At 43.3% G+C, this 281,608-nt stretch overlaps 6 protein-coding genes across 7 annotated transcripts; 3 read left to right on the plus strand and 3 right to left on the minus strand.

The window, feature by feature from the left end:
- The first annotated feature begins 759 nt into the window (after positions 1-759).
- Positions 760-163,735, plus strand: BTBD11 (BTB domain containing 11). 2 transcript variants are annotated; one of them, XM_041481697.1, is made up of 18 exons: positions 760-1,967; positions 93,614-93,763; positions 106,860-107,064; positions 117,558-117,710; positions 129,672-129,837; positions 133,164-133,253; positions 136,433-136,534; positions 137,630-137,723; positions 137,836-137,971; positions 139,603-139,823; positions 141,228-141,406; positions 147,714-147,785; positions 152,981-153,086; positions 153,866-153,968; positions 155,743-155,824; positions 156,780-156,848; positions 159,734-159,847; positions 162,326-163,704. In XM_041481697.1, the coding sequence occupies exons 1-18, from the start codon at positions 1,010-1,012 to the stop codon at positions 162,533-162,535; spliced, it is 3,210 nt and encodes a 1,069-aa protein (XP_041337631.1). In that variant the 5' UTR covers positions 760-1,009; the 3' UTR covers positions 162,536-163,704. The 2 variants fall into 2 exon arrangements, with proteins under 2 accessions (XP_041337631.1, XP_041337632.1); XM_041481698.1 differs by lacking the exon at positions 147,714-147,785 and having other exon boundaries at positions 162,326-163,735.
- Positions 163,736-180,519: 16,784 nt separating this feature from the next.
- On the plus strand, positions 180,520-198,111 carry PWP1 (PWP1 homolog, endonuclein). Its single transcript, XM_041481473.1, has 15 exons — positions 180,520-180,606; positions 180,686-180,744; positions 182,857-183,014; positions 183,454-183,539; positions 185,048-185,144; positions 186,702-186,812; positions 187,557-187,687; positions 188,256-188,326; positions 190,456-190,552; positions 191,444-191,505; positions 193,237-193,348; positions 194,616-194,706; positions 195,076-195,197; positions 195,626-195,731; positions 196,459-198,111. The coding sequence occupies exons 1-15, from the start codon at positions 180,541-180,543 to the stop codon at positions 196,572-196,574; spliced, it is 1,485 nt and encodes a 494-aa protein (XP_041337407.1). The 5' UTR covers positions 180,520-180,540; the 3' UTR covers positions 196,575-198,111.
- Positions 198,112-198,650: 539 nt separating this feature from the next.
- Positions 198,651-214,828, minus strand: PRDM4 (PR/SET domain 4). Its single transcript, XM_041481472.1, has 11 exons — positions 214,728-214,828; positions 213,068-213,201; positions 212,240-212,425; positions 209,457-210,251; positions 206,207-206,356; positions 204,909-205,027; positions 204,083-204,168; positions 203,018-203,145; positions 202,162-202,476; positions 200,849-201,017; positions 198,651-199,800 (listed from the first exon to the last, which is right to left on the minus strand). The coding sequence occupies exons 1-11, from the start codon at positions 214,736-214,738 to the stop codon at positions 199,491-199,493; spliced, it is 2,403 nt and encodes an 800-aa protein (XP_041337406.1). The 5' UTR covers positions 214,739-214,828; the 3' UTR covers positions 198,651-199,490.
- A 6,280-nt stretch (positions 214,829-221,108) lies between these two features.
- On the plus strand, positions 221,109-221,675 carry ASCL4 (achaete-scute family bHLH transcription factor 4). Its single transcript, XM_041481696.1, has one exon. The coding sequence runs from the start codon at positions 221,109-221,111 to the stop codon at positions 221,673-221,675; it is 567 nt and encodes a 188-aa protein (XP_041337630.1).
- A 12,932-nt stretch (positions 221,676-234,607) lies between these two features.
- RTCB (RNA 2',3'-cyclic phosphate and 5'-OH ligase) lies at positions 234,608-244,952 on the minus strand. The gene is made up of 12 exons (XM_041481605.1): positions 244,791-244,952; positions 244,614-244,692; positions 243,774-243,841; positions 242,511-242,610; positions 241,282-241,438; positions 240,514-240,670; positions 239,257-239,416; positions 238,758-238,933; positions 238,110-238,298; positions 237,524-237,634; positions 236,717-236,836; positions 234,608-235,668 (listed from the first exon to the last, which is right to left on the minus strand). The coding sequence occupies exons 1-12, from the start codon at positions 244,881-244,883 to the stop codon at positions 235,561-235,563; spliced, it is 1,518 nt and encodes a 505-aa protein (XP_041337539.1). The 5' UTR covers positions 244,884-244,952; the 3' UTR covers positions 234,608-235,560.
- A 1,373-nt stretch (positions 244,953-246,325) lies between these two features.
- Positions 246,326-260,177, minus strand: BPIFC (BPI fold containing family C). Its single transcript, XM_041481693.1, has 15 exons — positions 260,063-260,177; positions 259,579-259,690; positions 259,325-259,453; positions 258,446-258,601; positions 257,629-257,692; positions 256,715-256,775; positions 255,672-255,763; positions 253,817-253,990; positions 253,077-253,130; positions 251,614-251,784; positions 251,019-251,086; positions 249,700-249,742; positions 248,846-248,909; positions 247,996-248,072; positions 246,326-246,367 (listed from the first exon to the last, which is right to left on the minus strand). The coding sequence occupies exons 1-15, from the start codon at positions 260,175-260,177 to the stop codon at positions 246,326-246,328; spliced, it is 1,422 nt and encodes a 473-aa protein (XP_041337627.1).
- Positions 260,178-281,608: the final 21,431 nt, after the last annotated feature.

A 281,608-nucleotide genomic window follows, 5' to 3' on the forward strand; every position in this document is an offset into this window, starting at 1 on the left:
GCACAAAAACCATCTTACTATGCATAGGAAATGTGCCCTAAGCCCAGTACAATTCTTACTTGTCAAAGCCTTCACGATACTTAATGGGTTAACGTCAAGAATATCAAAGGGTTTTATTGTACTTGTTTTAATTATTTGGAAATTGCTCTTCCTGACTCGAGTGATCCTGGGATTCTTACGTGGCAGTTTCTGCTTGATTTCAAAACATCTTGTCTGTCTGATGAGATGTGTGAGTGCTTGCGCTCCCTGTCATTTGCTTATAGCAACATCAGAGAACTGCTGGTGTGAAAACCCAGTGCGGGCCGGAGCGGGACTCTAGCTCGCACGCCTGGGGAACGGCGTAGATGCACGTAGCAGAGCCGTGCCGCTCCCAGCCGCGGGGACAGAGGACACGGATGGTCGCACACTCCCGGCTGCCGGCGGGCCCAGACCCGCATTAACATATTTTTGCTTTGCAGCGCACAGTCCCAGCCCTTGAGGTGCTGCCTGCGCGGAGGTCGCAGCGCCGGCGGGCTCCGCGGACGGGCCCGGGACGCGGCGGGGTCGCCGGCGCCGCACATGCCGCGCCCCCTCCCGGTCCGCGCTGCGCGGCGCCGAGCGGCCCCGGGGAGCGAAGGGAGGCGCGGCCGCCGCAGGGCGCCGTCCCATTGGCCGCCGGGCGCACTGCTTTGCATGTCTCCGCCTTCTAGCCGTCCCATTGGCTGCGAGCCGGCGGTGCTTTGCATAGCCCCGCCCTCCGCGCCCGCTGGCCGGTGCTGCGCTGCGGTGCGGTGTCGGGCCGGCGGTGCGGCGCAGTGCAGGAGCCGGAGCCGGGCCGGCAGCGGGGCTCAGCCGGCGGCGGCAGCAGGAGCAGGGCGCAGGTAGCACCGCCGCTTCGCTGCCGTCTGGCGGAGCGGTGAGAAGCGGAGCGACCGGCTGGTCGCGCCGTGCCCGCTCGCTGCTCTCTCCCCCCGCGTTCCCGTGAGCCGCTCCCCGCCCGGGTCCCTCGGGTGCAGCATGAAGTGCGGCGATGGCCCGGAGAGGTAAGACGGCGGTGAGGACGCTGGAAGACCTGACGCTGGACTCCGGGTATGGTGGTGCGGCGGACTCTGTGCGCTCCTCCAACTTGTCGCTGTGCTGCTCGGATTCGCACCCCGCGTACCCCTATGGAGGAAGCTGCTGGCCGCACCTAACTGACTCCATGCACAGTCGGCACAACAGCTTCGACACCGTCAACACCGTCCTAGCGGAAGACTCCGAGGTGCTGGACTGCGCGGGGCAGCAGTGCTCCCGGCTCCTGCCCGACCTTGAGGAGGTCCCCTGGAGCCTGGAGGAGGTGGAGGCACTGCTGCTGCCGCCGCCGCCGCGCCGGGAGCCGCGGGCGCCGGGTGCCGCCAGCCCCGGGAGCCGGGATGCGGCGGCGCGGCTCTCGACCCTGGTGAGCCGGGCGCTGGTTCGCATCGCTCGGGAGGCACAGCGACTGAGCCTCCGCTTCGCCAAGTGCACCAAGCACGAGGTGCGGAGCGCCATGGAGATCGTCCTGGGCTGGACGCTGGCGGCCCGCTGCACGGCAGCTGCCCTCGGCGCCCTCTCCCTCTACAACATGAGCAGCAGTGGCGGCGACCGCTTCAGCCGCGGCAAGTCGGCCCGGTGCGGACTGGCCTTCTCTGTGGGCAAGTTCTACCGCTGGATGGTGGACAGCCGCGTGGCCCTGCGCATCCACGAGCACGCCGCCATCTACCTCACCGCCGGCACCGAGAGCCTCTTCCGCGACATCCACGCGCGGGTGCTGGCCGGTCCCGCCGCCCCGCTCCCGCCGCCCGGCCGCTCCCCGGCCGCCGCCGCCGCCCCGGCCGAGAAGGAGAAGGAGGGCGGCGAGGCGCCCCGCTTCACCCTGGAGGCGCTGGAGCAGACGGTCAACAACGACCCCGAGCTCTGGGGCTTGCTGCAGCCCTACCAGCACCTCATCTGCGGAAAGAACGCCAGCGGTAAGTGCGGCCGCCGGGCGGGACCGGGCGCCACCGACCACCTGTTGCGCCGGGCGGGCCCCCGTCCGCCCCCCCGGGCGCTGGGCGGGCCGCCGCCGCCGCCGCACCTGCCGCCGGGGCCGGGGGCTGGGGAGGGAGGAGCGGCGCGGCTGCCCCTGCACGGCGGTGCCCGGCCCGGGCAGGGCTGGAGGGGAGCTGCCGAGCATCCCCCGCACGGCTCTGCCGGGGCTCCGCGCCCGCCTGCCGCGGCGTGATGGGCGTGAATTCAGGGGCAGCTGGCTGGGTGTCGGCGAGGGCTGGCTGAGAGACAGTGGTTCAGAGCTTCAGTTTTCCACAGGAAATGGCAGAAGCGCAGCTGAGCGCTTGCAGGCGAGATCAAACTTTTGTTACATATGCAGTGGTTTGGCCAGCGATTGCGTGGTTGGCGCTGAAATGCAGTCTTTCTGGACAGATTTCATTCGTGTTGCTGCATGTTTACTCAGAGCTTGACACAAATGCAACACCGTGATGCATCAGCTTCCTGGGCATTTTTTCCCTTCGTTTTTTAAACGACGAATCTAATATTTTTAATAAGTTATCCTTCGGTAGAGTGGCATTCCAAAGTTGATGTTCCTTATTTCAGCTCCCTCTGTTTGTCAGGGAAGGGAAAATGGAACGAGACGTGTTTCAGGGAGGCAGAGTTAAAATAGGGTGTTTTTTTCATACCTTCTCCTAAGCGTGCACAGACACATGCAAACACTTTTATTAAGCTTAAATTCAAAATACCTGTCAAGCTGAGATGCAAATATTTGGGGAGGGGGGGTGTGGAAGAGGAAGGGAACTGGGAGAACAAGGGTAACTGGAAGCCTAGATCACGTCTCCAGATAAGCCTTGTTAAGTTGTTAAAGCCACAGAGGATGCATTACAGCTAATTATCTATTGTCTTAAGGCACCTGCTTTCCCATAAGAGACCCAAAGGAGAATGCCAAGTGGGAGCAAAAGAAAGGAGCAGATATTCCTCTCTGCTGTAAATAGATGTTGCTTAGTTCTGTTCCTCTGGTGGTTTTACTCCAGCAGTGGACCTCCTCCCCAGAGGCTTCGCTGAACCACCCCTCAGAATGCATCTGACCTCGGGGGCTTGTGTTGCAGGACCCCGGTGTGTTATTCCAGTGCTGGTGCAGGCAGGCATGGCTTCCCCAGGAGTGCCACCGTTGTTTTTTTCCCTGAGTCCTGCTGTGGTGCCTGTAGGTTTCAGATGGCACTGTGTTGCGTTTCTGACATTGCAGCACTGGCTGTGCAGGCTCCTGCCGAGCCTTTCATTTTGTTTTGCGGCTCTCTCTAACTCCCTCTGTATCAGCTCATTGGATTTAAATGAACTTCATTCTGACCCTCATTTATCTCCCTTCTAGGGGCACAAAACAGAGTTTTCATCTCCATTTTATTGTAGTTTTAGCTGCCACAAATCTCCTTGGTAGCTCAGTCCTGAGTTGAGCAAATAGCATTTTTCTAAGATGTTTGAATCAGACCCTAGCAAGTTATCCATTTTGTGTTGCCTCTCTCCCTGTGCCTACCTGCTTTCTATGCAAATGTCTATAATGTTGTTTTGCTTTTTAGCATCTTATAATACATAGTTTGGCATGTTAAATATATTTTTTTGAGTTACAGGTGCAAGCAAGAGCCAGGCCTTCTTACAGTAAAAGCCATTTTTTACTGCTGTAAATGTTTATTTACTTTCAATCCAAGGGTGTGTTGCCTGCTCTTAAGTACTTTCAAGGTAACTAAACCAGGCATTATACACCATTAAACAGATCAGTCTGTTTCTTCACCAGTGAGGTGTGCGTCTGTTTATATAGTCCTCACCATTTTGATGTCTTGAATGATCCATGTTTGCACATGTTTCCTTCTCAGGCACTTAAAACAGGTGGGGAAGTCTGGTCTAAGAGATTTTTTGACCAGCTTGAAACTGTTGGGGCCATCTGTGGCAGAAGGCTTGGATTGCTGGAAGCTGCATTTCTGTTTGGTGGCCTTACCACAAGTTCATCTTTCTTCTGGCCTCAGTACTTGAAACACCACGATAGCACAACTTAACAGGTAGCAGGCTTCTCACATCTCTTTGCACCTCTCCAGGAGAAGAGACAGGTCTTGTACTCTTGAGGTTCTATAAGTTGGGGTGTCGTTTCCCAGCTGGGTTGCATGTGAACACACAAGCACTGGAATCAGTGGATTTGGTCCATCAGGTGTGGACAAGAAGCAGTGGTGGGGTCCTTTCTGGAGGTACCATGGCCAGTGTGATTTGAATGAAGGCAGGGGATGGAAAGCAGTGCAAAAGCAGACTCTGTAGCAGTACCTTATCTGCAGGCATGTTTTTGTGGGAGAGGTACCTCTCATTGGGAGGCAAATGTCAAACCCTTGAAAAATTTCCAGGTGAAATTCAACACCTTAAAGTTCATCCAGACTGTGAAACAGGTAACCCATGAAGATCATGGGATGCAAGTATGTAAAGAACGTGAGTTTGTGCATGATGCAGTCCAAGATGGCTCTAACAGAGTTTGTGAACACGAGTGTTGGGGAAGATGGTCTGAGGATCTGCAAGACGCAAACCAGCCTTTCAGGGCTTCCCTTTAAGTTGTTCAGAGTGTTTAGTGGTTTCAGCTGAGATTTTTTAGCCTGATGTCATACTCAGTCATCTTGAAAGCTGCTGAATAAAATCAGTATTACAAGATAACCTTCTCCTTCCTATAAATGACGGTCATGTGCCTTCGGACAAAGATGTTTGAGCCGGTTCTTTCTATGGGCCCTTGAGCCTGCTGGGCTCCTTTTGTGTGTGTTTGGCCTGAGCTTGGACAACTGCCTCAATGGGAGCCCCACTCTCCAACAGGAGCCTGCTTGTTGCTCTTGCACGGTCAAAAGCCTGTGGATGAAGGTAGTGGCACTCCTTCATGTGTTGCAGGCAGCAGGCCATGTGTCCTGTGATAAGCCCTTTGATAACCTTACCTGTGGGACAGGGCAGGGATGACAAAGGCAAAGCAGGCGATGCCATCGGCAGCGAGCCTCTGGAGTATGGCAGCAACTGCTGGCATATTGACGGAGCTTATCTTTCTGATTACTATATCAGAAAAAATAGACCTTAAAAGCACTCTGAGATAGTAGTTTCCACTCTCCCCCCAGAATTTTAACTTCATGGCTGAATGAAAATGAAAAACTTTACGTTTGGGATTTCACTGATGCTTAAATGTTTCAATTACGAGCTTTGTCTGAACAGCACAGTGCACGTTTTACATCCTATAACAGTTGCATGGAGTGTTATTTCCCTTGGAACAGGGGAAGAAAAATACTGTGTGCTCAGTGAAAGGCAGTAAAAGCTGGCACCTCTGTGGTTTAAGCCATATTATTTTAGTTTCTTTATTGCTCATCAAACCCTTACTTTTATGCCAGATCTGAGAAATGCTTTGAGATGAATGTGCAGTTTCCCCAGGTATTGGATCCAATGCAAATCATTGGCGTAAATCCATGGATGTTGTTTTGTGAAAATTAATTTTTCCTGTTTCACTCTTTGGGGGTCACCATGTCTTTGTGACAGAACTTTTGGTGGGAGGTATGCAGCCAGGGAGCTGGGGGATCACAGGGTGGAGTTTTCTGTGGAGGAGTCAGCATGCACAACTCTGCCCTGTCTGTTTGTGTACAGCTTCTAAAAACAGTGATTTGGAAGCTACCTGCATCCCTGTGGTTTCTTCCTCTTCTTAATATTATTTAGAGAAGATCAAACTAGTTAGAAACCCAGGATTAGGTCAGGCTTGGCTGACACGTGTCAGCTAACCTCAGTGTAACCTCAGCCTCTTCTCCTAATTCAGGCGAACTAGGAGGACTCTGAGCAAATGAGCAGTACGAATATATTAGCACAGCTTAACCAAATCAATAAATTCTTTTCAATTTTGATTCATATGTATACATACATGTGTGCACACAGAGACCATACCCTCCTTTTACTGGCAAGCATACTGTTATCTGTTACTTCTCTTCTTTTTGCTGTAATTGAACCATTCAGGATGCCGTTATGGCCTTAGGGGCAGCGTAAAAATCAATCTAAAACTTATTTCAGCTAAGATGATAGGGGAATATTTGGGCACAAAATGGAATTTTATGCTATTTTCTTGGCCTTATTTTAAACTGTAATTCCAAGAATATCCTTCCCCCTCCACCCCCCATTATGTTTCCATTGTATTTTTTGCTGCTTAAGAAAAAAGGAATATAGTTGAAGTTTCTTATATGTGCCAGTATATTATTCTTAGAGGTCTTTGCTGTTTTGTTTTTCCATCTATTCCAGGGCACTTGAGGTTGACATGAGTGGTGGTGCAAAAAATAATATGTAGTTTTGCTTGATTCTCTTACCTGACAGCCTCCCAGGCAAACTTCCACACCCTCTTTGAACAAGTTGTGAATTTGTCTCCTCTCCATTCTGGGTGGGGAGAGGGGGTCAGATCCCCAAAGGGCAGAAGGTTTTGACTGTTTGTGGTTTGTGGCCAGTGATGCTGGTGGGAGCTGGGATGGCAGTGTAGAAACTAGGCTCCTTCTCCGTATTGGGGTGGATTGCTTTGACACCTGGTGTTGGCAGGAGTGGAACAGAAGGATCATCAGTGTGTGTGTGTGTGTGCTTCTTGAAAACCTCTGCTGCCTTGAGAGGACACCTTGAAAAGGGAGCAATGGTAGGACTGGGAAATAGAGACCCATTGGGAGGTTGAGGTTTGACTCACTGGGTGATGAAGGTTTGTTTCCCCTCTGGATGTTTTGATTCATGTAATTTGTTTCAGTTATGAGTCTAGCATTAAAAAAAAACCAAAAAAAACCAAAAAAAACCAAAACAAAACAAAAAAAAACCAAAAAACCCAGAAATGGTTATACTGGAGGCACCCAGGATAATCATAAAGCTTATGTTTGCCAATGTGATTATTCCTTTTGTCATGTTGGAAAGTACTTTAATAGCATTTATAGCCTTGGCCACACTAGGGAGTTTTCAGGCTGCATCTACATTACTTAGTTTCTGATGTAAATGAGGCTTTGGAATGATGATTGGAAATGTGATTGTGTACACAAGGAGCATGTTAGGGGAACATCAGTATAGTTTGAGCAGTATATTGGGTTCCTGGGTTTTTTTGCTGAGTGCTGACAGGCTTCATGTCGTTTTTCAGCCATCCTGTGAACTGATGACATAAGGTGCAGATGAACATTAGGGACAACTTTGCGCCTTTTCCTAGTGCTGCTGCAAATTCTCTCTCTTCCGCTGCTCAAAGTTAATAAAAATGAAAAAGACACCACTCTTGGTGTGTTGGTGTTTCTGCAGTGTGTGTCATACCAAGCAGTTGGTTGTCAGTCACAAACACAAACCTTCCACATTGTCCAGAGTAAATACATGGTAATGCAGTGGCTGGGAGCATCTACAGCCTGAACCCTTTCTCCCTTGCCTGGTTAGGGGTTGAGTTCTCCTGTCTCAGAAGTTAGAAAAAAAGCTTTATGGTCTTTCCCTCAGCTTCCCCCTAATGCAGGTGTGAAAGAAGAAAGCCCTGCTCTGTGAGATGACACCAAAGGAGGAGAGAGCTGTTTCCTGTAGCACATGGGCGTTGGGAATTACGTCCTCTGCCTGGAATAATTTCCTCTGGCCAATGTGTAGTGCAGAAAGAGTGGGGGGCTCCTTTCAGGTGGTTTGCTGAAATTAGCAGCTTTCATGCAAAGTACTTCTGTTGCTGGCCCAGCAAAAGATGTACAGGAAAAGCAAGGAGGGGATGGATGAGGGAGTTCATCACCAGGCTGTGTTTTCTTGCAGTGAGTGTGATGAGCAGCAGCACTGCCACGTCCGTGTCCCTGAGCAGGGTGGCATTCTGTGTACGTGTGGGGGCTAAAGTGGATGCTTGGTGGATGGTGAATCACATCAGTGCCTGTTCATTTTTCCTGTCTCCTCCCACTTTCAAGATTCCTGCTGCCTCAGTTTCCCAGGCTGGGCCATCATGTCCAGCTCTGGCAGTGATGCCTTCCTGCCAGTCCCTTTGTGCCAGCACTCCTGCCCATGGCTCTGTCTGCAGGCTGGTTTTCTTTGCCCAGGGTATAGGAGGCTTTAGCAAGGTATAAGAAATAAGTAGGGGCTATTTTCTTTCTTTGCTCTTGTCCTTGTATACTTGCTGACCAAAAGCAACATACTGCACCATCTCTGTAGAAATCTGTAGTTGTTATGTACCTGATAAGTGTTTTAAAGATTTCAAAAGACATTAAGTGGAAATGACCCCAGAGCTTGCGGGCCAGCCTAATAACCTCTGGTTACTTTGCTAGAAGTGTTCAGTTAGGCAGCCTGAAAAAAACACAGGCATTGTGACGGACTGTGCTAGCCAAATGGTCACATGTGGCTGGTTCTTGGTCTGCCCTTGCTTTCAGGGGTTTCCTACAACAAAGAGTTTCCATCAGTGGTCGCATTTGTCTGGCAATGCATAAGCTTCCCATTTTCCCAGAAGGTAACATAGTTATCCTAAGGGTGTGAGGAGATAAAATCTGATGTCAAGTCACTCCTTTTGCTTTCCATAGGGCTGCATTTCTCTCTTGCAAAAACAGAAGAGAGGAGGGCACTGATCAGGTGAAATGAGTCTGTGAGAAGGCTCATTCTGTTGGCTTGTTCTGACAGCAGGAGTGAGGGGCTTGTTCCTGGGAGCAGCTGAAGAAGGAGCCAGTGTTCATGTGGATCAGTACAGCAGCATGGATGGGGCACAGACACGCTGACACCTTGCTGAGGCTTGTCTCGGTTATTTAATTTAACCTGATGTGCTGATACTCTTGCATCATCACACTTCCTTACTCTGGCAGTTTGTGGGTAAGGAGAAAATTCTGCAGCATGGCTTATGGGACATGACCATTTTCTTGGGCTCCACTGAAGAGGTGCCTGTCATCTTGATGGTATTTTATCCTCTTTCTTGATTCTTAGGCTGAGTTCATAGGAAGCATAGGACCCTTTTTTGGTATAATTGTTCCTGAAAACAATCCAAGAGATTTTATAGTATGGTGAGAGAGTGTCCAGTGGTAAATATGTGGACCAGCTTGGAGGCTGAAAAGGTGCTCAAGAGACTCAAAGTTTCCCACAGGGATTCTCTTGGCTCATCACTGATAAGGAGAAGAATTTGTCTTTGATTTGGTTTAAACAATACTGGATGAATAATAAGGAACAGAACAAAAATTAGACCCTGTGTACCAAGAGACCTCAGGACAGGTGATAGCATGCCTGATGAATCAAGCTGACAGAGGTGAATAAGGGAAGAAGGACTTGTTCACCCCAGCTGGTTGCAGGTCACTTAAGAGCGTGGTGTTAGACCTGGTGTAAGTCCCTGTGGGCAGTGGTGTGTGCTGCCTGATGTTGGTGCTTGGTGGGAACTTGGCTGGCATGGCCCTTGGGACTGGGCTCTTCCTGCCATGGTGCTTCAGATGTTGATACTGGGATCTTCCGAATGATACGTGGGGGCACAGGAGGCAGATAAAGCTCTTTCTGTGGGGGTTTAAGGCAGCTGAAAGCGAAAGTGCAGGGAGGGATCAGTGCTGCAGGGTGTGTGGGAGGCGGCGGGATGCTCGCCAGGAGATAGGAGAGCACGAAGGCGTCGCAGCTGAGCCGCGAGGGACTGGTGATACTTCTGGGTCAGCAAATTCACAGCCTTACGTGGCTTTTCCAGAGCTCTTACGTGCATAGACCTTGCTCATGTGAACAGCACATGGACTCCACACAGCCATAGAGGTCTTGGGACAGGCTGGTGAGTGAGCAGGAGAACAGAAACCCCTGAAAAGATTAGAGAAGAGGCCTCTTCAAGGACCGGATTTCTGTCCTCAAGTTCTGTGGAGTAGCACCTGGACCTGCAAGAGTCTGAGGCTTTAAAATTCATAAAACCACCCTGTTTTTAAATTGCACTGCTATGAAATATTGCTCCCAGGTGGGGGAAGTGAGCGGGGCTGGGGTTGCAGCAGAGGTATGTTGAATGTATTTGCATTTTTGGGGCAGTTAAATAATGGAAGGAGACTTTGCATCCTGCAGTGTTTTGCAGTTTCTCTGGCCCTGTGGTAGTTTTGGATAAACACTGTTGGGCTGTAGTGCCTTTGCTAATGTGTTATGTTTGGCTGTGATCGAGTTGCTAGTCAGGGAAGGTTGGCTTTTTCTTGCAAAGAGCTAAGCAAGTCTTGCAAGCCTCTCTCTGGGATGTTACCCAGCAGGGGTTTGGAAAAACAGAGGTTGTGGTGCTGTGGGCCATATGTACTCCCCAGACTCCCCAGTCCTTTGCTCCAGATGAAGCATCTTCAGTTCTCTGTCACCTCTAAGAAGTGAATGTGGCCGGCAGCAAGGCAAGCTGCCACTGGGGAGGTGGGCCAGGTGCCTGGGGATGGATGCTGGACTCTAAGGCCTTCAGTGGGAAGTGCTGCCAGCAGAAATGAGAGAGATTTCAGAGGTCAGAGTCTACCCACTGAGATGCTTTTTTTTGTGGAGAATACTAAGAAGATTTTTTTTTTTTTTGTGTGTAATACAGGGGCATTTCTTTGCATGCCAGCATATCACAGAAATCGGTTTCATGAAATCATTCACTGTAAGTGTGAGTAGGTGTATCATTTTACTCCGGGTTTCCATATAGCAGAGACAGCTGCTAGGAGCTAGGTGCAGGTACCTCTGCTATTTCCCTAGGTGCTTATAAAATAAGGGTCACAGAACTCAGTACTTCAGAAAAAGTATCCCTGTGCTACTTGTGTTATTTAACTCCTCTAGTGCATGTCTTGTGCAGGGTGCTGTGTGATACAAGCTGTTCCAAAGGTAGTGCTAAACCCAGTCCTGTAGTCCTTGTTTGGACAACATTCCCACTGATTTTGGTGCCAAGGACAGCTGTCAAACACCAAGATCGGCTCTTGCATTTGGTAACAAATTAAAGAATTAACAATTAAGCTCCTGAGTCAAAGCTCTAGGCCCAGGCTTAGTTTTGCTTAAGATGAGCTTTTCCAAAACTGAAGATGAGTATCAGTACCTCACTGCAGATACTTATTCCTAATTTGAAAGGATTTTTTTTTCCATTGTTTCACTGATTAATGGTGTTCAGCTTGAAGATTGCACAGGCCTTGTGCTACCTGGCTCTAGCCTATTTCCACTGGCCCACATAAGAAAAATTCTAAAAATAGTCCAGCAGGGTAGGTTTACAAAAGTAAATTAGATTTTAAAAATAAGTGGTTCAGTTTAATTATCTGGCATACTCTCAGTGAGGAGGAGGAGGAGGAGTTTCAAAATATGCGATTTTTCTAACCTGGAAAAAACCCCCACCCCAAGCATAGCTGTCCCTCAGTAGTTAGGAGCTGCTGTTGCTTTGCTGTTGTGCTTTACTTATTAACTAGTTCTTCATTATACCAATATGTTCAGAAGAGAATTGCTTTGTGCATAAACTGTTTCTGGAGAATGAAGACAGTTTTGCAAGCTGAGTGCAGGGACAGACACTAGCAAGGTGCAGAGTCTTTTTAATGGAAAATACCTGCCTTTGGGAATGCATATGATGCCTTGCTTCCATCTTAAAGAGCGTGTTTGGTAGAGGATGGGTAAGACAAGGAGGAGTAGTTTGAAATATTCCACAGGATTAAATGTAGGAATGGCATAAACACCTGTGTAATGCAAAGGATGAGCTTAGGCAGCAATGTTCTTGCAGCAGAATGCTGGGAGCCAAGATAACTAAGTTGGTGACGTTGTCTGTCTGACACGCATCAGTGGTTAGACTGTGGTGGCTGGAGGCTTCTAAAGCAAGATTAAATACAGCAAGAGAAAAACACCCTAGCCAAAACTCATTCCTTCTTAAGTGTACAGATAGTCTAACTGATCTTCAGGAAGGATATATGGGGCTGTCACCTCTTTTCAGCACACAGAAACTGCCTATGCGTGGGATAATTGGCAGGTTTTATAAGGAGACCTGTGGTGATGAGAGCCTTCAAACCACCAGAGCAGATGAGGATGCTGATGTCTGCTGACTCTGCCTCCTCTGACCAGGGATGTCATGGGGAGGGAAAGGCAGGAGATGGACCTTGAGGTTGTGGAGGGACTCGAGTTACCAGGTGGGTGGGAGAACACTGCCTTATCAGGGCTGGTGATGTTCTGATTACAGGCTGTGTGAGGTGTGAGGCAGGACCTGGTGAGTCACAAAGTGTTTTCTGAGGTGTGTGGCTCGATGCTCAGGTGTCAGCCACTATTGCAGGTGACTTCTTTCACTGACTGATGAGACAAGGCAAGGTTTTCCTCTGGATGGGACCCTGTCCGCCACCTTTGTCAACCTGAGATCAGATGGCTCCGATTTGCCCAACCTAGGGCTATGTTTTGAGACTCCCTGGAAGTTTACCTGGAACCAGGCTGCGGCTGCCTGCTTAATAGGTGCTTCTCATGCAAACAGTGCAGACACAACTGCAAAACTGGCTACAAAGGTGGCTGCTGAGCAGATTTAAACCTGTAGCATTGACTGCTTGTGCAATCCATGTTGCATATTTCTGACAGTGCTGGTAAGACATTCCTGTCTGGAGTGAGAGGGTGGAGTGCAGACACTGGGGTCTTTAGCATTGGGATTTACACATTTTCTGGTCTGGTAGAGTCTGAGTTGGGTGAGTCTCTGGGAAACATCCTTTTTTTGGGGCAAGGACAGCACTTAGACAGAAGAGGTGTTAAGAAAATGAGGACTTGTTAGTTTACTTCTCCCCTTGACGGTGACTTGAGAAGCATATTTTGGGTGAGTTCTGTTCCTTCTTCCTTTAGAGGTTTGCAGTGCTGTTGGCATTGCACTGATATGCAGAAAAAGCTGTTGGTATTTAAACACAAATGTTGGCCACAGCATAAGGAAAAATTAAAACAATTCAGCACACCGCACAAAACATCCTCTGAGCCTGGAGTAATTAGTTCAGTTTCATAGCCTGATTTCCAGAAAGAGAAAGAACAGAACAAACAGCAGAAAAGATAATGAAATTTGGTGGGGGGGGGGCCCATGGGGGTTGTTTCTGTACAGTGATAGTCAACCATGGTGGTGTTACTTGGTTCAGAAAGAAGGCATTTGAGGATTCTGTGATTGCACCACGCAAGGGACTGAGTGGCAAAGTGGGAACTTGAGCAACTGCTGATTTTTTTGCATAGAGCCAAGATGCAAGACTGAAAGAGTAAATTTGAAGTTACTCTAAAGAGCCCTCTCCTTTTCCCAGCGTAGCAGGGGTTTGTGGAACTGTATAATTGCAAAGGAGTGGCTGGGAAACAATGTGCTTGGGTTATGCACATGGACTATTTCTAAAGATTATATTAATCCTATATTAATAATTGCAGAGGAAGTACTGGTTTGTGTTTTAGCCAAAGCTTTGCTTGGACAGCCTTTGTAGGCATTGCACAAGATGTGCAATGTGGGTGTTGCTGCCCTTTGTGCTGCAGAGCCATTCTCTGCTGATGGGCACTGCAAACTGAGGCTGCTTCCTGCAGTATCACAGGAATAACCTTTATTGCTTTCAGTAATCCTGTGAATGAGTAAGAGCCTCAGGACTGAGTGTTCTACTGTTCTGAGCTCTTTTCATGATCACTTCTCTAGGTTTTCTTTTGCCATTTTGACATGGGCAACTCCTCCTTCCCTGTGTTTCATACGTGCTCTCTTCATTAGGAGTGGTGACCTTCTGGATACTGCTCCTTTGCTTTCCCCTTAAGTTCAGAGAAGTTCAGTATTTACATAAGCAGCTTGCTTGCTATTTTACTGCTTTCTGGCATAATCTCTCTCGAATGCCTTTCTGAAAATAGTCTGTCCAAGTAAAAATATGAGGTAAAAATATTCACTGTTGAAGCGGAGTATTTAGAAATAGCTGTAATTTTGAGTTGTATCATATAAAAACCCAAGCCTTTGCAGTTGATTAGGGACAGGTGTTTTAACATCTTCTGCAGCTGTTTTTTAAGTTGCTAACTGGAATTTTTGACCTACTGGAAAAAAAAAACCAAAAACAACCCTTACTAAATTTGGTATCAGGGCTATAGCCCTGTGAACTTAGTGTAAAGCAGAAAAAAGGATGCAAAGCACCACTTCATTACACTGGATTGTTGCATCAATAATGTAGTAATGTAATTTCTTGGAGGGAAAAATAATGGGCTCTAATGATGTGACCAGTGTGTTTACTGATACTGTAGCACAATTAATTGTGGCTTTCTTGCAATTAAGTGCTGCAAACAATTTCTGTTAAAACTGGATGTAGGGCATTTGAGCTCAACTTCCTCTATCCAAGGAGTTTGTCCCTGCTTGTTTGGGATTATCCACAGAAAAATAAAAAAAATGTGTCTCATGGTGGGAGTGGGTTTCTGTGTTCATCATGTAGTAGTGTGCCAGAGGCTGTTGCTCTGCTTTCTGACACCTGTGTTTTGTGACAGCTGTGGGGACTGACCTGAGGGAAAAGTGCCATGGAGGGGCTGTGGACTTCAAGGCTTTGCCTGCATATGTTTCCCCATGGGATTGTGGAAAACAGGAGTGAGGTCTAGGTGGAGGTCTGTCATCTTTCTGACATCACTGATGGATTTGTCTGAGAGGCTGGTGGTGCTTGGCTGAGTGCTGTACCCTCAGGTAAAGGTTTGATCTCACTGAGAAAAGCAGCTGGTGGCCCCTTTTGTGGTATGACGGGCTGCTCAGACCCCATATCAGGATGGGCTGCTCAGACAGTGAGTAGTCTCTATATTTTATTCAATTGTGGCCAAAACGCAGAGGTGGGGATTGGCTCCATGTTTGGGTTGGGTTGATGAATGCTGTTTCTATCTTTGTGTCATTCAATGCAGTCCTGTGTTGCTTCTCCAATGCCTGACAAAAGTTCAGCTTGCTGCCAGCCTTCCCTTCCATGGGGGAAAATGATGTAATCTCTCCTAAATCTCTAGTTTCCACAACACTTGGAGTTGTCAGTGGCCATCCCTAGTGCTGTAGTTGTTGTCCAGATGGGGTGCAAATCTGCCCCTGAGCTGCAAGATTACTGGGGGATGGTGGAGGAACAGGCAGGCATGTGCCACCATGTAAAACTCATTTTCTTAGAAACGAGGTAAGAAATGCAACTTCTCATTTTCCAAGGGTTTTGATAAATGGGTCTGCCTGCCCTCATTCATATTTCTTGTAAACTCCCTGAACAGTCAGGCTTGTGTCAAGTATAGAAGACAGAGGCTTACAGGAACTGCAGCTCTGGCTCCTGACAGGGTGGGTTATAGGCGCTGCCAAGGATCCTGGTATCTTTGGCAGGCAAAACTCTGGCTGGTTTTGTATTGGTGGATTCCAAGGTGTTTTCCCACTTTCTTTGCTATGTACTATGGATGGGAGCAGGGACAGAGAAAGGAGGCAATAAATTTCTCAAAGTACTTTATAATGCACTTTTGCCCCCCACTTTGAAACTGAATACAATGTTTATGAAGAGAATTTAAGTGACAATTTTCTGTTGGAAGATTTATTCAGTGATATGAAATGAAAGAATTTGTCAGTCTCATCTTTTAATTTGTTACAAAAGAGCCAAAAATGATACATTTAATCATTTTCTAACCACACACTTTCAAAACTCTGTTTATCTGATCTTTTTACCACAGAGGATAATTGGCTTACACAAAACTAAGTATTTTTCTGGTAGCCGGTTACTTGCTTTTAAATATGTATGTAGCAGCTTTTCTTTAAAAAGGGCTGTGCCAGGGAGAGGTCATACTTCAGGTCATACAAGTGACAGCGAGCATTTAAAAAATGGGATACTGCAAGTAGCAGAGAGAAACAGTTGTGGCTCTCTGTGTGCTGTGAGCTTGGGACTGGCACTAACTGGGAAGATTTCCCATTTATTTACCTGAAAAGAGGAATTCAGCCTTTCACGGGGATTTGCAGGAGTTTTGCTGGTAGCGCTTTCTGTTACTAAACACTTGGCTCTACCTGGAGGTGCTATGTACAGACAGACATTTAGTGTGCTGTAGACTACCTGCAGATATACGTCCCCTGGGGAATGGCAAACTAATGGTGATGGTGAAGCTTCCTCCCTGGGAACAAGGGGAATCTTCTTATGTGCCTGGGCCATGGGCCAGGCTTATTTTTTCTTGGATTTGCTACATGAATTTGGTGTCAGCTTTCTTCCAAAGAGTACAGAATTGTAATTTATTTTATTTATAGAGTTGTGTGATTTATACCCTGAGATATGTCTCAGTGGTTTCAAATTACAGAGAAGGATGGAAATACTGGCTGATTTTTTCCCTTACCCTCTCTATAGACTTTGAGCAGCAGGTCCAAGCCTAAAACTCCACAGCTGGTAATGAGAGCACAATTTCGTTTCATGGCCTCAAGTATTACTGTAAACCTTCCCGAAATTTCTGCTTTTAATATCTGGTGGTGTGCTACAATGACCTTTCTTAGTCTTATCATTAGCGTCAGAGAGAGTGTCTTCAGTTTCGTGTAGGTAAATACATCATCAGGCTGATCTAGTGGTTGAAGAGTGGGAAAAATCCATTGAAAAAATGAAAGAGAAAAGAACTCATCCACCAAATAAGTCTGTAACCTGGTATCTGCTTGAGTTATTGAGAGCTGGCCTAGATGTATGTACTTGTATTAATCACTGTGTTTTACTGTGGTTTCTGCTCCTGAAGTGTGCTTATTGAGAAAAGCATCTTATATTTGAACTTTTGTACAGTACTTCCCTCCTTAGACAATTTTCAGTGATACCAGCCCTTGTGTCTGAAGCACTGCTGTTAATGGAAGCTCTTGACAGAAGCTGCCAATGGAGGCTGTCAATAATACTTTAAGTAGTGGCTGGTGGGGACATTAGGAGATAGCATATCACTGCTTTGGCATGTCACCCATTTTTAGGGGCAGCTTAAGGATGGTATCCAGATACAGCAAATACTCTCCAGTCCGTTTCCATCAGGTTGCCCAATGCCTTCTCCTGGTGAATGCAAGTGATTTTCTGACAGGGAGTCATTTGAGGCAGTCCTGCTGCCTCAGGGTGCTGGATAAGCTGTCAGCTAGTGCCAATTTGCCTCTGTTTTACATGTGTAAGTGTAGTGTTGGGAAACACCACCTCCCTGGAGTGTGTATCAACCAACCTTGTACTTGTGCAGCTATTTCAGTCTGGGGATGTTGAGGCTTGCTGTCACCTCACTGCTCACACAGGAGAGCACCAGTGGCAAGTGCAGCTGTAGCCATCTAGGGAAGGAGTTTGATGCCTCTCATTTTGGTGCAGCAAGAGCTGCCTAACTGTGGGAGCTTTTTCCCTGACTCTTGGGAAGCTGGAAGGGATGTAAAGTAGGGGTAGGTGCTGCGTTTGCATATGGAAATGGTACATCTCCTGGCATGCTCAGCCTGGCTCACTGCCCTGCACCAGCCCTGGGCTCTTCCAGGTGAAAACCATGCAGAGATTCTTGGGAGTTGGGGTCTCTGTGCTCTCCTTTTTCTTAGCTGTGAGTCTGGGATGTCAGTGGGCTGGTAACGAGATGCTCTGTTGCTTTCTAGCTCTCTCTCTCTCTGTGAGCAGGATGCCTGGCTTTGATCTTTTCAAACATGGTATCATGGAAGTCTAGTAGAAACTGAAAGCTTAAGTGCTTTGACATTTTGATCTCTATTGCAGAGCCAGACCACTCCTTTTAGCCCTGTGCACTGTGTAGACCGTCAGTTCTGAAGCCTGTTTCCAAAGACTTGGGGCCAGGAGGAGGGTCTTTGGAAGTCCCTCTGCTCAGAGGTGACCTTTGCTGCCAGCACCATGTCCCCCAGCTCGGCAGTGCCGGGAGGCTGGCACCATCCCATGGGAGGTTCTTAGGAGGTCTGTGAACTCTGGATGTTTTCCAAGACTGTAGCAGGGCCTCTGTGCAGCAGCTGGTCACATTCGGAAACTCTGCACCTTTTTATGGCAGCAGCGGGAACCAGAAGGCTTAACAAGTCCTGTTGGCTCCTCCAGAGAAGGAAGGAGGGATTTATGGTCTTTAAATAAAAGTAATAAAAAGCCAAATACGTGTTCTGACTTGTGTGAAGCGAGTGCCTAAACTTGGAGGAATCTGAGGGGAGATATATGCACCTTATGTTGTCCTGCATGTGAGTGACTGCTTGAGAGAAAGTAAGAGTTAGGGGAAGTGGCAAAGAAGGGTGGATCCCTGCAGGAACAGCAATTACCATACTGTGGGAACACAGGACACTGCCCCTTCTGTTCTTGCACATGTGCACTGAACCTCAAAAGACATCTGGAATCTGAACAACATTTCAGGCCAAGACATCTATCCAGAAAAAAAAGATACATGGAGAAGGGAAATAACCTTGCTTTACTGAGATGCTGCCATTTAGGTGTCAGGATCAATACCTGAAGCAGCACAGGCAGACTCTTACCTTGCAATGTATCATTTTTCCTTTCTGGAAAGTGCATGTGCTGGATGAAGGGTATGTACCCTTTGTATGTTTGCATTGCAAGGATCCAAATTTGACTGAAATTTAAATGTCCACATTTGTATTTGCTTGCTGCCTGCTAGCCAGCAGCACTGTGGAAATGAAGAGATCTGTTTGACCAACTAAATTGAATTTCAGTTTTGGTTGCTCAGGAACACTGCTGTGAGTGGCTTTCATACTGACTCAGCACCCCCCCAAAATGTGGGTAGCAGATGTCTTAGATCACTTCTTCAGTGGGGCCAGCTGTTGATGTGCCTCAAAGGAAAATACGCAGTTGTTCATTGCATGGGTTTGGCAAATGATACTGTGCTGCCCACATTTGAAAACCTGGCTCAGCATCCGCCTCCATGGTTGGTGTGCAAGGTGTTGATGGTACCTGAGGCGGTGCTGCTCCACCGCCTTGCAGGGTGTGAGCTGGTACAGAGTCAGGCCTGTAGAAGGTACAATTGTCAGCAGGCAGTGAGGGTGCACTGTGAATCTGGAATAGTTCTGTCCTTGCAGTATTTCAGTGACGTCCCCATAATTGCTTCTTTAGTTGTTGTAGATGTTGGGTTTGTGTTCTGTAACAAAAGACAAGGGAAGCAGGAAAGAATGAGTAATGTTCCTGTGACAAAAGCACTGGCAGAATTCCTGTGTGTGGAGTGAGTTCTGGAGGCTCCTTACAGTCCTTCTCTTCTGTCATCCTGCACCAACTGAACTCCATGGGAATTATTTTCCCTCTCTGTCTTGCTCTTCCTCAAGTCTGGCCGCATCTTGAGTCAAATAGTCCCGTGATTCGTGACAGGATGGTGCTGGGCTGGCCACAAGTCTCTGCAGTTGCAGTTACAGCAGGTGATACGACATTAGGTGCTGCCCTCTGCCACGTTTACTCCTCCCTTTCCTTGTCCGTAAGTCAGGGCTAGGTTGAGTTTGAGACTGAAACACAGAACGGGGGGGATAAAACCCTTCCACCGATAGGTAATGTATCTGGGGAGCAGTGTAGTCAAACCCCACATTGTATCTGCTGCATGGCTCTCCTCCCACTCCTTTAAGGGTGCCTGGAGGGAAGGATCAGCTTTGCACGGTGCCCAGGAAGGTTGCAGCAGATCCATTTGGTGTTACAGAGCTTCAACAGTTTTCGAGGCCGATTGCTTATTTTTTACCCATGTATGTGCTGCAAGAAAGGAAAAAGGTTGGCTTCTGAAAGGCAGACATTTATTTCTGCTGGTGAATTGTCTTCCCAGCACCTCTCTCTTGCTTCAGAGTGTAAACAGTGGAGGCAAGAGCAGTGTCAGAAAGCTTTCAGTGGGTGCAGAAAACATGTCCGAGTGCCTCCCGCCGTACTTGGCGGTAACGGGAGCTGCCGTGTTTGACTGGAAGTGATAGCGGCAGCTGCCTCTCCTGGTGCTCCCGTGGCCATGTCCCTGCTGCAGTCATTCCTACAAGGCACTCTGTGACACGGCCTTTTGCCTGCAGCACTGCTGTGCACCTTCCTAGTGACTCCCAGGCTCTCCCAGGGAGTGGCCTCTTCACAGGGCTTCTGCTTCACTTCTGATTTTGGATTGTGTAGTTTCATTTAAAATCCACAGGCTTTTTCCACAGGCGTGGAAAGTAGTGGGGCTGATTTGGGATTTTTGCCTGAGGCGCAACATCCAGCCTGAATGTTCCTTGACTGTTGCTGTGATGTATCCTTCGAATAAATTTCTTAAGCTGAAACTTTTTGTTGTGTTGGGAAGTCTAACCTTGTGCCTGCTTCACCAAACAGGAGGTTGCTGGAGTGACAGCGTAACTCACATACCATGCATGGTGCAGCGTGTCACTAATTATTGTATATTGTACATTTCATATATTCTGACTTGCATTTGTTGCTGATTAGGAGTTACTGTACTGCTGGTGGTCTCTGGTGTTCCCTGTGTATCATCCATAGGGCAAACATCTGCCAGAAGGTGCTGTTTTTCCCAAAGAAGATCTAACAATTCATCTCCCCCAACCACCCTGCAATTCCCCCAAAGTTTCCTGGCTTCACTGTGAAATGCCTGCAGGCATAGCTGTGAAGAGTTACAGGCAGCCAGTGTTGCTGTGGATCATGACCTATTGCAAAGGAAAGTTGGGAGTGCTAGGTGGTGCAGTCCAATCTTATCAAGAATTAAAAGAGGTTTTGAGAATAGAAAGTGGGTGTGGGTTTCAATGGTGAATTCTATGTGACCTGTAAAGTGCTGTAAAAATGGAGCTGTCCCTTTAACACTGTGCAGGCAGCAACAGGAAAGGGAGCATTTAGCCATGTACTTAATTTCTTTCTTTAAACCTCTGAAGCTGTTGGAAGCAGCAGCAGTGGGCTGTCCTCACTGTACTGTGGTGTCCTGGGATGCCCTGATGTCCCTGGTACCCTGCTGGGTGATTGATCTATCCCATACAGGTCCTGTGTGGTGGTGATAGTGTATTATGAGGTGGCACAGCCTAACATGGGCTATGATAATGCTATTTCATATCCTTTTGAGGTAATATATATATAAATGTTTTTAGAAATTGTGTTGCTCTTTTAGAAAAAGTGTTGCTCTTTCTAAGCAGTATTTTTCCATCCTTTCCAAATCCATCATTTTTCCAGTGTGTGGAGAGGTAAACTGAGTGGAGATAGTTGCTGTAGCCATATGGGCCCCCAAACCAAGCGGATGCACTCCATAGTCTGGTTTTCCAATTTTTGGATGTGTATCAGTGCTGCTGAAAATAGTTTTCTTTAGATGCTCTTGCTTCTGCTCCTTTAGGATGACAAAAAATGTGTCCATAGCATTTAGTAGCTTTTAACTTTTGCAGTTTGGCTTCTGATGGTTGAGTTGCCTTAATTTTCTCTTGATATCCTATCTTGTACTTCAGATAGGATGAAACTTGAGGTGTGCAGGGATGGGAGGGAGTTGCAAAAGTTTATTCCTAACTGTGGCCACAAAGCTTCTGATTACTTAGATCTGCTAAGTATGGTCTTAGGGGTTAAACATAAACTTTTAACATGTCTAACATCTGACTAGGCTTGGGATGGGGAGGGAAAAAGCAGATCACCACTACAGCACCAGTGGAGGGGATGAAAATAGGATAAGTGGGTTTTGGCTCTACTTTTACTTACTTTTGTGCTTCATAAATGGTTGCTGAATATATGTTGTGCATGATGTTACCTCAGAACCTCAGGACAGCATGCAGCTGGGTAAAAGAGCACAGTGACCATCCTGAGAGTCCGTGTGCTGTCACTGGAAGATACATGCTGATACAGGCTCAAAGTTATTAAAACCGTATTTCCAAACACTTTCCCTTCCTCTTAGTGCTCTGCTTTCCCAGCCCTGCAAGAGCCCCTGGTGCTCGCCAGAGCATTGGAAATTTGCAAAGATACAGGACTATAGGATATAGGTCAAGGCTGATGGGGTGGGGTACCCTCCTCCTGCAGCTCCATTGGCGCTGTGACTGGTAGGACAGCCAGTGCCGAGGCTCCCTGTCACCAAAGGACCTGGATTTTGGCATCACAGTGAAGGGATTTCTTCCTAGCATGTGGTCAGTGTCTTGTGCATCACCTGGCATTGTTTCTAGGCCTGCATCGTCCAGTGACCTGGGAAAAACCCTTGATGGTTGCTCTTGGAGAAGCAGGAGTTCCAGGGACTTCACTGACAACGGAGAAAGGCAGCTAAAAAGAGATGTGGGGAACAGCCCAGCTTTTGATAATCCCTAATTAAGCCACTTGGCACCAGGCTGATACCCAGAACTGCTGATACCCAGAGCAGTTGGGAATAGCCTCTCAGGAAGGCCTGGGACTTCCCAAGGAGTCACATTAAGGATAGACATGCTGCAAATCCCCCCACCCCCAGCTGTCAGAGTGGGAATGCCTGTCACCTCTGAGCGCCGGCGTGAGGGATGGAGGGATTTTCATGAGGGCGTGAACTCCATAAAGAGTGGGTGAGCCTGAATAAACTTGTTTTCCTGATCCTGCCTCTACAAGGTAATCTACCTTTTAAAAACACTAAGTACACGACGGGCACTTGTAGTTACTTTTCCGAGGAGCAGAAATGACTGTGTTGTGGGCCCTTTGATCAGACCTGCTGTGGCAGCCCTGGCTAGGCTTTGAAATCCCCTGGAACTTACCAGAGCTATTGAGCAGGTCATGCATTAGCTCTGGGAAATGCCAGGCGTTGGTCTTGCTGTCAGTGTGTCCCTTCAAAGCCAAGGGTGGGGTGGTGTGCAGGACCAGTGTGTGTGTTAAGTCCCACTTATGAGGCAAAAGGATGTGCTGGGTGTGATGGGGAGTTTTCTGAAGTGAGCAGCTCTTAATTATAGAATTATAGGATGATATGGGTTGGAAGGGACCTTAAAGAACATCTGTTTTGACTGCCTTGCCATGGGCAGGGATAATAATGATGTTGCAGGGAGCTCTTGCTTGCTGGTGTGTTATTAGGGATGGTTTATTTACAAAGTACCTCTGCAGGCAGTGCAGACAATGTCAAATAAAAAGCAATTTTGAGGTAGGGTGCCAACAGAGGAGCTGTTTGGTTAAGTACCAGGAAGTCTGCACCCTGGCAGCTTGGTCTGATACTATTTTACCATAACCTGTAGAAATCTTTATTTGAAGCTGTTCAGGACTTTTCATCTATTGTGTTTTATCCCCCGCTTCCCACCTTGTTGCTAAATATTGCTATTTTTCAATTATGCATTAATTGTCTTCACATCCTCTTCTCTCCCTGAACTATAAACAGATTTCCCCACAGCCCCTGTGCTTCCTGAACTTGCTGATCCTCTTGGTGGCATCTCCCCACTTGTGCCTGTCTTCCTCCTCCCATCCCCCCTATCCCCCTAAACCTGCAATATTTGACACAAAAATTTTGCTTTTGGGAGGTGTACATGTCAGCCTTGGCTTCCGGCTCCACGGAGCTAAATCCATAGCAGCAGGTTATCCAGGTTTACACTGGTGTAGGTGAGCAGAGACTTCCCCATTCCCTCTGTTTTTGTGGGGTTTTTGTTGAAATCTGTCTATTCTTCCATGTATGTTTCTAATCCCATAAGAGTAAGTAGTAAGGATTGCTTAGTTAAGCTAGGATTCATTCCCTCCAATACATCTTCATGTTTGGAAGACATTCAGGTTTTTTTGGGCAGAATCTTTCTTTATTGAACTTCGCTTTTACTAATTGTGCTGGTTTATCTTGTGAATAGTATTTCTTCTAATAAAGCAGTTGATTGGAATTTCCTAACTGTGTCTTAGCCCATCCCTGTGTCGTACCTCTTTCCTGCAAAGTGTTTATGTCCAGACTACTTGTATCTTGCTGGTTCTGCATGAGCTCCAAGACTGCTCAACAGCAGTTTTATGGCCTTGGTGTATATTTGTTTTCTTTAGATCCCTTCTGTGCATGTGATTTGGTCTTACTGAGTTGTAAAGTGGTAGGCTAAATTTATCCCTGAAGTCCATTGGCTTCAGTAGATGTTTGCTATAGAAGGAATTTGGCACATTGATTAAATGGATATACTTTCAAATTTCTTCTTTTTTTTTTATTTTTCCAGGCTTCTCTAAATAATAAATTTTATCTCTTGTTAAATACATTTGTGTCCTTCGTAGAGAACATATAGGGAAATAACTATTGAGTGCTTCATCCATCTGGATTCTTGTTATGTGATCCCCCTGCCTTGTTGAACAATAGACCCATTCTCTCCCCTATATTTTCTTAAGTTATATTTATAAAAACATATACCTGTTTCCCATTACTCTTTCAAGCTAAAAGCAAAACAAAAACCCTACTGTTTGTTCCCTTAACATTATACCATATAATGTTTTACCTCCAGAATATATTCAGACTTTTAACTTCTTTCCTCTCTCCTTTCTTTTCTCATTTGAGAAATGAGCTTGCTTCATGCCAAGAGCTAGGGAAGCCATTTATTTTGACCCACTTGTTTCTCTCTAGCAATGGAATTGCTTTCACATGTATTTCTTCAGGTTAGCCTTCAGGATATCCCATCCTCTCCATTTTGAAACGCAGGTCACTGTTTTCTCAGTTTTTTTAGTTGAAGATAAATCTGTTTTCCTGAAGAGAGATTGCAAGTCCTTTCCTTAGTACTCGGTTCACGTAGAAGGGTCACCAAGATTTCTCCTCTGGATTTTTAGTAAACACTTTCCTTCTAGAACCAAATTTAGCATCACCTCATGTCTCATTGCATTTCCCATTGAAATGTGTTATCGTTACCTTCACAGTTCACAACGTCCTCTGACCTATATATTACAGAATGGCAGGTCTTTCCCAAGAGCTAGCTCAGCAATTAAAATTTCCCACTGGCACAGATGTTTAAGATAATAGGACATAATATATTTATATATAGAGAAAGTGAGAGAGGAGAGAGAATACTCCTGCGTTTTTCAAAGCAGTGTACAAACATTAGCTAATTAACCCTAATAACAGCTCTGCAAGGAAATTAAAAGTGCTTATTCCCACTTTATAGATGGATAAACTCAAGAAAGTAAACTAAGTGACATGCCAGAGGCCAGTACAAAATGTCATTAGTGGTGGGCGGGATGAGATTTGAGGACTGAGAGCTAACCCGAGAAGGCCTGTGTTCAGTACAGCAGATTGCTGAATGCCAGGTGAGATCTTTCCTGAAATCCAGCTGCTTGATACCTTTTGTATGGTTTCAAATAGTCCCTGGTGTGCTCATTTATTTATGAGTTAAAATTATTATTTTCAAAACTTGTCCTTTGCATGGCTTGCATTCGTCATCACCCTGAAGCCAGAAGAGGTGCTTGGTGCTGGAAGTTTATTTTCTGTCCATGTTTTTTGGTGATGAAAACAAGCACATTTGTATTGTAGCTGCACTGAGGAGTCCATCTGGTTTCAGTGCAGGGATCTTCAACACCATTTTCTACTCGTGGCCACTCTTGGAGTTGAAATGCAATGTTGTTGGAGGCTTCAACCTCCTGGAAAAAAAAGTAGTTGAGTACTCACTTTTTTTTGGTAATCTTGTCCACTTCACCCATGTGGAGGGGTGTGTGTCCCAGTCTCATGGATTTGGTCTATATAATGAAATAAAATGTGTAATCCAGTATCACTTTTTAAATCTTTCCTTAACTTGCCTGTGAGTTTTGCTGTGTGAGAACTGGACAGAAATGTTGCATTGTGTTGTCAGCTGCTCTTTTTAACCTCTGCAAGCAGCCCTGTAGGTAGCCTGTCACTTGCAACCATCCTGGAATGTCTGTCTTTGAAATAACCTTCATCTCGAGAAGCATATGCAAAATCAGATGCAGAGATCACAAGCATTTTGGGAAAAGATGGTGGAGTTTTGAATGTTGGTTGCTTTTTAATTTTAGGTAAGCATCTGGCTGAACACCTAAAAGTGGGATAATACAGTGTTTACCCTCTTGTTATCAATCTCCAGTAACGGTGATAGTGAAACTTCTCCTTGGGGAGTTGTCCTGGTGAGGACACAGCAGGATCATTTGAATTAGAAATGGTTGTGCTAGCTGAAATTTTCTGTGCATAATGGAGCTACAGCAGGGAGCTGGAGGAATAAAAATCAACCCACCTTTCTTTCTCTGCAATGCCACTGTCATAACTTATAATGCCCAGTTTATCCCTTTTTGGCCTTCCACCCAGAAAACAGGGAAGTAGTGCAAAGCTGTGCTGGGTGATGAAGTGCTCTTACTCACCATCCCACCCTCTGTGCAACAGAAATGTGTTCTCAGCAGCAGGCATCTGCAAAACCCCACATCCCTCCTAAAATGAGCGCTGCTCCCATGCCTGGGAGCTGGACCTGTGTGTGGCCACCTATGCCTGGGACATGTCCAAGGGCTTCCCCTTGGCCCTTGCTGCTGGGGAAAACCTGTCTTGTTCTTGCCATTGCTCTGAGTGAGCAGGTGAAGCTTTATTATTCCTGTGCTTTAGAAGGAGGGGAATGTTTCTGGGAGTCTGGGGGAGTAGGACATTTGGTGAATGCCCTGGGAGACTGTGCTCACTGTGAGCTTGGGAGAGGGGCTGAAACTCCTGCCTGGGGGAACTGCCTGGAGCCCAGAACTGCTTGCCCAGGCCCTGGGGGGCTGCAGCCGACCAGGGAGGAGGCAGAAAGCAGACAGCTGGTGAACGTCAGGATTTTGTGCCACAAACCCAAGCCAAGCAGATGTGAGGATGCACTGCTGTCTCCCCTGGGCAACCATAGCCTCATCACCCCGTGGGTGCTGGCAGGGAGGAGGACCCTGCTGGGGGTGCTGCCATCCTACAGCAGTGGCCTCTGCCTCCATCCACCCTGGGCTTACTGCCTCTGAGAGGAAGCTCCAGGTTGTGTTAATTATCCTTGGTTTGTGCCCAGCTCTATTGTTTGAATAGGGTATTTGGCATAGGTGTGGAATTGGACTTGATAAGGCTGAACATGGATTTGATTTGTGAAGGAGCTTAAATCCAACAGTGCTGCTTTTGGAGGAACCTCTTTTTGGAAAGAGATTTCATTACATCTGACTGGTTTAGCTTTTTTGGTTTATTATTTCCCAAAACTCAGCATCTGTGAAGTTACTTGGATGCATTAGGGACTACATGTTTGCTGGTTGGTGTCAAGGTCCTAGGGTGATGTTACCCCTCTAGGTGGGCTGGACCTATGAGATGGGTACATCACCTGAGCCAAGGTTTTCCATTGTTTCCTAAGAGCAGTGTCATGTGCTGCTGCCCCAAATTCCTGCTTTACCCGTGGTTTTGGTATGCTTCCTATGTGCCTGACCCTTGGGGAGCTGAGCATCTGACTGGGATTGTTTCAGTGTGCTGCAGCAAATGGATGAGCAAAGGCTGTGAAAAAGCAACGCGCTATGAAGCGGCATCACAAGAATATGTGGGATTTGAAGTGGTCTCTGGAGTTGCTGCTTATATGCAGAGTTAAATTAAGGTTTCTGAAATTTGGAGTCAGGAGAGAAAGAAAGGGGTTTACTGGAAGGTGTAGCTCACAAGAGCTCATTACAGAAGCCTGGGTAAAAAGGCTCTAAGGAATCTGGCAGAGTGGTTTCATGAAATATTGAGGAAAACCAGACTCTGTTCCAAATTTTGCTCTTAAATATGCTCCTGTCTTCATTAAAGCCAGCAGCAACCTTGGATATACATCTGAGGTCAGGGTTTTGCATATTAAAAGAAGCAGGCTTAGGGTGTTTATTGTTGGTGTCCAGAATTGGCTCTGCCGGGGATAAATGCAGGTTACTTTCCTCTGGTCTAACATAAGAATGCTTCAAGTAATTGCATGTACTAGCAGGGGCTTAAAGCAAAATCTGAAAAAATACTCACATACTTAAAAAATTAAAGTACAAATAATAATTTTATTTCAACGTTACCGTTATATTTTTCATTCTGCAGAAAATTAAGATTAAAAAATTGCTTTTTGTATGAGACTAATGGATTGGTTATATAATTTGAGCAGATTTATACTCAAGCTGTGAAAAATCTTGAGACGTGGCTGTACTGTGTGAAAGAATATTGACAGTGTCTCTTTGGAGTTTTCTATGCATTAACAAGCAGCCTGGCTGAAGCAAGAGTAAGGTGTATAATACTCAGTTATCTGAAGATGGCAAACTGGGCATCCTTTTCACGTGGCAGCAGCAACTGTGAGATGGAAAGTGTAGGAAGACCAGGACAGCGAAGAAGAATGGGCAGCTCCTTGCAGTGCTGGAATTAGCATAGGTGTGTGGAGATACTAATACACTTGGGGTGAAAATAACTATCAGACAGAAATTAAAAAGAGATTATTAAAATGCAGAGGAGCAGAGAAAGCCTGAGGATACCTCCCATAACTAGCTAATCAAATGTGAGTATTCAGTTTGATGTGCTGCAGAAAGCAAATGTTATTTGCCTTCCAGGACTACAAGAGAATATGACCAAGAGCAAATAATGCATTCTTAAGTGGACCTGCTTAGCATTCCTGTGTGCTGTGGTAAAATAAGATGGTTTGTACTTGAGGCAGCATGAGAAAGGACCTGGATTTCTTTCTTGATGTTGGTTATGCCAGTGGGAGCAGCTTTGGCTGGAAGTCACTCTTAAACTTATTGTAGGTTCTTCTGTCATGAAAGAAGCTTAAAACTGAAATCACTTTGGCAGTGGTATTTTTCTTAATTATCTGTCATGTTTTGAAGCACCTGGGAAAGCAGAAGAGGAAGTGATGTTCAATATCTACCTGTAACACTGTTGCTTTGTTAGTTTGCAGTTATCCAATTATTCCAGCAAATCCATTGACTGTAAGGAGGTTTTTGACTCAAAGAGCAGTTTGATGAATGTATAAATAAGGGAGATGTCATCAGCTAGTTGACTTGTATCCTTCTCTGTTATCAGCCCGTTTTGCCAGAATTGCCCTGTGTGAGCACTAGTCAGCCTGTTGGCAGTGAGACCAGGGAATTTGCTGGTGCACAGGAACAAGAGGGACCATTGCTTTCTCCCTGGTACTACCAAGGGGTGTAACCTTCAACTGTGTGAGGCAACCAGCTACTGTGAGAGTGTCTTTTTGCTTAGTTTCTTTTAACAGTCCAAACCCCCCCCAAAAAACAAATAAACAGAAGCCATCATCAACAGCACCCAAAGTTCTTCAAATCAGCTGTGGGTTTTTCTTCTGCTGCAAGATGGACTTTATTGCTGGGCAGCTTTTGTCCTGCACCTTGAGACTCTTTTAGGTTGACCTGCTGCTTGGGACTGGCTCCTTCAGCCAGTCTCCACACTACATTGCTCTCCAACATTTTCTGCGATTGCCATGAGTATTTCTGTTACCGTCTTTCTAAGCTCCTTGATCTTATCTTTGAGCAAAGCATAGGACTGCCATCCCAGTTAGACTGAAGGTTTTTGTAGGACAACTTGAAGATTTTCCTGGGATACCAAGGCCTGATGCAGTCACAGAGCACTCTTAATGTTTTGAGCCACAGAGAGCAGGCTTGGGGGACTACATCTTGCAGGACATTGTGGTGATGGAGCACCTACTTGAGTTCCTCAGGGATCAAACAGCGTCCACTGGAAATGACATTTTATTTTCCTTGTGGTGGGGTGCCCTTCTCCTTCATCCTGAGTTTAAATCCTGCCCTTGGAGCCTACTGCAGTGGCAACAGCTGAAACATAGTGAAATAATATTTATTCATTCAGGGAGCCTTTCAGGGACATAGAAAAACATTTGAGGTGACTCCCTTCCTTTTCAATAATTACGTGTGAGTGTTTTCACGTATATTGAGGAATGCTCTCTGCAAGAAGCTGAAACCACTGCTGACAGCTCTATCCTCTGCATTCTGATGCAGTGCTCAGATAACTCCCTCTACTTCGAACCAGATTGCATCCCGAGAGAAAATCTCTCTTGGAATGAAATTGGGCAGCTTGACTGTATCATTTTATATTGTCATTTGAAAGAATAATTTCTCTGCAGCTGGGACTGTTCCTCTGAAAGTAGTGACGGTTATAATTTACTTAGCTCCAGCAGGGCAGGGGATGCTGCTCAGCAACATGCACAGTCTTATTGTTTTCTCAGCACTGAGCAGCACCATCTTCTCAGACTTGGAGCCTAGGGTTTAATACAGCTTATGAGAAATGGCAGCTTTGGCAAGAAAATAGAATAAAAGTGTTAATATGCAATGCCTTTTTAATTCCCACATGAAGTGAAAATTAGCCTTCTTCCACTTCACAGGAAAAAATTCACCAACTGCAGATCTGAAGAAAAGATTGTTTCATTTTTACTTAATATGCTGTATTGCATTTACCTCCTTGTTATCAATAACTGGAACTGAACCTCAGTTGTCAAAACAGGCAAAGCCTGTTTTGGATATTTGTGGAAGGGGGTCTCTGTGATCCTGGCTGGTCATCACTGACCTATCAAATGTCCACCTTCTCTTCCAGCCTCTAGGGATGGCATTTGTGGTCACCTGTGGTCCGAGCCAGCTCCCAAGTATGTCAGTGGAAATGCTCCTGTGGACTTACTTTGCAGCTGGCTGGAGTTCCACACTTCAGGATGCTGCAGGGTTACTTGCGTGTGGGGAGGGATGGGACCCAATACTCCACCCTGAAATGAGCTATTTTAGCTTGACATCCAGCTCCGTGCTGCACGCCTTGTTCTTGAGGGTGATGGGAAGTATTCTCTCACCGGCAGTGCTGGGGCCAGGGAAACATTCCTGCCCTTCCTGCAACAACTGGCAGGGGAAAGCACCTGCTGGGGGATCCCATTGCCTGGTGTGCTGTCACTTGTGCTTTAGCCTGTCAGCTGTTGTGACAGAAGTTACAATTACTGGCTGTTGATGCTGTGGGATAGGATCAGATTGCTCCTTATGGGTTGGAAGACTTGAATGCATTAGTGGATGGTCCCATGTATAGTGTGCTCTCTGCTTGATACGTAAGTGTCCCAGCAAGCTTACCAAAATAGTGCAGGAGTGGAAGGTACACAGCCAACTGCTCTCTCTGTCCCAGGATGGAATATGATGGTTCTGGAGATGAATGCAGCCACGCCCAGCTGGAAAAGTCAGAGGTCAAGAGAGAAGGGCTCTGGTATGGAGAGCTGAGAATGTATGCTGAGCTGAAGCTCTGCAGAAAAGGCCTCTGGGCCAGTGAAGTGGTTTTTGATGGACCCATGGAGAGGATGTGGCTTGGCAGAAGTCGGGCAATGAATCAGATGAACCCCAGAGGTCTAAGCTCCGAGGAGTGTTCTGTGGCCATTGGCAAACTCCTTCTCTTTGCAGAACCAAGGACAACCAATAGATCAAGAACTACTGCAGGAGCCAGATAATACTTTGAGTTCCAAAAAATGGATTTTATACAGACTCGCATTCAACAGGCTGATACACTTGGAATATGATTCAGTGCAAAAAAAATTGTTTGCAAAGATGAAATTGTTGGGATGTGATTTTTCTTTTTTTTTTTTTTTTTTTCCTATTTGGCAGAAGTTGGTTTTTGTAGGAAATGACTGGGGGCATTGCAAGGGTTACAGCTATGGGTGGTCATAAGCATTCCTAATGTTCTTATAATAAAAATACAGTAAACACACGTGCATGCATTAAAATGTGTATAGCAACACGTGTATTTTATGCCAATTTAGCAAACTGTGACAGTAAATTCTTTGCATTATTAAATAGAAAAAAAAAGCACATGTTGTTTCCACTTCCAGCTGGCTAAATGTGGGTTTATTTTTTTCTGGCTAGACTGCTCTGGAAACTTAAGTCCAATATTTGCACACACTGCTCATGCTAGAAGTGATATAATCCTATTTCAGAGCAGTTTAGTCATTTATACCAGTGTAGGTTCACAGAGGTTAGATGATGTGAACATAAATCAGCAGAAGCAGGGTTCCAGTGAGAGTTTAAGTTTTCAGAGCCCTGGAAGGCACTGGCAGTCATCTTAATGTGGAAAACTAACGCACAGACCATAAATATGCTGAGTGCAGTGCTTTTTGTGGCCATGAGCAAAGCATGTATTTATTTCATTTTTAGAAAAGAGCTATTTGTATATGTTTGTGCAGCATTTTATGTTGTCACTGCCAATCTAACTTCCCTCTGTCCTCATTCTAAGCTGTTATAAATACATTCACCTCTCTGCTCCCGCATCCCCCCACTTACTCTTTTGGGGGGATGCAAATATCATCGTACTGTGCTTAGTGGAGGTACATACCTATTTCAAAACAAAGCTGCAGCTCAGGAGATGTGTCATGTCATTCTGCTGTAGCTTCTATGATGCGCTCACATGCTCTTGTAGGCATGGCTTTGGCCCACTTCTCCAGCTGGCTTTCTGTGCAGCCTTCCTGTCCTCCAGCAGATCAACACTCCTGTGCAAGTCAGAGGGTGTCTGTAAACTTAACCTTAGCGGTAGGTCTGTGCTGCCTGAGCCATTGTCTTTGTTTGGTTCCACTTGCAGAGCCTCACATCTCTTGTGTCAGGACAGCTTGGAAATTAGGGTAGTCACAGAGGAGATGTGCCTGTTGTGTTGGGCAGATAACTGTAGTTGCATCCTATCCCTTAAGCCCCTATATCCACATGTTCGTCCTTGCCTTCTAGTGTTTTCTTTTTCCTGTTCCAAAGACTTGTTTGGATGGATCCTGACTGCTGCTCCTGTATGGGACTATGAGGGTCCGTCTGTTTTGGTGCTCACCATGGTACTTTATGTCCTATCTGTCTTTAATTTATCTTTAATTCAGGACTAAAATCATTGCATTCATCAGGCTTAGCCATTGGCTACTGAAGCAGCAGATCCCTATGTTAAAAAATGGAAAGGAGAAGTACAGGTATGGAACTGTAATGCTGTGATGTGCTTACGCCCCATGTCACTCCCAAGGAAATCAGTGTAAGAGCACAGAAACTGGGGGTCTATGTCACAGATAGGTGTTTTGGAGACAAGGTGGTAAGGTGGGCAACATGATCCTTCTCTCTCCCCTGGTTTGTCTGTTTTGTGGTTTGTTTTTTGTTTTGTTTTTTTTTTTTTTTTGTTTTTTTTTTTTTTCCTGAAAAGTTGTTAAAGTAGCAGTATGTTTGTAGGGGTTTTAAAATGCCGGTACTTGTGAGCCAAGAGAAAACATGATGTGGTGTGCTTCAGTAATAAGTAGCTCCAACAGAAGGATGTAATTGTGCTGCTGCTTCTGGTGACCTCTTGAACCACATGAGTGGGCTTGGGCTGGCTTCTCACTACATGCCACAGATGGGAGGTGCTTCAATTGCACAGTTGTATTTGAAAATTACACCAAGAGTACTTTGATCGCTTCAGCTCAGTTTCTGTGTTTCTTACTTGCAGCTGTCTCAAATCCTCCCCTTGTTCCATCCAAGGGAGATTTTGAAAGTGTGCTGTATTTCAGTATCAGTATGCTGTAGGTCTTCAGCTACCGTCTTTTCTGTCATGATGGATCCTCTTGGGTTCCTCACCAAGCTCCCTGTCTGGTGTCCCTATGCTTCCAGTTAAATGCCTTTCCACTGCTCACCCCCTCTGGCAGCTCCTGCCCGTGCTTTGACCTTCAGCCTTCCTTAACTGAAAGTGCTAATTTTTGTTCTCACTGGGCACTTGTGAACATACTTGTGCAAAATATGGTACTACCTAGCGGTGCAAATTGCCCAGTCTGTGTTCAGTGATGACTTTGCAAAATCCAGCCTGTGGTGCAGCAGTACTAGTGCATTCCTGATGTTGTGTCGCAGCACGCAGACGCTGGGGACGTGCCGCTCTTGGTGCTCTACGTGGAGGGGAGGCCGTGAGCCGCGGGTGCCCGTAAGGACACGGGGCTGTCCCTGTCCTGTCGCAGGGAGATCTGCTTGTTTCAGAGCGGCTGTTGAGGTGCCATTGCAACTCAAAACAGGGTGGCATCTCAGATGCAGGAAACACCTGGGAAAACACTGCAGCTGAAATTGGAGGTCTTCATCTGTACGAGTTCCAGGACAGCAGTGGGGTTGGTTGGTGACACCCTGCAGCGGTTTGTGGCTTCATGTCCTTTCCTTCAGTAGCTTTTCTTCCTGCCCACCCATCCTCCTCCTCCAACCCCAAGGCCTTGTTTCCATCCCAAATTGCTGCAGAGAGGGCCAAAAGGGAAAGAGCCCTCTTTGTGTGCTCAGGGCACTTGGCTGTCAGGCTGTTGCTGCTGGGAGTGTTTCCACCACTCTACACCCTCTGCCAGCATTCTTTGACACTTTGATCTTGTGAGTGACAACTAAGATTAGTTTCCTTCTTTGACTCTTGCGGGAGAGCCAATGAATGGCTGCAATTGAGAGAAAAAGAGACTATGGCACGAGGCTGCACAACAGCTCTAATCAATAGGATCCCTTTCTTTGGCTACTAGGTGCCAGAAATGTGGATTTATGCTCTTCTTGCATAGCAAGACTCTGCTGTTACCTGCAGATGGGGGTGGGTTGGGGTAGCTTGGCTGGAAGTGGTCCCATGCATGGCACTTACCCAGGGCCAGGCTTGGGCTGGTGGGCTCCTGTGTGAGATTTCCACCAAGGTCAGTGGGATTGTTTGGGTGCCCAGGTGGTGACCCAACCCTACCCCAGGTTATATATGGTTAACCAAAAGTGTGACTTCAAACCAGTTAAATTTTCATGTGAGTGTTGCTGGGCTGCCTGGGCCAGGAGATTTGCGTCAGCTGAGATAGGGTGGTTCCTTTTGCTGGTTTCCTTGAATTGGGACACAAATGATGTATAAGTCTAGTGATGGGAATGCACATGGGGGATTGTGGTCCAGGGTGTCAATTTCCATGGGACTTGCACCAAGTTCAGTTCACTGAACAGTAGGTTGGGCACAGCTTTTGTGTAGTACTTAACAGAGCTGATAGCACTGATTGCCTTCACTTTTTGGGAAAGAGTGCCTATTTAGAGGGAGGTATAGCAACTGTGAGCTGGTTCATATTGCTTGATGAATAGCAAATACTGGTCCGCATACAATCTGTGCTTTGTTCCTTGGTTCAAAATTTCCATTTTTTTCTTGGGGGCTCACTGATTTGTAATGTGAGGTGTGACCCTTACTGTAAGCTGCCTCCCTGTCAGGAAAAAGCCCTGATAAGCAGATGCCTGCGTCTCTCAGCTCCACCAGCTGTTGTGCAGACTGACAGCTAAGGCTGTGTTTTGCATCTTCCATGGGGAGCACTGCATATTAGGGAGTAATTAGCATTAATAATAATTAAAGTTGGATAAAGATTATAAGTCTACAATGCATTTATTTTGAGAGTCTCGAAATGCATGTAGTTGTGGGCTAGCAACCTGGAATAAATCTTGATTCAGCTGGAGTTGATGGCTTTAACCCCACTACTGCCTAATAAAAGGTGTGTGAAAGCTGGAAATGAGAGCTTGGCAATTTTGCTTCTCAGCAACAGCAAGTTGTGGGTAGCACGCCTTCCACCCACACAAGGCTGCTTGTTGTGGATCTGGCTTGATATCTATTATAGTAGCTCTTGCACGGGTCAGCAGAGATCCATTGCTATTCCCGCCGAGCACAGCTCGGGCAGGACGTGCTCGCTGCCCCAGGCAGCCCCAGTGCCCAGCAGCAGCAGCAGCATGAGGCTGCCCTGGTGTGCACCCCTGGCACCCGCCTGGGAACGCCCGCGGGCTGCCCACAGAACTTGGGGGCTCTTCGGTGGGGTAGCAGTGGGAGGGGTGGAGGCAAGTGGGCGCCATGGTGGGGCTGCTCAGGAAGGGGACAGTGGAGGTGGTGCCAAAGTTGGGACAAAGCTGGTGTGCTCAGCCTCGTCCTGCCGTGAGCTGTGGATTGTGAGCTTGTGGAGAGTACCCGGAGCAGAGCTCTCAACAGCCTCATTTTATTTAATGAGCAAAGCCTTGGGAAGGCAAAGATTCTTTTATTGGATCTCTTCCCTGTGTTTTTTTTCCTAGCGCTTAGCTGTGCTTTACGTGTTACTTGGAAGGCTGAAAAGCAGGATCACGTCTATTTATTAATCTTTGCCTAATAAAGATGACTACCAGATATGTTCTTTGGCCTTAACAAAGAGGTATAATTAGTGATGAGATTAGACATGACCCGAGAGGAGGTGCTTTGCTTAGGAAAATATTCAGCGATGGCATATAATACAGTCTGTCTGAGGCACCACATCCTCCCTGGGGGCCGTGTCTCGAGCTGAGCAGTGACCCTTCCCAGCACTTTGGTGCCGCAGGAAACACAGGAAGAATATTAATGATAAGGGGATACACAAAGCAAGCTTTGCCTCATTCAAACAGCACACCGCCAACCTAAAATTATTCAGCAGAAGTTAGTTGGCAAAGTTAATAATTTATGGCTCTGGCTGATAGCACCCCATGCAATAGCCGTGTGTTCAGCAGCCCCAGACCTGATTAAATATGCATGGACTCATTGGATGCAATTTCAGTGCAATTAGTGTATGAAGGAAGAAGCAGCTCTATCATTTCTGGAATTGTACTAAAAGGCCCTGGTAGTTCTTTCATTATAACATTTTACAGGTTAGTAGTTGTTCCACATCAGCTGTGTTTAAGTACAGTGGTTTAAGGAGTGGCTGCCTGCCGTGTTATGTGCCATATGAGAAGACAAGTGTGTCTGTGTGTCACTAGGCACAGGGACTGGGAATCCTAAACTAGTTCAGGACTAGAGAAAGCTTGTTGCAGTTGATCTTGGAGCTTCGGGTGAAGCAATTTGTGTGTGCTGGCACTGAGGAGCCCAGCCGAGGAAAGGTTGGATCAGAAAAGATCATCCATGTAATTTCTTTTTCCTTTCTTTGCTTTAAAAACTTGTGTATTGTGCTCATCACAGGCTTCTGAATGCAGGTACTTAAATACTTGCAGTAACTGTTAAATGAGAAAAGGCAGAAAATGGCGCTGGATGTTCCACAGTCAGCACTGTCAGCATCTGGGTGTGTGTGCTGACAAAAGCAGGTGCCCCAGCAGCTTTCCTTCCTAGAGCCACATCGCCAGTAGCTGAGTTTCACCCATGCCCAGCACGGCCAGCTCTGCAGATGGAGACATGTCTGACCAGTTTGCACCAGTTGCCAATCTGGCTTATTCTGTTGAGTGACCAGGGAAAATCCTCACTCTTCTCCACTGCTTCCTTCATTCCTTTCCTTCTCTCTCCTTCTGGCTTGTTGGTGTTCCCCCTTGTCAGCACTGGCTCTGTTTGCCTTCCTTCTAGCTGAATGCTCTTCAGTTCGTTGCCTGCTTGTGAGCCATGTTGCCTGAAGCTATTCCAGCTTCCTGTGTTTGTGGCCCATGTCCTGTTATCTCCAAAATACATAATTTTACTGGCTTTTCACCTGGTGGGGGTTTAAGACAAACCTCAGAAGGGCTGGCTTGCCTTCAGATGTGGTTCCCCCCATGCAGAGTCACCTGCACGAGTAGTTCCCTGTAGTGGGTTAAAGGGGGTCAAGACCAGAAAGGAGCCAGAAGGGAGGTGTGGGCTATGGAGATTTGCATGGTTTGTAGCGCTGCACTCCGAGCCTTGCAAATCACCAGTGCCAGAAGTGCTCCAATGCCATGGTGGAGAGAGCCAGAGAAGGACTGGGGCTTGAACAGACTGCTGGAGAGCATCTAGTCCAGCACCTGGCTCGAGGCAATACCAACTTCAAATTTAGGTCACTTTGCTCAAGGGCTGTCCAGTCAACTGTGTTAAATTGAAAGAGCAAGAAAAAGAACCTGTGTTCCTCCTCTGCAAATAAATATGTAATTCAACTGTTTTGGCCAGCACAGATGAATTGTTCAGGCTATGGGAAGAGCTTTCATATTTTTGCTTTGGTTAAAATTCTGAAGATGTGCAACCTGTATTTACTGGTATGAGTTCAGACAGGTGTCTGCTCGCCTGCTTGTTTGATCTTGGTGCCTTGTTGTGTCTGTCCAGCAGAGGCCTGGGTTTGTGTTATTTTTTGCAGGTTGATGGTGTGGAGAGGGGACAGCTGTTTGGTCCTGAGCACAAGGCTGAGACTGGGGGCTGCTCATTCCAAAGTGTGATCCTTGGATCCCCCTTTGTCTACATACACACATACCTGGGAATTTGGTGTAGCTGAATGCTGCCCTTAGTGTCTTTCAGTCCCCTTGAATATTCCAGACTCCAGGTCCATCCCTTGGCATCCCAGTCGGTAATTTGGGGATAACAGAGGTGTCTGCTTCTCAGAAGTGGTGGCAGGATTAATGGGTGAGTGTTTGGGCAGCACTTTGAAGAGGAATGCATGTGTGTGCTGCTGGTGTTGCAGGGTGACAGCTGGTATTTGCTCTGCATGTGCAGAGGGGAGGCTGACTTGAGCCAGCTATAGCAAAACTGCAGTTCCACTAATGTTTTTAGCATGTACAAATATTTTGTGCCACCTCAAATAAGTATGTGCCCCGTTTTCCACACCTGTTAGTGGCCTTGCAGATGCAAACACAGCTCTGCTCACACAAGTTGCTTCTCTGCCTGTGATGGTCTTCTAATGGGTTGCAGGCACCAAGAATGGGTTCAGGAATGGTATGTTTGCCAAACTGGGGCTCAGTCTAGTTTTTGGAGCCCAGGAAAGGTAGTGCCTGAGCTGGAGTTTAAGTGTCTAAGTTGGCTGTAAGACCTGCAAGACACCCAGAAGTCACTGTGTTTCTGGTGCTTTGGGGAAAGATCATGCAAATAGCTTGCTCACCATGGGCACAGTGACTTTGGCCTTCATCAAGGATTTAGTGCTTTTCATCATAGAAGATGTTATTCTCAGCTGCGGAACAGCCCTTGGAAGGAGGGAGGTGTTGTTAGGAAGATGCAGAGCTGAGGCACCAACCGGTCCATCAGGAATTGCACGGAAAAACCTGCAGGTGGGCAGTGCTTGAAGATAATCCAATGTGTCTGCCTGCTGGGCTCATCTTCGTTTCTCCCTTTATCCCTGGACTCTGTTCAGAGACAGAAGACTGAGTGATAACTTGAGTGTGTCCCGTATGCCTGTTGATTTTTGAGGTACAATGATGGATTTATGGGTGGCGTCTGGAGCACAGAAAAGGGGGCAGGCAAGGAAAGGCAAAAAGGACCAGGGAATGATGGTGCAGGCCTGAATGGCTTTTTGCTCATTTATATCGAAGTCACCCTTAAAAATCCATGTGGCAGGATGTTGGCTGCCACTTGCACATTAGCTCTGTGAGGGGAGTCTTAAGCAAGAAAGCAGAAGGAAAAGCATGGCCTGATGTGGAGAAAGACTAAGAATTTGTCAGCACAAAAAATTTTAAAAAGCACATCTTAAAAGTTTGGGCTAGAACATTTGTAGCTCACAGAAATTTTCATTTATGCATCTAAGCTTAAAAAAAAAATCTAATAATTTGCTTTTGCTATCTTTAAAAATGTCATTTTTATTCATCTACATTTTCTACTATGCATATATCTTGTTTACAATCTGAAAAACAATTTAAAACCATATATTATGAAAAAAACAACTAATTCAGCTTTGCATGTGACTGTGAATTATTTATTTTTTCTCTTCCCCTAGGAAAGGAATTCCCATACTTAATTTTTTCATGCTGCTACTTCTAGAGGATCTGATCTTTTCAGAGAATTAGCTTTTGCACATCTGGCTGTCAGTAGTACTTGTGTGGTTGTTGGGTTCTTCCCCAACAAAGGAATCTCCTTACATAGCAATTGAATGAAAACAATGTGAGTTTTGTGATCCTGAGTAGTCTTTTGGTTGCTTTCCCTCTAAAACAGTACTTTAGATATTATATTTCCAGAGACGTCCTTCCTTGTGGGAAAAATCATAAATAACAAGGTTTTCATGGATGTTGAATGGACAGAGACTCTTGAAGTATGGGAAAGCCCTTATGGAATTCTCTCCTTTTCCTCCTGTAGGAATAGGTTGCTTTCTTTTGCATGAAGGATGTGGAGGGTACAGAAATAGATTGCCCAAAAGGATGGGCAGGGAGTTAGCTGTTCCATTGCTTTACAGGGCATTTAATAGCAATTTTTAAAGCCGAACAATTCTCTTTGCAGCATTTTTATGTGGTAAAATTGTCTGGTTTAAAAATAGCCTGAGAGTTTTCCTGAACATTTTTATAAAAATTAATTATTGCGATTATTCACTAGGCAAGGCATTCAATAACAGAATGAAGTGTGTATGCAAGGAACAGATTATTGCCTTTAAGGTAAAGATACATTCACATTAAGTCTTGCATAAACATAAATTGATATATAATCAAATAGACCAGTTCTGTTGAACTGTTCAACGGCTCTGAAAGAGACGCTGGTTCATATCTTCCATCAGTTTTCAACAATGGAAGCATGTCAATCATTTTCCCATGAAAATTAAAATTAGAGTTGCAACATTATTAATCTGGTTACTTAAAACAACTTTTCTTGAAAGCAAGGATAAACCAAGGAGCTATTACTTAAATACTAGCCTGAAAATCAAACCAAAACAAAAAGCAGAATTTTTCAGTGGAAAGCATTGATAAGTTGGGACTATGGGAACTGTTTATTTAATGATGTAACTTTTAATACAGCGGCGGTTTAAAAGCATTGTGTAGGAAGGATTTAAATACTTTTTTCATTTCTAGAATATCAGCTGGTAACGTGAGTATAAACAAGAAAATCCAAGTTCTTCAGCCACCATTTGGGGTTACTGTGGATGGCAAGCAGGAATGCTAGACTCCAAAAAAAAAAAAAAAAAATCAGTTAGTGTTTTTTTATCCCAAACCACAGGGTGTTTTTGATTAACCAGTTATTCCTGGCCTCTCAAGGGAGATCTTGGAAATTCAGAGTAAGAAGAAGTAGCTAAACAGATGGAAGAGATTGACATTGTTCTGTTTCACGTCAGCTTGAATGGTGTTGGGGACGGAACTGGTGTGATTGAAAATGTGACCACAAAGTCTGTCTTTGACTGTGGCTTTTAAACCTGCTTCCTTTTCTGTCAGAAGAAGCATTGAAAACATGCTGCTGTTGGTATATAACCTGCAGGGATTTTTCTTTTTCAATGGTGTTTGGTGATGATGATTCTCGATCACCAGTTCACTGAGGTGGTGCCTGTGACCGTGTTGAATAGTGACACTGTTGCCAGCTTCTGTGATTTTATTGCTGTGTTTGGGGGCTGATGCTTACTTTCTCTGAAGTCCCAACTGCTGCTCAGAGATTTCAGAAGAATTCCTGTGCTTATTTAATTTTCTTCCTTTTCTAAAAATCCACCCCCACCACACACATGAGTTTTTAACTTGCTGTGGCTGTGCAAGAGATTTTAAAAATATGAAGCATGTGTGCTCCAGAGGCTCAGAAAGCTGACAGCAAATAAAAAGAATTATGGTTTGAAAATATATACACGGGGCTTTTTCAGCCAGTTGCACATTAGGGGGGAAAAGGGTGGCTGGCAGATGAAATAAAAAACTTTGTGGTTGGCTGATCTGAGCCCCTGACCCCATGTACTGGTTATGATGTCAAAGAAGTTTTAGCCAGGGAGGCACAGCACATTGGGAAAAGTGTTGGAGAACATGTTAAACGTGAATGCATTTCTCATTTTGTTATAAATGAAGTTTAAACAGTCTTTTATTTAAATAATTAACCTTAGTGTCCTAATGCTGTTGTCACAGTTCCTCTAAGACATGAGCTTTGCCCAAAGAGTACCACGGATCCAAGATGTACTGGAGTGTCACCCAGTTTATTCGAGTGAGTCCTCTAGGTCACAGAGAAAATACATGGGGGATGTGGCAGGACTTCTCTGCCCATGCTGTATCTGCTGAGTGGATTTTATATTGGTCTCAGGCTGGAGAGGCTGTCTTGGACCAGCCCTGTGCAGAAGCTTTCTTTTACCACATCAGCCAAAGATGTGGGTGTCCGTGGACACATTTTCCCCCCTTATGTCTAGTGCTAAATTCATGCAGGTGGAGACAGCTGACAGAAGGATTCATGTGCTGTTTAAACTCTTATTTGAAATACCAAAACAGAGCTTGATCTTCTTGATTTATATGGTTGCAGTTGTTACTGACTCCCTTTTTCTCCTGAATTCTTATTAAGGGAGAAACAGTAGTACCTGGTAATCAAAGACATGAAATACATTTATTATTCTAAGACTAGCAACTGGGTGTACAAACCCGTGTCTTGGTCCTAAAAGAGGGGAGGCTTGAACCTCCGTCTCCAACTGTGAGACGTCTGCTTAAAATAACCAGATGGTTTTTTTGTTTTATTGCCTTTATTTCTGAAGTGATCCTTGATACTGGGTACTTTTTTTTTGAGTAAAAAAACCCCTGTGCTTCTGGGAGGTGACAAATTATGCTTTTTGAAAGCCAGACCTCTCCCAGTTCCCTTGGAATTGGCATCCAAAGTCACTGGTCTCTAGTGAGTAGGAGGCATGTCTGATGCAAAGTAGGATAATTTATTATGCTTTTCTTCCAGTGCTGCTTCCTGTGCTGTATTAACTTTTGGGTACCATTGTTAATCTAAATGGATATTCTAGAAAATAGTCAGAGGGGATCAACAAAAGAAACCGTAAAAATATTTGGACCCAGAAAACTTGTAATAAAAAAGGCTGAGGATGAGCTCTGTGCAAAGATTTGACTGAGAAGACACAATATCTACAAGTACATAAAGAACAGTTTCAGAGCAGGCAGGGATCAATTATTTCCAGTCTGTTGGGATATAAATAGTGATGAATGAAGCAGCAGGGGGGAAAAATAGGTGGAATGAATGGGAAAAAGATGAAGATTGCTTCAGGAGGGGCCACAGAGCCTCTACTGTAGATGCTGCAGGCTTCTGGAGGCAGGGATTGCCTGTTGTGGGGCACAGCTAGTGGGTACCACCATGGGTGGCCCAGGGGCTAGAAATTAATTTAAACCCAGATCCTGGTATTTAGGAAACACTTGAGCACCTGCTGGATTTGAGGTGCATGCTGGAGTCCTGCCAGTTCCTGGCAGCAGGAACTCATACCTGCTTTCCTGAGTCATGGCCCAGGTGACATTTGTTCAGAAATGTAACTCTTCAGTTTTCGTAAGTTGAGATAATTTCAAAGTGAGTTTTTAAATGGTAAAATGAACCCAGAGCACTGAAGATGTTTCCAGTGGCAGCTGGAGCTTGCAGCATTGGTTCCAGGTCAGACAGGAGCTGTATATTTAAAGCCCCTCAAGCTGGAATGACCTGGTAGTCAGCAGAAGAAGTGTGAGTGGTTTGCAAGAGGTGGAAGTTATTTCTGATGTCTCTGGAATGAATCCTTGGGTGCCATGGGTATAAATAGGTACTGAGATGTTAACTTGGTCGATGGTGAGGAAGATGCTAGTGACAGAGAGAAATTAATGGTTCCATTCTTGAGCATTTCTTTTTTTCTCTAAGTGTAGCTCCACACGCTTGCTGTCATCTGAATGAGCTGCAGAGGTCTCCCATGGGCCTGGGACCGGATGATGGCTTCACTTGAAGCTGGGTGTGCTAAGCTCTGGTGAGACCAGGCCTTTGGTAAGGATAATTTCGAGTAGACATCTGACTTGAAAAGGTGTTTGCTATTATCCTAAATATGTGTTTGCTTGTTGGGGTAGGCTTTATTTTGTTGGTACCATGCTATAAAAGCCCATTTTAGTTGTGGAAGAGTTGTGAACTTTTCCAGTGCTGTGGGGTCAGTGAGGGACGTGTCTTTAGGGCTGTGTCTGAACAAACCAGGCCTGTTTAGACAAAGGTGTTCCTCTGCATGCTGCTCCTTCTGGAAAGAGAACCAGTGGGTGAGAGATGGCAGTAATTCAGCTTCAGCAAACATAGGAGGAGAGCACCTTGTGTCAGAAACCATATAGATTGGTGTGTTTATCACTATTGACCCGGTGTGCTCACAGCTGCACCTGTGACTTCATACCTGTGGCAATGACCATCCATCTTTCCTTTCTCTTCAGTTTCGTTGTAAGCTGCAAAGAACCAAGACTCAATTACCCAATCACTGCTGTAGAAGGCGTGCTCTTAATCTTTAGCATTTCTCATCCAAATGCAGTTATTTTGATTGCTACATTGCAAGCCTTTCTACAGATGTTAACCCTCTCCTACCATCTCTTTTATTCCTCCTCTGCAGCGCTTTTAAATCCCCATCTGCTGCTGTGGCTCATGGTCCTATGGTGGTTCGTTGGTTTTGAATTTTTCCCATCAAAAGAAAGCCCTGGTGAAGGTCTTTCAGAGGCTGTTCACACTTATGTGCCTTTGTCCCATTGAGTTCAGTATAGCATAAAATCATGTTTTGACACCCAGGAAGACCCAGTCCTTCCTTTTGTGAGGCATAAGTCTGGAGATGACAGAGCTCAGGAAAATGGAAATTACAGCACCCATGCTGCTTTTTATTCCTTTTCTTCTGTATCTATTTTCCTTGGCACTTAAAATATACAATACTTCATTGTCTTGGAAACAAAAATAAAACAACCTTTCTTTATTCATGAACTGATGTATGTTTTGAAATCTCATCAGGATGGGAGGAGAAGGAAAAAAAAAACAGACCCATCAGTTCCTTTATTTTCTTACTGGGTTGTTTTTCACCACTGGGTGCTGCTGGTAGAAATCGTGCAATAGGCATTGTAAGGGAAAACACATTTTGTGAGACTTCCCAATTTAGCACTGTGATTCAGCAGGATCCTAGAGAAGAAGCCTTGGTGCGTGGTGGAATTATGAGCTAAAATCAGGCAGAGGGGGAAAAAAAACCCAGCAGAGCCTCAGATGGAAAACAAGTAATTTTTGATTAGCTCTTAAAAGCAACTTTCTCAATGAATTTGTGCGTGCCTGTGTTACCCAAGCACAGAAATCCTAAATCTTTCCTTGACAAGCCCCCCATGTCCCCTATTTGTCCCTGTGTTCCCAGGCTCCATCCAGACCTCTCCTGTCCCCTGTGCTGCAGGCAGACAAGAGGCAGTGAGCCCGCTGGCTGCTTCTGACCCTGTGTCTCATTGTCAATTTTCATTCATTTCGGAGAGTCTCGACATTTTGGAAACCTTGTTCTCTCCTTCAGACAGGAGTGAGGGTGGTCATGGGCTGAGAAGGGACTCCAGGGGAGCCAGGAGGCATGAGACTCCCTGCCCTGCTCTTGAAGGGCACAGTGGGGAAAAACATTGGAGGGAAATTTCTGTATGGATGGAGAGGCAATGACTGAGCTAATGCTGTCAGCTAACTATATTATATTTATGAGAAAAAAGTGGAAAATTAAAAACATGAGCTTTTCTGGAGGAAATAATGTGTGTTGAAATGTGGTACAGATTTATAAACAATAATGTTTCACATTAGGTGGGAGATTTGGTTTATCAATGCTGTTATTTTTTTCATTTTCTATTCTCCTGAAACTATAACATTTTAATTACCTTTATATAATAACATTTTAATTACCTTTTCAGTATTGTTCTTTATCATAATGGTTTTACTGTTTGGGACCATTCTGTATTTTCCAGTTAAAAATTAATCTTTTCCTTAAGCTTCCTCTCTCCTTTCATGTTTACTAGGTGCTGTCGAGCAAAGCATCAAAACTACTTATTTATTTATTTATGTATGTATTTATAGAGCTTACGTAATTTTATGTCAGATACTCTGTTATTCATATGAAAATAGAACAAAACAAGTTTTATCCTTCAGGCCACAGCTGCTTGTCTGGTTTGTCGCATTGCACAGTGGCCTGGGTGCCTTGGTCCTGCAAATGGCCAGGGAAGCTTGAACATCCTTGGGTGCCCTGTGAAGGCTGGCAACACTTTACAGGATTGCCCAGGACCTGGCAGCTCAGGAGCCTGAGACTGTGCCCTTTTGCTGTAAACATCAAGTATTTCTCACTGCTGGAGGCAGAAATATCAACCCAGTGACCTGCTGTGTTAAAGTGAAGCACAAACCTCTCTTTATCCACTAGATACTTCCTACATATTCCACAGTGGGGATCCTGTCTCTGCCTCTGTAATTTCAAGATGGACTATGCAATGCAGGTAGCAAACTCTGCAAAGACTTTTGACCGACTTCTTGTACTTTGGGACTTAATAATCTGTTTGTGAGTTGCCAAATTGTAAATCTCTGCACTGAAACTTCCCAAGAAGGTCAGCCAAAGCAGTGCTTTTGCGTATTTTATTTATTTTGGAATGGGAGGGAATTACATCCAAAATAGCCTAGATATTTCCAAGAGTGAGATTAAGAGAAATGAGTTGCCTGGCCCAGGTGAGATATTTGTGAGAGTAAGGATTTGGAGTCTGGCAGAGAAGCTGCCTGATGGCAGGCACACCTCCTCCTTGTCCTCCCTGTCCTCCCAAGGATCTGTACAAAGGAGGTGAAGTTGCAAATCCTTGGAAAAATGCCATGCTGGGATTAGACCAGATTTGGCTGCTAGTGTCTCCTTTTCCTCCATCCTGCTGGGCAGTGGCCATCCCTGCTGGGGCAGCCCTTGCTGCTGGACTCCTGGCGCAGGCAGGTGCCCTCGCCTTGCTCCCTCAGCTCCCGAAGTCCCTGTTACAGCATTGCCTGAGTGGTGTCACGGCTGTGCTGGAGCTGCCCCTGATGGTGTTACCTGGCTGCTCCATGGTGCTCCCATTCTCCCTGAACTCTCCTGGGTTTAACAGATGTATGAAGTAACACACAGATGTTGCATGCCTCTTTGAGACAAATGAGTCCTTGCTTGGATAATCTGGGAAAGACATAGTTTATATCCCCAACCCCTTCATGCATTTCCCGGCTTCAGTGTATGTCTCAGTTCAGAGCTTTTATTGGGCTCAGGTGCCTGGGGTTCCCTGCTGGCTGTTGCAGTCATGGCCAGTGGGTCTGGGAGCTTCTCATCCTGTTCCTGAGCAGCTCGCTTTGCCTGTGGCTGGGCTCACAATCAAACAGCAGTTCTGCCTGCTAAGAAGGGATGTTTTCTATTTGCAGCCTCCTTGTGCAGCCTGCTCTCATAGCTGCCCTATAGTCTCTGAGCAGAGTGTGATCAGCAAATTGCTCAGCCCCTTGCCAGGGCTGTGCTGTTCCCAGTTACCACAGATCCCAACACAGTGGTGGCTCTGCTGGATTAGCTTTCTTCCTTCAAGAGAGGTTTTTGATAGGTGTCTGCTGCTATTTCACGGTCCTGTTCTCTTGTGCTTCAGTTCAGAAGTGCAGTTGTTCTGCTTCTGCACTTTTCCAATAACTGCGCAACAGTTTATGTTTGCTCTGCAATAAATTTAATTTTCAGTGTATTGGCCTAGTTACATAAGTGATCCGAACCCCTCTGGATCTCTCTTGTACTTGCTTTGTATTTACTACTTCCTTCAGTTTCATGTCATCAGCAATTTAGCAATTTTACAGTTGGTTTCTCCAAGTAATTTATAGACTCTATCAAGGGTGGAATAGATAGTGAAAATTTGCTGCAAAGGTCCCACTCTAAGTGTACTACTTTTGCAGGAGCAAGAGTTGTTGACGGGGAGGTGATGGCAAATACTCCCATCTCAGGCAACATGTACATGCTGGTAATTGGGAGGTAGTCCAGCCATAAATTTTAGCGCCAGCACTGGGGAGTTTGGTATTGATGCCTCTTGACTGTTTCCAGCTGGGTACCTATGCTGGTAGATATAAGCTCTTGCAGCTGTGTTAACTGTAGACACCACTGTCAGCATCACCTTGCAGGATGCTTGCAGTGAGACACTCAGTTACTCTAAGTCCTTCCCTTGGGAGATAGAAGCATTTTTTTCTGCTTCTTCTTTGAAAGGAGTGCTTAAGGCAAGGATGCTTTGTCTCTGTGTTCTCCACAAAATAACAAAAGGAACAGAGATCCTAAGAACCACCACGTAGCTGAAAGTCTTCAGTTTGGCAGCATGAGGAGTTAAAAAAGAAGTAGGGGGACGTTTGTACCGAACTGCTTGGACGTGTCTCCTGTAGCCACAGATGTGGAGCAGAAACTGCTGAGACTGAGCTGTTCTTCCCTTACAGAGGGTGCATAGCTGCTGCCCCCTTAGTGGGTATGACAGGAACAGGCTCAGCCCCCCAGGAAACTCCAACCCTGAGGTGACTGGCATCACTGTGTGTAAAACCCACGACATTGCTGACCTCAGGGCTGCGATGGCAGATGTGAAACTGGGAAGATGACTCACTCCAGCTGGTAATTCAGGCTGAAAGATGGGGTTTCCTAACCTTTCTTTGATATTTAAGAGGTTTCCCCTTCCTCTCTGAAGAAAAGTTAAATCCAGAATGCCCCAGCCAGGTTCACTATTGCTATGTTGTGTCAAGGACGTTCTTTATAACCTCAGGCACTGAGGGATGAATTAAAACAGTAAAATTAAAGCTGATGGCTGAAAACAGTGGGGAGGGCAGGTCCCTGCCCAGTTGGCTCACTCTTCTTCATGGGGGGGGACACCTGTGCTTAGAGAGATTTTACTGCAAACATTTATTCCGAAGGGCAGCAAAACAGATCCGTTCTTGTGCAGAATATTAAATGTTGACATTAAGTAATAATTTAATGGATGTTTAAAGTTTTTTAGTGAATAATACATGGGCTTCCCCAGTGAGCCTCAGATTATCTAGGGAAAAACCTCTCTCACGTCTTCTCTAGGTGAGAGCAGGATGCATCATGAGTGCTGCATGCGTCAGTAGAAGCCATTGAGTAATGCTGGTGGAGAGCAGCCTGCCCTCTGGTTCCAGTGGGAAAGCGTTACAAGCATCAGAAGAATGAGTTTTGAAAATTGGCAAAATTTGCACCCATTTCAAAAGAAAAAAAAAAATCAAACAAACTAGCCCTTTGAAAGTAGTGGGGATATTAGATAGTTCTAATTGCTTTTCTCTGCAGTTTGAGAACAGTGCCCTCCCTGACAAACATACCTCTTATCATTGGTATTTTCTTTTTGCTTATCTGTGCATAACTGTGCCATGTTTTCCTGGTGACATTTCATACTTAGTTTTGAGACTGTTTTGCTGCTTATGCTTTGCTTCTCAAAAGGGAATGAGAAAATTCAACCTTTCAAGGTACAAATAAGCCTCTTAGCATCACAGTATCAAAAGAGTGATTAAAGGAGAATTTCAGGTCCTTTTTGTGGTTGATTTTCAGGTGATATTCCAGTTTTCCATTTGCCGAAGTAATTCCTTGATCCCAGAGTTAACTTTCTTGATTTCTCAATTGATTGGAGCATTGCTGAAACAAAGAGCAAGACTGGCAAAATGGGTCTGTGAAAAAGCACCTCGGTAATTTAATATACAGCACAAACTGGGTGTTATTTAAAACCCAGCACATATTCAGTTCCTTATAGACTTCCAACAGCTGTATCAGTGGTAGTTTCTGCCATTTAGTCAGGGAAATCAGGCATGTGTAAGCCAATGGTAGCAGTGAGGAAAATGTCTACAAAAGTATAAAAAGACATTTATATACTGGTCCCAGTACTATTAAGCCAACAATTGTCTAATTTCTGAGGTTTCCCTTCGAAGTGCAGGCTCAGTAGCCTGCCTTGTCAGGTGTGTGTGGTTTCCTTTGTCCTGTATTCATTACTGCATCCTGCCAGTTGTTAATGGGTCGACTTGGAGGTGCTGGAATGTCCTGCCTGAAGACCATTAGTGAGGAACACAGACGGCTCTCAGCCCCACACCTGCTTCTGCCCAAAGCCTGCCCTGCAACAGTGCTGCCCACACCCATCAGACATCAGGCATTAATGTGGGACTTGTATAGAAACCCTGCACCTCTTGTAGGCTTCCCCCCCACCTCGCTGCTCCCCCCTTAGTTGTACATGACCTGGGGGAGGCTGAATGCAGACAGGACTAGACCTGCCAAGGGTCAAAGAAATGAGGCAATAAAGAAGGCAGACTTCTCCCAAGGGGGTTGGACTTGCTGGCTGACAGCCGGGATAATGAAACTGCTGGGGAGAAATGTCAGCTTAAATGAGAATGTGTAAAAAGCCAGTTATTGCAGCAGGACTAGTGGTCCATGGCCCTTTGCAGGACAGCACGCTGGTTTGGTCTCGCCGGTGGTTAGTTTGTAATGGTTACAAGGATGATTGCTTGCCAATGTAAATAGTTGGATAAACAAACGTATAGGAGTGTGACTCGTGGGTGTGAAAACCCCGCTCTTTATTTAGAGGATGTGAGAAAATGTGTAGCTTTAATCACATTTGTTGGGGAAATGACTGCGGGGGAGATCCGGGTGTGATGAGGAAATGGCAGTGTTTGCCTGGAGAAGAGCAGCTGAGCACTGTGGCATGGGAGCCGGAGAACTGCCAGAGGGTGGGTAATGCCTTGATCCATGGGGCCAAAGGGCTTTGGGGCAGTTTTAACCGTGTCACTTCCAGGTCTGAGGCTGTGAGAGCAGAGCAGTGATTTTTGTGGCTGCAGGCAGCCCTGGGGACCCAGCTGGTGAATGAGGGGAGGGAGTGGTTTTGTTTTTTTTTCCTTTCCTTCCCCCAGCAGCCTGGGCAGCCTTTGCGCTGAGCCGCGGGGATTGTGTGGAACCTCCTGCTATTGCCTTTCCCTCCACTCGCCCACAAGGCTGGTGTGAGGTGAAGCATCCTTTCCCCTTCGGGTTGGGATGCTTCTCTGCAAGACTGGTTGAAAATCGAGGGCTCAGCCAAAAACTTAGCAGTTGTGTGCTAAATTTGTAACCACCAGGAGTAAGGGTGCTTTAATTGAATGAGTCATTGCTTGTTCTTATTAAAGAGTCTGTGGGGACAGCTTTTCTGGCATACGTGGCAGGGTTGAGGTGCAAAGGGGAGCTGTTATGGTCTATAGCCAAAGAACTGATCCCAAAGGCATAAAACTTGCTGGAGGAGCTTGTAACGGCATTTTCTCTCAAGAGGACATTGGTAGCCCAGGATCAGACAGGGGAGAACTGGTCAGGAGCGATGCTGTCGCTTCAGGAAGGTCCTATCTGCAGGCTGGAACAGAGCCATCCTGCCTGGGCACCCTGTGGGGCAGGAACTGGGGTGCCCCAGCTATGGAATGTGGGAACAGGGACAGGATGGAAGTGCTGATGGCTGTGTGTTTTTCTCCTTCATTTTCCTGTGTTTAAACAGGAAAATACAGGTTTTTAAATCAGAACATACTTTCAGTCATCTTTTTTTTTTTTTCCTGCCCCCCCACTGTGGCAAGCAGAAGCTGGTAATTTACTTTCTAGAGTTGATCCCCAAGTGTGTATAAATAGATGATGTCCGAAGGGAAGAGCTTTAGAGAATGGTGATGTTAGGCTGTGCTTTTTGAGAATTCAGCTACTGTTCAAGTACCTGCATTACCTTACTGCAATTGAAGGTTTTGAGGATGGGTAGTGCTCTCCAGACTGCAGAATTAGCACTAAGATATGCCCTGGATCATGTTGCCAGTCTCTTGTTGGTAGTGGTTTAGTGTGTGACATTGCAGAGAAACCCTGTTAAAGTTGAGGCGCAATTTCGTAATTGCAATACTCAACAGACCTTCTACAAGCAGCTTCTGCTGTTGATCTAATAAATTAATGGTTCTCTTCTGGCCTGTTCTTAGCTTTGTAGCTTCTTAATATAAGACCCATTGCATTGCTTTGTTTTTTTAGGGTCTGGGATTTTGTTGTCTATGTTGGTGGTATTTTCTGTTTTAAGAAGGTAGCCAAGAAAATCACTGAGAAAAGCCTGTGAAAAAGCCTGGTGTCATCTCATTCTAGCCTGTACATTGATTGACCTGCTTTGGGTCTATAGGTTTGGTAGGAGATCTTTTCAAATGAACATTTAACATAAATAGTTGCATTCAAAAGAAGCAAAGATGTGGCTGAGCACTGCGTAAATCCATGTTAGATGAGTGAAAAGCAACGTGCAGTGCTTGGCAAGACAATAAAAAGGCATTCATAAAGCTATCTTTTTATCCAGTAACATTTTACATGACAATTAATTATATGTAAATACATAAAAAGCTAAACTGATACTCACCTAATCTTCATTGCTAATTGGTACTCCAAATAGCTGTATTATGTTTGATAACAGATTGATTGACCTGAGCAAAGCTTGTGTATCTCTAGGATAGTGACAATTGAATTGTCATTCAGAAAAATGCCATGGTGATAATATCATATCCTGTAGTTCAGAGATGCTTTCTTCGGTATATTGCCTTTAGTTTTCAGTAGGTAGCAGTGGGCTTGGAATTAATATTGCCATAGTTAAAATACAGCCTTTATGCGGCTGTGGGAATAGATTCGGGAGTCACCACATTCTGTACTGCAAGTCAGACTTGAAGACCTGATCCACTCCATCAGAGTGGATGATGAAAACTTTTACTTAAATTAGCTGTCAGCATATTTTCTCTTTTTCATGTTGGGTGGTTATCTAAAACTGGTGCATGTAACAGCAGCATCCTTAAGAAGATGAGTAAGAAAGATGGAAAACACAAATGTGTACATAAATTTCTTGGATTCAGTGTATGCTTGCAACTGAGAGGCAGCAAAAAGCCACAGGGCACAAAGTGCCACATCCTTGTAGGTGGTCCAGAGCTTCAGTGTTCAGACAGGCACATAGGTGTTTTTTGTTACTCATTTTCCCGTAGAAAAGTTTTAAGATTTCAGGTACGTGGAGTGCAGAGCTCTGGAAAATCCTCAGCAAAGGCAGCAGCAAGAGGATAATAGAACTGAGTCTAATTGGAATATTTTTGGCACTTCTCTAAATAATTAATGATGCTTAAGCTGAGCCATTTTGCTGAGATGTTTTTGTCTCCAGAGCATTATATTAAATTCTGAGATTCAGGATGCCTCCCCCATTATCTACCCCCCCATTACTTCCAAGGAGGTGGTAAGAGGTGTATTGGGGTGAGGAAGGAAGAGAAAGGGGAGAGAAATAGAAAGTCTGTTGTGTCCCAAGTTGTTTCCCTGCTACTAGTTGTGCCTGTAAAGCTTCCAAATTACCAGGCACACAGAGATCCCAAAGAGGTGAACTAAATCTAATTCTCAGCTTGAGAAAGTATTTTTCCTGGGGAAAAAAAAATAAGTTCTAACGAGCAGCTGCTCCTTCTTAGGCAGCTTGGAAACTTTGGGACCTGCCCTGAGGATAGTATTGGCGTATCCGTATTCAGTGGTTTGACAGGAAAATGTCTTTTACCATGTGAGCAGGAGTGATCCCTTGGGTGAGAAGAAGAAATCTAAGAGAAATCCTTATTTTGTGGATATTTTGTATCATACTAAATGCAGCACATAGTAAAATCTTACTAGACCAGAGAAGGTTTTAGATAAATATTTTGTCAAATAACTCCAGCAGCTAAAACAGATAGGAAAATAACAGCTCTGTGGGCCATCTAGCAATTGAAATGTATCAAAGATGTCCTCAGATGGCTAATCTGAAGATCTAATGGGCATGCTTATAAATAAAGACATCAGAGGCTAACTGAGCCTTCAGGGATTAAAAGCGGGGCAGAAATCTGTCCTCATTTGAGAGCCTACTGCTGAGAGGTGGTGCTGAGGAGTGAAATGCCAGCCTGAAAGCTGGTTGCCTAGAAGGGTGGTGGTCAGGTTGCATGTACATGGGACTTGGGTGGATTGGCTGAATGAGAGCTTGTTGGTGGGTGGCAGGACCCCAAGAACCAGAATCCTGCCAAAATCTGTGTTCGGCACGGTGTAGGAAAGTGGTACCCAGTGTAAGTGATGTTTCCCAGAAAAAGCCCTGAGCTGAGCATCATTGCACAAGGCGTGCACTGCATGCTGCCAAGCCCATCTCCCTTTGACAAACCTAATGCACTGGTTCTGTTTCTTCAGCACAGTGTACATAAAGCTTCTCCTGACAAGGCTCCTACCTTGGATCGTCTGAAAAGTTCTCATTAAGCAGGAAGCCACATATGGCAGTGAGTGTCCTTGGCTGCTTATGATGGTGGGCTTTTTTCAGGTGTTGCTGGTATGCAAGGAGTGATTTTTGCTTTTTTTAGTCGAACATATTTCATAAACTTGGGAATGAGACCCCAAGGACAAATTTATTTTTGACTGCTGTCAAGGAGTTTCAATAGTTTATCACATCTGTACCAGCTCTTCAGAGAGCCTGAGAAATTATGGTTTGGGATGTTATCTCTTTTCCCAAGCCTCTGTTTGCACTGAAGCAGTATTGTCTTGTTCCCTGGGGACAAGAGTGCTAGCAAGTGCTTGGAGCAGGTGCTACTGTAAAGGTGACTGTGCTGTCATTCCTTTCACCTGGACGTGTACTTGTGATTTTAGGATTACAATTGGGTGAAATGTTACTTTATGTTTGTAAATACACCTACACGCCAAATTTTTTTTTTTTTTTAATGTCCTCTAATACAAAGCAGAGGACATACAGAGGTAGCTGAAGATTGCTCATATTATCTTGTGGTCAAAAAGAAGTATCCTCAGATTCCATGTTCATCAATGATGGCTTTCTAGCCTTCTAAACAACCATTTTTAGTGGAAAAAACAGACAGACATATGTATCTGGAAACTAATGCAGTTCCAGGGCCTGCTGAGCTCCTGGCAGCCACCTCTGTCAGATAATTTCAGATCAACGCTTTCCCCCAATGAGTTATTTCTCAATCCTCTGGAGTCCTTGTCATTCTTCAGTTTAGGTAAAATGCTCTGTGACCTCAGGTAGTCATTAAGAAGTCAGTGGGTTTATATCAGCTGGAAATCTCATGGCAATTAAAATGATGCTGGGAGAATGGGAAAATCATGAGCACTTTGTCTGGGGTGTCTGTACCTCCCATCACCATGACCCGACTGGAGATGGAAAGCCAGGCTCTGTCTGCCTCACCTCTCTGTGTAAAGTGGGGATGTCACTGCCCTGAGTAGGGGCCTGGTTGATGTGCTTTGGGTCCTGACACATGAGGATTTTCGAGTTGTTGTCTGTGTGTTTGATAAAACCTTGTTTGTATTTTTTCACAGTGATGTATCTGTGTTTAGCACTAAACAAGCAGTGCATATATATTATGGGCTAACCATTTATGTGATAACAGAGCCATTACTTCACCATTTTGAGCTTAAGCAAAAACAGGAGGAACTTTTCTGTTCTTGGTAGTGACATTTACCATTTCCCAGCCCAGGAATCTGTCATACACTCATAAGAATAGCTTGAGGAATTATTTCAGGAGTCTACCTCCTTACACCCGCTAGACTATCTTTGCCATGTTTGGCAGAATTTGCATGTTCAGTTTGTTAAAGTCTAACATGGGAAATTCCCCAGGCTCTCTCAGCAAACCTGCCCAGGGTTATCTTTACCATTGGAAAAAAGCCTTCCCTAACGCCTAAATTAGATCTTCCTTGCTGCAGTTTGAGTCCATAAGTTCCTGTTCTGCACAGTGTCATTGTGGAGAACAGATTGTTTTTTTTCTATTTGTGCCAACCTTTGATGTGATTGCTGACCTCAGAGCAAATCTGATCACTCATCTCTCACAGGTCTAAACCTTCGATTATTCTCCTCCTCATCAAAGTGTTTCCTTTAGTTAGCTGATCTTTTGTTCCAAGTGCATGTGGCACAGATTTGGGGTTTTTTTTGGTAACACTGGATTTTTAGATACGTATGAGTTCTGTTTGGTTGACTGAAGTAGCTCTTGAGTTTTGAAAACTGTCTTTTATAGACTTGGTGCTATCAGTCAAGTTGCCATTCTATTAATTTCTCATGTCCTTATTTCACAGTCTTGCTGCCCTAAGAAATCAAGCTCTTACTTTTGAAGGTCAAGGCTTCTAGGAATATTCTGATCACTTGTTTCCTTTTGAGATAAATGCTGTGTTTTCTTTACAGATGACAGCAGTTTATTAGCAAGTGCATCACAGTATTTGTGCATAAAAATCTTGGGCAAGTCAAGGGGAAAACAGTCTAAACAATAAAATATCACATGGTCCAGTAAACTCTGGATTCTCCTTCAAAGTCTGTGGTAGTAGTCAGGTGTTACCTGACCTGTTCCCTGTAATATTTGCTTGAATGGTTGCTTTGCTTCCCAGCCCATTTGCACAGTAATTTCTGACCTCTCTTTGGCACTTTATAGTGTATTACTAGTGAGGTCTCTGCAAATTCTCGTTGTCATCTGAACCATGAATCTATGGTGCAGCTAGAAAGTTCTTAGGAAATGAAGAGTTTAAAACCACCCTTCTCAATGCTCCAAAAATCCTTTCCTTTTCTAAAGTAAATAAATGCTGTTCATATTCTGTAGCTCTAGGCCCCTTTCCTCCTGAAGCACTTCTCTTCATCCTCAGTTTCATCAGGAAAAAAACAGTTTTAGATATTTTGATTGTGATGTGCCAGTTGGGGTGACTACTATTATTTAAATTCTTTGATGTTCAAAACAAACAACATCTGATAACTTTGTTGTTAGTTATTCATTAAATGGAGTAGTAAAGCTCAGAGTATTTTGTGGGATAAGAATTTTTTTCTAAAGTGAATATAGCCATAATTACAAATTTTCCCTATATTTTTTCTCTTTTGAGTGGAGGATGTTTTACAATAAGCATACATTCAAGAATAATACCATGTGAAGAACACTGATATGTGTGTGGAGTTGCACTTAAATCATTTACCAGACTATACAGGTTATAAATGACTCCGTGTCACTCTGAAAAGCTGCTTTTCTACATTCTACAATAAAATTATTCACAAGGTCACAGAACATTTGCAAATACTCACAGGGTACCATTCATACAGAATGGCAGGTGAAGAAGGAGTAATAAATAATTGCAGGGTCTTTTCTTTGCCTTGGTAAGTTTGGGATTGGGACACAGCAGCTACCTGGCAAATATAAACTGAGCTAAAAATACTTGCATAAACAATTTGTTTAATGGCCATGCATGCTGAACACACTGGGAACCTGTGCAGCATCTTTGAAGATCATGTGAAGCGTATAAGGGTAAATATTTAGGTAAATAATGTACAGCCAGCAACTGGACAAGATTTAGGTTTGCTGCTTGCTAAGAGGCAGGTGCTTAAGTGTCCTTGAAAGGTGCAGATGAAAAATCTCACCTTATTTATTGTAAAAATTTTAAAAGAAGTGAGAAGGTTTGCTGAGCCTTTGGAATGCCTTGTAAATCTCCTGTAATAGGGGGCTTGCCTCGACACTGAAAAAAGACAGAAGCATGTTCAGGTGCTTTTGTAAGGAGTGAATTCTCCCTTGGCAGAAATGAGGGGAAATTTACCTGGGCAGAGGAGGCATAGTGGTCTTATTGTCTCCCTGTCAAGACAGACAGAACTGATGTCAGAAGTGACAACACAGTGAGCTTGAGGGTGTTCAAAACTCATTTGCATTCTCTGAATTTGCTTGCCTAATTTGGCTACAGGTAGTGGTATTTTGATGCTAACACAGGAGAGATGGGGCCTCCCAGACAAGTGTAGGTTCCCACTCCATCCTTGGGGGTACAGCTGAATTTTAAGTGTGATGGAAGCCCCAGGGCCTGGCTTTCCTTGCATATGGAGTGGGGGTAAGTTGGAAGGAGGTCCACACACATAGTGACACTCAAAACCAGAAGCTGCTGATTGGCAGGCAGCATTTATTGCAAACCTTCTCTGTTATTTATCCTGATTTTTTTTTTTTTTAATTTAAAATCCAGCTCTGAGAAGCTGGTGGCTTTCAAGAGCAGTCAATAACAGATGCATTGGTTAGAAGGGTGTTTGATGTTTTTTAGGTGTGATGAGGATAAATAGATGAATATGAAGAAAGTTGACTGTGGAGAAACTTCAAAGTTTTCCTTTGTCGGAAGAAAATCTAAAAGCTGGTACTGGAATTAATCAGTGTTTTTTTTTTTTTTTAAATTTTTACAGTTCTCATAAGCAGACTGTCTCTGGCATGCAAGAATGACTTGGGTATTCTTTTGGGATGCTGTTTTTGTTGTTGTTTGGGAATTAAAGTTTCGGTACCTGTAACTCACTTCTAAATGTGTAATTTCAAAGAATACCATAAATTTCTTTGCCTGTTGATATTGCAGGATTGAAGAAGGATTCAACATGAAGTTTTATTAACTGGAGCCCTAGCAATTTCAGAGATACCAGTTGTGCCAGAAGCTTTTCTGACAGGTCTTATTCATAATGGCCTGAATGTGTCCAAGACAGTGTGATCTATAGCTTTTAATCAGCTAATGGATTGAACATCACAGTGAAACTTGGCTATATTCAGGCAGTTTAGAACAGAAAGGATTTTGCAATTTCACAGTTTTCAGTCAGGGGAAGCAGCAGCATCATTTCTGGCCATTGATGAATGACAAAGCAATGATATAACGCAGCATAAAAGGTTGTGTTTAGCTCAGCTTCACCAGAGCAATTGTAGTGGCCTTTGCCCTTGTCCTGGTTTAGGATTTTGGATCTTTATATGGTTGTGTTTTGGTCTGGCTATGGGTAAGAGCAAGTAAGGCAGAGCAGAGGGAGATTACCACAATTAAGGGATAGATTTCTACTGTAAAGCTTTATAATCTGTGCTTTTCTCCTGGACTGAAAGTTCAAACAAGTGAGAAAAAAAATGCTCTATGGAGAAATAGACAGTGACTGGGGTTGCCACATTTTGTCCTGGTGCTGCAGCGCCAGAGAAAATGTGCTGTCAGGGAAGTCCAGCTGTGGGAGATGAGGGAATGCGGGAGCCGTGGCCAGCAATGGCACCTTGATGTTCATGTGGAGTGTGGGCCCCCTGAGACCGCTCAGGCAGATACACAAATACACAGGATGTCTGAAGCAATACACTGGAGTCTGTACAAGTCCCCTTGTCAGAACTTCTTCATGTCTGGGAGCTCTTCATGTTGATTAGCGAGGTTGCATGTTTCCATATTTAGTCTTTCTGTCAACTCTCTCCTTTTGTCTTTTCATCAAACTTCCAAGACCAGGGAAAAGAAAAAATTTTAAAAAAGCAAAGAAAAAGAAAAATCAGGTTGATTTAGGTCTTGGGGAGTAGGAGTTGCTAAGCGGTAGAGAGGAGGAGTCATTCTGCTTTGAGCAGAGTCAGAAGATGAAAGTTGTCCTGTAAATATGAATTCACTGACTTTAACATGTGTGTGATGGAGGTCCCAAGCTCTGTGCCAGTAGTCACAAGGTAAGATGAACCTTTCTCTTTTTCCTCTTGCTGCTCTCCCCTTCTTTTGAAAAAATAAGTAGTGTATTGACCTCAGTATTGGCCAGCTCTAGTGCAGGTGATGCCCTGGGTACAGGTGATGCTCTTTGCAGCAACACTTGGGTGTAGATTGAAGCTGGCTTGCCCATCCTTCCCAATTCTGTGCCTGTAGGGTAAAACCTTCCCTTTAAACAGTCTCAGATTTCTTAAATGTTAAGTGTGATACTTAAACCAGACATTGCACAATGTTTTGTGTGTTGGTTTGTTTGTTTGTTAAAAAATGCAAGACAGAAGAAGTTGTATTCCTTGATAATACCTTTTTTTTTAGATTGGATGTTTTAGGGTTTTTTTGAGGAGAAGTTCATTAGGCCCTGCAGAATGGGGTACTGAGATGATTGTTACAAACTGTGCCTGTCAGTCACCCTGGTATCCCGGGTCATGGAAATGGTGTGGTGTTGCTGATGGTCCTAGGAGCATCCCAACTGCCTCCCCTTTCTGCCAGGAGCAAGGTGGCTTGTGCAGGAGTCTTTGTGGGGATGTCCCTCTCCCAGCCCACAACCATGTGCAAAGCAGGACTGAAGGTGCTGGAGAGCTGTGGAAGAGGAATGGCTTCTCAGGGTCTCCCCTCTACTTGGGCGGGCTGTGGCAGCACAGGACAGTCCCTGGCATGAAACAACTTCGGGGACAGGGCTGACCCACTCTGAGCTCTGCCCCTCACAGCCCTCCATTTTGTCAGGGTGATGCAGGAGAAGAGCTTGGTGCGGAGCTGCAGTGGTGCAGAACCTCCTTGTCCATGTCCCACTGTTGCACCGGGATGGGTACGTGAGCAGGTGTTATACGGGATTATTTTACAAGCTGTTACTGTGCAAGCTGGAACATGCTTGAGCCCTTAATTAAAACGCCCTTGTTAGGGGCTGTCTGCATAGAAGCAGTCCTGTTTTCCCACATAAGAAAGGTTCATACTTGAGCTTTCAGGGAGCCACCCAGAAAGACGGATTTTAAAGTGTCGTGGAGGAACCCGTCTTCACAGCACATCATCTGTGGGCCAAGGTAATCTGTGCTTCAAGACTGGCCCTGCCAGCAGCAGGGCTGTACTGAGCCTCCTGTGCTATATGGAGAGGCTTTTTGAAATGATGGGAGGAGAAGGAAAAAGAGCAGGAATGAAGTCTTGTTCCACATGGGGCAGGAGTGAGTCACAGCCCACTTTTGCTGCTGTGACTGAGCATTTGCCTGGCCCAGGAGGTATGCGACAGTGAAGTCACTGCATCTGAGCTACAGATAAAATGGGAAGGGAAAGAGGGTGGTGGGGGGAAGGTGCTATTTCATGGTGTTGCAAATGGGACACCCATGACCAGTGAGAGTACCAGTATCACACTCAAAGTCTGCAGCAGATCTGACATGAACCCCCTCTGCTTTCTGCAAAATCTGTCTGTAGAGGAGAAGCAGTGCTTGATGAAGCGGCTCTTCCCTTTTAAATGAGAGTGAGCAAGAGTCTTTCATGGACTAATTAAAAAATGTCCGATATCAAATTCTCTTGAGCGGAAAGGATGTATCGCTCATTTTGATGCGCTTCCATGGGAATGAAGTCTATTGCTGTTGGTGGAATTAGTGATCAGTACTGATCTGCAACTTGATACGGCACAGGGTGAAGTGTGTAGCAAGCTGAATTGCTGCTAGTATAATCCAGGGTAAAGAAGCAAAAAAGACCTTTGCATAATATGCACAGGTGTTCTATTCAGCCGCGCGGTGAGATGATCAGGTCCCCGTCCCCACACACAGAGGGTCTGGGTTTCTGTCTGCCAAGGGGCCTGGGGGTGAACTTGGTCTCAGGGCAGTACAAAGATGAGGGCCAATCAGGGAATAGGGAGGAATGGCTCAAGAACACAGGAACAGACATAGGAACAAGGGAAGCAGCCAATGGGGTCTAACAGCTTTTTGAGGGAAGCTTCTTGTGTCTCCCAAAACCAGGGAATGCCTCCCCAGGGCTTCCACAGAAGTGATCTGTTCACATCCTTTCTTGTGGGACAACTACTTTGCCTGGGCTGTCTAGCCACTGTTTTCGTAGTAGACCATATGTGGAAAAGGTTCTGAATATGTTTTGATTGTAGCTTATTATTGTTTGTCTCAGGAGACTGTGCATCAGAAGCTCTGCAGAGTTTGGTGGTGGTGGAATTAGGTTGTGCCTGGGGAACCTCTGCTCACAGGGGGTAGCTGAGGACCAGCTCACACCTTGGGTACAAGGAATGCTGGTGTCCCCCCAGTGAGGGGATGCCAGGGGTGGGACCAAGCACAGCCACAGGCTGGGCCCAGTGTCCTGTGGGTTATAGGGCAGCAGGTTTGGGTGGAGCGAGCCTGCTAAAATCCCACGGTGTGAGCTGCTGGAGCTGCTGCACTCACACCACCTCAGAGTGAAGGCCTGTCTGGGCACCCAGCTGCTCTCAGCATGCAGGCTCCAGCTCCTTGTCTGTAATTAGGAGGTTTTCCAACACCCCCTTGCCCGATTCTTCTCAGCTCTATGTGCTTCTTGGGGAGGAAGTAACTTTCCCAGAGAACCGAGGAACAACCTTGTACTGGAGCAGAGCGGGATGGAGGGCTGCAAAAAGCTGCATGGGTGCAGGCTGAGCCCATCAAATGTGTTCCTGGCCCTTTGGCAGCGTGTTAAAAGCCTGATGATCCATCAGGAGCAGGAGGGTGGGTGTCATCTGCAGGCACTGAGGCTGTTGCATAGCGGGGTGCTTGTGCTGCCTGTCTGTCATCTCTGTGCTGCAGGCAGACAGATGGACAGTGAACTCTTATCTCTCAGGTGTAGCACTTCTCTCTGTGCACACCACCTATGAGAGATCACACTGGCAGGCAGATAAATCTTGAATATTCGTCCTTTGTGGAGGAGACTGGTCTGGAAAGTTTGTGTGTGCAGGGAGGTGACAGAAAATCCAGTACTGTGGGAAGTTATCAGGGGTGGGATTTGTGCCAGGGTCAAGGGATAGCTGGATTTTTCTTTACTACTCATTTAACTGAAACTCAATTAACACCAGGTGCTTTCCCTCATCAAGATAAATGAGCTCTAGATGTATCTTTCCTAGCTCTATTTTTTGCATTTGGAGGCCTCATTATTATCCTTGAGCAGCTGTGGGTCTGTCTTTATGTGCATGTGGTTTGCTGACCATCTGCCAGCATGGCTGGGTTTGGGGGCACGAGGGAGGGGTTTTAAGTGGGTTTTTTTGATAGATTCAGGTCACAGGTGTGTAACCCGCCCAGCATTTTTAATGGGAAGATGGTGTCTAAAATATCTGCAAGGAAAGTGAGTTGCAGGATCACGGAGTGCTGGGGAAATCTCCAGGGAGTCCCAGGAAAGCACCATGGGTGGTGAGCAGAGTTGTATGGCCTGTCCCTTTGGGTAAGGGTAGGGCTGGGCTTGAGTAGATGGTTGTGGGGTGATCCAAGACTGCCTGTTCAATGTTCAGCACAAACACCAGGATTTGTCCCATTTAAGTTCAGGCACTTGATCACAGCTTTGGAAGGAGGAAGTGAATTTTCTATCACCAGCTCTGTGAGAAGCAGCAGGGTTCAAGCCTGTATCTGGAAATGGTTTTATCCAGCCTTTGTGCTGCCACAGAGAGTCTCTTCCTCAGAAGAAGATGCTCTCCAGGGAGACCACGGCTGTGGTGGAGCAGGTGCCTTGGGCTCTACCCTGCAGATGGCAGAGGGACTGTGGTGTATGTGTTTTCAGGTTGCTCCCCTCCCTCAGAGCTTGGGAGGAAGGCAGAAGCTTGAGCCTGGCAGAGGTAGGAGAAGCAATTATTACAGTTAATCTTTCTTTAATTAGAAGACATGCTAAATTAAAAGGCCCAGGAGTGATCTCACAGATGTTGGCTTACTGAGAGATAGTAATTGGTGTGAGAATCATGTTTTGCTAAGCTTTGGATCTGTGTTTGATAGCATTGTTATGCTTTTATGTACTTAGCTTAAACTGAGAGAAAATTGACCCAAATAGAGAGCTCAGTCGTTGTGTTCTGTCTTCTTCAGGACTCGTTGGATAGGTTTACTTAAACATTAATGATAAAGTGATCATAACAAGAAGAAGTGTCATGATCATCTGTTGTCTCTATGCTTGGAGAAAATAGCAACTAGCTTTAGAAGTCTCTGGAGAATAAATCGCTCTTATGGCAACTGTGGGCTTAAACTTTTGACAGCAGCATTTCTGTGTAAATTTCCAGCAGGATAAATCCAGGCTGTGAGAGGCAGGATGTTGTTTGCACAGAGCAGACAGCCCCTTGCTTTGGGCATGAAATAGCAGAGACGCCCCAGCTCTGCTCAGCAGCAGTCAGGAAAATCTGCCATCTCCTTTTAAAAGTACATCAAGAAGTTTTTCACATTTTATTCTGGGGTGGTTTAGAAAATTCCTTTGCTGCTTTGGAGGGGTGGACTGGCTGTTAAACCCAGGCTTTGTCAGTTCTGCAGGACAAGTTGCTGTTGGAGTCCTTTTCCACACTCCTTGCTGCAGGACCCCAGGGTATCTCTGAGCTTATCAGAATGTGGTGTGGGGCATCACCCTTCATGAGCACACAGCAAGAGGCAAGCACTGGATCCTGGTTGGAGATTTTCCTTTTATAAATAAAATTTTAAGCCACCAATTTTTTTGCAGTGTGGCGTGGGACCTGGTCTTCCCTTATAGTTAGTAGGGAACATCCACTCTTGCTTTATAGGATGTCAGTGTTGGTGAGGCTGTGCCTTAATCAGAAAAAAAATCCTCTTTCATGCATAGAAGAGATTCTCTGGCTATCCTTAGAGAAAATAGGAGGAGCACTTCCATTTCTGTTGAGGGAGAAGCACAAAATTGGAGAGGATGATGGTGTTCATGTATGAAGATCGCTCAGCGTGCTGGATGTGCCTTCAGCCTGGGTGTTCTGCAGAAGTAGAACTTGTGGCACGTGAGAAGGAAGCTTGTGGATTTTTATAGGCCTTTGAATTTTGACTTGAGACTACTTTCTGTTACAGTCTGAACCTGAGCAATGGCGTTAGAATGAACAAAGATAATCATAGAAATTTTATTGACGGTAGACATAGTTACAAGGAAGTAAGGACTCTTCTTTTGAAATCAACTTTTCAGTGTAGTAAGTCATTTAACCCAGTGCTTTTCTGACTTAAACAAGTTTTATACTAATGTTTACATCAACTGTGATGGAATTATTCCCAGTTTACTTTGATAAGTGAGAGGAAAATCAATTGCAGTGTATCGACCTTGAAATGCGCTAATTACTCGCTGTCTTGAGCTGGGTGTAGTGAAGGTTCCCACAGAACTTGCTTCTTTACCCCTCCTTCTTGCAGCAGCCGTGGATATTGGTTGTTTAGCTGCTGAACCAAAAGTGTTCCTGCCCTTTCACATGAAAGATCTTGACCCAGAGCTTTTCGTTTGGCAGTTGGCATTGTGACAAAGGGCAGTTGCTGTTTTGACAGGAATTGACATGGCCCGGTCCCACATCCAAGGGAAAAGAAAAGCCTGGGAGATGCTGTTGGCATCTTGCATTTGCTGTGCGGCCCCCAAGAGGAGAGTCCTGGCAGAACCTTGAGCCGGGGCAGGAGATGGGTGAGTGGGGCTTGACTGGTCCCACAGCTGCCACAAAGTGGAACTGGGAAACTGTGAGGTTCCCAGAGCCTTGTCCCGACCTCAGAAACACCAGCCAGTTGTTCAGCTCTGGCCAGCACATGCAGGTCCCTTGCCTTCCCGCCACTCCACCTTTTTAGTTTTTTCCAGGGAGAGGGAGGATATCTGACAGTTTCGGTTTTATTTATTTTGGAGGTGCTCTTAATCTCACGCAAGTGTGAAGTGAAACTTGAAGTTGTATCCGATGTTACATAGTTAACCTTTCTCTCACATGCCTTGTCTTCTGTGTGTTATGTCTTCAGGTCACAAAAGGGTGTTTTTTCTCTCCATGTTTAGGGTCTTATGGTCTGGCTCAGACATAGGATTAGATACAAGTATAATGAGATCAAAACGTCAATCCAGTAAAGTATTTATATTTAATCCTGTGCCTCCCCTTGACAATAACAACAACAATTCTTGTACTGTGGCTAATATCAGTGTTTACTATCTGAAATGTAAATGCATACTTGTGTGCTTGGCTGAATCAGTGCCCAATTTTATAGGTATGTAGTGGAAGGGAAGAGCACTGCTGGCCAAAGAGCAAATATTGCAGATGCTCTTTTATCTCGTCTGTGTGCTCACACGGTTACATCCGTGCAGTCCGGCAGTTCTGACAGCAGCACAGGACCCTGCTAAGGGTCAGGGTGGTTTGGGGATGCTCTGCTGGCTGGTGGGAACCACGCACCTCGCCAGGTGCAGAACGGGTGGGCATTTGTTTTTGCATTGGCCCGTGCTGTGGGGACTGATCTGAGGTGCCTCGTAAAACTATTGCAACTAATAAATGGCAGCTTCTTCCAAAAAGCCTTCAAGAAAAACTGTGACTGGTAACAGCACAGCCTTTAGAATAAGAACCACATTCACCTTTACAGCAAAGGCTGCTTAGCTGTCTGTGTGCTAACGTGTGTCTTCCCTTTTCATCTCAAACACAAGGAAGTCCTTTTTGTGTGTCAGTTGAGAAAGAAAACCACAGAAGTTTCCTCTTCTTTCAATGTACTCTGCCCAAAACACGCTTTCAGGAAGTGCTTGTTCCTGCCTGAGAAGTGCTGGAAGCTCTGCAGTTTGTAGCACAAAACACATGAGGATAGATCATTTTGCAAGCTGTCTTAATGCAACCCTCAGTAGTCCTAAAATGGGGCTAAATAGTGCCAAGTAGCTGACAATAGTAATTTAAAGAAGACATGCCAATAAGCAAGTTTTTCATCAAAACTCATTAAGCTCATTAAATATTGTTACTCCTGCTACTTTTAGATATGACAGCTTGCAACTTCTGGCTACCTATGTAATTTGTACAGCCTTGTTGTATCAATTTAAAACATTTGTTATCTACATTTATGTTTACAGCTTTTTCTTTGTATTTCCTTGGGAGGACAGTGCAGGCTTTGAAGAAAAGAATTAGCTGGTCAACCAATCTATTTTCTCTAGTGGTCAAAAACCATTTATCTGACTTTTGACTAGAGCTCTGACTCTCCATTAGTTTTATTTTAACGACTTTCAGCATTTTTCATTCAGTGAGAAGTCTTGTATTAAGTAACATAAACCAGACATCTCCTTTTGCAGTCAGCCATGGACTCCGATTGATTGTTTGTGTAAAGTTTTGTGCAAATGTCAACATAACGATTTGCTTGTCCATGACTGATGATGATTGATGTGTTTTGGCACACTGTATTTGTTCATAATTCATGAACTTGCTTTTCTGCCTGGGTTCATAAGTGGCCAGAGTTTACAGCTGTGTAAATCAAGGTGGCACTTGAGCAGTCGCAATCCCTGTTGACCTGAGACTCCTTTTGCTGAAGACAAGTTAAGATTGTCTCATCTCATTTACAGATGTGGCGTTTACATTGCTGTGGGGCAGGGAAAGGTGCTTGTGGTGGAGATGTGGGTTGTGATTGCTCATCTCCTTGGGTTTGAATTTGTACCCAGTTCAAGTGGCAGAGCAGTTGAAGCTGGGGTTGGATGTGAATGCTAACAGGCAGCGTTCTGCCAGCCTCTACTTTCCAACAGATCTGCAGTGTGTTTTGTACACAGGCTATACACAGGGAGGCTCAACAGTGAAAGAAAGAAATGTTTTGCATTACACACCCTATTTCTGCTCTTGTTTTCATTGCTAATGGAAATGCTGATGGTAAGCTCTGATTTTTGCAGGGTTTTCTTGCTTTTAACCCAGCTAGTGACCTTCAGAGGGCCCTAATCCACACAGTATGGTCTCTGGACAATATTCTGGCCAAATTAGTCATCACGGCTACAGTCCCCAAAAGGCTTTAAATGATGCATTAAGCAATGCAGTAGCATCTGCCACATGTGGTTCCTCCTCTCGGGGATGTTTGCGTACGGACAGCTCTGTGTTTTGCTTTGTGCTCTGGAGGGATGGGGACGAGTGTGTGCCTGTGAGTGAGAGAGACGTGCACATCACCCGTGTGCACGTGGCCGGTCATAAAGAGGTGCACCGTGTGTCAGAGCTGCAGCCTTGACCTGGCAAAGACTTCAAACTTGCATGGTACGAACAGCAACGGGCGCTTCAAGGAGCACCATTAGTGTCGCCCTGGATGACAGCCTGATTACTGAGCACCTACTGGGTCAGAGCCCAGGAGACGAGATTGTGGGTGCTGAAAGTGGTGGAGGTGAAGAGGTTTCTTGTGCAGCACCTGGCAAGCAGGATACATGACAGAGTCAGCGGACATTTGGAGCAAGGGCTCCATTCTGTAGAAGTTTAATGCTGTGGGCAGCCCTGCAGGAGCCTGTTGGGTGGTACCAGAGCAAGAGGAATCACCGGCGTGGAGGGGAGAGCACAGCCCCACTTGCCTGTGCACCTGGCCATGCAGCATGAGTCCCATGTTTGATGTGTGACAGAGCTGGGAAGAAAAAAAGCTGCTGAAACCATCCCAGCTTTTACTCTCGTCACATGTAGGAAAGTTGATGTGACAGTGACAGCATGAATTACCCTCCTGGTTCACCTCCAGGGTGACCTCTCTGTGACATTGTGAAGGCTGCCCTGCCATTGCCATGACCACGTGAAGGGCTGCCCAACGCCCGGGGAGATGCGAGCGCTTGTGCCGTGCATGGAACAGCTACACCTCTGTGTAGACAACTTGCTATAAATACATAGTCTTGTCTGCAAACACCTCTTGAAGCACTGTTATCTTAATCTGCAAGGAGGTTAATAGCACTGAAAATACTTGGCCTGGAAGAAAAGGAAGGTGCAGTCTTTCGTACATCAGTAAATTCATGCCAGAATTACTGCAGAATTTAAATATGTCTTTAGTGACAGAGAGATATTTGTGAGGATTAACACTTGCCTTAGCAAATTCACACCCAGAGCACGAGTGGGTTTTACTTGAACCGTATGTGTTTGTGATGCTGGGTTAAATAGCTGGGGTTTCGACCTGTAACTGGGGAGTCACAGAATGGTTTGGGTTGGAAGGGACCTTGAAGATCATCTAGTTCTGACACACCTACCAGGGCAGGGACACCTTTCACTAGACCAGGTTGCCCAGAGCCCTGTCCAGCCTGGCCTTGAACACATTCAGGGATGGGGCATCGACATTTCCTCTGCTCAGCCTGTTCCAGTGTCTCACCAATACCACTGAAAACAGTCTGTGTACAACTGGGCCTTGGGGGTAGTGTGGCTATCACTGATTTTATTATATTATCCAGAAGGTTCTGCTGCTGCTGGTTGCATTATGGTAGGAGCATTTCTTGCATTCAGAAAGACTGTCTCCTTTCTTTGCAAGCCCAGTATCTTGTGGGCAGATGTGGGGTGGGAGAAGATTGGAGGTTGGATACTGTCACAGCTGCTTTGTCTCAGGCCCCTTGAGGAGTTGGTAGAAGTGCTTTCCCATTTCAGGCTAATGCCTGAATACTGAGGTGACATTTATTAATGACAAAGCAAAATGTAATAGTTCAGGGGAAAGCATGACATCTCTAACACTGACAGGTGCATTGTAGTAGTTTTTGGAATCTAGGGCTTGGTATTTCCTTCAGTATAAAGAACCTGAGTTGATTCCTTGCTGAGATTAACACCTCAAAATCAAACCTGTGGACAACAGGAAAAATAGATTGCCAATTATTTTTGCTAAGATTAACACCTCCAAATCAACTTGGTGTAGAGCAGGAAAAAGATACAGATATCCAATTATTCTAGAATGGAAACAATATTTCAAAATCTGTTGGGATTTGGAACAGCATCGAAATAATCAGTGGGGTGTTTCTGTGTCTGTGCAAACCCCCCTGAAGAGCAAGGAACAGCAAAACAGCCCTGTGTCAAGGTTTAAGGTGGTGCAAACCTCTGGGTCAGTAGGTTTGACTGGCAGAAACGAGATGAGCCCCAGCTGCAGTAGCTGCAGTCCCAGCAGCAGTGGATATTGAGAAAGACCTGTAAGGGGCTGCAGTGCAGAAATGTCTAGCGGGAGGGTATAAAAAAGAGCTATATTTCTTGGTTTTTTTAGCTAAGGGAGATGGAAATACTTTTACAAGGTTATAACATGCTCCCCAGGATTCAAGCTTCAGAAAATCATTAACCTCTTGAAAGAAAACTCAAGGTAGCTCCATGAAGAGCTGGAAGAGAAAAGACCAAAGAAAATATTTAACTCTATGTAGAAGTGCAATTTTTTCTGCAAGGGCCATCAGGATGAGCTGTCTCCCTCCTTTATCTTGGTGAGGCGGCTTTTTTGAGTGCAGGTGGCATAACTGCTGAACTGCCTCCTCAGTATGTGTTTGTTTGTATTATCATAATCTTGAAAAAGGTGAGGATGATAAAGCAAAACATGCTGGCAAACCCAGACACAGTTAATGCAGTACCGTGGATTTTGTGTCAACAAGCTGAGTGATTCTGAGGTTATATTGTTGTCTGTTGTGGAGATATTTAAAACCCCATTGGTGTTTTAAATATCTCCAGTGCTGGGAGAAATAAAGGGTTTAAAAAACAGAATGTAGCTTCATTTGGCAAAGAGTAGGTGTGAGCCATATGGAGTCCAGATGTTCTCGATGCCTTCTGAAAAAGTAACAATTCCAGAGTTGCTGAAGGAGGAATTTCAGACTAAACAAATGAGAAAAATATGTGGCTGAACACAACAGAGCTTTTGAGCACAGCAGTCTCTCCTGCCTCTCTCACCTCTTTGCTATCGCCCTGTTTCAGTGCCTTCTGTGGGAATTTTTTAATATAATGTAGAGAAAAGCACATCTTGATAGGCAGAATAATGTCTCAGCATCTGTCTGCTGTCTGAAGTTGGCAAAGGTGCTCCATTTTGAGGGATAACAAAGAGAAAAATGTTTAAGAGGAGGAAATAAATAGAAAATATAAAAGATTTTAAAAATTCTCTAATTTTCAAACTCCTTTCTTTCAGTATAGGCATTCTCTCTTTATGTCCTGATGCTGAATGGTAACTTTTTATTAATAATACATTATTTGCATTTTCAGCACATCACCTCATTTACATTTTACTTGTCAAGCAACTTGAATACAAGGAGGTAGAGGCCTCAGCTCTGCAAACATCTATATGTATGAATAACAGTTCAATTAAGCAAAGATATACATATGCATGTGTTTTCAGGGTGGAATACTCTGTGCTGCTCGTGAGGTTGATTTTGGAAGTTTAGGGTTTATTCAAGTTGAGAATAGAGTCCATGTCTCTTGATAGGCAGAATACTCTGAAAGCCATTCTTCGCTGAATATGTGAACCTGCCTTGTGTTTGCACGGAAAACAGGTTTCCTGATGATTCAAGTTACTTTTCCGTACATGAAGAAAAAAGAAAGGCTGATGGCAATGTGTGTGACAGGTAGTGTTTAGGAATTCGGGACCATATTCCTTAAAAGCCTGCAACACAATTTCTTAGTCTTGCATCAGCTGCATTTTTCTGCTAAACTTACCAGATCCTTACACTTTGTGTTACCTTCGGCTGAGATACCAGATACCTGTGCCAGTAGAAGTCCCATGCCTAACTGCAGACATAAAGGTAAATTATGGCTGTTGTCAGATTAATTATTTTGGTTTGGGTGTACAAGAGGAAGAAAAGAGAGGCTGAAATGTAAAATTGTTCTCTAGTTGACTGAAATTTTGTAAGTGTTAGGAAACGTCCATTTCTGTAAGCTGTGTGCTAGGAAGATGCATCCCTACTCTTGGAGCGTGTCAGGTGTGGGATTGTGCTTTGTAGTATATCTTGCCTTTCCATGACCTCCTTCTAAGGGATGAGTAAACCGAATCTGCTGGAAAATGAGTGATGTCTACTGAAGTAGACTCCATGTAGGAGTAGCAGTCCCAGGTTTGAAGCCAGCAGACTCCACCTGCCCTAAGCTTGTATGCACAACAGACTAAGTATAACTGCAATATCTTCTTGTCAGGTTCACCTTGTCCAAATTAAGCTAGGAAATTGGTTTTCTTGAGGCATGCTCCCAGCATTTACTCTCATTAAGACTTCCTGCTAATGCTCAGCAGTATTTTGCCTTTGCAGATTACAAAGCTAATGGGTGAAGGCTGGAGCTAATGAATGGCCTCCTCAGTGTTCTGCGGGCTGAGAAAAACACCTCTCAACTTGGAGGATTTGGCCTGACTTGTAACATTTCTCACTTCAGAACAGCTCATGACGCACAGGTACCATGGGCCAGCTGTTCCCCTGGGGTCGTGCCAGGTCCAATCAGGAGAAAATTACCTTGGACCCCTAAATGCAGGTGGTCACAGCCGACATGGTGGCTATCTGCTAAGAGGCAGAAGTCCCTTCCCTGTGCCAGCTGCCCTGGCACTTTCACAGCACCTTCCCAAAAATGCCAGCACTCTGCAGAGCTGTTGATGGCCCGGCTGACCTGCCTGCTCCCCAGCCCATAATGGTTCCACAGCCTGGCTGTTTGTGTGGATGGGAGACTGTCTCCATCCCTGTCCAGGAGCCCCCATGACAGATAGAGAAATGCTGGTTGGATTACTGAGGACACATCTGGAGCCAGGAGAGGACATGGTTTCTGAGGGAGGGAGGGGTGGAGAACATCTGGGATATTCACTCCTGTGTGCTGTTGAGGTGCAAAAAGACCATTGATGTAGGTGGTTCTCTCCAAGTCTGAGCCACTCATGTTCCTCTCTGAATGAAATAGAAAACAGCAAAACAAAGTGGGGTGGCATAAGACATGAGGGTCAAAGTACATGTTCTAGAAAACAAAATAAAGATTTTTTGAAAGGGGCGTTTTCTAAGGTTTAGGACATCTTGCTTTTACATGTACGCGTGCTGCTTGATTAAGGTGCTTTGAATCTCAAGCTGGAGTTTTTAAGTTGTGCTTCCTTGTTTACTTAAGCAAGGTGTTGTTTTGTTCCTGCTTTCAAAGCTGTTGATATCAGGTTTGGTTTTTTTGATGTCCTGAAGCACGTGTGCCAGCATTGTGGCAGCATCCAGCTGCTGTTTCACGGGGAAACTGTGAACTCCAGGATCTTCTTTTTATTTCAGAACTTATATCAACATTTGTCTGACACTTGGGGCTGTTTGTTTACTATGTGTATGCTCTATATACATCCATAAAGGTCTGTTGTGGTGTAAGCAGTCTTGAAACCCCCTTTTGGTCTGGAAGCATATACTGTCTGAAGGTTATGATGCCCTAAATGTTCACTTGCTCTGTTGTCAATATTAGCTGAGAGTTCCTGAGCTTGGGAGTTCAATGGAAATATGTGGAAGGTGATCAGAAGGGCACTTTAATGTCTGTTGCCTTTGGAGCTACAAGGAGGGTCCTGTTTTCTGTGTTAGTGGCGCTCAGGGAGAGAAATGCCATTAGGACATTTTGTTTTCTTGTCTTGCACCTTGGCAGATTTTCTCGATTTATTCAGTAGCTGTTCTAGCAAAGTGAAGTTCATGTGAGTGATCACGTGGGAAGGTCAGAGAGGATCATTAAATGACCAAAGAATTACCATTGAGAGCACAAATGTCAGTCTAGATTCAGTCACCCCTGCTTCTGACCTCAAATAAATGTGAGATTTAGGATGTATGGACACACAGCGGTCCTTCAGGTGTTAAAAAAAATTATGGCTGCACTGCTGTAATGCTCATCATCCTGTTTTGTTGGTGAACCTCACCCTTGAAACACGTGTTCTCTGTGCTATGTAAAGCTTCTCTTAAATAACTTAGTAATACAAACATTTTTACCATGAATTAGAAGGAGTCAGCAAGCTCCTTCGGAGGATTTTAGCAGTAGAGCTGTGAGAGATGATTCAAGGAACTGAAATCATAGTCACCAGGAAGTGCTAATGATGCTGATAGTGAAAGACAGAGCTTCCCCTTGGCGATTTAATGATGGAGAGAACAAACTGAAGGCTCCCAACCTCTTGGTGTCAGAGTCCTTAGAGACAGCAGACAAATCTTTGCTCAGTGCAGCAAAGAAAAAGCTCTTGGACATCAGCGGTCCCTGAATTCTCCGGGGTTTTGTGCTGCCTGTTAGAGCAGAGAACCTGCACAATGACCCAGATGGGCTGTTTAATGAGATGGTTCTCTAATGAGGGGATATCGTTTTAAAGCTGAGCAAATAAAGTGTGAGGTGTAGTTTCAGATGCTTCCTTTTTTTTGGGTTTTACTGTGTGCTTGACTGTCCTACAGCTGAACAGGAAAAAAAATAAGGTGAACAAAAACTCTGGCATTGCAAAGCAGTATTTCACAAAAGCAGATTTGTCCTGTGTTTCCATATTGCCTGAAATATTACCTGTTACAGATGGAAAATTTATTATGGTTTTTTATTTTTTGTCCCAGGAGAAGGTACCATTGTAGCTGTTCAGCCACAGAAAGGGTGGCTAAGTGTACATTGCAAACACATCGATGTGAAGCCATCTATCTCGGTGACAGGAGGACAAAGAAACACAGCGGGTGTTTTGGTTACTTTTTCTTTCTTTGTTATTGTTTTTCTCTAGAATGAGGGACTTATCACTGTAATCTCCTGTTATTTCTGCTTTTCTTCCAACTTTATAGTAGTTTTTGCAGGTCTCTCTCAGTTTTGTGGAAAAGCCCCAAAAACAACAAAACCAAAACCTGGCAGTGGAATAAAACCATGTGTGGCAGGGCGCATGCACAAGAGAAAAAAATTATGATTGCAGTAGTAGATTTAATCTGGCAGCTCTTAGTTCTGAAATAAATGACTTTGAGACTTTAATTTTTCTTTGGTGTGGTTTGGACATACAGTAACTAACTTATTTCTGTGTTATGGTTTCTGATTGAGCTGTGTGTGGAATTTCCTGTAACTTTTGTGAATTATCAGCCAAGAAGGATTGATTTGTTTCTTTATTTTGTTACCTATATATTGATGAGTACAATAATTTTCCTCTGTGTGTGTGGCTTTTCCCAAGTTTTAAGGATTCTTTGGTTTGTATTTAGTGCATATCTTAAAATATGTGCAATTTTTGTCAGCCATGTAATATTGGGCTGTGAAGTTTAATTTTAGTCCAAGTTATGCTCACTGCTCACTCAAGTCATGCTGGTGAATTAAACACTAGTGGATTGTTAGTAAAGGCACTATATTATAAGGTATAGATTTCTTTTGCCATTTATGGGGATGTATATTGCTGTAAAAAAAAAAAATCAGTCTTTTTAAAAAACAAGTCTTCATATTTTACAACCTTACAACAAAGATAGTATTTGTGCGCAAAGTATTTAGAGAAACATAAAGGTTGTAAGAACAGAAAAGAAGGAATACAAGGAATATCTTCACATCACGTCTCATTTCTAGTTGGTAAGTGCCTCATCGCTTCTGCAGATCTATAAAACCTTTCTCTTTGAGTGAAGATCAGTTACATGGGAGGACAGATTTATTGCCATTGCCCCACATACTTGATTGTGGGCAGTTTTTGATGAGTGTTGTTTCCAAGGGTTGTATTTTCACACATGGGATGGTGCAGTGGTTGCTGTGCATGGGCATAGGGCAGTGCTGGTGGTGCCAATTCCTGCTGGTGCGGCTATCAGCTGGCAAAGCCTGACCAGCATAAAGCCCCAAAGGTAGATTCCATTACATGAGTAAAATTGCAGCTTTTTGGTATTTCTGTATCGCTGTGGCCGGGATCTAATGATGCAGCTTTTTATCTGCTTGTGTAGCTGAAGATTAGAAGGAATTACTCCAAAGAACCACCTGTGCTTGCAGAACTTCCAGTGTAATTTCCACTTTCTCCAGGTCCCCCCTGCCTCCTTCTGCTTAATCCCCACTGCACTTGCCAAATGTTTCCATCCTCTTTCCTGTAACCCTACAGATAAGAGACAACCTTAGGCGTAACTCCTTGTACCTTCTTATCAATTCATTTAATGCTATACTCAGGTTTTTCAGATGCATTTGCTTCTAACAGCATTGATCTGTCTGTACCATTCATGGATTTACAGCTTCCTTCTGTATATCAAAGCAGGAATAACATTTTGAATTGAAAACTTGTAGTCTTCAAGAGTTTGAGGTATAGATAATTTTTTTAAATTAGTGAATCTCATTTAAGATGCTAAGCAGAAATGCCCTCTTCTCAGTTGGTGAAATTATCCCAGTTGACTGTGAATCACACACAGTTACTATATAAACGGGATCACTTCTGAGGTGGAAGTTGTGTTCTAATTACACTTTTCCCTCTGCAGCAGCCTGCTGACTTCACCACCCTCCAGTGCTGGAGCCAGCTGTTGGCCTTTATCAGCATTGCGTGTACGCTAGGGTACGCTTGGAGGACTTGAGGACAGCTGCAGTGGCCAGATTTTAAAGAGGACTGTTGTTAAACCTTATATTGTTACACTTATGCTTGTTTTCCTAATACAGTCAGTTGCTGTGCCCAGCTATAGAAGTGTGTGATTTCTTGCTGATCTGACACCAGCCTTTGTGTTGAATCCTGTACTTAAATCTCCAAGTTTTCAAGCTGCAGCTTGGTACAAAGGCTTGATGATGTAATTATTTTTGTTGGCAAGCCTAACACTTCAAGATGTTCCAGAGTGAATAGTGATGGAGTCTGTCAAATGATTTCTTGAAATCTCTGAAGTTTATGATGAGTGAATTTTGCCATTCGGTGCTTTCCTCAGTGATTAGCCTTACATTGCAAATCTGGTCAACACATGAGCTTTCAGGTCAAACTGTTCACTCCCTTCCTCTTTCAGATTTTCATGGATATTTTTCTTTCGTGTTTTTTCTTAAAATCAGTTCTTTGAGTTCACTAAATAAAAGTTTACAGAACTTGATGCAAAGTTTACATAAAATGACAGAGAAAAACATGAAAAAAAATATTACCAGCAAACTACATTAAATCTTGCCAGCCTTTTGTGAGTACCCATCGCTGAGGCTGGGTATGGCTGCCAAATGTTGTTTCCAGCAAAGACTGACAAACCCCCGATAAATTTTAGGTTAAATTGCTTGTAAATACTTGTCTTTTGCATGTGTTTTCAGCTAAAGTGGTTAAACAAAGGCTTTGCAGAGGTGTGTTCTGCCTCTTGTTTGGATGGGTTGCACACCTTCTGGGTGGCTCTCCTGGCATCCACTACTTCCCATTGGGATTTTGGAAGGAAATTATTAGCAAGCTGCTGATGAGATCTAGTTATACCCAAAAAAGAAAGAGGGGACCAGATTTTCCCAAGTGTTTTCTCAGTGGTCATCTCAGTGACTCTGTTGCTATTGCTTCTCCTTTATCACTGTAGTGATGAAGAACTTGAACTGGTATATTATTTTTATGGTAGGATTTTAAAAGGCCAAAAAGCAGGTGAGTTGATGAATAAAAACGTCCCACCATCCCTAATCTTTATTGTGCTGATGATAAAATCAGTATTTGTTTTGCCTTGTCTGAAAGCTGTTTCCTGCAGGCTTCATCTGGTGTACAATATTCTGCTGAATCCATGGTTGTGTTAAAGTCATTTATCACTGTCTCTTGGGGTTTTTATTAGACTTCTCTTAAGAATGAAAAGGTGATGCATTTGTGTTTATAGGAATAGCTGAAAACAAGGAACTGCTGTGACATCCAAGCCAAAATTTTCAAATTGTATTATACTTAAAATCACCATGGTTTATACATTTACTAATTTCTAGTAAATCCTTTGTGGTCTATTTGCATTCAAAGCATGACATAGGTGGGTTCTGCACTTGGGCTCTCCAGTCCCACCAAGCAGCTCCAGCAGGGAGAGATGTTGGGACCCTGCTCTGGCATTTGGCCCCCAGGTTCTGCCTCTGTCTCCAAACCTGCAGGGCTCTTTTCTGTTTTCATATTGCTAAAGCTCGAAATGTTGGAGTGATTTAAGAAATAATGGTAAGGTAATGAAAAAACTTGCGAGAAATAATATCTTGGTTTGGGACTTTTGCATGAATTATATGTGTATTACTCCATATTTTTATAAACTCTGTCAATACAGATTCCTTTCTGTAGCAATGAATTATTTTCACTCTTCTCTTTCCTTAGCAGACAACATAAGTTTTTCTTTGCCATTCTTTTTTATCTTCCCCTCCCCCACGCCTCAAAAAGATGAAAGAAAAGCAGAAGGCTTTGATAGATTTATTGCCTGTAAATCTTTGAAAGGTGCTACTAAAAATCTCAGACTGAATGGCTGGGATACCAGTGAGGATCCAGTTAAGAACCATGTCTGATGTGGTCAGTGAAGTTCTCTGCCTCTTTGATAGTTTCTGTAAGGCTGCAGGTCTTGGATTCCTGGGTTTTCTTGAGAACTTTTGCTCTGACATGCAAGAGAATGTGTTTTCTGTTTTTCTTTTTTGAAGAGATAAGTTTGACAACATGGCTAGAACAGATTGAGTGCTGAAAACTGTGGAAATAAAACAGCAAATGAAAGAACTCCAGTTTTACTCATTAAAAAAATTCTTTATTTTTAGGCCAATTTTGGGGCTTTTTAACATTTGGTTTTCCCAGTAATGAAATGTTTTAAAGTATCTTTGAGACTGTTAAATAGTTCAACTAAGCTACTTCCTAACATTTTACTGCCCTTGAATATTTGTTCTGTATGATTTGAAATGTCTGTACTTTGGTTTTGGGGTTTTCCCCCCTTTCACTCTCCCGGGTAGGCTGTACAGTTTGTTTAGCTCTTTAATGAATATAAAGTGTGCTTTTGTCCTTTTTTTTTTTTTTTTTACAAGGCGCAGTTTAAGAATTGAAATATTATACATCTGGATTTATTAAAGTCACAGTGCTGGGTGAGGGGAGCATTTTATTTTAAGAACACTTCATTTTCACTTCTGGATAGCCAAGTAATCTTTGAAATGCTCCCAAGGAGAAGAGCTTGTGCCCTTCTGCTACTGAGGCCAAGTCATCTGCCCATGTTTAAATGAGCCACCATGATGCTTCCATTTTCAGAGTTTTCTTTTGACAATTGGTTTGTTGATAAAACCTACTGAGGGAGCTGCTTATGTGGCATAGTGCTTCTCAAGGTGCTTTCTAAATGTCACTGAAACAAGCTTCTGTGGCATCACTAGTTTTACACAGGGATAAACATGAGTGTGCATTGGTGTTTTTGGAGGCCAGGCAGGTTTGGGCTTGTGGGTTAAGTCCTCTGAGCTGTGGTTTTGTTGCAGGTACTGATACATCTGCTCCTGTTCAAGGCAGCAGATTGGAAGTAGTACACCACAGAGGTCTAACCATACCCACCGGAGTCATGGAGGCCTGAGGAAAATGAATGCTCTAATATTAGTTAATTGCTTTGAAGATATATATTGAAAATAAGAGTTCTAAGTATCTTGGTAAATATTGTTTCCTTTATTACGGCAATGTATCTCATTTTATGGGAGTCATTTGCAGTAGCACTCAGTTTGTGGCGCTAAAGCAAACCCATCAATGTGCTTTACGAACTGGAGGGCTGCTTTGTGCTGGTGGCTCCCCTAAGCCAGAGGATGCTCACCCACACGTGCAGCTGCACGAGCTGGAAACAGAGCCCATTTCCGTGCCTGCCTGCAGCCACAGCCCGCAAACCACACGGCACCTGCGGATGTCACGTACGTCCCTCGGGGGGACATGTCGTTCTCACTGGCTGCAAAGCCCTCCTGCAGCAATGAGGAGCCGGCCCAGCTCAGGGCAGTGCTGCTTTCCCTCCTCTTGGGCTGGCAGTGCTGTGGCTGTGTCATCAGCCTCCCTGCTGTTCCCTGGCCACCCTTGCAGGATTCCCGGCTGTAGGCTGTGGTGTGTGGAGATTTGGTCAGCAGCCAAAAAAAACTAATGGAGGGAATTGAATAAAGAGCGGGTGTTGGCACAGGCACAGCCGCACCGATGGGGAGCTGTCACTGGAACAGGGCTTCCATAGGCAGCCAGTTCACTGGTGTTTGTCACCAGCCGAGTTCCAGCACGGCAGACAGCTTGCAGGCCTGTGGGAGTCACCTTCCACATTCCAAACTCTGGGGTCTGCCCAGCTTAGCGGCAGTTGTGTCCTGTGTGAATCTGCATTCAATATCAAAACAGGGTACCTGTTTTTTTTGTACAGGCCTAACAATTTAGTTGTTACTAGTCAAGTATCTTGCACCTGGACTGCAAGGTGGGACACCATGGGGCTCTTCAGTTCAGGGGGAAATGTGGTGGCTTAGGTGCTTGCAGGGGTTTGTGTGGCTGAGATGATGGGCTGCACAAGCTGGGGCTTGGCGGGGTCTGAAGGCTTCATGGTCAGTAGATAAACTGCCATTATCCCGCTAAAAGTTGACAAAAACATTTTTCCACCCAGTCTAGATTCATAGAATCACAGAATGGTTTAAGCTGGAAGGGACCTTTAAAGGCCGTATATTCATACCCCCTGCAATGAACAGAGACATCTTAAACTCAATCAGAATCCTTTGAGCCCCATCCAGTCTGACCCCGAGTGTTTCCAGGGATGGGACATCCACCATCTCTCTGGGAAACCTGTGCCAGTGTTTTACCTCCCTCATTATAAACAAATTTTATCCTTATATTTAACCTAAATCAACTCTCCTTGTCTCACCAGAGCCTTCTCTTCTGCAGGTTGTAGAACACCAACTCTCTCTCTGATTTCTTAGAAGTGTTCCACCCCTCTTATCATCTGTGACCTCCTCTGGACCCGTTTCTACAGGTCCATGTCTTTCATGTGTTGAGGACCCCAGAGCTGGATGCAGTACATCTCTATTAATGTATTTCTGGTCTTTGGATGAGACATTTCCATAGCTGCTGTCCTTAATGTTGCCTTTATCCGAAGAAGGTCTACATGTTCTGGCTGCCTCCAGGATGCATAATCTGTCTCTGCGGTAGTATTACATATTTGAATCTCTCTCCTTGCTTGCTTCAGACTGATTTCTTGGTCAATCTGCTTTTGAAGTACTTGAATTAAGGTGTGCTGCACAGTTAAAATGAAATGCAAACTGGTGTTTGTTCAACAGAGCTGTCCTTACATGTTGCTGCCACACACCCCAGTAGGTTGGTGTTAACTCATGAAAGGTATGAGGAATGGTAGATCACGTGAAAGTTATCGCACACTCAGCTGTCAGTTTGTTCCCCAAAAGCATGCAGAGTGGGTTAGTGTAAGGATTATTTCCCATAATTTATGGTTTTATTGTTTTCCTTCTCTACTGCTGCTTGCATTAATCTTTTATGTCCTATCAGTAAACCAGAGTTCACAAGCTCCTTATCTCTCTTTTCTACACTATATTGGTCTGTGCTGACTCTTGAGTTATGTGCCTAAGGACATTTTAATCATACTTTAATGGCACATGAAAGCTATAGCTTCATCCTGCCTATTTCCCATGATTCTGAAGTCATCACAAGAATATTTTCCTCGTTTTCTTCTGAGATCTTCAAGCACTGTCTGTAGCAGTCATATTTTACTTCACCCCCTGTCGTGATGTGCCAACCCCAGAATGTATTGTTTGTTGTATGAACAATTCAGATTGTGAAGATCACGAAAAACGAGTTCAGGGCAGTTGGTGTCTACATCTGCATCTTGTTTCCCTATCTCAGAGTGTGCAGGGGAAAGCCATGCTGCTGGACTTGCCCTTTCTGAGTCAGATCTCTTCTGAACACTTTTAGCTTAAGAACTTCAGTGGTGGGTGGCACCTTTAAAATCAATCCCCAGCCAAATACAAAGGACAGATCCTCAGTTCCTCTTTCTGGCTGTCTCTGAAGGAGAAGAACTTGGCTCAAAAGTTCCAGTTGTTCGCATTGTGATCAGGGCAAAGTCAGGGTTTCTTGGGGATCCATAAATGTGAGCTGGAAGAATTTTTAATCTTTATGGCGTTCACTGAAGGGTAAAACCTGTATTCCCAATGTGTGTAATTTTGAGCGCTCGTTTTGAAGGCTTTCAAACTGTTACATTGTCATTACTTTTGCCATGATTGTTAAGCTCATTGCTTTAAATCACTTGAGTTGGAGGTTTTTCCCCTGATTGTTGGCTATAAAGTTTGTTCTGAATTCAAAGTTTCAAGTCGTGGCTGCCTGAGCAGTGTGGGGAAGAGAGCCCATGGACATAAGTCAGTATGGGTGGTGTGTTCACACAATTGATTTCAGAAACCAAATACAAATGTGTCGAATTCCTTAGCTAAGATTAGTGAACAAAGCATACAAGCTGAGTGCTGAACAAAGGTGAAACTGCCCAAGGAAGGAGTTTTAGATATATAAAGTGGATGAGTTTCACTGCTTTCATGTGCCATGGAAATACCAAGAACAATTTCTGTGTGGAAAAAGAAAAGATGCTCATCCTTTTTTGTCAAAACTCCTCTGAATTGAATGCAATCTTTCAGTTCTCCTACTGGCAGAATTGGAGAGGAGAGAGGTTGCTTCCACATCTGCTAGTGTTAGAAGCAACTTTATTACACAACAAACCATTTTGAGTATCTACTAAATCCATTTTTAGTCATTTAGAGACATGATTAACATGAAGAATTTGACAAAAGAACTTTCTCATTATGCAAACCTTGCATCAGAAAAGATGACTCATGTGCAACATATCTTTCACATGTTGCTTCTGTGTAACATCTCTATAATGGTGCATGAGAAAATGATAGTTTCCCATTTAAAATGAACGGTTTAGCTTTGCCTGTTACTAGTTAGTAATTTTTTGTCTCTGAGTGCATTAAAACTTCATTTAAAAGACCACAGCAGTAAGAGAAATTGCATTGATTTACTTAATAAGGTATTTTCTTGCTGATGGATTGGTGCTCCGTGCACCGTGTTCAGAAGCTGTCAGGTGCCTTTGTGGCAGCGCCCTTAGCCCTGTACTGTGGCTTAGCCCTCGCTCGAAATGCTTTGAGGAGAAGAGTCAGACCCTACGGCCTATTAACTTCTGAGGTGGAATGGAAGCACAGACAAACAGGGGACAGGGCATGGTGACTCGTGGTTTGCATGTTGGCTTTTGGCCCCAGCAAAGACCCACCAGGAGGGGTTTGTGTGGAGGCCCTCCAAGCATCTCTCTGCACAGCCAAGTCTAACTCCTGTTCCAGCTCTTATCAGCAAGAATTGCTTCCCTGGTTACATATTTCTGAGCAAATGAGCTCAAAGTAAGTGACAATTTTTCAACAGTGGGTACTCTGGGAAGTCTGGATACAAATGCCTGCTTTAATTTCACATTGTATGTGCATGTATATATATATATATATATATATATATATATGAACTCTGTTTAAATCTCTTAATGAAGTTCATTGATCACTCTTGGCCTTGTGTAGCAGTTCCTGTGGCTAGGGTCAATGGTAGTGTGTTGTCCTCTCGTGGCTGGAGACCACAAATCTGCAAATTATTTAAACTGCAGGGTTCTGCCTTTTCACTAGAACAGAAAAAAAAAAAAATAATTACAAATTTATTTCATTTTCAGATTGGAAATGTAGTCTATTTTTGTTCCTTTTCCTTCTGATGTGCAGCTGAGGCAATGAAAACTGCTTGTAGTGTTGTGCATTGCAATTAAATTTTATGGTGTGCTTTTATGCTGCAAAACAGTAGTTCTCATTGAATCGATGTCTTTTCCAAATAAAATGAATTTCATAATTCTCTTGTAATTCCCTGTGCTTCATATAATTGTTAGTATTAAGAAATCTAAACCAGGGAGCATTTTGTTGTGTCTGTCCATAGAGAATGTGATTGGAATAGGTACAACTTTAGTTAGTTTAGGAGCTGTACCCACCTGCATGACACCACAAACACACATCTGTTTGGGGACTGTACCTGAGTGAAGGAAATTGAGTTTATTGTCACTGGTTTAACAGTTAATTTTGCTGTCTTTTCTATCTAAGATTTTAACTTGAATCAATTTTGAAGTGTTATATTCAGTTTCTGTGTCCTTCGTTGCATATAGTGCTGCTTAAGTCAGCCAATCAGTTATGTAATGCTGACCCACTGAAGCCCTGCCTGGAAGTTTCCAAACACTCTTTGGTTTCTTTCAGTCTGCTTCAAAGAGAGAGGGCTAGATAAAATCAGCAGATATAATATAGCTGGCAAGGCAATTACAGATACCTGCTGTATTGTTGTATGTTCCTGATTTCAGTTGCTTCTGATATGGTCCAGCAGTATTTAGCTTTTCTAGGGCAGTCAGTTCCCCAGAATGATTTAAAAATACTTTTTTTTTTTTTTTTTAAGTGGTGGGCTTTTTGTGTGTGGTGTGGTTTTTTTGGTTTGGTTTTTTCTTTGTAGTTTCAGCAGAGCTCTCCCAGCTGTTTCTAAAACCAAGGCTGTGGGAGCAGAACTGCTCTGTGGAGCTGTGCTTGGAGGTGAAGCAGCTCCACAGGGCAGCCAAGGCACTGCTGAGGATTTGTCCCAGGCACTGCTGAGGATTTGTCTCAGTCCCTGCAAGGGCACCAGTGGAAAGATGGGAGCCCACAGGGAATGGCATTTATTCAAAGCAAAGGATGGATAAGATGCATCACGTCAGAGTCATGCTGGAAACCACACTGAACCACAGAGATAAAATAGCGAGCGTGTTTATTCATTAGCTACTGTCTGTTCAGTGCTCTGGAGAAGGCTCTGACATAGAAATGGTCATATATTCCTGTACTACAGCGTTTTGGTGTTTGTTGGTCTGTGAGTTCCTAGGTGAAGCAGAGGAGAAGATTAATAATGCAAAGGTTCAAATCTTCAGATTATGCATCAATGAAAACTGTATTTGACCTTTACTTACTTTGAGAATAAATGTGCAGCCATTTTTCTCTGGGAAAAGTAATAGAGGGCATTTTTTTAAAATGTGTTAGCTATTTTAGGAATAAAACTCTGTATCTTCATGTAAAGTCCAGAATGTAGGGATGCATACTCTGCATGGACTAAAAGGAACTATTAGATGTCTGTAAAATAAACTTAAGTCTTTTTTGGATAAACCAGTAGCCATGTAATGAGCTTGTGCACATGAACACAGTTTGTATTGTAGCTGGGTAGGGAAGAGTGTGTCTATCAGCTCTATAAAACCTGAATTATTTGAAATGAGTTCAACCAGACAATCTGTAGGGGAAGTGGTCATAAATGTGTGCTAGCAGCAAAGTCTAACCTCTCTTCTTGTAAATTTTTTTCCTTATCTGTAATGATTTTGCCATATATATGTGTGTATATAGGTTAACCTTTACTGGTCAGAACTGATTTATTGTTGTGGGTGTCTTTATATCAAAGGACTGAATGGTAAAACACGTGCTATTAACAGGCAATTTCTATTTAGTAAGCCAAGAGGAGTTCCGGAAGAATGTAAAGGTTACTTTCAGAAAGGACTGTCATCTGGCTGGTATCCAGGGTTTCCAGTCAGTGAAAGTTTTAGGTGAGTATTTGGCTTTAAATACATGGCAAAACCCCACTGAAGCACATGCTGAAGTTTCTCCTTTCCTGAGGGAGGATGGGTGCCTTGGTCCCGTGCGGGTCAAGGCTATCAGTCCCTGAGCTCAGGTGTGTACAGGTGGGGGCATCTCACCTGCTGGGGATACCCCAGGTGATGCACCAAACCACACAGAGGCTGTGGGGCACGTCCTGCTGAGGGCTTGTAGGCAGTCCAGGAGATTGCCGTAATCCTGCATCGTAAATTTTGTGGGTAGGTGGTTTTTATCCTGCTGTGATAATCTGTTTGCTTAGCAGGGTGAGAGGGAATATAGTAAATTCTTGGAGTGATGGGATACTGCCCTAAAGCCAGTAAATAGCAGCTTGTGTTTCTAAATCATCTTATCATTATTTACTTTCATTAAGCATGGGCTTTCATGGTGAGGGTGGAGTGGCTAATCTGATAGTTATCTGTGCAAGCAGTTGAAAGGAAATCCTAATTACTTACCATTTTCTGTGGGCTCCACACACTCCAGCTTACCCAAAACTCATTCCTTGGGGGGCTAACATCCTGACCCCAAGTCAGTGAGAGTTCTGTCAGAACTGCCTGCATTTTCTTGGTGAGGCATGGCAACATGCAGCAGTAGTGCAGTTTTGTTCACAAGTATTCATAGGCTGTGGGGTTTCCTTGCAGCCCCTGTGTGTCATGCACTGACTCTGCAGACTTAACTAATTTTATTTACTTTATATTTAGTGACTTCCCAGAAACCTTTAGGACTGATGGTTTAGTTGTACAGATTGAAGAGTGGTGATGATTTTAGCAGCTTTGTGATATTATGGTAGTATTGCCTGGGCCAGAGTCCAAGGTTTTGGCATTCATAGTAAGTGACTTGAAAAGCAAAGAGCAGGCACCCAGCTCTGCAGGAAGTGGTGTCTTTCTCCCATCAACCAGTCACCTCACCCTCGAACAGTCAGGTGTTTTCACCATTTGGAATTGCAAACCATCCTTATTCCTGCTATATGTATCAGGTTTGCATCAGCTTTTGTGTATGTAACTGGCTCCCAAGTGAAAGTGATTGCTCCATAGACCACAGGTGCTTTGTCACACTCCCCTCAATCCTGTTTCCAGCTGCTTCCACCCAGGAAATGGGAAGGGTGCAGTTGGTACCTGCAATGAGAATGCCCCATGCTCAGTCTCAGCACTGTGTGTCTGCTCTGCTGTGTATTGTTTATTGAGTTCTGTGTAAACTGACGGTGTTCCAAAGTGAAAGGAGTGCTTTTTGGCAAAACAGCTCCTTCTCCTGTAAAGCATACTAATCTTTGCAAGTATTGAAACAAATGGAAGAAGTGTTTTTTTGGGTTTTCAAAGTATTCTTGCCAGGTGTAGGGCGGAGTATTAGCGCAACTGCTCAGAAACAGAAGCATGTGAGTGTTTTTGGAATGATGTGCCTGACCCTTGAAGTCCTCTGAGGCCAAAAGGATGGTGGCACACAAGAGAAAGAAATGGAAAATATGCTCTTTTGGACCAGGCATTTTGTGCTGCTTTACTGTAGCTGCAGTACCTGGAACACAAGCCTGTTTGGATTGTAGGTCTTGCAAAACCAGACGATGACGTCCTTGTGTGGGATTACTCATTTGCAGTTTGATACTCAGTCTGTCTTCTCAAGAAGCCCAAACCAGCATTGTTACAAGAAGCTCACTGCTCGCACATGGTAGTGCCCTAAGAGCTTCTGGTGCCTTGTGTGTCAAGCACTGGAGGAGACAGGGCTGGGTACAGGAGAGGCGCTCTATCAGCACTGTGGGGCTCTCAGGCTGTGCCCATATCGCGGCTCTGAAGGGGAAGGCTTCACTCCGGGCTGGGCATTTCAGGGAACCAGGTAATGAATGAAGGAAATTACAGGCTCTGGGAAAGCATATTGTAAGCTATGAATCACTGAATCCTCTCATTCTGCTGTTATCAGCTGACAGGTCTTTGTCCGTAAAATAAAACCCATTAACGCATTCTTAGTCATTTTTGGTGAGTCAAAGGCTTAGACCTTCTTTGAACTCTGTCTAAGAGGAACTTGTGCTTGTTTTTAGCCAAACCCATTTTTGCATGAGTTAGTACTTCCGCACATTCCCAGGGTCACATTTCTACCAGTGCACATTCTTTCCTCCTGGAGCATGTGTCTTAGGTCTTGCTGCAAGAGGCACTCTCATGGTTCAACTGGGTGTCATCAAATCTGCATTTCTTCAAACTTTTTCACTTGCTGGTACTGCCAACACATTCATTGTGATCTTTTCTTCCATCAGGTTCCCTGTGACCTCAGCTTCTTCTTGGGTTGCCACACTGAGGGCTGAATGTGTTACATTTATTTGCATGTAGCAAAGAAGGAAGATGGTACTGGCATTTTTAATTGTTTCTCCTTTTGTATTTGAATGCCTTCTATCAAAAAGTAAGACAAAACCTTTTTCCCAGACATTGTGAGTTCTAGGGCAGCATAGCTTAAATCAGGGTAATCTCAAGCTGATGGGTGCTCAGTGTGAAATTAATGCACTCTGTCAGCTCTAACATCTCCCTGCCAAAAAAATCACAACTCTCACTGGAACTTTTATGGTCACTGTGACAGTGGAACAGTGTGACTGAGCAGAGTGTGCTTCGTGCAATTTTCCTGTTGAAACGTTGTCCAAAGTTGATAAAATGCCCCTTTGTGGCCAACAGGGAGAGAGCAGTAGTGAAAATCACAGGCAGGTGAAGGCACAGGGTGCACATCAGTGCCCTCACTGAGGTGTCAGCTGCCCCTCACTGTGCTGTCATCCCTGTGGATGCTGGCTGCCCAGCCTGTGGATGCACGCTGGAAAACAGCATCTTCAGCAGTACCACAAAGACCACTTTAGGAAACTGGGGCAAAACTCTGGGGATAAGCATGAGGAGATGGATCTCCATTGCTTCTCTACTGGACTGGCTTACTCCATGTGTACTGCTTTTGTAGTTGTTTCTGTGGTGGTTTTGAGGATTTTGAAGTTTAGCAATTCAGTTGGTGAGACTTGAGATTTTCTTTTCCCTATATCCTAATAAGAATAAATGTAAAGATGTAGTTGGTGATTTGGGAGCTCAGTTTCTATGTTTAGGGGGATTTAATTTTCTGATTCTTCTTTGTTTTGTAATATATAGCCCGAACAATCAAATCCATCCCATGTTCCACTTGGTTGTGCACCACTTAACTGCTTGGTGCTAGCAGAATATATCCTAATTTAGTTGAATTGTTGTTACTTGTATGCCATTTTAAGCAGCAGTGATTGCCACTCATTATCATTAGGCAAAAGCTATTGCCTTTAGAGGGATCCTAATAGGGAGGACATCCCAGTTAAGTAGAATGTGCTCTGCTAAGGAACTTCATTACAAGAATAGATTTCACCGTCACATTTTGTAATATAATTCTATTATCTTGTCTTCCTGTAGCATCTGCTCTGGTATCTCACAGAGAGGTGCTCTCTGGTTTGGATAATTTAGTTAGGCTCTCAGTTCTGTAATTTTGAGGCATTATTCATTTGCTCTTGTCCTAGTTTTTCCAGGAGAGAAAGGGTGATCTCCTGTGGTTAAAATGTGTTAACTAGAGGCCTTGTGGTCTTTTCCTGGTTTTCCCTGACAGTCTTTATTTCACCCTGAATCAGTTACTAAACTCTCCTATGCTTCACTTTCACTTTCTCACTATATTAGACATGAATATTACCTTACTTGCATAATGCCAGTGTCTTGAGGTGAAGTACAGAGCTTCGTAATGCCTTTTCATGTTGTTGGGTACCGGGTGTTAAAAGGCGCACAAAGGCAGTGTCCCTTTAGTCTCCTGATTCCTGTTCCTGCTCCACCCTTCCTCATTTGTGCTGCTCTGCCTACTGTAAGACTCCAATTCTGGAAACTTGATCTCACCACCTAGCTTTCCCAAGAGCTTTGCATTTTCTCCATGTAAAGCCACTCCTTGTTATTTAACTGGGTTGGAATGTGTGGAAAGAAGACAGTTTGCTCTTCTTGCCTTGAATGGTTTCCAGGTCATCCGTTAGCTGAAAGCAGTGGCTGATATGATCACCTTTAAAGTTTCCCCTCTGGTCTCATTTCTGTAGGGAGAATGTTTTCCATCTGCCTTGCCCATCAGGTTGTTTAAAACAATGGAGACCAGAGGGTTTCCTTCCAGGTGTGAGCTTGGACTGTAGTAGTGTGTGTCGCTTCACATTCACCAGCTCCTGCGACCGTGGTGTGAGGATGCTGAGCTCAGGGTGCTGCTGATCCCATAGCATCCCTCAAAATCTGCTGAGCACCTGGGTGGTGTCCTTCTCATGTACTCCTGGTCGCCAGGACCGCAGTGTGGGGTCGGGAGAGTTTTTCTGCATATTGGAATACCAGCAAGAGGGGTTTGCACCTAATCAAGTATTTTGCTGTTGCAAAGGCAGCTGGCAATACCTTTGACCCTTTTATTTTTTCCCATACACCTCTATATTGTAGGTGTCAAGAATGCTCTCTGGTGCTGGAAAGTATTTTAGACATGAGCTTGTGGAAGAAAAGGGGTTGTCTTTTGTTGGTGTTGGTGGGGTTTTTTTGTTGTTTATTTTGGTTTCTTTTGTTATTGATGTTTTGTGAGCTCTTGAACTTCTCATGATTATGAGAGAAAACTGGTCTTAAAGACTTTCTAGTCCTGTGTTGCCATGTAATAAAATTTAGATATTGTAATGACTGGGGGGCTTTTCTGCTCCTGAAGGTACTCCTCTTGGGTAAGGTTGGCATTTACTTGAGCAATGTAATATGCAACACCACGTACTGGGGACAGCTCAGGGTTAACAACCATTTTCAGGCTCATTTTGTACAGCAATTTACCTTATATCTATCCTGCACACTTAAATTCTATAAACTCTTAGTAGGATCCAGCTATTCCTTGCAGTGGGAGTATAAATTCTTCTCCAGATACATACATTTGCTTAAGATGTAATAGATAAAGAGGGAGGTAAAAGATTATTTGAATTACTTTCTCTTGAAAGTAATATCACTTAAAGAGAAATAACAAGAGAGCAGCAAAGCATTCATGTTTCTATTCAAGAAGTCTGGCAATCTTTCCACAGGAATGAATGGTGAAATGTGAAGAAAGTATTTTTTGGTGTTTAGAGCACTTACATTTTTAGTGAAAGCAAACACATTTGTATTAGGTATCTGCTGGATTACTCAGCCATGGGTCAATTTGAATCACATTGTTCAGTGGGTGTTTTTATTAATTTCAATGCCTTTGAAAATTTGTTTTGTTTAGAGCAGGGGATTTGAATACTAAAGGAGAGGGAGGAGGCAAAGAATTTGAGATATTTGAGATCTGGATGACGTTAGATATTGCAGACCCATAAATATGGGCAGTGCACAGTTCTTACTTGCCTTGTTCTATCACTTTATGTACAGATATATATATATATATATATATATATATATATATATAGGTGCCATCACTTCAGGAATTAAGTGTTTGGGCAAGAGCTGGTATTTAAATGCAAGTATCTGTCTAAATTAAGAAGTAGAGAAAGCTTAGATTTTAACAGATGTTTTTTAAATGACTCCTCTGTATTTAGGTGAAGTTTGGTCTACAATCCCTGTATTTCTCCTGCTCTGAAAAGCTGTAAGAGGTCACACAATGGCTGCTGTGTCTTGTGTTGGGGTTGCACTTGGCTCTCAGGTCCTTCAGGCTGTTTTGCTGGGGAAGCACTGAGGAGCTCTGCTGGGACTGCTGCTGGGCACTGAGTTTGGGATATTTGTGTGATGCACTCAATGCTGCAAGGACAGAATTGGTCAGCTCTGTGGCAAGCTCTGAAAGAAGTATGCAGGAAAGCATGTATTTCTGTGCCAAAATCTGCTTTGCAGGGCAGGGTGGTGCATCAGCTAAGCCCAAGAGGTGGGAATGTGCATGGGGAAGCTGGAAGAATTAATAGGTACTCCAGTCTCTGGGTGAGTTTGCATTAAGTTTTAAAATAACTGCTCCTTTTATATGAAAAGTCTGGGCACTTTCACTTTGTAATTTTGTGCAATCCTTTGGTTTGGGATTTTTAAGTCCTTAGGGATTGGGCTCTGGCTTGTGCTTTAGCTGAGCCCAGAAGGCGGGAAGTGTGAAATGTATTAATTGTGCATCAGATTTTCTCTATGATGTTGCTTTTTCTCTAGAGGTTTGGTGGGGGGAGCAGTAGGAGCTTCTCACTGTGATTTTTTTAGGCATCCTGCTGATTTTAAAGCATATTGTCCTCAGTCTTTCACCTATAGATTGCAGGGTACTCTGAGGCCAAGGGCAAAGTGAACACAGCAATGTTGGGTATGGCCCGTTCTGGATGTGTCCATGCAGATCCATGCCCCAAGGAGGGTACAGAGGCAAAGGGAAGCACCAAAAGAGGTGACAAAATCCAAATACACGGGAGTGCTTTGACTGTCCTGCCTTGCTCCAGCACTTCACAGCAGCTGGGCTATGGCTGCTGCTTGTTGCTGGGTGGCACAGAGCAGACAGGGATGCACCGATGGGATCTGGCCTGGGATTCATTGGGCAGCTGCTGACTGCTTCATTTCCACTCCAGGGAATCACAGGGAAGAAGAGGGATAAAATAATGGGCAAAGAAGCGCACAGGGTTGAGTAACCATGCAGAAAGGAAGGACATTGAACAGTGCCAGTTGAGAGAAAAGACAGGTACCGCTGTTCATTTCTGAAGATACTGCACAGAAATCTTCAGTGTGGAATGACAGATAGAATTGGTAGTGACAGCCAGAAAAGGAACGGGAAAAACTCCTGGTTTTCAGGCCTTTGGAAACTTGAGGTCCTCACCTTCAACACAATAAAGCTGAAAAAGCAAGTGAATAATACCAATTGGCAGAGAAGTAAAGTAAGGAAGTTGAACTGTAGCCAAACCAGTGAAAGATGATGGTGGCTTTTTAGATGCTTCTATCTATCAAAAAAGATATTTATAATCACAAAGTGTTTATCTATTTCCCCTCCCCTTCAGTTTGGTGTGCTCTCTTCTTCCTTGCTGTAGCCCTTCATCAGAAAATTTGAGCTTTACATCAAACACTGATAAAAAGAGAGGGGTTTTTTCTTCTAAAAAGCATTTTAGTTGCTTTAATATTTTTTTGGGAAAAACAGTTGAAGCTAGAAGATTGACTGAGTTGTGTGCCCAAGCCATACAATTCCTTTTCTCCATACTTGTGAAAACCAGATTTGGTCCAGCAAAATTATGAGTTAGAAACAAATCTTTCATCATCCCACTGGTCACTGGCTGTGGTCAATTATAGCTTTGAAGCTGATATAAGAATCAGATGTTTGGCTATTGTGTGTCTCTGCTAATCTCCAGCCCAAGTGTAACCCTTTGGCATGACACATCCTATAATTTGTTAAGTTTTCTAACAATAGCTAATTTTGCATTTCATTGGTGCTTTTCTCTCCAAGAGCCTAAGAATATGCTCCCCTCACTAAAGACCAGAGTAATTAATCATTAGGACTGTTTGTAAGGAAAAGGCCTAGTTATGGGAACAGAGTAATAAGCAAAGTAGAGAATAAAATTTTTATATCCCATGCATAAATCACTTGGAGAGATATCTTCTGTATATAATTATAATTTTAAACCATTTGAATTTTATTTGTAAAGTTATCTTAAAACAGTTTGGTTTTTTCTCTGCACTTAAGGTGTGTTTTTGTAGAAAAATTAACCAATTCATTTTTTAAAGATGCCATAAAGCTGATTGTGCTGTATTTCTTGTTTTTAGAAATCTCTTAGAATATTAGATCATTTTTAGGTCTGTTTTCTGCAGGGAAGACTCTTCTAATTTGGTCTCAATTTCTGTCTATAAGTATGATAAAGAAGAATCTAAAAAAAAATGAGAGAGGATACTTACGAAAATATGCAAGCAAGCCTGCATTTTAAATGCAGGTGTTGTACTTCCCGAGCTCTGTACATCCACAGAATATAAATGTTGATCAGTGCACCAAGTGTTTGTGAGAGTCAGCCACTGAGTGATGGCAGGAAAATTGGAAGAGCTTATTTGATAAGCTGTTGTCGCTTTTATTTCCTTACCTCTTGGCTTAGAATTGTTTTCTCCCCGGTGCTGTGTCAGGTGTCCTGCTCCTTCTCTGCAGGGCACTTTCTTACGAGTTTGTGTTACTCTCTCATGACCTTCTACACCTTCATGTCGTTGTACAAGCCTGGGACCAGGGCCAGGGGCTGGGAGTTACATTTGTTCCTGCTCATCCATCTCCAAGATTCAAACAGGCTATTGGGGATTTTGTTCTGGTGCCACTGCTGCGTGCAGAGGATGATCCTAGTTTAGGTTGCTGTCTCAAGGCCGTGGTGGACAACACCTTTGATCTTGGTTTTCCCAGGGTATACCCCTGCTTTTTTCTTTGGAATGGGCTCATTGAACGTGTGTCCCCTCTCTCCTCCCAGGGTGGATGTTTTTAGGTCTGTGCTGCAAATATAACTTGCAGACTCAATTGGTTGCAGGGAGGAGATGGATGTGAGGAGGGGAGTCCAGGGTGGTTTGGTGAAGCTAACAAGATGTCTGAGAAGCTTCCCCTTTCAGGAACATTTCCTGATCTTGTAGTGCTCCAACAGTTGACAGTTCTATCAATCTACAGACAGAATTATTGGTCACTAGAGTTAGGTGTCATATATTTACTGAGCTGGGAAACTAAGAAAATTCTTCCCTTGAAGAAAAACATTAAATATGTACCTCTTCCTTAATGGGTTTTGCAAAATCTGCTTGGCCTATAAGGGCAGAACCTACACTCTGTAATTAAAGGAAGGAGTAGTAAAAGCTAATGGAAAAAATACATTTCCTACTCTAGCTTGTTTTCAAAGGTAATATTTGGAGATGAGGTGATATTTAATCATCATAAAGAGGTACAATTCCACTGCCTCCAGTGGCTCTCCACCTGTATATGTCCCAGAGGGATTAGGAAGGTGATGCTGTGAAAAGCATAGCTGGAGCTGACTGTACACAGAGCTTGGGAAGGACCAATACACAGAGCAAGCTGGACCAATGCAGCTGTTGCCCAAGGCTGGTAATGCAGTGTTTGCTCTTGTAAATATGTTCTGATTTTTAGCATGACAATGACTTTGGTGAATAAATAGATGCCCTCCATCTATTCCTGAGGGTTTACATGTCATGGCAGAAAGTGACTTTTGTGCCTGAATGAATGTGTATGTAAATCATTTTGTGTCAGTAGCTTTACTTTTGCCCTGCACCATAAAAATTCACTGCTCTAAGGGCTTCTGTATAATGGGCTTTTGGAGCCCAAGCAGTTCAATTGCTGTAAGCTGTATTTACAAAAGAAATTCAATCAGCCATCACACTTACAGCATCTTGATGCTGTCCCTTATTTTGGCAATTGACAGTGAAATCCCCTTGCAGGAAAAAGGTGTAAATGTCTGTCTCATATGTAATTTGAAGGCCAATCTTTAGGAATTCTGGGATACCATTGAATACCATTTTCTAATAATTTTGTGTAGGTTTAGAGTAGTTTCTCCAAGGCTTCTTTGAAACTTCCCTGAACTCCCCCTTGAGCAATCCTCCTAAGTTTTTCTGTAAGAATTATCCCGAGGTGACATCGTAATCAGCTTGAAGATATTCAGAAGGGCTAACAAGGGCCACTTCTGCATGAGTCATCAGAGACATTGTGTTACAGATGTGGGTTGTCTTTGAGCTCTGCACATGCAGGCTGTGTCTTGGAATGTCCCCAGAACGATGTGGTGGTGGCAGTAAAGTTACCATACTAGCTGAAATTACATCGGGCTTCTCCTTTCTTTTTATCCCCTGTAGGTGTTCTCTGCCTGCCGGACAGCTTGAACCTTCACAAGGACCAGCAAAGGTCAAACAAGCCTGGGGAGGTGCAGATGTTCAGCCAGTCGGAGCTGAGGACCATCGAACAGTCTCTGCTTGCCACGCGCGTGGGGAGCATCGCTGAGCTCAGTAAGTACCGGGCTGTTGAGCGTGTTTGGACTTCTTTCCTTGAAGTAAAGCAAAGTTAGGTATATTTTCCAGTTCTGCTGAGGAGAGATGAGGGGGCTGCATAATGTTGAAGGAGATGTTGGGCAGATCTAGCTGTGTTCATGCTCCATTGCTAGTTCATGAAGCTGTAGGAGGAAAGAAGTGTTGTGCAGACTCGTGGCAATGCCTGTGGCTTGTTTGCATACGTTGTGCTTAGTTTTAAAGGTGAAAGATGCTTTATTCCATCTTCCCTCTGTTGTACTTGAGAGCACCTCTCAGCCTGGCCAGATTTGCAAGTGTCTCTTGTATTGGTATCCTGTCTCATTTCAGTGGGATGTCTGTTTTATGATGTGCAGGCAGAAAGCTGAAGGCTGCAAAAAGTAAAGGAAATATTGTCACATGTTTAAGGCAGATCTACTTCATCCTCTGTTAGAGAAGATCCTTTACCCGCCTTTCCTTCTCCAGCTCTACAACTCCAACCTGCACCAGAGGAAAGAATAATTGTTTGCTATTAATCAAAGACATTTTTGAGAAATACGGGAATCTGTGATACTTGTCAAAATTTGAAAACTTGGTTTTTGGCGCTAATAAATGGTAGGAGGCAAAGGCCATATGCATCCTTATGTGACATGGAGATAGAATTACCAGAAGTGCTTTATTTAAACTTCTTTTTTCTTAAGAGAGAAGCATTCCAATCACATGTTTGTGGTCTAGTTAGATACAGGAAGCTATGTATGGGAAAACAGAATAATTCAGACCAAAAAAGTGGGTTTTTTTTCTGAGGTTTGTGAGAAATACTATCAACTATTCTTTTCCTGAAGTCTGTTAGGAAATTTTGGGGAGAAATTGAAAATACTCAAATCCATGAAGATATAGGCTACCCAACCTACTGCTGTTCTTATTGACGAATTGTGTGTGCATTTTTTGGCACTTCCGGTAGCAATGGGAGTCTCCTCCCTAGCTCCATCCTATCATCATGGTTCAGCTTCCTCCTGTTCATGAACTATGTGGGTGCACCAAGGATTTTTGTCTACAAGACACAAGGTGAATTTCTGTTTTCAGCTTGCTAATTTTAATTTGCTCTGGTGCAGCATCAACAAGCCAAGAGCCTTAGTGTGAAGTGTTGCTCCGTCTCTGGAATCAGGTGTTCGGTGTTATTCAAATGAAGTAATTTATGCTCATTTATTTCACGTGCATGAAAGCCACAACAGTACTGTCTGTGTGCCAACTAAATTATGCATGATACAGCTCTCTTTCTTACAGTTCATGTGGTTGGGGTTTAATATGTAAGTAATTTGTGCGTATTTCAGGATGGGTGGGGTTTTTATTCTGGATTTTTTTTTTGACCTTTGTACTCAACCCAAAAAGCCAGACTTCTTAGATGGAGCGCTTCATCCCATTTTACAGTTTGAACTCTATCACCTCTAAGTGTCCTACCTTAGATTCAAATGCTTGGTTGGTAGAGTCTGCTTTCTGTACATCTGTTGACTGCAAACACAGGGAAAACACTCTTCAGGGTGGCCAGTTGGAAGAACAGAGCATGCCAGTGGGAGTTGGATGCAGCTGTCAGAGAGGCTGGCACATCCAGCAGGCTGGTAGCCCTCCAAAAAGCCCTGTGGCCAACTCGAGGGATCCTCCCTGGCTGCTGCAAGCACATGCATGTCAGGGAAGAAGCAGTGGGAGGAGCAGTAGCTGGCAAAGCTTGCAAGGCTTGATATGCTCATTTGGGTAGAAATCTGTGCTGTGGAGCAGTGCCGGTGCAGAGTTCAAAACTGAGCTGTGAAATGTGGAAGGAGCTGCAGCATGCTGGTGGGCAAAATCCCCTGAGTTTGGAGGAAAAATCATGAAGTGGGAGGAAGATGTAGCAGTGAGGGGGATACAAGTAGGTTTGCTCTTTGTTCAGTGCTTGTGTGTCTGTCTCTGGCATCAGCAGTGGCTGTGAGCCAGAGGTCACAGCAAAACCTATGCCGTGGAGGTGGGTGGGGAACCACAGTGTGGGGCAGAAATGCAGAGCAGTGGGGAGAAGGTGGAGGGAACACCTGGGGATTATAAAGGCATGAAGGAAGAAGGCAAAAGAGGATTTATTGTTGCCCTGGTGGTGTGAGGGGGATGGACATTGTGGAGAAGAAAGGATATGGCAAGAATTTCCATGGAGAAAGGGAGATACAAGGAAAGGATTGAATAGGGAAAAGCACCTGCTTTTTAGGGGGTGAATAAAGGTGATGAGAGGAATTAAGAGGATAGCACTTGAGAAGAGGATCATGAAGAGGAGGCGGAGAAGACAACCAGAATTGGATGATGAGGGCAGAAGCTCGCCTTGTGGACCAGCAGAGGAAGTAGTCCCCAGGCATGTGTCTGCATTTTCCCACCAGCTTGCAATATCCCAAGAGCCAGGATTTAATTTCTGTTTTGTTTAAAAGAGCACAAAAACAAGGGCAAGACTAATCTTGCAATAAAGCAATTTAATTTCATCTTAGGAAAAAAAAAACCAAAACTTTAAAAAGCAATTCTAATTGAATGAGATTTCCTATAGTTTATCGACATGAATAATTTAAGTATTGTAAGTACACAGAACAACTGGAATTAACAAGTGTTTGCATGCAGAGGAAGGGTTTCCCCTGCTCTCAGTTCTACCCAGCATCCTTGCATGGAGCAGTGTGACCAGCTGCTGAGCTGCTGGAGGCTTTGAGACCAGGGAATCAGATCTGTCCCATGGGAGACAACAGCTTGCAAATGAGACCTGTATTCTGCCCAGACCTGTATTTCTGCTGACATCTTCTTAATTTCTTTACAGTCTGTCCTAGGTGAAGAAGAGATTCACAGAGTGAAAAGCCTTGTATCATGTGGTATCTTTAAGTTGCTCTACCCATGGTGGTCCTTGTGTGTCTGCACCCTTTGTTTTTTCATGTGTTGTCAGAGTATTAGAAAAGACCATTCGGATCTGGGTCTCCCTAGGTGTGACAGAAGGTAGGAGAAAATTGGGAAAAGGTGGGATGGCAGATACAACTAGATGGGGAGGGCAGCACCATCTGGTGATGCTGCCATTGAGGAGTCCTCCTAGTCAGACAGGTGCAACTGGACTCGTGGATGCTGCTCAGGTCCTGCCAAATCCTGCTTGCCCGGTGCTTCTGCTCTCATCTCCAGGCTCAGCAGGCAGCAGGCACTGGTCCTCACTGGGACATGGCCTGGCTGGCAGTGGCCAGGTGAGGCAGTGCCACTGGCCATGGGGTTCTCTCCAGAAAACAGGAAGAAGAGGTGATGTTGCTGACTTAGGGGAAAAAAAAAGGGAGGTTTTGTCTCCAGGATTTAGGAGGAGAATGTAAATAGATACCTAATTCTGCACCACAATTACAGCAGTAACGCGTGATTCCAAGGCAAAGGTTTAAAAAATTAATGTGAAACCTTATTCATTAAAATATAATGAACATGGCAGAAAGTTAAGGAACAACAATAAATCTGGTCTATATTATATTGGCATTTAGTATGCAGCAATTGTAATTGCCTACTAGTGTGTTTTAAAATAATGTAATTTCATTTGAAATGCTTATTGTATAGACAACATTGGGAAGAACTGGAGCACAGCAAAAAATAATAGGATTTTCAACAGTAGCCTGACAGTATTTCACTGTTGAATCTTAGAGAAAATATTTCACAAGACTTTTTTTTCCTTTTTATTCTCCCTATTTTTTTCCTTGAATATTCCTGTATTTCTAGACCTGACCTAGCAGAGAAAGGGAGTAGATCAGTTTGGGTTTTTTTCAGAAAGTTTTTGGGATTCTCCTGGATTTCTAGTTCATTTCTTTCATTTCTTCCATTTCAGATGTGAAAAAAATAAGTCAACTGAATAGAAAAAAGACAGGAACATTAGGGAGAGCTTTTGCTGTGGAGAAATCCCATGATACTGCATTTTGACCTTTGAATATTTTTCCTAACTTCTTTATATGCATGTTTGCAATCCACAAAAATTTATGTTATATTTGACTGCATAATGCTCCAAGACACCTATTCATCATCCATCTAAAAATACCATTGCTGGCTTGGAGACCAAATGCAGAAGGAATGAGGCTCATAACTGAAAGTCATTGCTGTTTTTTGGGGTGAAGAAGGACTCTATTTTTCTTGAGTGTGCATGCAGGTGGTGAGAAGGCAGAGCAGAGCCTTAAAGTGCACTGGGCACCAATCCTGGCACCAAGAAATACTTGTCCTTCACTGCCTTGGGGTAAAGACTGTCAAGGTGTTAGTGTCTGGGTGGGACAACCATCCTGTGCTGACGTGGGTTTGTAGGGCTGCAGAAGGCTGTGTGTCTCAAGCAGCTCAGGGAGATAAACCATGGCTTAGGATGTCATCCAAAACATCTCTTAGTGTATGTCTTCAGGTTAGAGCAAAAAGCTGTTAGGGGCTTGTTTTGGGTGCAAAGATGACCAGTCTCCTATGGCTTTCCTGGGTGAGAAGTTGGCCTCTCATACTTGTGCAAACCTCTGACTGGTGCTGGTATCACTCTGAATGTTAACTGCAATGAATAATCATTTTAATTTTAAACTGTGATAATCAGAAGATGTGCTTTAATATTGTTAGTATCAGAGGTTTTTTGCTTTTGAATGCTGTTTAACTTAGAGCAGTCCCCAGATGTGATGTTCAGGCTGGTATTTCCTTCCTGTCACCACTCAGGTCTCAGCAAGGTTTTCCTTTCTGCCATTGGAAAAAATACCACCCTCTATCCCCTTTTCTCATTACACAGCATCCTCTTTTTGCATCCACAGTGCTGAATGTATATATTTCCAAAATAAAAGCCTCCCAGTCGATCTTGGCACCCTTTTAGAGATGAAAGGAAGGGTTACTGCTCAAGTGTAAGTAGGAATGTGATTGCACATACTGATACTGTTTTTCATTTCTCCTCCTAGCCCCAGCTGAGGAGATGATGAAAGTCTGCATCCCCTCCCTTGCCTTTTCATCTAGTCTCAATCCTCTGCAGCCAACAGGAAGGAGCACTGCAGGAGCTGTACAAATGGATTCATGTGCTCTAAAGAAGAGGTTAAATCTAGGCTTAGAAGCAAATGCCAGGGTAAAGGTGCTTGCTGGAAGGGTGGCATCTGAAGGAGTGTTGTCATAAATGCTCTGCTAATTTACTGCCAGAACAAAAGCCCTGTTTGTCAGATGTATTTCTCAGTCTAAGCAGCACTTGTAGAGTAAGACCAAGCTTATTCCCTGTGAAGGGTTTGGTTCATGGAGTGAACAGTGCTGAGTTAAGCAGAGGTACTAGCCCAAACCTGCCATTCAGATGGAAGTGCTCCCTTCAGCATAGTGTTTGGCCATAGACTGACAGCCTGTGTATCGCCTCTCCAGATATAGTGATGCTTTTCCCAGTGTTAAAGGGCCCTCCACTGAGTTATTGCCCAAGGTCTCTAGGTCCTCGCTCACCCACTTTCTGGGTGTCTAATTAGCAACTCCTTCTTGCTGATACCCACACATCATCCAGTCTGTGAGTAAAAGTTAGAAGCTGTTGAGATGTTCCAGGCTTCACTAGCTGCTACCCCATTCTCCTTGCTGCCCTCTCTGAGTGATGGACTACAGCATCCATTCACTGTCTGCATCTGTGCACAGGAGGGGTTGTGGGTTACTTAATAGTCCCAAACAACATCTTGCTTTTCTTCTCTTCCCCCTAGTACCCGCTGTCATCAGCCATAAAACAATACATTTATTTATCAGGTGAGATGAAGCGTGAGGGAGGATAATTTGAAAATAGCAGGTTACACCCTACTCAGGCTTTGACTGCCCTCTTAACCAAGGCGGTGGATTTCTGTCTTGGGTAGCAAGGGCAGATTGTCTTGTTGCTTGTCTGAGTCCTGAGCTCCTCTGGGAGCTCTTTGCCTGCCTCCACGGATGAGACTTAACCACCATGGCCTTTCCTGGGGACAAGCCCAGGGTGGTTTTGTTCCTCCAGGGCTTGCACCTCCTGTGTTTAAGCCCACTCAGGTTTGATGCTTAGCGGCAAAAGGCATCGCTGTGGTGGCTGGGGAGGGCTGGAGCTCCAACCTCCACCTGCCTTCCCCAATACACCAATGTGAACTCCCTCAGAACTCTCCATTGTACACCACATTTAAGGTACAGACTCCTGTTCCCTCTGAATCCCTGCATCACAGCACACTTGGGATTCAAATGGCATTTTCCTTTCTCTGCAGTCCTCTTTGTCCCTGCTGTGCAGAGCACAGGCAATTGGCCAGGTCGGGGTGAGCACTCTTAGCTGGCCTGCTCAGCCATGGGGGTCCCAAATTTTGTTTAAGGACATGGGCCTATATCAGGCCAAATAAAATCCAGGAATCATGTCCATAAGGAAGTGGTATTCTGCAGAGTGAAGGCTCTCTGCATTAAGTTGGCACACAAATAACTCATCCGAGTCAAAGCTTGTTTTATTTGAAGTTGATGTAGCTTAAGGGGAATCAGACACAAACATCACGCTTGCCATGTTGGATTGGAGAGTCCAAACGTGTAAGTGTTGTTATAATAGGTATGTGAACTTGAGAGGGTTTAATTATTATTGTGGCTTTTTAATGGGATATATCCAATCCTAATTTATCAGTCTTCAAAGGCTTTGCAAATGCTAAATTGCATGCAAACACTTATTCTGTAATATAAATAGAAGGTTCTTGTGATAGTGGGGTAAGAGAAGATAAAAAGATTAAATGATCTGTGGGAGGCCATAGAGAAGCCACTGCCAGAAAATGGGCTGCTTGCATCCTGGTCCTGTCTTCTCAATTCTGAGTCTGGGACCACAGTTCCTTCTTTTGCTCTTGTGTGGAAGAGATGAATGGCTTTTAGGAGAAGAAAGGGTTGCCTGTGGTAGCAGATAGGGGCACAGTGTGGGACAGCAGAGATGGCAGAGCCGGGGAAGATTCTTGCAAGGTGAGGTCAATGATGACTTCATTGCACATTGGATGCCCCACTGACTGTGGGTTATGGCACCCCAAGCACACCCACAGCCTGAGGCAGCTGGAATAAAATCTGGAATATATGGTGTGCCAAGAACAACTTTTATGTTTGAAGATACTTTGTACTAGGAGCGTGCACACTGTGAAATACATTCTGCACACTTCTTAGTGTGCAGCCACCCTGTCTCTGCACACACTCCTTTCCTGGTATAGATGAGTAGTGTTCAGTTAACAATAGAAAACCTCATAATAAATCATTTGAGGATGGATTTTGCTCAAGCAGTTTTGGCTCAGCTACCTTTGAAAAGTGGAGATTGATGTACTTCTGGAGAAGAGGAACATGGAGGAACAGCGCAGCTGGAATTGAGAGTGTAGGGATGGCTCGGGTGGCTGAAGGGTGACCTGGCATGGGAGACACAGCTCAGCTGCTCATATTCACCTGCAGTGATGTGCTGACAGGTGTGTGCTGGGATGAACTGCACCAATGTGCCCCTTGGGTGTTGAAACCAGAGGCAACAGGAGATAGAAAGGGAAAGAGACTTAGCTGCGCTTTGGGAAGGACGCAGGACGGCTGTGGCTACCAGCTAGCAGTCTGATTAAATAGACTGTGCTTTATTGTCAGGATTATAAATTCATGCTTCCAATACAGTCTCCCCAGAGCTGGTTGTGAGCAAACCATAGATCCAGGACTTTTGTACTGAAGTGTGAAATGAATCTAGGTCAAGAAAATTAGTTTTGCACCTGGCTCACATGCTTGTAAGGGGGGAGTCTACTGACCATGACATGAAGTTGGCATCTAGAATGCAGCTCCCTGATGCATACTCCTTCTTTTCATGGTCTGGACAGGACACAGGAGGTTGTTAAGGGCTCTGAAAGACAGACACACCTCTTGCCTATGGCTATGGCCTGCTCTTTGCAGAAGGAAATATTCACTCAGGAAGCACAGCAAAGCAGTAATGCTGCTGCTATTAACATGTCCCACTGCAGGGCATGATTCTCAAATGCAGACTACACACATAGGAGTCAAGGACAGCTGGAAGGATGACCAGACCAGCATTACCAAACTGATGGGTGCTACCTGCACAATGCTGTTGTGCTAAAAACATGGTCTCCTGCTGCTTCTCACAGTGTCCCAGCAGGGTACCAGGTGGGAGGACAGCTGCAGTGGAAACAGATGCTCCTCTCTCTCCCCTGGGTTTCAGAGGAAAGACACAGGTCAAAGAATTGTGTGGCTCATTTTCAGTGTGCAAAGATGACATTGCTAAGTTGTTCAGGTAGTTTTATGACATGCTTTTGGAACAAGAAAAACATAAGGTAGGTGTCACAAGGAGGGGCTGCGTAAGGATCTGTCCGTGTCATTCACGTCAGGGCTGTGGCTCTGCAGGCATACTCACTCAGCTGAATGGTTTTGGCTCTGGTAGTTGTTCAGTCTGAAAATAGTTAGGCTGCTCCTAGGCAGGCGGGATAGGATAGCATCATCAGGTCCATCATGATAGATCAGAAAATCCCACAGGAAGCTTCTCAGACATGGGCATTGGGTTTCTGTCATTTTCTTTCTCTTCTTTCTTTTTTGCCTTCCTCTGCCCCTTTCCCCAGTACAAAATTGGAAACAGATGTGTTATTCTTTGAACACCAGGCTCTAACATAGTAAAAGCAGTGATAATAGCTTTTACTGAAGCCAAACACCATATTAAAAAAAAAGCTTCACTGGTCACTGTGGAGAGGACTTAGGCTGAAGCTGCCCACTTGCATGGTGTATGTTCTTGTTGTATTGCACCCCCATGCAGATGGGAGCAGCTTTGCTTGGCCTGTCACATCATATCTGTGGCTTGAAGTCAGTGAAGCTGTTCCCTAAATATTCAGTGTTGCCTTAAACCAGGCCTGTGTCACAGCATGCACATTACATAATGTTTTCAATCTTTAAATCAAATGTATGCGGACCTTGCGTTCACTACCGTGCTGAACTGAGAGCAGCAGCAGTGGGCGAGCCCTGCTTCAGTTACGGGCAGGGTGAAATGCCGGCAGCTGCAGTGGCAGCTCTGCACACACTGTGGTGCAGAGCTGCTTTCCTGGGTTTTTGGTAGCTGGTGTGCGGGGCACAGCCTTTCTCCTCTGGGCTGACAAGCTCCAGTGTGGATCTGCATTCCTGGAGCCCTTGCCCATCTGGAATCAAGGCTGCAAGGCAGTGTCAGCCTGGGGCTTGCTGCTGCCTTTGCTGCCCTCTGGGAGCCTGTCCTCTAGTTGTGACTTCTGAGCTTTGGCAATAAAAATGTCCTGAAATGTCCCCCCACTTCGCTGTTCTTTTTCTTTTTTCTTATGTTTACCCTGCACAATGTGTTGTTTTCATCTCTCTGGCTGTGCCTGCAAAGCAGTTTGTGCGTTGGCTCACTTGGCTTATGTTGCATAAATCATGGAAGTTTTCATTGAGTTTAATTTTAAAACAAAATAGAGAGCTTGGCAAACTCTCTTGTCAGGCAGATCAGGTCCCCAGTCTGTTCTTCAGGTGGTGGTGCAGGGTGAGAATTCGATCTGTGGAGGGCAAGGCAGGGATCCCTGCCAAGCCCCTTGGGTCATGATGCTGCAGCCATCAGGAACCTCATTCACGGAGTCACAAGGTCAGTGCAGCTGATGGGAATTTTATTTTAGAAGTGTTCTTTCTGGAAATTATGCACTGAGGAATTTATCGGCCTTTCAGATGTGTTCAGCTGGTACAGCTGAGACATATTTTCAGGGCCAAAAAACTAGCAGAAAGCCAGCAGTGCTGTGAGCAGGTAACCTGCTGAGCACAGCCCTGGACGGCGAGGTGGCTGACACTGATGAAGGGATGGCCCAGACTTGTGAAGGGGGCTTATCTTTCTGTGCTTGGTCATAAATTCAAGGTTGCCCTCATTGTTTAGCTATAGCACAGCTTTTACAGCTGACAAGGAGATCATGTGTAGTTTGGGTTTCCCAAATGAGGCTGGAGTTGGCTGATTGCTGGAGAGCAGACCAGTGAGTCCCATCATGAAGCTGATTTCACATCTGTGGGCTTTGGGGTGCCTTGGAATCAGAGTCTCAACTCTTGGTACATTCTTAGGAAGGAAATGGAGAAGCGAAGCATATTAGCAAGGAACAACAGAAGGAGCAAAACCTGGTAGGGGTTCAAGACAACACACACACGCACACCTACAACCAGATGTTGCACTGTGCTACATTTTACAGAGTTTACCTAAGTGCTGGTATGCAGTGTGTGCGTGTGCCTGTCAGCTCCCTGTGCCTTCCTGGCACTGATCCTGGAGAGCTGATATACTAAGGCACTGTCTCTGCCCTGGAGAATTGTTGCTGTAACTGGATGCGGCTGAAGGAGGCAAAGGGCACTAGGGCATGTATTGGATTGTTGGAGGTTACGCTGTGGAATAAAACAGAGCAGTGATTCCTGTCCTTCCTCTACAGCTCTGCCCATTGGGTACCAATATAATGGGGCTTTTTATGCTTGCTTACTCTTCTCTGTGAAGCTCAGTGTTTTACAGGTATTGATTATTTAGGCTTTGAGTTGACCCAAAGAAGTAAATCAACTTATTGGTAAAGAAATGTTACAATAATTGTTGATGTAAAAATTATTTCAAATGTGACCAGAGAAAGCATAGCAAAGGTGAAACAAAGATCTAACCTCTCAGTTCTTGGTATAATGTAATTAAGTGAGGCTTAAATATAAAAAAGCATTAATTCAGCTTTAATGGTATGAATTGTTTTGGGGTTTTTAGGAAGCACTAGAGGAAATACAGCATAAAAGGATGAACTCCTGGTCATATTGATATGGATTGGAGCTTCACCTTTCAGCAAGGCTTGAGTTCCTCCTTGCATCAGCAGTGATGCTCAGCTGCCCGTCCTGCTCACATCATTCTTGCTGCTGCTTTCCCTCCTTATTCACTGTGCAGCTTCCTCTGGTCCTGGGCATGCCATTGAGGTCACATCACCCCAGTGCTCAGGGAGGAGTGGGGTGAAGTAATGCTGCTGCCAGAATCTGGGATGAAATTTCATCTTAATTTTTATTCATCATTCATGACAGAAGTCAGAGGCATTCTCTACTGCCTGCTGTCTCAGTCCACTGAAATGAGACTGACTGTGTGCTAAACTTTACCCATGTGCTTAGTGCTGTAATGGCTTGGGTTTGAAAAGGCTGAATTTAGTGTGTGTCTCCCTTTTTCTCTGCCTTTGCTATTATTGTTAAAACTGGATGTTGCAGCCAGCATTTCTATGCAGTTTTTTGCCTTCTGGAGAAAAAGGGAGAAGTTTACTATCAACAAGGCTGCTAGCAGTTAAATTGGCCTGTGCTAGACTTGGCAGTGCACATCTGCTGTGACTAGAGTGGGCTGAGTGAAGGAGGTCCCATAGTTTCCTGCTGCTTCTGGTTGTCTGCAGATAGCCTTGTGCAGGACTGGGGAGTCATCTCAGAGGCACATCTGTTTCTTCTGCAGACCTGATCCTGCATACTTTCCGCATGCATAGTTTCTCTTGGAAATTATGAGCATGCAAGGCTGCAACATTGGTCCTATCATGGCAATTTCCTGGCAGAGGGAAAAGACAGAAGCTATTTTTAAATGAAAGCTTTGAATCAGAAGAATATTGCAGAGTGAAGCAAAAAATTTGTGTCAAAACCCTGAAATCATGGACTCTGAAGTTTCCTCATGACAGTGGTTTTCTTCTCTTCATGGTTTTAAGGCTATGTTTTTGGAGGATTGGGCTGAGATTTTTAAGTGAGGCACTTCTGTTCTCCCTGGTACACATTATCACTGCAGCAGCAGCATTTTCTGTGTGAGTCAGGCTGGAGAGAGGTGTTCAAAGGGGTGTGACTTTGCAAAAACCTGTAGTTCAGCCATGCACACGGTTCTCCTTTAAGTTCACCTGGGAGTTCATTATTTATCCCCCCCATAATTGGTTTTATGCTCCTACTTTGGTGTACATCTTAAACTTTTTCTTCCAAGTTTGTGCTCAGTGGTCACTTGGGAAAAGCTAGTAAGAGAAAGTGCGTGACTTCTTCACAGTGGAAAATTATGTCCTCTTTTTCTCATCACTTGCTTTTGTATAGCTTAAGAATGACCCAAAGGGCTCTTGCTCAGATTTTAATTTAAAACAAACCAACTGATTTGATTTGAGATCCTTATTTCCCCCAAAAGTACTCTCAGAGTGATTTGAACATGTGAAAAAAAAGCAGTTTAAACCACAATTGTTTCCCTGCCTTTGATAGAGTGGTCACTAGTCAATAGACATAAAATTCACTGCCTCCGAGAGAGATGCTTTAGTTAATTAGTTACAATCAGTGTTGTGCTAAGAGACTGCACTGCTGCTTGCCCATGTATTTGCCTGGTAGTCTAACTTGCTGGCTTTGCTGATCCCATTCCACTTGTGGCTGGATTCCTGTATCTGCCTTGTGAAGGGAGTGCCCCAAACTAAATTGGTCCAGGGGGAATGATGAGAATATTCCTCTTTGTCCTCCTCTGTGCTCTGGGTACCTAGGGGGCCAAGTGAGCCTACTTCACAGGTTTTGTTTTTCTGCTAACATTAAGTTTTCCAGGCCTAGCCTGGACTTAAAAAATTAATTTTGGTTGCACATTCTTTATATTGTCTTTTAGCAATATTTTCCCCTTTTTTTCTTCACCCATGTGCTCATTCGCATCCTCCTGCAGTGCTTTGTCTGTTATCTGTCTGCCTCCTTCCTCATTCCAAGGGGCTGGATTTCACTGCCCCTCTGACCAGGAGCATGCAGCTTTTGGTGGCACCCTGCATGGTCGTTTTTTGGGGCTGTGGGGTTTTGGCATCCTCCAAAAGCTGCTAAGTACGTAAGTGTGGTCCTAGCTCAGCATGCCAGCTCTCATGATGGTGCTGAGATGGGCCAGCCTGATGCTGCCCACACCACCATCTTGGCAGAAACACATCTCCTGCAGGCCTTTGTGGGCTTGTCTGCAGCCTGGGTATGTCACACCACACCAGGTAAACCACCAGGAAGAGTTCAGCCTGGTGATGAGTAACACCCAGAATCCTGTCCTAGCCTCTACTGTTTGCATATGTGAGGTTAAATGGAAGGGAAGACCAACCCAGCCTGCCTTTCAGTTTGCAACTTGGGAGAGGCAGCTGAACAGCCTGGTATTCACCTGGCTCTTGCTTTTTTCCAGGTGACCTGGTGTCTCGAGCGATGCACCACCTGCAGCCCCTCAATGCCAAGCAGCACGGGAACGGGACACCCATGCACCAGAAGCAGGGATCCTTCTACTGGGAGCCAGAGGCCCTGTACACCCTTTGCTACTTCATGCACTGTCCACAGATGGAGTGGGAAAACCCCAACGTGGAGCCCTCCAAAGTCACGCTGCAGACTGAGAGGTAAGAGCCTCTGCATGGTGCTCGGTGTCGTGGTGAGGATGTTTTGTTAATAAATCAGCCTGGCTGGCTAATTGCTAATTACAGCCTGTGTGCAAGAGGCTGCGGAGCAGTCTGCTTCGCTTTGGGATCACCTCCTTGAAATCCGCTTCTCTCCCCGAACTGCTGCGTGGCTGAACCAATATATATCAAAAGTGACACCCAGTGGCTACAGACAGCAAATTGGTTCCAGATGTGCTTGGGAGAGTTTTCCTTTTCCTTTCGTTGTTGCTCAGCTATTCTGTGTTTTGGAAAAGAAAACGAGAACTTCTATTTCTGGCCTAGCAGGTTTGGGTTTAAGTGTGTTTTTTTTCCTCTGCGTGTTAATAGGGCTCAGCAGCTGTGACTGGGGAAGTGGAAAATGAATAGAGTAGTGTGTAGAAAGGAGAAGTCATTAGAGATGCTGTGCTCCTGCTGCACTGAGTAACGGGGCACAGGAGTGACCTCAGGGCTGCCCTGGCCAGGGATGTGGTAAGTGCCAGCTCTTGTCCCTGCTCCAGGGATGGGCAGGGCCAGGGAGGTGTCCTCTGGCCCTGTCCTGACTCAGGGTCTGATGTAAGGTGAGAAGGAGGTGCCTCTGAAGCTGGCAGGCTGGGTGGCCAGCCCAGGGGACAGATTGCTGACCAAGAAAATAAATCCATCTCCCATGAAAAGCCCAGCAAACCCTCTTTTAAAACATGTCTCCAGCTGTGTGCTGGGGCACGCTCTGCTGCTTCCCTGCCATGTTCTCACCAGCCCTAAAGCAGGCAGCCCCAGTACAGAGATGAGAGGAGTGGCTGGTGCTTAGAAAATGCTGCATGTGAATTTTTAGGTATTGTGGTGATGCAAATGCAAGCTGGTTTGTCAGGCTGGGCTCCACATTTACATCCCAGAGTATGTATGGCAGTGTACATGTGAGCCAAACTCTGATCTGCACATGTGGGGCTTGGCTATTGTTGCAGGATGAGGTCTGCATCCCAAAGCAGCATTTGAGGGTCTCATTATGTGTGTACTTGCAAATGGTATATAATATGATATCTTAATTGAAATACTTTTTTTATTAGTTGCAGAAGAGCATACAAGATGAAATTCTGGCATTAATGATGTTACTGGGAATTTTGCCATTTGCCTTTGGATGGCATTTTGTTTCTTTTCAAGTTTGGGTTGTTCTGTGAGCATGTTGTCACTTTTTGTTCTGTTATTTCCAAAGTATGAAAAAAACCAGAAGGGAAATGACAAGAATATGGAATTTTCTCTATTTTTTAAAATTGTTTTTAATTTCATGATTTGTCATCCAGTCTTGCTATTTTGGAAAGCCTAACTCATGTCCAGGAGCGGTTAGTATGCACAAAATTTTTTTAAAAAAAATTAGAATATACTCACCTGATCTGTAGTTCTCATCTGTGGGAATAATGCCACGGGAACCGGAGGAAATATAGGGATGAATAAAGCTAAGCCTCTGGTTTTGTATGATTTCTTCAGACTTTGCTGTGCAAAAGTGAAAAAGGGCCGGGATATTTGGAAAATCACTCTCAGTGTTTGCTTTAATAGATTTTCCTTTCTCTGAGGTTGCCTTAATACATGTGCTCTTCATTAGAGCACTAGAAATACTGATTATTTAAGGCGATTGTTGTTCCCTCTGTTTTGAACCCTCCGTCTGGCGGGACGCCTTCGCTTGGCAGGGCAGTGAACGGCTGCGGCGTGCGGCGAGGGCCAGAGCAAGTACTCGGTGTTATTGCCAAGAGCCTGTGGTCACCTCTGGAAGGAGCAGATACATCTCCTGCTGCCTAATCAAATACGCATTAGTCCTTAGTGCCAGAGTGGGAGCGGTGCAGGGCTGAGTGTGAGCCTGGACATTCCCATGGAGCTGAGCTCTGGAGTTTCACCAGCTGGATGGAAGCACCCTGCGCTGCTCAGGAAGGAGAACAGTGAGGCTGACTTATCACTAGTGCTCTGAGGAGCCTTCCTACCCATTTCCCATATTTTGTTTTTTTACAGGCAGTCATGCCTTGTGGCCCATGACTTATCTCTGATGGTTTCGGTTTGCATGATGGGGTTTTGTGAGTTGCAGGGAGATGGGTTTGTTAAACATGACACTTTTACATGCAGAATATTTGCAAGATTTGTGACATATCTGTTGCTGTATTCGCTCTCCAGCTGCAGCAATTGCTTTTATTTTGTAAGAAGCCCAAAAAGAAGCAAGAAGGTCCAGGCATCTTTCCCCGTCCTTGGCCTCTCTGTGTCTGTGCTGGTGCAGAGAAGTCAGGACAGTGTGGATCTGGCTGTAGAGGCAGTATTTTCATGAAATAGGGGTTGTCCTTGGCTCTTTGTGAAGCCAATCTGGCTACTGTCTTGGCCCCCTCCTCCCTGACAGTACAAGCCCAGGCTAGAGAGGATTGTGTGATGCAGCCAAAGAATTTTCCCAGCACTTGCAGGGCTTGATGGCAGCATGAGACCATCCTGTTTTTCCTACTCATCTCCAGCCCACCTGGATTTTGGCTCTGAATCAGGCTGAGCTACAAAGGCTGTACATGTCCTTCTGCGCAGAGGCTGGATATGAGAGGGAAATCCAGTACGGTGGCTGCCTGGCTTAGCACTTTCCAGCTCAGAAAGCAGTACCTCCCTCAGAGCCTTGGGGGACACATAAAAAAGGGATTTTTACCTTTGAATAAATCTGACATTTTGTTTCTAGGGAGCATTTCTCTGTGCTTGCTCTTCATGGAGATAAAGAAATGAGAATGCAGTATGTTTTTAATAGTGTTTATCTTTACAGAAAATGAAAGGGGAAAATGATTATATAGTGAAACTCTTGTTGTGGGGGAGGAGTGGAGAGTGGCCAGAATTGCTTAGAAAACCTGGAAAATATTCCCCACTTCCTAAATGCTGACAAACCCAACCCTAAGATGGATGTGTGATCCCCTCCCACCCCAAACTCATATTCCTTCAATTTGGCCACTTTGGCTGAGACTCTCTGATTTTTTGGCACCAACACAAGCCAGTTCTGGTGACCCTGGATACCATGGCTGTTTTGTCAGGCGTGGAGGTACAAGGAGAGGGCGGACCTCTTTGTGGGATCCCCTTTCCCTATTGCACCCAGCTGGGATGTGCTGGAACCTTTTATCTTGTGCTGGTGTTTCCTACAAAAGCAGTGCTCCTCCAGTGCTTCCACCTGCAGGAGGCTGCAGATTATTTAGGTTTGTGATTCTTTTGCTTTCCTGAGAATTTAAAAAAAAAACCAAAAAGAACTGTAGATGAGGGTACTGTTAAGATTTCTTTCTTGCTGCTTCTAGCTTAATAAAAAGATCTGTCCCGTGGTTATGTTTGCTTGTCAGCCTCTATAATGCTTCCAAAATTATTGCAAGTAATTTCTTAAGCACCGGAAAGTGCAGAATGTGTACTTGCAGATTTGTGTGATGTTGTTTTTCCTTAAGTGGTTCCTTACCCACTTTTATCCACAGCTGTATTGACAAAGTCCTCATTACTTCCTAACTTGCCATGTTCCCCGTTAACAACTCATTGAGAAGCTGTGGCTCAGCAGCTCAGCCAGTCCAGAACCACCCATTAGTTGTGCTCACAGGCAGCCAAGTCCCTTCTCCAGTGCTTCCTCTGCTGCTCCACCTTGGAGGAGCATTGTACCACCTGCCAGCTGTTAGCTTTTCTCCTCCAGTCTTAATTGAGTTGATGGATATGTGTCTGATTTTAACCTTCTTTTCACTTTTCCTTAACTATTATTCCCTGTGTGGGGAGCAGTCCCTTAGGAAACTCCCATGGGCTGTTATTGCTTACTTCTCATCTTTCTGCCTGCCTTGCACACTCACACGGACACACAGAGAAAAAGGTATATGTTCCCTGCGCATGCATACACCTGCAAATTTTAGACTCTGGTAATTCATGATTAATGGAAAGAGTTTGGGTCACCTCAATTTTGTTTCATGCTTTGGGTAGCTATTGGTGTAGCTGGCTAATTAATGTGATGCAGCCCCTCTAATGAGAGGAGTGTTCCATGCTATTAAAATAATTTTTAAAATAATTTTAACTCTTTCAGAGCATTTTTGTAAGTGCTACAGCCATGTGTGTAGTACAGATTGCACCTATAGAAAAATTTCAGTAAAAGAATTAGGGAAAAGTGTCTCTGGTTTAAATTATTATGTTGTACAGACTCCCTGGCTAGGGCAGTCTTCAGCAAAGACCAGAAGAGAGTGGAGAGAGTGGTGAGGAATTCTAATGAAAAACAAGTAAAGCACTGGGAATATGGGAGCCCTGCAATGAAACCTGAATGAACCTGTATATACAGAAGGGATTACACATGCTTGGTGTGCCAGTATGCCATAGCCCCAAGTAACCCTATCTATTTTTATCCACTGTTTGGTTGGAAACTTCACATAGTAAAGCTGTAGCCTTGCTGAAGTCAAAATTGAGAGCAGGGTTGATTTCACTTGGAACCACTGAAAAGAAATCCCAATGCACCCTTACCTAAGTCCTCTAGATTTGCATGCTAAATATCATACTTCCCATTTCCTAGAAATCCCTCCATCAGTGTTACTGGAGCTGCCTGCAGCGTGTGAGATGGCACATGTTACAAGAAATAGTTCAGGCATTCTTTGTAGCTCGGCTGTTCCATGGCAATATCCTTGCTGGGCTGGGTCTGTATTCTGCATCTAATTTATCAGGCTGGACTCCTGCTGCCCATGGGACGGCCATAGGATTTTTTAAATAGAGGAAACTGCATGCAGCCCTGTGAGAACTGCGTGGTATCCAGGCTGTTCTGTGCTGCACTCTGAATGCTGTGTGTCCTCAGGGATTTATGCCATTGCCAGTCGTGTCAAATCCAATGTCCAAACTGCCAGTGAAATATTTGCCTTTTGTGGTTGCTGCCTGAGTCATCACTTTGACTCAGTTGTGTTTCAAGTCTTGGCCATTAATGTTTTTAATGCAGGAGAGGTAACAGGGACAGCTCATTCCAGCCCTGGATGTGGATTCAAACCCATGATGTGCAGATACCCATTCGTGGAATCTGGAGCACCTTTGTCTTGGTGCACAAAAGCCAAAGAATAAATCCTTCTTCTGCCTAGGCAGGTATCATGAGGCTCATGAGGCAGGTATCGTGTGAGAGCAGGGAGGTTTGATCCTTCAGCCTGAACAAGATGCAAAACTTGCTGCTTAGGTCACCCTTAGCTGGGCTTCTGGGGTGGCAGAGTAGCTGCATGAACTCACGTGGAGCATCAGCTGGCACTGCTGAGTTTCTGGGAAGGATTGGGACTGGCAGCTTTTTGAGGGCATCAAAAAATATTTGCTCTCTCTGAAGACAAGTAGCTTATGGTGTAAATATAAATGAGTTTTGCAGGCCAGAAACCCGTCTGAAATACGTGCTCTACATTGGAAAAACGCGTGCTTTTCTATCTTTCAGTAATGGTAAAAATGGACTAGCATTGCATATATATTTTCATCATATGTTCCTAGTGAAAACTTGTCAGAACTTAAGATGCTTCTCAATTCATATATTGGGATTTTCTTTAAAAACCACCCATGAAAACATAAAGAAACCAAACAAATATAAAGAGCTTTTTACAATGTTAAAGTTGCTGACTCACATCTGCAAGAAAAAACATCTCCCTACCTTTATCTAGAAAGGCTTTTTCATGTAAAAATACAGCCTTATGCTTCTGAGAAGCATCTTTAACTTTTACTTGGTAGCTTTTGCAAACTTAAACAGCAGCGACCTCTGTGTACCAATTTGCCTGTTGTATCCATAAAGGTTGGCAGTCAGCAATCCTTGGCTGGAGTGAGGGAAGAAACTCCACACCTACAGCACCACCACCCTCCTCAGTAGCCAAAGAATCCTGCAAACACGTCTTCTGAAGCAATTGTAGCAATTGAACCAAGTTAAAGCAAGGTCAGGTCTTTCAGCTGCGTCCCCTTCACAGCTGGGTTAGCTGAGGCAGGGACAACAGGAGATAACTGTGGGAATTCACATCCAATAGGATTGTACCTCAGGGATTTCTCTCTTCCCATTGTGGCTATAAAGCCAGTCCTCTCCCTAAAGTTTGATTTAATACAGGCAGCGAATGAGTGCATGTGCTGGGGCAAGGGCTCCATCGGTGTCTGGAGAAGAGCAGTGTGAAGGCCCCTGGAAATAAAGAGGCTGTTGTGCTGCACTTGAAATGATGATTTTTTTTTTCCTTGGAGCACTCTGATTGTCTGGGAATCTCTCATGTGCACTGATGAGCTCTGGGACCTGGTGCACGCTGTAGGCTCTGCTGGGAACAAGGGGCTGGTGGCCCATCCAGGGTTTGTGAGCCTATGTTATAGGAGCATTCAAAGGTGATGAGTGTTCTCACTCTCTGTAGGGGAGAGGGAGCAGCTGGTGAGGGGAGGAACTGCTGGAAATCAAGGAGAGAGTGGTCGTGTGTAGTGGACCTGCTCTGGGCAGAGGGTGGACTGTGAAGCTGGTCAGCAGCCAGCAGGGATTCTGCACCCTGCAAAGATGGTAGGAACTGTGAGAAACCAGGGCCGGGGATTATTTGGAGCTGGAATTTGTCAGAGTGCTGGCCCTAGTGCTTTGCAAATCTGGCATTACAGCAGCTGGTGTCCAGACAGGAGCTTCATCCATCTTCTCACAGACCCATGCAAAAATAATGAAGCATCCTATTGCATTTTATGGCGCACAATTTCTCATGGTCTTCCACCTGACAATTTCTCCTGTTTACGTACAGGTAGAGTGCTACCATAACAATAGTAACAGTACTACTACTACTGCTAATAATAATGGAAAAGCCTGAGTTATTGCATATGCATGACAGGATTTTTAATACCTCTGTGTGCCAGCAGGCAAGGGAGGGGGAGTGGTGGGCAGCCCAGGAAAGCTGTGTGTGGCTCTGGAGGGAGTGCAGGCTTTAGGGAACCCCTCATATGATTACATTTAGGCTCCCCCCCCATAACATCTGCTTTTCTGATGAGTCATTCTGTAATTCAGAGTGCTCTGGAGACATCAGCCCCGCAAAACCGAGATAAGTTTGAGGTCTGATGGGGTGGGGAGGGGTTGTTTGCCCCACTCTAGAGCGGGGGTGCTGGCAGGGAGCTGCAGTGTGAAGGCAGCGGGGACAAGGACTTCTGATAGCCAGCACAGGGAGGACTTGTCCCTTGTGGGGCAGTGCCAGCAGGGTGTCGCTACCTGCAGATGGCTTCAAGGCATAGGAACTTATGGGACCTTGAGCTGTTCAAAAATAGATGTGAGAGGTGTGCTGGTTGGCAGGAGGGAGCAGGGGAGGATGCTGCTGGGAAGAGGAACCAGAGATGTGAGGGTTGGTGGGGCACTCATAATCGTCTTTTCTGATGAAATAGGAGAAGGCACACCCCAAGAGGAGCCAGCTGCCCCCTTGCCAAGGGTGGGGGAACAGGGCCCAGAAGGGTGCAACCCTTTGGGGATGTGCTTTGTGTTGGCCTCCCCAGCTCTTGTGTGTGGGATGTGAGTTGCTCTATGCAGAGACCTCTCCCTGCATCCTGATCTGGCATGTTTTTCCAGTTAGATGTGAGCTCAGGAAAATACAAGTCTGTGCCAAAAAGCTTTTCTTTTCTTTTTTTTTTTTTAAGTCTCTGCTTAACTTAAACTGCATGGAATTAGAGGATGGAAGCATGCATTTAAAGTTAAGCACAGGTACAGAGAAGTGCTGGAGGAGGAAGTCAGAGCACTCACTCACCTGCAGCCCAGGTAAGGTGCTTGTGCAGCAGCTGAGCTGCTCCTGATTTCCCATATCTTTCAGGCAGAATCAAGCTGAGCAGCATGGTTAGATTAGTTTAATTAAGGCATGTGCTTCCAAATCATGTAACTAGGTGACTTATGTGCTCTGTGTCTGCTCTGGAACACAAAATTACTGAATTCTCCTGGTTGGTACCTGCCTTTGTACCAGAGATAAATCTGTGTATATGCCAGTGATGTGATGCAGTTGGCTAACCCATTTTCACACAGTGCTGTTTGAAAAGTGAAATATTTCTTGCTGATGTCACATTGTCTTGTGGATTATCACACCCTTATAACTCTGTGTTCCTCTTTCCTCTTTGGCACACAAACAATATATAAAAGAAAAAGCCCAGCCCTTCACATGGTGCACAGATTCTTGGAGGGTATTTTTAACCTATTGCACTCAGCCATATTTGGTTCTCTTCTCAAAATACAAATTTCCTGACATGCTGAGATATGCAGTGATGATTTTTTTCCCTTGGAAAAAGGAATGTATTATGTTGTGAGCAAACTCCATATCATCATCTAGGGACTGAAATTGGACTTTATAGAAAATTTCCCTGCTTCTGCAGAACACTGATTCCCTTTCCTCTTGGGATTTATTGCACCAAATAGCCATGCTCATTTCTATTTCTCTGTTGAAATTTGCAAGACTGGGAAAGGGAAAAAAAAAGGCAGTTTTATAGTGCAGTTATCTGAGTTCCTGTAAATAGTTTTATTTGCTCTGCTCCTTACTGTGGTGGGGCAGACTTTTGACTTTCTGTCCTGCACAAGAGGAGGAAAAAGTGTGAACCTCTGAGCCCCCTGTTCAGCCCCAGCTCTCCGCTTTACTGTTTGCCCAGCAGATGTTACAGGAAGGTGCTGTACAAGCCTGTCTTCATTTCTCTGATCCAAACTGTGTTCACTCATGCAAAACATAACCTTGAATTGAGTTTTCCTTTAATTTTATTCCTAGAACCAAGTTATATCTGTAACTACATGCAATTTTACAGTGTGATTTGCATCTTCCCTTCTGCTGTCTGCTCAGCAAGTGATGAAAAAAACTCTCACTGATCACTTGTTCCCAGGTATTTTGTGCCTCAAAAGAGGGTCCCTTCTGCTCTGAAGATGACCTGGGAAGCAGTCACCTTCCAGGAACAAATACATCCCTGCTTCCCCCCTTTTCCTCCTCTAGCTCCCACCACTCCATGACAAATGAGCTGGGCTAGGAAATTGTTTTGTGTGAGCTGTGGGAGATGATCTTCTGTCCTTACTTGCCTCCTTATGTGCCCGTGGCAGGTCTGGGGAGAGCAGAAGCCTTAGAAACAAATGCAGCCTGGTCTTGAGGTGACAGTGATGTGTTGGAATAGAAAAACTGTGGAAGTGGCAACTCAGCCAAAGATGTCATATTTCAAAAAGAGGTTGTTCATTTACGTGCCTGTGAGATTTGGGAACCCAGTGTCCTAGGGAGAGTCAGTGGCCTCAGGGCTTCTCTGTCCTTCAGCACTTCTGAAGGCTCTCATCCCCCCTCGAGAATATTAATATCAGAGCTATGTAAAGCCAAGTCCTCATAAAGGGAAATAAATGCATAAAGAGCTATAAATAGGAAAAGAATATTCCAGAGTCAACATCTTCTTAAATAATTTTTCTCAGGGTATAACTTTTTGAGGTAAAGTTGTACATTTAAAATGTAAAATATTTGCCTACTCTGCAGCTAATGCAGGCTTTTTTTCCCCCCTTCCTCCATGAAAAGGGACCGCAGAAGGAAAGGCAAGCAAGAGACTTGAAGTGACCTTCAAGGTGTTCAGCTGCAGTTACTTTATTAGTTTTCCTCTGAAACATGACTTGAAGCTATGGTTTTTATTTGTGGTTTGGCATCTTTCTCTTGGTTCCCAAATAATTCTTAGCATAGATGGAGTGAGCTGTGTGCTGCATGCTTCATCTCCAGCTTGGGCAGCTCTTGCTGGGAGATGGGGCTGTCCAGGTATTGTAGAGTGAAGGACCATGTCTCTGATAGTGCTCAGACTTTGTGAGGGTGGGCCCAGAATCCCAGCATTCACTTTTGGGGACACTTTTGTATGTTTTTTGGCAGAAGAGCTGGCACCCGAAGGTGTAGCAGTTTGATACTGCTAAAGGTGAGACCAAGCACTCTGGTTTCTGATTTCTGACCTCGCTCACAGCTAACCTTCACGTTGGCTGCAAAATCCCATCCCCCACTCCAGCACTGAGCACAAGGTGCCATCGCATCAGCAGGAGATGCTGGAGACTGCCTGGGGCATTCCCTCTCCATCCTTGGCATCTCAGTGTTGGGGCATCCCCTCTCTCTGCCCAGGTCTGTTCTGTTCTCCTGTCCCTCTTGCAAAGAGAACCCAGGCCTGCGCATCAGCCGGAGTGGGACGTGGTCCTGTGCCAGACTCCTGTCCTCTTTTTGGGATTGCACATGTGAAGGATGGGAGGAGGACTTGCCACTCGGGAGGACTCACAGAGCCCCATGGATGAGCATGGCTCATAAATCTCACTCTCCAAATAGTCCTGCCCTGGAGACAGGATGAGACATCTTGATTTAGACCTATTTGAAAATTGCTGAGCTGGCTTGCTCTCCCATTCTTTTCTTACCCTTGTTCTCTCTCTTTGTATGTATTTATATTCTCACGCATATATGCACACGCACACACCCGCACCCCCCTGCTCTCTGCTCCTCTCTACCTGTTGTAGCGATGCTGCTAGTGTGCCTTGGCCCTGATGTGTGTGTGCTCCGCAGGCCGTTCATCGTGCTGCCTCCGCTGATGGAGTGGATTCGGGTGGCGGTGGCTCACGCGGGGCACCGGCGCAGTTTCTCGGTGGACAGCGATGACGTGCGGCAGGCGGCCCGGCTCCTGCTGCCGGGAGTTGACTGCGAGCCCCGACAGCTGAAGTAAGTCCCCGGGATGCAGATGGGCTGCTTTGTGCGGGATGTGTCTCTCTTTCCTGGGGAGCGGCGGGCTGGAGGGTGGGCGCAGGGCTCTGTTGTTGCCTGGGAGGCGCAGGGATGCTCCAGTGCTCACCGTGTGTGTCGCAAAATCAGCTCCTGGTATTTGCTCACATCCGTGGATAAGCTGGTTGCGTGGGAATGGGTGCCTGACTATCTCACAGCTCGATCGAGCCCGTAATCTGCTCATCGGAGCTTACATGGTGGTTTGGTTTTTTTTTTTTCCTTCTTCCTATTAGGTTCTGTTTGCTAATGAGGGGCTGAAACCTTCTGCTAATTGTCTGATTCATGTTGCTTTGCTATAAAATACCGAAATGTAATTGGCAGAGCTGCAGATATTTTTCAGGGCTTTGTTTTCAGCATTAATGCTTAAGGGCACATTTAAACTTAGAGGTAAGACTACTTTTTAGAGTAAAATTGTATTTTTCATGCTAATGTCAACTCAAATTACTTGTAAATGTCAGCCTAGATAATTTGACTTTTTCGTGTCTCAGATGTGACCTTTTGGTTTTCTAATGAAGTCTTAAGGTATTTATTGCCAGGATATGTTTTTAGTGTCTGTTTTGCCTTATTATTATGTACTTGGATAAAAGTACGTTCTAGGACTGTTCTGGAGTCAAGAATATGTTTGGCTTTGATGTTCGTATGAAAAGGCATTCTGAATCTGCCAAAGCAGTAATGATTCACTGCTGTTGCTTCAAAATATGTACCAAAACCCCAATTTCCAGCAGTCTGCCTCTCAATACAGCAGTAGATGCATTCTTTCCTGCAACACAGAAAGCAGAGGACTGATTTACATGATTAGCTGTGACCTGCATGGGAGCAGCTGCCTTCCCTTGAGTCTGGCCTTGACGTGCTCTTTCACCAGAGAGTATAATACTTCACTTCCAGATCTACATAGGCTTTTTATAGTCACAGCTAATCAATTTTTAATTGAAAAAATATATGGAATTTCAAAAGCCATATCATGAGCATTTCAGATTTCAAACCTTGGCTGTAATTGCTTCCCTTTGGTGTGCCCACCATGGCCCTCGTTTCCAGAAGTGCTGCATTCTGTGTCCCTACTGAAAAGTCAGGACTCACAGATACAGGTACTACACACTGTCTGAAGACCTGCTACTTGGTTCTGAAAAGGCACAATTAATTTAATACCTCTCCAAGTATTTAGGTAGGACTGCAAATAAGGCAATAATGTTTCTATTTTATATGCTCTGTCTTAAAAATTAAGGTAGATACAGTAAAATACCTGTGGTTTAAAAAAAACCCACAATATATGACCCAAAATTTTATTTTGACGGTGTGTATGTATATGTATACACATATATATATATATTAAAAAAATTTCAACAACTGTTACGCAATTTTAGTTTTTATTAGGAAGTTTCAGAATAATTTGAACTTGTGGAGATTTGTATTATACTGCAGAAGAATGTATTAATTATGGGGAACAAATCAGCACTTAGTTTAAAGTTGCCATCAAGAATTAATTTCATAAAGAATACAAATGATTGTTGTCCTGCTTGTCTTAAAAGTAGGAATGAGCCTGAAGAGCACAGCCTGAGATTAACCAGACAAGAATGAAAAGGGAAAATTATTCCTGAGACAAATTCTAAATTTTAGAGAGACCAGCCTTTGCAGTATGCCTGTATTTGACTGCAGGGGCTGGATTCATCCATTGATGTCCCAAAATGACAATCTCTCTGCTGTGCTGGCAGATGACTGTTTGTGTACCTTGGGTTTTATTTTGAGGTCTGTGCCTACTGCTGGTGTTGTGCAGCAGGTTCTTTGCGTAGCTGCAAATAAGTCCCTGGCTGCCTGTAATCCTGAGATCAAAGGGAAGACTGAGCTTTTCTGAAGAGCAATGTGAGTCATCAGGATGTTAATTTGGAACTTTGCAGCCTGTAATTTTTTATTTGTATTCCAGCAGACCCTCAGCACTCCTGATTTTCATAAGCCAAACACCAACCCTTCACTCCTCCCTATTAGGGAGGATGCCTTTCCAATTCTTAACTCCTCAAGGAGCATCAATTCCATAAGTTTTAACACTGGGAGAGGGAATACATCCACTTGGCAGGGGATGGCTTTTCAAGTAAGCTGCATGACGGATGGAAGCTGGAGGATTTTAAGTGCAGCTAGCTTGATAAATTTTGTGCCTTATATGGGAAAGGTTTATTAAGTGGAACCTTGAAAATGGTTCAATTTCTAGTCTTTTTGTAGCAGTCTTCTTTAGTCCCTGAAACACAGAGACCTGAACCCAAAAGTTCCCATGGTCCCAGGTGACACTGCATCATTTCACAGTGCTGGTTCATAACCTGTCATTGCAAGTGATAAAGCAAAATCAGCTTCCACGTTGGAAAAACATGCATATGCAGAGAGGGAGAGATTGGCAAGATCTCAAAGGCTATGAAGTTCAGGATCAGTTTGGATAAAACCCAAATGTTCAGCTTCTTATCTGAGCTACAGCATGGAGGTCTCCCTGAAAATCCATGTGACACTTCCCAGCACAATCACATATTCCAGCACTGAGGTTCCCGTTCTGTGGCTTTGTAAATCATCCCTGCTTTCTTCCTGCCTTTCATTCCTCTTTTGCCCTTTTTCTGAGCCTTTTAAAGAAACCCATCACTTTAATTTCTTGCAATGTTTTCCTCTTCTGAAAGAGAAGCTGCTCTTGCTTTGTGTAGAGGAGTGAAGGAAGCTGGAATCAGTCAGGAGCTGCTTGTCTCCTTCCTGATCTCTTTTCATTTTACAGCAGCAGATGTCCCAGAAAGTTTCTTCCTCTCGCCAGCTTTGGGAGATGAGCAGGGATGTAGGCGTTCACCTTCCCCCAGGAGTGAAAGCTTTAGGCAGACCCGTTGTTTCCACCTTTTGCAAGGAGATAGGTTTCACAGAGGGTTGAATTCTGGATGCACAACAGCTCACTGAGACAGAAAGCCGAGTTGTGTCCAGGATATTGTCACAGTGGGAGCAGCACACTTGAGTAAAGCCTCACCTATACCCACCTGAGGCAGCAGGATGTAGTCAGGTGAGGTGGCTCTCTGCTAACATGAATCGTGAATGGGGTACTCTGCTACCTATCCTAGACCTTTTATTATTGAAGGCATGAAGGTAATTTGTTGTCTGAAAGGGGCCTGGTGGTAAAAACTATGTTGACCTGTCTTTCTGTTGTAATAAGGTAGCATCACTGCTCAGCCTGCACAGGCACTATCTGGCTGCAAACAGATGTTGGCTTCTCCTCATCATCACATCTGAAAGGAGTCCCTTTCCCCTTGCTCCAGCTAAACACAAGAGGCTCTTTGCACATCTTTCCTTCCTCCATTCTGTGGGATGTTTGTTTGAAACAAACCCCAGTGTGTTAGACATGTGGTGGGGAGGATCACTGGTGCATGCTGCATCTGGGGGCTGGAGGCTGATGGCAGAGAAACAGAGAAGGGGAGGAACATCCTGTGTTGCTCAACTCAAAGGCTGCTGTGCCTTTTATCAGGGTCAGGGGCTTCATTTCTGGTGGCAGTATATCGTGGCAATCCTGGAGGATGTAAAGATGCTGGAACACGTGTGAGATGTGTCCACCAGTGCCAACAGAGGCCACCACCCAAGAACTTTAGTGAATACTTTGCCTCTGGTTTGGGGGGAGAAAATCCTGTTGGAAAAGGAAAAACAAATAATAGCAAGAAGGTTATGAAAATGGAAAAACAGTAATAAAAGAAGAGAAAATTATGCAGCTTAATGCACTCAAATCAGGATGACCAAATAACCTCGATTCCAATGATGAGAAAAAGCTGCCTCACAAAATCAGGGGGTCAGAGGGAAATATTTTTAACAAAGCCTGGAGTGATGCCATAACTCTAAGGATTAATAATAGTGATGCCCAACATTTGAAAAGGATGAGAAATGATCCAAGGAAAATTCCAGGCTGTTAGTGAAAGGCCTCTGAATGTTTTTTCAAGCAAAGACTGATTAAAGACATGTTGTTGAGGGAAAAAATGGGATAAAATGTGACACAGATTTTCTAAAGATAGATCTTGCCGGGCTAATCTAATAACTTTTTTGATAAGATAACTGATTTTCTACCCCAAGGAAATTCAGTAGAATTTCATCTCTTTGGACTTGAGTGAAGATTTGATACAGTCCATGCAGGGATCTATTAACACAAGAAGATGGGGGTGAGTTAGGAAATTGGAAAGTGAGCAGGGGCTGGCTTCGAGAGATGTGGCAAGGGCTGGGTTGGCTGAGATGGGGTTGCAAGCAGGGACCTTCAGCTCTCATTCTTAAAAACTGGTATTTTTTAATTTTCAGAAAGGGTTTTGGCACAAATCATAGCAGTGTGCTCATGAAGTTAAAATTTGCTGATGCCATGATGCTGAGAGGCATTGTCCTGACAGAGGAAGTTTGGGAAATCATCCAGGAACAAGTGGATGACCTTGAGGGCTGGGACAGAATAAATGGGATGAAATGCAGTTTTTCACAAATGGAAATGCAGTTCTCCACAAATTGAAAGCAAATGCATTTTTAAAATAAAAATGCACAAACTGCAGTGTGTATGTAACATATACACTATATATGCATCTTAATGCATATTGAGAGCAGAGTATTGGAAGGATGGTGGTAAAGGCTGTAGAGCAGTATTTAATCTCAGAATGATTGTAAACCACAAAAGTGGATTTTTCCTCAGCCTTGAAAAAAGCAAATGTATTTTGAGTCTGCATTGGGAGAGGTATTTCCAGTAGAAACAGAAAATTATTGGTGCCATGTGAAAGTGGTAGGAAGTTATGTGGAAGCACAAATCCTCTGTCCTGGTCAAAAAAAAAATATTCCCTTTGGACCAGGTAGAAAGAAATGGGCTGGGGTGATTTGGTTTTTTAACAGAATGTTCTCATGGAGAGAAACATGAAGAAAGGGGCTCATTCAGCTGAGCAAAGTGTGTGCTGAGGAAATCTGTGGCTCTTCTCCAGAAATACATCAGGAGTAAACACTTTGGAAGGAAAAATGCACTATTTAAAGGTCAGCGTGGGCACCGAAGTATGTGAGTATTAGCAAGTCATGCTAAGCTCAGGTTGAAGGTGCAATGTACCCAAGCCTTGCTGCAGCGCTGGACCAGGTTTATTAACCTCCAGTTTATTGCTCCCTCAGCTGCTGCCCTTCACAGGCTCACCCGGTTACATTTGTAGCTGTGATCCAGAAAGATCTCTGGGCAGATGCAGGGTCTGAGCACCTTGGAAAATCTGTCTTTAATTGAAAATCAGATCTGATTTCCAATTAGCTTTGTCCTGGGAATACCTAAGTCTACTTTTCTGTCTGGGACCATTCCTCTTAATGAAGGCTCTCTAGGAAAATTGGATTATCACTCTCAAAATAAATATTATTTCAGCATCCTTGGCTCATTCGAGAGAGCTTTCTTAAAACTGTGCAAAGGGAAAAATACAGTGATGTAAAGGGAAGATTTGTTATTTTGTTGTTTCAGAGCAGTCTATACCACTTGCTGTGTCATCCTACTACTATACCACATATGTACAAGTCTAACTTTAAAGTGAAAGCAGAAGAGTTGCATTTAATGTTTTATTTATGGAAATCTTGTGCTTGTACTAGAGCATGGGAATACAAATGGACTTTTATAAACAGAGATTAGAAAACAGAAAAAAGCATTTCTACTGCTCTTCCTTCTCTCTTAAAATCTGTTGGGTAAAGGGGCTGAGTTTCTGGAGAAAGAGAGAGAGTATAAAATTGCCAAGAAATTCTGCTATTTAATTAGATACAGTCACCTTCAACTAGGAATGGTTGGTGTTTGCCTAGCTTCTTGAATGTCCTTGTTTTTCCCACAAATTTTCATAATCTTTTAACACCAGCCATGGCTATTGCTGTAATTAGATACAAAAATGGGAGCAGCAGCAAACAAGCTACTTGACAAAATCCAGCAGTCCCTTGGGACAGATGGTGCCAGCAGATGAAGGAGATTTTATTACTTAAGAGTTAGAGCACGGGTTTCTGAGGTGGATCTCAACCTGTCCTGCCAAATGTCTGCTTGAAGACAGCAGTAATAAAAAAAATTATTGAAGGGAAGGACCTTGGCCTCACGATCTCCTTCACTTTTAGAGGAGAATACACTTGCATTTTTAGGGGCTTTAGGATCTAGCCTTCCTTTTCCCCATTGCAAGCAACATTATTATTGCTATCTCATATGCTCTGTCCCTTTTATTGCATTCCTGAATGTCCCTGTATTACATTCCTGCATACAATAATCAGGGTACAGATAACACACCGTTTCCCACTCATTAATGAAGACTTGTGCTATCTATTTATATGAAAGATGAGTCTTTCATATACTCGTGTACCGAAACTTTCCTATGGCACTGTGACCTTGTTCAAAATCTGAGCTCAGATTTAATTTTGAATGTGGTTCCTGACCTATATACATAGAACTGGAGTATTAAGAGTGTTTTGAATTACAGATTTGGGTCTTGACTTGATAGTCACATCACTTTTTTAATGTGTTTTCCAGTATTTGTAATCAATTTATTCTCAAGCCTTTGGCAAGAATAAGAGTTTGGATAATAAACATTCGGAGTATTTTTTTCTTGTCTTAATTTAGCTCGTGATTAAAGTAAATGGAGATATTCTATTTCTGCAATAAAAAGTACTGCTCTTCATCACTTTGATCAACATGTTTGTGCCTACATTTTCCTCTCTCCAAAACTGAAAATGCAAATAATTGTCTCAATATAGTATTTATATTGCAGTTCTATTAATATCAGCATTATAGTCCTTTGTAAAGCACCACATTGGAAAAAAGAGTGCTCACAAATTTAAATCAAATTGTCTGCTGCTCCCACTCTTGCTGTTTGTGTCTGTAGTCTCACCGAAGAGCCCCAGGCGAGGAACAAGACCCTTTTGTGCTATGGGCTGTGCAGACCAGATCAAAACGGTGATCCATGACCCCAAGAAATTCAGCATTGCAAATGCATGTATATTGCTGCCTAAAAGACATCTCCTTGCAGGCTTCCAACCAGCTGAACTATAATTTCAGACTCAAGACCTCATTTGTATTTAGGACAAACTGGATAAATTCTACAAAGCTAAAAAGATGGGCCTTATTAGTAGATTATCACTCTTTCAGTCGAAAGGGCTGGTGATGGAGTCCCAGGTGAACAAACAGGGATCTGATGCTTGGCTCTCAGTGCAGTGAACTGTTCATTTGAGCCGTGGGGAATGTTTGTCCTGCTGCTCGTCACAGACTGCACTCCCATTTCTTTTGAATCAACTGCGTCTACCAGTTACGATGGAAACTGCCTTTGAATCATCCATTTTCCCAAATGTATTCAACCCATGAGTAACTTATTAAAGATCTGCACAGACTCCCTCTTAGCCAGTCAGAGTGAAAATGAAAAAAAAACCAACATCCCTTGTGTTTAAAGTGCTGCTGTAGAAGTGCTGTGTTATGTTTTTGTAATGTGAGTTTGGGAAAAGAAAAATAATTTGCTGTACTGCTAGGACCCATTACAAATGAAGAAGACTATCTTTGACTCCTTTCAGAGGTTTGAGCACTTCAGAGTATGATGGAGTGTCATGGTCACCATGCAGTGTTTGACAGTGACCATTTGCAAATAATTAATGTTACCATGGCATTCCCCATATAAAGCTGCAGTCCATTTAATTATGTGCAACACTGTAATGATCTTGAAGATAACAGCTGTAGAGGCAGTATCCATCAGGAATTAAAAGAGGACTTGGAGAAAATTGTATTGCATTGTGAGTTAAAAAATGTGGTCACAATTTTACTGCAAATGTAAAACTGAGATTATTTCATTTGTGTCTAATTTTTCTTTTATTTTTAAAGGCAACTGTTGGCTTGCTTCACACTAGGGAAGGGAGGGGAGTTGACAGGCTCTGTGATTGAACCCCTGAATTGGAGGGGTGAATTTGCTGTTGAGCACAAGGCCTGTGATAAGTGTGTATTATTAATTCAAACATATTATTTCTCAGTTCTGGGAATGAGAACATTATGCAGTGGTGATGGTGGTGGTGCCAAGCAGCCTGCCCAGCCCCATAGGTTGCTAAATAGGGAAGTTCAGAATAGACTGTGTCTTTAGAGAGGGGTTATCAGTCTCAGAGGATGTTGGTCAGTCCTACCTTTGTCACTGTATCATCTCTGGGAAACCTCGAAGTTTGCCTGTCCCAGCCAGCAACTGGTGTGGTGGTGATGTCCTACCATCCTGAGACTGTCCCTAGGTAGGAAAGGAGCAGAAGAGCATTGTCCCTCCATGATTCTCTGTTCTTCCCATCAGCCTTCCCAGCCCCACTGACGAAAATGCATCTTTTCTGCAGAGCGAGGTCTTGGGGGAAGGCTGACCTGTGTGAATGCTGATGGCCAGGTCATCCTGGTTTGGCAACAACCAGGGTAGCCTTGGAGGGGACATCCTGCTGTTGGGCTGGTGTCAGCCTCCTGTGCACTTGGAAAGATCACAAAGACTTTTTGGCAAAAGCGCCCCATGCTGACAGTGCAGCTGGGGAGGGCTCCAGCTCTGTGTGCTCATGTGCTCTCTTCCCTTGCTTAGCAGGCACAGTTTCACAACTCTAAAAAGTGACCCTGCATATTTAGCTGACTTTACTTGTTCCCCATCAGCTTTATATTTCAAGCTTTTTCCCATCCCTTTCCCACCTCTTCAGACCTTGTCAGTATGTTTGCTTCAGTCCAAAGTGAGTCTTGAGCAAGCCTGGGAGTATATTCGCTTCCTCTTTTTTTTATCTTGCATTCTTTGATGTTTGTGATTCTGGATGGTGTCTACAATGGACTCCCTTACACAGTGTAAGATGGAGCAGACACCCTCTGCTTCTTTTTGGAATCAGTATTATGCAGTGAATGGTAAGAAGGAGAACTTGGGAGAAAATGCAGTGCTGTGTTGGCTTAGGTTTGACTTTTGATGGATTTGGGGTTTTTTTAAATTTTCCAGTTTTCATTTTGAAATGCAACAGCTTGGTCTGTCTGCCTTACAGTCCTCCCAGCTGGCTTTCTCCAATGTTAAAAGTGATGCTGTGCTTTTCTATTTGTACTTGTAGTCCCTGATCATTTTTTGGTGTCTCTTCACTGCTTTTTATCAGCACATGTTAAATCTCTTTTTCTTTAACTCATTCATCTCTCTGGTTTTTTGAGATGTTGTTTTCTCTCCTCGTGCTCTGCTCCTTTCCTTTGTGTCATGCTCCTGTTCTAATAAACTCACCAGTTTGATCACTATCCAGTTTATTAGTCAACATATGGCAATACTCACAGTGGTCCTGCTTGGGGTATAAAAAAGGCAGTGGGCCACTGGTAGTGGTATTAAATTGTGGTTTCTTGTTTTGTGGAACTTGGTCTAGCTCAGACTTTGTCAGGGCTGGTGTCCAACCCCCTGTGCCGCCCAGGCACTCCTCTGCATCCATGTTATTGTTGCACTGTTTTTACAGCTGTAGCACCCTGCAGCCCTTGGACCAAGACACTTATCCCCCCAGCTGATTAAGGAGTACTGATTTGTTGATGGTAAATACCAACAGGAATTTATGGCTCTCCTTCCTTGACTATAGTAAGAAGGCGAGCTGATGCATTTTCAGGAGACCAAAGCCACTTCATGGAGGAGTTCCTGATGATTTTTGAACCCATGCCAGAGTAGAGATCTGGGAAACCCATACAAGCTAGGTGAGATAGGTCCTTTCTGTGGTGTGCAACCCAGGTCAAAGTTTGGCTCTTTTTTTGAAGAGGAGATGATCAACTATCATTTCCATGCACTGAGCTGGGCTGACATCAGTGACTCTGTCAGAGTCTGACCCATTTTATTCAGTGTATGTTACATACCTCAGTACAAATGATGAAGCAGTGAATTAACACAGGCAGTGATTCATAGCAGCAGACACCTCTGCAGAGAGGGTGTCTAGATCTTTCTATAGCTGCACTTTTCTGAGGAACCACCTCATTTCCAGCCCAAAATCATCTGGGAATGCCATCTGCAGCTGGGAGGTCTTTACTCCATGCACCAACCCCCCCCCGGCCCCCACCTAACTTCTGAGCATGCTTTATCTTTGCCATGCCATAAAGGAGGGCACAGATGATCTCCAGCATCTCATGCTATGGGGGTAACAAACACCAAATGTTGCTGTAGCTCTTGTGTCAGAAATGTGCCATGTGGTGTGAATGCATTTAGCCTCGATTGCTGCCATGGATCTCAGTGTCAGTGAGCTCAGCCCCGCATATGTCTGTGCTGGTTTTGCTTTTTACTTAAACTCAGTCAGAAAGTACTGCAGAAAACCCACCCTTGCTGTGTGGTGCTTTCTCCCTCTCTGCTGTGGGCACGCTGCTCGTGCAGAATCTGTTATTGCTGTTGCAGTGTGTTTATTATGCATTAATCTTGCAGCATCCTGTGGTGATGGAACGTCATCCTTGTTTCCCTGAGTGGTGATACTCCAAGCATTCCTTTTTTTGCATTCTTGGGACATGAACTTTTTTCATCAGTCAAAACTCAAACTGAGCAGTAGAATGAACATCACCAAAACATCTGGTGTCCTCCAGACTGGTTGTGGCCCAGCACAGCAGAGAGCAAGTATGAGATCAGATGCCGGTTTCAAACCTGTAGAAGCTTTGATCAAAACACTTGGTATTTTGCATTTCACTTTCCTTCCTCTGTTGAAAGAGGAAGAGCAGCAACTATTGCTGCATGCCATTGCTTCTATATAAACAGCATATTTGTTGCATAGTGCTGTTAAATATTAAGCAGTGTTATATATTTTATAAAGGTCTGATAAAGCACTTTGAAGAAGGAATTTAAATGATAGTGATGTGCTGTTTCTATTTTCCTTTTGATTTGCTGGGGTTTTTTACATATGAAATAGAAAAACAAATATTTGATGTATGCTTGACCTTTTCACTTTTGATCTCTATTTTGTTTTTCCTTCATAAGTAGCCCCTCATTTTCTGACCTAGCATTTTTGCAGATTTAAAGCAGTGTTTTTCCAAACAGTCCTTTATCCAAGTTCACACCAAAAGCGCTGTGGATTTGGACTCCACCCTCTGCCCCAGACACTCCTCAGCATAAAAGAAAAGCAAATCTGTCTTTTAGCAAGATGAAACCAACTTGTATAAACATTAGATTTGAGTTGCCTGGCTCTCTCTGGAGCTGCAGATTCACATCTCGGCTAAATAACTCCTAGCCCTTCTTTCATTTGAAGTGCATATTGGTCCAGTTTGAAGATCTTTTGAATAAGACCTTGAAAGAATGACATCTCATCTGTAAGACACAGCCAGCAAGGATTTGTGGGGTTTTGCCATGACTACCTGGCGAGATTGTTTACCCCCCAGTTGCATGGTCTTATGTACATGTGGCCCTGCTTGGACCAGGTGCCCTCTAGAGGTTCTGCTCAACCTCAGCCAGCCTGTGATTCTGTGACTTGCTCTTTGTGCTCCAAAAAAGCTTCCCGATTACTGTGACTATGCTGGTAAGATCCTTGAAGGTGTTTGGAGTGACAATATTTTCTCTTTGGTGTATTGTCAATGATTATACATCCGTTTGATGTAAGTTCAAAGCTTACTGAAGTCACTGAAAGTTTTCAAGGATTGTGGGAACTGGATAACTTTGCCAAGCAGTGACAAAACTTGTGGTGAGAATGTATTGTACATTGCCTAAACAGGGAAACAAAATCAAGTGAAAGCTGTGCTTTTTTTCCCCAGTTTTCGTTGAAATTTATAATTTGTCCCATGAAAGACAGACCAAGGGCGGTCTCCCATTAGCTTGCATTATCATTTCCCATTCAGCATTTCCCTTGCACATGCAGGTCAAAGGAGAATGGATGCATGCATGACCTAAATCCTTCAAAACCAGGGCACAGTATTATTTTCCCAGGGAGGTCTGTCCTCTGGTTGTCCTCTGAGAGAGTTTGTTTCTCACCCCGCAGGATCGACGACTGTTTCTGTGCCTCTCGGAAGCTGGATGCAGTTGCCACCGAGGCCAAGTTCAAGCAAGACCTGGGCTTCCGGATGCTCAACTGCGGCCGGACGGATCTGGTTAAGCAAGCCATATCCCTGCTGGGGCCGGATGGGATCAACAGCATGAGCGAGCAGGTAACAGGATAGACGTGTACAGAAGCAGCTGTGGAATGGGAGAGTTTTGTTTGCTTGGCACAGGAAATGAGCCCCAGATTTCAGCTCTACATAGACAGGACCTTAATGCTTCCCCTTCACTGAGTTAAGGCACTGCCAGGTGAGCGCCTATGTTGTGAGGTCATTTTGAGTTGTATTGATTTGCCAGTACCGAGGTAACTCAGCATGAGGATGACTGCAGCCCCTGAAATCTTCTTAACAGTGAACTGAGTCGAGTGAAGGCAGAGGAAGATCCCCAGAGAGCTTAGTGTTGAGCTGAATACTTAAAACTGCTACAGTGCTGTGCACAGTGCTGTGAGACAGGGCTTTGTGAGGTGAGCAGCCTTGCACTGCACACAGCTCTGGGATCTGTGCACTGCCCAGCCTGTCAGTAAATGGTTAATTTCTGGTGCTCTTTAATGGATTTCAGTCCAGTTCGAACAGACCTCGCAAATATGAATGTATCTCTTCAGTTACCCCTCCACTGGTCATTGTTGCCAACATCCACCAGTTGAAGAGCCTGAATTTCCTTGGAGCTACACCTCCGTGAGGCTGGTGGCTGGGGATAGAGCTGCCCTCTGCAGCTACCTACTGGCAGCTGTCTGCTGGACTGTGGTGCCCACCGAGGTGGTTCCCCCTTCCCAGAGGGAGATGATGGCTTTGAAAACTAACCTTTCCTTTTGAAATGACCTGACCTTTCTGATGCCCCCGATGAAAGTCTGTTGCTTCATGTTCCAAGAGCTGTGGCGTCTTTTTTGACAGGAGCTGGATGGCTGCCACCTCTCAGGTGGTCACAAGGGACAAGATCTGGACTGTTCATGGGTTAGGTCTTCTGAGATGAAAGCTGTTCCAGGAATGTGATTTATGTTGCTGTTCAGTAGCTTCAGTCTGAGTTAGTATTGTGGATTCATCTGAGAAAATCTTAAGAAGAGGGCAATACTTCCTGCAAAAAAAATAGTATCAGACTGCCTATTCCAAGGTTCATACTTTTTTAAATTACTGTTATTTTAAGTTAGTCTGAACCTGGAAACTTCTCACAGCATATTGCCTCTGTCCTCCAGGCTGAAAACTGGGAACACTCTGGCTTGATTCATCAAAGTACCTAATCATATGCTTAACTCTGAACACGTGCTTTTACATCCTATTTGAGTGAAAATTAAGCCTGTGCTTTAATGTTTCGCTGGATCAAATGTCCCACATCTTGCAGGACAGAGCCCTAAGTCATACAAAGCTGAAAGAAATTCAGTAATTTCATATTTTGCCAAAAGCCAAATACCCTTTGTGTTGATTGCACACATTGTTACTGTGTCCTGTGTGTGCTTCGAACACTAATGCTGGGCTCATTAAAAATCCATTCCTCCCACGTGCAGGGAGGGGGGTGAGTGGTGCTGCAGCCCAGGGCTGAGCTGCGGGTCAAGCCTGGGGAGACTGAGAGAGGCAAAAGCAACAGGGACAGCAGTGCCAGTGACGGGGAGGTTAAAATCCTCATTAACTCTTTCAAACCCTGACACTGCAGCATGACATTCTGGGCCCCTTTTAGTCAGTGTTAAGTCCTTGTTCAGCTGCAGCAGGGTCAGGACACCTTGCTTGGTTCACGGGCTGAGCTTTTGCTCTGGATATTGCCGCAGGACTCCTCACTGTGGCTGTCCATGTGCTGTGTCTTGTAGGGAGAGCCCCAGTATTGGGTTTTCAGATTCTTTTTACAGATCTGATTGGACCCCTTGTGCTCAATGAACACTTGCATTAATTACCCAGTGATGCCACTTACAGAAACTGAAAAACCAGTTGAAGGAACTGTATTTAATTTTAAGCTGTTACCCTATCCTCATGTTCCAAGGCCCAAGCACAATTTTTTTTGTAATTTGCGTGGTCCTGTTTGTTCCCATAGTGTTTACCGACTGCCAGAGGAAATGATTTGCCACTGGCTGTGGCTGAAGTCCTTTCAAATTCTCTTTGCAAATAGCTTCAAGTCACCCAAGAGCTCTCCTTGCCTAGGATGAACTTATTTTTTCTCAATAATGGCATGAGGCCCCAAGTACTTATTCCACGAGTACACTGCAGATTGGATCCTGTGAAATGCTCCATGTCTTTCAGGGAGGACCTAAGGACCTTGCAGGGATAAAACATTAATTTATATTGTCTCTACAGGAGCAGCCTTTCCTTACATAAGCACCCACTACCTTTAGCCCTTCACACAAACAAGAAAACTGGGGTAGTTCAGCAAAAACAGTGGTGCTGGGCTCTTCCTAGGAAGAGCAGTGTCACAGCTCGCTGCCTGGCCAGGACAGGTACCTCGAGTTTCCCTGAAAATAACTTCCCTTCATAGCAGCACTTGGGTTAAAGAGCAAATGGACTGTGGTCTAACAGCAGATTTACTGGGGGACCTCAAGGCAGGCTGTAAACACGCATCAGAGGTAGCTGCATGCTTCAGGAGATTTACTGCAAAGCAACTGGTGGCTGTTGGTCAACCCCCCCTACTGTATTTAATAAGCAGCTTTTGCTATTATAGTTTGCAGTATGTTTAATAATTTTGTTCGTGGTTTCATCTGGACTCATTACCACAGCCACAGCAGTACTTCCCTAAAGGGAAATGGTGATCAGGCATATCAGGTATTTCAGATTAATACAAATTGCATTGTGGTGATTCTGTAGTGAAGGGCTACTTAATCTACTTTTTCTCCAAGCAGGGCCATGTTTTCCTAGATCCAGCAACTTGCAACAAAGCTGTCTGGCATTTCATTTAAAATTAAGTCCATGTTTGCTAGGGAGTGCTATACAAAGCCTTGACATTTCCAGCCCCTTACAGTATCCATGTTGAAAAAGCTGTGCTCAAATCTGGCTGATCTTAAAAGGAGCTTGAGATGTTTTAAAGGCTCTTTTGGTAATTGAAAAGTTAGATTTTAAGACACTCTCATCATAGAAAACTGAATAGAATTCTGGTCTTTCTAAAATACCAGTGGAAATAATGGTTGCTTTGGTGAAAACGTGTCTCTGTCCCCAAAGACAAAAGTGCTCAGTTTAGTATACAATGGAGGTGAGGCTGGCAAGCCTAGTTTCACTCACCATGCTGAAGACAACATGAAAAATACAAGCAGTAAGCACAAATGACAAAAAAGATGGAGATTTTTACAAAAATGTTTGACTTTTGCTACTCTGAGGGGCATGTTTGTAACAGAGGTAATGGCTTTCATTAAATACATGCTGTTAGTCTTGGTGATATATACTTAAATAATTGTTTTTTGAAATCAAAGAGAGTTCTGTGTTAAATTTGTCAATTCCTTTGTTTTTTAACTCCAAAAAATGACTAGGGCATGACTCCACTGATGTATGCTTGTGTCAGGGGTGATGAGGCTATGGTGCAGATGCTGCTAGATGCTGGAGCAGATCTGAATGCTGAGGTGAGGACTTTTTGTTGGTTGTATCTTTTTTTTCTGTTGTTTGTTTACGTCTTAAACTACCCCCTGAAAACGTAACGGAGCGAAAATCTCAAGAATGGAAAAGAAAACAAATCTGTTTTATCCGGGATTGGGGCCACTTGAAATGAGCAGTGAAATCAAATGGCATTAGGTTAACACTGGGTTCCACTGCACAGAAGGGGTCCAGCCATTGGAGTTAACCCACAGGTAACAGTGATTAGTTGTGTTTGCACACTGCAGATGAATACAGGCATTAATTGGCACTAACCCTGAGCACAGCTCTAATGCTACTAGAAGGACTCACTGAATCTCAGCTGACTTTAAATGGAGAAGGTGAAAGAAACACCCACCTGGTAACTTGCCAAAGCTCAGCATTTCTATGCATATGGATGTTCCAAGTAAGCATCCCCAGCACACAAGAGCCATATAGGTTCCATTGTTTTGTTTGACAAAGTCCCTTGGGCTAAAAACTGTTGGATGAGGAGCTTGAAGCTTCCAGAATGTAAATGTCTCATTGATGAATGTGTATCACAAACTCAGGCAATCTGTCCACCAAAGAGATTGTTGTCCAGCTCAGTGCAATGCAGGTATGTACATTTTTAAAGAGCCATTTGAAAATCCGTGTAGAGTTATTTGTTAATGATTCCAGTTTCAATTTGTTGAGGTCATGAGTAAATTAAGCTGTCTGCTTCACTTATCTGTGTTCCATCTGTTCTGTTTGGACTTGAGCGAGCTGATAAATTGGAGTCACTGCTTCAGACAGATGTTTTGCACTTTGAAAAAGTCAAATTTAAAAAGTAGAAATGGATGTCACCTGTAGGAGACTGACAGTGTCATGGAATCAGCTGGTGATTTCAGTTCCCCACAGTCAAGCACACCACCCTCAAAGCTGGCAGTAACTGAACAATTGAACCCTAGTCAGTCCAAAGACTGGATGGGCAGGGAGGCTGATCTCTGCCTTAACCCTGCCTTATGGCTCAGATGTGAGGTGGCATTATTTGGTTCCTAGGATGAATTTTCATTAGGAGCAGTCATCCCGATTGCTCCAGTAATCTTCCAGGCTTGAATCAAATGCAAATTTAAACAGTTTTGTCTTCCTGAAACTGCTGACATATGAGAGAACAGCTCCAGTGAGGAATGTGAACCTCCCCATTTCACTGCTGTAGAGTGTTTGCTCTAAAATCAAATGAAAACACTTTTGGACAAGAACTGTGAATAATTATGGCGTGCAATTATACGATGATTTGTGCACACCACAACCAACTGTGCAAATTGGGCAATTATGGCAAAAAAAAAAAAGGCAAATCAACCATGAACAAAAATAAATACTCTGTCAGGTGCTGCATAATTTTCTTCCTTTCACTTTGCAAATATGTTTCTAAAAGTAGCCTCAAATGCTGGGCACCTCCCTTTTTGATTGCCCACCCTTAGTGAAAATGGACTCATTTCCAGATGTGCTGAGAAGCTGCAGTTTGCTCTGTACTCAGTGAGACCTGTAGCTGCTCAGCCAGTTTCATCCTTAAAAGCTTATCCAGGCACAGGTCTTTTGCAAACACTGTGTTGGAGAGAACTCTGACTTGGGGGGGAAAAAAAAAAAAAACACCAAAAAAAAAAAAAAAAAAAAAAAAAAACACAAAAAAAAAAAAAAAAAAACCCAACAAAACAAAAAGGAGCAAAGGAGTTTAAGTGACTTCATTTTCTTTGCTTGCTGCTTTACATGGACTGCCCCGAACAGTGGTGGGCATCATGCTTGAGGAGGAGCTGGATGCATTCACTGAGCTGTGGTCCTGCCCATCCTTCCCCTGTGCTGCTCTTGCTCCACATCCCAAACCCCAAGGTTTGAGCTGCTCAATCCTCTTCCTTCTGACCCAGCTCAGCCCCTGAGGAGCCCTGTGTCCTTGTTCAGAGGCCGGCATACTCCTTGTGGTGCCCTTTGAGCTCTCTCTTTGGCAAATCTGGGTGGTAACAGCCAGGTGCTGGTGCAGATCTGGTAAGCTATGGGATCTGCACGGGGTCTTCAGGCTTTGCCTTCATCCCTGTCCTTAGGACTGAGGGCCTGCTTCTGGCAAAACACTGCATGTGGTGCTTGGAAATGAGAGCTGCTGATGGAACCGGATATTTAAAGACTGGCCCTGCTCCCCTGTATGGACTAAAGTGCTTCTGACTAGTGAAAGCAGAGCTGGCTGGTGAGACAGAGATGGTGCATCTTTTACTCTGATTTTAGTCCTCCTCTGAAGATCAGTAACAAGATTTTGAATTTTACTGTCACACTCCATCTGAGTGTGCAGCCTTGGATTGCAGATGTTCATTAGATTCTACCAGCTCTGTGAACCTCATCAATATTAATACCTCTATTGTTAAGACAGGGAAACTGAAGCAAAGAATGATTATTCATCTTCCCCAATGTCTACATTAGAGGCACCAGGCACTAAGGCATAGAAAATGGAAGGAGCAACCTGAAGAATAGCATTTTGTTTTCTAAGGATATAGTTTGCGTCTCTTTTAACTGTCACCACCCAGCACTTTTAGCTCAACTCAGACAGGAAAAGGCAGTAAAAAGGATATTTTCTTAAACATTTCTGAAGTGACACTCTGACCCATCACTTTTCAGACTTTTTTTTTCCCCCTCTGGTGAGAGGGGAGGAGCCTGGAAGAATGCCTGCAAACTCCAGGGTAGGGCTTGTCATGTGTCTTTCATGACAGCAGTGACAAAAGTACTTCATTTAAGTGCAAAGAAATTTGGCTGGGCCTGGGGCAATCCCAGGACCCAGGACTGTTGGTACGTGGCCTGGTGAAGTCAGTGGGAATGGTCCTTAGCTGTAAGTGTCCTGATCCATCCTTACTTCCCCAGTGTGTGCTGTTATAACCAGCTGTGGATGTTTTGCCCTTGTGCAAAAGAATCTGGTGGCCAGTGGTTTAGATGGAGCTACAGTAGTTGGTAAAAGACTTCATTTGGTAAGAACTCAAATCAAGCTGTCAAATCAGCACAAACAGTTTTAATATTGAGAAAAATTTTGCAGGAAAAAAACGAAGCAAATCATTTTATAAAGCACCTTTCCCAGGTTTTCTATTTCACTTACTCCCTCACATGCCTGGCTTTCAGGCAGGTTGAATTTTGTTACATATAGCTCTTTAAAAAAATAACTTTAATTTGTTTATAGGTTGTCAGTACTGCTCATAAATACCCATCCGTCCACCCTGAGACCCGCCATTGGACAGCTCTGACATTTGCTGTGTTGCATGGACATATTCCTGTAGTTCAGGTATTATTGTATTTCCCTACCTGCATCTCATTCTTTTTTTTTTTCTCCTCTTCAGTTCTAATTACATCCATCTCAAACCAGCATCCTCTTGTCATACTCATATTGGTTACTTCTGCTTCTTCAAGAGTGTACTGATACATGATAGATTTACAAAGTGAATATGGTGTTCAAACCTTAACCAATATGAGGCTTAAACAGGACAATTTTAAAGCAAAGTTGCACCAAAGAAAGTCTGACAACTCCTTGTGCTCCTTCCTGACCACTTGTTTTATATGTTTGTTTATTCATTCATTGCACTTTCTTACACTGTAATATTCTAACAAAACCACTGCCCTGTTGGGAGAGAGGTGGACAACAGCTCTCGTGCTGCTCCAGAGGGGGAGAATCCCTCACTCTCCTTACCCCATCCAGGTGTCACGTGGGATGTGCTGGCTCTGTGCTTTGGCATCTCAAAAGTTGAGAAGGTTTATTCTTCAAAACAGCTGTGTGTGTGACACGCTCAAGCACCAAAACTTGGAAGGCCTTAAGACAGAAATGGCCAAGAGGGGGCTGGAACACAGGCTCCATCGTGCTCTCCTTGGCCACTTTTGTTTTCAGTGTTGTTGCTACTTATGTGGAAGTGTCCCCGATGGAGACCACAGATTTTTGGACTCATTGCTGCAATTGGTTCTTAAGAATTGCCTTTCTTTTGGCCATGTCTTCATATAAAAGATGGAGACAATTGAAATCTGACCCATTTTTGGATGGTGCTGGGCTTCTAGAAGACCATGAAGGAAGGATGCTTTTTGAGCTAACTTTCTTCCATCTCCAGTGCATTACTTCCTAACACTGACTGTTTCCCATTCAAAAACACTGGGTTACACTTTTTTGGCTCTGAAGTTGGACGCTGGTGCTTCTGGTGTTTGGCAGCGTAAAATGAGCGAAAAAAGGAATGAATTAGCCTCTGTGAAACAATGGGCAGAATTTGCATGTCACATGTCTCCATTGTATCTGGTTTGCAGATAACAAGAAGCATTAGATTCTCATTTGTCACTGTTCATGAACTCTGAAGACTGTGATACCCCCAGTTGCTCTAAATGGTGAATTTCTTTCTAGCTATTGCTGGATGCTGGAGCAAAGGTAGAAGGTTCCTTAGATCATGGAGAGGAAAATTACTCCGAAACTCCTTTACAGCTGGCAGCAGCTGCTGGTAAGGACTTTCTTTTTCCTCCCGTTGTAACAATTCCTCAGCTGGGATATGTGGTTTAGGTGAGCAAATACTGGATTTTAAAAGGAGTACAAATGCTTCTCTTGCCTTGCAGGAAATTTTGAACTGGTCAGTTTGCTGTTGGAGCGAGGAGCTGACCCCATGATAGGAACAATGTACAGGAATGGCATTTCCATGACTCCACAAGGTGACATGAACTCTTTCAGTCAGGCTGCTGCACATGGACACAGGTAGAGTGGGAACAAGTCTAGTGGCATCCTTCAAGTGCTACTTTTTTGCCTGGGCATCCAATTTGAGCAGATGGGTGAAATTTCTGCATGAACAATTGAATGTGCCACCAACTGAGCAGAGATGTAAGGCTTTCTGCTAGCATGTGAATTAAACCAGTTGGTGGTACAAGCTGCGTTTTGATTTCTGATGTAAAAAAAAAAAAAAGGAACGGGACTTCTTGTGCTGTGTTCAATGCAGTGGTTGTTAAATGGCAGCGGATGTGACAGCAGAAAGGAATGTCAAAAACATTCCTTTGGAATTTCTTGATATTTTTCTCAGGTTTGAGTGAATTGTGTCTGTACTGCTGCAGCCTTAATTTTGTTGAATAGATTTTCTGCATCTATGTTTACTGTACAGTCCTGTGTGTCTTAATGTTGTTTGTATGCTGCAAATTTAAAAAAGAAAAGAACTACTGAGATGAGCACCTGGCATGCATGACCTTGCAACGCTCAGGAGTTGATGGCAGTGTAATGAATTAGTATAATGATCTTCACACTCCTACTTTTCTGATTGTAGCCATCCAGAGGAACATAGATACAGGTTAGAGACAGTACCTACCGTGTGTTTGCTTAGAGACAAGCTGCCAGTCTAACAACATGCTCCCGGCACGTCAGGGTGGGTTCAACAGCTCTGTCCATCTGGAGCCTGCGAGGGATCCCTGGCACACACATCCCAGGACACTTTGGGTGTTGAAGTCTCACATTCACTCAATGTGAATCAGAGCCACAGGCCCAAGGAGAACCTGGGGCTCTCCGTGGCTTGGCTGTGGCCTGTCTATATCACAGACTCTAACTCTTGTGTTCCTACCTGTATAACACTCACACACACCTCCTTCCTTCCATCTCTGCCCTAAATTTGTTTGGGGCACACCATGCTGCACTGTAAGCAGGAGCAGGGGGGACACTGGCGTACAAGGAGGGCGGGCTGCCAGTCAGTCTGGTTTCTCTTCTCACAGCTGCAAAGCCAAGGGAAACTACTGAGGTCGATGAGTTATGCTGGTGTGAACCTGAGGGCACAAAGTCTCTGAGTCTGGGCTTTGTTGTTTGATGGCCCAGCTGGATCAGTGGTTTTGTAGAGTAGTCCCAGCTGTGCTTGAACCTGCCCTGACTGGCCTTGTTGAATGTCTAGCTGCTCTAGCTTTCCCAGACTGCTTTGAGTGTGAATCGAGTGGTGGTGCTTTCAGTAGCTCCAGGCAGCTCCCTTTTCAGGTGGCTGCCATGGTGGGAGTCCCAAGAGCTTGTCCAGAGGCACCTTGGCCTTCCCTGGTTGCTGAAGAAGTCTTGAGTCACATTTAGCTCACGAGTCTTTGTTCCCACAAGATGCCACCACTTGTGCAACATCTGTGCGGTTCGTGTCCCGACAGCAGTGACTTGCAAACGTGTCCCAGGCAGTGCAGGTGGGCTAGCAGGAGCTGTGCTTGCCTTAGGTCTGCTCTCAGCTGGTTCTGCCATTAGCTGGAGTAATTTCTTGGGTAGGTGTCCTAACTTGCCACACAGCAAGTAAGCCTAGTGCAGTGAAAGCCTGGCCACTGACTCTGCCCTCCCTTTCGTCTCCTCTCCTGCCCCCACCTCTGTCATGCTGTGATTGACAGGAATGTTTTCCGCAAGCTTCTTGCTCAGCCGGAGAAGGAGAAGAGTGATATCCTGTCCCTGGAGGAGATCCTGGCCGAGGGCACGGACTTGCCCGACTCAGCAGCAGCTCCACTCTGCGCCAGCCGCAACAGCAAGGCCAAGCTGAAGGCCCTGAAGGAGGCCATGTACCACAGCGCCGAGCACGGCTACGTGGACGTCACCATCGACATCCGGAGCATAGGTCAGTCCTGGGCTCCTTCCTCTGCTTCGGCCGGGGAAGGACCACTGTGAGAAACATGTCCCTCCTGACGGGCTGTTGCTTAAACCGACCACAGTCACATCTTCCTCAACTCTTTCGGAATAGAAGGTGATGGGAGATCTGACAGGTTCCCAGCCCATTCCAGCTCCACAGCACACCCTGTTCAGGGGCCAGTGGCTTCTTTCTGCAGGACACAGTGGTTTCCACCAGGAGCCATCTGCACTGCTGCATGAGTGTAGGTAAGGCTCTGGCGCAATGTTTAGCTGTCATGGGTCACCTCCAGCTGCTTCTCTTTGGCACCCTGCTTTAAAGCAGTCCACCATTAAAACAGCTTTATTTTTCAAGACTCCGAAGGCAGGAGCAGGGAGCTGACTCCTTGGTATGCCAGCTCTGCCAGTGAGGGACTTGAACATCATACCCTGTGAAGTTGCTTCTGCCTGTGGGTAGGGTGGTTGTGTGACGCAGATGGAAATCGATCTGGACTGTGTGTTTACCATCCCCATTCATCTGTTCACAGAGAAAGAGAGATCCAAGTGCCTGGTGTGCCTCTGCCTGGGGCAGTGCTCCAGCCCTGGGGCCATGGGATATGGGTCAGAGTGTGCAGTGGGCTGTGCAGGCAAAGACCCGGAGATGAATGAGAGTGGCAGGGGTGCTCTGCAGGCATTGAACATTTTCTGACATGGAAGGAAAAACCTTCACTTGCCAAACACCAGGCTTGTATTTCCTTCCACTCCATTCTGTAAGAGCAGAAAGTAGGTCACATCCAGCCTCATTCCTGCAGAGGTACATTAGCTCCATGTGCTTTCTCGCTCAGTGCATGGGAGCAGTTCCCTTTAACTTCCTGGAGAGTGGTTCTGCCATGACAAGCTGCTTGAAAGGGCTGATCTGCTTAACTCGCTCAGTGCTCTTTAGGGAAAATACTAATGATCAGGAGAGGACATGGGGCATCACTTAAAGCAAGTTTTAATCTGAAGACCACCAATTTGAATCCAGGCTGGTAGTGACCAAAATCAGGTTTTTTCACCGTTTAATGGCTCTCCAGGGCCACATTCAAACAAATGAGCTAGTGTAAATCTAGTTTCCAAAAGGCTTTTGCAGCGCAGAACACCACAGCAATTACCACAAATTGGTAGTCTCAGCAGAGAAGCTGAAGGCTAGATGAGCAGAGAGACCACAGTCTTCTCTTAGCATTTGGAGGAAAGCCTCTGTGCATTAGCTCTAGGATGCACTGATACCCATCAGCCTTCTCAATTAGGGATGAATAGGAATTTGATTTCTTGAATGATTTGGCAGCTTTCGCTTAAAATCTTCATATCAGTAAAGGTAAAAAGCAGAAGGACACGACCTTGCCTGGGGCTGGGAATGAGCTGTGTCCTCGCTCTGCAGGCGTTCCCTGGACACTGCACACGTGGCTGGAGTCTCTGCGCACGTCCTTCCAGCAGCACCGACGGCCCCTCATCCAGTGCTTGCTGAAGGAGTTCAAGTCCATTCAGGAGGAGGAATACACTGAGGAGCTCATCACACAAGGGTTGCCTCTGATGTTTGAGATACTGAAGGCCAGCAAGGTAGGATGAAATTGTGTGTTTTAAAGCCAATCAGCCTTATTCCCATCCTGTAAGACACGAAAGCTTGCAATATTATTTTTGAACAGCTCTCCCAATGGTTGTTTAGACTGCACAGGATTATTATTATTATCTGTATTATGTATCTCGGGTTTTTTCACTGTGGAAGCATGGGTTATAAACACACAGGCTAATCAGCTCCTACTAGAACAGCCTAATAACAGGTGCTAACAGTAAGCTGGAGAGACAACAAAAGCTGGTACATAGTGGAGAAATTAAAGTCAAAAGGGTCATGGCAGTGTGGCAAGAGATGTTGATAACGAAGCCAACCCAAAGAATAATTTCACCCAGCTTGTTTTACAGAACCATACAACAAAGCTAATATCCATGTTTACTTTGGATTTCTTTCATCTGTCATGATTTTCTCTTCCCTTCATGTGGGATTTGGACTTCTAAAGCTTGTGAAGAGACTGGTTTCTACAAGCAAAGAAAAATATAATTTTTCAAATTTTCTGTGTTTGCAGGTTCCCCAGATTTATTCTTTCAGCTACATTTTTTTAGCCAAACAAATCAGACTAATAAAACCTTTCCAAGGAGGAACGATTGGGTATGCAAGTGTAATGGCAAAAGGGATGATCATGGAGCTGGCAAGGAGAGGGAAATGGCTTACCTAGAGAAGAATTTAAAACTTGTTAACCAATTACTGGTCCCTCAGAGAGTCAGTCACTCCCAAGGAATGTCCAGTCACTGTCTACTGTTACCAGAATATCATTGTAGTGATGAAAAGCATAAAAATTATTTAATTGGTGTTCTTTTTCCTAATACTCCACAATACATGCTGGTATGGCCTTCTAATTGGTAAACTGAAAGTAAGTAACTTTTATCACCCAACTCTATGTGTAACAACAAGGAGCAAATAATTTTTAGCAATAGCCTAAATAATGTGAAAAAGGGAGAGGTTGTGGTATAGGTACTCAATACTAAATATTCCAGGCTTGCTATAGCTAATGATGGCCTACATGGATTTATTTCTTGTATCTTGCTGCAAAAGCAGGCTTGGACTAGAGTCCTGAGCAAATCCTGCATATTCGTTCCAGCATTGTTCTGATTTTTGCTCCCATGAGCCTTGCCTTTGCAGTTAGTTTCTATTGGATGAGTATTTATGGAGAATATTTTGAGATCGGTTTTAAGAAATTGTTCCAAATCCTAGGATTTGTAGATTCCTTGTTCTGTACTCACTTGAGTTAATGTGTGTTCATCCAGAAACTACCAGCAAAGTGCTGTTTGGTTTGAAAGTTGGTATGAAGCTAATCATACTGAAAACTTAACAGAGAATTAAGTTTAGGCCATGTAATCTAGGATGAGGGGTGACTTTAATTGCTTTTCTCCTGGGTGGCTGAAGCCAAGGCCAGCAATCATCATTAGAATAAATATTTTGCATGGGATTATCTCTTTAGTACATCTATGTCTTCCACAGTCTGTTGTAGGAGACCTGGGAAAAAAATAAGACTGCTACCTTCTGCTTTGGGTTCACTTAGAAACCTAAAATATGGAGGGGCAAAACAACTGAAGTATCACAAAAACCCCTACATGATGAAGAAGAAATCTGTGCTGATCTTTATGCCTGCCCCTGGGCCTGAGGGAACTGCCTGTCTTCATGCATATTCACAAACACACACTACACAGTGTTTCATAGTCTTAGAAAAAATAATTTATCATTCTGGGACACTGTAAGGGTTTACAAATTGTCTGCAAATGTTATGAATTATTGTGGTGGTTTGTCCAAATGGCCTCTTACAAAGCTTTCCCAGACAGAAATGAGGAAAGAGACTATGCAGCCCATTGGAAGGAATCTACATAAATTCATTTGTAGGAGAATGAGCCAATAAAAGTTCTCCCTGGTCACTCCATAGAAGGCAGCTGAGGAGAGCTGAGATTTAAAGGATCTTCTGTTCCCCTTCTCTGGAAGGGCTGAGAGCAGAGATTTTTGTGTATACCCACAGAATAGAAATCTCCTTTAAGAGGTGCAGAAGGGCCATAACTGTGGTTCACATCCCTCTCTCTTGACAGCAAACTGTAAAGCTCTGCTTTTTGTAGAGCTGTGGAGAGAGGAGCTTGATTTGCCCACACGGACATGCTTTTCCCTGTGGGCTGGAAACTTCGAGAGAGATTATGACTCTTGCTAAACATCACAGTCTGGCCCAGTACATTTCCTTAATGAGTTTTTCAGGGCAAAAAGTATAAAATAAGCAACTAGGAAGCAGAGAGCCACTTAGCAGTTCTTTGCTGATGTAAAACAAGATGTCCCATTTGCTACATATTGTGATGCTCGGTATATTTTAATTGCATGGCAACTTGCACCTAGTAGAAATGGCATTTTGCGTTCCTATAAATAGTTCCAGCTATCCCATAATCTCAGAACAATTTACTAATATTAATGAGTTGAGACATGAAAAAAGATCTTATCTTCCCTTCACCAACAGGGAAACTGAGGTAATTAAACAGGCAGATTTTCAGTGTCTCATGGAGTGACAGTCCCAGTCTCAGAGGCTGTGATAACCTGGATAAGCCAGACAGCAATGCATAGTGTTGAGTAATTTGGCCAGAGAAGCTCCCCAAAAATCCCATGGAAGCATAAGGGCAGGTCTCAGGGTAGGAAGTAAACTTTCCGCCCCCACCTTCTGCTTTGCATTGCCGTGCGAAATGTTCTTGCAGGTTCCCAGGCCATGCAAAGAAAAATGGCCAAATGCTATAGATATGAAAATATTAAAGAAAACGTAACCAGTACCTACACGAGCAGTGTCAGATATGAGGAATCCCTTTTGTCTTACAGATGGTTTATAAAATGCCTGTTTCCAGAGGATACAGATATGAGGGTTTATGTGGGAGCTCTACCAGCACTGATGCTGGTGACCTGTAGGGTGGCAGGGTGGAACTCCATTCCCATCTCTGTGCTGGGATGCTGACAGTAGAAACAAAAAACAAAAACCCCAACAAACAAAATTGCAGAAGTCCTGATGCTGTAACACAGAACAGCAACAAAAATCGGCGAGTCAGGCAAAACTGGCTGAGCTGAAGTCCCTGGGTTTATTGCCTTTGTTCAAGCTGTGAAGTCAGTGGGGGAGAACAGTGTATAGGTTGCACATGGGTTGTTCACTGCTGCACTGAAGCCCTGGAGGAAGTCTTCCAAAAGCACAGCTGAAGGTTTGATACCCGGCTCCTGGTGGCTTCCAGTGGGATGGAGCTCTTTTCATTTCCTTTCATCCCTTTAAATGTCTTCTATCAGCTGCACCATTGAGAATTGCATGGGGAGTGGGGAAGTAGCAGTGTTTCCATGCTGCTGAGGCAGAGCTGTGAGGACAGAGAATCAATCTGCAGTTGCTCCCTCTGCAGCTCCTGCTGTCCTGCAGTGAGTTTGGGTCATTACCAAATTAAAGATCAGGGTCAAGGCACTCTGGAAAAAGCGACATCTGTGGCAAAGACATGGAGAGCTCAGTTTAAGGCACCTCTCCTAAAAGCAAGCAAAACCCAAACTGGAAAACTCCAGCAACTAAAAAATGTCGATGACACATGATGGTTTTGGGACACTGCATGGGTAGAAAAGGCACTGCCATTTAGGGATGGATTCAATCTCTTTGGAAGACAAGCACACAAACATAACCTGCTAGAAGTGGTTTTGACAGGGCTGTGTGAGGCAGAAGCCAGAGAGTCACTTCTGGGAGTGAGTAGCCCTGAGCTAAACTTTAGCTGCTGTGTAGAGCAGAGTCGAGTCCCTCAAAATTAAAATTATGCTGGAGATCTTGTTATGGAAGAATGATAGGAAGATAGAACTGAATTCCTGCCTGTTGGCATCTGTGTTGTGCTCTTCATGGCCTGGGAAAACTCCACCAAAACTCCTGACTGAAAGCTTTCCTTTCCCTCCAGCTGAAGTTAATGTTTGCATTGCCTGAGCTTGACTCTGAGCTGGATTGCCCACCTGCCCCATGTCAGAGGACCATATATACCTGAGGAGTGCCCCCCCAAACAGAGGCTTTTAAAAGAGCTGTATGGGGGCTGCATCCCAGTCCATGGGCTTGTAGTACCTGAGGTGAGGCTCGCAGGTCAGCTCCTCTGTTTTTGCAGAGATTCTCTTAAGGATAATACACTGCATTCATCTCACTGAATGTGCAGAGATGCTTCTGTGTCCTCTGTCTACAAAAATCCTGGAGCTGTTCAGTTTGATCTTGACATTTCCACAACCTGAAAAGACAGACTCAAACCACAACCTTGGAAGTTAAACACATCTGGCCTTTGGAGTAGGTTGGGTTTAGGTTTGCACTCCAGGGCTCTGCATAAGACTGAGTTGTCATTAAATCACCCAGCTTCATCCATGTAGATTATCCAACACCTTTGCCAGTTGTAGGAGGTCACGAGCCAGTTTCATCCACTGCTTTTTCTGCCTACAGCAATTTACATCAGCTTGACTTTGGCCTATTTTTTGGAGAAAATACACAATCTTTTAATTCCAAGTAATCTCTCTTGCAGCGTTCTCCCTTTCCCTCATAGGATCAGTAAGGAAAGGAGCTCTTTGCCATTTCTTTGGATCCTGTGTGGCCGTGCATTTCCGAAGTGCATGTGTGAGTCCACACGTGCATTGAGCACATGTGCTGAAGCATTGTCTGAAGCTCCTAGAGGTGCTTCACACCAGGAAAACTTGGCTTAGGATTATAAATGCTCCTGCTAGTGTATTGTCTAAGACTAAATCAGCTTGAGAAGTCATGGGAGCAATCCTTCACTGCCATACCTTCATTGTATTCTGAAGCTCGCTATCCATCCTTCCCATCCATTTTTGTCAGTGACAACGTGTTTATTTTATTTAGTTTATTTTAATATTTAGCCCATTAGTGAGGTGCTGGACAGTCAGGCTTGTTGAAAGATGCAGGAAACTACTTTACAAAGATGTTTCCTCAGGATTTAAAATGCCTGCAGCTTTTGAACCTTTCAAAATGCACCTACAGGCAGCTGAATAAATGTGCAGGAGTGCACAGGCTCTTTTGGAAGGCTGAGGTGTTTGAATAACAGCCATCAGTCTGGTGTTGACAGTTATTGAGAACAAATAGCAATTCAGAACAATAACCAGTTTTAAAATTCCAAAAGGATTCAGGCATGTGGGTATCTTGAGAAATCTAGCCTATATGGTTTCAAAGCTAAAGTACTCTTTCAGCAGTAACTTCTCCATTTGGAAACCAAAATCTCTTAAAAGGAAAGTTGTGGAGTGTTTTTTAAAATATATCTTCTCAGAGACAGCCTCTGTCATAGATGCACTAATTACTGAAAAAGTATTTTCATGTCTCTATCAAACAGAAGGCAGCAGGAAAGACTGAAGCATCTGGCTGTTGTGTTCCAAGAAAACTTTCAGAAGCTGAAGCTTGAGATGAGCATTCAGTTTCTCTGTTGCTGGGATTGATTTCTCTGTTTTTCTGGATTTGATTCTTCTAAAACAAATGTTGGAGAATGTCAACAGGCTCAGCTCATGCGTCTTCTCTACTAAGTCCAGGCATGGTGGTCAGCAAAAAACCAGTATTTCCCCAGGGTCTGCATGTGACCTAGAAAGTGGCACTGGAAGACAAGGAGCTAGAAAATTCCACCTTTTTCCATTGCTTCATGGTGGGCTGAAATGAATGTTTCAGATGAGCTTGAGTGAAGCTGTATTTTGTTGCATGAAGCCAGAGTGCCCTGTTCTGCAGGAAGGGCTAAGGGTAGAGAGGAGAGGTGAACCCTGCATAGCACTGGGGCAGGCACTCTGTCATAATCGTGTCCCAAGGGAAAGTCTTCCCCTGGGAGAGTGTTGTCATGTTTCTCTTACCTGGAGACCATCAGAAAAGACTTGTCCAACTGTCTTGTTGGACTGCTTTTCAACAGAAAACTGAGCTTTTATTGTAATGAAAGGTTTCACTAGGATATTTGTTTCCCACATAATATTTTACCTTTCTTGAAAAAATTAACACCTGAAAATGGAATATTTTGGCTGATGACTGAAATACTTCAGCTGAAGAAAAATGCGAAATTTCTACAGAGGAGACGGGCTCACCAAAACCTGCACTAAAAATAACTCTGAAGACATCCCAGGATACTAAATGGTCTGCTTATGGATTCCATGGCGTGGCTAATGCCCTTCTGTGTGTCATCCAGTGCCCAGCCAGCACGTGGTGATCGATCTCTTGGCTGGGACTTGCTGTGATTTTGTTAGTCAGGTTTCACTGTTCTCAAGCAAGTGCAGTGATCTGTAGCATTGCCCATTGTCACTTGTAGCACTTCTGTGTCTGAACAGTTCCGAGCAAGCCGGCGCCAGGTTATCCACACATGTACATCCTGCATTCTGCGTGTGAGATGCGAGCGCCAGGTACTGAGTGGCATGTTAATAACACACTGTTAACCCCATCCTGTGGTTTCATAACACACATTCAGCTTGGTACTTACTAACACAGGTTTGATTTTGTTCCTACCCTCTGCTACCTTGTAAAATATTCCCCTGCCAGAGGCAGGAGCCTTCTTCATTTACAATAAATAAATGCCGTGGATGTGACACCTTCCCTTTTCTGGGCTCTCACCCGGGGATTGGACTGTGCCCGTGGATCTGAGCTTTTTACATACAATGCACAGCTGGGATATAAAGAGCCTTTTGAAAAGGAAGCTTGGCAGCTTTCCCAGAAGCAATGGAAGGGTCCATTGCTGCCTTACCTGTGATTAATTCTTTTCTGTTTGTGCTTGCAGTGGAGGAGCTTGAGCCCAGTGCTAACAAAACCCATTTTGTTGCGCAGTTTACTGCTTCTAACTGTAGCTCCAACCTCTGGGGCTTCCCTCCCTTTCCAGCTGTTTGACTAATATTAATTATGTGTATGCTGCTTAACCATCTAGGAGTGACCATCTGAAGTGGCATTTATTTAGTTTTGAGGCATTTGGTGAGCATGAATTATGCAAGAGAACGGTAGTGGGAACACATGTGCAAGGGTGGAGACAGTTCTGAGATGGAAAAGAAGGTCTCAGAGTTTGAGTGCTCAGGGATGGGGTACAGCAAAAAGCCCTCTCTGTTACTTCATGCTTTATCATCTTTTTCTGGGAATAGGGAGCATGAATAGAGGACTAATTCAAGGGTATCCCAGCATGTCATGGATAAGTTCTCAATGGGCTCAGGGTGTACTGAGACTGCCACTGCTGGAACAGCTGCTGGGGACTGCATGTGAGATGGGTGACTGGAAACAACACTTCTGCCACTCTGAATTTAGCAGAGAAATGGGTCCCCCGAGCTTCCTCAGGAGAGAGAAGATACCTTTGCCAGTGCCCCTATTCTCTGAGCAGTGTGGTTTCTCAGCTTGCTGGGGAGTTGTGTATTAACAGGCAGACACCAAGCCCAGAAGAATAAGTGTTACTTTTTCTGCCTTCATGTTGTGAGCTGGGCTTTTGGTGAGCTGTGGTTTTTGGGCTATGTGGTAGAGGAATTTGAGGGCCTGGTAGACTTAGGTTAAAACAGCATTAATGGAGCTGAGCTGGTGAGTGTAGCATCAGTAGAAGAAAACCCCAAAATACTGCTTGGGATTTCAGAGACAAAGGAAAGAAGCCTGACTTGTTACCAAGAGGTTAGCCTTGTACAGGGCAGCCACGTAGTGGTGGTAGGCTGTCTGTAGGCTGGTAAGAACTAAGCAGTGGGGTTTGAGCAGTCTGCAACACACATTTTGCCCTGCAGAGTTTGGGGCATAGACACGTGTCTTGCACAGACATTGGACAATATTGGCTTTGTATTTCCCAGTTGTGTCCAGTGCCTTGTAGGAACACATCCCAGAATGGCTATGCTGCATTGATCCGTGTAACCTGGAATGAAGGAAGCACTCCCAGGGTATGTGCTGAAGCCTGGAGGAGACTTCCCTGAATTCTGCCACAGACCTTCGTCAGATGGACATTCAGGAAAAAATATCCCTGCACTTCCCACCCAGGTCTTCACCTCTTCTCAGATCAATCAACAAGGCATCTCTGGTCCAACAACTTGAAAGCCTCCAGCTTTGCTTCAAAAGAATTTATAAATTCCCCTCACAGTTCAAGTGCATTCAGCAGGACTGGGGAATTCCTTTAGATCTCTGCTGAAGAATGCTTTTAAGTCAGGAGACTGCTTGTATCTACAAAGCAAAGTTGCTTGCTCACCAACCAGCTCTCTGCTGGAAGCACCATCTCCCTCAGAAGACTCGCTGTTGTTCCCTGTTCCCTCTTCCCTATCTGTAAACTACCCCATGGCTAGGTAAATATTTTTATTATATCCTGTGCCAAACATTCTTCCCCCTCCCACAGAAGAAGATGTGCGTCGGCTCCCTTGGAGTGCAAATGAACGCCCATGACTAAAGGGAGGCTGGCCTTGCTCCAGGTGCCAGCCTCACACATCCTGGCACAATGTTTTCCAACATCAAACTGCAGCAAGAAAACAAACTTTGGTTTACTTCTCCAGTGTTAATCTTGCTGCCCACAACTGCTGCAGTTTTGCTTTCACAGTTAGGTTGACAGGATGAAAAGATAAACAGGGAGGAATTATCCATCTTGGTGCTTAAGTGGGAGCTTCTAAGCACCTCAGTGTGGGCACTGTGTGAAAGTGAAGGTTGAATAGGCTGAACGTGTCCTCCTGTCTTTCAGAGGAATGCTTGCCCCAGGTCATGGAGTTGCTCCCAGTCACTTCTTGGCAGCCCAAGTCCTCCAAGAGCAGGATTTGGCTTTAAAAAGCCATTTTTCCCCAGCCATCCAGCTGCACATGAAGTATCCCTTTTCCCTCTCCTATTTCTGCCTGGTTTATTGGTAAAAGTCAGCGGAGGCACTGTGGGGAGCAGATCCAGTGCCACAGCCCTGTGAGCTTGGCTACTTGCTGGGGGTGTGAGAAGCAAACTTGGCGTGCTGCAATAATTTACCAGTCCTCTCCCTTGCTGCTGTTTGTTAGCAATGACTGTAAATAAGCACAGCTTTCTTGCTGAGCACATTTTTTGGCCTTTGAATGGCATGAGATGTAAGTGTTTAATGATATCAGTAGAAGCCAAAGGTCTCCAGCCTTCTCTCTGCCAAGTGAGGTCAGTGTTCTGCATGGGAGGTCTGAAGCCACTGTCTGTCTGATGGCCCTCTTTCTTTGATGTGTCCATCCTAAGGTCTCTTTTCTCTTTGTCCCACTTCTGTTCCATGTCTTGGGGTTTTTAAGCATCTCTCGTGTGAGTGTATCACATTTTGAGCTAATTAGAGCTTAGTTTACACCATATTTTTCATGGGCTTGTGGGCAAAGTGATTTTTTAATGGGCTTGTATCTGCAAACCACATAGCTGGTGACCCAGGGTGCTGGTAGCCCTCACCCGTGTAGGCAGGCTCCTGTGGGATTGTCTGCAGGCATGACTGGTTCTTTATGTTGGTTGGACTTACTAGTAGGGATCCCCTTCTCCCACTTGGGTGGCTGAGTTTGGCCTGTCCTTCCCTGGTCTCAGTGCAGCTGGATGTCCTGGTCCATGGTCCTGTGGTTTGGTCTGGTGAGTTGGGCCTCCAGCTCCTAACAAGGCACAGCAAAGCCAATACCCAGATTTTCCATCAGCACGTTCCCACAGACACCCTGGAAGGAGGAGATTCATTGTCTTTGTTGATGCATGTGTGTGTTTCTAAGAAGCTATTGTGTAGGCACAGCTGTGGCTGGGACTGCTGAGTTCATGGAACCCATGAAAACCTCAGTGACACAGACAGGACCTGTGCACCCAGCAGATTGGGGAGGGGGCTGCCAGAAGCTCTCCTCTTCAGTGCACTTTGCTTTTATTCATTGCAGGGAAAGGTGAGCATTGTTTCTCCTCTCCGGAAGCTTCCCTCCACTGTAACCATGGAATTGTCCCCATCTTCTGTTGTATTTTCTGACTTCTAGCATCTGCCAGATCCAACTGGGAGCTGCCCTGCTGGTAGTCAGCATCCCCCTGGACGTGCTCCTCCCTGCCTGACTCAGTCGGCCCTGGCGCTCCGGCACAGCCCTTCCGAGCAGAGAAGATATTGCTCTTTCTGCCCTGTCTGTCTAAAGCTTCCCCTCCCAGCCCTCCCAGCAGCTGAGTCACTTCCTTCTTTAAATCTGGCCTTAAATCTTCCTTTTCTCTTTAGCCTGTGATTCACTCCCTTTGTGAGGCACTTTGCTGAGTCTGACAGGAGGATGCAGAACAGTGAGATGCTCCTGGGGTGAGACGCCCTCCTTGTCTCGGGGCCACAGCAGTGAGCCCTTCTCTGAGGCTGGGCCCTGTGCCTGCTAAATGGTGTCTCTCAGTATGAGAGTTTCTCTTATCTTAGAGTTTCTTTCAGTGCTACATCTGACGTAGTAATAGGAGCCAACTCCTGCCTGCGGCGAGTGCGTGTAATTTCCTTTGACATCAGCATGTGCCTGTGAGGGAACAGCTCTACCCCTTCCCACCCTGTTTGATTAGATTCAGTAAGAGAGTCATTACAGCATCTCTGCCACTCCTCCTTGTCACTCGTGGGGTTTAAGGAGGACTTCTGAAAAGTACTCAGAGCAAGGAAAGCTTCAATTTCTGCTTCTAAAGCCTGGAGATATTTTTAATAGAACAAGTATATTCCTCAAATTTTTATACTCTTTTTTTTTGGTCCCTCACCTGCTTATTTCCTTGGCCTTTGACCCTCTTATGTCTAAGTGTCTTGCCATTTCACAGCTTCCTGGTGTAGAGAGACTCACCAGCCAACAGGGTAGTTAAAAGATGGCACCATGAATTAGCAGTGTGGCACTGCTGAACTTGTCTAGACTTGCTCCAGTTATCAGCAAAGTGTGGGATAAAATTTGCCAAAGTTTTTAAATCCTGCTTTCATCTGGGACTTAGGTAGTTAAGCATTAAATACATTTCAGTACCCTTGCATCTTAGGCATACAAATACTCAAGGTGCTTAGGAAAGCATCTTATGGGTGCCTTGCCCCCAAAGCTGGGGCAGAAAGGGGTAAGGCCAGGGAACAGACCTGGTTCTATGAGGGTCTGGCTTCCACAGCACAGTGGTGCCCACACTGGTGCCAGAGGTGTAAGAGCACATTAATGAAACATTTGGGATTAAATGAGTGGCTGGCTCTGGTGCCTCAGTCACTCTCTAGAGGAAGGGTCTGTTTGTGAGATTGCTGCGCTTCAAAACGTGTGCAGGCTGTGCAGCTGCATCTGTCTGCAGCTCGGGTTTTCTAAGATGTGACCATTTTCTTAAGAGCAAAAAATAAAGTCATTTTCCAGTACAGTATGTCTGCAAATAAAATGAACTCACTGTTGTAAAGGAACTTTGTTTTTGCAGAGGGGACTGGGCTATGGAATTTTGTAGGCAAAGAAGACTTGTCATCCAAGGAGAAGACTTCTTCATTTAAAATTATTTGTACAGGAGACATAGCAGTCAAGTAAATGAGAACTGCAGTTTCTAGCAAATGCTAATAATCGTAAGCTCTTATTTTTAATAAAGCTTCAGCAATCACATTTTTCACCTTCAAAACAGGCGGCTGTTTTGAACAACATAACATGTCCTTTGCATACTGATCTTATGTTGTGTATATTTGTTTTCTTTTGTGTAGAACGAGGTGATCAGCCAGCAGCTCTCTGTCATTTTCACTCATTGCTATGGACCCTACCCAATTCCAAAGCTCGTGGAAATTAAGCGTAAGCAGACCTCCCGCCTGGGTAAGCGTCACTGCAGATCCTCGTCGGCTCTCCGGGAGAGCTGTGGGAAGGCTGTTGCTGGCCGGTGCTTGAGTGGGCCACAAGTCAGAAAAATCTCAATTTGAAAGACAGAATTAGAGGAAGGAAGGGCCCCAAATTTAACCTGACCTAAAACTCCCACTGACATGAGGAGGGTCATCAGGCGCGCTGGAGTGGGGCCGTAAATCTGCAAAGATTTGTCTGTGTAGCTGATTAGGCTGGGATCCAAGCCTTGGCCCTGGAGCAAGGTGTGTGTCTGGATCTCAAACCACCCTGGCTGGCTGCAGGTGATGCTGCACCAGCACAGCCCTGTCAGCTTGGTCAGCAGAGCCCAGGGTGTTTTCAGGGGACTGGGAGAAGAGGCAAACAATTTTCCAGGACCCTCTTCCCCATGACAGAGACTTCCTCACACAGGGAGTGGCCTAAGAGAGTATAAATGAGCAGAGGGCCCCCCATCATCTGCTGAGCTGCAGTTTGCTCTGGGTAGCGGAGCTGGAGGCTGTGCCAGCAGCACATGGCAGGGACGGCTGGGTGTCATTTCAGCAAAGGTCGTCATGGTCTTCAGAGCTTTGAATTCCCTTTGTCTGAACTCAGTGTGGTTGTCTCTGTCCAAAACAGCTTCATGGGCTTTACTCACTAAAAACAATATCCTTCTATTCTGTTACTTTCTTTTGTCAAAACAGGGAAATATTCAGTATGTTCCTGACCTCTTCCAAATTAAAGTTATTGACTTTTTTGTTTCCTTCTTTTTGCTATTCTAGATCCCCATTTTCTTAACAATAAAGAGATGTCAGATGTCACATTTCTGGTGGAAGGAAGACCATTTTATGCACATCGAGTGTTGCTATTTACTGCATCGCCAAGGTAAAATAGAGACACATCTCTGTTTTTTAACAAAAATATAATTTGATTTTATGGGTTTGTGGGGGTTTTTTGTTGGTTTTGCTGTCCCAGTTCTTTGAGGGCTAGTGGCCCAATCTTCAAATTTTTCTTAATCAGAACATCCCCACAGCTTGTTTCTGGTTGATCTGCCAGGTATTTAACAAGTGCTCCTGTCAATAGATTTTCATCCAGTGAATGATCCGTGCTTCTGGCCATGTATCTGACTTCCTTGCACTGAGGCACAGTGGCATGGTGCTCATTACTGCACCACGCAGTTCTTGACCATGCAGGAGTCATGATACTTTGATTATTAATAATTTAAGAGTGGTTAAATTCTTGTGAGTGGTTAAATCCTGCCTTGCATCAGTTTCAGCAGTCTCCAGGAAAAACAAGCTACTATCACACAATTCTTGACAGCATTCGACAACTTTTAAATGAAATGAAATAGCTGTGAAACATATCATACTGTATCCAAAGGCAGTATTGATAGTTGGTTTCCCGTGCTCAGAAGGCTGAATGTGAGTTTCCCAGCTCAACCCAACCCAAGAGTTGCTCACAAACATTATTTGTATGCAGCTGTATAATTCAATGTGTGCTTTTAAACAAATCTTACTGACCCTTCATAACAGCTTATTTTGAGATGTGGCAAGGACAGAGCTCTGAGTTTGGATGATTTAAGCAATATGGGAATTGATGCTGGTTGTGCTGCCAACTCACAGCACAGAGTAACGAGATTTGCATGAAGTAACTGCAGTACCTGACCCTGCCTTCAACTAAGAAATGGATATTGATGTTTAGAGCTTCTTGGTAGATGTACAAATGTGTTCCAAACTCCAGCTTTAAGGCTACTAAATTGTGTTCATAATAGAGTTTGGCACTAGTGAAAGCAAGTAAATTGTCATCTGTATTTGAACAAACAAGATGCAGTCACGATGGGGGAAGGTTACCATCCAGCAAATGCTGGTCTTGATAGATAAGCTGAGCTCTGAACTGCTGCTGGAAGGTCACATGAATTATCAAAGAGAGGAAGTACAAGGGCTGTTGTTTCTGGCAGCACATTGCCCATTTTCACCGTCTGATCAACAGGAATACCTGTTTTTGAGAAGTAAATTCTTACATATGTATATATCTCACATAAGTTTCCAATTATTAACTAAAAATATGTGGGTTTTTTGTCCTGAAACTTGTGCCTGAATTTCAGGTTTTGATAATCGGAGAACAGCAACCTATCCAGTTTTCTCTCCTGCCTCTTCTCACACAATTACATTGAGCGTGCATAGGAGCATTAAAAGTCTCAGTGTCTTTTTTTTGTTTTGTTCCAAAAGATTTTTTAAACCAGCATAATGGACATAAGCCAAAATCTATCTCCCTCAAAAAAGGAAAACATTCAAGTTTTAAATGTTGCAGATCTTTATAAAAGATCATGTTGCCTTCAAGAAAAAAACAATGGGATCTGTAATATGTGTTATTACAGAATCTGAGTTTTGGATGTACATTTTACTCTATTGTTATATTAGATGTATTTTTAAAAAAAAATTTGAATTGAAATCTTCTAGAGAGAAGCTTCTTACTTTTGGTTTGAACTTCATGCTAATGTCTAAATCTTGATGCTTTCTGGTGACAAATATGTTCATTTCAGTGTACTGTTTTTGCAAGAATTGATGCTGTCATTCCACTGAACTTCTGTACTGTTTTTACTGCATTTTTCCACTGAGATAACTGGGCTGGTATTTCAGTTTTGCTCCTTTTTATTTAGGTTTAAAGCATTGCTGTCTAGCAAGCCCTCATCTGATAGTACTTGTATTGAGATCAACTATGTGAAGTACCCCATCTTTCAGGTACAGTCCTCACACTGAATTTGAATGGAACTTGTAAGAGGAGCACCACACATGCCCTGTCCAAATTAGCACCTCTGTATTTGATAAACCAGAGCAGTGGTTTCACAAGCACAGGCTTCATCTCTGTTTGAGCACTGCAGAGTTCTATGGATTGCAAATGTGCCCCAGCAGATACAGCAACCTGCATTTCACTGACATGGGCTGTGCACACAAAGCACTGCCTGTCAGCATAGGCATTTCTTTCCGCAGTTGGCTCTTTCTGTATTTAATGACAGGTTTGGAAGAGACACACTTCATTCCCTTCCTTAGCAGTGCTCTCCAATCAATTTTGTGCCATGAAAAGGCAGAGGTTGCTGTCTGTACCTGTAGCATGTACATGGATATGCTTCCCTTGCTTTGAGCCGGAGCTCAGGCAGCTCCATGTGTCAACTGTTACTGCTGCACATAATTCCCAGCTGCCCACAATAACTGGGCTCCCCACAGAGGAATCTTGGCTAGCTTGTGTTACTGTGCAAAGCCTCCTCCACCTCTTTCTTATCTTCCATGCATGCCCACACACAGCTGGATGAAGGTGGCCTTTGCCAGGGAGGGAGTAAGGGAATAATCACTCTGTGTGCTGTGTTTGCCTGAATCAGTGATGTACTTAACTGACTGGGAAACACAGTGAAAATTCCAAACGAGTTAATCAGTTTCCTGCAAGCTGTTTGGAGCTCACCAGGAAATCCAGACAATTTGAGGGTGAGGGGTTGAGACATTAGACTACCTGAGAGAAGGAAACACTGAACTTTGCAGAGCGAGAGAATAACCAAGTATATCTTTGAAATCAGGAGGCTTGAGCCCTTTTTACCTACAAATCCGTGGTGGTGTTAGGAGAGCCTCGGGTATTGCCTGCATTGTGCCCTGTTCCTCTTTGTCTTGGACTGATTTTTATAAACACTTCTTTGTTTTATTACAGCTGGTAATGCAGTATCTTTATTATGGAGGTGCAGAGTCACTCCTGATTAAAAATAATGAAATTATGGAGGTAAGAGACATTTATTTAATTGCAGTGGGAGCGATGCTGACTGATCTGTGTACCATTCACCCGAGGGCACGTGGCCATGGGGCAAGACATGAGCACTCCTGTAAGAGCCAGCAGTGCCTCATCTGGAGTGCCCAGGCTCTCTGCAGTCCTGCAGGAGACTGGGAGACTTTGCAAATACCTACTTAGAGGCAAAGCTGGTGTTACCACAATCTGGAACCAATTTCCAGCAACTTAGCCCTGTCTCATCAGCATTAAAAACATCTGATTTTATTTCTCACATGGGAGAAGTGTTGGGCACATGCTGGGCTCTAACCATGAGAGAAGTCCACTGGAGACACAGTTCAGTTCAATTTCAAGCACGTGACTCTCAGATTTTATGAATAAAACCATAATCTGCTCCCTGAGATACAGAGACTTCTTTGCCTCTTTCTCATTGAATTTAAAACATCCAGGTGCTGTTGTGGCCTTTTGCAAAAGCCAAACCAAGCCAGCTGGAGCTGACTGGAATTTCACACAGCCACAGCCACCAGCCATGCAACCACAACCTTATGGATGTTAAGTAATCCCCTTCCAAACACTGTGTGCCATCATTGTCAGCTATGATCAGCAAAACCACTCCAACTAAACTGAACTAAGATATATTGAGCAAATTCTTGATAGTCATTCAGGGAGTTTTCAGGCAGCCAAAAAAGGATGCCGGTCAGTAAATACTAAATTCAGAGCTACTTAAACAGCAGGTGACTATCAGTATCTGCCACCACAATCACAGAGTATCTCTAGTTGGAAGAGACCCATCAGGACCATCAAGTCCAACTCCCTGCTCCTTGCAGGGCTATGTTAGCTAAACCACATCAGAGTGTTGTGCAGGTGTGCCATGAGCTCTGGTAGGCTTTGTGCCACGAGCACTTCCCTGGGGAGCCTGTTCAGGGACTGACCACCCTCTCAGGGGGGAACCTGCTCCTTATGGCCAATCTGCACTTCCCCTGGTGCAGCTGCTTTCCTTTTCCTCGTGTCCTGTCGCTGTTGCCTGTATTATTCTGTCCCTATAACTCTACGGTCTGGCAGTCAGAGGATGGAACTGGTCAGGACTGAAATTACCCCTCTCTAGTGCAGGCAGTCGACTTCCTAAACTGTATAGGAAAAGTTCCCTAATTCTCTGTTTCACTCAGAGTTTTGAGAGACTTCCTGAATTTCTAACCTTTTCTGAAACAGAGAATTTTAGACTAGGCAGTGCAGTGGCTTTATAGAAATGTGTGTGTTATCACCTAGGCTGTTAAAAAGCTTGTGCTGCATTTCAGCTGGCAGCTTGCTCTACTTTTGTGACATCTCAAAACTTCTGAGACTCCAGAATGTATGACTGATTGATTGATCTCTTGATAACAGATTTGGCCGTGGTTCCTCACAGTTTAAAGTAATTACAAACCAGCACATGACTGCTTGAGCCACAGAGGCAGCTGGAATAGGATTTGTCTTTATCTTTCAAAACTGCATTTAGCAACTTGCCTTATTACACATATGATAACAAGAAGCACCAGAAATACTCCACAGAAATCTTTGCTGCAATTCATAATTGGGGCCAGCTGGCTGCTATCACATCAGCACTGCAGATTTCCAGCACTTGGATTTATTTATGGGATTAAAGTAGATCTTGAGCAGACTGCATAGGAGAAGTCAGAATAATGTCATGGAAGTTTCAGGGTTTTGTTTGTTCCCCAGTGCAGCATGAGAGCCCCTTTGGGATGCGCAGGTTAGCTTTTTGTTGTGAGTCCCAAATAATAAGGGCTGTGTAAAAGCCTCAATACCTGAGTAAGTGCTATTTAAACACATGAACAGCTCGATCTAAGGTCTGGCTGGGTTACAGCAAGGTGTCAAGCAATGAAGAACTCCAACCTGCTTTCTAAGGCAAAGAGCCAGAGACAATGGCCTGCCATGGAAAGCCAGAAAATTAAATGACTTTCATGTAAAAGGACAGAAAAAGGGCAATAGAGGAAATACTAACACTGCTGAAATCAGTAGGAGAACTCAAAATTCAAGCAATTTTCACCCCACAGGCATGCAGAGATGCCAAGGCAGTGCCAGGGTAGGCAGTGTAGCCACAGGGGAGATGCAGGGCCAAAGAGGGAGGTCAGTGCTGGTGTCAGAAGAGCTGTGGTATGGCAGACACATGACACTCACATGAATGCTGGCTAGGCACTGCCTGACTAAGCTGGTTCCCACCTCTGTGCACTCGTTCCTTGGAGTAACGTGGACCCCAGACAGTGTTTGAGTGCTCCTGGCCTGGACATCCCCTGACAGCTGCTCACAAGTTAGGACAAGGAGCATATGGAGATCTCATTCCACTCCCCTGAGCCTGCTGAGGTGGCAGATTTGAAGTTTATTGTCTCCCTAGATTAAGTCTGCCCAGGACGGTCATCATCGTTTGGTTTGAATTCCTCTGTACACTTGTTCCTGACCTTTCTGCTGACTTCCTCACATCCAGCCCAGGTGCTCTGTTTCAAAAAGATCTTGGGGAATAGTTGAACCAGAACCTTGGTTTTGGGGATGTATTTGCAGGTCTTTTGTTGCAGTCATGTTTGCACAGTGACAAAATATTCTTCAAACCGCTGTTTCCTTTTTCTCCTTGTCCCATTCCAAAGTCAGCATGTGGACCTGAGTAGCCTTTGGTGTTCTCTCTGTGTATAGATTCCCATTGTGTGATTTAGAAGGGACTGCAGAGGGTTAAAACAACAAAGCAATCTCTCATTCTGACTTTTTGTCAGTACTTTCATGCTAACTGAAGAAGGGGCAGAGAAAAAAGTATAATGAAACAGTAAAGAAGCAAGCTCTGATTCTGTATCACTCAGCAGTTTTTGACTATTTTTTCCATGCCTTTTGTTTTTTTTTAGCTTCTCTCTGCTGCTAAATTTTTCCAGCTTGAAGCTTTACAACGACACTGTGAGATCATTTGTGCAAAAAGCATTAATACAGAAAACTGCGTGGATATTTATAATCATGCCAAGGTAAAAATAACTGCATATGCTTGCATGTTGTGTGTCTGCAGTCATTCTTGTAGGTCAGTTCTGTAATAAGTAGTTTTATATATATTATATATATATATATATATATATATGTATATGTAAATAATATGCTTAGTACATTTGTTGCATGTTTAAGATTTGTAGATTTGTCATTCATTTACTGGGACTGACTGATTAATAGGTCCCTGGTATAGTGGCAATCCAAAATTAGTCTAAGTCCAAGGTGGCAGCTTCTCAGCCCCTTCCCTGAGTGGTCCAACCTCAATTTGAGTGTACCACTATGTGGGCGATCTATCCCTTATTCATGGCAGCACAAACTGGTGAGCTGATTCTACAAGAATCACTAAGTGAAGTAGGCATCTCTGCTTTCACCTTCCAAGATGCATTTTCCCATTTCCATTACCTGTTTCTTCCTGCCTGAAGCCCAGTGGGTGATACACTCAATGCTGGTGACACCTTGTCAATATATAAAAATGCCATGTTGTGGAAGTGCAATGGCTCAGAGCCCTGCAAGGATGGTAATGAGAATTTTATGTCTTGGAGAGTTTCTTATTGGAATCAAATTATATACTTAGCTTGTGAGGTTGCCTAAGTCATTAGACACAAAAGCATGGCATTTCTTGTCCTAGAAAACCTATTTTCACGCATTGGTGGAGGTGGTTACCACATTTATTCTTTTCAGTTTTTTCCCTCCTCATGTGGAGTAGTTAGATTTTCACTTGGAAGATGGAAATGTTACACAAATAAGTGCAGTGAAATATTCTTCAAGCATTTTTAAAGAGATTTTTTCTCTAACTTGCATGGTCTATACAAAAGATAAAACTGATGCATTGTGACATGGAGGTTTGATTGAACAGAGTAATCCTGCAGATTTCTCCAAACCCCTGCAGATCTGACCTCCATTCCCATCATCAGGTATTTCCTACAGAGAATAGTAATGCTGGTCTTCGTGTACAGATAACATGCAAACAGTGTTTGAAACAGCACAAAGATCCACCTATAAAAATAAGCAATGAGGTGTATCTGTAGGTCCATTTAATGTGAGAGGAAAAAAATTACAGTGCAGGAATTATTTGAAAAAGATTTTATTTGTCATGTAGCTCATGTGCCAACTTCTCAATTTGTACTGCTGTCAGTAAAAACAATAATTTTACTTTAAAATCATGTTTACTTTGAATTGTGAAATGGGGCTTTTGTTTACATCCTGACTGAAGAAAATTCTTTCATGCTGGGACTTAACAAACCCGGTGGCTAAATCCAGCTCCTGGTTTGCCTGTAAGAGCCCTAACCTGCAAGTTATTTGTGCCTGCACCTCCCTGTGGAAGCAGTGGAAATGGGGTACCTGGGTGGGTTTTACAGCCAGAGTCAGGTTGGCACTGCTATGAGTAGTGCATTGCAGCAATAGCCAACCTGGCTGTGCCTGAATCTTTGACTTCTGGAATTAGTTGGGTTGGAAGGGACCCTTAAAGGTCATCTACTTGGAGCCATGGTCAGGGACACCTTTCTTGACCTTGCTGCTTTGCAGCTCATCTGCACCTGGAGGACCTCCCCGACCTTTCCAGAGGGGGATGTGTGAGCAGGTTGGCCCAGAGGCAAGTGGAGCACAGCCTTTGTCATCAGGATTGAGAGACAGATACAGTTTGGTGGATGGTCCCTTGCAGGCCCAGGAGTTGGACTCAGTAATCCTTGTGAGTCCCTTCCAGCTCAGTGTATTCTGTGATTCTGTAATGTGGATTTGGTCATATTTACAAATAAATGCTGACTGGAGAGTACTGATATCATTAATATCCCTATGGACATTCCATTTTTTAAATTGCTATCATAGAACTGTGGAATACCAGCATGGAAGGTACTTCAAGGATCATCTGGTCCAACCTTTCTTTGCAAACATACAGTCTAGACTAGATGGCCCAGCATGCTGCCCAGCTGAATCTTAAAGTGTCCAATGCTGGGAAGCTTTCCTCTGCCCAGGGGAGATTTTTTCAATGGCTGATTATTTCCATTTCTCCTCAAAGCATGAAATTTTGCATGACAGCTTTCTGCAGTCATATGTCCCATCCTTGCTAAGGACAGCATTCTTGAAACGTGGTCTGTCATATTTTCCCAAACCTGTAGTTTTAGGGTGTAACTTCTAGCATGAAATCATGGGTCTGGTAAACTCTGTGGTAGAACTTCCATCAGTTTCCAAGGGAGCAAAGCTTCAGTCTGTGGAATTTTGTTTCCCCAACAGCCAGGGTCTTTTAACATGGAATTATTATGAGAATCATCAGCATAAAATACTGTTTTATTAACTCCTTCCTCTCCATGCATTTATATCTGTAGGTAAGCACATTTTAGACTGTGCCTGTCTAAAAGGCTTAGCTTGTGTATTTGTTTGTGTGTAGCTCTTGTGTGTAGCACTATATTTGCTGCCTGGGTTTTATCAGAATGGTTATCTTTCTCTAATTTCACTTCTTGTAGTTCCTCGGCGTCACAGAACTATCTGCCTATTGTGAAGGCTACTTTCTAAAAAACATGATGGTCCTCATTGAAAACGAAGCTTTCAAACAGTTGTTGTATGACAAGAATGGAGAAACATCTGGTCAGAATGTACTAGAGGACTTACAGAGGACGTTGGCCACAAGGATTCAGTCAATTCATTTGTCTTCTTCAAAGGGCTCCATTGTGTAAAGCTGAGGAAGATGGTAACCCTCTAATTAAAGACCCTGGAAGTTAAGTCTTCTGTTGCAGTTGCTCAAACCTGTTGCAGTTGCTTAAATGACTACAAAAAAAGAAAATGTAAAAAATTCTACGTCGCATCCAAACAGTTCTGTCTCAGCCAGAGGTGCTGCGCTGGGGCTGTGTCCCCACCTGGATGAGAGAATACAAAGTTCCTCCCTGGTTTTGAGCAAGCTGGGTACCAGAGTATCCAGTGAATTGCCCTTGTACTCACATTCTGAACACAAGCCTGTTCATGAAGCTTGAAGCCAACAAAAGCCAGAACTCACATCAGTGAACAGCAGAAGTCCCTGCCTGAAGGGTAGTTCTGGGGAACACCTGAATTGACCAATTAATCATTTAAGTCAGATTTGTTCCAGTGTTACACAGTTAAGAACTATATCTATCCCAGAGTCCATTATCTTGTGCATTTAAGAAATGTAAGAACTGTTATTGCTGTCCAGCAAAGATCAGCTGTATTAGAGAGTGGGTAAGACTGTTATAGTTGAGGAAATATACTGGCAGATTTTTAGGGGTGGGAACTTTTTAAACTGTTCATAAAAAATAATGGGGTGGCCTTGTAGTTTAAAACCTGTTTCTTAAGCTTAAAATTTCATTTTCAACAGAGCTGCGTTTGAGAATCTATGTAACATGTTTTGGTTTTTTAAATGGTAAAATGTACATTGTGTAAACACACATATGCTCAAGTTTTGCTTGTATTCTTTCCTAGGGTGGTATAATCTTGCCTAAGAGGCTATGGTTACACCAAAGAGGCACAATACCCAGACTGTCTCTAATACAATAGTTGGGGGGGCAGGAGAACTGCATGCTACTCGTGATTTGGGGTTGAAATCAATGACAAACTCAACAAACATGCGTTTGCATGGTAACTGTACCTGTGAAATGTTCCATTTGTGCTTCGTTTTGCCAAGACAAATGCAATGTTACTTCTTGTCAAACTTCATTTGTGAAATTAGCTTATTTTTTTATCTGGTGTGACTGGCTGTGATATGATACCCCTGGAGCTCCTTCTCGAGATGCTGATTTCTGTTTGTTGCAGTGAAGAGATAACAACAGATCTTTAATTTTAGTGATGTGTGGATACTTTGCTACTGGCCAGAGATTGTGTCTGAGTTAGACCTTTTAAAATTATAATTAAATATGTACTGTAGAATGATTTCTCACTGTATCCTGAGAATGTATAGGTAATCTACAATGCAGGGCTTGGGTAGGGTGGGGTGGGGGGGATGTCATTTAAATGTCAAATGTCAGCTTTGTTTATTTTGCAGCATATTGTTAGCAAGACAAATCTGCTACGTGCCACAACATTCTGGATGCCCTCTTTGAAAAGTGCAGTAAGAAGCAGGCAAAGATGTTGCCTTCTCCATGGCAAAGTGTCATTAATACATTTATTTTCTACCGTGCCATTCTAAGAAATTTAGAAGTTTGCATGTTAACCTCTTTTTCTTTTGTTGAAGCATCTACATCAGGTGCCCTTCCATGTTCCAACTTTTGATGTGCTCAGAGAACACCATTTTGCCTTTAGTTATCAACACAGTAGGAACCTGTTTTATGACTCTGAGGTATAAATCCTCCCTTATGCTTGGTCTTCTAAAGCCTCTACAGTTTCTGAAACAAATGACAAAATGTCTAAACTGCCATTAATGTTGCAGAGACACTGCATGTCAGTCAATTAGATCTTGTTTTCTGCATAGTAGATGTTCACAGAAGATGTTGTCTGGAACTCATAAGTAATGGCTATTTCTGAGTGAATGTTGTGATCATAAAGAAGCAAGACCATAGTTACAACAGCAGCAACACACAGAGGTGCTTGTTGTTGCTTCGTGTGCCATCTCATCCGTGGAAACCCATCCTTCTATGACAAAAACAACTAGCTAAGAGCAGGCCTCACCCTGCAGCCTCATGGTTTAATATAGCAAAGTTTTTCAGACAATAATCATTATGTTAAATAGGAGTGAAAAACTGGTAACTCCATGCTTGTCCTTCTTCTGAGTTGTGAGTGTCTGTGGTGAAGTTCACTAGGTTTCTTTCGGCAATAAAGGGGTTAATAGGACCTTTGGTGGCTGTACCTGAGGTGGTCACCGTGTTTGGGCACCCCGAGCTGTTACAGGAAGGGACTACAGCTAAGGATTCATACAGGAATAACTTTTGCTCTTGGAATGCTGGTAATCCAAACATCACAGATGTATAGCTGAAGGAAACCGTAAGAAAAAATAATCATAACTTTCAATTCTTTTTTGACCAGTGGTCCCCAGGACTTTTGCCAGCCTGTGTAAACCTAGCATTCATTTCTCCTGGAAGCAGCCAGCAAACCTTTGTGGATTCACAAACCAGCATTTGGAAATGGTGATTTTAGTCTGCCTCTCCTGATGTGAGGCTGGGTGAGGTCCAGCTGAGCCATGCCAGACAATGTGCAGTTTGCAGGCTCTTCAGAAATCCAGTCACAGGAATCCATGATCTTCACCACTCTCATAATCAGAAGGTTTTCCTAAGAGACTTCAGAATTTCTTCACTGCAAATCAAGCCACTTTTCCTTCGAGTCCTGATTGACAGGAAAAACAGATGATCTTACAAGATCTTTTTAGAAAGTTATTTTATGTATGAAAGGAATTACCCTCTTTGCATCACTAGTATAGTCTTTCCTAGTTCCTTTGTTAGTGTTTTCTGATTTTTGCTGTCATTCCTCTCATGGCTTCTCATTTTCCCCAAATTTCCATACCTCAGCAGGAGTTTTATACATTAGCAAGCAAAGCAGAGAAACTGTTGCTGTGGTTTATGTAAAGCATATCAGAAAATATATCCCCAGATATTTTCTTCAAGAACATCCCATGGCTGACTTTGATCTAGTCTGTTTTATAATTCCTGAGGGATTCACTGCTGCCTTCCCAGGATTTCCATCTTTATTTATGCATTTGTTTACTACACCTTTCAAAGTATAACACTTTCAATTTCTCCTTATTAAATTTGTTCTTCTCTAATCAGAGCAATTTCCCCACTTCATCAAGATCAATTGCAATTCTGATCGTGTCTTCTAGCCTGTTTCGTAATCTCCAACCTTTATTATATGTGGCTTCATGCGTGGATTCTTCATTCCATTAATCTGGGGCTGGGGGAAGGGCTCTTGTCAATTTAATCTAAAAAGCAATGTGAGTTTCAGTGGGTGCCCACGAATACCATCCCTATCAGATAAGGCTCTTTCCAACAGAGCATTTTATTAGCATTTTTTTCAGACATGGTGTTATCATCTTGGAAAATAAAAAGCTTTCTCTTCCTTTCGTCTTTGTACGAGTTGCAATAATTTACAAATTTTGAGGCCAAATATTGCTTCCAGTCTTGGTAAAATGGAAAAAGTTAAAACATCCTTAGAAACACTTAGGATTTTCTTTTTTAATCATAATTTTCCATCCTCTAATGAGTGAAGTTGCCTTTCCATCTGTCATTTTTATACTAATCCACTGCTGTAATATTTGAGGACTTACAAGACATCCTGTCGTTGCCTCCTGACAGATCTTTCCTTATATCCCTACACATTTCTCCCTTAGTTTCCAGAATTTCCTCACATTCCCACTTTGCTTCACATGCCGCTAGTTTCCACAATTCCCTGGGTTTTTTTCTCTAGAGCCCTGCTGGATTCCTTCCTAAGCCCAGAAGTGGTATCTGTGTTGTCCTGAATAGTTGATTTTCCAATAATTGGCTCAAGAGCTGGGAAGAGAAAAGGATGGGGAATGTGGAGGGCAAAGGTTTTGGACATGACAGGGGAAGGCTGGCATTCTTTTCATTACAAATTTCAGCACTGTCTACTTGTTTCTCCAGTTTTCCCCTGATCTGTTCCTTAGGCCTGCTGTCCTCTAAACACAGCTGGTGGCCAGATGCTCTCTCTTCTGGAACAGGGCCAGCTTTCTAATGGCTAAGACTACTTTTTCCCCAGCTAAAACTTCTGCCTGCTTGGTTTCAGCTCCAGAGTAGATTTATAAGAAATGTCTCTAAAAGACAGAGGAAACATCTCTAAAAAGGTGTGAAGGTTTAGTAGCCAGGCTCTGGTTGGCACTAATAAGAGCTGCTTGCTGAATGCTCCACATGCTGCTTTGGACACTGAGCCTTTTTCTACTGAATATAAACTGGTTTGGTACCAAACATTTGGTACCAATGGCTTCATACCAAACATTGCATAGGTCCTGGATGGGCTGTACTGTGTGTTGTGCTGGGGGCTTTCTTAAATTCTAGTTTTGTTTCAGGGCATAGCAACATGTGCTGCTCTTTCAGCGTTAAAAATAAAAAGGGAAGTCTGTTTGCACTGAAATAAACTGCTCTGAGGTGCTGCAGTGAAAAAGAAAGGGCATCTCTTCTTCCCAGCTGTACCTGCCTAAAATCAGAGGAGGCTTCTGTTATGGCCAGGTCTGTGGGGATTCAGGCATACAGGACCCTGTTTAAATGGGGTTTTTTAAGGTTAACGCATTCACATACTCAAGGTGATGATTAGGCCATCCTAGAAAAAGCAGCCATTCCTAGTGCTCCTGTCTATGGATTAAATCCTGGGGTGCTGGAATCCTGCAGAATTAATTGAAGTCAGTTGCACATATTCAGGGTCCCTCAGGAGCTGGCTCTGTCTTAAAAATACTGCTGAAAGATGACAACCTGAAATCTGCATTCACTAAAGCTGCCTCTGAAGCCACTGGCTTGGGTTGGGGGGGGTTGTTTGTTTGTTTTGGTGTGGTTTTGGTGTTTTGTTTTGTTTGTTTGGGTTTTTTTGCTGAATGAGAGTTACCTAAAGCCAAAGACTTTGTGTTAGTTGGTTTGACAAAGTGTCTTTCATGTGAGGCTCTGCAAGTGCTTTACAGAAATGAAGGGCCTGATGTTGCTTTCATCTTCTGGCACAGAGATGTTGAGATTTATAAGAATTAAAAGAATTACCTAGGATTTAGCCTAAAATTTAATAAACTAGTTTGTAGGAAGTTAGCCTTGAAATAGCCCTCAGATAATATCTAACATTACTAACTTTACATGTCAACCTATAAGCAAACAAACCTGCAGCACTTCCATACATTTATAGCAAAATTATTATGTTATTTTTTAACTCGTTATTTATTTTGAGGTAAGGCCTATTATCTTCAGTGCGTGAAAATGGAGGCTGGCCACTCTGACCAGATTATCACATTTCAGTACAATGGCACCTGACCTGCTATTTGTAACTGGCCTTCAAGTGCAAAACACAGCAAAGCCAAGTCTTCAGCTGTGGGTCAATGCTCCATGACTTCAGTGAGAGCACTGCTGAGAATATTATTCATGTGGTGCTCAAAGCAGAAGGAAAATCTGGAAACCTGCAGAAAGACTAATGGGAATTTGTCAGCTGCCTTCAGTGAGCCTTTGAGCTGGGGAAGCAAGCTCAGTGTGGGTAGGAGGAGGGCATTCCATTTCTTTTTGTTGCTATTAAGCTGTCATTCCTTCAGCTCTGTCCAAGGCTTCTTGCATGGAACAGCCATGAATGGCCTAGAGTGTGTTTATCTTGGATGCCTGCACAGGACTTAAAATTGGTATCTCACCACTTCAAAGTCAAGAGTCTCATTAGATGATGGGTTTTGTGTTTGCTTGGACTGCTTGTCACTAAAACACCCAGGAGACATGGCAGCAAGTTGCAGGAGAGGTTGTGTTGGCTGGATAGGTTAAATTCTACAAACACCTTGTGCTTTGCATGTTTAGTTGACTAAATCTGTCCACTTGATTGTACCAGAACAGCAACTTTGTAGTTTCTTTTTCCTTTGGAGAGGCATTTTTCACCTTTCTTTGGGCTGACAGTTTTGTTCTTTCATCCTGTGACGCCATGTGAATGGGCATGTTAGCTTAGGCACAGGTTTCTGTCCACGCTGGATGGCACACTAACAAAGAGGTCTTAGAAGAGAAGTAGGTAAAAGAATTTGAATGTATGACCTTAGATCTTTGCCGCTGATTTCAGAGGTATAGTGTCCACTGCTGGCTAATTCATTTGTTCCCCAACTCAGAGATTCCAGGAAATCAAAGGGAAGGGGAGAGCAGGAAGAGGAGAAGCAGCCCCATCTTGTACCACTTCCTTGGCATTCCCAACCAGCCCAGTTGGCTCCAGTCTCTTCAGTGCTCACACAGAGGGTTTGCTTGGTCCCGTGCTCAGATATGGCCATGGAGTTGAAGCAATTGGTGGCACTTTCCTGTCCTTACAAACATGTTCACTGCTGCTGCTGGTTAACTTTGGTCTTTCCACTCCCCATCATCTCTGTTGCTGTGTTATCATTAAAACTTCCATTATTCGGCTTTGCCTAGCGAGTGCGAGGCAATCTTGTTTCTTACTGCCTTTGTAAAGCAAACAAAGTCAGGGAAAAAGCCTTGCTGAAATACAATCAAAAATCATTTATGGTTTACAATAAGTCACAAAAGCAAAGGGAGATGCTCAGAAACAAAAAAAAAGAGACTGCCCCTTTAGGAAAATCCAGTGTGTTAGGAGGTCATTTTAATTAATTAAGGTCAAAACCTTATTCTGGCAGGGACAGATTAACATGTTTCAAAACATCTGGACTTGTTAAAGCTACAGGTTCAAGAGAGTCCAGCCTTACCCTTTCCCCTTCCCAGCAGTGGATAAATTGAATATCCTGTAGCTTACTGTGTGAGAGGCTTTCAGATGAGCCTTTCCAAATCTCTCTGTTCTGCATAGCTTCTGAAGAGCTCACAGCACATCTGCAGGCTGGGATTTGCCCCTCAGCACAGTAGAAAGTCTCCTGTGCCCCAGTGCTGGTTGTGGGGCAGAAAGTAGGAAGGAGCACAGGAAGCCCCTGGAGCCTCATCAGATGCTTCCCCAGCATCCAGGCAGTCTCTTGGTCAAATACCTTGCTTAACCCAGTCAGTTCAATACCTTGGGAACTGACTTTTGCCTTGCAGTTATTAAGCCAATGACTAATTGTGCCGTTTGGGGATGTAGTAAAATGTGCAGTTTTAACTTCAGTTGTGAGCTATGTTTTTCCATTGGAGAATACATGGACTGTAGGAATGTATCTCAGAGCTTTTTGACCTCATGTTCCTGGCTAAGTTCCAATTAGTACTAGAAAAACTTGACCTGTTTAAGTCCCATCAGTGCATTTTGGCCAGTAGGTTGCTTTCTGTCCCTGTTTCTCTGTTGTGCAGCCATATGTGCTGTGCCAGTGGGGAGCAGAGGTACCTGAGCATTATGCAGACACCAAATAAGTAAATCCCACTCTGCAGTGCAGGATATTCCTCCTACTGATCTCTTTGGTATTATGGGGAAGGTTGAATAATGGATCTCTGCTATTTACAGCCCCAGCTTAGGATCCGTGCTCTTCTTCCCCACTCTCTCTTGGCTCTACCATCCACCACAGAGAGAAGGGAAAAGAAAAACCCACAGGAAATACCACATTCTCTCAACCTGCCCTCCCCACCACCAGTAACAAGTGTGCTGCTAGAGTGTCCTTCAGTCCCACTCCTCTGAAAGCTTCTTGTAATGCTATTTGTACATGAGCTATCCTTAGAGCACGCTTTGCATTAGGTCAAAGTCTGGAAAGCGTCTGAAGTCATTCATGGCAGAAGTGAGATTGTAAAACATTGAATTCCAATCATCCATGCTGAGAATTTTCTGTTTGGTTCTGGTTTTGTGTTGGTTGGCTGGTTTTGGGGGCGATTTGGGGTTTTTGGGGGTTTTTTTTGCTGTTTTGTTTTTTGTTTGGTTATTTTTTCATTGGAAAGAAAAGATGAAGCATGTGCAATGCTTTGGATTTTGTGTCTATAGTTATCATTGTGTGTATGTTCAAGAAAGAGAGAGGGACAGTAAATAGATCTACAGGATATGTTATGAGGCGTGAAATCATGTTTGTAATGAGATTTCTTGTTAATGGCAGTCAGCCTTCCTTGACGCTAAGCATTAATGCAATATCCATTAGTGCAGCTAAACCTCCCTCTGCTCCACTTTCCCAAATGGGTTTCACTTTGTACCTAGTTTAGCATTTATAAATATTTGATATAGGGTTCAAGGAGTAATTTACATGTTAAAAATATATTAATGTTCTATGAAAAAATGCAAGTTAAGTTTCTACTATAACATCATTCACAAACCAAAACATGAAAGCGTGTTGAAATCTGCTCCACTAAAATGGCTGGAAGCCTTTTCATTGATTTCTCTAGTCTGTGGATTAGGTCTGTTTTCCATCTCTCTTTCATACTGTGTCATCTTTGAAGTCTTTGCAGGCCAACTGCATATCTGTAATTAGAAAGCACAGTCTTGATCTTTAAATGGAGAATGGTCCACTTCTGAAAACAACACCTAAATTAGGAAATCGTGGTGTGAGCATCCTGTAAATACAGAAGAGCATTGTCTGTGGGACAGCTCTTTGCTTCCTTTCTGCCTCTTCACATCCAGTTCCACCTGTCCCTGAGATGTCTTGGAACTGGAAGCTAGGAAAGAAAAGTGAAAACAAGAAGAAAGGATGTGCCAGAAATAAGATATGCAGAACCATTGTGCTGATCTTGATTTTTTGCTGGTTTTAGGCAGACTCCTAATTTGTTAATACAAACCCAGGAATGGTTATGATTGTTTTGCATTTGTTATGGTTGTTATGAATTTGGGTTTGGGTTTTTTTTCTAACAAAGTGGTTTTGTTTGCTGTCATCTTTTGTTGGGGTTTTATGTGAAAGTTTAATTTCACTTCTTATTGAGAAGGAAATGAAAGATCACATAACCCAACAGCCATCATCAACAAACACAGAGATCCTGTCCTCCATCCCACAGATGTGGCTTAAATACTGGTTTGTGGCTTCACAGGCATGTTTGAGGTCATCTATAATTAACAACACAGGTGAAACTTTCTTCCCCTTTGCTTACCCATTTGTGGTGGATAAAAAGAAATAACAGAGTCAGAGTACGGACAATATGATGGCAGATTTTTTTCAATGAAGAAAGATTACAGCTAAGAAATACAAATTTTCTGGAACCAAATATTTTTTCTCAAAAGGACAGATAGACATCTGTAGCTCATTCAAAGATGTCATTCTCTTGAGTGTGTTAGATGCTTTTGAAAATTGCCTGGTTTGTGCTGTTAATGATCCAGCACAAGCCCTTCCACTGGAGAGGCTAACTGAGGGCACTCAGAACCAAGGCAGAAGGGAATGTATGAAAAATAGAGGAGCTTGGCCAGAATTTGAGGTGGCAGCTTTGTTTGCTTTTGTCCACTGTGTCCACAACTTGAACATTATTTTAAAGGGCATGTTTGTATTTCATTTCTTTTGAATCCTTTTTTTAATTGCTGAAGCACTCTCACAGAATCTTCTCCAAGTGCACCTTATGTCATCTTGAACACCATTTAATGTCTGTCTGATGCTGATCCTTTTATAATCTCCAATGAGATTACGATTCATTTGTCATTGCTAGATGACAAATGAATTGTAACAGCCTTAACAAAAATCTTATTTTGTTAAGGCTGTATAAAGGCATTGCAGCATGTGAAACCAGCAAGTTGACTTCTATTATTGCATTACTCTGAAAAAGAAATCTTTGTTTCTAGTGTGAAAGGCTCCCCTTAGCTTGAGAGGACACGTGCAAAGCCTCTGCTGTGAATGCCTCAATATAATCAGCTTACAAAATGGAGGAAAATGGTATTACAGAAAGATTTTTGAGGAACATAACTCCAGTGGAGCAGAACATGCACTTGCTAAAGACTGCTCTCTTGCTCTGTCTCCCTCCTGAAGTCAGTGGGAATTTTAATGGGAGTTACTGCAAGGCTGTATGTTTTTTTAATGCACTAGCAGATGTAGTTTCCCATCCAGTCATTTGCACCATAAAGGCTGAAGGCCAAATCCTGCTGTCATTGCACACAGCCCCTCTGCTTCAGCAGGGATCATAAACATGTACTTATGTTACTTGAGGTTTTTGCTGAAGAGAAATGGGAGAGGGCAGGCCTTCCTTCTGCTCCTTGATCACAGGCTTTGCATTCCCAATGACTTTTATTAGAAGTGTCATATATTTACATGCTGCAAAAGGAGGCCTGCGTGGGATAGATTTTTATGAATTTAGACCAGCCTAAGAAAACAATCATTCTAATTTTAGACAAGTTGCATTCCATATCCGTCTGTTTAGTGCATCAATCTGATGTTTACTGTTTAGTAAATTGCATTTGGGCCTTTTTTTTTAAATTTCTTTTGAGGGCATCACCTGTCATCAGCCAGTGTAAAATAGCACCAAGGACTTCCAGGCATACCCATAGGGCCAAACTGTGCCAGCTTCACACACCACAGTCCCATGAAAAGCAAGGAAAGCTGGACTGGGCACATGAATGCAATCCCCCTGACATTGAATTACATGTCCTGCCTCATTTCATAGAGATGGATGACATCCTGGGGAAAAAAACCAAACACATGCTGCCACTTCATCCAAGTTTAAAATGTATTAAAATCAAGGAAATTATATTAGACATGGCTGTAGTCTATCAAATCCAGCCCTGTGCATAAGCAGAACTCCAAGGGAAAGTAACAGGAGTTTCCATTATGGAGTTTGCAGAAGGAAGCCTACATAATGAGTTTGACAAAATGTCAACTTTGTGTAAACTCTCCTGGTGGGTCTGTATAAAGGTTTTTTTTAATAAATCTTCATTGGAACACACCAGAGAATAATAAACTTGCACCTTGATAGAATAGCTTTATTTGTATATACTCTATGTAAATTTTAAAGCAGAGTATATATGTCATTCCTTGTACATATCTGACTAGAATGGTGGCAGTGCTGTGCACTGCTGTTTAGGGGATCCAGCTTCTCAGTCCTGGATTTCCAGCTGTAAAGGTTGCAGGAGACTGCTTGGGACCAGCTAAAACATTGGATGGATAGATGCTCACCACTCACTGCTTAGAAATACAGGAGCAGGATTTGGAACAGATGTTGGCTATGGAGAAGATTGCTTGCCTCTACTTCTGACTAAGGGACAAGTGCCTCCTTTGCTGTCATCTCCAACAGAAGTGATTTATTGTCAGAGTGTGGGAAGCTTCAGAGACCTGTTTGGTCTTTCAAAGGGGTCTGAGATTCAGGTATCACATGGGAAGGTCCCTGAAGAAGCAGTGTGTACATACATCTACCTACCTGTCTGTCTGTTATCTAATATCCCACTGTTTCTGTATTGAATGGTCTCAGTAACCTGTAAACAAGTGATCGTTCCTGTTGTGCTACTGCTTTGAAATTCCTTGCATGCACTCTGGCATATAATTCTTTAAGAAAAGAAATTTTACATATTATATATACACACACATATATATATATATAGTAGCTTGCAAAATATTCATGTTGAAGAGCCATGTTTTGTGCAAATTGTACATTTATGTTGTGAGCAATATCGCAATATGAACTTTTATTAGTTGTCAATAGTAGATTTATCACATTATTTTTGAGCGTATGTACGTATCCCAAGCTTTCAACCTCAGGCATTAGATCAGCTACTGAAGCAGATTTTTTTCTGTGCAGTAGAAATAGCACAGGCTTTCAGTAAATAGGCGGGTGTGCAAGTCCCATTCTGTTTAATGTAAGTTGTGAGGCTGATTCTTCACGCAGGTTGTCAGGCAAATACTCTCGTGTCAATGCTGGAATTCGTGTTTGGTATGAGGACCCTGTTGTGCTCATCTAGAACAGAACTCAAACCCCAACGGTGCAAGCTTGACTCCTACTGCCCTCTGTCTCCACAGGTGCTCCAATATAAACACAAGGAGGACTTAAGGAACTCCCAGTTGCCTGCCAGATAGCCAATGTTATATTTTCAAACGTTCATGCTACATAGTTTTCAGTGTAGGGGCTAGATAAAAGTGTAATACCCGTATGGCTTTAGAAAAGCTACAGTGTTTGGAGCTTGACCTTGAAACTTTTACCCAATTCCTGAACATCATCAGTGGCTTTGTTTGCTCAATGTTTACCTCTGAGAAATGTATGCTATTGATTTAAATGTTTAATATATTGACTGCCTTTTTTTGTATATTTGTTATCATAAAGGTTTGGTTTAAATGCTAACAATTGTGGTCTATTTTCAGACTTGAAATACTTACGGTTCTGTATTTGGAAGGCAAAGTTATTAATGAATATAGCAATTTGGTATTTTATTCCTGTTTTATACAGCTGCCCCCATAGGTTATTATCAGATAGCAATGAATATTGCTGAACAGCAGGTGGAACTCCTTTGAGTGTGTTTATGAGCCATCTCTGTTCAATAAAAATTCCATTGTTTTCTAGCCTAGGAAATGGCTGCTGTGAGTGGTTTTGTGTTTTTTTTTTTTTCTGTTTCTTCTCCCCTTAAGGTGTTTCTTGATGTATTTCAGACAGCAGCAGGACTGGGCTTCTCCCAGGAACCATCTCCCAGAAATCACATGTGTTCAGGATTTTACAACTGAAGTCCTGGTGCTGTTTTCCCACATACACTGCTATCAGCATGCTTGCTGTGTGTATGAAGATGTAATATGGAGTTGGTTCCCAAAAACCTTTCTCTGAGTGCTGGTCTGCCATAAAATGGGCACATAAGACCTGGGAATGGAGCTCCATGATGCTTAAAATTAAGCATCTGCAAGTGCATCATAGTCAGAGAGGAGTTTGGATGCAGGAAGATCCAAAAGGCTGGAAGTTTGCTCCATTATTATACAGCATATACTGCAAGTGCCTACAAATAAGTTGGAAATGGGTATCTCAAAGGGAAGTCAGAGGGACTTGATTGACCTTGACATGAGTGTGAAGATCAGGTTTTAAAAATATTTTTGGTTTTACTTTTTTACTCCTTAAATTAATTTCCAGTGTATTCTGTCTTGTATGCGTTAGTGGATTTGAAGTCAAGTTCTTTCTTTGTATTTAGAATCTTTCTCCAGATTATTAAGGAACAGGTTGGTTCAGGAGGCAAAAGAGGGTGACATCCTTTCTTGTCTTTTACATAAGTTGTGGGAGAGAGACACCACTCACACCACACTGGGTGACTGCCCAGAGCAGTGCCGGCTCTCTCAGGTGCCTTTAGGTTTTGCAAACTCGGCTGTCCAGGAGCAGACTTTGAAAAGCAGCTCATAGGGAACGCTGTAGTTATCCAAATTCTGCAGGAGATATAGGCCCCCCTTGCCGGCCTCCCCAGTATCTGGAAGAAAACAAAGCAAGCCTTCACTTGTAGCAAACTGGAATGATTTGTCTCCCTTTCCCTGCTGTGGATACCAAGACAATATAAAACCATTCTTCATGGGCATTTGAGTTAATGCTTCACTGAGAAAAATAAGGAAGTTCAGCCAGAAATGTTCACACTGTTCTTCTGGGTTCTTTGTAAACTTACCCATGTTTTTTCTACATTCCATTCCCAGTTGTGTTCTTGAGGTTTTCTGTAGAGACTGAAGGCTGTGGCACACATTCACTGGGCTAATTAGTCTTGCCCACTGCCTCTTCCACGGGGCAGAAATGGACAGTGATGTCTAAACCCACCCTGCTACAAAGTAGAGCTCACCTAGAGGAGCCCAGGTTTTTTTCCTAAGGCTAAAGCCCTGCCAGAAGTGCTTGATGTTGATCTCTTGATGGAATCAGCAGCAGAAGCATGTGTACAATGTAAAAGTCATTGTATGTCTCAGTTTGATTACATAGAAGTAACATTTAAACCACTCAGAATTTTTTTCCCCAAATCTGCATAATGGTTTATACAGATACATTTCTAGGTGTGTGGTGGTATCAGCTAAATTTTTCTGTGTTGGCAGAGCCTTACACTTTAATGAACATTTCCTCAGAGGCTTTTATTTTGTCCAATGAGTCTTTCATGGGAAATGTTCCAGAATAAGTGTGTGGGCTGTCTGTCTCTAAGCTTTGCTATGAAGATGTCAAACTGCAAAGTAGAGGGTGTCTTTGAATCTGAACATATCCTTGCAGGCTGGAAGGCCAGCATTCCCAGCCCAACCCTGCAGCCTGGCTACCTTCCTAGGAGCTTATTAGCCCCTTGGGTCTACAAGCCAATGGCTTGTGTAAGAAGCTGTCGTGTTCTCCTGTAATAACGAGTACTTGAAGCATACAGCACTGAGCAACACACTAAGACACAGAGGAAATAAAGATGTGACACCTCTGAGACAAACACTGGCCCTGATGTCCCCCATTGCTCCCATGGTGGTGGAGAGGTGCAAGCCCTTGGGTGTTTTGAGGTGTCCAGCTGACAGCAGTTGTTGCAGGGATGATGGGATTCTCATTCCCAAACTCTCCAGCACACATTTTGGGGAAGCAGCTGCTCCACAAGCTTGCATCTCTGATAATGCAGTCCCTGTGTCCCAGTGAAGTTTTAATGTCTTTCACACATATCTGGTTCACATTGAGATCACACTTATTAGATGTAGCTAACAGATAAGTGATAGACCTCATTTATTCCATAAAGTTAAACACAGACTACCAAGAGCAATAAGTAAGATCTGGAGGAATAAGCCTTAGCACAAGGATGTTTTATCTTTCAAAGTGAGGAGGTTTGTGGTCTCCCAAAGAACTCCTTAAGGAGATCCTGCATGAAAGAAAACCAAAGCAGTCTTGTTTTAACCACCTGAAAACTTTCTGCTTAGCTATCAGTTCAAGAGTTCTTCCCCCCAGGCTATGCAGCAGTGTGCAAACAAGGCATGTCATCTCCCTTGACGAGATGCTGCCCTACTGAGAGCTGATACTTCTTTGGTTTCCTGCCACTATTCGTGCTCTGTGTTTCACAGAAACACACAGGGAATGCAAAAGGAAAATCAAAAGGTAACCTTGAGGACTTAGATGGCTGCCATTGGTGTTTCAAAGTCACTTTAAATACTTCTTTCTTCCTTTTCTTTCCTTCCTTTCTTCCTTTCTTCTTCCTTTCTTTCTGTCTTTCTTTTTTTCTCTTGATTATGTCACTGCTTTTAGCTGTTTAGCATCCCTGGGACTGCAACACTGGTATTTTGCAGATCATTTGATAAAATAGACAAAAGATAATCTGAGATGCCAGTGTATTGATCACTTTCCCCTTTTTTTCATCTGAAGAGGTCAGCTTAGCCACAGCTGTAAACCTACAGGATAACTTCTGAAACACATAAAATCCCCTTTATTTTCTTGCCTGCAGTCTGTGTGATTTGCACAATAAATCTTTTCCTGGCCTTGTAGTACCTTCCAGCCGTCATACTAGAGATGTTTACAGTGTCTCTGAGAGTTTCATGGCTCAAGGTATATCAAGGTCTCTACAGAGCCATGGACACTGGAGCTCTTTAAGTTTTCCAGTAGTTACTGGAGAGCCTGCTGGAACCAGCTACTTCAACATCACTTCATCAACCAGCTCTCCTCTCTTCCATCTGACTTCATGTCAAGAACAATACTCTGAGTGCTCTCTGGGCACCCTGACATGTCCCCTAAAAAAGAAGCTGAACCTTCCCTTTCAAGGAGTTTTTTTTTCCCCACTGGTTCCCTTTCTTTACCTGGTATATCCACTCCAGAACAGAAATTTGCTTTTATCCAGCACTTGCATTCTTGGGTGAAAAGCAGTAGGGATAGATCAAATACAGATCCAGAAACAGGGACAATGTTTCAGTGCTTTTCATTTCAGACAGGCAGAAGTTTCTGACTCCAGAATCGGTGACTAAACTGAAAATCAAAATCGCTATTGTCAAGTCTTGCCTTCCTTTGTGGATGTTCATAGGGATAAAAAGAATCTCATCTCTCCTCATCAGAGGTTAAGAAAAGGGTCTAAGGGATTCAGGCACTGCTGTCTGACCTCTGACTGGGGCCAGGGGAATGGAGCTGAATCCTTTCAGGAGATCATTTCTAGCAAAGACCCAAAGCCAGTCCAGAACAGGCTGTGTCATGAAAATGTCTGATGACAATTCTTTTTTTCCACAGGATCTGAGCTTTGTCCTCACACCCTTCCCGGGACAGCCATTTGAGTCCTTGTCTGCTGTTGCACATACCTTTCTTCGTGGCCATTTTTTCCATCTAGCAATGATTCAGAGACTTCTGTCAGCTGTACAGCCTCGTTCACAATTAGGATAGCTCTTTGGGCTCGTCCCATAATTCCTCCAATGATGGCAGAATTCCATCCAAATCAAGAAATTAACATCTGCTTTATTCACTAATCTTCCCATCTCCACGGCTGAGCCATCTTTGGACACTGGATACCGAGAAGACCATTTTTTATTGGTGTGTAATGTCCCATAAGTCATCCTGGGGGATTCCTTGCTGTGGCTGTTCTGGGCTGCAGTAGATTTTGGTTCCATGTGCTGGGAGCTTCCTGTCTGGAGCACCACTCTTTCAGCCACATTTCTGTGACTGCCGAGGCACCGTGGAACACTAATACCTTTAACAGAATAGTTTTAGTTTTGAAAAAAAAACCAGTTGCACATCCCCAGAAAGTGTATGACACAGAAAGGTATTGGAATCACCCAGCATTTATGGACTGGGTCTCAGAAGAAAAATCATTACTATTAACTGCAGCTCTCTAAGCTATAATATCCATTGTGCACAATTGCTACCTATTTTCCTTTCCTTCCTTCCAGCTGTCTTTTCTTTGGTGCTTCTGCTGTTGAGCTTTCCCACAGTGCACTGCTATCTTGTGATTATGTACACGGTGGGACAGAAGGTAGAGCTTGTGTGCCCCCTCCAAGTATGGCTTCAGTAAAAACAAGTCTGGTTCCACTTTGTTCTGCAAACCTCCACACTGTAAATGTATACATCTGAAAAAAAACCCCAAATATCCAGGAACCACAGCCACTGGAAAGTAACCTGCCTTTCTTCCTCTTGGCTGCCTAACACTCCCCTCTGCCTGTCCTTTGAGAATAGCAGCCACTTTCACAAAACTTCCCCCGGAATCTGGAGGCAGACTGAGGGTCAAGCTGTGGCCGATTAATGCACACGAGGACAAGAAGGATTTCTTGACCACTGTTAAGAGAAGATGGCCAGCAAAGTCAAAACAGTCCAGCAAAAAGGCAAGCATGGCAAGCAGGATTACAGGCAGGACTAGCATGTCCATGTCACATTTTACGACAAGGAAAAGCTAGAAGGATCCAACTTCTGCCTTGGTATGTTTATGTCTACATTAAGACAAAACACAGCATATCGGTGAAACGAAGGGGAAAGTGAAGAGGTAGTAATATTTTGTAGATTTTTATTTCTCTCTCAGGCCAGAACCAGAGAAGAATCAGGATAAAAAATAATGAAAATGCCACAATGGTGTTGTGGATGGAATAAGGAGGCCATTTCATCTGCCCAGCTGCAGTTCTGTTACTGAGTCGAGAAACACTCGTTCTCCTTCCTCAGCTTCCCATCCCTGTACTTTGCACTGAATTAAGATTCCAGTGATGGGAACAGCAGTGATTTCTGCCTGTTAGTAAGAGAGTACCTCCCTGTACGTCCCAGCTGGCATTTAATCCATTTCCTCTGACTTACTGAGTTAGCTCGTGTAGGAGGGCAGCAAGCAGCCGCTCCTGTGGAGGCGCCGGACCCTCACAACTCCCTGCACCTCCCTGTTGCCATTGTCTCCACGCGCTGGTTTCTTTTCCTTGGATAAAATGTAGGCACCGATATCTTTTTGATATCGGCCTTTCTAAGCTTCTCATTTCGGTGGATTGCCGCCGGGATATCTCAGTGGCAGGGCATTGAGGGAGGGCCGTGTGGGGAGTGGAGCACTTGAAGGTTGGATTCGGTGATCTCGGAGGGTTTATTCCAACTTAATTGATCCCGGGATTCTGCACAAGTCCCGGACACAGGGAAGGCGCAGCGCCCGCGTCCCCGTGAGGCGGCAGCGCGCGAGCCCGAGCCCGAGCCCGAGCCCGAGCCCGAGCGCGAGCCCGAGCCCCGCCCCTTCAGGGCCCGCCCATCTCTCGGAGCCGCTCCACCACCCCGGCGCGCGGGATGACGTCACTGCTCAGTCCCCGCCCCCTCCCCTGCCCTCGCCGTCGCGGGGCGGCCGCCGCTCTCGTGACGTCACTGTGGCGCGCCGGGTCGCGTGCGGCGGTGGCGCCATGAGCTGCCCCGTGCCGTGCGCCGCCTGGGTGCGGCGCGGCGTGGCCAAGGAGAGCCCCGACAAGGTGGGGCCGGGACTGGGGTCGCCTGAGGGAACCCCGCCCGCCCCCGCCGCCGCCCTCACCCCTCTGTGTCCGCCCGCAGGTGCAGCTCAGCGAGGAGGAGCTGAAGGGTCTGATCGAGGAGGTGCAGGACAGGCTGGGGTGAGCCGGCACTGTCTGCTCGGCCCTCAGACGGCCGCGGAGGGGAGGGGAGGGGGCGGCCCGCGGGGGGCGCAGCCCGGGGGCTGCAGGACGAGCGGCAGCGCGGATTCCTGCGGGGACACCGTGCCGAGGCAGCCTGGCGTCCGGGAGCGCCGGCGGAGGAGCAGCGGCTGCGGCAGATGCTGCGCCTCGTGGCGGCTGCGTTCCCTGGGGTTCCTCTGCTGTCGCTGCGGGCTGTCGCTGGCAGGGAGGAGCCCTGCGGGGCCTGGCGCTCGCTGGAGCACCTGTTCCCGCCTGCAGTGAGAATCAAGGCGCTGGGTTTGTAACCGTGGCTGCTTTGGACATGTGGCAAACCGAGATGGGAGTCCCGAGCTGACCGGGAACAAGGAGCCGAGGGGGGGACGGGACAGTCTAGCTGCGGAGGGCACAGTGGAGATCAGGGTGACGGGGTGTTCAAACTTTGGTAAAAAAGGCGAAACATAACTCGGGGGTGTGTTCCTGGTTCACAGTGAAACGGGAGGCATCACGACTCCCCTCAGCACTGAGAACCCTTAGTTACGCAGTTGTGTTAAGTTTTGTCGCTCTGCTTTTAAGAAAAATGTATTTGCAAAACTAATACAAGAAGTGACGTATTTAGGAAACACAATAGAGCACAAGAAAGAAATTTCTCTCTTTTGTCTAGAAGGAATGGGAGACTGAGGTCTTATTTCATTTTCTGGCCATTTTCTGTTAGATCTCTTCATAAATTTAAGCTTTGAGTATTTCAGCTGTGTAGGGTGTGTGGTTGTGCCACAGTGTGTGTGGTTGAACAGATGCAACAGGTAGCAGAAAAAGTTTTTATAGTTGGATGAATATTATCCACTCTTTATGTTTCTGTTGGATGTAGCAGAGTGTATCATCCCAGGATGTATTTCATTCTGTTTTTTTCTAGTTTTTTAGTTATTTAACAGTTCCAAAATAATCTTAAACATTTGGAAGGTTCTCATGTCATGTTAATTTCTCAAGTGATTAATGTTTCTGTTTTCTGGGGAGTTATTTGTTTCCCCTTTCTGTGTGTAAACTTTTGGTTTTCTTTCTCTTGCAAGTTCAAAAGCATGGAAGGATTTGAGGTGCTTTTTTATATACATTCTATAAAACTTCAGGATGGAAGTATGAAGATCATCTGAAACAGCTGATCTAGTTATAATTTGTTGTATTTTGCAGAATTTGTTGCAAGAGCTCACTTTTTTTCTCTGTGCAAAGATCACAAATCAAACTCGGATTTAGTTATTTTATTTAATTGTCTTGTTACTTATCTCTAGTTATGTTGCTGCGGTGAAGTGTTTATTTTGCTGAAAAAAATTAGGAAAATTAGGTTTCTGGTATTTAATTTAGAAGCTGTATCTGAGAACCACCTTGTCTCATTGTTGCTTGGGAATTTTGTGTGCAGGACCGAAATAAGGTGTGTTGAGTAGGGTTTCTTTGGAGCATGCTCCATTGGGACATCTTGGCTGTTTGTTATCTTAGCCAGTGTTTAATGTGCATTTCCTTCTCCTGAATTCCTTGCATGCAGAATTGATGCCACAAAGTTTTGAGTTTTCTAGATGTTGTATGGTTTACCCCATAAGAAGAATCCACAGTGTGACCTTACGTAATGAATTCCATGTTGTTTTTATTTTGCTTATGTATGGGAAGTATGAGGAAATGAGGTCTTGAAAAGCTTGAGGAAATGTGGGGATTCTCACACATGACCATGCCTCTGAGTGGGGAAGAGAAAAGAAGGAATGACATGGACTCATGTGAATGCACAGAAGTGAGGTTGAGAGCATTGTATCCACAAAAAACATGGGAATAGAAAGGGACTTGCACACACAATTTACCTTGTTGAGGAAAATTTATGCCACATTTTGTCATGAAAACTTTCAAGGAAAAACTTTTACTGAAAACCTGAGAATTATATATGCCTTGTACGGTAGGAAGGGCCCTTGAAGGAGTGAATGGATTTCAAAATCATGGGCATAAAGACTTGAAAGCCATGCGAGCAGCTGGGACTGTGTGCTGAAATCTCTCCAGCAGCCCTCTGGGACTGTTCTGTGTGTCTGCCAGTTCCTCAGGGCTGTGGTCTTTCCACAGGGATGGTGCTGGTGCCAGTGATGAAGGCCAGACAGCAGGTGACACAAATGCACCCGTGCCTGGCAGCAGCACTAAGTCTTCCCAAAACAATGAAGAGCTGTCTGATCATGAACTGGATGAATATGATTTGGACAATTATGATGCAGAGGAATACACGGGTAAGAAGAATTTGTGTGTCAGATGTGCAGTGTAAGTGAAGAACCTTTCCACTTCTTGTTGCACTTAAGACTTCAATATCCTAAGGCTACACTGTGTTAAGTTTCAGAAGCTGGAAATTCACAGTTGTAATGATTTGCCTGTCCCATCATGGGAGGTAATGTAGTGAGGGAAACAGTTCAGTGTGCCCCTCGCTGACACTAAAACCAAGAGCATGTTGGAAAGGTCACTCTGGCTGCTGTATTGCTGGAGCAGAGCAGCAGAAATCCCTGAAAGCACTAAGCAGTTTATCTTACCAAGGTACTTATGTTTGGAACTTGGAAGTTCATGTAGCCCACTCCCAATATTTTGTTGTATAGGTAATACAGGTATTGGTACAGGAGTTTCTAACTTTGCCTGTTAACAGACATTGATAAAAAGTGTTCTGAAATTCCCATCTAGGTGATTTAAAACTTGGAGACTCTTTGGCTACTCTGGCAGTATATGGGAGCAATGAAAATGATCCTTACATCACTCTAAAAACCACTGTGAGTACTTAAAAATGTTAAATACCTTAAACTGCACAGACTTTAAAATCAGTTAAATTTTCCACTCTGCCTCGGGGTGTGTAAGTACATGCAGTCCTTTTTCAAAGGTGTGCCAGAGTTTTGATTGGATGGTGCTCTTTTATTTTAAGGTTGCTTTGTGCAGTCTCTTCTTTCTGTGCCTTTTGCATTTAAGTAGGGGGTTAAGGTGAACTGGCTCTTTACTTAAACCTTGCACTTCTGTACATGGAGTGGTTTTTCACCTGCCTAGTAGGACACAGAAAACACTTGAAGAAATAACAAGTCTCAGGCAGCTAGTGGCCAAAATTAGAAAATTTCACAGATTACAAGACTCTTGCACCTTCTACCAGTTTGTGTAAGAAATCAGGCTGAGGTGGACTCTAGACTCAGGCAATGTGTCTAATATATCAATGTTCTGTGTAAATATATGTGTGTGTGTGTGTATATTTAAATAGTACTGTGTCATTGGCTGCTTCTGCCTGTATTAGTTTCCACTGCCAGATGGAGAACATCTTTGCAGAAGCTGGGTTTGTAGACATACAGAAAATGAACACCTTTTTCTCAAGCGCTTCTTCCTATGCTCAAGTCCTTTGCCCAAATTCTGAAAGTTCTTCAATGTGCATTTTCTGTTGTCATTTGATATTTCCTACTAGAACTGTTGAAGACTATGTATTGTGTAACCTTAAGTGAATTCAGAGAATTGCAGGACTTGATAGAATTCAAATATTGAAGTATGCTTGAAGTGAATAAAAAAAACCCCAAACTTAAAAACTTGCAATGAGAAGTCCACAAAGTCTTGTATGTGTTGAAGATGGGAAGGATGCTACTCTGTGTAAGATTATTGACTTCTGTACAATTCTTCATTTTTCACAACAAAAATTCCCAAGTTCCTTCCATTCCTCAATAACAATGAAAATCAGATCAGAGGTTGCATCTGTTCTGGCACAGCTGAATGCCTAGTAGTGCTGTAGGCAGTACTTCTTGGGAAATATTTTCCAGAAAGTAGGCAGTGGAAGTATTTCCTGGATGTGAGGAGCAGCTGCAGCATCGTTACTGGGTAAAATGCTGTTATAGAAGTGGTCAAGGCACAGGAGCACAAGGGAAATCACCTTTGTTTGTGGACTCCTACTGATTTTCTTTCCCACAGTCAGCTGCATCAGGATAGCCTTGAAATATGTATGAATTGCTAATTGACAATATATATTGTTTAATTATATTTGATAATTAAACACCTCTACACACCCATCTAGGTTCACGTAAAAGTCCTTCGATCTAATTTAATGACTGTTCACTCTCCCAGGAATTGGGTCTGGTTCTTGCTTTTCTCTGTTTAGCCCATAACATGGTTTTAGGTTTGGTGGGCATTAGGGTGATTTTGAGTATTTTCAGCTGTGGTTCAAAATTACTGATTCCAGCTTTTGAACACATGTAGTTTCATGCTTTTTTGTGCTTTGCTCAATACCCCTTGTCTTCTCCTTTTTAATGTTTAGGAGCAATATGAACAGGAGGACTTTTTGATTAAACCCAGTGACAATCTTGTCCTTTGTGGCAGAGTTGATAAAGACTGCTGTAGTTTGGAGGTCCATGGTGAGTAAAATAGGGTTTGTTCTTTACAGTGAACATAGGGAATGTCTTGCCTAGCATGGGCCATGTGGCTCTGTTGAAAAGGGAGTGGGTTGGTTTTGATTAGGATTTTTCTCCACTTCTGTCTTATGTTTTGTCCTTTTCCATGTCATGATGTTTTAGCTACTTTTCAGGACTAGAGTATTTCCTGTGTAGTTATTGTTATTTAAAGGTCAGCTTGCTTCCCTCAGGCTGTATAGCAATTCATTTCCTTATTTCATTTCTTAAAACTTTTAGGAAATACTATGGCATTGTTATTCTCTGAACATGTGCTCTTCATTCCAGTCTTACTTTCCATATCCTGCAAGCATCCTCTAGTGGTTTGCTGGTTGTTTGGGTTTGGTTTGGTGTTTTGGGTTTTTTTTGGGGTTTTGGTTTGGTTTGGTTTTTGGTTTGGTTTGGTTTTTTGTTTCTGTTTTGTTTTGTTTTTGTTTTTTAGCTTTCTCCTTGCTTCTTCAAGTGGGCTTTCCATAGCTAGGATTACAAGAACCAGCACCTTTATCATCATGGTTTAGAAGAGATAATCCTTAATAGTGCCTGAATACTGCTTGTTCTAGAAATAGGTTCACTTTTGCCATGTAAAAGATTTTTCTGTTACAGCCAATAAATACTACTGAATGTGCTGACATTATCGTCTTTGCTTCCTGAATGTTTCTTGCCACTTGTCCATGTTTCTGTAGGCAAAGGATTTCATTTTAAGCAACCAACATGACCAAAATGTATGAAAGCATCTCTTCAGATACCAGCATGTGGCATTTTCTGTGTCTGGAGGTGTTTACAGATTTTATTAACTAAGTTTATACCAAATATAAACTTACAGAGCAATAAGAAAGGCTTCTACATTTTCTAAAATTGGGTAACCTTGTCTTAGTTGACTACTAAGATAACTTAGTTAACTGGAGATTTCAGTGACATCTGTCACATGCACTGTGATTTTGTTTGTGTGATAGGATGTTATTAAAATGATTAATGGGTTTTCTCTGCTGTCCAATTGGTAAGTTATTTTATTATAAGGAGAAAAATATCTGGCTACAGAGAATTTGTGTTTAGTAAATGGCTATTTTACCAAAACTTTTCCTGTATCTCAGTTACCATCTGCTAAAGGTAACTCCTGACTCTTCACCTTCCTCTGGTTTATCTTTTTACCTTCATTTCCCTTTCAGCTTCATCTGGAATAATATTTTTTAATTGCTAATCCTGTAAAATGAATGTATCCTGATGTAGAAAGTGCTGGATATGGAGCACATATTATGAAGAGATCTTACAAACAAAGTAAAAGTATTGAACCTCAACTGAACTTGTCACACCTTTATCTAAAGTACACAGAAGAATGTTCATTTTGTGTAATTCTGTGAGGTACAACATTTGTAGAGGGCCTGGTCTCTACACTAAAACTCTGAATTTTCCGTCTAAATCTCCTTGAGAATTTAGTTTTTTCCACAGCTGCCTTTTGTAGAAGTAACCTGCTGCTAGTTGTTTGCTTTCCCTCTTCACTGATGTCTTGCATAACTATTTTTTCAGTTTATAATCATGAAGAGGACTCATTTTACGTCCATCATGACATTATCTTGCCTGCTTACCCTCTGAGTCTGGAGTGGTTGAATTTTGATCCTAGTCCAGATGAATCAACAGGTAAATTACAAAGGATACTGTCAGTGTCCAGTTAAAAGATTTTTGCTTGAAAAGTGTGTAAGTGTAATGTTGTCACTAAATAATTTCTTCCTGCAGTACAAAGAAATAAAATCAATGTTAATATCAAGATAATATTGACTTGAGATAACCAAGATGTGAATATCAGGTGTTTTTGCTTGGTGATACAGTCATCTCAGCGATGCTGCTGTAACAAATGCTTTTACTAAAATACCGATTTTATTGCAAACAATTAAGTTATTGTCAGCAGACCAGAGTAATCTCTAAAATCTGCTTTATTTTCTGTTTGCAAATGAAAGGTTGCTTCTGTTCAATTTCTTTATGTCCAGTGCAGTTAATTAAATGTAAACCACAGCAAAATTTATCTATTTATTTAGTAACATTTTCCTGTGTTTCTGAGATTTTTTTCTTCCATAGTACAGGGGATGTGTTTAGTTTTGGTTGGGTTTTTTTTCTTTCAAAAACAAACAAAACATGCAATTTTATACAGCTTGTTTGAACAACTACTGAAGGGGAAAGAGAGCAAGTAAATTTTTTTCTGGCAACATCTGTCAGCTGATAATTTGAAATAGCTCCTTGCCAGTTATAAACATAAATAAATACGTTCAAATAGAAGATTGTGGCACATAAGTTTTACTTAACCAAAGAAATAAGGAACAGCTGGATTGCCAAATACGCTGTTTCATAACTAAATAAATATGGTTGCATTTGGTTTTTTGTTTGTAGGAAATTATGTTGCAGTGGGTAACATGACCCCAGTCATGGACATTTGGGACCTTGATGTAGTAGAATCCTTGGAACCAGTCTTTTCTCTTGGAGGCAAGAAAGAGAAAAAGAAGAAAAAGAAAGGAAAGAAAGTAAGTGTTGCAAAAAGGTTTACCTGGTTGGATGGAGGAAATTTATTGCAGGGATAATGCCTTCTTTTTTCCCCCCTACAATATTTGAAATGCTAATTGTTCTCTAAATAACTAAAGCCTGGAATTAAGAGCAGAACAGGAGTGGGGTGGTGTCCCAGTAAACTTTGAATCTTAACTATTTAAAATTGGAAGTTGCAGGAGCTGGCAGTTGCAAGGACCCAAAGCTCAGTTAATTGGGAGGAGAGAGAGGAAACTGCCAGGAGAGTTTAGAAAGAAGCTGAAGAAGTTGCACATTAGCTGGAAATAATGAGATTTCTTTTACTGGCCTGAAGGGAATAACCAGTTCTGTAAACCCAGCAGCTGGAGCAATCTGTGATCTGGGGTAGGAGGCAGGGTGCAGGTGCTGCAGAGATGATTCTCTCAAAAGCTGTGTTGCAGCAATGAGAGTAATTTAATATGAAGTTGTTTGTGAAGGCTTTAGGAAATTTATACTAATGTGGAGTAATACTTGATTTGCACTGAAGCTGTAATTTTCAAAAGTCTGTTTATGTCATGTGTGTATACACAGAGTTTATCTTCGGAAGGGACTGAAGGACATACGGATGCTGTGCTTGATCTTTCATGGAATAAACAAAGCAGGTAAAAGAATACTTGAATAACAATGGATGTTAGAAAATTGCAGTCTTTAGGCATACAGTTTTCACACAAAATCCAAAAACTTGAAAGCACTGCTGAAATTAATGCATTCTTAAAAATACACTCCTTTTTGTATTTTTTTTTCAACTAGAATTCTTGATTTTTATTTTTTTTTACTATACTTATACAATACTTATATATTGCTGCAGGTCATTTTTGATTTGCAGGTTGTCCAGATGAGGGCAGGGCAAAGGTGGGTGTGAACCATTTGATAAATTGTCTACATTTCACTTGTTCAAACTGGAGAAGCAGAAGGGCTGCCCTGAGCTATGCTGGTCTGCCAGTGGCCTAAACAACCATTTCAACAGAGACAAGTAAATTTATAGAAGAAAGTCCTTGCTATTCTGTTTTAGTTTTTTTTTCCTTCTGGCTTTTGCCCCAGAACTGTGAACAGGAAAGAGAGTGTAAAAGTCCTAACAGCTCAGTTACAGAAATGCCTCTGGCCTCTAGGCAGAGAAAATTCCCTGTTGCCTGAATTAACTAGAAATGAAGTGCTGCTGTAGCAGCAACACAAAGCTGGCACATCTTGGGGCAGAGGCCAAGGACAGTGTGCTGACTGAAGTAAAGATGCTGCTGGTTTTTTATCACTTAGGTTGTTGTTAACAGTTCATCTGTCAGAGGATCCTCAGCAGGGGTCTTGAAACTGCTTCAGTCAGACACAGGCTGATTTTTTTTTTTAATTTTTTGTGCTGTCATAAATGCCTCTGCCTTTGAACATGCACACAGACAGCTCTGAATATTCTGATGAGCAGGTGTGAGCCTTCACTTGTACTGCTTTGTTTTCTAGATACTGATGAAGAAAACACCCACACAGACCTCAGTAAATGTATATAAATTGCACTCTTAATTTACAGTGTTCTTAAATTAGACACATATGCACAGAGTGTGACAGTGATCAGTCCATCACTCTTACAAAAGAGGAACTTTGGTGTACCTAGGAATAGTCTGGTGATAATACAGACAAGGATGAAAAAAAATTCAGTAGTTAAGTTTGAAATGCATAATTCTGTAACATGCTGAGTTACAAATTCATTGATACTGGTAGGTCTTTCAGAAAATAAAACCAGCCCTGAAGTGGGCAGCTTATGGACAAAACAAGGAACTCCTTGAAGCAGCTTGTATATAAAATGTTTTATTGTTGTTTCTTTCTTTTAAGCAAGGCATATTGTGACAACTGTCTACAAATAACTTTCTGCCTGTAGGTCATAGTGGTGTTACTGTAAAATGTTCTTACAGCCTTCACTATGCATTTTCTTAACTTTCCTTTGCAACGTTGCTTGGGAAAACAGCATTTCCAGGAGAATGTTAACTCTTTCAGTCAGAAACACTTGGTTAATATAAAAAGGAGAGGGGGAACAGTTTCAATCAGAAACAACATGTTGAGGTAATAAGTCTGATTTTAAGAGCAATGAAGCAGTTACAGGAAACGTAGTGTGTGTTTGACAGAAATTTGGGGATGTTTTGATTTGTTTTTTCTGATAAAACTTTTAAGCTGTTTTTATTGCTCTTGACACAGTTGGTCAAATTGAAGTTGAAATGTGGGGTCTGTAAACTAACTGAAATTTTAGTAGTTATATTCAGCAGTCTGCAAAGGATATAGTGTTGTGTCTTCAGTAGGAATATAAACAGATACTAGAGAGCAAAATATTTCACAAACAGGTTTGTCGGGTTCTCGGCTGCATGCATATGCAAACAGAACAAAGTAGCATAGGTAATGTTTAAAAATACTATTCAGTGTCAAAGGAAAGAATGGGCTTCAAAGCCTTTATTACTTTGTTTTGTTTGAAAAATCTTTGAGTAAATGGTATTGTAAGTAATGTCAGGGGAAATAGAAGCACAGTTGTCATTGCTGTAAGTGTTCTGTAGTGTAATGTAATATAGTCTATTTATAATCTTTACTTAAAACTTATAATTGCCTTCAGGGAGTTATCCCTCAGGCTTGAGAGGAATCATCTATAGACCACAGTGTACTTGTTATCAGCGTTGGGCTCTGTGTGTATTTTGGATTTTTGACCATTATTTATTTGTATCTGTAGAAAGAGTTTTAAAACTAATTTTTGATCCATTATCAGGAATGTTTTAGCAAGTGCCTCTGCTGACAACACAGTGATTTTGTGGGACATGGCTGTGGGTAAGCCAGCAGCCAGCTTGACACTACATACAGACAAGGTATGGAATAATTGCTGTGTTTCTTCCACTGTAGAATAGAGAGAAAAATGTAACTGCAGTTTTTCATTTGCTGCTTGGTAGTGAACCCTCAGAACAACAATCCTCTATCACCTCTGCAGAATTGTTTTAATTTATGAATTAATTGCTTTTGCAAACAGCACTGTATTTGCTTTTAAAAATGTTACTTAACTTTTCTTTGAGCAGGTTAAAAAAGCTTTGTAAGTTTCTAAAATATCTTTTGTGTATTGGCCCTAATGGTGGCGTATATAATAGTGCTAGTATAAGCTACAAAAATAGATGTCTGAACATAGGTCAAACTGTAACTCTCTTAAGGGAACAATGAGTGTCAGTTACAGTTTGTTCTAGGTGAAAAGGTTTAAAATAAATGATACTAAAATACCATAGTGATGGGTACTTCAGAAATGAATTAATCTCATAGTAATTGAAATGTAAAAGCTAGTTATTCATAGCTGTAACCTTATTTTGCTGCTAACAAAGTCACTGCCCTTGACAAATTCCTGATTTTCATTTTTTGTTAACATCTGCTTTTTTTCACCAAACTGGAAGCAGATATTCTTTTACCTCCAGCTTTCCAGCTTTTTTTTTTCTTTTTTTTTTTTTTTTTTTTTAATGACTATCTAGGGCAGAAAGGGGGCATAGGGTTCTGTTCAGTCAAATTATGTTGGAAAATATCTTGTTTTCACCAGGGTGGTGTTTGAAATAATCTCTTATGCACATCTCTTGCACTGATTTTGAGCAATGTGAGTAACATCAAGCTTAATGGGAGGCTTTCTGGGGAGGACTGTGTGCTGGCTTGAGGTTGGGATGGTTGTGCTTTGCTCCAAGAAAGTTCCTGTATTTGTGTGTTACATAAAATCTTCCATTATCTAGGTCCAGACATTGCAGTTTCACCCATTTGAAACTCAGACCCTCGTTTCTGGATCATTTGATAAGTATGTCAGGGTCATGTTTTCATGTGTTGCACCTGGGGAGGGTATTCATATTCAATTAAGCCTTGTGTTTGCTTTCATTTTTTTTTATAACTGCCAATTTGAGTAATGCTGTTATTTTTTTCCAGCAAGGAAGCCAGGTTTGCATATGGCCAGGATGTAGTTTTCCTTACCTCTTTTTCAGGGGTAGCAAATGCTTTAACCATCTGGACTGACATTTTCTGTGCCAGGTGTCTGCCTGCTCCAAACCAAATTTATTTCTTAATTTGGCCTTATGGCATTTTCTTCATTGGGAACATGTCACTGTTTGTTCCTGTGAAAATTTGCCCAGATTTTGCCAGCCAGTAAGGCCAGGGTGGAGGCACGAGGGACTTGAAAATCCCAGTGCTCTCCCTCCAGCCTCTGTAGGCACAGCCAAAGAGTAATGGGCTGTCTCCTGTGATTGCAGCCTGGAGATGCTGGGAAATGGTTTGTGTCTGCACACTTGGACTACTCTGTGGCTGCCAGTTCTTCTACGTCCTGCCAGCCAAAAAACTCCCTCTCCGTTCTCCCATCTCAATGCAGTAACTTTCAAATTTTGTTCTATCACCATGATTTTCTTACACTGATTTTTTTATTCTGCTTTTAGACTTTTATTTTAAAATAATTTATAGACTTGCCAATCTTTAGCCAAGACTTTAAGTTCTCTGGCTTCTGTTTTTTTCTTACTGCATCTGCTGAAGAATTGGAGGAGGACCTTTTGCTGTTGTTAGGAAGCTGCTTCTGTCTTTTCTCTTCCTCTCAACTTCCTTTGATAAAAGGAAGCATTAAGTCCAAGCAGTGATCTGCTGCTGATCCCTTTTTAGCTATCCCTTTGGTACCATGGTAGCTTCTAAACCACTGTGTTATCCATAAATTAACAAAGTGCCCTTGTGGATTTTTCCTGCAAAGCCTTGCAGGACCACAGGCAATTCAGTGAGCACTGGGAGATGCCTTCATAACCTGGAAATGAGACTTAAAGAAACTGCCTGGTAAAAGTGCCTGGTATAAGACCTGGGAAACCTACATCACCCTGCTTTATTTATATGATAGAGTGGGAGTGGGTTACACTGAGGATGTTGACAGTGGTGAGGTGATGCTGGACTGGCATGACCACTCCTCCCTTGCATTTGCACCCAGGAGCTTTTTGAGTTGGGACAGATTCTGCAGCCACTCAGCTGAGCACGTGCCTGTAAAGAATCCCAGAGGACCCACTGACTGCCATCCACTCTTTCTCCTTTGTGGAGTAGTGTTTCTCTATTTGTTAAGATTGTTGGTTTTTTAGAAATTACTTTTTTATTAAGCATATCTGAAAATGTATGCATATGTATGACAGAATGATTTCCTAATTAATGCATCATTACTTGACTTTACTGAAGTCTGTTCATAATTAAGTGATATATTTGCATAATTATGGTCTACTATGTGATAAGTATCTTATGTATTGAGTAAATTCAAGCTCTGCTTAGTTTCAGTAGAGAGGCTGTTGGTAACCAAGATGAAACTTCGAAGCATGTGGAAAAATCTCGTGCTTATCTGCAAGATTTTAATCTCTTACTGAATTAGAAGACTAAATTGTGGCGTTTTTTCCATTTAATTTTTACTTATAGTTTACATGGAGCTTCTCTAGATGTCAGTGAGAAAGCAGACTATGTAATGAAGTGTTCTGCCCTGACTTTTTTTTTAGATTTTATTTCCTGTCCCTTTGTCCCCTAGATCAGCAGTGCTGTACGACTGCAGAAACCCCCAGGACAGCCATCGAGTGTGGCGGTTTAGTGGTCAGGTTGAGAGAGTAATTTGGAATCATTTCTCACCTTGCCATTTCTTGGTGAGTACGTGCTTTTCTGTTGTGGTTTTAACCTGTCATTTAACCTGTGTTAACCTATTTAGTGTTCATAATGTTTCTGAATCAGAATGGAGCCGATGGACATTTGGGTGGTTTGTGCTGCTTATTATAATAATGCAGTCTGGGGGAGGATGTTTTCAGGTAGTTTTTTCAGTAAGTATCTCTAGACCAGCTACTTACTTGGTATCTTCACTGTGACAGTAGAAAAGCTGTTGATGCTGGTGCTTTTTCACTCTGGAGGTGACAGCCTTGTTCACGTCCTTGCAGTGTTCAGTGGCTGGGATATATCTTCCTTTGCAGAGTTTCTGTTGTGTTTCATGCAATGAAGGAACTGCAGCTGAGAAATAGCTAATTAGAACTAAGATCCTGAATATTAATTCAGTGTTTCAAGTCAGCGCTAGAGGGCACTGTCCTCTGGCTGGTATGGAGTGATCCACTCCTTTAGGTTGGAAAAGTCCTCTGAGATGGAGTTTAAATGTTAACCCAGCACTGCCAAGTCCACCACTAAACCATGTCCCTAAGTGCCTCATTGACGTGGCTTTTAAATACCTCCAGGGGTGGGGATTCCACCACTTCCCTGTCCAGCCTGTGCCAGAGCTTGACAGCCCTTTCGGTAAAGACATTTTTGCTGATGTCCAATCTAAACTATCCCTGGTGCAACTTGAGGCCATTTTCTGTTGTTCTATTGCTTATTACCTGGGAGAAGAGACCTACAGCCTGTAATAAAACTTTGCAACAGAATTTAAAAACAAATCTTCCCTGTTATCTTAGTGGCTGTCTAGTTCTCTATTGCTTTGTGTATACAGCCAATAGAAGTGGCTGCTCAGCTCTGTTGGTTTTATGATGTGGATCTCCCCTGGTGTAGTCACACTTAGTTTTGCACAGGACTACTGTGCAGCCACTGATGGCTCCAAAAGCTTTGAACTGACAGTAAAGAGACTGAAGGCTCTGTATTTCATTGCCTGACCTGAGGATCAAACTTAGTGGGGCAACTCTCTTCAAAATACACTTTAAGAAGTTTGCATGGGATTAAGACTTCCATGTCATCAGTGCAACATAATTGAGGTTCATGGAATAGCTGGGGTGCCAGCTGGGTGCAGGCCTGGGAACAGTGTACCATGTCCTAGGGAGAAGCAGTGTCTGCCTCAGATCAGAGGGGTTTACCAGAAGGTGGGTGTTATTTCACTGGTAGTTTTTTCCAGATGAGTGACTGTGGCTGTTTGTTCTTTCAATGCTGTGGTTTCTGTAGGCAAGCACAGACGATGGCTTTGTGTACTGTCTGGATGCTCGCAATGAGAAGCCCCTGTTTACTCTGAAAGCTCATGATGGAGAGGTGTCAGGTAAATTGCCTTTGTGTCCTGTTTGTCCCAAGTGGGCAGGGCACATCTGGGAGATGCCTTTAATCCATAGCACTGAGGTTAGCACTTGATTAACAAGTAAGTTGTGCATGCTAATCATGGTAGCTGGCATGTGAAACAAATCTCTGCTGAGGGGATTGGGAGGCAAAACAGGCCTGCATGGTTCCCCTGGCTCTCACTACAGTGGCAGCACGGAACTTTCATTAATGTTCTGCTCCTTTGTTCTGGAATGGAGTTAGTATAAGGAGAATATTGGGGTTGTTCTCATATCTTCACTTCAAAATGTATCCTTATCTCTGTGAAATGGGGATTGCCCGTTGCTCTCACACTGCTGCACTCTTCATCTTCCAGGGCTACAACTAAGCAGTCAGATCAAAGGGTGCCTTGTGACATCATCTGCTGACAAATATGTGAAAATTTGGGATATCCTGGGAGACAGACCAAGTTTAGTCCATTCCAGGGATATGAAAATGGTATAGTAATATTTATGTATTGATTCTACTATGTCTGCTTATTCTTTTTCTGTCTAGTTTGAGTCTTGTTCTACCTAAGATCTCATAGGGAAAAAAATAGCAACATATTCTGGGTAAATCATTATCATCACAGTGCAGTATTCCACATGGAATTGGAAGCCTGCTTTAAAGCCTCAGAGTCCCAAATTCCAGATACAATGTTCTGAGTAGAATTACGGGTGCTCCAGCTTGCTTCTGCTACATTCAAGACAAAGATGGGATTAACTGTTTATAATTAGCAGCTCTTGACTTTCATTTTATGTCTTTACAAAAGAAGTTTCAGAAACTTAATTAAATTTGTTAAAACTTGCTTGGTGAAAGTATTTTCAGATGACAAATTCATTTTAAGATTTAAAAAAAAATCTCTTCTTTTTCTCCCACCCTGCCAGGGAGTTCTGTTCTGTGCAGCTTGCTGCCCTGACCTCCCGTTTGTCTTTGCCTTTGGAGGAGAGCGGGAAGGGCTGCGTGTTTGGGATATAAGCAAGATCTCTGCAGGTAATGTTCTCACTTCTTTGAATCTTGTGGTTCTCCCCTTGCTTGCAGGGTGTATTTGTATTCAGTAATGTATTGTGACTCTGACAGAAAACCATAGGGGGTTAGTATTTTTAAATACTCCAAGACTGTATGTGTGGTCACATTTTCAGCTTCAAAAAACATGTTTTTTTTCCTAAATTGGAGAACTGCTTGACACGATTTATGTTCTTGCAGCTAATGTGTAATACCTTATTTCTTATAATTACTGTATTTTGGTTTTTTTGTTGATAGTCTTGATGTGATTTGGTGTCATATTTTTTGAGTACTTACAGGAAGAAAAGTGAGGACTGGTTTTGATCACTTGTAGCTACCTGTAACTAAACAGCATGATTTTTTTGGAGAAGGCTTTTAAGAGCCTGTTGGGAACCAGAGACTAAAACCAGAAATAAATTATTTAAACTTAATGATGTAGTCTACAAACATCATCAGTTTTACAGTACTTAGGTACAGAATTATGCAAAGGAAACCTCTAGATGCTCTGGAGGAAAAATAATAGGACTTGTAATGGAAGTGTCATAGGCAGGCAATTTCCTGACCTTTATGTTCAACTCTGTACTTGGGGTAAGGGAAGAGCTTTGAAACCACAGCAGGGTGGGATTTCCATTCTGTGCTGCTCACCAGGCTGTCCCTGCTGTACTCCTCTCTCCTCTGGGAGAATAACATGTAAGCAATTCCATTTGTGTTGCAGTGAATGAAGTTTTTGGAAACAGAGAGAGGCTCATCCTGGCTAGTGCAAACTCTGTGGCTTCTAGCTCCACAGGCAGCAGCAGCAGCAATGATTTGGAGACAGCAATGGAATCATGATGGACCAAACATCAAAAAATCAACGTAATTAATGGGACTACAACTGTGTATTCTGCAAATGCCTCTGTTCGGTGGAGTTCATGGAAACAACTCTGGTGTCTTGCAATCTGCAGGCTTCTTCATCTCAGCTAAAGAAAGGTGGTGGTGTGGTTAAGCTCTAAGCTCCTGCTCTATTACCAGCTCTGAAAGATTGAATTACTTGCCTGATTAATGATCCCTGAAACAGGGGCTACCATATGTAAAGATGATACATAAAATGGAACAGTCACTAGAAAAGCATTCTGTGATCACAGAAGTTTGTTGAATACTGCAAAGAGAGATTTATCTTCTACCTTCTAGGGGCATAAGGAAAAATATTTCACACAACAGTTGTGTAATAAATAAACAATTATTGACTTAAATTACAAGCGTAAATAATTTATCCTTAATTTGAGGCTAGGTTTACAGATTTTGAAAGATCTTCCAAGTAGCTTTTTAAATCTTAAGAGTACTTCTCAGGCAACAAGTTTGAGTCTTGAATCAGAATCTTGGAATGTATTTCTAACACTGATATCACCAGTATCAAACCAGAAATAACCCAGCTCTATCCCACCAGGACTGGGGGTTTCTTTTTCCAGGTTCCACAGCACCTGAAGTTTAGTAACACTGCACATAGTATTGGGTTTTTCTTCACACTCCAGCTGTATTGCAAGAGAATTTGAACTGAAATAAGGAGCTGCTACTCAAGGAGGATGAGAGGCTGTCAGGATGCAAAGTGAGGGTTGGGATCCCAGCTGGTCACTGTTACTGGTGAAAAGCTCTCTGTTATGTTCTTAACTCTGCTCAGGCATTTCTGCCTGACACCTGAAAGCACAGAGGAAAGTTTTAAGTATCAGTTTAACCACCAACTTAAGCCCCTTGTTTGCAGAATCAGGAAACCTAATCAAGGGATGTGACTCAAAGGATTTCCTTGCATTTATAATGTAACACCCACTTGCTTTATATCAGGAACGCAATTGATGCTCTTACCTTCCACTGAGCACTCGCCCTCTGCACACACTGAAGGTGCCTTAGAGTGTTCCTGCTGCAAAACACCCTGGGTATTAAATCCACTGATGCAGCTGTAGGCTCATACCCACAGCTGCCAAGCTTATCCCACTGCTTTTCACCCTAACTCACTGTAGTTCATGCTGGTGAGGTAAAGCAGGCAAATTGTGTCCCTACAAACTGCAGATGGGGAAAAGGCAGGTCTCTAATTTTTCTTCCTATCCCTTGAGGGCAACTGGCTGCTTTAAAGCTACTTCAGCTGTTTGTAGTCTGATGAAGGTGTTCAGCATGGCTCTGCAGGAACCAAGAATACTCTGGATGTGTTGGGATTCCTGCCTCCATCCTGTTTCTGCCAAGCAGTAGAGAATGATGTGTGGACAACAAATGAACAATTGCTTTTGTGAAACTTAAGAAAGTGTATGTACCAGAACCACTGCCGTTCAACTGCTCTCCACTGAAAACTTCTAAGTTTTTCAAAGCTTTAATTTTAAATAAATGCTTTGTGACAAGATCTTTGAGGGTAAGTGATTTCTCTTACCTCTACCCCTAGTATTATAATTGGCACTGTGGGTCTCAAAGTTGCTTTTTGTTTCTGGAAGAAATTTCATTACTGGAAGCAACACATATTTGCGTGGACTTACCAAGATCCCAGCACTTGTCTCTCTGGAGCTTTTTGGTCACATACTGATCTGAGATGAGCATTTTCAGGTTTTAAGAATCTTGGGAGCTCTCTAGGAGCGGCAGCATAAAGGGAGAGGAACAGCTAAGCTTAGGCCACTTAGGGCCCAAAGCAGAGCCTCTTTTCCAAGGGAACCTCCCATTAGCTTGTCAGAGAACAGAGCACACCCGAATCTTCTTTTGCAGCACAGCCAGAGGAGTGACACAGTAAATGTTCTAGAGTTCTTTAGCTGCCCAGTTCATGGAAGTGCTCCTACACATACCATGTCCCAGGGAGAGGCAGATGATTAAAAAGTGGTGTTACATCTCTTAGCATCATTATCAGAAATAGGAACATTCTTTTTCAGTATGTGTAAATGTTTAAAAACAACATTAGAGAAGAGCCACATTTTTAATTATTTCAAAAGAAAACAACCAAATGTAATAATCTTCATTCCATAAATAATATTAGCAGCAAACCTCCCATCATTCTAGGTGGTAAAAGGTTTACAGCACAAGAAGTAACATATACTGTAAACACTGCCTGATCGTCTGTAAGCCCCTTCCTTACTGAGTCCATACAGTCTTTTATCTCTGCACCTTCCATGGGCTGTGAACTAGAGGGAGAAGAGGGGATAACTGTTCTCCAAAAACCAATGTTTGATTTTCTGTAGTGGGATACTTACTTTATATGGAAGTGCTGATTTCACTGGCCTTTTTTTTTAACCCAAAGGTTTTGTTTTAAGAAGGAAACCTGAGCATTGAGAAGTCTTTGCTTTATGCCAAACCACATCCTTCAGTTAAAAAGTTCCACCACCATTTTTTCCTTGTTTCTCTTCCTATCACACCTTGGGCAGTTAAGGACAGTTGGCTTACAGGTCGCTGCAACCCCTCAGCGACATTTCTGGTTCGTGGCTCTTTGCTCGAAGGGCTATGCGAGGTGTGTCACGTGTCCTGGAACTGGATGGACTAATCTGAGTGATTTGGAGAAGTATGCACAGCGTGTGTGAAAGAAATCTTGCCTCACATTTCCTTCTCAGCAACTCTTCACTTGTACGTGCATGATCCAGGCTTGTTCAGTGTTCTGGGTACAGAATATATTAAGTGGTGGTAGTGTGGAGACAGAAACAGAAGGAAAACTCCTCACCTGACATACACTGGTGACTGGGGAAACAAGGAAGAGGGTTTTTTCCTTCCCTACTTATAATGTCCAAGAAAGTTTCCCTCTCTTCTTCATTTGTGTCCAGCGAGAACATCACCTGTTGAATAGACTCCGTTGTTAATCCTACAGTCTTCAGTCCTCATAGAGTCTATTAATTCCTCCTCTGAATCCTCCTCCTCTTCCTCCTCTGGGGCTGATAGACTAGATGTGGGACCTTTACATATTTTTAAGTGTCGAGTGAGGTGATATTTGGTTAGATAAGCCTTGGAGCATTTTTCACAGACATAGTCCCTCTTTCCTTCATGTGAATTGAGATGCTTCTTCAGGTGATTTGTCCTCAGAAAGAGCTTGTCACACTTGGGGCACTTGATCTGCCTTTCTCTGCAAGACACAAAAAAGTGAGTTTGCTCCTACCACAAGACAGCAGGTATTAAAATGGTGATTGAGGTCCATGTTCTAGCAAGGACAGAGATGAAAAGGTCAATTTCCTTCCCACCCTGCATAAAGGTGAGTGGGGAGGAGGCAGGGAAGAAGAAGTAAGGAAACAAGGCTCCTGCATGTTAACAACCCTCAGTCTGTAAATGCAGAGGAGCTTACCAGACTGCAACACATTCTGTAATGACACTGCAAAATACCTCCCAGCAGTAGTGCTCCTGGCTCATGCTGTAGGAACAAGCAGCAAAGCAAGTCTGTTTCTGTCTGCCTCTCTCTCACTCATCTGGCTGTACTACACTGGCTCCTAGACAGCATGACAGAAGCAGCAATGGATTCCAAGTGAGTACAAAAAACATGCTGAAAACGAAATAAGCAAAGGGACTAGCTTTGGGCAAGCAGCTTTTAAGGAGGACCTTAAAAGGGTTGGGAGTAAATGCACAGGATGGAGAGATTCTCAGAGCAAAAGACCTGGCCTGGCAGAGGGCTGTGGGTAGGAATTTGCCTACAGGAGGAGCAGGAGAGCAAGCACTTGAGTGAGACCTGCGGGGAGGAAAGGGCTGGGAATGGCTGCAGCACAGCCCTACAGCAAACAGGTGGAGTTCACTAACAAGGTACTCGGTGACAATAGCACTGATCAGTTTGTCTTTTTTGGTCACGTTGGGATGTGGAAACAGTTCTCAGCAAATAATGAAATATAAATCAAACAACCCCCCTTTCTCTTCAAAATGATGAACACTCCAGACTGCCATTTCACAACACAAGGAGCACACTTGGAATTTACTGTGTCATGGAAATATTGCAGACACTAGAACTCCACAACTGCAGCCAGTAAAACACGGACTTTGTCTAGACTGACTTCTCTGTCATTTCAGAGGATGAAACCACCTATGCTCCCTAGGCCAAACTATTTGCAAACTGGAGATTCTGTCTCGGGCTGTTCATCTTCATTATTTCTTGCACGGGCCAGTCCACCAGCTCCTGTGAAGTCACTTACTGTGTGTGAGTGAGGACATGCTGCTTGAGGTCCTGCCTGCGCATGAAGAGCTTCTCACAGTAATCGCACTTGAGGTTCTTCTCCCCGGTGTGAATGACCATGTGCGACTCCAGGTGAGCCTTCTGCGTGAACGATTTGTCACAGAGGGTGCAGCGATAATTCTTCTGACCTAGGAGTACACAGGGACACCCACAGATTGGCACTCGGTGTCCCAAGAAATGCAGTAAACAAACAAGCCTGACCACTGCTGAAAAATTAAACTTTATCATGAAGAAAGGCACATTTTTCGTGAACAGGACTTGTTTTCTCCTGCAGTTCCTTCAGACTCAGCATAAAGGCCTACTTGGTTCCAATCTATATTTAGCTATGCAAAAAACCAGACAGCTGACTTCATCATTCCCAAAGCTTTTCATTCCATATTCCATGCCCCCAATGTCATGATACTGTTTCAAACTACTGATGTGCTAGTGTGGTGCGCCTTTCTGCACTTCGTCCTTCTACACGCTGCTGCTTGTCTCTCCAGTGCTTGTGGTCAGCCAGCCTTTCTTGTGAGGCATGGTTTGTGCTTCTTGTCCACACCAACTGTGCCTCCCTGTTCTGGATTTCAAAACACCCCCAGCAGTTCTGCACATTTTTCCACCAAGAGATTCAGGCAAACACTTAAAAAGACTAGTCTTATCCAAGATGAATTCTTCAGTAAAAACAATGGTAGCTTCCTTTGTAACAGTAACCATGGTAACCATCTAGTTACTGTACATTAGTACATCCCTATCCTCACTGATTTCCCACAGGAATTGTATCTGATGCCTTACTGGAGCCCAACCACATTCGATGCACTGCATTGCCTTTGTCTGCAAAAACAAGTTCTCTTATCTAACATACACAGGTACAAACATCACTGGCCCTTTGATAACTTCTCTGTTTTATCCCATTCTTCAACTTATCAGTACTTCTGTTATTCTTTGCCAGAAATAGTTTAAAACCCCAGCATGTTACTGAGTTCAGACTAAATTTGAATACCACTTGACTCCCACCCCACTGAGTATTCTGTGGTTGTGTATACAACATTAATATTTCATCAGTCCATTAAAATGCCTGGCTATTGAGCTTCTTATGCTTGACTTGAGAGTACTTCACTCTCAGTTTTATTTCTTTTCTAGCTTTGTAATTAGAATTTTGTGATTTCCCAGTAAGGAATAGTGAAAAAAAGAAAAAAAAAAAGAGGCAGAAATACCCACACTGTCTACTGGCCTGTGACTTGACCTTCACCCTCTCCCCTGTCCTCACAGCAGGCATCTGTACAAAGCCCTCACCTGTGTGGATCTTGAGGTGTGTCCGTAAGTTGCTTGGATCGCTGAAAGCTTTGCTACAGAAATCGCACTTGTGTGGCTTCATGCCCATGTGCCCCAAGAAGTGCACGTGCAGCTTGGAAGGGGAGATGAAAGCCTGGGGGCACATGGAGCACTTCCACTTCCTCTCCTTGCCGTGGCCTGGCCCGTGGTTGCTGCTGTGCCCCTGACTGGGGAGGTGGTTGTGAATATGGCTGCTCAAATGGGCCTTGAAGTCCGCATAGGAAGCGCACTCCTTCCCGCAGTGGCAGATGTGCACATCTGGATGTTCAGGGACACCTTTGGGCACAAAAACATCACTTGTAACGAGGCACAGTAAAGCCTAATGGAGCTTGAAAAAGTGTGTGGTAGCAAAGCCAGGTGCATTTTCACTTTTGTTCTTTTCAGCTTCGGTGTTGCTTTCCAGCTGTTTCAGGTAGGTAATTTTAAATGTTTTGAGGGGCCAAACTTTGGAACAGTTTTGAGCACAGCTCACCCAAATCTAAATTATCACAATCCAAGCTGGGGGAGGATAGGAACATCTTCAGCTCCAAAACTCCCTTAGCCCTGAATGAACAGAATAATACTATTTTTCTTCAAAAAAAAAAAAACCAAACTTAAAAATCTTTTACTCCTGACCAGTGGAATTAAGTAGGGAAATGTTTCTTTTAAATGACTGTACTCCGTAGTAATGAAATGTTAAAGGAAACTATGACATGCAGCAATGGGAACTGAGAAGGAACACAATGCAGTCCCAAGTCACAGAGCCCAGAGATGGCACTGAAAGAGAATTCAAGCTGGATACTCCCTGCAAAGCCAACATAAAAGAGCTCCTACTTACCGAGCTGTCGCGCATAGTCCCGACTGTAATAGAAGAGAAGCTCGTGTTCAGGGGGGATGTCCCGAGAGGTGCAGAAGTAAATTTTTCCATCATGAGGATAAGCAACCAGATTCTGCTCTTCCCGGTTCCTACAGCAGTAACAACAGTTAAGAAAAAAAGCCCTTCAAAAGCAATGTCGGGAGGGGAGGGGAGGAGAATGGAAAAGAAAAAAGGAAGGGAAAAGGGAAGATTCGTATAAAAAGGCAATAGGAACATCAGCACTTGTCAGCATATTATAAAAACTTGTATGTCTGTCACTTCTGTCCTTCTTTATTAAAGGAAAGAAAAAGTAGACCTTGAGAGCCAATCTCCTCCACCAAATGATGTGTTTCTCAACACTTCTGAGAAAATTATTAATAGACATTTGAGTGGGCTGAAAGAAATGAGCTTATCTCCTAAGAAATTACAAATATCTATGTATTTTTCATACACATAGATTCTTCATACACATAGATTCATTTACATAGATATATCCCTTAAGAAATAGAGAACGCATGATGGAAAAAAATACCAGTCATGCCTTGAAACAAAATTATCTTTAAAAAGTCCTCTTGAGGACCAGTTCCAAGACGTGGTCATTCATCTTTTGAAGCAGTATCTTGCATATGTTTGTTCACAGTATCTGAAACCAGTAAAAGGTCTGCCCCACTACAGTGGGAGATTAAACATTACAGTTCTTGACTCCTGCATATGGGAACACTGAAATGGACTGCAGGAGAAACCTACTTTGTGTCACAGAGAAATAAGAAAGGTTCAGCCTTCTCAGTGGACCATGGATGGAGCAATACTCAGGCCAGCCTGGATAGTTTTCATCAGAGACTGAAAGGGACAGGTCTCACAAGCTGTAGGGGCTCAGAACTTGGCCAAAAGAACTCAGGGACACTTGGTAAATAAAGTATTAAAATCAAAAGGACAATCAAGGTCAACTTAAGTTGAATGAAGGTCAACCTTCAGTCTCCAGTACAGCTTTCTACGAGCCTGCAGCTCACACTCAAAGCTCCTTAGCACAGTCCAGGTGGCTCTCACCTGGCTTTGCGTACGAACATCATCCAGTTACATTCATTTTCATCAGTCGTGATGACACAGAACTCCAGGACACCATTGTGATAGATCTACCAGGAAAGACAAGTGTAACGTTAGGACAAAACATGGCATTAAATGAAGTGAAAGCCAGCCTCTTTCTTTAAGAGAGGATGTGTTTACCTAGAACAAGTCAGGAAGTCTCCACTGCCACTGCCAACACCACAGCCCTGTTTTCACTCCTTACTTTCCTCTTCACACAGGCACCTTGACCTCTGCTACCCAGGAGGCCAGAAAACCTGTTTATCAGCACCTTTCTCACCTTTACCTTCCAGCAGAAAGGCATTTGGCTACATTTCTTACAAACTAAGTCTTGTGAATAACAAAATCTGGGCAAACAGTACATGTTTTATTTATATAGGTCAGATTTACTTTCTGAAAATGAAATGATGGAGAAAGAAGCTTTAAATTGGCTTTCCTAAAACAAATCATTCAGCACCTGGGGGAACTTTCAATGAACAGCGATATAAAACAAACAAACAACTGCTGCCTAGTAATTCATACACAATCTCTGCGGCAACTCCACACAAACACTGAAACCACATACAGCCCTTTAAAAGAGAAGGCATTAAAGAAGCTTTTTGTACTTCAGGATTGACTACCAGCATACTGCAAGGCATAAGCTCTGCTGTGCTGATTCTAAGAATTAAACTATTAAACTGCATTACTTTTGACTTTTGGCAAAAATGATAATGTTAATGTAGCTGTCATGTGGTAGTTTTCACCAGAAAAAGGCATGCTGGCAGGCTCTGTGCACTGTAACACCACTGACCTTCCAGATGTGACTGGCTGCTTTGTCTGTCCAGTCAGCCACCTCCAGAGAATGGCTCTGCTGCCCGATCAAAGGTCCGAAACAAGTCCTCACAGGAATGGTCTCTCGTGTCCACACACCTATCATAAGAAGACCAAAATCTGAAGAAATCAATTATTTAAATAACTAATCATGCATAATAAAGAAGTGAGAGGCTTATGAGATAATGCTCCAGAGGTAGTGTCTATGCATAAGATCGTCAAAGCATCTACTTCACATGTGAAACACACCTATGGCAGAGACAAGAACCACCACCACCACATGACACTAATGGGAGCCGCTTTGGTGTCATCACAAGTATTTATTTGGTCAAAAGCAAACAATTTACTTTTCAGTAAGCTATAAAACTAATATCCTAGCCACTTGTACCAATTAAAGTTCTCATGGCACTTTCTGCAGAAGCAGAAAATACTAGTTTCAGTAACTACATTTTGCCTACCTAATCCCCAGGAATTTCCAGAATTGTTGCTGGGCATTGTTAAGCAGCTTCTGCATTTCTCCCCAGAGGCAGCTGTATTTCTGTCATGGGCAGAGGGATTCCTGCATGTATATTATTTAATTATTTATTATTAAACACTTAAATATATATATGTATAGGTCTACATGAATACACTGAATAGCTCTTAGGAATAAACTGGAAACTAGTGCAGCTTGAAAAGAACACATGTCATCTACTCTCAACAACACTAAGCAAGCCAATAATCACTTTCTTCTCTAGCCTTCAGATCCTTAGGGTACTGCACTGTACTCTTCGATTTCCAGGTGACAGTGACGAGAAATACAGTAACAAGGTCCACATCCAGTGACAAGGTCACAGTCTACATGCCAAATGTAAATGAAAGGGGGGTGGGAAAAACAGAGGCACTTGTGATCAATACTCCAATGAGAGCACCCAGAAGACAGCAAATCTCATGAACAAGTAAACAGAATTCTCTTTTATGACTTCTAATTGTCAGCTTCCCCCAAACTGCAATTGCTGTATTGTTTTCTTATCAAAGCTGTGCCTGGGCTGTTTAGCACGACAAAAAACCACCATACCTTGCTTGACCTTAAGCGGTGCCACACACTGTGGCAGCAGCCCTACGGTAACCAGACCACAAGGAGCTCGTGGATAATATAAGTCAGGGTGATTACAGAAGAGGGAAGCATCTCTCTCTTGTGGTGTTTCTTTCCCACATTAATCTCCCTACGGTTTTGGATTTCAGCAGTGAGTGTATTTTAAAGTGCTGCAGGGAAGTGCACAGTAATGTGATCCTTACCCGCTTCAGCTCCCATGATAGACTGGCGGAGGAGCAGCTGCTTTGGGAGGGACAGCCTGGCTCGGCTCTCGATTGGGCTGTCGGGGACAAAGGTGACGGGCCCGTGGTCTGGGCAGTCTGATGGATACGCCTTGTCACACAGCGTGCACCCTGCAGAGACAGGAGGGGACAGCAGGCATTAAAAACATACAGCAGCTCCTACAGTGCAATCAGCTCCCTACCAATGTGCTCCAGCTCAGCTCCTGCCAAAGGCTGCTTCTGTCACCTTCAACTTGTCCACTTATCAGCTTTTACTCAGAAGAATATGGACCATGTTCTCACAGTCAGGTGGGCACTGACATACATGTCAGCTTCTATCCAATTCAGATCAAATGTGAGGATCTCCACCTACCTTCCTGACTGATGACCTGGACTCCAGATTATCCCTACAGGGCAATCTAGCAATGGGACAGAGCCCACTCTTCATCAAAGCTACTGCAAATTGAATGATAGCTGCCCCAGTGCTGGTGCTGGAAGAGCCAATTTCACTCTGATCACAAGTGAAATGAACTCTACTGGCAGAAAAATCTAAGATAAACAAAATCAAACATATTCTAACTGGTTATATTTTTGGAATTAAGCAGAAACACTTCTTGCACGTAGAACCTCAAGGATATCCATGCAAATGAACCAGTAAGGTCGTCCTTCTAAAATTTTCCGAACACGAACCACAAATCCCCTAACCTCCATTTAAATTCAGACAATGTGTAAATCACAGCAGCAAAAACCTGACCTCACTGCTGCTTTTGACAGTCTCACTGCAGCAAACTCATGCAGGGTGAGTTTGCCACTGAATGCAACAAAAACAAAAGCCCAAGAAGAATCCGTAGCATCACCTTCCTAATCTGTCATTCAGCAGAAGTACTGTTATAAAAGAAACCAGTGAAAGTCTTCAGTCTAATAAATCTGAGGGAAAGTACAGCATAAAATGGTCTCTACAGCATTACAATTTCATCTAGAAAAATGATGTCATTTTAATTCTCTGTGGATGGAGCAACCAACAGCTACTCAGCAACCACTCTCCTGATAAATAATTATTCTTCTGAAGAAGAAAGATATTCAGGTAATTAATCAGGATCTCCACAAAGACCTTCTTCGGCCTCTAGATGACCCAGCTCCAGTATAAAAGGCCTATCACAGAAGTAGCCTTCAGCAGGCCCAAAGAGCAGCTCCATCCTTACATGCTTTAAGATATTTTCCAGATATTTCCCTGATACACCAGGGTACCCGAATTTGACCTCATATAAAATACAGTTTGAGCAACTACACATGAACAGATAGGAAAGTACTCCAAAAATTATTAGGTAGAGCCTATGTAAGCATTATTTCATGTGCACAGGTGACATGTAGGAGTGAAGCAACAACAACAGCAAGACCTGATTAATGAGAACCACGGTGTGGAACAGCTGCTTTTAAGCATTGCCTGGCACACACCCACTATGGGTCTATGGACCGGCTCCAAGGAGAGGCAGAAGAAGAAAAGATCTAGGCATGGGACATTTCCACTTGGAGAAGTTCAACCATTCATACATTTTTAAGATGTTGGAAAACAAAAAATCTCACATTCCATAGAAAGATAAATATACTTTCCATTACTGTCCTTGCCAAATCATCAAAAAAAGAAAATCTGTCATTATTTCTCTGATTTGGATCCCCAGAACTTTCAACAAAGATGACCAAAGAAACCACTTCTTAAAAGCGTTTGCAAACATTCAGGACTGTAGCAAAGGCACACTTTTTTATTTACTGCTTAGGAACAGTAAAAAGTTTTCTGAAAAAGGCCCTGACTCCTGCCATCTGAATGAGGAAAAACCACTAAGGGGATCTAAAACAACTCCTTGTCCTTGCTGTCACCTGTCTGGACACAAATTCTTGTTAATTCAGGTGAACTTTAAAAACATCAACAAAAAGTTAAAATTTAAACCTCCCCAAGTGAAGAATCTGTTTTGCAAATCACATGCAAGCACAAGGCATGCAACAGCCATTTTAATGTCCTACCAAAAGGGAGCATCGCCTGGAAAACAGCTTAGGACTATGCTAACTATAACAACAGAAAGCTGGCACATCAAATCTCACTTTTAAGAGAGTAAAAAAAGTTATTTCACTGCAAGCATGTTGGATATCACAGTACTTGGATCATTATTTGTTCAACATGCAACAGATGCTTGTAGGAACCTCTGAATGCATCGACTGCAAAACTCTTCCTCTAGGAGTTGTAAATTCATCAGTTCTATGCCCACCTGATCTGAAGTTGTATTTTATCCCACAGAATGAAATCTGAACAAATTAATCCAAATGTCTGATTGATTAGACATTAGGTACTTTACACTAAACTATACCTCTCCCCTTGCTAACCAAGGCACTGTATCTCAATTTCTTAAAATATGTTCTGCAGGCAAAGCAAGCCATTAGGTTCTGGCAGTTGTAGGGCCAGACTGGATGAAGAGCAGCACTCAGCAATGCTACCACAGATAATAAAAATTAATATAAAAGCTGGCCTTACGTTTCAGTGGCAGGAAGCCAGATATCCTGCAGGTGAAAGTGTAAATCTCTCTCCCAGCAAATGAGAACTTCTCAGTTTTCAAAGACCACTCCTTGAACAATAACAGGACCGGCAATACAATACCAAGTGCTCCTCTCTTCCTGCAAGATCCACTAACCTCTGGACTAAAGTCCTTTGATGAGACTAATTAAAAATATTACAAAGTTCCTTACCTCTGCTCTTTTTTTCCTATTTAGAACCATACTTTCATGATGATTGCTCATGGTTTAATGTAAGTTTTACAAAATCATGTAATGTCATCCTCAAGAATTACACCCATTTGATGAAAAGTATGGCCTGTTATGTTTGTTGTGTATTTTTAATGGAGCAAGAAGAGTCACTTGTGATGTGACTTTATAAAAACAGAAGTCTCCTCAGAAAGGATAACAAACATATCCACCGAACCGAGAGCTTCACCAAGATTCAGCTTCCAACCTCACGGCAACATGAAAATGATACAAAGAGAATTACGCTAAAACATCCTACTATATCTCCTACTACTTCCAACTACTGTTGTTTCAGAACAGTTAATCTGGCACTGCAAATCTTTCAAATTTTGGACTTGTTAAATAACCATGAATCTGTAAGACTAGCAACCAGAGCCCAGCCACACCAGGCAATAGCTATATGACAAACCCTACCCCAAAAAAGCAGGAAATGTCCACTCACATATGGTAAACAAGGTTGCCATGTTCTCCTTGTTGGAATTAGAGTCTTCCATTTGTAGAGATGATGGTACAAAGGCAAGATTGTCTGCAGACACATCGACATGGCTTGGCCCCATGGCTACTTCCTGACTTATGGAAGACACTGCCACAGGCTCCAGGCTGAGGCCCACTTCATGCAAGGCTACTGAGTCCAGGGAAGCGAGGTTGTGTGAGGTAGGGAGCGCCACACTCACGGAGTTGGTGCTCATGGCCACAGTATGAATGGGGTCATTTAGTGTGCTGTCCGATATCCCTGTCACCCGCCCAGCAATGTGGTCAGGCTCCATGACAACAGGGAGTTCCAAAGTGCTACCGTGAATGGGAATGACACCGCCGTGCCCCACAGCATCTGATGTCAAGTTACTCCCCACTGTGTCTACAGCTAAAGGTTCGTGGCTCCGGGAGCCATTTGGGATCTGCGTGTGATCCCCGGCTACATCATCCATTGTAAGCTCCTCTGTCATCCCATCTGTAGAGATGGGGCTGGTTACCCTGGAAACACTCTCCATGGTGATTGTAGTATCCAGTGCTACCTCGTGGCTGTCACTAGGATGCAGATTTTGAGGACCGTGTGTGTTCACCGTGCGGGAGTCCATGGAGACAATCCCTGGTTCCAGCCCCACGGTCCCACTGGGCTGGTAGGGATCCAGGGCTGAGGGATTGCTGGAGACTGACAATGCTGGATTGCTGTCAACATTTATAGTGTTGGGATGGATGTACTGAGGTGGTGGTCTGTCAGCCAAGTAAGATAAGATACCTGATAGAAAGAGAGGGAGAAAAAGAAGAGAGTGAGTTTACATCAGTTTTCAAATCTTGAACAAAAATCTGTTGACTGAAATCCTTGACGACATGTTCTCTACATTATTTCCAATTAAAATCCACTAATTCTAAAATACGGCTCACAAACACATGCCAGTCTAACCCTCTTGTCAAAGTACCACTTGACAACTAATTCAGAGTTTCCACCCAATAGAGCAAGTTTCTAGTTATTTCTCAAACTCTGAACACCCAAGGTAATGGCAGAATTCCACCTAGGCGGCTCAGTACAACGACTGAATGAGAAAGAGGTTCTTCACATTTTAGGCTTAATTTTTCATTCCCAAAAAATAGCTCACAAGGATGAAGGAGTGCTAGTGGAATCTATAATTTGGCAATTCCTGGTTTATCTTTGCTAGAAACAGAAACAATTCTCCAGGCCACATAATTTTTTGCTTAGGTATTCAAGTTTTAACAATGACTGCTTCCTTCCTCTAAGACTAAGTGGCATAACTGTCCATCTCAGAGGTCATCAATCGCAGTTCTGAAGGACAAAGACAAGTTCTCTCACAGATTTCATGAGCCATCTGCTCTCTTTTCTGACATGAAAGCATGTTTTTTCTCCTAAAACATAGTTTGGTTGAATTTAAATCAGAAACCCTACCATCTTTTCTGGTAGTTCTGGGAAGGTTCTCAAAATCAAACAACCTTGAAACTTAAGATATGAAGAAACACTAAACTGTGTTTACATATTAAAAACAAACAAACAAAAATCTTCCAAAGAAATGCAACAGCACATTCAAGTAAACATTATTTCCAGCAGAGACAGAGGCAGATTTTGCAGATTCTGCATGATCTGACTCAGCATGTTTCTTTTTAGCCTTCAACTCCATGAGCCACTTGTTCTATAAGAGTTTTCCGTTCAAATATGTTTGTGATTACAAGGATGTCAACACAGATACTCTTTCTGCAGCACAACAAGCCAAGAAATGAACAGTTTAATCAGCTGCATCAAATATTTCTGCATGCAATGCTGCCTTGTGGCTTGAACACAGAGGATCCTTGATGACAGCAAGATGACTGACAGATGAACTGTATAAAACATCACAGGAAGATTATTCCAGCTCAGAAAATGGCAAATACCTTTTGTCCTAGTGCACAGTTTCCTTCTCTATTCTTTGGCCACTGAACAGGCAGGCATGCAGTGCAGTAGGAAAGGTTACTCCTAAGCAGCTGGAAGTTCAGCCATCAGTCAACAGGTAGGTGCACAAGACCTGGGCCACTAGCTTATTCCTAACCCAGGCTGAACCAACAACACTCAGAGAGTCACCTTGAAGAAGTTTAACTACCTCTTCCACCCTGTCAATCTTAGCTACCAAATACAACCAGGACTGCATTTGAAGTTTCAATGTCTGTGTTTTCATATACTAACATGTAAAATTCTACATTTATACTCCAAAGCGTGTGTGAGAAAGGAATCAACACAGAAGTCAGTGTGTTAGGCCTTTGGAAATCAACCTTGAAGAAAAATTAAGAAAAAATATGCCATGGGTTAAATGGGTGGGAAAGTACCAACGCCACAGCCGATGTCTTGCCCTCTTTGAGCTTTGAACTACTGTAACCTCCCATTATGCACATATTAAATATTGCTTCAGACTACAGGAGAAGAAAAATAGAAGCAACTTCCATGCTACAAGCTATTGGAGACAGAAACCAGGCATGCTTTGTTTTCTGTTAATCCTAAAATCAAAGCAGGAGGAGCAATCAAAGGTTAGGTTTAAATAGAAAATGCCCTGCAATTCTTTTCATACACAAATATAGAAACAGATATCTGAAAATAAAGGTGTGTAAATGGCACAACAGTCTCCAGACAAACTCAGGGAAACAATAGCTCTGTCAAACTGTCAGTCATGCCTGCTTCAGGACAGAAACGGACAGCTCTTAAAACTGTCTCCTACTGTTCCCATCCATCAGCACCAGAGCACTTACCAGGTAGAATGTGTCTGAAATAGCTGCTCTCCAGGTGAGGGTATGGTGGTGGAGGTAGGGTGTAGTTTCTCTCTGGTATACCACACATCACTCCTCGATCCCCAATACCCATTGGGAGCATCAGAGACAGGGCAGAGGGCAAGGAACTCAAGGAGGGGCCCAGGTTTGGAATTGCAACAGGCAAGCCTGCAAGAAAAAATGCCCATTTAAATTCAACGGAACTCCCTGAGCTGATGAACACGAGTTAACAAAGAGATTACTAATTCCCCAGGAGCTCTTGCCCTAAGGAAATACAGCATAGCACGGTCCAAGTAAGGTGCCAGGCATCAAAGAAAGGATCAATTACCACAAAAGTGAGAGGCATGCCTGAATATGGCTATTTTTTGGTACATTTTATAGGACTTGCTTCTATTTGACAACTGTAATGGACTTCTATCTGTGCAGGCCCCTGGAAAGAAAAGCTATGAAAACAGTTTTGCTATAGAAGTGATTTTTCACCTGAGAGAAATTAGACATAGACAAAGAGAGATTTTCAGCTACAGCCCTAATTTCAATGGAGTCTGACACTACTCACCCACAGTGCAAATCACCCCATTAAAACCAAACGAGGCTCCCACTAAAGCATAAGCCTGACAAGCTCTTGTGCCTTTTGCTTTGCCCACATCAGCAACAATTTATGGTTTCCCCTTGCCCAGCTCTGCACCATTTCACTACCTAGAGTGTGACCTGCTATCAGAGCAGGCAGTGCTGCCCAGTTAGGTGCACTGCTGTGACAGCAGAACACAGAGCAGGAGCTACAATACCCTGTGTGGGACCCTCCCCCATTACCTGGTGCTGTTATGGCGTTGTGAGTGGGTGACGCTGCCAAGCCCAAGTGACTTCCTGAGACTGGCAGGGCATTGCTCACAGAGGAGGAAGTCAGCTGGTCCATCCCTACAGGACTCAAGTTAATTTCATTCATTCTGGAGACAAGGAACATAGAGGGGAGCAGGAAAAAGAAACAGAATGCAAAATCATTTCTGATTACTGACTGTACTGTGGTGAGGAAAGGTTGAGCAAACAAACTCAAAGTCTGATATTGGCATATAAAAACTGCCTTAAAAAGCTACGCATAAAACACATCAGCCACTCCCATGATCAATACATATTGATCATATTAGATAGCAATAATCAGGATTAAAAAACAGTTCAGAAAGACAAATCAGACCACAGCTTCTTCCTTGACATCCAGAAAACAGTCTTACTCTTAGTAATAAAAGCCATTGTGATTAAACTATTGTGAAAACAGATCTATTTACAAGCTGAATGTCTCAGCAGAAATACTCAACAGCACCTGATTTATATTTCATGACTTCTGGACACCACATCCACACTCAAAATCCAAATTCTGTGAGAAAGATCACTTCACACTGGTAACAGACACACAACCTCTAATTCCCCACCAGTTTGAACCAGGCCAATAGTGACAAGAGTTACCACTGCAAAACAACCATAGCAGTTTTAAAAGACTGCCTCAGTCTGGTTCTACGTGCTCCCATCACATTAAAAACTGGCACCACGGCTGCCATGTTATTTCAGTGATCAACCATGCACACCGCTCAAGTGGGCACACACCACACGAGCAGCTGCAGCAACTGCCCAACAACACTCCAAACCTTCAGCCTTGGTAGAAACCATGTCAGCTTGGAGCACATTCCTTTGGGGTCTCAAGCTGCACATGCAGCCCAAACCAGTCCGCAGGGATGGGGTCACCACGAAGACATGGTCTACTCACACTTGTCAAACTCTGCAAGCCGTGCCTGACCAAGGCTGTGCCCACCCCGGCCCCCCTGCCCACACACCAGGTCCGACCAGCAGCTCTCAGGGCCAGCCAGAGCAGCTGCCCCCACAGCAGCCACACATGCAACATGCTCCAGGCTGACCCAGGCCTCCCACACGGCCTTTGCCAGCAGCAGGCCCAAACGCTGCAGTACTGATCGAGAGCTGGAGCTTGGGCTGCCACTCCGGTAAGGAAAGGTACCACTCATTCAGGAAAAGCGGCCGAATCCACCAAACTCACGCAAGTTAACAACACAAGGTCTCAGCTTGGAAGGGACCCGTAAGGAACACCGAGCCCACTCGCAGACCACCCAGACCACCTGCCTCCCGGGGGGGCTGAGCCGCCAGCGGAGTCGCTGATTCCACCCCGGCTCTGCCCACCTTCGGCACCACGCACTGCCTACCGCCCCGCCCGCCGCCAGGGACGGCTCCGCAGGGACGGGGCCGAGGGCTCCGGCTTCCCCGCGGGGCAGGGCATTTCATCCCCGGCTCAGGCGGCTGCTGAGGATGGCGATGCCCGAGGAGGGGAATCACCACCCTCGCCCTGGAGCCGAGCCTCGGGGCCTGCGGGAGGCGCCGAACGCTTGAGGGACCCCCTCCTCTGCTCGCCCTCTCGGTCGGGTGCGCCCCGCGGTCCCGCCCGCCTCGCCCGGTGCCCCACGGCGCTCACCTGGGGTGCATGGGGCCCGCCGGCGGAGCGCCCGCAGCCGCATCAGGGCCCTGCGCCCCGGCCCGCCGCCTGCCCCCGGCTCCGGTTCAGGCCCCGGCCCGGCCGCAACCCCCGGCGCGGGCGGGGGAGGCGGAGGGAGGCGGGGATGGCGCAGGGAGGGGGCCGGGGCCGCTTCCGCCGGCGAGTGCCGGAGCCAGGAAGCGGCGCCACCACCCCGGGGCTCGGCCGCTCCCTGCCCGCCCCGCGCCAGCGCCTGGCCCGAAACCCTGCCCGAGGCTGCTCGTGCCGCCTCTTCCTCAGGGTGCGATGCTTACTCCGGTTTTCCACACAGTATTCCCACACAATATTCCCAGCTATCTCACTGCTTTCTCATTACACCCTCGTATCTGCTGTCATTAGAGGGTTGCGTTTTGTGTCCTCCGGTACCATCAGCCCGTACGTGCCCAGCTGCCTCCTGGACATCGTCGTTCAATTACGGTTGATCATATGCGCAATTCTGGCTAAGGTGACATGGCAAAGGAATCTCTTTGATGTGTGCAAGCGGTTTTGTAGTTCGCTTTTCGCCTGCGACACGTGGATAGTCAGCATGTACTCTGCTCGAATCTGTCGCCGCGTTCCTCCAGTGCCGGGGCGAACAGCTGTTTCCTGGAACACTGTAATGGGGTTTGGCAATCTGCTTGTGCCTGACACTTAAGGGATGCCTCATTAAATGAGCCGTCCCTCGATGGGATGTCTGCACGGGAAGAAAGTCAAAGTATTTTTCTGTCTGCTCTCTTTTGATCTAAAGAACCTAAATGTAGGATCTGTAAGGATCATTCCATGATCTAAAGAGCCTAAATGTAGAGGTCGTTTTAGTTCAGTACAAACCTATCGATTCTTCTGGGGGTGGAAACAGACCCAGAAGCCTTCTTTGGCTTTGTCAGAAAGTTGAATGCCTCATATACACTTGTTTTTCAAGCTCTCTCTGTAGCTGAAGGAGAGAAATAGTTTGCTGCAGAGACTGCTTCATCTCCTCCTGAAGTAGGTGTCTGAGATGTGAGAAGAATTCCCTTTGGAGTTGCCTATCTGTGTCTATGGCCTGAAACTGGGACCTGCATAATGAGTTTAGTCTAAATAGCTAACATCTAAAGGAGTACATTTAAGCAAAGTAAGTCCAGGTCTCTGTCATTCATGACCAAAAAGAATGACCTTATTTAGTTTACCACATATCCCACAACCTCTCCTCCACCAAGCCAAATAATCCTTACCCTAATCATGACTGACTGACTATCCAAACTGGCCCACAAACCCTCAGCAAGTCAAAAAAGAACTCACAAAGTCCTCAGGTTGTTATGGACTGCTAATCCTGTGGTGGGGGCTTTAGGTCTGTTTCAATTTTGTGTGTGTAGTCCCACATATTCATATGTTGGTGCTAATACTTCACATTTTTCTTACAACCTACAGTGAATGACTACAAGCCCAAAAGTCTCTCTAATTGCATTCCCTAATAGGAGATGACAGGACACCTTCCATTTTCAGTTTTCATCCTTAAAACTTCACAGTCACACTCAGTACATCTCAGTTCTGTCCTGAAATGCTAGGTTATCCCAAGCTCTCAGCTTGTCTTAATTCCAATTATGATACTGTAATTCTACAACAGAAGTGCCCAGGCATTGAAATATTTGCGCTATTTCTATCTAACTATTCTATCTTTCTATTTCTATCTAACTATCTAAGCTGAAAACAATACTTTGAGCCTATGAGCCAGATTGGATGCAGTCATACATAGATAAGAGTATTTTTTCCTACTGTCAAGCATGAGTCCTCTGAGATTCCACCTTTTTTTGTAGTCACTTTACTCCCTTGAACTAGTGATATCTTAACTACCAGTTTAAAGCAGAAGTATCAAAGGAAGCCAGTGATAATATGAAGTGTCACTGAATGAGAAGTTAATCTGTGTCTACAGAGATGTATGCTGCATGCCCAACGTATTGTGATAAAACACATTTGGGAACTGTTTCTTCTGCAAGGAAAGATTTTTTTTTTTTTATATATACCAAACACTTTTATTATATGTGAAGTGTTTTGATAAGACAACTGCACTATGTCTCCTGAAAGCCTGGTTTATTGACATTTATAGCAGTACTTGCTGCGTGAGGAACAAATTGCTGAGCTATTTTTCAAGTCGTCTTCAGATCCTGGAGATATACAGAAAGATAAGGGAGACTGAAACCACAGGGGAAAGAGATGGCAGTAAACATGCTTCAGTCCTTCCTACAGTGTGAGCCAAAGTCCCTTGCTGACCCTGCCCATGTCTCGGTACAATTAGTTCTCTTCTGCTATTGCAAACCTGACCCCGGGTTCTTTCTCACACCGAGCAGAATAACACTGGAATGAAGATTATGCAAAAGGCCATTTTACCATCAAAAAATCCAAATTTCTCATCACCTTTTTTTGGCTTGTCAGCACTTTGCAGGCCAGTATTTTGGTGATAATCACAGTATGAAGCCTAGGTAGTCTATGAGCAGTTTTCCCTTCTAGGTCTAGGCTTGGAAAGAGATGATCCATGCTTTAGGATAAAACAGGACAAGACAGACACAAACCTACTCAATCCTTGTACTCCTGCAAAGTTATTACTATAATTCTGTGTGAACAGTTAACAAGAGAATCTGTTAATTACATATTTTTCTATCTGATAAGTTGCAGCAGCCTAGACAACCTATGATATGTATAATAGATACTAGAATTTGGCATAATTACAGCACAGTAAAATAAAATAAATGCACAGTATTATGAGAGTTTCAATGTAAGAAATGTACAGTATTGTGAGAGCTTCTTCTTAAATTCCCAGTGTATTTTCTTCTTCCTTCTCAGTAACGTGTTCACAGATAAAATAGCTAGGACATCTTCTGTTGGGAAGTTAGTGGACTTGCATGTGTTCAGCTGACTCTTGTATTTCTCCTACAATATTTCCACCAATGACTTTCTTTTCATACACAGAGGGACACAGGGTCAAGGAGGAACTGTTTCTTTGAATAATTCAAAGTAATTCAAACTCACTGTGTAATGTCAGTAGTGTTATTCATGGCTATGGTTCGTGTGGGAGTGGGAACATGTTGAGGGTTCTTTTGTACAAAAATGACATACTTACAGATATTGTGTTAGGATATGTGCAATTAAAACCACAACTAAGTTATATCTGGAAGGAAGATGCCTAAATGTTTTATTTTTAGATATGTCAAGAGTATTTTCTATTTGTTTATATTGTTAATTTGGTAATTAGGTGCTTATAGTGAAGTATAAGAAAAGGAGGAGAACCTGTTTGAATACCGTAGATGATGGAGTGTATAAGGAATCTCCCAGCATCCCCATTTAGACTTTGTATTTACAAACACAACAAAACAACAATGAAGCCAAAACCCAAAAACCTAAGCAAAAGCTAAACATACAATATGTGTATAAAGAGCACGAGCTCTGCCATTATAGAGAAGTGAGCACCTGATTTGTACTCCCTGAAAAGCAAACCAGGCCATCTGCTTTGTATCAGCATGGCAGATACTGCATTCTGGAGTCAAAGCTTTATCCAGACAAAGGTGTGAAGAGGACTTAATTGGAAAAACAGTGTGAGAAAGAAGATCAAAGGCTTATCTTAAAAGAGGAATATTATTCATGTAGTCTTAACCTACTGTTAAAATTGAAAAGAATGTGTATTAGCCTTTCCCTTTGGTCGTCCAATCCTGCTACTTTCACTGTGTCTGCATGTGCAAACATGCTGAGACTTTGTGCAGAAGTCAGTACAGGAACGATAAATTGCTTTAATCCTGCTCACGCTCTCAACAAGGATCTGCAGTGGGATGTGAGATGTGTTGGCCTTGCTCTGGCTCTCTGCCCAGGTGCAAATCCCTTTCTGAGCAAGTGACATTAGATTGTCAACAAGATACCACATTCATCAAAAGCGTGTGGCATATTTTCTCATTTCTCTTGCACACAAACAAATTCAGACTTCAGAGTCCATTTGATATGAGATCATCTTCAATAATTCAGGTTAACAATTAACATTTACCTGTAGTTTTTCTTTATGTGTTTCTTTAAAGGATTAGCAACGTGGATTTTGCTGTCAGAAGAGAAGATGTCTTTGGCACAGCTGCAATTCTGACTCTTTGGGAAGTGCTGGTAGCTTGCATTTACAGTAAACATAGAAAAGAGGTCTGGTAGCAGGGCACAGTGCATTTGCATGACAGAACTGCAACGTAACCCTGCCTTTTGAACATGGCCAGGCTGCTGGCAAGGTCATGGAGAGCTGTGAAATGATATGGGAGCTGAGTCCCCCAAGAGGCATGCTTCCATTTCCTTACAGGAATACTGCCAGAGAGCAGTGTTTTAAATCTAACGATAACACCGATCAAATGGCCTTTGCCTGCTTCAGGTGTTTGCTTAGAGGTCAACATCCTCTTTGTTTTAAGAAAACTAGAAGTCCTGGCCTAGCATAGTGCTACAGTGAAGGAGCTATTTTCCTTTAAGCATTCATTTCTGAAAACATTTCTGGACAACGGAGTTTAGGGTGCAAGTAATATTGAAAAGTCCATCCTGATCAACTGTTTCCAAAAATTTTTTAAAAGGCAGAAGGACTCTCACTTATTTGATCTGAAATGAGCTGTACATACCATGGGGCATTCCCCAGTAATTTTTGCTCAGGCTTTTGAGCCATTTTGGTGCTGATTCTACCCCTGACATAAACCAGAGTCCAGGACTGTTCTCACTCATGTCTGTCTGGAATGGCCTGCCTGTATGTTCATTGTTCTTTGAAGATTACCACTGTTTTTTTCAAGCTGCAGAATAGCCCAGCGGAGACACAAAGGCTGACTCGAAAATGCATGCTACTCACATCATTGCTGCTAGTTTCTAACTCAGCAGAGGCATAGATGTGTTTCTCAGATTGGAGAATGTTGTTTCAGTTACTGACACTTCTGAGGCAGTTTCGCATGAAACACTGAACAGGGCGGAAACTTTCACTTTGAGCAAAAAACCAATTTTAATAGAGCCTACATACCGGTACCTTTTCATGTCTGTCCCTTCCTACAGCTCTCCCAGAGCAAACATGCAATTCCCCAAAGTGATGATGGCCAAAAAAGGAGATTCAGTTAACTGTGAAAATGTGTTTTCAACAAAAAACCTGTAACAACGATTCTCTTCAACAGCAACATGGGAAAAATCAGACTGTCAAGTTGCTGCAGAGGAAAATCCTAACAGAGCAGGGTATCTCAGAGGAAAGGCACAGAAAAGGACATTAGGACTTTTTACAGCCAAAAGTTCTTGTATTTTGTTCATCTCTTTGCTTTGGCAAGCTGCAGACAAACTGGAGAACACAGCACAGACCCGGCAGGGTCAAGAGGGACTTCCAGCTCTCCCATTAAAGCAGTGTGTAGGGTCCATCAGGTAAGCCAATATCTGTGTAACTACACATGGGGCTATCAGGGCATCACCTTTGTGTTTGTTTACCTGAGGCAAGTTCTCATAGGGATGACCAGAACATTCCTACAATGAGCAGAAACACACCACACCTTGAAAACCGTTTGAAAATGTCAAAACACTTATGTTCAATTTGTGAAACTCACACTTCTTGGAAAAACCTCTCTTAGGGCGAAGAAGGCAGTTTTCCTTTTGTGCTTGCACGTAGTACATTCTTGATCTGACAAGACTTGCAACCACAAGAGAGCACTCTTTCCTTTGAAGATGTCTCAGCTTCCCCAGAAAGCTAAAGATATGCCATATAAGTTTTGCAAACTGCTTGTGAGCTGGTTCAGTTAGACCAGAGCAGCCGAAACAACAAAGCTTGCAGTTGTCTTTTGGATTTCATTGTGAAAAGCCTTTGGGTAGTTTTTAGATGACAGAAGATCCTTGGTTCCTGAAAGTGAGGAGTTCTGCCAAAACTTTGAAGATCCCTGTAAACTTTGCAAATTACCCATCTTTTGGAGACAATTATATCAAACGGTATCATGGATTACAATACATGAGAAGTGTTTAGAGCCTGGAAGATTATTTATGTTTGGCATTAACTCTTATGGTCATAATTTCAAGTGGAGAGAAAAGGAATACACAGGAACCCTCTTATTATCTTTTGAAATATGAAGATCACAGGAAAAGAATGGTTTAAACTGGGGAGTGATGGTCCTCAAAACCTGTCTGTGCATTAACTGGCATCCTACACCTATAAAAACAGCAAGGCTTTCCAGGCACAGTATGGACCTCATGAGCTGTCAGCTTTGCTTTGAGATCTGAGTTTTTATACACCACAGGAGGAAACTGCAGCCTGTGGGGCAGGGTGCCTATACAAATGTTGGATTGATACACTGGGAGCCAAATTCAGGAACTAACACCCCACTGGTGAGGAAAAAAGGAAGCATGGACAGCACTAAAGACGATGATAAACTACCGAAGAGGATTACATTTCCAGGAGCTGTGTCCCTGGCTAACAGCCACATGCACCCCCACGGGGTACCCCTGAGAGAGCCCTTTGGTGTTCCCTTCCACCTGGACCCATCTTACTGGGAGCAAGCCTATAGTGGGCACACAGGTGGCATCCCCTACATCCCATTCCCTGGCTACATGAGCATCTATGACTATTCCTTCGAGCCTGCCTTCATTCGGAAGAGGAACGAGAGGGAGAGGCAGCGGGTGCGCTGCGTCAACGAGGGCTACACGCGCCTCAGGCAGCACCTGCCCAAGGAATTCGCCGACAAGCGCCTCAGCAAAGTGGAGACCCTGAGAGCTGCAATAAGCTACATCAAACACCTGCAGAGCTTGCTGGACTGCCATCCCTTAGGCTCTTCCAGTAAGGAAACGCTGTCTGCCAAGGAGAGCCCAGGAGCTCCCAGTCCAGCTTCCCTGCGAGAGTGCAACAGCGATGGAGAGTCCAAAACTTCTTCAGCGTCATCGCCCTATAGTGAGTTTGAGGAGACGGGCAGCTAGGTCTCATCTCTGGACACAGAAAGCTTCAAGATTGGCTGAAAACCAATTTCAAACCCTGGAGAATTTTCTACAGGTGAAAATTAATATTGGGGAAAGGAAAAACAGATAGGGAAGGCAAGAAAAAAAGGTATTTTCAATCTGTCAAAGGACTTTAAATGTTTGCTGTATAAAACTTAAACATGATTTGTAAACAAACAGATTTCTCCCAGGTTGCTTCAGCTGTGTTACTAAGCTTCCTTTGGACTGTTAAACTGGAGCAGCATTTGCATTCTACTTTTCATTCAGCTTTTATTATGTGCTATTTTCTTTTGCCTTTCACTTGAGACAGTAAAACCAGATAAATCCATTTTGGGGAATTCCCCATCCCTTTCTCCTGCTTTGTCCAGTGAGTTTTACTGTCTGTTTTTCCAGACTGCTAACCTGAGATGCACTGTACTGCAAACATTTGGACTAGGGGAGGTAAGATTTAGATAAATATCTTTCCCTAAATATTTCAGAAAACTCACATAAATATTTCTATTTATGAAACAACAATTTTTTAAATAAAAACAAGGTTATATTTTGAAATTAATTTATTTTAAAGCATCTTCTACAGTGAAAGAAACAGCTCATACTGGACACTGGCTATTTGGTGATTAGGATAAGGATAATTTTCAGGAAAATAAAGCTGGACACTCATTCCAGTCAATGCTAGGAAGAGGGATACAGACTTCTGTAAAACTGCACCTTCAAAAACTAAGCTTCACTCAAGATACTGAAAAAATGAAAGCCTTTTCCCTACTTTTCTGAAATCTGAGTTCATGGACAAAATAGTCTTGATTGTGTCTTTGGCAGGTCAGAAATTATATGCTTAGAAATAGAACCCGTAATGCTTAGACACTGGTGTGTACAAAAAAGGAAATGTTGAATATATTGGTTTACATCTGCATGAAAATGTAGGTATTTCTCCTTTTGTTTAGAATATTGTATTACTTTTTCAAAGGACACTGCTTTTAAAATTAATACCTCAAAATCTATGGAATGCCTTTAATTTGGATTGCATCTACTTAAAATGAGAATTTCTCTCCAATTTGTTTTCAAATCTGCCTTTCTCCAAGGCTTAAATCCCATTCTGAACAGGGGGTAAACTTTTTACCTGTCCACTTTCAACACACCTTTCAAACTTGTGCTTTTTTGGCCTCGTGTTGATGAAATGGTTTTGTATCTTTTTGTCTTTCCTTCGTGTCATGCTGACTGAACACCTGAAAAAATACTCATGTATAAATAAGAAGAAATACTGATCAAATACCTCCAAATGTGTCCATAAATTTCCTTTAAATAAAAAAAATGTAAATTATCCTGGCTGTGTCTTTTTCACTTTTAATTGATAACAAACAGGACAGCTCTGGTTGCAGGAGTACAGGAGTAATAACTTCTCAGGGAAAAATAGAGAAAATGGAAAGGGATTAAATATGAACTGCCACCTATAAAACGAAATTTTTAATCTAGATTTTAAAATTTAGCTAAGGAGCAGGTTTCTGTTTTGGGCATCTAGTAAAAATTATTTGATATAAAAATACTCTGCTTCTTTCTAGAACACTGTTCTTAACATTTGTACACTTTAAGCTCCTGTGTCCATGGCAGTCAGAGGTGTTCTTTACTCTTTACACGGGAGGCAGCTCCATTTTCTAATGATTATTTTGTTTCTCTGAGGGCTGTTACTTTTTCAGAGGCTGTTTGCCAGACTCAAAAATTGAGATTTAGTTACCTGGACAATTCAGATCCAGAGCCAATGCACTCATTTCCAGCTGTGCAGTGTTTGTATTTCTTACCCAAGAAAGAAGAGGACAGCAAGGTAGAGGTCCAAATGTCTGATTGCGTTCCATTGTCCCTTGGCTTTTCTTCTTTCCTTTGTGCTTCTCTGGCAAGAAATTCAACCTGTCTCTCTCTTTGACTCAGTTTTGAGATTTCTGGAAATGTGGTATTACTGCTGGTAATTCTGTGAGTAAGCCTGAACTGCATTTCTCCCTCAAAGCAGAGATTAAATCTTTGTTATCTATAAAAAGCATATGCTCCCTCAGAGTACCAGAGGCAGATTCTGTGAAATATACTTCTTTGGAAAGCACTCTGAAGATGAAAAGCATCTTCAGATATAATGACAATAAATGTTATAATGAAAATAAATAGCCAAATCAAAACAAACCAAACCATTAAAAATAAAAATTGCCAGAGTGGCGACCATTACTTCCTGGGCAGGACACATCAAATAAGGCCATAGATGAATTTTTAGATCAGATTGCTATCACAGTGGTCTGACCCTGACAGATAAATGTCCAGGAGCCTCAGTCCTCTGATTCCCAAACCTCAGCGATGGTGCACTGTGCCACCTTCTCATGAGCAGCTGGCTGGAGAAGGTGACCAGGCTGTGACTCTGCTCCTTTTCATCTCTCAGGTGGAATGTTCCTAAAGAGTTCCCATCTAATGGAGTGGAAATTATCCCATCCTGGGCCTGTGCTTGGCCATCACTGCTTTAGGCTGTCTAGCTACTTTTTTTTAGACTATATATCTTTAACAGCTCTGGAGATGTCCTTAAAATACCTCCCAATCCAACCTCAATGCTGAAGATGCAAAAGACCAGAATGCCACATGTATTTTAATTTACTTTTATAAAAGGAAATTAATTTCTGAATGAAAAGGAAATTCTTTCTGTGAGAAAAATCTGTCACAGATTTAACCCCTCTCTTGAGGAAAGTTGTACATTTTTATTTTTCACAGTTCTTGTTATTACTCAAACCTCTTTCACAATTTTAGCACAAGCAAGTAAAAAAACCAAGATTTCCTAAATATTGGTGCTTTTGTCCGGCATCAGCAAAGGTTTAAAGTGAATGCCACATTTCAAAAGCTTTATTAAGCTGTTTCTGTCTAGACAAAGGGTTTTTTTCAGAGCTCCTAAAGTGTATCATTATCAGACTTTAAAGCAGACAATGATCCAACTTGTCACCATGAAAATTAAAGCTTTAATAAAAATGTTGACCAGAAGAATTCTATCCACGTGGAACAATTACTATTTACAAGAAAGGTGAATGCTGCTATCTGTAGGCAGCCATGCTACAGCTTTATCCAGCCCTTGCACACCAAAAGCAGCCACTTTAATCTTTCTATCAAATCTGGAAAAAGCAGACATCTGAAGTCTTCCCTCTGCTGACATTAAATTACAAATCCATTTGCTTCTTGATATTATCAGCATTTTGAAGATGTGTTATCCCAGCCATGGCATTGCTTTTAATCCTCTAATAGCTACTTAGCTGATTTCTTTGTAAAAGTCCATCCACAATCCTTTCATGTTATATTACCCAGTGTCAATAATGTGGCCAAAGAAAACCAGAAGGCACTATAGAAAAGTCATGTTCAGACAGTAAAGCAATCAGGGCCAATTTATCTCACTGGAATAAATGAGCAGGGAACATAGACACATGCACACACACACACACACACACACACAAAGAGCATCTTTGAAAACATTTGTCTCCAGCATACTTAGGCAGGATGCAAAACAAGATCCAAAACATTTTGAAGAGAGACTCTGAAGAGGTACCAGCAGGAGAGCCCTGCTGAAGTAAGCTGAGGTAAGTGCAATAGCTGAGTAAGCTGTTAGTAAGCCTCTCCAAAATAGTCTAAGCAAATACAACTTCAGCAGGTGCTTCTCACTAGTAACCCCCATTCTCCATCACCTGAAGGTGTGTTTGTAAGTAAAGATCCACTGTGAATTCTCACTCATGTATTTCCAATATGATTCTTACACAATTTCTAAGGTAGAAATTATTTTCCACCTTATTGTGACTATATCCACTAAGAGAGCAGTGGAAAAGTTCTTCAAGTTCCTTTGCAGAGAGAACAAGTTAGAGGAGTGAAGACAACCTTGAAAATTTTGGAGACCACTCAGCTAATTTCTGATACAACTGGAGATAGAGGTGTCAAAGACATGAAATTCCTAAACATTCCATAAGCACTGGCGGCACCAGAGCAGAAAAATGTGCCAATGCAGAGTCCTTAAAGAGGGGAAAGCTAACATGATGGTCAGCCAGCCCATGGGCACCAGACAGCTGTGAGCAGGCACATGTGCTTTGTGTCACCTCTTGCCTGTTCTACTGGAGCTAGTTAGAAAAAAAAAAAGTATTTTGAAGTGATTTTTTGGGGAGGAGAAAGCTACACGAATGGTCTGTGGGAAGCTGAAATGTTGAAAATGTGGGGAAGGTAGTGGGCAGTGAAGCCTTGGAGCTTATATAGCACAAAGCCAAGTCAAGATGCATCTACCGTGCTGCTCACAAAGCAGCTTGCTTGTCCCCATGATTTCGTTTTGATGTGGTGTGGTTCTGGGCAAACATAGCAGATTTTTGTGTTCCAGGGCTATAAGATGTCAGCACCGAATCCTAACCAATCTCTTCCATCTGCACTGAGATCACAAAGAGAACAAGTAGTTACAAATAAAGGGAATTTTCACATCTTTTCATGTAGGCGCTTTACTGCAGCATTTTGCTATGTGAGGCTGCTCTCTTGATGTAGCTTTTTAAATGCAAAAAGCACTGAAGAAGTTCCAGGCTCAGCTGCACACAGCTTATCCCAAGGGATCACTCATGCAGAGGTGATGTGTGCATCCCCACACCCAGAGGCATGAAAGCACACTGGGGCTTCACCAGTGAAACTGATAACAAATTGTAATGTATAAATGAAATAAGCCAGAGGTACAAACGCAGGAGTGTGTGTTGTGGTGTTTTTGCATGGGAAAACGAGTAAGCATGGAAGAGGGGAGGGAAACAAGAAAGTGGTTTTGAGGTGCAGCACACTGATTGATACCATATCAGCTGCATGGCTGAAACAAGGGAAACAGGAACAAATCAGATATGACATCTTTGGGGAGGTTTATTTCTGGGGGAAAAAACCCAAACCACACCCCCAGCTTAATATACTTTCCTGCACCTCAGACACACCACATTTATTTACCTACCATCACTTCTTGTTCACCTTTTCTTGTTCATTATTGCAAAATACCTCCAAGTGTATTTTTTTTATCAAAGTGCTGAGCAGTTGTGAGCAGTCTGTGCTCTGTCTGAGGAGTGAGGGAAGAATACAGTGCTCAGCCCACCTGCTATCAGGAGCCAAGTGATAAACCCAGATTACTTCAGCCCTGGGCTTTGCCTCTGTTTCAACAGCAGCATGGCCCACCTCTTGCCTCTGTGCTGGGAACACTGGTAGATCCTGCCCCACTGGAAAACATCACCAGACTGCCCCTGTAATGCTTTACCAGGAGCTGGTTGCATGGGTTTCTGTTCCCTGTGTGAGTGGAAGCGCCCAGGGCTCCTGTGCTTGTAGATAAACCTGCCCTTGCAAGTTACCCAGCTCTGGTATTGCAGAGCTGGCAGCTGCAGCTATTCTATTCTATTCTATTCTATTCTATTCTATTCTATTCTATTTCTATTTCTATTCCATTCCATTCCATTCCCAGTGAGGGTGGCAGGGACAAATAAATCTCTCTACCAGGCTCTCGTGACAACGATGCTGCTGGCATCCTCCTTGCCACGAGCATTCCACTGCTGACTAATGCAGACCACTGCTGAAGCCAGGCAAAAAGCCATGAAAAGCCCTGCCCTGTTCCACTGTTGGCTCCCTCGGCCCCCCAGCCCCAGCAGTTTGCCCCCAACACACCTGGGTGATGCTGCAGCCCTGGTTCACAGGGGCAATGCCCCATTGCAAGCAGTGGTGCAGATCCTGAGGGCCCTGTTAGGACAGATCAAAGCTGTCAGCAAGACAAGCAGGACAAATGCAAGGAATTTGCCTCGTTTATGTGCAGCATGCTCCATAGCTTTGCATTTGCAGCACCATGAAAGCTTTAAAATTTCCATTTACATTAACAAGCCCATAAAACATAAGGTTATTAAATGGTGTTTATATTATCCTGAGAAGCTCATTCAGTTACCAGCTGGTTCAATTTTTGCTAAAAGTTTCATGAGGGTGCTGAGTTGGAGCTGCATGTGTTGGGGGAGCTTGCTTTGAAAAGAGAGAACAGCAGCAATGTCACCACCACAAAACAGCTGAATTGCTCTGTAGTACGAGTGGTCAGTGCCTTCAGACGTGAATGAAATTAGTTGTCTGTGTGATTGAAAAGCGTGTTGCATTTAAACATTTTTAAATTTACTTTTGACAAAACTCTGAGCATTGGTTAGCTTCTGCAAACTTTGCTGGAATTTCACTGAAGTCACTGTCTTAAGGAGCACTTTTAGAGCCTCAGGATTATTTTTTTCCCAAGAACAAAGTCTGGTGAGGTCTCTGGCCAGACTTTCAATGGCTAAAGCAGGGGGTAAGAAGAGCACCCCTGAGAAAGCCACTGATGAGTTTCCCACATGGTTCTTGATTGCAAGAGATAAAGAGTGTAGCAATGAAGTCTGGCATGCAGGTGTAGGCACAGATATGTGTGGGGCAAACACCACAGAGCACCTACGAGAGCAGGCACCAGGGTCTGGAGAGCAGGGGCCTGGAGCGTGGGCAGGTGTCATCTGGTACAACCTGTGACTCAGGTGTGACAATGGCAGCAGCAACCCCATCCAGGAATCATCAGGATGGTGTGTTTTACTTTATACCTGAAGTTTTACAGATAGGAAAGAATTTATTCTGTCAATCTGTAAATGAGGCTGTTTTCAGTTTGGAAGAATATAATGGGAAATAATGTAAAAAGTATATTTGTATTGAGCCATGCCCACAAAACAGAGGCATTTTTGGGTTTAGTTTTGTCTTCTGCAAGCATTCCCTTCTTTCAGCTATTCCTAACTTTTAATACTGAGAACAAAGTTCACAAGTGTATGCTCAAATATTGACAGTGACTTCACTGCAACAATTAGGAAAGTGACTTGGCAGATCTGAAGGCTTAAGGCTTCCACACCATGAAATGTATGAATGGAAATTCATTAGACTTACTTAAAATTTACTTGGAGAGATTTAAGAAAAGGCAGTTTGTAGGGCAGAGTAAAAAAAGTTCAAAATCTTTGAAGAGCTGTTGAGATTTCTGGAAGATCATGTGCTAATTTTTAATGAGACTCATTGGGGTGGATCTCTTTGGAGAATAGGTTTTATAGTGAAATTTCCAGTGCCTCTTCATTTCAGCCAGGTTTTAGATAAAATATTACAACACAAATGCTCCAAATGAAAAGGTTGTATAAACCAGGCTGCCAGATAAACTAGGAGTATATTCCACCTGGTTCATTATGGACGTAAGACAACACTTACATGGTTAAATTATATCCCTCTTTACTGTTTTTTGGGGTTTTTTTTCTCTTAAATTCAGTGGGACAAACTTACCTCCTCATGAAAGATCTGGCAGCTCCCTCGGTGTCCTGAACCCTGTCCAACTGATAATTAGACTTGTTTGAAATCGGGGAGCTGAGAAGTAGCCTCCAGCCACTCAACAAAGGCTCCTCCAGTGCTCTGAGGAGGCGGTGCCGACACTTCCCTTCTCCTTGTCTGCCAACTGCTGAAACACATTTGCAGAGTCTCCTGAAGCCTCTAAGGCTTTTCCAGAGATCTGGTGGAGGCAGACCTGGTATCTCATGGAGTATCATCACGTGCAAAGACAAAGAAACACCCCTACAGGCATAGTTAATGCAGTCAAACCTTAATGGCTTTTTTTTCCCCCTTCCCCCTCCAGTTACAAATGTATAATTAATCTCAGTTCAAATTTACATGTTTGATCTATTTCCTTTAGGCTTCAGATGTCTTTGAAGGAAGGGGAAGACGCTGTGATTTGATCTGAGGTGCCTGGGATAGGCTCAGTGTTTACATGGACAGACCCCCCTGCCCAGAGCTGGTCAGGCGCGGAGAGCTCCCAGCTTGCAGCCCTGGGGCAGCAGGGCAGTGGCTGAGGTGCTTCCCAAGCTGGGCTGCAGGAGCCCCTTCACCCCAAAAATCCATTTCCCCAGGGCTCCCATGAACAGTGAGGACACTCACAGCCAGGAGGCAGGAACCTCCTGAGGACAAGAGCCAGAGCAGGAGCCACCCTTCCCATGAACAGACCCTCTGAGCCCCTGCTCCCACTTCCAGAAATGGAAGGTGTAGGAGGGATGAAGATGTATCCACTTCAAACAGGGAAATTTCCATTTGAAGTGCTGTCTTGAGTCAAATCCTCCCCAGCAACACTTTGTTCCCCTCACTCACGTGTATCAATTTCTTCTGACAACAGTTTCATGGCTTGGGGATAAAAAAGCCCAGCTCCACTGGTATTATGTTTTACAACCACAGACAGACCACGGAGATTAAAATTCTTTGGCTGAGTCACCAAAGATGGGAGGGGGGGGAGATGTGTCCACCAGGCACTTTGAAAGGTAGGTTGATCACAAACCGAAGTGAATCCAGCCTTTCATCCCTGGTGGTGCCATGGAGGCTGGGTAGGATGGTAGATGCAGGTGGCAAAGGCAGAGCTGAGGGGACACTGTCATGAGAGGCCCTGCATGCTGGGGAAATGGACTCTGGCACTGACTCGGGGCTCTTCACTTCTTATGGCACAACACTAAGGGCTAGTTCCCATGGTAAACACGGGTAGCTGAAGAACAGAGTAATTTCTGGTTGATCCATAAGGGTTTTGTTTGAAACCAAAGGCCTCCCTTAAATGTTTTCTTCCCTGACATGCAGCATTTTCATTTGATCTTTAGATTTTTGAGGTTCTTCAGGTAGGACTATGAAGTGTGATGTAAAGGAAAATGAAACCCCATGTGCTGACATCCATTGCTGAATGTTTCCTGACTGAAAACATCTGTCTATTCTCTCTCAGATTCTGTCCATTAGCACACAAAGATGGCAAAGTGGCACATTCAGCATTTCACATGAGCACAGAGGAATTTAGGCACTCACTAACTGACCTCAAGATGAGGGTCTGTCTCAGTGGCTCTGTGTTCTAGCCAGAAGACTAGGAAAAAGTTATTCTAAATTTTGCCGTGACTACTTGAAACTCAGAATAGCTTACACTCTCTCCTACTTGCAGTTTAGATTGTGAGAGGAATGAACCCATCCCTCCAGCAGCACTGAAGCCTCAGTAGACAGCACACTGAGCATGGGACAGCTGAGGCCATGCTTCACAGGGAGGTACCACTGTGATCAGCAGCACTCCTAGGTGCATAAGGATCTGGTCCCTGAATCACAGACTCATATTTAAATAGGAAAGACCAACAAAAAGTGAGATTAAAGGAAGGGATTTTTATTCCTATTTGCAAAGAGAAGACCAAGACATGGGAAGATGGAGTGACTTGGTACAGGCCGGAAAAGTCCACGATGGACTTGAATGTCTGAGCCTTAAGCTGAATTTATCTTTTCAGGACCAGTCTGTGATGGAGGATTCACTTTCTGCCAGAGAAGCAGAGGGAAAGGAGACAGCTATGGTGCTCTTGGCTGCTATTGATAATCATCAAATTGTTGGAATTTCTGCCTGAGAGACAAGGAAAGGAATATTGGCACAAGCAGGGCTTTGTGTTTCTCTATCAAGATAAAACTTCTGCCTCATCCACTGACCATTAACAGAAGAGCTCATGAGGCCTGGCAGAAGAGCAGCCAGCAGCCTGCACATCTCCTGACTTCCTAATGAAAAGTGGAGAAAATCTCTTTAGCAACAGCTACAGTATAAATAACCTTTGAGGGAAAGAATAACTTACAATGATACCTTTTCAGTCCTCATCCAAGAAGTGGTAAAATATTTGTTAGGGAAACAGTGGAGGAACTCAACAGCCTACCTATGGTTTTAAAGGTTGATAACTTGTCTGTGAATGACACAAATTTAGAGCACCACAATAACAAGAGTCAGTCAAAAATAAAACAACCAGGTTTTTGGTTTGTTTAAGATTAAGAGCACAAACAGGTTACAATTCTTAAGAGCTGAGAGCTGGGTAACCAGGTGGTTTCTTGGAATAGGCTCCAATACAAGGCTGTCTCAAACACCTCCGCATGTGAGGGCAGCCTAGCCCCTGCATGTCTTTTGCTAAGCTAGTAAATGTTAAATTAAGTGCTGGCAGATTATTCCATTTCTCTTTCCTGGTCATAATCTCTGCAATTAAGACTAGTGATTATTTTGGTTTCTGAATTTATATATACAACATGACCCAAAGCAGTCTCCTGGGGTTTGGGAACAAGCGTGCACCAAGATGGAGATGCACTGAGCACTGTGAAAGCCAGCAGCAGCTCCTCAGGCAGGGGATGGTTGGCTGCCTGAGGAGACCAAGCTGCACCTCTGCCATGGGAGACCAGAGGAATTTCTGTGCCCTCTGCTCTCCCACCTCACACATCGCTCAGCATGATCCTCACCCTCCTGCTACATACTGCAAAAACCCCACCAGAAACCACATAATTATTGGTGTTTGTGAGTGCCAGGAAATTATCCTCTTTTTCCTCCCATGGTGCAGAGGACAAAGCACCTGTACCCAGTATCTCCCTGTCTGGGGACTGCAGAGCTCCTGCTTTTCCACTGTACACCTCCCGCTGCCAACTTTCCAGACAGAAAAACAAATCCAAAACAAATTTGTGGTGATCAAAACCATTTGGGCGAGGACATGGCTCAAGAGAGCAAAGCAAATGCCAGGTACAGGCAGGGCCTGCTGCTTCACTGGAGCTCTCCTGCAAGCAGGGAGCGTGCTGGCACACGCTGCAGGAGGGATATCGCTGTCTGATGGCTTTGAAGACTGGGGCGGTGGAGGGAGAAGAGGCCAGTTAAGTGTGTTTATGTTTGAGAGGAACAAAGGAGAGCGGAGGAGAGCGGGGGTGCCTGTGCCAGAGATGTGTCAGTGATCACTTGTTCCTCCTGGGCCAGACCAGCCTGGGACCACCAGCGTAGGAGGAAGCAGAGCTGCACTTAAAACAGGCAGAGCAAAGTCAGAGCAGAGGGAAGAGAAATCCCTGAAGACTTAGGATGGTGACAAATGTGACACCAGGTGATAAACATCAGACACCAGGCTTCCAATCCGTGAGGTGTGCAGTATGGTGCAAATATACCACAGCAGCTTACCTGGCTGGGGTCAGGTTTCCCTTGGGAGAGGCTGAATTAGGGAAGTTAGGCACCTGGGGAACACAGAGTGTGACCAAGTCAAGGGAGGCCATCAGCTGCACCTCAGCTTTGCCATCTGTTGTGACAAATGAAACACTGCTGTGAGGAAATGCCTTCCTGGGGGTCTCACACAGCCCAGGGATGAGTGTTGCTCCTTCCACCTGGCACTGCACCCCACAGACAGCACCCCCGGCTTGGGGTGCAATCCCAGGGCCTTCTGAGAGTCACCCAAAGGCAACCAAACCCTGAATGAAGTGCAAACTTAGTGTAGAGACCCTGTGCAAGCCAACAAACCTTCTGCTGCAGACCACAGATGAGTGAATCAGCTGAACCTAGGCAGGGAACAGCTGAGTGCCTGTGGTTGGACAGAAGTGTGCAGCAGTTCCAAGGGTAGATGTAGACCCGATCTCCTAACTGTGGTATCCCAAGGAAAAAAGGCCCTAACATTCATTCATCAAGGCTTTTTCAGTCTTTTGGGGAGGAAAGTGCATCATCAACAGCTATTTCAGAGTTCTCAGTAATCCTCCATGGAAGCAGAGATGGTTCAATAATCACTCTAGTTCTTTGGTGTTGCCAAAATGCTCCTGCAGATCCACCTGTATTTCAGCACATGAAATTTCATACTGCGTGCCTTCTCTACCTAACACCTTTTATAATTTATTTTTTAAAATGCAGAATAAAAAAACTTGGTGGACAATCCTATTTGCAGAAAAAGAGACAGACTTGAACTGGAAAAAAAATCCTGGTTCAAACAAAGTACTGGGAGACATCTTACATTTTTCCTTTCTTTTTTAGGCGGTAAGGAAACCAGCACTTGACTTCATACAGCACAACATATAAGCAAAACTAATACCAGCTTTGTAACAGGAAACCAGAATTGACAGCTCTTCTTGCAGTCTGACTGCTAATGCACAAACACTGATGATCAGATGTCGTAAGGCATACATCCCATGCATATGACAGCATCTCCATGATACTTATGGTTTCTGCTTGTAAAAAACTTAAATTTGTCCCTTAATGGTAATGGCAAGTAGAAGTTGGAAGGAGAATTGTGTTTGTGAAATGCTTATTTTTAAATGTGAATTTTTTAAAATGTGAATTTTTCCCCTTACATTCCACATCAAAGAAGCTGAAGTATTCATAGACAGAAACTTCTGCAAGGAACATAGACTTCTGCATAAGATTTGAGAACAATTTTTCTTTCAGTCACTGGAATCTAATTCACATTTCTAGCTGAAATGATTTTTGTTTTAAACTCAGCAAGTATGTCTCAGACCTCTGAAACGTCAATCTGGAATTGTTCCAATGAAGAAAGGAGGGGGAAACAAGAAGCTGTAAGCTCAGACCCACAAGAACTCACAGCAGTGCCTCTAAGTACACGTGCTGCTTCTGAACCTGCGCAAACACAGTATTTGAACCTAAAAAAACCCTTCAGAACAAAGTGATTACAACAGTGAAATACCATTATGCCTTCTAAGATCCTGCACTTAAAGGGATGTTTCATCAAAAGGCACTGCAGTCCATCAATCACGATCTGCTCCCCTTACAGGAGTCCTTGGCAGGGCTCCACTCTTGCTTTGGGCTTTGTTTCCCTTCAGCCGCCCTCTTGTGCCGGCACCCAGCCTTGCAGGCAGGCGCCATCCCCTGTCCGGCCGGCAAGGACAGGTCAGAGCCAACACACTCCTGTCAAAACCGAGCTGGGAAAACAGCACTGCATTACCCTTCCTTATATCTTGCAAAAATTCTGCCATCTGCACGTTCTCTGCAAGATCCATCATCTGAAGTCACAAAAGGCACTGCGTTTCAAACTCGTATGTGGCTAAAATGTCTGTTGTCTGCTTTCAAGTACACAGAATAAACATGACACAGATACACTGCCACGTCCATCTTCCCATTTTATTGTAATCCCCCAAAATGATCCAGTGGGGATGGTCAACTTCCCCTCCAGCCTTGGTTAATGAATGTAAAAGAAACACTCTAAGTCCCATTGTATTGGGCCTGACCCTGAAATTGGGCTCCCTTAAATCAGAGCTGTGGGACACAGCGAGCAGCATTACCCAACCCAACTTTCACATGCTCAGAGCTTCTTAAAATGTTGGATTAGCACATCCCTAAGTTAAGTTACAACTTTTACTAGGCAAACAAAACCTCTCAAGGCAACATACTCAGTTCTACTCAGATTTTCCAAAAGACTGTGGAATGCCTGCTTGTCCTGAGCCAAGTTCACCAGGTGCTGTGTTAAGTGGGAGAGGCTGGGGTAAGACTGTGTCTCCAGCTTAGCTAGCCCCTCTAAACCTGAGCAGGAGACTGCTCCCAACTCCAGATTTCTTACCCAATTACCAGAAAACATGCAACAGTACAGACTATGCATAAAGGTACCTGCAAACAGGACAGCCTCTCCCTGCCCACAAGTGCAACACCCCGTCTATCAGAGTACTTCCGTATGCAGAAAGAGCTCCAGGCACTCAGGTGTGGTGACAGCAGCTCTGGTTCATACCCCACCTTCACTGATGGAGTGCTCTTGCAGCACAGCACTTAGTGACAACTCAGGCAAGTCTGAAGTCCTGCCTGTGCAGGGAAATGGAGGAAGGACCGCATATAAAAACCAAGACTTACGTATTTCTTTGCCCTGTCCTCACAAGAAAAGAACACCATATAAGAAGGAGGAGGGGCATTAATTATGGCTAGGAGTGGTAAAAATAGGTGTATCCTCAGCTGTTGTTCCAGAACAGGAATGTGATATTTGAGCATCCTACAGAGCCCAAGAGGTGTGGGAAGATGATAATTCTAGTCAGTTTTGTGTAAGGCCTGGAGACATGGGTGCCTTGTTGGCTCCTAGCCTTTTATAACAGCAATAGGTCTCAGTTTAATGGCTTTCTTGCTGATGCCAGCTTCGTGGCAGGTGTTAACCACATCAGTCACGTTCTTGTAAGACTCTGGCGCCTGGAGGGGGGAAAAAAAAGAAAAAGACAAAACTATAAACAACCTATAGTCACAGGAAATCAGGCATAGGCTTTTGAAATCCACTCTTCACAAAAATAACCATATCAATGGAGGGTGTAGAAGTAGGTGAACATATTGAGAATCTGTCCACCTTATGTATCCAAGAAATCTGTAAGACACTTAGCTTTCCAAATAAGCTCTTATCATATTTCAGATAAAATATTAGCTATTTTAATCCAGTTTTTAAGATAATGAGTGCCCCAGCATGTTAGAATGGCAAGATGGCAAGCCCCATTATCTAGTAGGAAGTGACTCCAACTTCTTCTTTTTTACAGGTAGCCTTTAAGTCTTATCCTCACTGCTCCTTAGTGACAGCAGTCGAGGTTTAACTCTAGAGTTTCCCCCTCTAGCCCCTATTCTGACAAGGGAGCTGCTCTTAAATAGAGACTTTAATGTGATCAACATGTTCGTATAACACCAACACCCAGAAAAGCATAGTGCCAAATGATTAACACTTTTATGAGTGAGGTTGTGAACAGAAAAGTTATCTGCTCATGTTAATGCAGAGGAGCTAGAAGTCATAATATTCAAAGTTCTCTGACCATTCAGAGCTCTCTTCTTGAGCAAATATAGGAGTTCATCTTAAAAGAGGATCTTTCAAGATGCTACTAATCTACATGAAAGCTGCAGTGCAAGGTAAATATAGAGCAGGGAGAACATAATTCAAGAAGAAAATCCATAAAACATAGCTAATTTTGTAGATGCTCACACAAAGACAGCAATTATCCCTATCACCAGGCAAAAGAGGAAAAAAACATACCCCAAAAACCTGTCAGTCAGGCATCTCCCCTTTCAGCCTGCTTTTAGGATAGACAACACTTCACATCATTTTCCAAAAAATTTGACAACTCTATCAGAAATTACACAAGCTGCATATTTAGAGTACTGGCAATTGCTTAGCACTGCAAAAAATCAGGTCAGGGAGGGTCATTCAGCCAGGGAGCAAGACCCCCCTTTTCCTTCTAAGATAATGAAGTACTGAACTCACTTCTTCCATGACCAGTTTGGGAGAAGCAACACGGATGGCAATACCCATGTCAGCCAGCTTGTCCAGAACGTCCTGGAAGTCCAAGTTACGTCGAGATTTGGCTCGAGACAGTGCACGACCCTAGGCCAACAGTTTTGTTAGTTCTATTTTTTGTAGCAGTTTGGAAAAAAACCCACTCTTTCTTATCAAAAAAACCCATTACTGAATTATAAGCAAACACAGAATGACTGAGAGCACAGACCACAAGTAAACCCCAATACAGGAAATTAATTTGGCCTTCAGGCTCCTGAAAACTCACACCTCTGGTATGATGGGTAGGAAAGTTTCATTTGTATAACACATTTGTCTGAAAGTGTCATTTTACCCAAAGCAAACAGTATTCAGGACTTGGAATTTACTAGAAGATGCTTCTTTTCCTCAATCATTGTCTCACACTATGAAAAATGGGAGGAAATACCTTCTAACTACTGAGGAGTTTTATATATAGACAGTCTGAGCCCAGTTAACCCCCCTCATTAGCTCAGAGGTATCAGAATTTCGTAAAATAAGCTTATTCTCCACATCTTCATCCTAACATCTGCCTTATAAAAAGCAGTATCCCCTAGGTTTTCTGCAGAAGTAGTCACAACTGCTCAGTAAGGGACAAAGACTTCTACCTTGCAGTTCCCTGGGCAAGGACTACTGGCAAGGGTAATGTCTGCTTGTATGACCAACAGAGGAATCACACATTGGATGACCCTTGAACAACTTTGTTCTCTGGGTGACAGTCTCATCCCAACCCCTTCCTGAAATAACTTCTTGACTTACAGCTCCGTGGCAAGTAGTTCCAAAGGTCTCAGTCATGCCTTGCTCTGTGCCAGTGAGGACATAGCTGCAGGTGCCCATTGTGCCACCAATCAAAACAGGCTGTCCAGTCAGCTGTGGATGCAAAGCATTCATTCGTAAGAAAAAGCTGCAAAATCTCATTCTTAATAAAAGTCTGAGAGGAACTGTGTCTCCAGAAAAGGAAGTCAGATTAACATTCCTTGAGAGCATCCCTGGTAGTCTCAGGTGCCTGGAATCAAGGATTCTAGAAAACTAACTGAAAGATGCAGACCAGTAGATCAAAAGCCTTGTGTCCAACAGACAGACAAGGCAAACCATTGAATCCTGAAGTCCATAAAGGACTTCTTTCCTTTCATGTTCTTCCAATCATTTTGGGTGTGGAGCAGAGAGAGGAGCTCAGTGTCCCAAAGATCTAACACACACAGAAGCTGAATACTGCCATCCCACCAGGGTTCCAGTGCTGTTACCTTAAAAAATTAACTCACAGCATTTAGGTGTCTGTCAGGGACCCTAAAATTGTCTGATTAATCCAGAATTCTCTATTTCCTTCTCCCAAAGCTAGACTTACTTGATAATCAACAGCAATAAGAGGATGGTGAGGGGGGAAGGCTCTGGTAGATCCCTTTCTGTGCACCAGCAGAGTCCGCTCCTTTCCATCCACTACATGCTGTTCCACTTTGGCAATGTTGTGAGACACATCATAGATAACATGCATGTCAAGGTCATCTGGGGTTGTGTTGAAGACTTTGGCAAAGGCCTAAAAAGAGAGCAAATTAGGATGTGAGATACAAGATCATCATAACTCAGACACAGTGGAACTGAATACAACAGTGACAGAATTGGACTGTGTAGATTGTTTCTCTGCCCACTGGCAGCTTCCTGTTGTAAATCAGCCAGATATCAATTAGGCAAATTTGTGCATCTCTGCTGGCTAGCTGGCTTTAGCAACAAAACCCCCAGTTTTCTTATATCCTCTTTTTCCAGCCCAAGGCTTTTCAAAAACACTGCTTAAGCAGCTTCTGTCAAGTACAATCCAGTGAAGTTGAGAGGTTTTAGACAGTTTGTCAGGACTGCAGCTTTGTGCAAGTCTCTCCAGAAAAAAAAAGTTTAAGAAACACACGAATGAAATTAAGTAAGATAGTGTAACTACTCTCTGTTCTCTATGTCTGGGATGAAGAAGGAAAAATATCTGCATAAGAAAGAACTCTGCTCCTACCTGCCGTGTTAGGAAAGTCATGGAAGAGCGGTTAACCCAGGCATAGTTGCCAGCAGCTGCCATTCCCTTCAGGTAATCCTGTCCCTCTGCAGAGGCAATCCTGGCACATGCCAGCTGGCGATCATTCACTATGATTTTGTCCCGTTTCATAGCTTTTTCCATAGCCACCAGTGCATCTGGAAAATAAACACAGTAAGTCTAAGCGACTTCTTATTTTGCTGCAATCTTTGAGGTGAACATGGGTGTCTGTAATTTATATCCTAAAACTGAACTCATCTGTCCAATGGTCAAGCCCAAGGCTATTTCTCAAATGCAAAAGCAAATCTGCAGCAGAACGTTATCAACTGTTTGCAAACAGATAACACCTGACCATGCAATTCAGGATGCTCTCAGCAATTCACTGTAGGAAATGCTCTTTGGTGCTGGAGTTTGCTGTCAGTGACAAGACCACGCTGAGGAGTTTGTCTCACTCCAGCTAGCTACACCAGTCAGATCATACCTGTGGCAACCTGGTGGCCCAGTCCTCTGCTTCCACTGTGGATCATCACGCACACCTGCCCTTTGTGGTCAATGCCCATTTTCTTGGCAGCGTATTCGTTGTAAATCTCATCCACCACCTGGATCTCGGCATAATGATTTCCGGCTCCCAGGGTCCCCAGCTGCCAATCACAACACACTGATCAGACAGGGAGCCTTTGGGAGCACAAGGGAGAGCTACACCAACAAACTGCTACAGCAAGGTTTTGGGTTTAGAAAAGGTTTTTTTTTGGGGAAAAATATTCTCTTGTAAACTGCAAGGAAGTAGAACTCAGTAGCATCACCACCTTCCTTTTTGCTCAAATTTGTAACTACCTGTGCTGTTGGAACAAGACTGTGATTAAACAAGAGGAGCAGGATCTACATACAGACTGTGCTGACACCTTTTTCCAACTTACTTTGGCCTGGATGGGAAGAGTATATAGTATTGAGACTTCATCTTCAGTTTGTACAGAAAGCAGACAGGCTTATACTTGGTTGTAACTCCACAAAGAAGTTATAACATCTTGTTTAATTAGGTACTTAAAATTGTTCAGTAGATTAAAACAAGATATTCCATTTCCCAGCCCAAATTTTTTCAACTCTGTAACAGATAATTGCTTATTTGCAAGGCTAATGTGAAAACTGGCGACATAACACTATTTTGAGGTTAAAATGCTGTCATGTGGCACCATCCCAATTAATAAAGAATAATATCAATTAATACCAAGAATATACAAGAAAGCTTTACATATATGCCATTAGTATAGCTGTCTCAAATTGTTCCACACAGAGCAGTGAGACACTATATATAGACATTAAATCCAACTCTTAAACTGTGATTCAGTTATGAGCTAGTTCCATTTATTATTGTATCTTTTCTTGCCCTGCTATTAACCTGCTGAGCAAACATGGACGCAAGTTGAACACTAACTTGCATATCTCTTCAAAACAAAATACATCTGGACGTGGAAATGCCACCCAATGTAAGTTCCAGTACCAGACATTAACAGATGAAAACCTGATGGCCCCAGAGACCTTGGGTAAGCCCAGTATTATTCTCCTCTGTTGCAGCTCTGTCAAGAATTATTCGGAACTGACCTCCCCATCTCACCTCTTCCCCTGCCCAGAAATGCTAGACAGTTTCAAGAAAAGACACAGAATTAGAGAACTACTCTCTCACATTTGTATTTGAACCCTGGGAGCATGCACAGCCCTCCCCCCCGAAACATAACATTACCTGAGGCAGGCCCCTTTTCTTTGCCCTTGAAGAGACTTTGTTGGGATCAGCCTGTAGCATTCTTCCATATTCCTCACAGTGCTCCTTGTCCTCTGCCCAGGCATAGCCCTCTCGGAGAGACCAGTCCACACCCATCTCCAGTGCCTCTTCCAAATCCCTGCAATTATCAAATGCCTACATGTAAGATATTATCCTTGCATATACTCAAAACTCCACTGGATATGGCCTTGAGCAACTTGATGCCATTTTTTTGTCAGACCTAACTTTAGATTTAGATCCTTCCTGCAAGGAGTTGGACGAGATGACCTCAAAAGATCCCATCCAACCTAAATTATTCTATTATGTTATGGTCAGCCCCCAGCTCTCCTAACAATAAGTCTAGCTTCTTAATACTTCATGAAAATCAAGCTCTACAAATATATTAACTTTTGGTACATCATCACTTTTTCCTCTTTGCTGGGTGAGAAATACCCTATTTTCTATCTATAATCCTACCTCTCATCTCTTCCAAAAAAGAAGAGATGTTCATGGAAATTTTCAGAAGAAATGAGAACGCAGCAAGAACCTTTAAGGGGTTTAAATGGGAGAAGAAAGAGCTGACTGTGCATTGATGATTATGTCAGCCCTGGTAAGGCACATATGCAGAAAGAACAGAAAGCATTTTAGAATTACTTTTCCTTTCTTAAGTCTCTCACTGATGAATCTTGCATCAAAACAAACAACAGAGATGGCCCCTCTAGTGATGTGTGCACAAAGTCATTCTCTTACTTGGCATTCATGGGGATTACACCTTTGGAGCCAACACCAACAGGAATGTGGTCAAACATAGCCTGGGCGAGCTGCTCTTTCACAGGCTGCACATCACTTTCATCCAAGTTTGTCCGCAGTAAGCGGACGCCACAGTTGATGTCAAAGCCAACACCACCTGCAAGTGGAGAAAAAGCCATGTCAGGGAGCACGTACTGAAGGCTGTAATCTCACTCCTTTTCCTGTGACACAATACTGGGGAAAAAAAGCAGAACTGCATTAAGCTTAATTTTAACAGATTTACATGAAGCCTCAGACTTCAAGACACAGCTGTATGATTGCCTACAGAGCTCTGCATTTACAAAGTCAAAGCTGACAAAGAGAAGTGGACACAATTATAAAACACACTGCCCATAGAAAGCAGAGAGAATGTTCCTGTTCCACTGCCTAAGGTCTGAAGAAAAGTAATAGATCTTAGAATGGCTCCCTGATGTAAAATGTTCATGAAAGCACTACCCAAAAGTAAGTTCTTTTTTGAATCTTCACTGGAATAAATAATAAATATGATAAGAAATAATAAATACTTATAAGGAATACTAAACATCAGTTCTTGGTGTTTCACTTAACTCTTACTATTTATAATAATAAATTCTATAAGGCGACGCCAAACGTGAAAGATAATCATGCCACCTTTAGTATGAAGGTTCTGGTATTATTCATGTTAGAGAGGAGATACCAAACTAAGAGACTTTGGGTCTCAGTCAATCAGGAACACTTGAATTGATCAAAGCAAAACTAAAACATGAGTATCATGTTTCATGACAACCACACAAGCTTCAGACTGTCAGTAACCAAAGATCTGTCCGTTTACTAAAAAGACAGACATACTGTAAAGTCATGTTTTAAGTGGAGAAATATCCTCAAAAGATGTTTTCAAACTACTCAAAGAAACTAGTCAGTTCTTTACCAATCTGATGAAACCCCATGGTCAAAGTCTTCTGAACTGAGGGATACCACAAGTCCAAGCTGCAAACACAAGGGGAATTCTCCCTGCATTGTTTAGCTGTTCTCAGTGTAATGATCTGCTCCATAAAGAATAAAGACTAAGTGCAAGAATTAAGCACTCCTTAACTCCCTGTAACTCTCACATTTTTTCCTTTGTTTCTGAATGTAAAGTACTGTAAAGTCCTGCCATTTTGAAAAGTATTTTTATGCCATCCTAGATATTTCTCAAAGCAGGTTAAGCTTACCTGGTGAAACCACTGCTTCAGGATCACTCATATCAAAGGCAGCCATGTTGCCAATAGCAAATCCATAGCCAGAATGGACATCTGGAAGGCCTATTGATCTCTGAAAGGCAATTGCACAGCTTTATGAAACTCGATGCTTGCAGAGTCACCCTGGTTATACTTTGCCTTGTAGCAGTGGTTGTCACATTTGCAAACAAATATACCAAAAAGAGAATGGATGTTCAGATGTAGGTGGAGTGAACACATCAACTCAGGTAAGGATCTAATCTCCTGCACTTACAGAACAGTCAAAAAAAGCAGAGAGCAGATCTCTGAAGCAAACACACTGTGACAACCAGAAGGTTACCAGGAATTGGAACTTTTCAGTATCTATTGAAGTGCTACCACACACTGAAGTGAACAGCACTTTTGAATGGGATTCTTTGCTTCTTCTGCCTCTCCTTGAAATCACCAAGCAGTCCTTGGTTTGGAGATAAAAAGTTAAGATCTGAATATGTAGATGATTGTAGCATCTCTTCTACAAACTACTAGCCAAAATTCCCATTTTAGAAGGTTGTTACTATTCTACCTTACTCCATTTTGGCCTGACCCCTTAAGCATTTAATAGCATGATGGTCTGCCTTTTACTGCATCCATAAATTCTAAACTTCTGCCAAAAGAGACAATTAAAAAAAAAAAATCTGTTATTTGTTACTTATTAATATACACAACATCGAATGTGAAAAGGATTAATTTCCACATTTGTACTTTGCACTTCTTGAAAAGAGTCACAGGTAAGCATTTTCCTCCTGCATCATTATATGTGATGCTTTGCTTCCAAAAAGGCAACAGGATGAGGGAAGTCAGTGTTGAGTGCATGTGAAGGCTCACTACTCACATGAGGCCAGTAACAACAGTACAGACAGTGCCACCTCCTGCTCTTTCCACACTTCTCCATGTATTCCAGAGCAGAGACAATTCAAAACCAACAAGCAGTTAGTATGAACAGTGGGGAAAGGTGGCTCAAGAAGCTGAAACAGCATGAAAAGCTCTATGTCAAAAGACAAACAATGAAGTAAGTGGCTACTTCTCTCTCTGACAACTTAGTTTTGCAGCCTGCCCTTGCAAGCACTCCTTACTCAGACACAGGTTCCTAACACATAAACTGCCTTGAGAAGAACTTCGGTCCATACCTCTTCTCATGAGAGAGTTTCCATTTGGAATGCAATAATCTCAGGCAAATGGGAACAGAAAAAGAGCCGATTTTTCAAAGCAGATACTCACGTGAACAATGCCAGGCAATGCAGCCACATTCCCAATCTGTTTCATAGCAGGCAGGAAGCCACCCGCACCTGAAAAAGATTTTTTTAAAAAAAGTAATCTGATAATTTACCATGATAATCACAATGAAACACTTTCTAAAGAGGCTGTTTAAAAGACTGGCAGAAAAGAAGTCAGCCACCGGCAAGACTTCTAATCTGGTATAAAGAGCCTGGCATTGTGCACAATCTGCAGTTTCATTAAATGCAGTGTTTATTTCACTGAAGACCAACTTCTGCCGTTTGTAGCAATAGTGTGGGGTCTGTACTAACAACAGCAGCGTGCTGCCCCCAGCCCAGCTGGCAGCTGGGATCCAGCCCCGCACTCCAGCCGCAGGCAGTATCCCGCACAGTAAACTCTGAGATGGGCATTCCGGGAACACTGCCGAGCGCAGCCGGCAGTGCCGGGCCCGGGCCGTGCCGGGGCCGCAGCGGACAGCGCGCTCCCGCTCCCGCCTCTCCGCAGCCACCCGGCCCGCTGCCTGCTGCGCTCCGGGCTCGGAGAGGGACGCGCGGGGAGACAGGACGAGAGGACAGCTTTAAGTTGTGCCGGGAGAGGTTTAGGTTGGACATTAGGAGGAATTTCTTCGCGGGAAGGGTGATTACACATTGGAATGGGCTGCCTAGGGAGGCAGCGGAGTCACCGTCCCTGGAAGCGTTCAAGGAAAGGATGGACGGAGCACTCAGTGCCATGGTCTAGCTGGCACGGTGGCGTTCGGTCACAGGCTGGACTCGATGGTCTTAGAGGCCTTTTCCAAACCGACTGACTCTGTGTCACCGCCGGGGTCAGGGGGTCCGCACCCACCTCCGCCGCGGCAGGCATTGCGCAGCTCCTCGAACATCAGCTTCTCCAGCGGGTCGTTCACGTAGAAAACGCCCTCCACCTGCGGGGAGAGCCGTCAGCCGCCCGGGCCGCCCCGACCCCGACTCCGCGCCTCTTCCCCGACCCCCGCCCCGGGCACCCAGGCCCCCTCCCACGCACACGCATGTTCGGCACGAAGCCCTTCTTGATCCGCCAGCAGTTCTTGTCGATCTTGTCCAGGTACTGCAGCTCATCGTTGTAGCTGCGGCTCATGGCGGCGGCGCTCCCGGTCGGCGGATCCCGATGGCAGCGCCGGCCGGCGGCAGGAACTGACGCGGGCCCGCAGCAGGAGCGGACAGGAGCCGTCGAGGCTCAAACCTCCTCCCTCAGCCCTGCCTCCGCCGCCTCCGTCCGTCCGTCCGTCCCTCGCCCGTGCCGAGGGCTGGCCCGCCCGCAGTGAAGCCCATGCCAGGCCCGTGTCCCACGATGCTGGGGCAGCCCGCGGCAGGCACCGGGTACCCGCGGGCCGGGGTGTGAGAGGGAGCGCAGGGGCTGGGTTGTACCCGGCTGCCTCCTCTCTCACACCACGTACGGCTTCTGGGCTAGTTTGTGTGGAAAAACCCCAAGTATGTTTTTCAAGTGCCTGTGCGTGCTGAGCCCGGGGCAGAGTGCCTTTGGGATATTTAGGTACCGCCCTGCAGCAGGCGGGATGAGCTCGCTCAGGCCCGGACAGGCAGAAGCTGCCTGCCCGCCATGGCTGACTGCTCCTCAGCGTGAGGGAAACCGGTGTTTGGGAGGCCAGGGCCGGCTTCCCGTCCAGCTTTGGCCTAAGCACAAGCTCCTACGCATTGCAGGACAGGCATGGCCCTCTGCAGAACTGTGTTCACGTTTGCACACTAACAAAGTACCGGGAAAAAAGGGGGAGAAAGAAAGAGGGTAAGACACCATAGCCAAACGAAGTAAGAAAAGTATCTAACCTTCAATTCAGACAAAGATGTCAGAGAATTAGATTTAGAGGACTTACCCAGAAACACTGAAGGAGTTAAATGTATGTAACCTGGCTAAACAGCACTAAAGAGGGCACATGACAGGCACACGGATTTGAAGAGTGACCGGGAGAGATGGAGAGTAGCAGTGCCACTGGCTCAGGTCCTGTTGTGCATCTTAAGATTTATGTTAAGACACTGCAAAGATTTTACTTCCCATTGTAACTGGGACAGTTCCCAGTCTGACAGTTCCACAGTTCTGGAGAGGGCTCACTCCCTACTTCATGCATGGTGTGCAGAAGGGAAGTGTTTAAGGTTGTTAGAGTCGAAACATATTAGCAGCTGTATCTGCCCTAGCAGCATTTTGACAATGTACTTTTCCAAATTTTAAGAGATGGCAGCATCCTTCTGGAAGTGTATGGACAAAAGTGTATTTCAAAAGAGTCATTAATCTTAAAAACATTTTGGCATCGGTTAAATGATAGAATAAATAAACGTCAAGCATGCGTTACATGTTTTCCCTTGTGTCTGCTTGTTACCACCATTACACCAGCTAACCACTCCATCAGCTTTTTTTGATTCCCAGCACCCCCTCTTGCCCCCAGCCAGGATGGGGGTTGTCAGAGTTCAAGTTAAACATTTCAGCAGAACTGGACAGTGTTTAGTCTTCAGAGTCACATTATTGGCTTGATTTGAAGTTCATGCTTAACACGTGGTCTCTCTTCTCCTTTAGTGTTTGTATAGGACATCAGTCGAAATCAGCACATATCCCTGCAGGGAGAAGAATAATCATGGACATACTATGAATTAAAATGAACATGTTGTTTTGGGGATTCTTAATTTCAAATTGATCCCGGTGTTTAAAGTCCAAAAATCTACTGAGAAGAGCTGAGTCTTGGAAGTAACTATTCAACTCTGTCCTTTGAACTTCGCAAAAGGGCTCCATCTTTCCCTGGGTGCTATCCCTTTGCACCATGTTAGTGACAGAAGGGAATCTAAAGATCGTACAGCCTACTCAGGAAGGTTCATCTGAGCCTTGAGGCAATTAGGCAAGCACCACAAGAGATTACCTAATTTGTGCCACTTAAGAATTAGCCATTTAATCTAAACTTGCCCTTAAAGTTTCCCCCACTGTCAGCACATACAGAGCAATGAGCCTGCAGAGAGCAGATCATCACAGTCACAGAATCACAGAATGGTTGGGGCTGGAAGTGACCCTAAAGACCATCCAGTTCCAACTCCCCTGCCATGGGCAGGGACACCTTTCACTAGATCAGGCAGCTCAAAGCACATCCAGCCTGTCTATGAAAAGTAAGAATTGTTTTTCTTCCTGTTGACCATAGTCATTAGACTGGGACTGGAAATTGAAATTCTAATCTCTAGCCTTTAAATGGGAATCTCATTCACTTTGGTAGGGCATGGCAATTCTGTGTTGTCTCTCATTTCTTGTTACTGATGAGAAGACTGCTTAGAGTATGTGAGGGGCGGGAATGGGCACCACAGAATCATTAAAATCCTTAATTCACAATTAGTCTATAAGACTGTTGGAAATGAATGCCAGTGAAAGCAGTCTCAGAGCAATTATATTTTGTAGGGAACCAGGTATGTGGGAGGCAAAGAACAATTAAAGACAACCTTTGCATTTCCTTTCCTGAGCTGTGTTTTGTGCTTAACTGCTAACAAAGATTTAGGAGTCTCTGCAAAGAAAAACTTTGAAAAAACTGAAAATAACTCTGAGAAGTTGTTAAACAAGTGGAGAAATGCAGAAGGCTTACTCATTTTCTGGGCATTCATTTGTCAGCAACGCCCTTGTACTGACTGATTACCTAGCAACATTCTATATGCTCAAACTAAGGGCTAGTTTTGGAGAAGGATAACCAGAAGGCAAAAAAATATTTTCTGAGAGCTCACTAGCTACTTTTGGCTACTAGCCTCAGTCATTATCACCAATTATTAACAAAATCCGGGCATCCTAGGTGCACAAAACTGAATTCTCCTCCCTCTCATATTCCAAGTATTCAACAAGACTGTGAGATAGTAATAACTCAATTTTTGAGTTTGCTGTGATTGGCCAAACTTGAACAATATGTCAAACCCGATTTTACACTGAATTCCAACTCGCAAGGCTGAAAAAGTTGTACATTTGATCACTCCATAGTTATGTATTCAGTTCTAACTTTTTCTCTCAAAGAAAGATACATTTGTTTCTAATAGAATTTTACCATTGTTAGAGATCTCATTTTAAGCCCATTTTTACTAGTTAAGTAGCTCAAACACAGCAAATTTCTGGCACTATAGAAAGTGAATAAATGCCTAGAAAAAAAAAAAAAAAGAAAAAAAAGGAAAATGAGAGATAACCTTTCATAAAGGAAAATCTTTCATAAGTATCAAAATCTCACCTGTACAATTGTAATGTGAGGTCTTGTGAAGGTAACATTAGCCAGATTGGGAAGAGGGAATCCTTTTGACAGTTTAGCTTAAAAAAAGAGACAAACAATGATTTAGGTATGCATTAGAAAGAATAAACACCTGCCCTTCAACAACACTGTTTATCCAGAGACTTGTAGGTCATTTATAACAATTAGCCTCTTAGTCTTCACAAGCAAGCCTGGGAGGTTGCTAAGATGATCATTTAGCAATGGGAAAAAAGAATTACAAGTGCTTCTCTTTTGACAGAGCGTTGCAGCCAAACCAAGGATTTCATGTTCAACATATTACATACTGAGTGATTTGTCCCTAATGATCCCTGAGGGATAATTAATACAGTTCTACTATCATTAGGACCTGTTCCCATTAGTATCCATTAGCTAAAGAAGGTGATGTTCATCCCAGTATAGAGGGCTGACACAAAGCTGTATCTCCCTCCAGGGCCTTAAATAAGATTTATGAGAGGCAAAAGCTCTGTTCTGGTCTAATAAAAAGGAATATGTTTCACATATAGTGGCCTCAGGCAGGTGTGCAGATGACAGAGATTTTGCTTTTCTCCCTGATGCATCAGGACCACCTAGACTGAGATGAAGGCAGATGAATTTTTACTTTCCCAGTAATGTTTGCCCTTTTTGCAGAGCAGTCAGAGGGAGCACTTACACCCCTACAATCTTTGCCTTCCACTGCTTACTGCCTGCATTACTTACCTTTCTACTCCAAGGTAATGGGAGCTGACAACTCAATCAGAAAGTCAGTAGAAGTTCCTAGAATAACCCATTCTGATGGAAGGTTTTTAGCTGATGCTTTGAAATACAGCCTTACCATTAGCTGATGGAATTACTTCAGTCTGTAAAATGTAAGATAGGATGTTCTCCAGAAGCAAGACCTGCCACAGACAAGAAAACTGAGTTAGCCACCATTTCCTGATGGTGGTAGAGCTGTCGTGTCCTAATTCTGGGCACAGTTAGTAGGCTCTTAGTCAACTTCCAGTTCTCTTTTGGTCTCAAAGAGTCATAAGATCAAGTGAACTTCAGATCTTAAGGTTTTGGAAGGATGCAAAGGAAGTGAGATGCAAAATGCAAATGTATTTCATTATGCTTGGTCAACATTTTAATTTAAAACAGTCTATTTGCTTTTTTTTGTGAGATAATTTATCACCAATAGCAAAGCAGGACCAGAACAGTTTTAATCCTTTCTCCTCAGCTACTCGGAACTGATTGAGTATATTGAGAATGAAACGACTCTGTAGGGGCAGAGTTTTCCCCTGCAAGGCTACAACTGCTCTATTTCAGGCATCTGAGGGAAATATCTTGACTCCCCCTCCTTGCCAGAATTCTGAGCACCTTGATGAGCACCCGCGGAATGCCTGTGCCTCAGCCATCCCTGTGACCATTGGATGGCGCTCTGCCGCTACAGGTCAGCTCTGCTCTGTCTCACCCTGATGATTTGAGAGATCTCTTCATGAATGTCTCATTTGCACAGCACTAGCTTGCCCCAAAGAGTTTACTTTTAAGTCCAGAACAAAGAGATGGCTTCCAGAAGACAGGAAGAGAGCCACTTGGGAATGAAGCCAAATGATTTAGAAATACTGATAAAATTCAGCTGCTTACTCTTTAGCCTTGATATCACTGATATTCTCAGTTTGCATTTCCTATATGCTTCAACTACCCACTTACCTCAAAAGTGCCAACATTGGAGTGAGCTAGGGAGAACTGGATCCTGAAGGAATGAAGTGAAACAAGGTGAGTCAGTAAGAAAAGATAAACACAGTTATTCTAATCATGTGCAGTCATGCTGTAGAGCTCCAGACCTTAAGAAGCATCTGTACAGAGATTTTTTTTTAAGTACTTACACACTGCATACTGCTATGGTTTTCTTGGAGCATTTCTGAGCATCCATGCAAGAGTGTGCTAGAAGGGCTGCAGCCAGCAATGTGAGTGTGCTTCTCCTCTGTGCTGTTCTGGAAATCCTACTGACAATTGATTTTACCAAGGACTTGTAGGGTGTCAGGTATTTTCCAAAGATTTTGGTACATCTGCATAATGCTTTCATGTGAGTCTTACCAGGAAGGAAGGATCTGTTCATTGTGTGGTGCTGCTGCTATTGCTGGCTTTGTTGCCACTGCCGGCTTTGTTGCTACTGCCTCTGTTTCCAAATTGAAGTACTTATTCCCTAAGCTACTCTTGTATCCAACAAAAGATTTCCTCAGCACCAGTACCTGAGTTCTCAAGGCCAGCTTCCAGCATGCTCTAAATTTTCCTCTTTGAAAATTACTGCAGAAAATGCTAACAGCACTATCCTCCTTAAATTCTTAACATCCCTCTGCCCTGATGAACTCTGCATGTTCTTAACCCTGTGTCTTCTTAGGGACTTTTATGAAATTGGAGTCCCTATTCCCAGTTGTGAGGTCCTGATATATGGAGCTTCTTCTCCATGAAATGTGGCATGTTAGATGTGTAAATGGCCTAGCCTCTGGTTTCCAGCTTTCTGAGCCTTCCAGGTTGCCGGACTTCAGCTGGTGAATGTCTGCTATAAGAATATCTGCATAGGGGACCTGCAGGGGCCCAGGTTCTTTACTGTGCCCTGGACTGACATTCTTTAGTGGCACGGGTTGTCTAGAAAGCCATGACATCTTGCCAGCTGGAAAGTGATGAGTGAAACTTTCAGATAACTTATGGTCATCAAAACTGCCCTGTATGCTTAGTTTATCTAGCTCAGAGGGGAGAGTAGATGTAAAAAGAAGGGAAGTCTAGTGAGACAACTTCCCTGCAGCAGTTCACTGGTGGGAACCCCCTTGGAGCCATTGCACTTGTCAGAGAGAAGCTTCCTGCCTCCTCTAAACTGTACAAGTGCTGCCAGATTAAGACAATCTAATGCAGGTGAATTTACCAGCAAAACATATTTACAGTTATCTGATCATATATCTAAACTACAAATGTTGGGATTGCTAACATTGTTTTCCAAAGGAAACCTTTTTCATCCCAGGTTGGATTACCTGTTCAAACACAGCGAGCCCACCAATTTCTGATCAAATATATTCAGAGAAATGCTGGTGTTGGCTGCCTGCAGAATAAAGAAACCATGGATTACCAAACATAAAAAACCCCAGGACCCTTCCTGTGAATTAGTCACAAATACATAAATACCATCTTTCCAGTTATGCATGGAAGCTGTTTTAGGTAAATGCAGCTTTCTCATTGTAAGGCTGCACACAGTAAATGTCTATTGATTTGAATGGCACTGACAAGAGCTGAAATGGGGGTAATGAGATGTCATTAATCAAAGCCATGAACAAGATGCCAAGAGGCATGACTCACACTTGCAGAACTGTCATTCCAGAGAACAAAACCTTACTTAATCAGAGCCACTATATGTTGGGATTTTTGTCCATCTGTAGGAAAATGTTCTTTGCAATAGAAATGTCCTATAGGTTAGTTGAGGTCAGGCCTACACCTGTGACTAACGGGAATCTGCATGCTTAAGTACTAGAAATTTGGCATTTTCTTTGTTTCTTGTACAGAGTTTTAAAAGAAGGAAGGAATAAACATATTTAACCCTGAGTTAAAAGTCACCTTGTTTGTTGTACTTACTATGTTTAGTGTGAACAGAGACCGGGTGGTTGAGTCTGGCAGAATGGCCAACACCTCCACAGAGCCCTGAATCTCTACTGTGAAGGAATCCTGCTGTAAGCTGATGATAGGGATTTCAGTAGACATTAGCTTCAACATCACTGGGTAGGGTGTAACTGAATATTTAGCTACCTGTATTCAAAGACAAAAAAAAAAAGAAAAAACCCATTTTTCTCATAGAATGGATCAGAATACTGCATTTTCTCACTTTTGAAGCAATAATTTTTAAGTATTTCCTTATGCTGAGGTTAAGGACAGCTGTTAACATAAGATTCTTTCAGGTAAGCAGGAAATAAAGGTTTTCTGTGGTGCTAAATTAACAGTATTGGCCACTCAGGAATGCAGTGAAAAGTTCCTTCCACTTGAGGGATACAAATTTTTCTGCATTATTTCAAGAGAAATTGAATACTTGCTTGTGAACAGAGGAGGTAAATGGACCCTGAATGTGGTATTTAGTCACACAATAAAAGAGCTCAGGAGTCATTCACTTTGAAATTCACCCATCTCAGGAGATGGGTTCCTCCTCTGGACTGTCCTCAGAGGAGCCTCACTTTGTGAGCCTATTCACTCTTCAGGCAATGAACAAAGTTCAATATTCAAAACAGAGCGGGTAGAATATTCACGACAACGCTCATGGCATTTTATGGAGAACATCATGCATGCCTACCCTTGGAGAATTCTTATATTTCTGAGGAAGGAACTTAATAACATCTGGGAAGCAAACAAGAATGTGAAGTACTTTGAACTATTAGTCTGATTTCACCCATCCTCGGCATTTATAGCCTAGGGGTTCTTCTGCTCATGTTTGGTTTCTCATCCTGTGGCTGGTGGAAACCATGCATGCTCATATTCTCTGTCCTGTTATATTCATCTCCTTCACCTAGAATAAATAGAAATCCTGTGCATCTGCCTTGTCTGTTCCATAGGATGTAATGTTTCCTGTCCATCTGTTAGCTCATTTTCCTGCACGTGGTCCCTTCCCAGGTTTTCTGCTCATCAGTCACAGGCCAGCAGCAAAGTAAAGAGAATTATGCAGCTTTGGGGAGGAGAAAGGCGATTTTTCTGAGCTGAGACCGCTCTTGGATGTCTCTCAAAGCAGGACTCATGACTGGAAGCTTTTTCCTGCATGGAGCTGGTTTTAGGTAGGAACAGCTGTGGCTTGGGCACAGTGCCCAGAGAAAAGATTGATGTGCAAGGTTATGGGCCAGGATTATGTTTGGTAACAGTGCAAGTAATTCAACTCATCATGGGGTGGGAAGTGACAAGGCCCATCTGCTCTGCTGTTACAAGGCACACGTGTGCCCGCTTCTCCAGGGCAGGAGCCCTGCTGGCCCTATAACCCTTTGGGATACACCAGTAGTGAGGTGTCTTGACACCCACACCGCGTGGCTTCCCTGAGACTTCGTGAAAGTAATGATACTCACCTCAGGGATGATACTGCTAAATATCTCTGTGTTTATATTAAAATAGCTGCAAGTCTGAAGGAAAAAATAAAAGAGAAAACAAATGAGTTACCAGATTTGACCTTCATGGTCAGCTTTTCTCTAAATGCATTATTACAGTCATTTCAATTAATCTTTGATTTTGTTCCTCTCAGAAGTATTCCTAAGAGACTCGGTATACTTAAAGCAGCTTCCCAATAATACATGCCAAAATAATCCCTCAGAAAGCAAATTCTTAACATCATTATAGTTTGGGCTGCAGTCTATAGATTTTGGGACTTGCTGAACCTCCTGCAGTTGGGTTAGCCAAGTCAGGCAGCCTTCAAGCCACAGATGCTGTGCTTTGACATATGCTTTGCTTACAAGGCCCCTGTCGTACTTTCATTCTAAGAAGATCCCTTGGAAAGCAACCACTGAGGCTGCAAAATTCTCCAGAGCTGATCCCTTGTCCTTGCTGTGCCTCAGGTCTACAAACCCCTTACTTTTTGTAACAACGTTGGCAGTATTTGGTTCTTGGCTCAGTGGAACTTGGCATGCCTGGCTGTGGCCTGAGGCATCTATATAGAGCATAAGTAAAAGAGAATAACAATACCCTAGTATTTATAATCTACTGTCTCAGGACTACAGAGCAACTGAGAGCTTTATACAGCCACATATTGACATCTGGCAGGTCAAAGCCCTAACTGAGCCACTCTGAGCCCATTCTTCTGCGTCCTGCTCACCTCCTCTCCAAGGATCATGTTGAAGGCCCCTGCGGTGTAGTAAGCAAATGAGGAGGTCTGAAAGAAATACTCAGAGAAGGCAAGGTACAGCATGGAGTCACTTTGGTCTGGGATTGTGAAGGAAGCTGCCACGTAGGGAGAGTCAGTGTAGTTTCCAGCTGGGAACACTACGCCCTAAAAGTTATTGTCAGAGATAAAAAAAGCAGAGTCAAAATATAACTTTACCATGACTGCAGACAAAGAATGCTACTTTCTTTGACTTTGCCCTGGCTATTCATCTGGTGTACAAATGAGCATGCAGGCTTTTAGTACACCCTGAAGGCTTTGTGCTTTCAAGCAGGTGGTGAAGGCAAGTTCCAGCATTTGGACATCTTCATAGATGAGGCCCAAGATCTGTCTTTTGCAATACTAGTCACCAAGGACAGTCTGCCACCTCAGATCACCCTCTAAATTAAGGGTCTAAATAGTGCATGAAGAACATGACTAGTGGTCCTCCTTTTTGAAAAGCCTTACTTTCTCCTTTCCTCATCTCCAGGAATTTAAATCTGAGAACTGCTGCTTATTACCCATCATATTGGCCAAGCCTTGCAGATCTAATACTTCCAAATGCATGCAGAAGAAACAAAAAAGTAAATCAATAAACTGATTGAAAGTGATGAAGACATTTAAAGTTTGACGTTTTTTATGCCCATTTTATTAGTTCTGTTTCTGTTTAATCTCAAATGTATTTTGTCTGTTTTTATTTTCTCATCTAGTTCCTGTTTTAAGAACTATCAAAGTGCTTACAAAGTGCTGAATCACAGTAGGTGACCTCTCCATTCAGTCCTCACTTGCTGGAATTACCAGTCTTTGTATATTTCCCCACATATGTGGAAGAGTAGCTCTTGGAACAGCCATGATTTTACATCTTTAGCCTGACTTAAGTCCCTGCTTAAAATCTAGCTGCTGCAATACTTAGAAGAGTTTGACAGCAGCTGCAGAGCTGGTATGCTGAGACCAGTATCTCCCACACAAGCAGATACTAACTTTTTGTCCCTTTTTGTTTCCCCCTCTCTTATTTCCCTGTTGTCCTTTTCTTAATACTTAATTTATAGGATCTTTGTGACAAGACTGTCTTTTCATTCGGCCTTTGTAGAGCACCAAGCACAAGGCAGCTTAAACTTAATTAAGGATCGCAGATACTATAATAATGACAACTACTCTCAATCAAATCACCTTATACAGAATGACAATGAAGTAATTTTAGAATAAAGAACTAGTCAGATTTCAGTTTCAGTGCATAAAGAGACTTTTTCCTTAATTTGAAATAAACTTTCAAGTCTACAGACTCAGCAGCATTCCCTGGGCTCCCATTCTTTTGAAAGGATCTTCTGCCTTCCCATTCAAGAAGCTAGGGGTTTAATTCTTGCTCTGATAGTCTTGCTCTTTCTTCTCCTCTCTCATCTGACAGCAGACACATCTAGTTAGTCCCATGTATAGAAATATTACCCTGACTTACTGAACAATGAAGTCCCAGCTATTAATCAACAGTGAGAGAAGGATGAGGTTTAATAACTTTTTTTCTTTCCTTTCCCTTTCTCTTTCCTTCTATCTTGCTTAGTCTTTAACTGCACTCTATTTTTTACAACCCGTTCAACAGCAGTTTAAAGAAAAGGATGTGGCTTTTAAATAATTCATCATACAACAGGATTGTTACAAATTATTACTGTAACAAATGCAATAATGCTTTGAAGTGTCTGTCTTCTCAAATGGTGAGCCTTTATGTTCAGAGCAACAATCATGGTCATCTTACAAAGTGTCTCATAGAATAATGGAACCCACAGCAATGTAGGCAAACAGCTCTACAGGTAGCTACCTTTATGTCCAGGTCAATGAATGGTTGGAATACTGCTGGCAAGCCACTTAAGGAGTAGTCTACTTCAGCCAAATCATCAATCTGCATTACAGCTGTAAGAGTAGTAGATAAGACACAGAATATTACAAAAACCACAGAAATAATTTTATGTATACATAATTACAATTACATAATTTCATGCATACTTAAAACTAAGTCAGTTTCTGAAAGAGAATGACACAAATTATTCCAGAGAGTAGGGAAAAACACAACCAGGGACCTCCTAATATGCATTGTGACCTAAGATTTGATGTTTCTACTGAGACTTTCTGTAAACCACCTTCTCTAGTCTGTCTATTGTTTCTCATTGTGGAAAGTAAGTTTGGTCTACTCCAAAAAAGGAGATGGCCATATCAGTGCCTCAGGGCATAAGGAGGTGTTGGAATTTCTTGTCAAGCAGTTTTAAGAGCATTCCAAGTATCTGTAACTTGCAAGTACTTTCCCAGAAGGAGGGTGCCTGATCTGCTTAGACACCTGTGTTTGGCACATGGTATCTGACCAACACTTCGGATGTCTTAAATGCCTGCAAATCTAATGCAAAGTGGTTCAAGTGAGAAGGTTTCTGCAAAGGAACTTTTTCATTTTGTCTCTGCCAAGTCTGACAAATAGGCAAGGAAAACTTAATTTCCAGTCAGGCTAGGAGAACAGGCTTCAGCTTGTAAAGCACTGTGTGTGCAGGAGGACTTGGAGCATGGTAAAGGAAAACTGCCTCAGCATCAGTACTGTGTGGCCTCTAAGTGGCATTTCTCACAACAGAAGTGCACACTGCCACACTTGCAAGTTGAGAATTGTTTACCAAGTCCTTGGCTCTTAGAAACACATATTTCTTACTCAAGTAGCCCAGCCTTTAGTTAACTGTGGTTCTGTATGCAAGGGAGCAGATGGAGCAGAGGGACTGATACCACTCCTGGAGGCATTGCTAAGCAGCTGCTGTAAAGGAAGGGGCAGAATTTCACTGATCAGAAGAGAGAAAGCAGAAGGAAGAGGTTTCACTGATGACTCACCATTCGGTGGTCGCAGGTCTCCATCTATCAACTGGATCCCAGCTCTGATATTGGGACATGACTACCATAAAAGCACACTCAAGTTATGGCCTGATTAGCATGCACGTATAAGCACTCTTACATGTGTGCTAGCAGATCTTTCTACTGCATGACACACATTGCAGCATTTGTTTATCCAAGCACCTAATCTGGCTTCTCTTCAGCGAACTGTATCCCCAAGGTTTGTGCTTGGTGCAATGCAAGCGTGTTGTATGTCAGAGCTGCAAGAAAGAGGGAAGTTTCCAGAGGCAGCCTGGTGGGGGTGACAAAACCACAGCCTTAAATAGTGCAAGGACAGATCTCATACCGATGTCACAGGAGAGATCTCAGAATCGTGGAATCATTTAGGTTGGAAAAGACCCTTAAGATCAGTGAGTCCAACTGTAAATCCCTGGACGGAATGACAACCATCTCAATCTCTGTTTCCTCTCAGTGACCCTGGGCAGGCTGTCACCAGAACTACTCACCCCTTTGCTACAATGAAGTTGAAATGTCATACTATCAGTTGGTATACTATAATTTCTCTATGTGTTGCCCAGTATATGTTTTGTCTGCCAAGCATAAAAATGACCCAAGCCCCAGGATGCCTGTAGGTACACAGGCAGGGACTTATTCTGCATTGGAATGGAAAAATAACTACATTTTCCATCCCTACTGCTGCCTTGGTTGAACATAGCTGTGTCAGTATCTTGGCTATGAACCTGTCACTTTATCTGGAATAATTTCTGGCTGGCAAAATGATGACTGTGCTGATCAGACCAGAATAGGACTATTACAGGATTATTTTTCTAATTCTTCCTTTGCCAAATTCACAGCACTGACTTTTGAATGCTATCCTGCTTACACCCCTCCCCTACACAATGTGAAAGGCTTACATTAGTGACCAAGCTCCTGTGAATGGGTTTCTTCAGATACTTGATAAAGAAGTTATGCAGGAAGCTGGAGGGAAGGAAGAAGGCAATTAATGGGTCAAGTACTATGGTCATTAAGAGGAAATCATATCTCTGCAGAACATGAATTTAATGGCCTCTTAGTGTGATATTCTAGTACACATGAGAGCTTTTTGAAATGTAAAAACTGTCAGAGAGCTGCCATTTAAAAGATGATAATTTCAGCACTATGCATCTCAGCCTGGGTTAATTAAAATTTATAAAACATGGATTTATTCAGAGGACCACCATCTTATATGTACAAAATAGTCTCTGCACTAGGAACTTCCAAAACAAGTAAAAATAAACAAAGAAAACCAACCTCCCAAACAGGTGACAAGAGTGGTATTGAGACAGTGAGAGAAATACAAGACAATAATGAGATACTGTTTCATGGGGCTGTGTCCAGAGGCTTAACAGCCAGTCTGGTTCTGTTCAATTTTGATAGCACTGTGAGTAGGAAGAGTGAAGCATAGTACAACCTTGTAACTCCTACCTAGAGTTGAAGATTAGAGCAGAAGTTTGAAAGTGCTGAAGAAGAACAAGGGGTTGTTTGATACTGTCTTTCTCTTCTACTGTGTGTAAATACAAGGACAAATATCTATGTTGACCATTTTAATAATGTATTGGGGCCCCAGTTCTCACCTGTGGTGCCTTATGATGCCTAAAAGCAGTTCTGTGTGCCCTAATTTGTAAAGCTGTCTCTGTGCCATTCATTGACAGTTATTTTGTGAGAGTGTTTATGCAGATCTCTTCCACTTACCCAGTTTTCCCATTCAGCTTGATATCTACATCACCAGAAGTTGTTCGGCAGCTGGTGAGGGCTATTGACGTGGGGCCTGCATTGTCCAGGGGTGTTGAAAAGATTGCGGTAACGAACACTTTTGAAATGTGCACTGTGCCTCTTCCACTGTCTTTGCTGCATCAAGTGAAAATAAATAAAAACTGAAAAAAAACCCCACCTCTTCTCTATGGAATTGCCTGGTGATGTGGACCCATGGCTGGTCCTGGGCACTGTGACTCCTGCTGTGTCACCCCCCTCAGCTCCCAGGTCCCTTCCCCCTGCATGCAGCCCTGCCGTCCCTGGCAGAAGTGCAGGTTAGAGACTGCTGTAATTCAGCCAGTTTAGCAATATAGGTAATGAGGGGAAGAGGAATTTCTTTCCTCTGAAACAGCCTGGAACTAGGAAGGTGTGGAGACTGCTCTAAGGTTATTGCCATTTGCTCATCCGTTTTCCACCAGCTTTTGAACTGTATCTCTTGGTGGCATAACAGAGGGTTTCTAATAGTGTGACTGCACTATGAGGGTTTATTATACTGGACTGTGATACACCACACTACAGTTCTTCTAAATGTGTCATTAGCTGGCAGGCTGGACAATGACAGCATTCAGCTAGAGCAGCAGTCCTGTGCTATTTGCAGCAGTGCTTCTCAGCCATGGGCTCTTTATCAGTGCTGATGTCTGAGGGTGCAGGGGCTGTCTCCCACCAGCAGACCTGTCAGAAGCACCAGTCTGTGCTCCTGGGTTACTGCTGCCAGCTGATAAAGAGCACCTTTAAAGGGGTCACAAAAATAACCTAAAATTTGCATTTTTGTATTATCCATCAAGAAAAAAACCCCAGAACATGCAAAGCTGTACATACAACATCCAGGTCCTTATGTTCCAGTTCATATCGATGGTTAGAGAAGCATTTCCAATCACCAGTTTTATCCCAGACCTTGGTAGGAGGGAGATGGAAGCACTGGGTAATTCAACAGCAGTAACATGTATCCTAGAGCATGAGAGAGAAAAGGGAGAGAAAAGATTTTTAAAAAATGTATTTAATAGGTCAAAACAAACACAAAACAAGATTCAAATTTCAGTCAAACACAATTTGCCCCCAGAGAGAATACTTACCTTGAGATGTTGTATTTGACATTACCAAGCCCAAATTTCTCATGGCCAGTCAAATCAGGGAAATGCTCCTTCTCCATATTCTGTTTCAGGATTTCCAGCCCAACCTCCTTGGCTACAGGAAAACAATGATCAGTTCAGTTGCCTTTGGTAGTGCCTGGGAGTTTAGTTATGTGTTTCTGGCTTAGGAAATGTGATGGACACAGAATGAGCAAGAAGGTGGCATCTCACTTGAGACATGGCAGTGCTATTTCAGGTCTCACTCCAAGTCATGGCAAGAGCTGAACTAACTGATTCAATATCTGAGGTCAGATGAACCCCGATATGATGGACAATGCTGTCAAGCAGCTTACTGACTTTGCTCTGTTGTGCTCTTAAACTTTCCTTTATAGCCTCCCATGGAGTCATTTACTCCCACTGCCCTCTTTCCTTTGTCATATCAGTATTCAATGCCACTAGCAGCTCTTGATGAGAACATCACACATACCATACTCCAGCCCCTTCTGGGTGATCCTCACTTTGAGTCCAGGACTGGCATTCAGTTGCTCACTGAGCAAACTTAAGAGGAGGAGAGAACAGCAAATCTTCAGCATCTTCCTCATTTTTTACAGGACCTGTTAATAAATATTTATAATGATAGCAGAAATTCATGCTGTGTCACTTGGTAGTTGTACTCCCTTCCCCTCTACCCTGGACACCAGTTTTCCCTCCAGAATGAAGAAAGTGGAAAGCCCAGCAACCCTGGCAGAGAAGACCCACTCTCCACAGACTTACAAAAAGTGAGCTCTGTGGGGTAGAGGAGAAAAGTCAGCCTATTCACTGCCATAGAGACTGGGGAAAGTGCTTGGGATGCATCCATCTGGGCAAACACTGAATTTTTGGGCTGTAATTTGGTGGCTCTACAGGATTCACCACAGGTGAATGAGTGAAGCCAATGCCCATCCCAGGGGCTTCTGTGACAAGATTTAAACCAAGATAGAGCTATCTGCATAAATCACAGACTGCATGTAGTGTGAAATTCAGAAGGTCTTGCTTTCAAGCAAGGTTTCCCAGGGAGAATGAGAGAAACCACCCTGATGGAGAATTTTTAAACAAAACTGGACAAAAATCAGAGAATGCTTTTATTTTTTTCCTCCCAGAGCTGGGAACAGCCTTCTGTGGAGTTATTTGTCATCTGGGACTGACCTGACAAACAGGTCACATTATTATGGTCTTCCTCATTTCCAGCTACTGCACTGGATTATAAACAGCTAAAGTAGAGGAGAGTGTCTTTTCTAGCATTACTTTTACAGATAAAATTTCTTTAGTTACCACAGGGCTATTGAAGAGCTGAAATTAAATCATCTATAAGCAGACAATTGCTTCTTCCCTAATACCTGAAAAATTGTTTTAAAATTGCTGCATCTTTCACTAGCTGCTTCATTACCAGAGGTAACAATATACCTCAAACCACTAGAATATTTTCAGTCATGATCACAATATAAACAATCTCCAAAATGATGAGAGAATATTGACTTAATTTTTTAACAGTTTCAAGCAATTCTGCAGAACATCCTCGCCTTTTAGTATAACTAGTATTTTCTTTTTAAATTTTAACTGACAAATATTGAGAGATGAAAGAAACACACTTCATATGTAGAACAAAAACAAAGGAAGGAAACGTGTTTTTGGCATATGCATAGTTCTCAACTTTAAAATCTCAAAATTTAACCAGATTTAGCTACATCTATCACTTCCCAACAAAGCCATCCTTGACAAAGAGTAATCACCATGTATTTGTTTCCATACCTCTCCTCTGAAGGCTGAAGACAAGACCTTTGCTGTAGCAGACCACAGGGCTGAGGATGTTGCAGGGAAAACCTTCTGCAGCCATGAGCCCTTCATTTAAAGGAAAGAGCTCTGGGCTTGCAGAGAGCCAATTGCTGTCACCTTCACTGGTATCACCCAGGGAGTGGCCTCTGATAATCACATCCCAAGCTATTTTGGGTCTCCCAGGTAAAATGTATTAAATTTCATTTAGGGATAAGCAGAGGACAATGTAAACTGTTGGCTGGGGGTGCTCAGGTGCCAGAATGCAGCGTTTGGGGTGGCATGCTGCCTTTGTGGCAGATGGTTTCAGCACTGGTTTTTCAGATGAGGAGGAAACCCCAGTGAGAATTCCCACAGGACAGATATTCATAGCCATGTTTGTACTGTAAAATAAGTAAACTAATGTGCCATTGGTATGAAAAACAGATGGAAAACAAGTCCCATCTGTCTGAAATTGCTCAGGATACAGGAAACCATAAACAATATAGTATTTATATTATAACACATACATATCTATAAATGCACACAGACACACAGTGTATATATATATCTGGTACAAACATATAGTGTTAAGTCCTTGCAGTCAATATTTTCTATTTCTTCTGTTTTCTTATCCAGTTAACTAGTACTTCAGCTAACCAGTACTACTTGGCTTGTCAAGGAGGTGATTTAATCACTTAGCTTGCAAGTACCAAGCAAATGCCCCCAGGCCTGGGGCACTTTGCTGGACAACCTGAGTCACTTCATTGTGCAATCCATGAATAGAAAAGGTAGAGACACTTGTCAGTCAGTCAACAAATGCTCATACTTCACACAGATTTAACATTCACCGCAGGGAGTCACATGCATAATAATTTCATTATTCGTATCTCTGGCAACTGATGATGAATATAAGTCACACCCTCAGTTACATAAACCTCTATACATTTTCTGATATCAGTGAGGGACACCAATCTAATTGAAACTCTCCATTTCTTTGGAGTTCTTCTTGTATTCTTTTTCTAGTCACTCTTCACCAACCAAAGAACACAAAGAATTGGAAACCCTGCTATGACTTACTGCTATTTGGTTTCAGGATGCCTTTTTTTAGTATTCTATCAGATAGCTGGATAAATAAACTGATTCAGCTCAAACTATGCAAACCACATTTCTATCCTGAACTGAACTTTCTGCAGTGTGACTTTTGTAGAGTTGTTTTCCTTTCCAAACACTTTTCACGTCTCCTAGTTGAATGTCTCTGTTGACACCGATAAAAGAAAAAATGCAGCTTCCATTTTACAAATATTAGAAGTATGGAGTTATTTGAAGATTGAGACCCTCGAGGAGCTGCAGCTACTCACAATCAAACAACCTCTATATGATACAGAGACCAAGGACAGCCTTGGCTGCAGGGAGCATGAGACTGCCAGGTTTCAGATCCTGGGAGAAGCAACAAGACAAAGAACAGAATTACAACCATAGACTTCAGATGAGACCTGCTTGGCAGGATCTGTGGGAAGTTGCCCTGGAGAGCAGAGGCCCAGAAGAGCTGGCTAATCTTCAAGGGCAGCTGCCTCAGAGCATAAGAACTGCCATTAGAATGTTCAGACAGTTCAGCAACTGTGGCAGAAAGCCAGCATGGAGAACATGGAGCTCCTGAGTGAACCTAAACACAAAAAGGAAGCATGCAGAAGATGGAAACTGAGACCAGCTATTTGGAAAGAACACAAACATTTTGTTTGCACACATAGGAATGAAATCAGGAAAGCCATAGTTCAGATGGAGCTGAAGGACAACAGGAAAGGTTTCTGTAAGAACATTGACAGCAGAAGATGAATGTGGGCTTATTGCTCAGTAGGATGGGGGACTAGTGACAAAAGACATAGAAAAGGCCACTTTTACTAGCAAGGCTTGTCCTCTGGCCTGCACCAGCAGGTGCAGCCAAGGGGGCTGGAGAACACGAACTACAAGGAGAGTCTGAGAGATTAGATTGTTCACCTTGGAGAAGAGAGGGCTTGAAAGGCCATTTTGTTACCTGCAAATTTTGCAGAGACTACAGAGAAAATGGAGCCAGACTCTTCTGGGAAGTGTGTAGTGAAAGTACAAAAGGCCACAGAACATACTGGAACATGGGAAATGCTGATTAGATACTATAGAAAAAATTTACTTTAAAGGTAGTTAAATAATGGAACAGATTGTCCTGAGAGATTGTGAAATCTTCATCCTTGGAGGGGTTCAAGACTCAACTGGACACCATGCTCAATAACCTCATCTAATTAGTCCTGTTTTGAGCTAGTGTCTGAACTAGAAGATATGATTCTATAATTAGATGGCAATTCACTGAGATTTGTAGATTCGTTCCCACTCTCAGTGTCCAGTTACAAAGGGACAAACTGTGAAATTCTTACAAAGGATAAGGTCTCACTCCATACACAAAGTTTTGCTAACAGTAATGGAGATAAATTGAATTATGCAAGAACTGGCTTTTAGTATTAAGAAAGTGTATTGTCTACAACTCTAGTGAAAAGAACCAGTCACTCCTTCTCATCAGGCTGCAGCAAGTTTCCAAAGCATCAATAAGAATTAGCTACACTCACTGTACTTAAAAACAACAGATTTGCTTTGTGAAAAGTGCTTAAGAAGTTTTTAGTAAAACATTAAAAATAGTGATGAAAAGCCATGCTTCTAATGTTATAGCGTCTACTCTCTATGAGACAACAGAAGGAAGACTACATTTTTCTCTTATTGTTCTTTAAAAGCAAAGGACATCAGCAGTGGCTGTGAAGGTCCTCCTCACCCTCTAGTTGATAGTGAACATCAGTGCAAATAACCAGATGACCCTAATGAAAGAAAAACATATAAAATGTTTTTTAACCCACCTTAAATACAGGTGGATCTATTCAGGTACAGTACTCTGGGACTTGTTCCCATGGTAAAACCCTCAGCAGGGCAGGAGGCAAGAGTGGCTTTGTGCCTCCTGAACTTTAGTTAACTTTCGGGTAGGAATGGGCTCTGATGTAGGTTAATACAACTCTCCAAAAGACTGAGCAACACTTACCACAGAGGCACTCTGCCCATGAGCCTTCTTAGAGAATGGTTGGAGAAATGAGGACTCAGGCACTCAATGCACCTAAGCCCTGCTGGGGATAGTAGTGCTGACCTTGGCATGTGCCCATGGTGGCACCCCAAAAGGCTAGTGGGCCCTTTACAACCTACAGCTGCTAGGGGTGGGGGGTCATTTTGGGTTCAGAGATTGCATGTTATATCCAATGTATAGTGAAAGTTTTACTATTGACAACATTAAGATCTACCCACCACTAGAAAATGCACCAATTCACAGGCCTGAAACAGAAGCAATATTCTATAAGAGGAAATTTGGTTTCTCACCTGATTCATTTTTGTTACAGGTCCAGTCAGGCTAGTGTGGGTGAAAATAAGAAGAGGAAATCCTTTCCCTAATTTATCTTCAAAAAGGACAAATATAAATACATTTGAAAGTAATAATAAAATGCACTTCAGAAGCATCTTTCTCAAGGAACTCAATTTGTTTGCAATTTCCCTTTAATTAGCTGTCATGTCTCTCAAGGGAGCTATTATTCATATGTACTAAAAGGCAAAAAAACATGCAAAAAAAGTTGTATATAAACCTCTTACAATCTCTCAGCTGTCTGACACTAGGATCTGCCTGCCTTTGTTCCTCTTCTAGTATCTCTCCCTCAAAATCTGGTTTCTGCTGTTTTCCATTCTGACCTACTGTCCATCTTTATTTTCTTCTCCACTTGATCCTCTCAGCCTGTGGGTTCCTCTTATTCTCACCTATTCTTATTCCTATTTTCCTGGCTCAAACCCCAGCTTCTTTCTTATTTGCTTTTCTAAACATCTGACTTTTGATTCCCACACTTTCATTCTCTTTCTTTTCTTCTCATTGATAGCTCACCTTTTTCCTCAGCAGTCTTCTCACCTCTGTTCACCTCAGAGGCACCTTCTGTACCCTCCCACCTGCTTCTCTCTGCCATCACCCCTTTGTTCCTTGTCCCTTACTCCCTGCATCCCACAGAACTGATTTTCTACTCTGTCCTACCTGTGGCAGCAGGGGAAGAACAAAGGCAGAGGGAGGTGAAAAAGTTAGAGATGTTACTCTGAAGCCCAAAGATGCAAGTGTGCTCTGCACTTCCTCAGTTTGGGGCATTCTCTGGTCATGGTTTGACTCTGTCAGGACAAGACTCAAGCCAGTCTCAGCTCTGCTGCCACACTGCATTCAGTGAAAATGGAAGCCTAGCCCAGTGTTTGAAAAGGAGCAAACACTTACTCTGTGCCAGCCCCTGATCCATATGGCTGAATGACCAGGATCGAAGTCCAGCACAGAGTAAACCTGTCCAGCTGTCACCAAATGGAAAGAAAACTTCCCTTAACAGAGCCTTTAAAGCTGGACACTCCCTTTTATGGTTTCAGTCTTGCTTTCCCACCAGCTGTGCTTAGGAACTGGCTATAGTCCTTATCATTGATTACTGGAATCACTATTCTCTGTAAAGCATAAGACAGAAAATTCTCCACCAGTGACTTCTGCTGTGAGGGAAAAAGCACATTTGCTGATTAGTGCCTGATGTCTGTGAGGTTGTAGCTTGATGAGGAAAATGGAGGGCTAGCCCCAAAGTGACAAGCAAAACGATCAGAGCAGAGCTTGACAGAGAAATCTCAGGAAAAAAAAAAAAAAATTTTGGTTTAAGTTGCAGCTGAACAATGCAAAATATACATGGCAAAGAGGTGTCCATGTGTCTTGCATGTCATGAATTAAATTGAAGGGGTTTTTTTCTTTAAGTACCTGGGATGAACCTTAGCTTTAGGAATGAAATATGCTAAACCTCATTTCAGCTGGCAGGACTCAGTTCTCAGGAGTGAACTGATCTCTGGATGGAAGAACTGTCCTGTGCTTATGCTCTGTCTTAATGCCACTTTGATTAGTGTCTTTCTCCCTTTACTTAAAGATGTGGGTTGGACTGAGTTGCTGCAGAGTCTCACTGAGCATTTCCAAGTTTACAGTAACTGATCAAAATAGTGGCATTGTGGTTTTTTTATTCCCCTTTAAAACTCCTGTTTTTGTTGTATTTAGTTGAAGTGCTTTAAGATAATTCCTGAAATGGAGCTTAAGCCTGATTTTGTATTCACTCCAACTACTACACATACTCCATTCAGCTGTGAATCCTGTCTGAACCTAGGCAGACTATATAACATTTTGAGCCTCTGATGAGGAAAAAACCCGAACACTCTTAGAGATATCTCCTCTTACTGAAAAGAAAAAGAAAAGCAGAGAATGTAGAGTTTCAAAACACAAAGAGCGGTGGCAGATGATAACCCCAAGACTGGCAAATAATTGTTCACAATAAGTTCAGAAGAATTTCTTTTGTCTCTGAAGGGCTCAGCTACCTTTCCTAGGCACTGAAACCATCAACTTACGTCAGGGAAGTCAAGACTGGAGTGCAGCAGGGAGAACTGGAACCTGAAGCAAAAAAAAAGTAAAAGAAGAGGATTCACTAGAGGCACAAGTTATGCACACTGCTTGAAGATTCATTTGTGGAAATTCATACTTAGTTCACGCTGATTCACACATTTAACTTTGACAAAGGCTCTTCAATTCCCAACAACTTTTAATTAAAACTGGCACAACTACAAATGAGTTCTAGAATCACCAGGCTCTTTCTGATACTAATCTTCTCCTATGGTCATGTGTAGTCCAGTGCTGAGACTATAAGAATTGGGAAATCAAATATTTCTGGAATAGTAATTTCCTGGAATGACTGAACTACACCCTTGTCAAATATTCATTATGATTTGAAAAAAAACTCATATCCATTTCTAACTATTATGATTTGCTAACTTTTCCCAGTGATGCCTGTAATGAATCCTTGGTTCACTATACATATATTCCTGGGGAAAAACAAAGTTTTGAAGAACAAGAGAACACATTTTTGTGTCAAAAGCTCTAAGTGAGCAGCACCATTACTTCTTAAACTTGTACTGACAGGCTCTGATCATTTAGTCCTCTTTTCCTGTTAAAAGGTCCAGTGACCAAAACTAAGAAAAGACTGCTCACATTTTTCTTTCATGAAATTGTAATAGATTAAAAATGGTCATAAATTCTGGAATTCTAAACCAGCTTGATGTAGAGAGCTAACATGAAGAAACACTGATGTGGGCTACTTGTCTGAAAGCCTGCTTCTACCCATCAGGTGCATTTATGGAGAAAGGGGCTGTAAACCCAGCCCTACTTGAAGTGTGAATAAAATTTGTTGAAAGAGAGCTGAGAACAAGCACAACTGCAGGTAACCACAAACCCAGCAAGACCTAAGTGAAATCTAAAACACTGTGAGCTTTGATTCAAACTACAGACACCTTCCTAGTCTCATTTGTTTAATGACATGCTGCTGCAGTGTGTGCTATGTAGTCTCACTTTTCCCTGCCCCTCTCATGAAGGCATATGGAGAACTATAGGGACAGTGGCCTTGTGTGGAGTTTGCACTCCAGCACTTCTGTTTATGATGCTCAGACTTTGCAGCAACATTCAGAGGGTTTTGAGTAAACTACTGAACTTGATTCTCCAACACCAAACCAACACACCAACACAGACTGAAACAGATACCTTCAAGATAACCAATAAATTGAATGTTGTCATCTGGAAAGGTATTTAAGCTTCAGAAAAGGGGAGCATCATGGGGTACAAGAGACATGGCTTTTCCACAGTATTATTATATTTCATCTTGAAGATTTAGACTAACCAGTTGAAAGTATCTTGGAGCTCCTATGAGAAAGAAGGTAACTAATATTCTTTTCCCCATGGTGAAACAAGCACTATCAGGCTGACACAAGTTCTATTGTATCCTAATGGAGGGATAATTAATGCTTCTTTCTGAATTTTTCTTGGTTACCTCTTCAGAAGTAATGAGATAATCAACTTCTGTTTGCTTATAGTCAATTTGGCTCTGGTACTGGCTGTTTGCAGGGAAAAAAACAAAGCATTCTTCTGTGACTGTATGCACAGATAGATACTGTCTTAAATACAGGCACAAATGCATTGCTTTATTGATTGGAAACACATTGTCTAAACTTTTTTTGTGATCAATACATATAGATTGTGAAATCCTTAGTGAATTTGCCGCTTTCTGCCAGCAACTGGGATTGAGTGAACAGAGTGATAATACGGCCCTGATTGCCTCTTTATCATTAGGATCATTTAAGTCCTTGCATGGCTGACATAATTGGTTCACTTGCAATCTAATGAAAAGATGTCTGGGGACACACTGAACTATTTCATAACACAGAGGTTAGGAACACTGGGCATCAGGCAGTAACATTTTTATATATTACAATTTATTCTTGAATAGTTACTCAACCTCCCACATGGAGAAAAGGGCTCTCTGCACCTACCTATTAAATCTATTAACTTCTACAATGTGTGGCGTGTGTTTCCTTTCTGTGAAACGCAACAAAACAGTGTGCATATTTGTGGCAGAGCAGTATATGCTATTTTATGCTAATCTCTAAGATTTTCAAAGGACCAGGAAGATTAGTGTGTGATTTGTTCAGCCCCAGCACTGAATGTTATGAATGTTTTCTTCTAGCTCCTTTTACTTACTAGATTCCCTGCAAAGATGTACTGGGTGGTTGAATTTGGCAGAACAGCAAACACTTCTACACAGCCAGTGATCTGTAGGACACATCTGCCTGCATTTAAACTGACTGCAGGAGGTATACAGCCATCAGCCTCAGCAGCACTGGGCCCACTGCTGTGTAACTCCAAGCAATCTGTGCAGGTTCAAAGAGGAAAAAACTGCTGAGGGCAGACTAAAGCTTTTCTCAAGCTACAGTTCCTATAGCTGCATCATAATCAGGTGCTATTCACCAATCCTCTTGTAATGAATCAATATGAAAAAAGCTTCATTTTCATCACACCAACTGAAGTGATAAAATTAGCATTGCATATACTCTGAGTCTCAGAGATGATAAAGCAAATGATGAAGTTTTAAACTCACGGATACTGAACATATATAGAGAAACAATTTAGGGGCTATTCCTGAAAAACATATTTTAAGAGAAAGAGATTAGTATGTTAAATAAGTGAAGGAAATTAGTGATTCCAGTAAAAACAAAAAATTAATCACCTTAACAACATGAAGAAATTGGAAAAGTTGTCAGCCTTTCAAAAAAGCCAAGATTTTGAAAAGCTTGGGAAACTCCTAGAGGACAAAGCTTCAGTTTGCGATCAGATTCTGAATTTCATAATCTTATAGTAAATATTGCCATATTTTTAAAGCATTTCATAGTATCTTAATTTCTTGCATCACATTTATAGATTCATGACTATTACTTCCCATTGTATATAATCTTCAGGAGTCACCAATCAGGAACCTTTGCAAAGAGAAGTCAGGCTACCAATAGCAGAGATACCATTACCTTGAAGAGAGATGAAAGGAGACTGATCTGACAGATGGACCACTTATTCTTTTTAACTGTTTCAAAGACTGAGAGCAAATCTAGCCCTCAGAGGAGCAGAGAATGACTAAAGTGCAGTATGATATAGTTAGGAAGAGTTATCATGGGGTAGACAAGTAAGTTTGAATTTGCACTAAAAATAGACCAGTTTTCGTGTCTCCTCCCAGCTTTTGCAAATGAGCTAGCACACAGATAATATCCATAGAAAACATTAGATACTGCTTTTTCTTAAAATATCTGTACAAATAAAGTACTCACCTCAGAAATAAAATGTCTGAGTAGGGAAGTGTTTAGATTAAAAGTACTATCAAGGTGTAAACAAAATAAATTAGGTAATTTTATTGGCTTGAAAATTAGGTTTTCCTTGGGGGAAAAAAAAAAAAAAAAAACCCAACATATCTAATTTATTTTAGTTTTAGATAATCCATGTTTTGATTTAGTATTTTCTTGCCCCAGAATGATTTCTAAGGAACCCACAGTGCTCTTTGGGACAGAAGACAGATTTCTCATGGACTTGATTCAGGAGCATATACCAGTAAACAAGCATTATTCTTTGAAAGAAAAGACATTACTTCTGCCTCTGAGACTTTCTCAGATGAAATACACTGAGTATGTCAGAGGCAAGGACTCAAAAATCTCATTTGCCTTTTTGCTGCTAACCACTGTGATGACATTTACTAGTACCATTTGTGTCACCAGTTTTCATAAAGACCCTCTTAGCATAGCTACAGTTAGCAAAATTTATTGGAAACCCTGACTACAAATACCATTGTGGAAACTGGCATTTCTGAGAGGTCCTGTATGTTCTTCAACCACACAGGAAAGCTTAATTGCTTGTACCTTCTGCTTGCTTCTTTCTGCTGCTCTCTTAAGTCTGAGGATTTATTCTAGTTTCTCAATACAGCCAATACATTTATCATGGACCACTGTGCAGCAGACTGGGGCTTTAGTAAACTTTTCCTTGTCTTGCCCTTTTCTATGTGGAATCCATGCTGAGAAGAGCTTTTTTAGATTCCTTTTGCCACTCCTGGCACACCAAGTTTGTGATGTTCATTCTGTCATTCTTTGCCTAGAGCTGCCAAGAAGTTCAGACTGAAGTCTGAGAGGGACTTTGACTACTTTGAATTATGACAAATTGAATGTCATGAATCTCTCTTACAAGTGGTATAAGTATGACCCAAATCTATGTGAAATGGCAAACATAAGGTGTTAGTCTTTGCTGATTATCCATCTTGCCAATATTTGTAATTCTATTACAAGCAAATCATACTCACCTCTTTGGAGACAGTGATGTTAAAGGCCCCTGCTCTGTAGTGAGCCAGTGAAGCAGACTTAAAAAAATAATTGGAGACTCCCAGATATATAATGGAATCATCCTGGTTTGGGAGAGCAAATGGAACTGGCACAAAGGGAGGGTCTGTGTGATTCCCTACTGGATAGACTATGCCCTGCAAAAAGTCATTATCAAATATTTCTAGTTGAAACATTTTTATCTGTTAGAATGCATTAGCAGGGGTTGAACAGAAACATTTTTTCCTAGTCTGAAGAAAAGCTTGACATGAAAGAAACCTTGACCTAAGCAAATAAGTTTGTATTATGCCCTAAAAGTCAGGAAATTATGGCTCTTTAAAAAAAAATACAGGTATCAAAGAAAATCTGGGTGCCATGCTTTCAGAGTTTTAATCTGAGCATTCTAGTGAGTATTCTGAACAGCAGGTACAAGACACACAAAAAAAATAATTCTCTGGACCACAGTTTTATTTCTCTTGTAGCAAAGACACCTTTTAAAATTTAATGCTGAGGGTGACATTATAGGAAAATCTTCAGGCACTCCTGAAAAGCACTGGAAGTTGCTTAGGACAGGGACACAAAAGAGCCTTTTCTATCACCTAACACTTAGTCCTGGCCCAGCTGCCAATTCTCCCAGACTTATTTTGGGTGCTGCACAGGTAGGGGACCTTGGTTCAGGTATGCTAAGAAAATAACTATTAAAATGTGAGAGGGTATGAGGCCATGACATTAAAGAAGAGTAATACAGACAGTAGATAGTGTAGTTACTGACACTGTGAATGTTAGTAGCTGGAATATTCGGTAGGAAAAACACTGGCATGAAAAGGTATAAAACTCTAAAAAAAAAGCTGGAAGTTGGAAGAAGACAACTTCTAACCATCAAGAACAAGCCTGTTCCAATGAGCACTGAATAACTTCCTTGACTGACTTAGAAAAGTCATCCTGTGTCCCGCTGGGATGTCCATGTATTAATGCTTAGCCTATGAATTCAATATAGTGACAGTAGTTGATAAGTAATTGCTTAGTTCTTTAAAGCTGTGTATATCCTGCTTGCAAAGTTTTTTGTGTGTGGTAAGAGTTGCTTGAACAAAATCAGCTCTGGCACATCTTAACTGAAGTGTGTTCTGAGAGCCATGGGGATGCTCTGAATTACAAGGACTGTTGAAACTGATGGAAAAAACTGGGTGTTGCTGAGATCACTCCTGCAACAAAGGTGAAAAGTAGATAAGAACTGTTATGTGCTGCTCAAGGACTGTCTGAGAGGAGCCTTCTTTTTGGGTGTGACCTGTACTTATACAAGATGCTGAATCATCTCAAAACAAAGAGCTTTGGACTGCAATCACATTGGGAACCATCACAGATTATGTATCACTGCTAGCAGGTGAAGACCAAGCAGCAGTACAAGAGCTGTGTATCTCAAGAACACCTTTAAGCACCTCTGAAGGGTTTCAACTCTGAAATAATTTAATTGTAAGTAATAGCTTTGGTTAATTAACAAATGCTGGTTTCTAAAATAACTATTGACCAAATTTCCCAGAATGTCTTATTGCTTTTGCAAGTAGATATTGGAGAGGCTGAGTAGGACTGTAGTGAAAGAAAATTCATCAATTCAAAAATAGCAGAAAAGTCTTAGAAAGAACACTGATATTAAAGACAAATTATCTTCAAATCCAAGTTAATGTGTGATTTGAAAACTGCTGGAGAACTAACTAGGAAATAGTCTACTTGTGCAAAGGTGTCAATCTGGCTTAAAACGAGAAGAATGATGGACAAAATCAAAAGAGATGTTAATTACAAAACCACATCACAAACAGTTATTGCTTAGTTAAAGTAAAAGCATTTTAGAAATGATGAATCTGAAAAAGAATGCTGGGAGATAGAAGAAGAAAAAGACAGAAATTATTATAAGGGAAAGAGTAAGAGTATTCCCTTTGGAAAAGCCACTGATTCCTCCTGGTTTAGGCCTTGTTCTCCTGCTGTTCACAACTGAATACACTTTGCAGAAGTCTCTCCTATGCAGTGAAAAATCTAGGGCAGAGTCGCCATTTTTGCCACGTGTTTGCACAAGCGATCTAAATTCTCCTATATAATTAGTGAAATACTGCTAAATAGGACTTAAATCCTTTGGAAGATGATGTTAGCACATTTTTCTGCCTATCAGTGTTGAAGAAAAGGAACTTTTTCACAGGCTTAATTATCAATATGATCGAAGACATTTTCTGAAAGGCGCTGGATGCAGCCTCAGTCTGATTGTTACTTTTGACTGGAGTCTGTGGTCTGTTCATACTGTATAGAAATCAGATGGGTTCAAAGAGAAATGCTGAATTCACACAGAGATTATGAACTTCTCAGTATGAATATGAATGTGACAGCACAGCTTGGAGTGCTCTTGAACCTGAAGTGTTTAATTATGTGCTATGTAAGAAAATTATCTCGATGACCATGATTTTCAGTGATATTTGCCACTGCTTGGCACATGGAAGGTATAGGTCATTTTAGGAAAAATAAATGTCTACTTACTCTGCTTATGAATAACGGAGCAGATAATAGAAATATCCACAATGAAAAGTGAAGAATGGGAACAAACTCTATGACTTGAATTATATTACTCACAGGAATTGAATTAATTTGAGTTGAGAAAAAACCAAATATTCTCAATCTTTGTGGGAAAAACCTTAACAAGAACAATAATAAAAAGCGTGGCATTGATTAAAGTAGTGAAAATCTTATATTTATATCCTTTTTGAACATAGATAACTATTGTATTCATGTCTCTGCAAGAATGACACGGGAATTGTTACTGGTGGAAAAGAAACAAGCTCTGTGTGATGGTGTGCCTGCAGCATCTTGTTACCTCACTGAACACCAGTCTTATGTGCACACACCAAAAGCATAAAGGATCAGCAGGAAAATGCTCATTTCCAAAATCTAAAGAAATAACACAGGTCAAGTACAACAGACTGAAAGATTGCATGTGACTTCCTATGGGCACAGAAGAGATCTGAACATTGTATATAAGATCCATGCAAAAGATTTCTAGGGTGCAGTATGGAGTATGTTAAGATACAGAACAATGGCTGTATTTTTCTTCCTTCTCTTTTTTTTTTTTTTTTTTGTACCATGAACACGGGAATAGTTTGGCATCTAATAAAAATGGCTAAACTTTGAGCACTATGAAAATTACTTAATAAAAAACTGCTATCACCGACTCACCCCTATGCTTTCTAAGCAGTGCATCCATCAATTGGATTTTGTATTTGATATTTAGGCATAGCTATATGAAGAGAGACAAGTCAGAAATGTAGGGCCTGTGTTTTAACTCCCCCCTTTGCTAACTGAAACCATCTTTGTAAACTTACATTTTTATCCAGTCTGGTATGAATGGGCTCATCAACATAACCAGATAGAAAGCTGTAGATCCAGCTGGAGGAAAGGAAATGGACACAGTGGTTTTCTTATAATGAACTGAAATTTTTGACATATAAAATCTGTCAGACTGGGACATGACTGTCATTTACACTAACAAGCAGCAATTGTAGCAATATGGTACACTGAACACTTGACTGTTTTTATTAATTTGAGAGTCTCAGACAAATCTTGGGGGTCTGAGCCTCAGAAGAGCTATATAGTAGGCAATCTGCAAAGTTGTGAATGTTAGTTTGTAATTGAATGATACTCAATTACCCACATTTTGTCTAAGAGTGAGAAATAAATTTCTAGAAAATCATAGTAAGAACTGCAAGCATTGTCTCATATTCTCTTTTGAAAGCTGTATTTATAAATTGTAGGTCAGCTTGCCAAAAAGCTTAATCAATCTAGATCTCTTTTACACCTGCAACCTTCCACTTGTACTCTCTAATATGGTCAGATGTCAATGCTTTCATGTGCAGTAGGTCTAGTCAGCCCATTTGCTGGCACATGCAGGAAGAAATGTAAATTAGCCGCACTTCACACACTCAGCAAAGGAGTCTGGTTTTGAAAACAGATCATTAAAAATCTCTTTTCAGAGCCTTCAGTAGTTAATTACATCCTCTAGCTGGATCCTTAGAAATCAAAATTTGAAAAGTGTCCCTTTTTGGTACAAACGGTGCTACTTCCCACAGAATAATTAGAAAGTTTGCTGTACATACCTAGATCCTCCACTTAACTTGACTTTAACTCTCTCAGTGCTCGGCTGGCAACTGTGTAGCAATGTGGACAAGTGGCGTGTGCTGTCCCCTGACACCTCGAAGATAACTGCAATAAACAGTCCTGAGATGGACACAGCAATTTCTCCTTGGTCTTGGCTGCTTGGGGAAAAAAAAGCCAAACTCAGCCAAGAAAACATCTGCTGTAAGGGAACAATTTAAGAAACAGTCTGTAAATCAAATTTGAAAGGGCTTCTTGCTTCTATTATCTAGAATGAAGAATGGGTTTCCAAGGGATTAAAGTATTTTAGGGACATGCCTGGTATTCAAAAACAGATTATACGCAAACGTTTCCAGGACATGAATTTTCAGTGTGCTGCAGGATTTGACAAGTTTACAAAAATGTCACAATTTCACAGAAATACAGGACATTCCAGTTTTTCATGACAGATCAACCTGAAGGTCTCTGGGACTGTAACAGCAGAAGCCAGATAGCTCATAAATATATAACTCAAGTTTTATCAACGTTCTAATTGTTCCACTTTGCTCTTTCCTGTAAGAAAATTTTCAATAACTCCTTTAGATCTTTACATTACTCCTTTCTTTTTTTTTTTTTTTTTTTTTTTTTTTTTTTTTTTCTGTCTTGCCTAAAACTCATCCATTATCCTTTCTGTAAAAATCCCTACTAAGATACCAACAGAAATCTCTTTAAACCTGAATTCCAGCAAATTTAGGTATTAGGACTATGGTTAGGAGTTGCAAAAGCTGTAGACCAACCAAGTAGGATAGAGAGTTGAATGGTTGTTAGAATAGCCTTAAAAAAAGACTCATTTACCATAATAGAACTGACAGTGAAAGCATCACTTTTCACCCTTTCATCTTGATTACTTGGGTTTTCTTTTCTCAGGCATTGCTACAGTGGTGGCACCATACTATAAAGAAAGAACCCCATCCAAGAGAAAGTTCAAATCATGAGTCTCTTCACTTTCCTCTTATTTTTTTTTTTTTTTTAGGCAAAGCAAAATTCCTGGAAAAAGAAGCTGTAATCCTAAAAAATTATTTTTTACCCTAGACTGCCCCTGATCAAACCAGTGTCTAGGATTGCCAGTCACAAAGTCCCTCCTATTACCATTACCATTTTAAACCTCCCCTTTTCAGCTCATATATCTTTTTCTTCACAACAGTGATGTAACAGAAGAAAAAACAGAGGCTGGGGGCACAGTGACAGCAGTTCCCAGCCACCAGTCTCACTGAGACAGAATGCAGAACTGCATCTCCATGCTCCTTTGGAATCAGGACGTGCTGTGCTGTAAAGTTCTGCAGCCTGTTGATTCATCTTGCTGTGCTATTTGGCTCACAATAGAGCAATGCCTACTGTTACTAGCTGCTCCATTAACCCAAATTGTAGAGATTAGCACCTTGCAAAGTTTTCTGATATCCCAGAAGTTTTAGCCCTCCCCACTCCCAAGAAAAGCTATATTATTTAATACCACTGTATTAAAATTGTATTGCAAAATGCTGATATAAGTGGAAAAACCAGTGTCTAATCATGTCATTACAGACAATCTTGTACTGCACAGGCTTATGAAGCTAAGTCAGTTTTCCATAGCAACCCACATTCTGGAGTTTCTGAAGTTCTGAATGTTTGGCATTGTGACAGTGCCCTTTAGGAGGAGCTCTTTGGAAGGCAACATACACTGTACCTGCACAGAGCTAATTAGCTGTAGAGTCACCTTCCAGCTATAGTATGCAAAGAAAGTAACAAATGTAAACTCTATGGTGCGGAATATTTATGTAATGCCTGGACAAACTGAGCATGCTAACAAATGTCTGAACTGATACATCCCAAAGAGGTCTCTGGGGTAAAATAATTATAAAAAACCCATAAAACAACATTAGTTGTCAGGGGATGTTTCCTTCTTAAGAAGCTTATTCAAAGAGATTATTGTTGGATTGTAGTTTAATGATAAAGTATATCTGACCTGAAAAATAATTTCCCAGTATATTTCTTAATTTCATTTGCAATCCTTCTCCCAGAGCTCTCCTACCTGCATTCTGTACAAAAATTACATTTTGTGTGTATTCTCCATTCTGCACAAAACTTACAGCCATTACAGCCACGTGTGTATTCTCCAGTCTGCACTGATTGTAGCAGAAGCCTGAGCCACTGACAGATAGATGCCAGGAATGAAGGAAGCAGAAATTTCTGGGAAATCTACAGGATTAATTCTGAGCCTACAGAATACAGAAAGGGGCACTATTAGACTGCATGTCAAAAGACTAAGAAGGACCTCTGATCACTGAAAACCCTTCTGCTATAAAAGGCAAATTCTATGCTTCAGTAAAAGCATTTCTTAGAAATTACTGACCCATGCTGACCCATATACATTTTAGGAAAGAAAGACACTTGTACCATTACACCTCATAGCATCCTTGGAAAAAGAATCCTTGATATTTGGCCAGGGTAGGGTGTTTTTTTTTTTTTTTTTTTTTTTTTTTTTTTTTTTTTTTTTTTTTTTTTTTTTTTTTTTTTGTTTGTTTGTTTGTTTTGTTTTTGTGGGGTTTTTTTTTTGTTTGTTTGTTTTGTTTTGATGATTTTTTTTTCTTTTTTTTTTTGATGTGTGGGGGTGTGTGTGTTGGGGAGGGTTTGTGACTTTTTTTTTTTGGTAACAAAAACCTTTCCCTGGAAGAAGAATGAACTTTTTAAAGAGAAAGCTTCTTGCCAGGCAACTAATAAATCCATGTTTAAACTCAGATGCTACATTTATAAATAAATCCAGGTTGTCCAAATGCTAGCATTTGCTGAAGACAACCAAAGTTTTTGTTTTCCCATTCTGCTTCCTTGCCTAAGCAAAGGGCTCTGGAGAGGATAAATTTTTCTAAATTAAATCCCACTTGAATATTTCTCTGCCAAAACAAATATTTCTGAAATTCAAGGATATTGTCTTGCAAATGGGTGTGTTGAACTGAGCTGAACATTGTAAAGATATCACATGTCATCTTAATCATGCAGTATACATTCCTCATTGTTCCCTGCTATCTGGCAGAGATCTCTGAAACAATTGCCTTTAATCTGCTTTCCCTGGGGCAGAAGGCACCAGCTACTTTCTGTTAAAATGACCATAACTTCCCAATAACATCTCAGGCATGCCTGATACCTTTAGGTATCTTGTTTGCTGTGAGCTAAAATCAGATTATATACCGGGAAGATTGCCAATTTCAAGAACTATGGTTGAGGGAATGAATTGGGGTTTTGAAAATCATGCAATAGTTTAGATTGAAATAGGACTTCAGGAGATTTTTCTGGTTCAACCTCCTACTCAAAGATGAAACAACTCAGAGACTCTGCCCACCTGAGTATTGAACTCATCCAAGAATGCAGACTCCCCAACACTTTCAGCCCTTGTTCTGGTGCTCCCTACAATATTTTCCTAATTGCAATACTTTTCTTAATGTCACTTATGCCTTTTGCTCATCAGTGTTTCAGTGTGTACCTTTGGAAGAGTCTGGCTCCGTATTCTCTTGGTTTTTTGTTTATAGCCCATTAGAAGGTGGGATTGAAGGCTGTAGAAAGACCTGCTTCTGTATTAGTCTCCGTATTTGGAGAACTTGTAGGAAACTCTATAAGACCATTTTTCTACTGGCCGTTCCTGGTACAAAGATTTTCCTCTTCAGTAAACACTTGTTGAGCCCTATCCAGTTAAAATGGTAATTTATGATGTAAATTAATCAAAAAATATTCTGTAAAAAGCATCTTCCTGCCACATCAGCCAAGATACATCATCCCCTGCACACATTTTCATCTTCTCCCTTTTTTGGCTTTTTTTTTCATCAAACACAAACAGATTATTTTCACTGCTACAGGTCCTTCATAGTAGCAGATTGTTAATAACACCAGTTCTGTCCTCTTTCGCACCCATTTCCCCTGCTGTATCATAGCCATGCTTACACCTGTCTTGCCTCAAACTCTGATACAAACCAGCTGAGAAAAACCAGCCAAGGTGCTCCTTCAGAAGCTTCACAGTCCATCTCTGAGTGTAGCAGAACAAGTACTTTTAAAACCAATCAGAAGCAGTTAGATGAACCACTAAAAGTTTACACTGAAAAAACCAGTGGCTGTGTAATTATTGCAGTGTGGTAATAAAAAGCTGTTTCATCATAAAACTTTGAAAATTATTTTGTTTACTTATCTTGAAATGACATAGTTGATCTTAACAACTGAGAAACTCTCCTGCCCAGTCCAGTTTGGGAAAGTCTCTTTCAATACTGCTTGCTTCAGGAGCTCCATCCCAATCCTCCTGCCTATAAGAGGACATAGGAAAGCATGTGCCTTGCAGATTAGATTCAGGCACCCGAAGGGCCAGATACACTGCTGAATAATTTAATCCGAATTTTTAACATAGCTCTTGCAACACTCTGATTCTATGATCCTTACCAACTACAAATATGCCCATCTATAACTTCTCTTAGGCTCACATATAAGCCATTTAATCTAAGATCAAGATAATCTATTTAGGATGATTTTGTCCCTGAGTTGTATTTCATATTCTAGAGCTCATGTCAGGTTTCTGAAACTCTTATACTCCCTTCATTCACAGTGTGGGTGACCTTGGGAAACACTTGATCATCACCTTTACCTCAGATTGCCTCACATCTGTTGGATGAAAAAGCAAGTTATGAAGTAGTAAGGCAACTTCTCTGTGTAGTGGTTACTTAGAGAAAAAGTGACATATGCATCTGAAGTGCTGGTATGTCAAATGCAGAACTGTCTGAATTGTTGCTTGCGTACAGGGAATTGTTTGAGTTTTAAAGACAATCCTCTAAAATTATTTCTTGCTGTTTCTTTCACAGTACATACGTTTTGCCACTGCACCTTAACCTTTACAGCCTGCTTAGATATCTGACTTATTTCCTTACCTTCTTTCCTGCTTTAAGGAATCTCTATTTTCTCAAACATTTCAATGCTATTTGTGCGTTGATAATATACACAGACCCTATCGTCAACAAACAGAGCATCTTTTAATTCCAAATTCCTCGAACCTTCCTTCTTTTTGCTCAGCTTTGATTAAGACATAACTAAAACTTTAATACTGAATGATGTCCTGCTTTCCAATGTTTGTTACACAAGTGTCTTTAGCTTTTGACCTCACAATTGCTGAATACAAAACACCTGGGTTTTTTTATCGCCGGGCTCCATAGTATTAGAAAAGCAAAGAACTGAAATTTGTGATAACATAACACTGGAATATCTTTTTATAAAATGCATGTTTTATGAGGGAGAAGTAAATTATGATTCTCTGGAAATTCCTGTCTCCAAAGCAAAATATGGGCTCTCGCTGAAATAACTTAAAGCTCTCTTATGACTGTCAGCGAAGGCAGCCAGTGATCTCAGGTGGAATTTCTCTCAAGGTTCTTGTAGCAGGCAAGAAGCACGAAGGTAGGAACTGTTGCCTCAGCCTTCAATTACATTAAGGGAAAAGATGTCAGGCACCAAGCTCTTCAAATACGAGAAATACCTTTGGGAGGGGCGCTGTTAATCTGCTTTTACTACTAATGCAGGGGTGTGCCAACTTAGTCTGTTCATTCAGCACTTGGAAGGCCATGCTGACTGCCACAAGAACTCCTGTGCTCACACTAAGAACCTAAAGGCATCAGAGACCCCTAGAAAGCAAGGGAGATCAATACTGCTTCGGGTGATTGATGTTTGCCCTGCACTTTTCAACTCCTCAGAAGCCTTTAAAACAATGCTCATACAGCCAAATAAGTGGACCTGATCCTTGCTTTCATTTCAGTGGCATAAATCCTTTTAGTTTTCACCTCACAAGTCCATTGTTCACCTTACAAGTCCATTGTCAGCATGTTCAGTACATAAACGCCAATTAATCCTAGCATGACCCAGTCTGTTGAAGTTGTGCCTTGTTAACCTTTATTACTAATATTAATTCTGTAAACAAATGAAATTCTATTACATGTCCTTCACACCCACGGAGTAAGCCTTAGGTAAGAGACGGTGAAAGCCAGCATGAATAGAAAGAGTATGGAAAACATTCTGTGGAAATTTTCTGTTAAGGGGCAGAATTATGGCAATCACTACTTTTTTTTTTTTTTAAGAATAACACATGCAGGTGCTGTCACACGCCAAATGCAGGAGTGAGAGTCAAGGTGTGCAGCTATGTGGCTGTTCCAAAATGGTAAGCTTTTTTCCCAATTTTGTCTGATTATCTTCAGCTAAATATTGCACTGTAAGTCAGGTTTCTGACAATTTAAAAAAAGAGAAATTGTATGACGATCTAATCCTGGTTCTAAGAAAGTATATAGGTATGAAGAATGTAGTAGAAACT

The sequence above is a fragment of the Pyrgilauda ruficollis genome, unplaced genomic scaffold (genome assembly GCF_017590135.1).
Source record: "Pyrgilauda ruficollis isolate IOZ18807 unplaced genomic scaffold, ASM1759013v1 scaffold56, whole genome shotgun sequence".
Lineage (NCBI taxonomy): Eukaryota > Metazoa > Chordata > Aves > Passeriformes > Passeridae > Pyrgilauda > Pyrgilauda ruficollis.

Bases quoted from the DNA above. Each gene is read 5' to 3' on its own strand.
- PWP1 (XM_041481473.1), top strand. From the start codon at position 180,541: ATGAGCTGCCCCGTGCCGTGCGCCGCCTGGGTGCGGCGCGGCGTGGCC. The intron at 180,607-180,685 runs GTGGGGCCGGGA...GTCCGCCCGCAG, and splicing joins CCAAGGAGAGCCCCGACAAG to GTGCAGCTCAGCGAGGAGGA. The intron at 183,540-185,047 runs GTGAGTACTTAA...TTTAATGTTTAG, and splicing joins ACATCACTCTAAAAACCACT to GAGCAATATGAACAGGAGGA.
- BPIFC (XM_041481693.1), bottom strand. From the start codon at position 260,177: ATGAGGAAGATGCTGAAGATTTGCTGTTCTCTCCTCCTCTTAAGTTTG. The intron at 259,691-260,062 runs GTATGTGTGATG...GTTTTCCTGTAG, and splicing joins CCAGAAGGGGCTGGAGTATG to CCAAGGAGGTTGGGCTGGAA. The intron at 249,743-251,018 runs GTAATCCAACCT...TCATTCCTTCAG, and splicing joins GGCTCGCTGTGTTTGAACAG to GATCCAGTTCTCCCTAGCTC.
- BTBD11 (XM_041481697.1), top strand. From the start codon at position 1,010: ATGGCCCGGAGAGGTAAGACGGCGGTGAGGACGCTGGAAGACCTGACG. The intron at 136,535-137,629 runs GTATTATTGTAT...ATTTCTTTCTAG, and splicing joins GACATATTCCTGTAGTTCAG to CTATTGCTGGATGCTGGAGC. The intron at 159,848-162,325 runs GTAAAAATAACT...CACTTCTTGTAG, and splicing joins ATATTTATAATCATGCCAAG to TTCCTCGGCGTCACAGAACT.
- PRDM4 (XM_041481472.1), bottom strand. The intron at 212,426-213,067 runs GTAATGGGGGAG...TTTTTCTTGCAG, and splicing joins CAACGCCATAACAGCACCAG to GCTTGCCTGTTGCAATTCCA. The intron at 204,169-204,908 runs GTCAGTGGTGTT...CTTTCCTGGTAG, and splicing joins CAGCCAGTCACATCTGGAAG to ATCTATCACAATGGTGTCCT.
- ASCL4 (XM_041481696.1), top strand. From the start codon at position 221,109: ATGGACAGCACTAAAGACGATGATAAACTACCGAAGAGGATTACATTT.
- RTCB (XM_041481605.1), bottom strand. From the start codon at position 244,883: ATGAGCCGCAGCTACAACGATGAGCTGCAGTACCTGGACAAGATCGAC. The intron at 243,842-244,613 runs GTGGGTGCGGAC...AATCTTTTTCAG, and splicing joins CAATGCCTGCCGCGGCGGAG to GTGCGGGTGGCTTCCTGCCT. The intron at 241,439-242,510 runs GTAAGCTTAACC...CTCCACTTGCAG, and splicing joins TGAAGCAGTGGTTTCACCAG to GTGGTGTTGGCTTTGACATC.